Below are 288,358 nucleotides of genomic sequence, written 5' to 3'. Positions count from 1 at the left end.
GGTTTGGGTCCTGAATGTTGGACACCCACCGATCAGAGACTGATGACCTATCCAGAAGCCAAGTTATTAGTATAAAAGTCTTGCAAAATAATTTTTATATGTATGTAAAAATGTTTTACAACACAGAAAGATGAATCTGAAGGTGTAATATAAATAAGAGTTGTCAGAACAAATCTTATGTTTATCCAACTGTAGAATGAACATCATTAACCCCTTCACAAAAAGTGCAACACCAAGCGATCAAAAAGGCGTATGTCCCACAAAATGGTATTAATAAAACCAACACCTCATCCTGCAAAAAATGAGCTCTTACCTAAGACAATCGCCCAAAAAATAAGAAAACTATAGCTCTCGGAACATGGAGACACTAAAACATCATTTTTTTGTTTCAAAACTACTATTATTGTGCTAAAGTGAAATACATTAAAAAATATATACATATTAGGTATCGCCATGTCCGTAACAACCAGATCTATAAAAATATCACATGAACTAACCTCTCAGGTGAACACCGTAAAAAATAAAAGATAAAAGCTGTGTAAAAAAGCTATTTTTGTCACCTTACATCACAAAAATTGCAACCTCAAGTGATCAAAAAGGCGTAGTGCCCCCCAAAATAGTACTAATCAAACCAGCACCTCATCCAACAAAAAATGAGAGCTTAACTATGACAATCGGTAAAAAATGGAGATGCTAAAATATGATTATTTTTTCCTTCAAAACTGCTATTATTGTGCTAAAGTGAAATAAATAAAAAAATGTATACATATTATCGCAACGTCCTTAACAACCAGCTCTATAAAAATATTGCATGACCTAACCCCTCAGATGAACACTGTAAAAAAATTAAAAACTGTGTAAAAAAAAAGCAATTTTTTTCACCCCCAAAAATAGTACCTCATCCCACAAAAAATTAGTCCTTACCTAAGACAATTGGTCAAAAATTAAAAAAGCTATGGCTCTCAGACTATGGATACACTAAAATATCATTATTTCGGCTTCAAAAATGCTATTATTGTGTAAAACTTAAATAAATAAGAAAAAGTAGACATATTAGGTATTGCCACGACCGTAACGACCTGCTCTATAAAAAAGTCACATGACCTAATCCCTCAGGTAAACTCTGTAAAAATAAATAAATAAAAACTGCGCCAAAACAACAAATTTTTTGGTCACCTTGCCCCATAAAGTGTAATAATGAATGATGAAGATGATCGGCAGAAAAATAAAAAAAATAGGGCGTTCAGAAAATGGAGATACAAAAACCTAATTTTTGTTTTAAAAAATTCTTTATTATGTAAAACTGAAACATCATAGAAAGTAGACATATTTGATATCATTGCATCCGTAACAACCTGCTCTATAAAAATAGCGCATGAGCTAACCTGTCAGATCAATATTGTTAAAAATTAAAAATAAAAATGGTGCCAAAACATCCATTTTTTGGTTACCTTGCCTCAAAAAAAATGCAATATAGAGCAATTAAAAATCATATGTACCCCAAAATAGTACCAATAAAACTGGCACCATATCTCATAGTTTCCAAAATTTGGTTAATCTTTTGTGTTTATACTGTAAGGGTGCACCAGGGGGGCTTCAAATGGGACATGGCATCTAAAAACCAGTCCAGCAAAATCTGGCTTCCAAAAACCATATGGCTTTCCTTTCCTACTGTGCCCTGCTGTGTGGCTATACAGCAGTTTACGACCACATGTGGGGTGTTTCTGTAAACCGCAGAATCAATGTCATAAATATTGAGTTTTGTTTGGCTGTTAACCCTTGCTTTGCTACTGGAGAAAATGGATTAAAATGTAAAATCTGCCAAAAAAGTGAAAGTCTGAAATGTCATCTCCATTTTCCATTAATTCTTGTGGAACACCTAAAGGGTTAACAAACTTTGAAAAATCTGTTTTGAATACCTTGAGGGGTGTAGTTTCTAAAATGGGGGAATTTTTGGGTGGTGTCTATTATGTAAGCCTCACAAAGTGACTTTAGACCTGAACTGGTCTTTAAAAAGTGGGTTTTGGAAATTTTCAGAAAAATTTCAAGATTTGCTTTCAAACTTCTAAGCCTTCTAACGTCCCCAAAAAATTAAATGTAATTTTCAAAGTAATAACTATTATATGAGATATCACTATCTATTATAAAAATTTAGAATTTCTCCAAATTTTTGGTAAATTTGGGATTTTTTCACAAATAAAGGTGAAATATATTGACTAAAATGTATGACTATCATGAAGTACACTGTGTCCCGAGAAAACAGTCTCAGAATGGCTTGGATAAGTAAAAGTGTTCCAAAGCTATTACCACATAAAGTGACATGTCAGATTTGCAAAACATGGCCTGGGCAGAAGAGCGAAAACTGGCCCGGGATAAAAAGGGTTAATGTTGTTATTCATTTATCTCCAGAGTGCAGTACAGAGATTTTCATCACTCACATTAGTTCCTGTCCCCAATGTGCATATCATTCCAATTTGATTAGGTAAATTTATGATCCAAAAATTCCTGGATTTGTCAGCAAGTGTACGGCAGCATATTCTTTTCTATCGGACATGCATTCAAGACAATAATTTTACCTTCCAGAGACAAATTAGTCTACAGTAATTCTAAATAGGTTGTTCCTTCTATTTTAACATTTTGACCATGCAAAATTGTTGACAGCACTACTGTAGGCAGGGGCTGGGGAGAGCAGGACAAACATACCTTTTTGCAGTGCTTATTATCAGGAGTAGTGTGAATATGAACTTTTATTTTGCCATACTCTGCTCCTGCAAATGCCCAGGATGCTCTCTTCCTTGAGAGTGAATAATTTTTTTTAGCTTTCAGAAGCTAATTAGTCTAGACTAATTCAAAATAGGTTGTTCATCCTATTTTAAAGGGAGTCTGACAGCAGTAGGTAGGAGCTGGGAAGAGCAGGGCAAATATGCCTTTTGTGGAGCTTTTATTATCAGGAGCTGTGTGAATTTGAACTTTTATTTTACCATATTATGCTCCTGCAAGGGCCCAGGGAGGAGCTTCAATGTGAAGTGCTCTATGCACAGAGCAGTTTTACAGCCCCTCCCCTCTACTCTGAATGACAGCTGTAAAATAAAATTGTAATATATGCAAATGAGCCTAAAGGAGCAAGGGAGACATTGCCATTACATCTATAGGCTCAGCTCTTTCTGAGCCTTTAGGTATAACGGCAACACCCCTGTTGCTCCTAGAGGATCATTTGTATATATATATATATATATATATATATATATATACACATAATATTGGACACATATGAACATAGGACCAGCACAAATGCCTTCAGCTGCCAAGTGTATGTGCAACAGATCAGCCAGTACAAATCTGCTGACGGATGCCCTTTAAAGGGGTTGGCTCACTTCAGCAAATGGCATTTATCATATAGATAAAGTTAATACCAGGCACTTAGTAATGTATTGTGATTGTCCATATTGCTTCCTTTGCTGGCAGGATTCATTTTTCCATCACATGATACACTGCTCGTTTCCAAGGTTATGACCACCCTGCAATCCATCAGCAGTGGTTGTGCTTGCACACTATAGGTGTTCTGCCCAGCAGATATTAGAAAATGATTCTAGTTCATTTTGCCAGAGCCTTGGTAATTCTGAAGTGTTTAATGTGGTTATACCACCATCTAGCGGTGTTAAGTTGTATTGCACTTTGTTTTTCCTATTACAAAGACTACTGCATTGTGGTTGGTGCACTGCATTGTGGGAGTGCAAAGCATCCTGGGAGAGAAAAGCCTCCAGGAAACATCAACAGCGCTGACCTTTTGCATATCTCCTTCTCAAACTCCACAATCCTTGTAAAAGCATATCTAGTGAAAGATCTACTTTTGTTTCAGGGACACATATTATGCAGAGCTTTTCATCTAGTTATAATTGTTACTCAGGGAGTTTTTACTACTGTTAGCTAGACATGTAATCTTATGTACAGGCAGCCATTTTATCATGTGCTTCAGTGTTAATGCTAATGTTATAGTACATGCTATCTATACTTTATACTTATACTTGCTATTTGTATTCTTGTAGTTTTACCAAACAATCCTGTTTTACCAATAAACAAGTTAGAGTACAAAGAAGAGTCCTCTTATTTAGAAGAAAAGGAATGGTTTATGCTGAATATCAGATTGCACACTGTGTATACGTGTATGAAGACAGAACAGTAAAACAGATGCTAGTCACCAGCGATAGTGGATCTGACTATATGGAGCTGTCATCACACACGCGGTCCTGCATACAAGATTGCAGCGGTTGCCATACAGTCACAAAAAGCGCAGCCCCCAACAAGTGCAGCACGATCTATACCATGCTGAAGTCCATTCCTACCTAGACTGAGTCCGCACAGAAACATTAAGCAGCCAGAAAAAGGCACACAATGTCCGCTAGCCAGGCCTCATCATACAGGACCAGATCACGAGCAAGCTGCTCTTTCAAGTCCTCATTAAAAGAAAAGGCTGCTCGCGCCCGTGAAGAAGCTGAGGCTGCAAAAGTAAGTTCTTCCTTTGCTGCACAAGAGATACAACTAAAGAAAGAGAGAGTGTTAAGGGAAAAAGAGAGAGCATGCCTGCAAGCATCAAAGGAAAAAGAGAGAGCGTTTCTAGAAAAAGAGAGAGCAAGCCTGCAAGCGTCAAAGGAAAAAGAGAGAGCGTTACTGGAGGAGGAGAGAGCACACCTGCAAGCGTCACTGGAAGAAGAGACAGCAGAGTTCCTAGATGCCTTGGAGTTTACCGAATTCGAGAAACACAGCCAAGTACTTGGGCCAGACCTAGATGAACATGATCAAACATAGCGTGTCTCAGAATACGTCCATCAACATCTCAAGAAAGATGACTATGATCCAGAATATCAGATAGCTTATGCAGAGTGCCAAAGATCCTACCTTGAACCGCAGTACCTCGAGTAGGACGGTATGCAACAAAGCGATGCTGACCACAACTAACGCCCTACAGATCGAAAACTACAACCTTCGCTTCGACTTAAAGGGACAACCTTCGCGTCAGAACGGTATTATACAGACTTCACTAAGCCATGTGGTGTGATACACCACATACACAGCATAACAACAACAAACCGGGTAGTATTGGTGCTAACCAGGCCTCCATGGACTTCGCTAAGTTCTTTGCTAAATGGGAGCTGGTTACCAAAGGACTTATAAAGTTCACTGATCGCCCCGAGAACTACAGGGCATGACGAGCCTCCTTCCAGAACGCCATAAGGGACTTAGATCTTTCCTGCAGTGAGGAGTTAGATCTCTTGGTAAAGAGGCTCGGAAGCAAGTCTGCTGAACATGTCAAAAGAATCTGAGACATTAACATAAACTATCCGTGCAAAGGCCTAAAGATGGTGTAGGAAAGACTTGATGAGTGTTATGGGTCAATAGAAGCTATAGAAAATGCTTTATACAAAAGAGAATTGGTAATTTTCCCAGAATAGTGGGTAGGGGTTACCAGAGGCTCAGGGAACTCAGTGACTTGTTAATAGAGGTACAGGTTGCTCAGGCAGAAGGAGAACTGCCGGGGCTAGTATTCCTAGACACCGCCAGAGGTGTCAATCCGATTGTCCAAAAACTCCTTTATAATCTACAGGAGAAGTGGATCACGCATGGTTCCCATTATAAACAGGTTCATAATGTACAATTTATACCCTTTGTGGTGTTTGTACACCTTTGTTACTTAACAGGCAAGGATCAGAAAGGATCCCAGTTTTGACTTTACATTGTCATGTTCCACTACCCCTGGTGTCAAACCTCATAAAACACCTGTGGCAGTCCCCAAAACTAATGTTGCCTCCACAGGTTCTTCTTGCAGGCAGTTTAAGTCTTCTCAAAAAGAGAACATACCCAACAATCTTACCAAACAATGCCCCCACACAAGAAACCACATTCTCTACTAAAATGCAGAGCCTTCAGAAAGAAGTCTTTAGAGGACTGCAAATAATTCCTCAAAGAACACCCTGGACCACCCTCTCAGGTATCACCCCAAGCAAAGGAGCATGAGAGAAAGCAGATAGACACTGACATAGACACAGCAGTAGTTACTTCTCACTGTACAGAGATCTGTAAAGGACTTGCAGGAGGGAAGTCCTGCAAAAAAATCTGCCTTGTCAGAGTTTATCCGGGCGTTCACCGAGATAAGGCGATCAAAGTATATGCAATCTTAGATAATCAAAGCAACCGGTCTTTAGCTAAATCCTGCTTCTTCGACACCTTCAACATCGTAGGGCCCGTTTCTCCCTACTCTTTAAGGACATGCGCTGGTACCGTTGAGACGGCTGGGAGGAAGGCAACTGGGTACAAGGTAGAGTCCATAAATGGTCATACCTGCTTGTCCCTGCCAACCATACTGGAGTGCAATCACATACCTGACAACTGGTCTGAGATACCTACACCAGTGGTGGTAGCATACCACCCCCACCTGAGGAGTATAGCTCACCTGATACTGGAACTGGAACCAAAATCCTCTATAGTTGTACTCCTTGGAAGAAACATACTACAAGTTCACAAGGCTAGAGGACAGATTAACGGTCCACAGAACGCTCCATACGCCCAAAGACTTGCTTAGGATGGGTCATCATAGGAGATGTCTGTCTAGGAGGAGCCAACCTCAGTTAACAGTATGCTCACCAACACACTTGAGAATGGACGTCCTTCCCTATTTTAGCCATGTCACAGTAGTTTCCTGATAAAAGAACTGCTTCACATACTGCTCCTATGCCTTGTCCCTTAGCAGATACCTCCTCTGAAGACAACGCCTGCGATGGCGAGCAAGATCACGTAGGGTGCACAGTCTTCCACAGGACAAGAGAAGACAACAGGGTCTCAATGTCCATAGAAGACAGGCTGTTCTTGGATATCATGGATCTAGGAATAGTAAAAGACAAGTGAAAAATCTGGGGTGCACCTTTACCATTTAAACCCCGGAGACAACGCTTACCTAACAACAAAGAACTTGTCTACAGCCGATTTACCTCCCTCAAAACACAAACTTCAGAGGACACCATAGATGAAAGAACATTTCTTTACCTTCATGGAAAGAATATTTCAGAACAACCATGCAGAAATGGCACCCATGCTCCAAGACTCAGAAGAGTGTTGGTACTTACCCATAATCGGCGTGTATCATCCTAAAAAACCAGGGAGGATACAAGTAGTATTCGACTCGAGCGCCAGGTGCAAAGGCATCTTACTAAATGTCTTACTGTCTGGTCCAGACCTCAACAACAGACTTCTAGAGGTACTTCTCCGCTTCCGCAGTGATTCCATAGCATTTATGGCCAACATACAACAGATGTTCCACTGCTTCCTGGTCAAGGAAGAACACAGAAACTACTTGAGGTTCTTCTGGTACCGCAACAACAACCCCAATGAAGACATTGTAGAGTACTGAATAAGAGTGCACTTCTTTGGAAACAGTCCTTCCCCTGCAGTCGCTATCTACGGTCTCAGACATTTATCCTGAGAGGGTGAAGCAAAATATGGTCAGATGTCAGATCCTTTGTTGAAAAAGATCTCTACGTGGACGACTGTTTGAAATCCACCCCCACAAACGAGACCGCAATCAGTTTCCTAAAAAGGGCTCAAGAGATGCTTATTTTATCTAATTTGAGGTTGCACAAAATTGTCTCCCACAGTCGTGAGTTGATGGAGGCCTTCTCACCCCAAGGCCATTCAAGTGATCTAAAAGAGTTGGATCTTATCACTACAGATGGCCTTGTGGTTCACCCGGCGGTCGTTTCGTGGCGAACTTTGTGCATCCGCGATTTGACAAACATGCAAACATATTGCGATGTCCGCCGGCGCCATTGTGCCCAACTTTGACCCATGACACACACACATCAGGTGGAACAGAACAGCCAATTAAGACATTTCAGCACATGGACACCCCCCCACCCTATAACAGAACCCGATCTGTCAGCCATTTTGCATTCTGTGTTTTGCCAGTGTAGGGCGAGGTTGCTTTGTGGAGCAGGGACAGACTGTTAGGGACACCAAACGCTAGCTAATAGGGCCACAAAAGTCATTTTAACCACTGGTATAGGTGTGCTATCGATAGTTGTGATATACTTATAATATACTTAGAAAGTATATTATAGTGCATTTGTATTGTGCAGCAGTTCAGTGCAGTTCTGCTGCAATATCGCAGCTATATAGAGGGACAAACGCTATTGGAGTAACTAATTGCAACTGGTGTGATATACCTGTTGCCCCCACAAAAACTGATTGAGGGGTGTGATATACCTGCTTCCACAAAATACTGATTAAGGGGTTTGATATACCTGATTCCACAAAATACTGATTGAGGGGTGCGATATACCTGCTTCCGCCAAATATTGATTGAGGCCTGCGATACACCTGCTTCCACCAAATATTGATTAAGGGGTTCTATATACCTGCTTCCACAAAAAAAGATTGAGGGGTGCGATATACCTGCTTCCACAAAATACTGATTAAGGGTTTTTTATATACCTGCTTCCACAAAATACTGATTAAGGGGATTGATATACCTGCTTCCACCAAATATTGATTGAGGACTGCGATACACCTGCTTCCACAAAATACTGATTAAGGGGTTCTATATACCTGCTTCCACAAAATACTGATTAAGGGGTGCGATATACCTGCTTCCACAAAATACTGATTGAGGAGTGCGATACGCCTGCTTTCACAAAATACTGATTAGTGGGTTTTTATATACCTGCTTCCATAAAATACTGATTGATGGGTGCGATATACCTGCTTTCACAAAATATTGATTAAGGGGTTCTATATACCTGCTTTCACCAAATACAGATTGAGGGGTGCAATATACCTGCTTCCACCAAATAGTGATTATGTTTTTTTTATATACCTGCTTCCACAAAATACTGATTGGGGGGTGCGATATACCTGCTTCCACCAAATATTGATTAAGGGGTTTGATATACCTGCTTCCACAAGATACTGATTAAGGGGATTTATATATCTGTTTCCATCAAATATTGATTGAGGCCTGCAATACACCTGCTTCCACAAAATACTGATTAAGGGGATTGATATCTGTTTCCACCAAGTATTGATTGAGGCCTAAGATACACCTGCTTCCACAAAAGACTAATTGAGGGGTGCGAAATACCTGCCTTCACAAAATAATGATAAAGGGGTTTGATAGACCTGCTTCCACCAAATACTGATTGAGGCCTGCGATACACCTGCTTCCACAAAATATTGTTTAAGGGGTTTGATATACCTGCTTCCACAAAATACTGATTAAGGGGATTTTATATACCTGCTTCCACAAAATACTGATTGGGAGGTGCGATATACCTGCTTCCACCAAATATTGATTAAGTGGTTCTATATACCTGCTTCCACAAGATACTGATTAAGGGGATTGATATACCTGCTTCCACCAAATATTTATTGAGGCCTGCGATACACATGCTTCCACAAAATACTGATTAAGGGGTTTGATATACCTGCTTGCACATTATACTGATAAAGGGGTGCGAAATACCTGCCTCCACAAAATAATGATTAAGGGTATTGATATACCTGCTTCCACCAAATATTGATTAAGGGGTTTGATATATAGTGAGGAGCAGAAGTATTTGAACACCCTGCGATTTTGCAAGTTCTCCCACTTAGAAATCATGGAGGGGTCTGAAATTCACATTGTAGGTGCATTCCCACTCTGAGACAGAATAAAAAAAAAAAAAAAATCAGGAAATCACGTTGTATTATTTTTAAAGAATGTATTTGTCTTGCACTGCTGAGCATAAGTATTTGAACACCTAAGAAAATCAGTGTTAATATTTGGTACAGAAGCCTTTATTTGCAATTAAAGAGGTCAAATGTTTCCTGTAGTTCTTGACCACGTTTGCACACACAGCAACAGGGATTTTGGCCCACTCCTCCACACAGATCTCCTCTAAATCTGACAGGTTACGGGGCTGTCGCTGAGCAACACAGAGTTTCAGCTCCCTCCAAAGATGCTCTGTTGGATTTAGGTCTGGAGACTGGCTAGGCCACTCCAGAAACTTGATATGCTTCTTACTGAGCCACTCCTTGGTTATCCTGGCTGTGTGCTTTGGGTCGATGTCATGTTGGAAGACCCAGCCATGACACATCTTCAATGATTTGACTGAGGTAAGGAGGTTATTGCTAAAAATCTTACAATAAATGGCCCCATTCATCCTCTCCTTAATACAGTGCAGTCGTCCCCTTCGCAGAAAAGCACCTCCAAAGCATGATGTTACCACCTCCATGCTTCACAGTAGGGATGGTGTTCTTGGGATGCAACTCATCCTTTTTTCCCCAAACACGAAGAGTGAAGTGTAGATCAAAAAGTTCTACTTTGGTCTCATCTGACCACATAACTTTCTCCCATGCCTCCTCTGGATCATCCAGATGGTCATTGGCAAACTTCAGATGGGCTTGGACATGTGATGACTTGAGCAGGGGAACCTTCCGTGCAATGCATGCCGACGTAGTGTTCTACCGACAGTGACCTTTGAAATTGTGGTCCCAGCTCTTTTCATGTCATTGATGAGCTCCTCCCTTATAATTTTGGGTTGATTCCTCACCTTTCTTATCATCAGTGATACCCCACGAGGTGAGATCTTGCATGGCGCCCCAGTCCTAGGGAAACTGACAGTCGTCTTTAGCCTCTTCCATTTTCTAACAATTGCTCCAACAGTTGATCTATTTTTACCAAGCTTCTTGGCAATTGCCTCGTAGCCCTTTCCAGCCTTGTGGAGGTCCACAATTTTGTCTCTGTGTCTTTTGATAGCTCTTTGGTCTTGTCCATGGTGGTAGTTGGCGTCTGACTGATTGTGGGGTGGACAGGGGTCTATAAAGAGCTCAGGCAGGTACTATTAAGTTAGATTAATAAGTAGAGGTGGACTTTTTAAAGGCACAGTAACAGGCCTTTGAGAGCTAGAATTCTTGCTGTTTCTCAGGTGTTCAAATACTTCAGCAGTTCAAGACAAATACATTCTTTAAAAATCATACAATGTGATTACCTGATTTTTATTTTTATTCTGTCTCTCAGAGTGGGAATGCACACACAATGTGAATTTCAGACCCCCCCATGATTTCTACATGGGAGAACTTGCAAAATCGCAGGGTGTTCAGATACTTCTGTTCCTCACTGTACCAGCTTCTACCAAATACTGATTAAGGAGTGCGATATATCTGCTTCCACAAAATACTGATTAAGGGGTTCTATATTCCTGCTTCCACCAAATACTGATTGAGGCCTGCAAGATACCTGCTTTCACAAAATACTGATTAGGGATGTGATATATCTGCTTCCACAAAATACTGATTAAGGAGATTCACATATCTGCTTCCACCAAATACTGATTAAGGGGTTCTATATTCCTGCTTCCACCAAATACTGATTGAGGCCTGCAAGATACCTGCTTTCACAAAATACTGATTAGGGGTGTGATATATCTGCTTCCACAAAATACTTATTGAGGGTTGCGATATACCTGCTTCCACCAAATTTTGATTAAGGGCTTCTATATACCTGCTTCCACAAAATACTGATTGAGGGGTGCAATATACCTGTTTCCACAAATGCTGCTCTTCTCTAGGGACTTTGACACAGGGTTATTTTGAAAATGTCAGGCAGAGGAAGAGTCAGGCCGTTCTACAGGGGTGGTAGGGGTCGGGGCAGGTGCACCAGGCCGGATTCTAAGTAGGAAGTTCGAGAAGGTGCGTGCGATTATGTCAAAGGGTGCACCAGAGTTGATTGAGTGGCTCACTCAGCCTTCCGCTTCTGCACCCTCCTCATCCTCTGTATCTGCACCCTTCTCACTCTCTGCTGTGTGCACCCCCAAAAACACCACCGCCACTACCATAGCCCGTCCACTCGAGTCAGGGGATATATTTTCCCATCCATTCCTAGACCTTACTGATGCGCAGCCATTCTTGACATCAGATGAGGAAGAGGTGGTAGCAACGGCTGCCACCCAGCGGTCTAATGACAGTACCCAGATCAGCCCAAGGAGGGTGGTCCCCGCTGTTGCTGCATACTCCGAGATCTCTAATGTCAGTGGTGGAGAATGTGACGATGTTGACGAGTCGATGGATGTCATGTGGGTGCCCACAAGAGAGGAAGAGGAGGGGAGTTCAGAGGAAGAGACGGAGCAGCAGATAGGAAGGAGAAGGAGGAGAAGCAGGCAGAAATTGCAGTCCACAGGGGGCAAAAAGCAGACTGCAAATGTATCTGGAGTGAGCCATGCACGGTCACATCTTGCGCTCCCAGGACGCATTCAGCGGCAAGTAAATATATCTCTGGTACACAGTGTCGGTGCCAAGATACATCTGACCACAGACACGTGGTCTAGCAAACACGGGCAGCGAAGGTACATAACTTTTACTGCCCACTGGGTGAACCTTCTGATGGCCGTCAAGCATGTAACCCATGGCACCCGTGTGGATTTGGTGTTACCACCAAGGATTGCATGCAGGCCTGCCTCTTCTTCTCCTCCTACTCCATCCTCCGTCTCCTCCTTGGCTGACTCCTCCTTTTTCACTGCTACCGCCTCTTCCGCTGTACCCCCCCAAGCTCCCCAGAACCTATTCGACATGCCAGGTGAGACATTGCCGTGATGCGGCTGTTGTGCCTGGAAGCCAAAAGCCACACCGGTCCTGCGCTGCTTTCAGCTCTGCGGTCAAAGCCTGATCAGTGGCTAACCCCACTCAATTTGACAGTTGGTAAAGTGGTAAAGTGCGACAATGGTGCCAATCTGCTGAGCGCGCTGAAACAGAGCAAAATGACACACGTGCTGTGCATTGCACATGTCCTGAACTTAGTTGTGCAGCAATTCGTTGCCAAATACCCCGGGTTCCAGGACGTCTTGCGGTAGGCCAGGAACATTTCTAACCATTTTAAAAGATCTTACACGGCCATGTCAGAGGAGGATGGTGGCTGGGTGGGGGGAGGAGGAGGAGGAAGAGCAAGAAGAGCAGGCTTTGAGGGGGACTTTAAACTTTCCGGGATCCCTGGTGTTGTCAGTGGCTGGGGGGAGGAGACCGGGGATGACATTCTCCTGGGCGATGATCAGGAGCTAGGGCGCTCCACCGATTCCAATTTAGTGCAAATGGGGGCCTTCCTGCTCCAGTGTTTGAAGAGGAACCCCCGTATAAAAAGCATGAAGCGCAAGGACCAGTACTGGGTGGCAACATACTTAGACCCCCGGTACAAACACAAAATGGCGTACATACGTTGAGTTTTACACGGACAGCAAGGTAGTCCTAGGATATATTTGCAACAAAACCAGACGCTTTTACGTCTACGTCTGCAATCAGGTGCTAAGGATCAGGAGATCCACTTGTTCTAAACAGTGGCACTACGTGCCTACACAGTATATTCCTGTGGACCACGCGACTAGATCCGTCGCATCAAGCCACCTTAAGGATACAACATGATTTACGGCTCCTGCATTCCTGTACCGTTCAACGTGTTGCAACATCAGATCTGACACATTCGAATTGGTAGACCCAGATGCCAATGAAGAAGTCTGACCTGAAGTATCTGTTCTACGTACAATGTCTTCGGACCACCAACTCAAATCCCATTGTTTTTATAGGTTTTCCACCTGAATGTTGCTCATTTGTGCTATAGCCTGTTTAGTTCATATAGCTCAGTCTTACAAGTTGACATTACCTGTGAGTCAGAAGCCCTGCAAAGGTTGGCATTACTGCAAACACGCCTTTAACGCTCCCAATATGGAAAGGTCCAAGAGTATAATAATTTTCACTATACAACACAAATAGTATGCTAAATAAATCAACTACCTCAGCAAAGGTCAGTCTCCAAGGATAGCGCTTTGAAATAGCTTGATCCCCCCATTGACAAAAATGGGTTGCTAAGAAAGAAGGATTCAGTAGTGGCGTCTGTTGACGCCAGATGGGGAGTGTTCTGCCCTGCAGGGTTAGAAAATGATTCTAGTTCATTCTGCCAGAGCCTTGGTAATTCTGAAGTGTTTACTGTGGTTATATCACCATCTAGTGGTGTTAAGTTGTATTACACTTTGTTTTTCCTGTTACAAAGACTACTGCATTGTTGGTGGTGCACTGCATTGTAGGAGTGCAAAGCATCCTGGGAGAGAGAAGCCTCCAGTCTCCAGGACACATCAGCAGAGCTGTCCTTTTTCCATATCTCCTTCTCAAACTCCACCATCCTTGTAAAAGCATATCTGGTGAGAGATATACCTTTGTTTCAGGGACACATGTAATGTAGAGCTGTTCAGCTAATTGTTTTTTTTTTTTTTTTTATAATTTTTTATTTAAATTTCAAATACAAAGCAGATCCATAAAAATGGAGATAGCACATTACTCTAACTCTAAACATGGTAATTACAATTCTTTTTCCTTTTCTTTTCCCTTCCCCTCCCTCCTCCCCCCCCCCACCCTCCACGTGGGGACGCGAGAAAAAAAAAAAAAAAATTACACACCTCCAACACTAAAGCAGCCAATTTTTCCATACCTGGTCGAGATTTAATGACCTTTTTTTGTGATTCTTCATCACTCGTTCTTCTTTAATTAAATTATCTATCATTTTTCTCCATTGTCCCGCTGTCGGTAAGTCTGCTTTTATCCATTTCCTTAGTATAAGTAATCTGGCCTGGAATAATACTTTATTCAGAACCAGTCGTGTTTTTTTATTTAGCTTCAAATGTTCAGTTGCCCCTAGGATACAAATTATTGGATCCCTGGGCAGTCGAACCTTCAAAAGCAAAGATACGGTTTCCATTATTTCTGTCCAATATCTATGGAGCTTGGGACATCTCCAAAAGCAATGTATTAAGTCAGCTCTCTCCTCCCAACATTTTGGACACTTATCTGTTGCTTTCACCCCCATTCTTTTCAACATCCATGGAGATCGGTGTAATCTGTGTACTATAAAGAATTGTGAGATTTTATGTGAGCCCCTATCCGAGATTGTCGCATAATTTTTGAGAGCATCTTTCCAATTTTCTTCTGTAAGGGAGTCTAGATCCTTTTCCCATTTTCCTACAGCAAGCATTGTAATCGTTTTTCTCTTACCTTCCATCAAAAGTCTATACCTCCTTGCGGTTGTTCCTCCTCCTTCCCCTACTGCAGTAAACTTATCCAACCTGTCTGATTTTTCCCTCCTGTACCTATCCTCCTGTACCACTGTCCGGAATGCATTCCTGAGTTGAAGATATTTATAGGTGTCAGTATGGGGGATCCCAAATTCCAGCACCATTGTATTAAAGTCCTTCAGCTTATCTTCCTCGAAGATCTGGTCTAAATATATCATTCCTTTTTTCCCCCAGTCTATATAGTCCCTTATTGTTTCTAATTCTTTTAAATAAAATTTTTTCCATATTGGTGTATATTTCAGAAACCCTTTAATCTCCAATATCTTTTTAATTTCCCCCCATACGTGTTCTATTAGATTTAATATCCTATTGTCAGAATTTTTTTTTCCCAAAAAACCGGACTCCAACACCTCTAAGTGATTTCCTCCCTCTTTCCATCCCCATCTATTTAATTCTTGCCTACCCACTTGACTATCTAAACTATCCTTTATATTCCCATATTGAGTTATTAAATAGTACAGAAACAAATTGGGGACCGCTAATCCTCCCTCCTGCACTGGAAGCTGAAGGACTTCCTTCTTTATTCGAGGGATCGCACCCTTCCAAATAAAGTCCCCCATTAGTCTATCAAATAGTTTGAAGGTAGTCTGCGGTACTCTAACTGGGGCATTTTGAAGCACATACAGTATCTTTGGGAGAAAGACCATTTTTATTAAATTTACCCTACCTTGGATTGACATTGGCAGTCTTTTCCATATGTGTATTTTCGTTCTTAATTCTTTTACTAAGGGAAGGACATTTAGCTTTTCATATTCTTCTATGTTTCCGGAGATTTGTATGCCGAGATATTTAAAATTTTCGTGTTTTTTGAGAATATGCACCCGTGTATCTCCCTGTAATTGTCTATCTCCTAATAATAACATATGTGATTTCCCCCAATTTATCTTTAAACCAGAAAAAAACCCAAACTTGTCTATTATCTCTATCACTCTGTTAAACTGGTCCCCAGTGTTTTGCAAAAAAAGTAATATATCGTCCGCGTACATTAACAATTTTTCTTCTCCACCCGCGTATTGAAAACTTTTAATCTCCTTGTCATTTCTTATTATGGTTGCCAAGGGTTCAATTGCAATGGCAAATAGCAGTGGGGAGAGAGGGCATCCCTGCCTGGTGCCCCGAAATAGGGCAAAAGGCAGGGACAAGCTCCCGTCCACCACTACTCTAGCCCTGGGATTTAGATATATTAGCTGAATCCACCCTATAAATCCTTCCCCTATACCAATTCGCCTTAATACTGCCCATAAATACTCCCATTCAATACAGTCAAATGCCTTTTGAGCATCCAGTGAGAGTATCGCTTTATCCCCTGCATCCAGTCTGTTGGCTTCAATATTGAGGAATAGCCTTCTTATATTGGAGTATATTGTTCTACCCGGTATAAATCCTGTCTGATCTTTATTTATTATTCCTTTAATGACCCTTGAAAGCCTGTCAGCTAGGACTTTTGCAAGAATTTTAACATCCGTGTTCAACAGGGATATTGGCCTGTATGAGCCGGGGTCTGTTGGTTCTTTTCCTTTTTTTGGGATTAGTGTGATAATTGCTTCCTTCATGGAATTCGGTAGGTCACCCAGTTTTTGAGCTTCATCCAGTGTTATCTTTAATTCTTGTACCAAAACCTGGGAAAAGGTTTTATATATTTCAAAGGGGAGCCCGTCCCCACCCGGTGCTTTCTCGGATTTAACCTTCCCTAGAGCTAGATTTATTTCTGCCACCGTTATTTCTTTTTCCAAATATTCTTTTTGGGATTTAGATATCCTACTGAGGGCAATCTCATCCAAGTAAAAATCTAACTCTTGTTTTGAGTATTGTACCCTGGACTTATATAACTCTAAGAAGTGCTCCCAAAACACTTTTTTAATACCTTCAGGTGTGGTGATTAGTTTACCCGTTTTATCTTTGATTGCACCTATCCATGATTTCCCTTTTTGATTTCTCACTATATTTGCTAATATTTTGCCAACCTTTTCACCCTCCGAGGCTAGTTGGATGCCTTGAAAGAGCAATTCATTCCTACTTTTCTCTAATTGATAAATCTTCATCTTTTCCTGTTCTTCCTCCCAGACTCTCTTATTTAGTGCAGTAGGATTTCTCATACTTGCCATCCCTGCCTCTTGCAATTTTTTCTCCAATGCCTTCCCATTCTCTCTAGTTCTTTTTTTCCAGTAATTTACCCTTTTGAACAAAACTCCCCTCAAAAAAGCCTTGAAAGTGTCCCAAACCACAAGTCTACCAGCAGAACCGTTATTTTCCATAAAAATTTTTTTTAGTTCCTCAGTTATACTCTCTGTATCTGAAATCAATGGCAGCCAATGAGCGTTGAATTTAAACACTGACAGAGTATTATCTTTGTTCAAATCCAGCTCAACCACCATTGCATTATGGTCTGACAGAGCCATGGGTATATATTTTATCGTAATCCTATTTTGGGACATTAAATTTTTATTTCCAAAGGTCATATCTATTCTCGACCAAGTTTGGTGTGTTTTTGAATAGCAAGAATATCTAATTTCATCCGGGTGCTGAACCCTCCAAACATCTACCCAATTGAATTCATTGGCTACCTTACATAAGTCTACATTTTGTACTCCTCCACCCCTGTTAGATGTCCTATCCCTGAGTGGATCCATAACCGCATTGTAATCGCCCACCGCCATCAATATGCATTCCTGTTTGTTTAACATAAATCTATACAGTTGATACAGAACATCTGGTTTATATGGTGGTGGAATATATATATTTGCAATTACAGTTTTAATCCCTTCTAAATAACAATATAAAAAGAGATATCTGCCATAGTCGTCGGCCTCACGTGCCAAAAGTTCAAACTTAATCTTATTATGTACCAAAATAGAGACCCCTCTAGAATAAGTGGTATATACAGAATGATATGCCGCCACTACCCATCCCCTCTCTAACCATCTTACTGATTCCTTATCCAAATGTGTCTCCTGGAGGCAGATGATGGCTGGCAGAAACCTCTTCATCCACTCAAGGATAGCACATCTTTTAACCTTCTCGCGGAGCCCCCTCACATTCAGCGAAAGGATCCTAACCATCTAACAGAGGGGGAGGAGCAAAAAAAAAAAAAAAAAATTTCTCCACGTCCCCACCGCCCCATATATGCCCTCCCCTCAATATAGTCCCCCCTTCTGCTAGCCAGCAGTCTGGGCGACTCCATAACTTAACGTGACTCCTATCACCCCCCGCCCCCCACCACCAGCCTCAAAGACCCTCTCCATCCGCCCATTCACTAACTTCCTCCGGAGTCTGAAAAAATGAGGTCTTGCCTTTATATTCCACCCTTAATTTCGCCGGAAAAAGTAGGCTATACTTTATGCCTGCCTCCCTTAATCTTTTTTTGACCGACATGTACTCTCTTCTTTGCGCATTAGTGCTAAATGAGTAATCTGGAAAAAGTTTGATCTTTACCCCTTGTATATAATATTTTTCCGAGGTTCTTGCATCAGATAGTATTTCATCTCGATCTTTAGATAATAAGAATTTCACCAGTATGGATCTGGGATAATCCCCTGGCGCCCTATTTTTTGTGGGGACCCTATGTGCTCTTTCAACAGAAAACAGGGGAGAAAGGGTACCTTCTTTACTGTTTTCCCTGAACCACTTTTCCATAAATTCAGTACAATTTCCTCCTTCCGCTCGCTCTGGGATCCCCACGCATCTTATGTTAGCTCTTCTTGATCTATCCTCCTGGTCTACCAATTTTTGTTCCATCTTAGCGTGTGTTTGTTTTAAATGAACCACCTCCTTCTCTAATTTCTGTACAGATTCCTCTAGGGTGGGTATCCTTTTTTCCATTTCTTGTAGGCGCTGTCTTACTTTTTCCATCTCGGCTCTAATAACCATAACGTCCGTCTGCACTGCCCCAAGCTGGGTTACTAAATTACCCATTAAATTTTCCATCCTTGAAACAGTGCAGAGTATATCCTGCACCATTTTTACGTCCGTTTCTGTATATGTCACTGGTGTTCCCCTATCCCCCTCCCCCCCCTCCACTAGCGTCTCCTGTGTCAACTCCTGTACTCTGGCGTCCGCCATTTTTTCTTTTTGTGGTGATCTAAGCCCAGGTGAACTCGGGACCAGGTACTTATTGAGACCCGCTTGTTTGGGCCCACTTTCAACCCCTCCTGCTGATCGCCTAGTAGTACCCCCCATGGGGCCACGCTGCTCCTCCCTTCTTTTCGACGGCATTCTAAGATCCCTTCCCTCTTTTCTTAATCCTCTTTCACCCTTTCTTTTTCTTTTATTCTCCCCTTCTTCCCCTTTCCCTTCCTATTCTTTCTGGCTCCCTTCCCTTCCTCCTTCCTTTTATTTTATTTCTTTCCCTTTTTCCCCCCCCCTATTCCTTTCTTCCCCCCCCCCCTTTTTTTTTTTTTTTTTTTTTTCTCTCCCTACCCCCTCTCCCTCCCACCCCTTTTCCTTCCCTCTTCCAAATACAATCAATCAATAAATTGCTTCCATATTTAGATACGCAAACTAGTTCAGAGAGAAAGAAAAGAAGTCCATAATATCAACAGAATCCAGCCGAAAGAGGAGAGGCTTCGAATCTTAAGGGGTTTGAGGGTCGAGATCTAGACTCCAAACGTATAGGCGATATAATCCGATGGCAGATTAGTTCGGAGGACTATGATACAGTTAAATATCTTGAGGGGGGTATAGGGATTTCAATCCGGATTATTGGAATTGTTGAATGTAGCACGGCACATCCCGAACCCCCTCCCCCGCTCTCTCTTTTTTTTTTTTTTCCTTTTTAAATTCGATTCCGATCACACTGGCGCAGTCCACTCTCAATAGCCGTCTGCAGATCTCTCAGTGCAGGATTTACTTCTGTCACTCCACAGCAACTTCAATCTGCACCCCCATAGTTACAGCCACGTTCACAGTAACAAAATTAACACTCTGTCAGCTGCAGTCCCATGGGTACGCAACAGGGGCTCCCAGCATCACCACAAGAGCCTGTGGTCAGTCCTCCACTTTCAGACAACTAAAGTGGCCCCCCTTTCAAACACTACAAGCAGAGTTGACCTCACCGCTCCAAGGCCAGCAAATGTCAGTGAGAGTCAATAGGGGTTAGTATAATTCAGGGAATTCAGGATTCCTGATTCAGTATAAGTCAAAACAATAGGGCAGGATCTCAGGGACCAGGCACCCCCCATACATCATCTCCACCAGTGCCAGGACCCCACCACTTCACCAGCAGGCACGTGCCGACCAGGGCTCCCCTTTAGCACAAATGGTTAGTGCCCTATGTTCCGACCCCAGCAACCTTCGTCCCGCCAGTGCTTTTTTTTTTTTCTCTTCACACAACTAGAGCTGCAATAGCTCACTGCTCACCACCCGACGGCTCGGATCTTCAGGGACGGAAGTCGGACAGAAGTCGGACCCGGCATCAAACTCTGGGGTGATCAGGGAGGCGGTCAGGGCGGCCACAGCCTCGGTACATGGCTGTGATGGACGACAAGCTAGCGTGGGCTGCGGCGGTCAGGCATTCCGGGCGGTGGTACGAGCGGCCAGCGGCCGGCGTACAGGAGAGGCGGGGGGGCGGAGCCCTAGCGTCCCACGTCAGACGCTCTCACGCATCCTCCCTCTTACCTCAGCTAATTGTTACTCAGGGAGTTGTTTCTACTGTTAGATAGACATGTAATCTTATGTACAGGCAGCCATGTGCTTTACCATGTGCTTTAGTGTTAATGCAAACATGATAGTACATGCTATCTATACTTTATACTTATACTTGCTATTTGTATTCTTGTAGTTTTACCAAACAATCCTGTTTTACCAATAAACAAGTTAAAGTACAAAGAACAGTCCTCTTATTTTGAAGACGGGAATGGTTTATGCTGAATATCAGATTGCACACTGTGTCAACGTGTATGAAGACATAACTTTATGAAAAAGCACCAGCCTATGTGCACTCCCACGGTCCTGGTCACCAGAGAGGCTGGCACTTTTTCCTATACTGTGCAAGCATGACCACCGCTGATGGATTGCAGGGTGGTCGTAACGATGAAAACGAGCAGTGTATAATGTGATGGAAAAATGAATACTGCCATCAGATGAAGCAATATGGACAATCACAATATATTAGTAAGTGCCTTGTATTTACTGTCTCTGCATGATAAGTGCCACTTGCTGAAGTGAAACAACCCCTTTAAGTTCTCAGGTGATTCTTCTCCCTTTATTTATGTTTCTTGGTATATTCCTTATTTTCGTCATGTGTTCTCCAGTTCTTCTGTTGTATAGCTTTTTAATTAGACTCTACTCTGTAGAAAATCAGCTTTCCAGTTATATTCAATAGTTTTCTGTATCCTCATACATTTTATGGAAGCTTGTAAGCCAGATAGGGAAATGACTGCTTGTTACTGACATGAAACCATTACTGTTCCTTTGTTAAATTGTTAAACTGTTGTGACCTGTAGCTAAACAATCCTTTTTGTGTGTTTCTTAAAAAAATGCTAATAAAGATGTTTTGCTTACAGGACAATAAAAGCACCATCATCAGCATCATCATCATTATTATCAATGAATTGCTTCAGAGGACCATGTTAGTATGAAGCAGGCCCATCAGATTATTTGCTCCTCCTATTTTCCCTCACACAGATTTGCATAAATTGTGGTTACCCCATTGTGGTTACCCTATGCCTGTAGATACAAATATCCTTAATATGAAAATTGGTTGTTTAGTAAAAATAAAATAAACACATTCCCTTATGTAATCTGCTTGTTTCTTCCAAAATTTCCTGACGCTTCACAAGGCTTTTACTGTTTTTGGTAATAGTATAGAAGGCATTGCATCAAGAGTTCCAATTATATAGTTATGTTTACACTTGATTTTACCCCAGAGTTTAAGAATATGTTTGGTGTCTCTCAGGTACAACAGCAACTATTGTGAAAGATTTGCCAAAAGGAAGTTTATTTTGGCCTGCCAGGGGTATTTCTGGTCACCTTAGGTATTTTTAGAAACTGTTAGAATATATCTGTCCTAGGATTCAAATTATTGACATATGGAGCTTTGATATAAGACCAGCTATAATTCATCCAACTCTTTCCTGAAGACTTTAGTTCAATCTTGTTGCATTCTCTCTCATCTCCAAGAAATTGTAGTGTTTCAAGTAGTCATCTGGATCCATAATTTTGATCCAACCCCCTTTATCTTTGGGCAGTAAATTATATTATCTCACTCACTCAGAATCACTCAGAAGCACCATACAGGGCAATATAGAGAAGAACTGAACAGAATAGATGGGAATAAAGCAATTGGGATGAGATTACACCTATTATTAGCTGCTATATGTGCTGAATCATCCTTCAGAGGCTTTCTCATCTTTCTCATCTTTATACACTTCCTGCCTCCTCCTCCCTCCCCTCTCCATAGACTCCTATTGGATCATGTAATCTGATCCTTCAGTGAACAGGCAGACCATCTTAGTGGATCTCACAAGACAGAGTTCTCATACATTTCAGAGAAAAGGTTAGTTTAGAAAATAGGGGAGGAGAAGAAAAAGCTGATAACTCTAATAAGATACTCTATATGACAAACGTTTTTGGACACATCTTTTATTATTGAATTCAGGTGTTTTAATCATTCCCTTGGCTACAGGTGAATAAAATCAAGCACCTCACTATGTATTCTGCCTTTACAAACATCTGCAAAAGTCTGAGTTGTTCTAGAGCAGTTGTGGCAAACCTATAGCATGGGTGCCAGAGGTGGCACTCAGAGCCCTCTCTGTGGGCACCCGCACCCTGGAAAAAGTCTATGGTGTACCAATATGTCTTAGACTTTTCCTGCCATTCATCAGCGCTGGGCGCACTATGAACTGCACAAGCAGCACATTGTATGTAGGCAAGCTATTATAGCTAAATGATAAAGTACATGGAACATATACTATATTGGACTGTAGTATTCAGGTTAAATTGGCGTGTTGGCACTTTGCGATAAATAAGTGGGTTTTGGGTTGCAGTTTGGGCACTCAGTCTCTAAAAGGTTCACCATCACTGTTCTAGAGGCTCACTGAGTTCCAGCATGGTACTATAATAGGATGTCACCGCTGCAACAAGTCAATTCATGAAAGTTCTTCCCTCCTAGATATTCCAACTGTGAGTGATATTTTTGCAGAGTGGAAGTGTTTAGGAACCACAAAATAGCAGACCTCGTAAAGTTAAAAAGCATGGTCACCAAGTGCAGAGGCACTTGGTGTATAAAAGTGGCCAACTTTCTTCTAACTGCCGAATTAGAAAAACCCTTTAATATTAACAACAATGGCGATGAGCAAATTTTTCAAATATTTGATTCGGCTGGTTTGCCAAATTTTAATGAAACATTTATTTGCAGTGAATTCCGTTAAAAAACAGCTATTTCCTGGCTGCAGAGAGCCTTTATAATGGTGTATAACACTGTGCTTCGCAGTAACATGCATAGGGAGTCTGCTCTGGTAGTGAAATAATACTGTGAGTCAGTATGACATGCAGATGACAGGCATCGCTCTTAGACTAACTGCACACTTCACTTGTGCAAAACTGACCAAATAACTCAAGTATGAACTCAGCCTTACAGGTCAATGTTGGCGACAAGAAGAAGCGCACTCCTTTTACACAGTCGTCAGCTGATTCAACATAGATGTCTACAGAACCTGTTCTATTAAACACATAAACAAGTAGAGGCCCCCCCCCGACAGAGTCGAGAGGGTGTCAGCGTAAGTTTGTGTTGACGTCACTGATTATTTTGCCCTTCCTCTGATCCGTCAGAAAGATAACCTAAAAAAAACGGATCCTGTCTGTTGAGCATCCGCTTTCACTCGGTCAGCATTTGGTCAGTAATCCATCAGTATTGCTAATGCAAAAAAAAATAGGAGTGGATCCAAAACAGAGATGACATGTGAATGGAATATTTGCATGTCTTCTGTGTTTTGTACCCACTCCTGCTTTTGGCTACCAAATCACAAGCCAATTCTGATGACACCATACAGGCCTTACAGCTGCTACACAGACAGGATCCGTTGTGTGTCTCATTTTTCCTTGCTTTTGACAGATCAGAAGAAGGGTCAAATAAATTATGTCAGTCCAGTCATGATGTGGGGAGGGTGGGAACAGCATGAGAAGTCCACAGAGTGGTCCTATGACATAGCGGTGAGGTGGAAGCAGCATGAGGAGGCCACAGAGTGGCACAATGACAATGTGGAGGTAGTGGCAGCAGCGTCCGGAGGAGGACACAGAGTGGCTCAATGACATTGTGGAGGTGGCAGCAGCATCAGGAGGCCACAGATTGGCAAGGTGACATAGTGTGGAGGTGGCAACAGCATCAGGAGGCCACAGAGTGACCCAGTGACAGAGTGGGGAGGTGGGTGGCAATAACAGTACCCGCTGGCAATGGTGGGTGTAAGAAGGAGAACTTGGCATCAGATGTGTGGCATCAGAATAGTAAATGAGGCAGGTAGCCAGAAGAAACCTGTCTATTTTCTCAAAGTGTTGGTGTGGCACCATGGATGATATAGTCTGATGCATCAGGCATTGGTGGGTGGAAATCCTGGCTGATCCACGCCTGGTTCGTCTTGACAAAGGTCAGTCTCTTGACATTTTGGGTTGACAGGCAAGTTCTTCTTGGGGTAACTATGGCCCCCGCTGCAATAAACACCCTCTCTGATGCCACACTACTGGTCGGGCTGGACAGCTTTTCCAGGGCAAACTCTGCCAGTTGCGACAACAAATCCTGTTTGGCTGCCCAGTAGTCCAACGGATCTTCAATGTGGGGTGAAAGGGTGCTGTTCAAGTATGCCACCACCTGCTGGTTCAGGTCCTGCTCTAAGTCTAGCTGCTGGTGAGTAGTTTCCTCACTATGCGGGTGAAGGAAGCTGCTCATTAGCGACTCTAGACTCTGGCTGCTGCTGATGGAGCTGGTACTGCTCCTGCCACTCCACCCCTCCCCAGCAGCCATGGCAGTGGAACGTGACCTCCTCAAATTGCCTGAGCATACGGCAGGTGTCACACATGAGCTGCCACTGGCTGACATCGAAATTACACAGGGGAGTACTCCTGTCCACTTGGATCATCAAGAAATCATTTATGGCCTTTCTCTGTTTGTATAGTCAGTCCAACATATAGAGGGTGGAATTCCAATAGGTGGAAACGTTGCATATCAGCTTATGTTGGGGGATACCGTTCTGCCGCTGCAGCTCAAGCAGGGTGTGCTTTGCAGTGTACGACTGGCTGAAGTGCATGCAAAGTTTTATGTCGATTTTCAGGATGTCTTGCAGATGGGTGGAAGACTTCCGGAACTGCTTGACAACCAGATTGAACACGTTCGCCATGCAGGTCGCATGGCTCAACCCTCCTTGACGCAGCGCAACACCATATTATTCCAGTTGTCCGTCACCATGGTTCCGATTTTCAGTTGTCGCGGAGAAAGCCAGGATTCGATTTCAGTTCTTCCCCTGTGTGACTCAGTTTGCCTAGGCGACACCGCCGTACCCTGCACGTAAATACAAAACACTGAGTATAGATAGTGATAAAGATATTTCCAGTGTCCTTCTGAAAAAAGTACAAAAACATCAAACAAAATTATTTTGGGACCCTTAAGGCTTAACTTTTAATAGAGATAAGATAAAAAATGCCCTATATACCAATGCGGATTAAATTAAATAAACAAAGGCAAAGATATGGCCTAACCACCACTAAGTATGTGACATCTACTGGATAGTTCCAGTAATGGAATGTGTGAGTAGCTTAGATAAGAGCAATACCTAGGGCGATACCAGTGACAGAAATGAGAGGCCTGAGGCAATAATATTAGTGCAGGGGAGAAAAAGAGGAAAAACTCTCCCTGTACAAGCCCTAACTCTGCCTCTGCCCAGGGATAATCCCTGATGGTGGGATAGGGATAATCCCTGATGGTGGGATTTCCCTGTCCTCGTACCTGCCCTAACTGACCCTAGGAGGCCCTAAACAAAGAGAGTTCCCCTCAAAAGAGGGTAGATAGAAAAGATAGTGACAAACTATCCCTTTATAATAATTAGTTATCAAGGTTTCCCCCCTTAGTGGGTTCCTCAGGGGGTTGATCGTAGCTGAGTACATATAAAGATAATAGCTGAGTACATATAAATCATATCGGTAACATACTTCATCCAGGGATAATGGCTGATAACATTCCATAAAAGATAATACGAAAAAGGCAGACCTTATGATAGAAGCTGAGTACACCAAAAGGAGCCGATTACATCACAGATTCCACACTGTTATAGGGAAGAAATGCCACCTATAAACAGAAGACAAATAGATATATACGTCTACTATATAAATACCTATGCAAGGTGGAAACATATCTGGCAAAGTTATAAACTTACAAGTGATGTGCCCCCTGCCAAGTCATCGATGCGGCAGTGAGGCATGTTAGTGCTATGGAAGTTTAAATAGCGGCATCCGCGCGCATCACACAGCGGAGATGACGGCGCTTCTGGTCTATGGAGTGCACGCCGTGACTCCACTTCCGATCTCGTGGAACGCACGCGTCACTTCCGGTTCGATGTCCCGCATGGGCTCCAACTTCGCCAAGATACAGACAGGGAGCAGCGTTCTAGGAGGCTCAGTTTGCTTCCATACCCTAGATACACGCTTCGCATGCAGACCACTATCAGACTAAACCAAAGGGAATAAAAAGAGGAGGGGAGAGGCAACCGCAATTACTTAAATACCATGCACCATTATATTATGCTCATATGTACAGGGAAGCTATCTCCTATGTTGAAAGGAAGTATGCCTCCCTACATAAAAAAAAAAAAGGGCTCATAATAGTACCGCATCTAGAAAGCACGTACTACAGTTGTAGCTCACCTGGACATTAAATTAGATACAAATAATCAGGTTGAAAAGAAAACACACAAAGGGTGCCTCAGATTATTATCACCCTGAAATACGTTCATATGAATGCTAGATACAGAAGAAGAGGTTTTTCCTATCCCATAATTGGAGACCCAGTAAGAAGCAAACTTCAAAGTCCCCAGATCCAATAAAGTACTAAATGAAACAGGTGAAAGTCAGCCTCTCATTAAGGCCAGAGGTTGACTGTGATCTACATCTATATATCCATTCAGCCTCTCTCTGAAGAATTTTCTTGTCCTAATCTCCCTTCCTGGGGGAGAGAGGGAGAAGCTCCAGAGCTGAGAATTTTAGGACTTGGGGTTCCCTCCATGATATTCATTGACGTGAATGGCAACTGGCGTGAAATTTTTCTTCCTGACATCATTTACATGCTCGCATATCCTTTTTCTGAGTTTCCTGAATGTTTTCCCGATATAATCCTTGGGGCAGAGACACTGACAAATATAGATGACCCCTTTACTCCTACAATTAACAAAATCCCAGATGGTGAAAATTTTGTTAGTGGCTGAGCATGTAATTGTTTTACGGTAGACACAAATAAAGGCTTAGGCTTTGCAAGCCCCACATCTAAACATACCCACGGGTCGGCGGTCCAGCCACCTCACATGTGCCACAGGAGGGATATAGTGGCTATGTACCAGTCGTTCCCTGAGGCTCTTGCCCCTACAATATGTTATACTTGGGAAGGGAGAGATGTTTCTTGCCACATTGGTGTCCATCTGTAGTATTGGCCAATATTTCTTCAAAATCATTTTTACCTCTACATTAGACACATTGTACGTAGAGATGAGGCAGGTCGGCGTCTGTTCACCCTCTACAGTTTTTTTGGGGGAAAGTATGGTCTCCCTATTCGTGGCCAATGCGTGTTGAAACGCCTGTCTCAGAGTGGCCTTGGGGTACCCCCTGTCCAGTAATCTGTAATATAGTCTTTTTTATTCTATATGGAAATCATTCATATTAGAACAGTTGCTACACACCAGCAAGTACAGGCCTCTCGGGATACCTTTTTTCTGCAGAACGGGATGGTGGCTTTCCCAGTGCAAAATTGCGTTGGTTGCCGTAGGTTTCTTAAAAATGGTGGCCGCGAGTCTGTCCATCCAGAAAATTAATATGTTCAATTTGCATCTCGAACGTGAATTTCAAGCCTATTTCATTGTATTCAAGGTATCGACAAACCTGGTAAACTCTTCCTTGCTTCCATTCCAAACCAAAAAAACATCATCTACAGTACAGGTCCTTCTCAAAAAATTAGCATATTGTGATAAAGTTAATTATTTTCTGTAATGTACTGATAAACATTAGACTTTCATATATTTTAGATTCATTACACACCAACTGAAGTAGTTCAAGCCTTTTATTGTTTTAATATTGATGATTTTGGCATATAGCTCATGAAAACCCAAAATTCCTATCTCAAAAAATTAGCATATCATGAAAAGGTTCTCTAAACGAGCTATTAACCTAATCATCTGAATCAACGAATTAACTCTAAACACCTGCAAAAGATTCCTGAGGCTTTTAAAAACTCCCAGCCTGGTTCATTACTCAAAACCGCAATCATGGGTAAGACTGCCGACCTGACTGCTGTCCAGAAGGCCATCATTGACACCCTCAAGCAAGAGGGTAAGACACAGAAAGAAATTTCTGAACGAATAGGCTGTTCCCAGAGTGCTGTATCAAGGCACCTCAGTGGGAAGTCTGTGGGAAGGAAAAAGTGTGGCAGAAAACGCTGCACAACGAGAAGAGGTGACCGGACCCTGAGGAAGATTGTGGAGAAGGACCGATTCCAGACCTTGGGGGACCTGCGGAAGCAGTGGACTGAGTCTGGAGTAGAAACATCCACATGCATGTGCAGGAAATGGGCTACAGGTGCCGCATTCCCCAGGTCAAGCCACTTTTGAACCAGAAACAGCGGCAGAAGCGCCTGACCTGGGCTACAGAGAAGCAGCACTGGACTGTTGCTCAGTGGTCCAAAGTACTTTTTTCGGATGAAAGCTAATTTTGCATTTCATTCGGAAATCAAGGTGCCAGAGTCTGAAGGAAGACTGGGGAGAGGGAAATGCCAAAATGCCTGAAGTCCAGTGTCAAGTACCCACAGACAGTGATGGTCTGGGGTGCCATGTCAGCTGCTGGTGTTGGTCAACTGTGTTTTATCAAGGGCAGGGTCAATGCAGCTAGCTATCAGGAGATTTTGGAGCACTTCATGCTTCCATCTGCTGAAAAGCTTTATGGAGATGAAGATTTCATTTTTCAGCACAACCTGGCACCTGCTCACAGTGCCAAAACCACTGGTAAATGGTTTACTGACCATGGTATCACTGTGCTCTATTGGCCTGCCAACTCTCCTGACCTGAACCCCATAGAGAATCTGTGGGATATTGGGAAGAGAAAGTTGAGAGACGCAAGACCCAACACTCTGGATGAGCTTAAGGCCGCTATCGAAGCATCCTGGGCCTCCATAACACCTCAGCAGTGCCACAGGCTGATTGCCTCCATGCCACGCGGCATTGAAGCAGTCATTTCTGCAAAAGGATTCCCGACCAAGTATTGAGTGCATAACTGAACATAATTATTTGAAGGTTGACTTTTTTTGTATTAAAAACACTTTTCTTTTATTGGTCAGATGAAATATGCTAATTTTTTTAGATAGGAATTTTGGGTTTTCATGAGCTATATGCCAAAATCATCAATATTAAAACAATAAAAGGCTTGAACTACTTCAGTTGGTGTGTAATGAATCTAAAATATATGAAAGTCTAATGTTTATCAGTACATTACAGAAAATAATGAACTTTATCACAATATGCTAATTATTTGAGAAGGACCTGTATATACCTTGTCCAAAAGGTTATCTTCTCGTTCCACCATGTCCTGTGGCTGGGAAAAACTATATTGCCCTCCCACCAGCCCAGGAAGAGGTTGGCGTATGTGGGTGCACAAGGGCACCCCATCGCCGTCCCCCTGAGCTAGTGGTAGAACCGCCCATTGAACAAGCAGAAATTGTGCTTCAGAGTGAACTCGAGCAAGGTCATAACAGAATGGTTGTAGGCATTAAAAAATATGTCCCTCTTGTACTAAGATAGTGTGCTATTGCCAGGAGTCCCTTGTCATGCGGAATACTACTATACAAGGATTCAACATCAATACTGGTATCACGACCGGCGTGCCTATCACATACGTGACACAAAGGGAGGGAAAAAGGGAAGGCTCTGTCCAAGGGAGAGGGAAAAGTGGTGACCCCTATCTCACCTTGAGGCTGGCACCTGACTGCCCTGACGTCCCTAGACGGGTTCCTCACCCGTACGTCGATCGCGTGCCTAAAACCCTGGCTTTCCCTAAGATGAGCCCTAGATAGTGAGTAGGGCGGTGGGAACACTAGTCCGCACCACTAACTTCTAAAGTAAAACACCAAGGGGAGGACAGACAATACAGACAACATATAATCCCAGGTGGGCGACAACAGAAGACAACAAAAAGCCCAACAGGGATCCGGAGGGTAACACTCTGGAACAACAACCAGGATTCACAGCTCCAGTGGGTCAGTATAGAAGTCCAGGCAGGAAGCTCTATATCTGGCAACCAGAGAAGTGAGAGAGGAGAATATAAGGATATTGGGAGTGACAGACAAGAAACAGCTGAGGAGGAGAAGCTACGGATCCCTGAGTGAGACAAAAAGGATAGTAAGGCAAACACAGAAAGCTATAATTAAGAAATAGCGTGATCTTTAGACATAGAACGCGCAGCCACCCGCTGCGACTTCCTGACCCCGGGTACAATGGAGTCAGACGTGGCTCTTGACACCCCTCGTGACAGTACCCCCCTTTCTACGAGGGGCCTCCGGACACTCAGGACCAGGTCTCTCAGGATGAGAGGCATGGAAAGCCTGAACTAACCTGTTGGCGTTTACCTCTGACGCTGGAACCCACATTCTTTCCTCAGGGCCATAACCCCTCCAATGCACCAGATACTGAAGAGAGCGGCGGACCAGATGAGAATCAACAATTTTGGATATTTTAAACTCCAGATTACCATCCACAATAACAGGAGGGGGTGGCAGTGGTGATGGTTCTAGAGGTGGAACTTACTTTTTGAGTAACGACTTATGGAAGACGTTATGGATCTTAAAAGTCTGAGGTAGCTCCAGGCGAAAAGCCACGGGGTTAATGACGGCTACTATTTTGTAAGGACCAATGAACCTAGGACCCAGTTTCCAAGAGAGAACCTTCAACTTAATATTCCTAGTAGATAACCACACATAGTCATTCACTCCTAGGTCCGGACCTGGCGACCGTTTCTTATCAGCCATGCATTTATATTTACCTCCCATATTTTTCAAGTTAGCTTGCACCTTCTGCCATACAGATGAAAGAGATGAAGAAAACCGTTCCTCTTCGGGAACCCCAGAAGACCCCCCCTCTTTGAAAGTACAGAATTGGGGATGAAAACCATATGCACCAAGAAATGGTGACTTGCCAGTGGATTCCTGACGGCGATTATTTATGGCAAACTCGGCTAACGGTAAATATGATGACCACACCTCTTGATTTTCAGACACAAAACACCTTAGATATGTCTCAAGGTTTTGGTTGGTACGCTCAGTCTGTCCATTCGACTGAGGATGGAAAGCTGAGGAAAAAGATAAGTGTACCCCCAAACGGGAACAAAAAGCTTTCCAAAACATAGAAATATATTGGGTTCCCCGACCTGAAACCACATCGGAAGGGACCCCGTGAAGCTTCACGATTTCACTGATGAACACCTGAGCAAGAGTCTTAGCATTAGGAAGTGCGGGTAACGCAATGAAGTGTACCATTTTGCTAAATCTGTCTACTACAACCAAGATAACTGTTTTACCTGCAGACAAAGGTAAGTCAGCTACTATTTTGTAAGGACCAATGAACCTAGGACCCAGTTTCCAAGAGAGAACCTTCAACTTAATATTCCTAGTAGATAACCACACATAGTCATTCACTCCTAGGTCCGGACCTGGCGACCGTTTCTTATCAGCCATGCATTTATATTTACCTCCCATATTTTTCAAGTTAGCTTGCACCTTCTGCCATACAGATGAAAGAGATGAAGAAAACCGTTCCTCTTCGGGAACCCCAGAAGACCCCCCCTCTTTGAAAGTACAGAATTGGGGATGAAAACCATATGCACCAAGAAATGGTGACTTGCCAGTGGATTCCTGACGGCGATTATTTATGGCAAACTCGGCTAACGGTAAATATGATGACCACACCTCTTGATTTTCAGACACAAAACACCTTAGATATATCTCAAGGTTTTGGTTGGTACGCTCAGTCTGTCCATTCGACTGAGGATGGAAAGCTGAGGAAAAAGATAAGTGTACCCCCAAACGGGAACAAAAAGCTTTCCAAAACATAGAAATATATTGGGTTCCCCGACCTGAAACCACATCGGAAGGGACCCCGTGAAGCTTCACGATTTCACTGATGAACACCTGAGCAAGAGTCTTAGCATTAGGAAGTGCGGGTAACACAATGAAGTGTACCATTTTGCTAAATCTGTCTACTACAACCAAGATAACTGTTTTACCTGCAGACAAAGGTAAGTCAGTGATGAAATCCATTGACAGATGTGTCCATGGCCTATTGGGAATGACAAGTGGCAATAAAGACCCTGCAGGATGTGTATGATAGACTTTCGCGCGTGCACAAGTAGAACACAAAATCCATTACATCCTGACGCAACCTTGGCCCCCAAAAACGACGAGACAATAGCTCCAAGGTTGCTTTACTACCCGGGTGCCCAGCAAGTGCAGAATTATGATGTTCCTTTAATAATTCGAGATGCAGGTTTAACGGTACAAACAATTTCTCTGAGGGGCAAGAGACCGGGGCGTCCCCCTGGGCCTCTAACACCTTCCCCTCCAGAACAGAGTGTACAGCAGAGACAACACTCCTCTTTGTAAAATGGGTACCGGATCACTAACATTACCCCCTCCAGGGAAACTACGAGATAATGCGTCTGCCTTGGTATTTTTTGCCCCAGGACGATAGGTGATGACAAAGTTAAACCTGGTAAAAAATAGCGACCACCTAGCTTGTCTAGGGGTGAGACGCTTAGCTGATTCGAGGTACAGAAGGTTTTTGTGATCCGTAATCACCGTGATGGGGTGGATTGCTCCCTCTAAGAAGTGACTCCACTCTTCAAACGCCAGTTTAATCGCCAACAGTTCCCTATTTCCAATATCATAGTTTTTCTCAGCTGTAGATAATTTTTGGGAAAAGAAAGCGCAAGGACGCCATTTGCCAGGAGACGGACCCTGAGACAGTACAGCCCCAACTACCACCTCTGACGCATCTACTTCAACAATAAAAGGCTGGGAGACATCAGGTTGAAATAGAACAGGTGCCGAAGTAAATCTCTCTTTTAGAGAGGAAAATACAATTTTAGCGGCGTCAGACAATTTAGAAAAATCAGTAAGGGGTTTGACGATCACTGAATAATTTTTAATGAACTTTCTATAGAAATTTGCGAAACCCAAAAACCGTTGTAGAGCTTTAAGGTTCTCAGGAAGAGCCCAATCTAAAATTGCCTGGACCTTCCTAGGATCCATACGGAAACCTGAAGCAGATAATAGATATCCTAGGAACTGTATTTCCTGAACGGCGAAGACACACTTTTCCATTTTCGCATATAATTTATTCGTTCGTAGGACCTGCAGTACCTGTCTGACATGTACTTCATGTGTTTTCAGATCAGCCGAATAAATTAAGATATCATCTAGGTATATCACCACAAACCTGCCGATAAGATGACTAAAAATATCATTAATGAAATGTTGGAAGACAGCAGGAGCATTGGTCAGACCGAAAGGCATGACTAAATTTTCATAATGCCCCTCAGGGGTGTTAAAAGCTGTCTTCCACTCATCCCCTTCCTTGATAAGAATCAGATTGTAGGCCCCCCTAAGATCAAGTTTGGAGAACCACTTAGCACCCGCAATCTGATTAAAAAGGTCAGGAATGAGAGGAAGAGGGTATGGGTCTCGGATGGTTATCCGGTTTAGCTCGCGGAAATCTAGGCAAGGATGCAGGCCCCCATCTTTCTTTTTAACAAAGAAAAACCCTGCAGCCACAGGTGAAGAAGGGGGTCTGATGTGTCCCTTAGCCAGACTCTTGGAGATATAATCTTTCATGTCTTGTCTCTCGGGACCCGAAAGATTATATAACCTGGTCTTGGGTAATTTTGCACCGGGAATCAGGTTAACCGGGCAATCATAAGGACGGTGAGGTGGTAACTTCTGACAACCCTTTTCAGAAAAAACGTCCTCAAAGTCCGAAATAAATGTAGGTAGGGTAGCTATGTAGGCAACTAAGCAATTGCTATTTAAGAATTTTTCTCTGCAATGCTCACTCCACTCCAATATCTCCCTGGCCTGCCAATCCACCACAGGATTGTGCGCTACCAACCAGGGAAGACCCAATACCACAGGAGAGGGAAGGCCCTCCAGAACGTAACATGAAAGACACTCATTATGATGGTCCCCTACCCGAAGGTGTAAGTTATGGACAATGTGAGAGAGGTTTCTCTGAGACAGAGGAGCAGAATCAATAGCGAATATGGGAATAGGTCTCTTCAGCGTACAGAGAGACAAACCCAAAGTGCGGGCAAAATGGGCATCAATCAAATTTACCCCTGCTCTACTGTCTAAAAAGAAAGAAATAGTCTCCGTCTTAACATCAAAAACAATAACCGCTGGCAACACAAATTGAGATGTTCGTATGGAGGAAACGTATACCCCCCGGCTGACATCCTCCGCACAGCCTGGGGTTAGTGGTTCCGACAGTCTTTTGTTTTTGAGAAAGGAAGGACAGACATTAATGAAATGACCCCTTTCCCCACAGAAAAAACAAGCCCCACGCCTACGGCGAGCCTCAGGAGGATGGACCTGACGAGTAGTTTCTCCTAGCTGCATTGGCTCGTCTAGGTCAGTACAGACTAACTGCTGCTTGGGAGAGGTTACCAATTGCTCAGGAATTTTCAATCTCTCCCTAAGACGTCTATCTATTCTGATAGAGAGGGACATAACAGCATCGAGGGAAAGGGGAGTCTTATATAGCGCAAGCGCATCCTTAACTCTTTTGGATAACCCAGAGCAGAACTGACTCCTGAGAGCCGGGTCATTCCACTGAGTATCCGTAGCCCACCTACGGAACTCTGAGCAAAATTCCTCTGCTGGCCGATCTCCCTGTAGGAGTCTCCGTAACTTTGACTCCGCCAGGGCGACTCGGTCAGGGTCATCATATATGAGACCCAAGGCCCCAAAAAATTCATCCACTGACCGGAGAGCCTGGGAACCAGGGGGTAAAGAGAACGCCCAGGATTGCGGGTCCCCCTGAAGCAGGGAAATAACAATCCCCACCTGCTGTTCTTCATTACCAGAGGAGTAAGGGCGCAGCTTAAAATATAATTTACAGGCCTCACGGAACGTCACAAACTTGTCCCTTCCCCCAGAAAATCTGTCAGGAAGAACAACCTTGGGTTCTGCAACAACCTGGTTACCCATAGCAACCGCTGGGCTTGCGGTCTGCTGCATTTGCTGCTGTTGCTGGAGGACTGACGCCTTCAATCCTGCCACCTCCAAAGACAGGCCTTGAAGTTGTTTTGCCAAAGCAGCAATAGGATCCATACTGGATTCTAAATAGAGAGAGAAAAAAAAAAAAAGATTTTTTTTTCTTCCCCCAAAAAAAGGGCCAGATATAATATCACGATCGGCGTGCCTATCACATACGTGACACAAAGGGAGGGAAAAAGGGAAGGCTCTGTCCAAGGGAGAGGGAAAAGTGGTGACCCCTATCTCACCTTGAGGCTGGCACCTGACTGCCCTGACGTCCCTAGACGGGTTCCTCACCCGTACGCCGATCGCGTGCCTAAAACCCTGGCTTTCCCTAAGATGAGCCCTAGATAGTGAGTAGGGCGGTGGGAACACTAGTCCGCACCACGAACTTCTAAAGTAAAACACCAAGGGGAGGACAGACAATACAGACAACATATAATCCCAGGTGGGCGACAACAGAAGACAACAAAAAGCCCAAAAGGGATCCGGAGGGTAACACTCTGGAACAACAACCAGGATTCACAGCTCCAGTGGGTCAGTATAGAAGTCCAGGCAGGAAGCTCTATATCTGGCAACCAGAGAAGTGAGAGAAGAGAATATAAGGAGATTGGGAGTGACAGACAAGAAACAGCTGAGGAGGAGAAGCTACGGATCCCTGAGTGAGACAAAAAGGATAGTAAGGCAAACACAGAAAACTATCATTACGAAACAGCGTGATCTTTAGACATAGAGCGCGCAGCCACCCGCTGCGACTTCCTGACCCCGGGTACAACGGAGTCAGATGTGGCTCTTGACACCCTCGTGACAACTGGCAAGTAGACATGAGGAGTCAAGCACCAACATTTCTGTTTTATTCAAGAAGTCCATTGTGTCCCTCATATACGATGTGAGGGACAGGACAAATTCTCTCATAACTTGATCCAGATATAACCCACAGTTTTGTGTTAGCGAATTAACCCCTGATACAATTGGGCAAGCTTTTAAAGTACTCGTCCCTTTGTGGACTTTGGGGAGTCCATAAAAGGTGGTGATTTATGGTGTAGTAGGTAACATAAAATTGTATTTTGACTCGCTAATGACCCTTTTCTCTAGACCAGATTAAAGAATGGACCAGAGTTCCCCCTGAAATATATCTGTAGGGTGATTTTGTAATACCTGATAACCATTTCTGTCCTTAAGGAGATCCAAACACTCAACCTCTCAAGTTCTGAAGTTACCAATTGTTGAAAAATCTCTATATACTCCCTGGGCAGAGGCATAGTTAGGGCTTGTACAGGGAGAGTTTTTCCTCTTTTTCTCCCCTTCACTAATATTATTGCCCCAGGCCTCTCATATCTGTCACTGGTATCACCCTAGGTATTGCCCTTATCTAAGCTACTCACATATTCCATTACTGGAACTATCCAGTGGATGTTACATGCTCAGTGGTAGTTAGGCCATATCTTTGCCTTTGTTTATTTAATTTCACCCGCCTTGGTATATAGGGCGTTTTTTATCTTATCTCTATTAAAAGTTAAGACTTAAAGAGGACCTTTCACCGATCCTGACATTGTGAACTAAGTATACAGACATGGAGAGCGGCGCTCAGGGATCTCACTGCACTTACTATTATCCCTGGGCGCCGCTCCGTTCTCCCGCTATGCCCTCCGGTATCTTCGGTCACTAAGTTATAGTAGGCAGAGTCTGCCCTTGTTCTGCAGTAGCGCTGGCCAATCGCATCGCAGAGCTCACAGCCTGGGAGAAAATAACCTCCCAGGCTGTGAGCTCTGCGCTGCGATTGGCCAGCGCTACAGCAGAACAAGGGCAGACGCCGCCTACTATAACTTAGTGACTGAAATCTCTGCCTACTATAACTTAGTGACAGAAAATACCGGAGGGCATAGCAGGAGAACGGAGCGGTGTCCAGGGATAATAGTAAGTGCAGTGATATCCCCGGGCGCCGCTCTCCATGTCTGTATACTTAGTTCACAATGTCAGGATCGGTGAAAGGTTATCTTTAAGGGTCCTAAAATAATTTTGGTTGATGTTTTTGCACTGTGAATTGTCCCTGCAGTGGAGGCTGAGGACACAGGGGAGGATGAGGAGGCAGAAGCGGACATTGTCGCAGGACCAACGGCGTGAGAACGTGGAGGAGGAAGCGGCACCACCTGGCCAAGTTGCTGGTGTGGCTTGCAGGAACCACATTCACCAAGTGGGCCATAAAGGACATGTATTGTTCCTGACTGTAGTTAAAGCTCCACACGTTGGCACTGCCGTGCACTTTGGCAGACACTGACAGGCTCAAGAACTGGCACACCTTCTGTTCTATATGTGTGTGCAGGGCTGGTACTTCCTTTTAGGCAAAGAAATGGCGGCTTGGGACACTCCACCTCGGCTCGGCACAAGCCATCAATTCTCTGAAAGGTGCAGTGTCCACCACTTGGAAAGGGAGGGACTGCAGCACAAGCAACTTGGACAGGAGCAGGTTCAGCTTCTGCGCTGTTGGATGAGTGCACGCATACTGCTATCTCTTGGCAATCACTTCGGTGATCAATTGCTGACGGAATAACTGATGAGGAGTAGGGGGGCGAGGAGTAGGAGCATCAGAACCAGCAGATGATGAGAAGGACAGATAGCTGAGGTGGTGGAGCCTTGACTGCCTGAAATCAGCTGCGTGCCACTGGGTGATGCAGCGGTTGCTGCGGCAGGCTGGACCACCACATCGGAGCCACGGTTCTCCCAGGCCACTTTATGGTGATGCTGCATATGTTGACGCAGGGCAGTGGTGCCAACATTGACACCCTGGCCGCACGTTTGGCTCCTGACCTCCCACTGCTGCCACCCGGCCATGCTAGAGACTTGCTGGCTCTGTCGCTGCCTCACGGGAAAGCTGCCACCCTCTTCTCTTGATGATTAAGCCCCTTCGTCACCCGGTTCCCAAGTGCGATCAGCTACATCATCATCATCGAGTACTGTCTGCACATCACTGATGTCCTCCTCAACCTTCTCTGGGTCAGGAGCCTGACTGCTCGCAACACCAGCACCCACGCCACTCTACTCATCACTACTTGCCCGCCTAGTGGATGTCTCCTCCACATCTTGGCTTGTAAGTAGCTGCTAACTGTCTTCTAGTAGCTCTTGCTCAATGTATAGTGGAGCTGAGCCCACAGCATACAATACTTCTATGGCTGAGGGAACAGAAAAGGACAGAGGCAGGTTGAGGACAGGTGAGGGCACAAGGCCTGCTCCCGGGCCATGCCAACTAAGGGTTGTGTCTGACGAACCCACTGACTCTTGGCTGGGGGTGTCTGATGTCACTTGCGACGAAGTCAAAGATTGAGTCAACCATTCAAGAATAGCTGGGTTGCTGGTCAAGACATGACAGCTAGCTGACACTGGGAGCTCAGGCCTCTCGAAGTGACCCCTGCTGCCACATCCCCTTACTCTGCTGCGACCTCTGCCTGCGCCAGAAACATTTAGGTCTCTGCCACTCCCCTGTGCAGGGCCTGGCACTTCTCTGTCTGACATACTGTTAGATCAAATAAATAAAAAGGAAATTAAAACACCCCATAAAAGACTGTAATTTTCTCACTTCACTACACAATGGCTAATAAGCACTTTTTTCCCACTAATACACACAAAAAAGGGCTTTAGAACATATAACTGCACTGCTGAACAGCAAATATTATTTTTCTTTTTCCACTAATACACACCACAAAAGGCTTTAGAACATATAACTACACCGCTGAACTGCAAATATATTTTACTTTTGCCACTAATACATGCCACAAAAGGCTTTAGAATATATAACTGCACCGCAGGACGGCAAATATATTTATCTTTTGCCACTAATACACGACAAAAAGGGCTGTAATTTTCACACTTCACCACACAACAGCTAATAAGCCCTTTTTTGCCCTCTTAATACAAGCCAAAAAATTCTTTTGAACATATAACTGCACCGCACATGGGCAAATAAGACATATAAATATTTCCTTGAAATAAACCCTGTTAATGGCTGTATCAAACAGCACTTGCATCCCAATAACAAGAACAGTTTGCTGGAATTACAGAGCTGTATAATGGCAATTTGGGTGCCCAGTCAGTGCAGCAAGGTGTAATAGGATTGTTCCTATTACCCAGGCTGTAACCTCCCCTACTGAACCCTGTTTAACATAAATGCTGCGGAATGATTGGCTGCATGCATGGTATTATGGGTGATCCCGCCTTCCCAGAGTTCCTTTCTCCATGTCCTCACACATGCAGCAGCCATTTTAGGAAACAATGCGATTCGTTACCACAAAGCGTGGAAAGCGAGGAAATTCGGATTTGGTGAGAATCGAATAATTCCTGAAATTCGGATCGAATTCCACTTCATCAGCTTCGATTTGCTCATCTCTAAACAACACCACCAAAAACTGCAAGCTTTATATCAACAAGCACAACACCAAGAGTCAGATGGAGTGGTGTAAAGAACACGACCACTGGATTCTGGAGCAGGGAAAACGTGTTATGTGGAGTCACGAGTCATGCTTCTCTGTCTGGCAGTCCATATTAATGCCTATGTTTCTGCACCCCCAAAGGTGCACAAACCCTTTAAAGGGGTTGTGGAGGGGTTTTGTATTGATGACCTATCCTCTGTATCGGCCATCAATATCATATTGCCAGCCCCCACCAATCATTACACTGCCCGTCGTCTCAGAAATGCAGTATAATGACGAGTACTCGTTCCATTCACTTGAATGTAGCGAGTACTTGTAATTACACTATGCCACCCAGGAGACGACGTGTAGTGTAATGACTAGGAAACTCCTAGTCAAACAGCTGATTGGTGGGGGTGCCAGGTGTCAGACCCCCGCCGATCTGATATTGATGACCTATCCTGGGGATAGCTCATCAATATAAATCGCTGCACAACCCCTTTAAGTACCAAACTAGGCTTTGTTCTTAGGGGGTTAAAAGATCTACATAATCCTGGTACATATCTCTTGCAAAGAATTAATAAGTGCAATGTGACTAGAATGTAATATAAGGAAACATTTACATCTTTGTATCAGGAAATAGGGTAATGAACGATGACACGGGACAAATGACATTTGCATTCTGTACTGTGTAATGCTTTTATTAACACTGAATTATTGAAGTGCATTGATCACTCTGCCTAATGGGGTGCAGCCTTTATAATATGCCTATGAACGATTCACCAGTAAATGTGAAATATGATGTAATATTGCTGTACTTTTTTGTGTGTGACAGTGTTGCTGGTGAATATGATGGCTCATCTGCCTCAAGAGGACAATTTAAATAATATGTTTGTTCAATAACAGATCATGTCACTTTAATCTTTATTATCCTGGTAGAATAAACTGAGCCCTGCTGAGCTATTTCCTTGCCTTGAGCTTCTCTACAGCCAGCTGCTACTGAAATGGATACCACAATAATCCTATAAAGAGAAGGGAATGCAAACTGATTTCAAAGCATGTCTTTGGGCCAGATTTATCATGAGCTCAAGTCAGAATAATGGAGTGAAAAGTCGCAAATTTTTGGGCAATCGCCAAAACTGTGCAAAAATTTGATTTGCGACTTTTATTGGCTCTGCACTATGCTCGCCAGTTTTCTGAAAGTGGGCGTGTTTTCTTATGTAAATGAATCTCTAGGCAGATTTACTATTGCGACTATTTAAAAAGTCGCAAAAAAGTTGCAAAAAAATGTGCAATTTCACTCCAGTGAGGACCATGCTTAACTTATGCGACTTTTTAATAGAACATGCGACTTTTTCGTAAAGACGTGCGACTTTTGTAAAGCTGCTTATCATAAATCTGACTTGGCTAAAACTGACTTTAGCCATATGTGAAAGTGGAGTGAGCTGTCAGAGTCATGATAAATCTGGCCCAAATAACTTTTTGCTTGTTGGTGATTTATTTTTTGCTCATTTTAATAGTATAATCTAAAATGCATCCCTGCTCAAATAATACTATAAAATGATAATTTAAGGGCTTCTTAAATGCCACTCTTCTCTAATGGCTATGTGTGGTACTACAGCTCAGCCCCATTCACTTCAGTGAAGCTGATCTGTAGTACCAGAAACAACCTGTGGACAGGTGTGGCACTGTTTGCAGAAGGCAGCCATATTTTTGTAATCCTGTATAACTCTTTCAATCATCCTTTGCTCTTGGCCTTCATACTGTTTCACTTACTATAGGAATAAACTCAGCAAGGGTGTGCCCCCAGTCCCCTATCCCTTCGACAAGTGGCAGAAGGCACAGTAGACTGATTGCACTACATACAGCATCTCAACCAGCCTATGTACATATAAAACCCTGGGTACATTACTAAAGGGCTACCCAATTTATTATTATAGAGCTGTGATGGCTAACCTCCGGCACTCCAGCTGTGGTAAAACTACAACTCCCAAGATGTACACTTGCTTGGCTGTTCTCAGAACACCATAGAAATAAATGGAGTATGCTGGGGGTCGTAGTTTCACCACAGCTGCAGTGCCGGAGATTAGCCATCACTGTTATAGAGGCATTGGGTGGGGGAGAAGACTTCTAGGCACAGATGAAGACCAACCAGTATTCTCTTTCTCCAGGAGCCCACCTTCTCGAAGTTACTGCAGGGACCCCATAACCCATCATCTTCAGCATCTTGCTTCTGCCTGCTGCTGTGTGAGGAGGTAGTTTTTGCATGTAGCGGTGCACTGGGCTCGCAGAATGAATTTTACTGGTGACCCTAGGCACCCCAGTCCGACACTGAATAAACTGCTCTTCCCAGTCAGAAAAATAAAACAGTCGTCACCCATTATGAAAGTTACGAAGGGAGATCTGTCTCTGGTCACCTGGTCAGTCAGGCTGTATAGAAGTATACATTAACACTTTATTCCTCCCTCTCTTCTTTTCTGTTGATATTGTGTCTTCTATTCTTCTATGCAAATTTGTAGCACAAGTTTCAGCGACTCCTGTTATCCTGAATGGTGTTTGCAGACATGCATCTGCTTGCTACAGAAATGTATGTGCCTGAATTTAAGTTAAAATATTTTACCAGTTGTGATTATACTTTATTTTTAGGTTAGTTTCAAACTAGCACTAAAATAATCTGGCAGGCCGTTCCGGCAGAGGTACTGCTGGCGGAGTTCATTGTATCCACCAAAGCCGAGAGGGGCCGGAGGGGGGACCCGGTGGGGATCCGGTCTGTTTCCAGCATTAGTGCAGAGATTTGGCCAATCGAATATCGCTGAAAGTAGCGTTTTTTGTCTGGCCGAATCCCAGCAGTAATGCCCGAAACAGACCAGATCCCATTATAGTCAATAGGGCTCCAGCAGGGAAAGGTATAGTCAATGGGCTCTACCGGAACAGCCTGCCGGATCATTTTAGTGCCTTAGGCTGGTTTCAAACACAGTTTAAGTATATAAAATTTTGGTTTGTGGTGTTTTTATGGCATTTTTGGGGTCAGTTTTTTCAAAAAGCAGGATGTTTATCTATCTAATATATATATATATGCAAATAGAAATTATAAGTAGCAGAGAAATTTGTAATGCATAGATGAAATTTAGCATGTGTCTCTCTGCCCCAATGCACTCACTAGGTACTGCCATTACTACTGCCATAAAGTCCATATAGCATCCTTATCATATAACATTTCCTCATATTACAGGCCTTGAGTGGGGCAATCTAGTTTGATTAATGCCCTAAAACAGGGATGGCCAACCTGCAGCTCTCCAGCTTTTAAAAAACTACAACTCCCAGCATGCCCAGACCCCCTACAGCTATCAGCCTACAGTAGGGCATGGCTGGAATTGTAGTTTTACAACAGCTGGAGAGCCACAGGTTGGCCATCACTGTCTTAAAACAAAGGTGTACTATATCCTATACATTGCATATAGTTTGCAATAAAAGTGCACATATAGCAATATAGATATTAGTAGCAATGGACAACAGCATGATACACATGGCATCAACTTAAAATGTCAACTGTCAACTATTTAAAGTTTCAGGATACATCTGTGGGCACATAGGTGGAGTGATTGCATTGATACTCCTTGTGGCAGACGCAGCACTATGAAGTGCCTTTTGCGCTGTGGCAGTAGAAAAAGTTTGATATCTCTGACTTTTTTAGTCTAACCAGACTGTCTATTACCTTGTAATTCCTCTAGCGCCGTTCTATGGAAACACTAAATTTAAAGAGTACACCAAATGCTTGAAATAACTTCTTACTTAAACTCCAGATAGTCCATGTACATAACACGTGTTGAAAATATATCACAAAATGACGGTATGCATAAGATGGTGGTTCAACTGTTCAATCTTGTCATTCAACATAACATGGTGGATATATTTCTCTCTTGAGTATCTGTACTCTCACTTTAAGTTATTTAAGCACTTTATGATCTCTCTGAGAGGTATATCTGAGGTCTAATAGTTCACTTGCTGAATTTGGTCGCAATTTGCAGTATGCAGTTAGCAGTAACTATTTGCAGATTGGTTGAGTATGATCTGGTATGGTTGTATGCAATTTGGAATGCAATATGGAATTTGAATAGTTGCAATTATTTGTATGGTATTTGTAGTTTGCAATTGGTGAAACTGTAAGTAAACACAGATATAACTGGTTCAGTATACAGTTCCAATCACTATATTAACAGTAGGAACATAATATAACTGTTTTAAATACCTATTTTGGCCTCTCTGCTTCCATAAAACACAACTCTTATTGGAATGAATGTTTGTTCAGCTTCTCTCTCTGGTGAATAATATTTTCTAGCAGCTCCTGCTAGGGGAATTTCCCACGAAGGTTGTGTGTGAGGCTGGCTGTGATTTGCCAAGACTCCTGCTGTGTGTGAGGCTGGCTGTGATTGGTCAAGACTCCTGCCCAGCAACAACAGTTTAACTCTATGCTTTCTGTTGTTTCTGCTGTGTCATTGAGCTTACCTTACATTATAAAGGCATATGTATAGGTCACTGCTTGAGAAAGATCCGAAAGAGGTGGATCGAAACGCTGCTGTCTGGTGAATAAAAGTCGTCCTTATTTTACGCCTTGGATGTGCCGTGGATTTCTTTCTACTAGATGTCTTGAAGAGGGACCGCCTTCACAGCCGCTGTCACTCCATCTGCACTTTTTTACGCAGTGCGGCTCCTATTTCGCTTTTTTTCTATATATATATATATATATATATGTATATAAAAATATATATATATGTATATGACATCCAACATGAAGTCACTGTTAATAACTCTGCTTTTGTCTTTAACACACAAACATAGGAACTGTATTAAGGTTATTGGCAGGTCTAGCTATATAAACACACAAGCTATATTAGCAACCTAGGACAGGTTTTAGCTGGCCATCTACACTCCTACAGTTTGCAGAATGGTACATCTCTCTAACGTGTATGGGAGTGTCCTGTATTTGCTTTAACAGCAGATGTTGAATTTTAGCATGCCCGATCCTTTTGTTCTTAGGTGAGGTATGCTGCCCCTAGAGGTGCTGTCAGCTACTTACACCTGTCTCCCAGTTCAGAACATATGCACACTCGGGGGTTCAGGAGCAATAACGGTCATCCAGTAGCATACTGTACATAAAAATCATTGGGCCTCATAGCAAAAATCTGAATTGGGCCCAATGTCCGAATGTGCCAGATCAGGCACTACCGTGATTTTCGTTGTTGAGCTCCTATGACAGAGCAGAGCCGTGAACGTCACTAGGGGAGGTGTGAATAATGCCTAATAAACACATCAGCTGCTGCAGACCATCATAATAATGATAAGAGAACTACAAGTCTCATCATGACCAGTTTAGGCCTGTTTCGCACTGCAGGCAGTAGTTTCAACAATCTGTTCCGGCAGAGTATAGCCCATCCGAGCTCTCTGGGTACAATGGGACCAGCGGGCACTCCAATAATCTCTAGAAATGCTGGATCCAAAGAGCTCCAACAGATTGCTCTCTGTCAGACCAGCCTGCTGGAACTACTGCCGGCAGCCTTATTGCTCAAAATTAGTGGGTAATACATGGAGGGGTAAAAGAGGAGAGAACAACAACTCCCAGCATGTCCAGGCTGTTATTATGGAATGCAAGTAGACATTACAGGGAGAGGGTATAAAAGGAGAGAACTACAACCACCAGCATTACCAGACTGGTATTATACAACATCAGTGGATGTTATAAGAGGAGATAACTACAACTCCCAGCATACCCAGACTGTTATGGTCGGACATCAGTAAACATTACATGGAGGGGTCAACAGTAGGACAAAACTACAACTCCCACTATTAGGATGTTATGGGCAATCCCAGCACACCACTCACCTCTCCTGCAGGCACATACGAAAGCTCCTCCTCATGTAGTTCACTATATTTTCCTCTTCATGGCTGAGCTTCATCTCCCTGCCCGGGTCACATGATGATGACATCATCACAGATCCTTCAGCTGTAAAGCTACTGACTCTGTACTCTATATGGCTGCCCTGGTCACATGCTGATGACATAATCGCAGGTCCATCTTCACAGCTAGCTATGCAAGTGTTATTGGGGGTTGGGCTTTCCTGCATGGCCGGGCCCCCTTCTTCCATGGGCCCAATAGCACCTGCGTGGTCTGCCTCTATTAAAGGGATGCCAATGCTGTCAGAGAAACAGGTAATTAGCAGGTGGGAAAAAAAATTATAAAAAATAAATAAAATAAATATATATATATATTTCTTAATATATATGTATATATATGTTAAACAGTAGGCCACGTTCTCTACTGAAACCTAAAAAGAAAATTATATAATGGAAACATTTGCACCTCTTCAGTGTTTTAGAAACATTCCTGGTTTGGCCATGTGAAAGTAGCTTAAAAGAGTAAAATATACACATTATAACTCATACTATGCCAGAAGATCATTCATATACACTATATGGAAAAAGTATTGGGGCACCTACAGGAGCTTTTATGACATCCTATTCTATATCCATAGACATTATTTTTTATTTGGTCTCCCTTTTGCAGCTAAAATAGCTTCCACTCTTCTAGTACGACATTGTACAAGATTTTGGCATGTGTCTGTGGGAGTTTTTACCCATTTGGAAGAGCATTTGTGAGGTGACTGATGTCAGAAGAGAGGGCCGGCTTGCAATATCCATTCTATTTAGTCCCAAAGGTGTTTGTTGTGGTTGAGGTCAAGGCTCTGGGTGGGCCATCAGACCAGGGGCATTGCTAGGTTAAAACATTCGGGGCCTGGGCCCCTGATGTTTTGTCCCAGGCCCTAAATGTCCTGCTTGCCTACTAGATCCAACTGTATTGCCATCCTCAGGATGGCAATACAATTAAATCTAATGCCCTGCAAGATCTGAAGGACCTGTGATGACATCACAGTCCATGTGATCAGTTCTAAATGCAGTAGCTGAAAAGGACCTGCGATGATGTCACCGTCATGTGACCAGTGCAGGCGAGGATGGCGGTGAAGAGGAGAAGTCCTAGGGAAGAAGTTGTGGTGATGTCTGCTTGCTACATGAGGAGAGGTAAATGAAGGGAGAGGCAGAGCAATGCTGGGAGTTGTAGTTATTTAACTGGGACTGTATGTTAGGGCTGAAGGGAGGGAAGTTATTTACATGGGACTATGGGGTGGAGTGATGTCATTTACATGGGACTGAAAGTTGTGGGGGTGATGTTATTTACATGGGAATGCATTTGGCTGGGGCAGGGTGATGTTGTTTACATGGGACTATAAGTTGAAGGTGGCTGTGGGAGGGAGTGATATTATTTACATGGGACTGAATGCTGAGGGGTAATGTTATTTACATGGGACTGCATCTTGGAGGTAGCTGGGGAGAGGGTGATTTTAGTTACATGGGACTGTATGTTGAAGGTGTTTGGGGGAGGGAGTGATGTTATTTACATGGGACTGAATATTGAGCGGGTGATGTTATTTACATGAGACTGTATGTTGAAGGCGGCTGGGAAGGGGGTGATGTTATTTACGCGGGACTGTATATTGGAGGGGGCAGGAGAGATGGTGTGATGTTATCTATATGTATTTTAGAAGGGGCTGTAGATAGAGAGGGATGTTATTTACATGGGACTGTATATTGGAGGGGGCTGGAGAGATGGTGTGATGGTATTTACATAGGACTCTATGGCAGAGGAGGGAAATAATGTTATTTACATTGGACTGTATGGTGGAGGGGCTGAGGAATTATAATTTCTGAGGACAGTAAACTGAGAAATATAACTACAGGGGGCAATGCAGTGGGCATTATAAATACTAGGGGGCTTCAGGGCAAGCATTATAACAGTAGGGGGCGATATAAATACAGGGGACGCTTCAGGGTAAGCATTATAACAGTAGGGGGCCTTATAAATACAGGGGGCACTTCAGGACGAGCATTATAACAGTAGGGGGCGATATAAATACAGCGGGCACTTCAGGGCGAGCATTTTAACAGTAGGGGGCATTATAAATACAGGGGGCGCTTTAGGGCGAGCATTATTACAGTAGGGGGCGATATAAATACCGGGGGCACTTCAAGGTGAGCATTATAACAGTAGAGGGCATTATAAATACTAGGGGCATTGTGGGGACATTTTAAATCCAGGGGATATTAGGCGTTCTTATTACTACTGGGGGTCGAAAGGAGAAACTTATATATCTGCATTATTTTTTACTAAGAGCACTATTGGTCTACTTAGAGAATTGGGCCATATGCATTGGGGCTTGGTCCCCGGATCTTTTTAGACCCTAGCAACGCCCCTGCTTCAGACTGTCAGATAGAGAAGCATGATTTGTCACTTCCCAGAACATGTTTCTACTGCTCTAGAGTCCTATGATAATGTGCTTTACATCACTCAGTCCAGCGCTGGCATTGTGCTTGGTGATGAAAGGCTTGCATGCAGCTTCTCAACCATAAAAAACCCACGCCAAGAAGATCCCAACACACAGTTTTTGTGCTGATGTTAATGTCAGAGGAGGTTTGGAATTCTGCAGTTATTGAGTCAGCAAAGTGTTGGTGACTTTTTTTATACATTATGTACCTTAGTGACCATACTCTCTAACCTTACGTGGTCTGCTACTTTTTTGGCTCAATTGCTGTGGTTCCTAAATCCTTCCACTGCAATTGCAATAATAGCACGTACAATTGATTATGGAACATCTAGGAGGGATGAAATTTCATGAATGGGGTGTCATGGAACCATGAACCAGACGTACAACAAGAGATAAGTGGAAAATAAGAAGGTTTTATTGAAGAGCAAGCCGTAGCAAAGTCCGAACGGATGGCTAAACCGAAGCAGGGTCTTGCGGAGACAGAGGTCAGGAACCAGAAGGGTAGTCAGACGAAGCCAGGAACAGGAACCAACGGGGTAGTCAGACGAAGCCGGAATCAGGAACCAACGGGGTAGTCAGACGAAGCCGGAATCAGGAACCAACGGGGTAGTCAGACGAAGCCGGAATCAGGAACCAACGGGGTAGTCAGACGAGGCCAGGATCAGGAACCAGAAGCAGCAGCAGTCTTGGAAGCATGTGAACACAGGAGGACCAAGCAAGGAACTGAAGCCACAGACCTCCTATATATATGAGCTAGGCATCCAGCTCCTCCCAGTGGGAAGGAGGAGCCGCAGGGTGGGAGGCTACAAGAAAACCCAGAAACCAAGATGGCCGCCAGCACATGTCAAACGAAGGGAACAGCAAGGAGGTAAGACCATGACATGGGGGCATCGTATTACAGTACCACTCTGGGCCACTCTGTCACAAATGTCTGTAAATGGAGATTGCATGGCTCTGTGCTGGATTTTATACACCTGTGGCAATGGGACTGAATGAAACACCTGAATTCAGTTATTAACTCCTTCCTGATTGCCCCACATAAATTTACACTGGCGGCCAGGCATTTATTTTTTATTAATCTTTATTTATAAATTCATAATACAATCCCTTCAATAAATAAAAAAGAAAGGAATATATAATAAATCTAGTTTATCATAGCCCCTTAGTACCCCTATCCCACCCAAACTGCCCTGTCAACCCGTGTTTGCAATGCGTCTCTGGTAGGGGAAAAAATTAAATAAAAAAGGAGGGGCTGGGAAAGGAGGAAAAAGAGGAAAAAAAAAAAAAAGAAAGTGACTGGAAAAAGTACAGGCTCTCTCTAAAACCTCCAGGGTAGCCAAATCCTCTTCCACTTATCCTCATTTTTTCTTTAGTTATATAAAATGCTTTCATATCTTTTGACTTTATTCACTACATTAACCCACATCTTTACATTAGGGGAGTTCCTAGAGAACCACAATCTTCTAATCATTAAGCGAGCCAAAAAGATGACTCTTATAAGAAGTATTTTGATATCTTGAGTACAGTTAACCTCAGAAAAATCATTCAACAAACAGCATTGTGGGATCAATGGGATCAATACCCCCAAATTGTGCTCTATAAATTCAAAAAGTAATCTCCAATAATTACTTATCTTACAACAAAACCCAAAAATGTGTAAAAAGTCCACGTCAAGGGCGTCACATCTGGGACATTTAGACGTTTCCCTATAACCACTTTTATTTAGCCACATCGGAGTAATATATAGTCTGTGCATAATATTAAACTGAACTACAACATGATTAAAATTATGTGACACAAATCTTAGGTTTTTAATTACATCCTCCCAATCTAACGTGCCTATATTGAGACATTCCATCCCCCATGCTTTTTGCCCAGGGGAGACTGTCTTATTAAACCGTGACTTAACTAATGTCTTATATAATTGTGCAATCTTAACCTTACAGTTCGGATTCTCTATCATACCTTCAATCATTGTGCAAGGTTCAATTATCAGTCATGCTTTTCCCTAACCCTACCTAATACTGACCGAAACTAAAAATATCTAAACCAACTTAGAGTACTTAAATTACATCTTTTTACAAGGTGGAGTAGGGGAAGAATATTCCCCCCTTCCACCACCTGTGTAACATATAAGATATTATTATTTTTCCGGAAAAGATCACCTGATATTTCTGAGAGATTCTTTAAATAAACATTATGCCAAAGATAACTGGCGTGTCTTATAACAGTGGAAGAGGGAAGGAAACTGGGAATAGAGGTCTATCGAAAACCAACACACACAGACCAGTACCTGCTATTTGATTCCCACCATCCTCTAGACCACAAACTGGGAGTCATCCAGACTCTACACCACCGGGCAGAGAAAATCCCCACCAGCACAGAGGCCAAGGCGAAGGAATTCAAACACCTCAGAGGGGCACTTAAAACTTGTGGGTATCCAGTTTGGGCCTTTGTCAAAACAGAAGGAAGGAGAAGAAAGAGCACCAAGACTACCAGTGAGGGCGAGAAGCATGACAGACGCAAGAATATGGTTATCCCATATGTTGCTGGGGTGTCTGAGAAACTCAAAAGGATTTTTAATAAACATCACACCCCTTTCTGCTTTAAACCCAGCAACACACTGAGGCAACAACTGGTTCACCCCAAAGACCCAACGCCTAAACACAAGATGGACAACATTGTGTACGCAGTCCAGTGCAATGAGGAATGCTCAGAACTGTATATCGGCGAAACAAAACAACAACTACATCAATGTATGGCTCAGCATAGAAGAGCCAAAACCTCTGGTCAAGATTCAGCCGTGTACTTACATCTAAAAGAAACAGGTCACACCTTTGAAGACAGTCAAGTACGTGTTTTGGATATGGAGGCCGATTGGTACAAATGAGGTGTGAAGGAGGCCATCTACGTAAAAATGGAGAAGCCAAGCTTAAATAGAGGCGGGGGGGTTAGACATCTACTGTCTGCCACATACAATGCTGTCTTGACACCTTTTTCTGGGAAGTCTTTATCACCTACTGACTCCAATTAGGATAATGGAATCAACACCTTTGACCCCATGCTGGGTATAATGACCTCTGACCCCATGCTGGATATAATTACCAGATTATGATTCAGTTACATATTTATTCCCAGAGAATTCTTGTACAGTCACTCAGAATTGAGAAAGCTCGTTGGAAGAACGAGTGAAACGTTTTCAAGAAATCTACAGTACGTCCAGTTGCCTTGATTTATTCTTTACAGATATTATGCCAAAGAGGGGTACAGGAAACTGATCCCTTAATCCCCAACCAAGTTCTAACAGAGGTCCAGGATTTAGAAAAAAACATTCTAGTCATCCTATACCCCTGTTTCCCAATGGTTAGTTGACCAGATTCGAGCAGGGTAAATATGTTATCATATGGGGAACCCTCCACCAGTGACCTACAAAGAGAGCTTTTTTCCCACTCACTCCACAGACATAACTGCGCAGCAATGAAATAGCCCTTGAAGTATGGAAGATTTAAACCTCCACGCTCAAGTGGCTTATACATATAGTCCAGTTTTAACCTTACTCTCTTCCTTCCCCAAATTAGATTATTGACAAGTCTCTCCATTAATTTGAAGAACTTGTCAGCAATCCAAGTAGGTGAATTTCTAATTACATATAGCAATTGAGGCAAGATTACCATTTTAACCAACGAGATTCTGTCCGCTCTAGATAGAGGAAGCCTATTCCAGATTGTAATCTTGGATCTTATCTTGGAGATCACTGGAAAGATATTAAGCTGTGTATATCCTTCAACTCTAGGGGAGATTATAACACCCAGATACTCAAATAGTTGCGATACCTTGGGCATATTCTGAGATCCCTCACTGGACAATTCAAAATTATCCAATAAAATCAGATTGGTTTTGGACCAATTGGTATCAAAGCCAGAAGCTTCCCCAACTGAGCTAACTTCTTGGATTATTCTTGGCAAAGTCTCATTGGTATGATCTATAAAAAATAGGACATCATCTGGTATTAAGATATATATGTTCCCCCCCCCCCAATACCCCAAAACCTTTAATTAGGGGGTCCTGTCTCACCCTGACAGCTAAATGTTCAATTTATATGTCAAATAATAATGTAGAGAGTTGGCAACTCTGCCAAGTACCCCTCGATAGCCCAAAGGTGGAGGTCAAATTCCTATTAATATTTAATCTTGCCACGGGAGACTTATATAAAAGCCGAATCATACCTATAAAACGATCTCCAAAACTGATCCTTCCCATAGTCTTCCAGAGGAATTCCCACTCCACCCTGTCGAAGGCTTTAGACGCATCCAGCGACAAGATGGAGCGGGAACCCTCACCTACCACCTGCATGTTGGCAAACAATCTATGAAGATTGTAGTGGGTGCCCTTATTTGGAATAAACCCATTCTGATCAGGGTGGATAACCGTTGTTATAACTCCAGCAAGCCTTGTGGCAAGGACTTTTGACAATAATTTAATGTCAGTGTTCAATACCGATATGGGTCTATAGGACCCCATATCTAATGGGTCTTTACCTTTTTTGGGATTAATACAATTACTGCTTCTGTCATAGATTCAGGAAGTTTATCATCGCCAAAAGAATCCAGAAAAACTCCCAGTAAATATGGCAGAGTAACTTCCTGATACTTCCTATAGAACTCGTAAGGAAGGCCATCTAGGCCAGGTGAGGAATTCCCCACACAGTCCCGGAGAGCATCCTCTAACTCCTGAAGGGTTATATCTCTCTCTCAAGGGCCTTCCACTTTTCCTCTGAAATCTTCAGAAGAGTGATCGAGTCTAAATAGACCTCCATCTTCTCTTTAAGGATGTTCTTGTCTGATTGATACATTTCTGAAAAATATTCCAGAAAGTTCAATTTAATTTGATCCAGACTTTCAGTAATTAGTCATCGTGGTGTCTTGAATCTTTAATATATCTTTTTTGGGGTCTTGATTTGATATAATAGTTGTTAGCAATTTACCTGGGCGCCCTGATTCTGAGTAGTATTTTTGTCCCCTAAAAAAAAGAGGCTGCTGAGCCTTATCTAGTAAAAAATCTGAATAAGCCTGAGTTGCTTTTTGCATAGCCCTTCTATTTTCCTCAGATCCATTTCCAGCAAATTTATTGTTATAAAAAAAAACGGCTTCTTTTAGCGATTTCTCTGTAAAACTGTAATCCTTCCTTATACGATAACTGTTACTAAAGAATAGCCCCCTCATGAAGGCCTTAAAAGCATCCCAAATTAACTGACTCTTGGCCGAGTTATTGTTAACCTCACAAAAGGAGATGATTTCCTTTTTAAGTTGATCATAGTTGTCTAATAATATCAACCAGTATGGATTTAATCTAAAGGGGGGTAATATAGTATATTTTTCTGGCTTTATAGATATCTCTAGAGATAAGGGTACATGATCCAAAAGTGCCCTTGCTTCATATCTAATTCATTTCACAAAACCCCCCTATTTTCTATTTATTAGGACTAAATCAATCCTGGAAATACATCTCCCAGACTTACTTATGCAAAAAAAAACTTCTTCCCTTGTCCCAATAGTTCCCAGAGGTCCACAAAACCAAACTCATTACAAAATCTTGCCAGGCGGGTCCCTTGAGAGGCAGTAGTAGTTTGGAGATCACTTTCAGTACTAATCCTATCAACCTTAGTATTCATAACACAGTTGAAGTCCCCACACAACAGGGTTGGGCACTCTGGCCATTTTTCCACAAAGATCAGTAGGCTATTCAGTACATGAAGAGAGAAAGGGGGAGGGATATAAATAAAGGCAAAAATACATAACCTGCCATGTAGTTTCCCATAGAGGAAAACATATCTCCCCTGACTATCGATAGAGGACGCCTCGCAGACAAATTAAAAAAACGGACACTCCTCTGGAATAGCTATTAAATGTAGAGTGAAATGACTGCGAGATCCACCCCCTACCGATCTGTCGGGACGCCTCCTCAGTAAAATGTGTCTTCAACAAGCAAACCACTGCTGGTAGATGTCTCTGAATCAGATCAAATACAGCTTGTCTTTTGTTTGTCTCCCAGTTCCCGTACGTTTCAGGTTAATACTCTAATCGACATACCTGAAGTCACAAGCATTATTGATTACAATAGAATTCCCTTTTCCCCATTCCCGCCCCCCAAGTTTGCCCAGAGACACATCGGCAACCCACCCCCCAATTCCACTCCCCCTCCCATCCCCATCCCAGATGATCCGCATCTATTAAACAACAGACCTGTTTACTTAGACCCCTCCCCCCAACCCTTCACCTCCACAATTGTTAAATATTATTACAATTCAGCCATTCCATAGCAAGCTCTGGAGTCTCAAAAAAGTGTACTATGTCATTGACAACTATTCTGAGTTTGGCTGGATACAGAACTGAATAATTAATGTCTTTTTGCTGTAGACGTTTCTTGACCACCACAAAGTTCCGCCTCTTTTCTTGAATTTCTTGGACAATTTATTTCCATCATATACAATAGGGGGGGATTCCCTGGCCCTTCTCAGGATCATATCTCTGTCTCTTGAAACAAGAACTTTTGCCAGAAGGATCCTAAGTGATCTTCCAGGCCTTGGTTATGCTCCTGGAACTTGATGGGCCCTCTCTATCATAAACATTGGGGAAAAATGTTCCCTTCCAAAATTGTTAAGAATTAGCATCTGAACCATATCCGCTGCATTATGTTTCTCCACCCCCTCAATTGTGTCTGCTCATGGGCAGAGTGAGTGCCATAGCTGCCAGGTGCCTGCTGTTTTAAATAGCAGGCACCCAGTCCTAATGTATTATCGTTGATCGCATATATTTAACCTTTCAGAAGCCATGGTCAAATGTTACCATGGCATGTGGGAGGTTAGTGCCCCCGGAAATGTATTGGCTGACCCTGGCGAGGATTAGGGATGCTGAATGTAGTGTATAGCAGCCTATGTACTCAGGATGTATACAGGGCTGCCGCATATTAGGTCCTATGGAGCCCCTGTCTGTGGCATGGCTTCATAAGAACACAAGGGGAGATTTATCAACTGGTGTAAAGTAGAACTGGCTTAGTTGCCCATAGCAACCAATCAGATTCCACTTTTAATTTTCCCAAGGAGCTGTGAAAAATGAAAGGTGGAATCTGATTGGTTGCTATGGGCAACTAAGCCAGTTCTATTTTACACCAGTGTGATAAATATGTAACATAGTGTAAATTCAAAAGATTTGAGAATGAATAAGCTTATGCAGGCTAACTGAATAAATATATTTTCTAAGTGTAATTAAATATACGATAAAACAAACAAATGACATACTGAATAATAAAAAGTAAATACATCACTAGCCTGATTGGGGTGGAGACTCCATTGATCACGCTATAACACATGGCTGTCTAGCACGCTATAACACATAACCGACACCCCAGGGTGTACAAAAGATAGGGCAAATCAATACTTACAACTTACCTAGGATAAAGTTCCAGGTGGAATCCACGTTAATTAGTGCAGACCTCAATTATTCCTATCAGCCCCTCTTTCAGTGTTCATCACACATGTCTCTGAGATCACTCAGGAATGTGTTCTTATCAGGAGGATGGGGGATGGGTGCTATTTCTAACCTACTACATTACAAGGAAAACTTGTAATATAAAAGGGATAGAATTAAAAGGGACAGAACTAATCGGTACTTAAAAATACCCTTGCAATACACTCCCACATAGTGTAGTTGTCCAAAGTCCAAAGCTAATACATTGGAGTTTATAAATAAAGCAATCTAATGGTTTTGTTGATTTTGATGGCATTAGATAGACAATTTTCTAACTATTTTGCATACTTTTATGAGTAATTTAAACAGCATAGCAATACTTGTCAATTATTTCTTCTATGACCATATGAAATGGAAATTTACTGATGCTTTTATATATTCTTTGTTCAACAGAAAGCAAAGCATAATGAATAAAACACATTATAATTGCGCACCGGCTGAAAGTTTGTTTTCCACTGTGTTTCAAAGTGTTTCTAAGAATATGAATTACTTCCATCACTTTCCTTTTAAGTGACCTAGCTGTGCTCTTTCTACAATAAAGAACATTTGTTACAGGGCAGACCAACCCATGTTTTTCTCAAAAAGAACTCTAGTTTGACCATGGCAACTACAATAATAGTCAGTTAGTAGTCTTAAAGGGGTTGTGCACGAATGCACAATCCACCCCCTCTCCTCTATTCTGCTAGATCTGCAAAGGAAAGATAACTTACCTGCTTCCTGGTGCTGGCTCTCTGTATAATGAACTTATATTATACTAGCAGAAGGACCCGGCTTCGAACGGGTATATTTAATCTATTTCATTTAATGTTTGTGTGTGTCATTAAAATATATAGACAGTATCTAATATAACAATGACATCTACAGTACCCTGACCCTTTAACAGTGACCTCCAGAGCATCCTGCCCCCTTAACAGTGACCTCCACAGCAGTCCTCCCCTTTAACAGTGACCTCCACAGCGGCCACACCTTTATTAGTGACCTCAACAGTACCCCATCTCCTTAACAGTGATTTCCACAACACCCCGTGGGGTGGCCTGTACAATAATCTGCCCCTTAACACTGACCTCCATAGTGGACCGTCCCCTTAACTGTGACTTCCACAGCAGCCTGTCCCTGGGGTGGCCAGAGGTCTAGTTTTAGGCCGGACAGTCTGGCTTTAATACTCCCTGTCCTCTGTCCGGCACAGGGCCTGGACGAACACAGTGACCCTGTCCTCTGTCCGGCACATGGACGGACACAGGGATGTCCTTTTGAACAGCTCACTCTCAGTCACCCTCTCTCCCACCCACCCCTGCAGCTGACAGAAGTAGATTTTTACCACCATTTTTTCAATCCCCGTTGGCTGCGGAGTGGGAGGGGTGTGGCCTAACTGGCTTGGGGCGTGGTTTAGTGGGACCTTAGGGCGTCGTTTTTAGGTCCGTCTTTTGACCCCACCTGCCCCCTTAACTGTGACCTCCACAGCACTCCGCTTCCTTAACAGTGTCATCCACAGCGCCCTGCCCCTTTAAATCTGACCTACAGCAGTGAAGAAAAATGGCTGAGTTGTTATGGAAACCTGGTGTAAAACTGTGTGTATGTGGAGACTAAGGGCCTGTGAGCTTCTGTTATCTGATGGGTCATGTGACCAGGCTTCTATTGGCTAATGCATTTTTGGGGAATATCTGTGCCTGTGTGCCAAATTTCGAGACTGTAAATGCGACGGTGCGAATTAATTTAGCAGACATACACACATATACTCAGCTTTATATATTAGCACCTTAAGGACCCGGCTCATTTTCACCTTAAGGACCAGGCCATTTTTTGCAAATCTGACCAGTGTCACTTTAAGTGGTGATAACTTTAAAACGCTTTAACTTATCCAGGCCATTCTGAGATAGTTTTTTCGGCACATATCGTACTTCATAACACTGGTAAAATGAAGTAAAAAAAATACATTTTTATTTATAAAAAAATACAAAATTTACCCAAAATTTGTAAAAAATTTCTCTACTTCTATAATACATAGTAATACCTCCAAACATATTTATTACTTTACATTCCCCATATGTCTACTTCATGTTTGCATCATTTTGGGAATGATATTTTATATTTTGAGGATGTTACAAGGCTTAAAAGTTTGGAAGCAAATCTTGAAATTGTTCTGAACTTTTCAAAAACCCAATTTTTAGGGACCAGTTCAGGTCTGAAGTCACTTTGTGAGGCTTATATAATAGAAACCACCCAAAAATGACACCATTATAGAAACTACACCCCTCAAGGTATTCAAAACTGATTTTACAAACTTTGTTAACCCTTTAGGTGTTCCACAAGAATTAATGGAAAATACAGATACAATTTCAAAATTTCACTTTTTTGGCATATTTTCCATTTTTTTTTTCCAGTTACAAAGCAAGGGTTAACAGCCAAACAAGACTCAATATTTATGGCTCTGATTCTGTAGTTTACAGAAACACCCCATATGTGGTCATAAACCACTGTGCGGGCACACGGCAGGGCGCAGAAGGAAAGGAATGCCATACGGTTTTGGAAAGGCAGATTTTGCTAGACAGTTTTTTTTGGACACCATGTCCCATTTAAAGCCCCCCTGATGCACCCCTAGAATAGAAACTCCATAAAAGTGACTCCATCTAAGAAACTACACCCCTCAAGGTATTCAAAACTGATTTTACAAACGTTGTTAACCCTTTAGGTGTTCCACAAGAGTTATTGGCAAATAGAGATGACATTTCAGAATTTAAATTTTTGGGCAAATTTTCCATTTTACTTTTTTTTTTTCAGTTACAAAGCAAGGGTTAACAGCCAAACAAAACTCATTATTTATGGCCCTGATTCTGTAGTTTACAGAAACACCCCATATGTGGTCGTAAACCACTGTACGGGCACACGGTAGGACACAGAAGGAAAGGAATGCCATACAGTTTTGAAAAGGCAGATTTTGCTAGACAGTTTTTTTTGGGACACCATGTCCCATTTGAAGCCCCCCTGATGCACCCCTAGAAAAGAAACTCCATAAAAGTGACTCCATCTAAGAAACTACACCCTTCAAGGTATTCAAAACTGATTTTACAAACGTTGTTAACCCTTTAGGTGTTCCACAAGAGTTATTGGCAAATAGAGATGACATTTCAGAATTTAAATTTTTGGACAAATTTTCCATTTTACAATTTTTTTTCCAGTTACAAAGCAAGGGTTAACAGCCAAACAAAACTCATTATTTATGGCCCTGATTCTGTAGTTTACAGAAACACCCCATATGTGGTTGTAAACCACTGTACGGGCACACGGCAGGCCGCAGAAGGAAAGGAATGCCATACGGTTTTTGGAAGGCAGATTTTGCTAGACAGTTTTTTGGGACACAATGTCCCATTTAAAGCCCCCCTGATGCACCCCTAGAGTAAAATCTCCAAAAAAGTGACCCCATTTTGGAAACTACGGGATAGGGTGGAAGTTTTGTTGGTACTAGTTTAGGGTACATATGATTTTTGGTTGCTCTATATTACACTTTTTGTGAGGCAAGGTAACAAGAAATAGCTTTTTTGGCACCGTTTTTTGTTATTTACAACATTCACAGGTTAGATCATGTGGTATTTTTATAGAGCAGGTTGTCACGGACGCGGCGATACCTAATATGCAGATTTTTTATTTATTTATGTAAGTTTTACACAATGATTTCATTTTTGAAACAAAATTATGTTTTAGTGACTCCATAGTCTGAGAGCCATAGTTTTTTCAGTTTTTTTGCGATTATCTTGGGTAGGGTATGATTTTTGCGGGATGAGATGACGGTTTGATTGGTGCTATTTTGGGGTGCATATGACTTTTTGATTGCTTGCTATTACACTTTTTGGGATGTAAGGTGACAAAAAATTGTTTATTTAGCACAGTTTTTATTTTTTATTTTTTACGGTGTTCATCTGAGGGGTTAGCTCATGTGATATTATTATAGAGCTGGTCGATACGGATGCGGCGATACCTAATATGTATACTTTTTTTATTTATGTAAGTTTTACACAATAATATCATTTTTGAAACAAAAAAAAAATCATGTTATAGCGTCCCCATAGTTTTTTATTTTTTGGTCCATTGTCTCATGTAGGGGCTCATTTTTTGCGGTATGACGTGACGGTTTGATTGGTACTATTTTGGCGTACATGCGACTCTTTTGATCACTTTTATTACCTTTTTTGGGAAGTAAGGTGGGCAAAATTTGAATTTCCTGTTTTTATTTTTTTATTTTTATGGCGTTCACCGTGCGGGGAAAGTAACATGACCGTTTTATAGATCAGGTCGTTACGGACGCGGCGATACCTAATATGTGTAGTGTATTTTTTAAAATTTTATTCAGTGATAAATGTGTTTTTATTATCTTTCTTGAAGATCCAGTGGGTCTGATGTCTGTATAATACAGTACAGTACAATATATATTGTACTGTACTGTATTTTACTTACACTGAACAGAGCTATGCTTTTAGCATAGATCTGTTCAGCACCATGGACAGCAGGACGCCTGAGAAGGTGTCCTGTTGCCATGGGAACCTTCCCCGTCTGCCACAACTGAGCAGACGGGGAAGGGGAAGGAGGGGAGCTCCCTCCCTCTGTCCCCCCATCCATCTGGGGGCTGCAAAGGCACAGCAGCCCCCCGATGGCAGAGGGGGGGAGATCCCTGACTTAGCCCTTTCCATACCGTGGTCCGTACGGACCGCAGTATGGAAAGGGTGAAACGGCTAAACGTCTGACATCGCAGCGATGTCAGCCGTTTATACCAGAGTGTCAGCAATGTACTGACATTCTGGTATACCACTGGACACCAATGAAAATTAAGCGGGAGGCGGGCAGGGGACCACCCAACTGCCGAACCACCCACAAACCGCACCCCGCCGACATAAATGCATTCATGGGTGCAGGGGGGGGGGGTTAAATAAATTAGACTATGGCCATTTTTACGTTTCTGATCCCTGCGGTCAGGGACCGCAGGTATCAGAAACTACATAAAGCGCTGCAAACTGCAGGTCTGAATTGACCTGCGGTTTGCAGCGATCGCCGATATGGGGGGTGACAGTTTAATGCCAGGACGAGTATACTCGTCCTGGTGCGCTAAGTACCGTTGCTCCAGGACGAGTATACTCGTCCAAGGTCCTGAAGGGGTTAGATTCTGCAGTATAAACATGTTATAATCCAGTATTTGAGCAGCATAAATCATGCACAGGTAGGCTAGATGCACACGACCGTATGTGTTTTGCGGTCCGCAAATTGCAGATCCGCAAAAAAAAAGGGATGACATCCGTATGTCATCCGTTTTTTTTTTCACATCCATTGTAACAATGCTTAAAACGGACAAGATCAGGACTTATATATATATTTTTTTTTTGCAGGACTACGGAACGGACATTCGGATGTGGATAGCACACGGTGTGCTGTCCGCATTTTTTGCTGACCCATTGAAATGAATGGGTCTGCATCCTATCTGCAAAAAAAACAGAATGGACACGGAAACAAAATACGTTCGTGTGCATGAGGCCTTACAGCATAGAAAGTTATACAAATCCACAAGGGGAAATGCTTTTGCTTCTTGCTTGTTTGTTTTTTGTTATTCAGGAAAGTACCCAATTAGCCAGATCAGTGCGCATTTAAAAGCTTGCTGATTTGCCTAACTGCAGCCAGCAAAAGTGAAGTTAGATACTAAGCAGCAAACTGTTTAATGATTTTCTGTTTTGATACCAAGAGTGCGTTAATTAACCTTTGCAGAATTGATGTACCATTGAAAAAGTTAGTAATATGCTAAACTGAAGATGTTTGTTTTATTTCTTGTGAACGCAAACTGATAGAGTTAGTGATAGTTTACGAATGTGCTGATATTGTAATTAGTAGCAAATCTGGGGCAACTTTAACAAGTTACCTATAGAAGGTTACATAGTAACATAGTTTATACGACGGTATGTCTCTTTCTGTATTTTTACGTCCGTGCGCATTCCGTTATTTGCAGAACGAAACATTTGGCCCCTAAAAGAACAGTACTATACTTGTCCGTCATGCGGACAATAATAGGACATGTTCTATGTTTGAACGGAACTGAAATAACGAAACGGAAGGCATACGGCGTACCTTCTGTTTTTTTTGCTGATCCATTGAGCAAGAGGCCTTATCCTGCAAGTTGATCCTGAGGAAGGCAAAAAAATAAAAAATGCGAGGTAAAGGTCAATTTTCTTCATTTTAGGGGGAAAAAATTCCTTCCCGACTCCAATTAGGAAATCAGAATGACTCCCTGGATCAACATCCCATCTGTAGTAGCTATAGCCTGTAATACCATTACACTACAGAAATATATCTATGCCCCTCTTGAATTCCTTTATTGTACTCACCATCACCACCTCCTCAGGCAGAGAGTTCCAGAGTCTCACTGCTTTTACCGTAAAGAATCCTCTTCTATGTTTGTGTACAAACCTTCTTTCCTCCAGAAGCAGAGGATGTCCCCTCGTCACAGTCACAGTCCTGGGGATAAATAGATAATGGGATAGATCTCTGTACTGACCCCTGATATATTTATACATAGTAATTAGATCTCCCCTAAGGCTACTCTCACACTAGCGTTTTTACTGGATCCGGCAGGGTTCAGCAAAAACACTTCAGTTACTGATAATACAACCATCTGCATCCGTTATGAAAGGATTGTGTTGTATAATCTTTAACATAGCCAAGGCGGATCCGTCATGAACTCCATTGAAAGTAAATGGAGGACGAATCCGTTTTCTATTGTGTCAGATTGTGTCAGAGAAAACGGATCAGTCCCAGTTGACTTGCATTGGGGGTCTTGCTGGATCCGTCTTGCTCCACATCCCAGGATAGAAAGCAAACTTCATGTTGCGGTTTGCTCTCCGGTAGGGGAATGCATCTAAATGGAACGGAATGCATTTTGGAGCATGCCGTTCTGTTCAGTTCAGTTCATTGACAATGAATGGGGACAAAACTGAAGTGTTTTTTTTTTGTATTGATCCCCTATGATGGATCTCAATACCAGAAAACGAAAACGCTAGTGTGAAAGTAGCCTTAGGGTCCATTCACACGTCCGCAATTCTGTTCCGCATTTTTTTTTTCTAAAGTGAATAACCCTGATTTTGATCTTTCTGGGTACTGTAATCCACCCATTCCAGTTATTGCTTATAAAGAATGTAGTCTTAAATTTTCCTGTCTCTTGCTGAGCTGAGCCTTCATCACCTTAAAATTAGGCTGGGGCTACACCTATACTTTTTGTAGCACTTTTGATTTATTTTAACTATTGAGTGACAGCTGCAGTAATTGCATACAAGTCAATTTACTGCTAATTGATAGTTAAAAATCAATCAAAAGTGCTGCAAACTGTGGCTCCAGTCTTAATGCAGCCATATACGAACGACTGTCCGACAGCTACCTCTCCCAACTTTCTCACAACTCCCTTTGGCCGAACGTGTATATGTGTTCAATGGAAAGTGAGTAGATAAGCTACCGCCAGAAGTGAGAACATTTAGATCAGATGAAAATTTACATTTTGCCCGATCCTTCTCTCCCCAGACATCATACATCGGAGGAGAATCAGGAGCTCCCCATAAACATTAAATTGGCAGCCAAACCTGCCATTTTTGGCGGATTTGGCTGACAATTTACCAATGCGTATGGTGCCCTTCAAGGCTTTGCATAAGGCCTCTTGCCCACGACTGTATGCCCTCCGGGATATACGGTCCTTAAGAAGGCCATATGTCCCGGAGCGGCATTGATCGTGTGCATGGGAGTGCGCAGCATCATAGATTACAATGATGCTGTGCACGTTGGGCCGCCCTCATATGATCACACGTCTACAGCATCATTGTAATCTATGATGCCATGCACTCCCGTGCGCATGATCAATTCCGCTCGGGAACATATGGCCTGCTCACGGGGCATACGGTCGTGGGCAAGAGGCCTGAATAACATTTAAATGTCTGATCAGATCTGATCCTTTTAGATCAGAAAAGCTTTTCCCGTTAGTCATTGGGTTCTGTTGAGGTTTGGCGATAACTGTTTGAATACTGATTTGTACTGTAGTTTAAATATGACCCATAGCTGTCCTGGTTTAGTTACTAATGTGTACAAAACCCTAGGCATGCATTTTTTTTTTTTTTATTTTATTTTTTTTTGCAAGAATGGATCCTGGTGAATCCATTGAGATATACGCTATTCATTCATACTTGCTAATTCTTAGAAGTTCAAAGTGATGCCAACGATTTGTTGCAGAATACTCACAACTGAAAGTTGCAGAATACTTACTTGCGTATCAAAAAGATTGAAATACATTAAAATCAATTTTACAAAAATTCCAGTCCCCAAATTTGCACTTATTCAATATAAAATACATTCAGAAATAATTTACCCAACGCAACCCAACCCATGTAACCACCAGGAAAGAGGAGAGAGGAAAAAATAAAAATAAAAAATCCTATGTCCAGGGAGACCAGATTTTTTCCCCTGCTTGCATAGGTGCGGCTATTTATGCTATAATAAATCTGTTCATGTCTTTTAGGCCTCTTGCACATGAACATGTGCTGGTCGTGCCCGTGCTGCGGCCTGCAAATTGCAATCCGCAATACATGGGCACCGACCGCGGGCCAGCCACAAGCGGATCGCGACCCCATTCACTTGAATAGGGTCTGCGATCCATCCTTTCCACAAAAAGATAGGACAAGTTCTATCTTTTTGCGACACGGAAGCACGGAACGGATCCCCACGAAAGCAATCGGTAGTGCTTGCCTTCCGCACCGCATCTCCGGATTTGCGGACCCATTCAAGTGAATTGCTGACTCGCCATATGCAGGCCTCAATGCGGCCACGGGGGACACATGGCCATGTGAAAGAGGCCTTAACCAGCTAAATCAAGTTCCATACATGAAGAAGGTTGTTTTTTTTCCTGCAGCAATCATATGGATTTCTGAAAATGGAACAGTTACAAAATTCTGCAACAAAACTGCCAAGTGTGAGGATCCACTTACAGTCATTCTTAAGGAGGATCTTTCTCTGGTCCTGACATTACAATATTAGTACCTGGCTGTGTAGGGCATTATTAGTAGATATCACTATGCTTTTTTTTTTCAGATGTGCTACTCCATTCCCCCACTGTGCCCCTGTTCATTTTTGCCACCCCGTATGCTAATTAATAGCATCGGTACAGGGAGGAGGAGACAGGCGTATTTCTTAGGGGGCGTTTCCTTCTCCTTGTAAGCTAGCCTTCTCACAGCCGAGAAGACGCCCCTTGAGAAACATGGCCGTCTCCTCCTCCATGTACCGATGCTATTGATTAGCATACAAGGTGGGAAAAGTGAACAGCGGGGGAATGGAGAAGCGCATCAGAAAAAAAAAGCGCCGTGATATCTACTAATTATTCCCTACACTGCCAGGTACTAATATTGTAACGTCAGGACCAGGGAAAGGTCTTCTTTAAGGCCCCTTTCACACGGGCGAGTATTCCGCGTGGGTGCAATGCGTGAGTTGAACGCATTGCACCCGCACTGAATCCTGACCTATTCATTTCTATGAGGCTGTGCACATGAGCAGTGATTTTCACGCATCACTTGTGTGTTGCGTGAAAATCGCAGCATGCTCTATATTCTGCGTTTTTTCACGCAACCCAGGCCCCATAGAAGTGAATGGGGCTGCGTGAAATTCGCAAGCATCCGCAAGCAAGTGCGGATGCGGTGCGATTTTCACGCATGGTTGCTAGGTGACGATCGGGCTGGGGACCCTTGGTTATATGGTAACATGGTTATAAGGGAAAATAATAGCATTCTGAATACAGAATGCAAAGTAAAATAGTGATGGAGGGGTTAAAAAAAAATAAAAAAATTAACTCACCGAGTCCACTTGATCGCGTAGTTGCGGATCTCTGTCTTCTTCTGTAATGTTGAGCTGCCGGCGAAGGACCTGTGGTGACGTCACATCACATGATCCAATCACATGGTTTCTCACCATGGTGATGAACCATGTGATTGGACCATGTGATGAGCACAGTGACGTCATCAAAGGTCCTATTCCTGTGTACAGCAAAGAAGAAGACAGAAGAGAAGCCTGGCTGCGCGATCAAGTGGATTAAGGTGAGTTAAATTTTTTTAAATATTTTCTTAACCCCTCCAGTACCAAACATGCCGATTTTTCTCACGCGCGTGCAAAACGCATTGCAATGTTTTGCACTCGCAAAAATCTCGCATGTTCCCGCAATGCACCCGCACCTTTTCCCGCAACGCCCGTGTGAAACCAGCCTAAGTCTGACCAACACTTGGTTTTGCTTCATTTAATTTCTTAGGTTACATGCTTGCAGATTTACTGTAGTTTTCCACAACTAATCTGCAACAAAACTGACATGCTGTGGAGTTCAGAATCCACTCCACATTTCTAAATCAGCATGAAAACTTTCTGCAGTGTGTGGAAAATCGTCATTTTGATGTATTAGGCCTCTTTCGCACGAGAGTGACGGATTAGGTCCGGATGCATTCAGGGTGCGTTCAGTGAAACTCGCACCATTTTGCAAGCAAGTTCAGTCAGTTTTGTCTGCGATTGAGTTCAGTTATTCAGTTTTTTCAGCGCGAGTGCAATGCGCTTTGATGCGTTTTTCACGCTCGTGATAAAAAACCTGAAGGTTTACAAACAACATCTCCTAGCAGCCATCAGTGAAAATCACATTGCATCCGCACTTGCCTCTGGATGCAATGCGTTTTTTCACTAAAGCCCCATTCACATCTATAGGGCCAGGGCTGCGTGAAAAACGCAGAATATAGAACATGCTGCGTTTTTCACACAACGCAGGACTGAATGTACACAGACCCATTGAAATGAATGGGTCAGGATTCGGTGCGGGTGCTATGCGTTCCCGTCACACATTACACCCGCGCGTGTGAAAGGGGCCTTATACTGCAGATTTTACATGCAGGCAGTCTACAGTCTAAAACCTGCAACAAACTGGCACGTCCAAACGTTGCCTTAAAAAGAACGTGCAACCAATCTATCGGCATCACGTTATATAGCAGGCAGAATATCATCATCATGAAAGTAACCTATTTTCTAATGTCCACAAACTTCATTGATTTGTGCTCATGAATAGTTCATAGTAAGGTTATACTTCTCATGTACAACCAATCAATACTAATAAACAGAACCATACAGAAATAAAAAAACAATTATGTAAAACAGAAAGTGGACCCCTTTGTGATTTCTAGGATTTTATTGCATCATTTATTTTGATCATAACATGCACAAAATACATTAAAATAATTTATTAATCCATTACTTATACTTATTACTCTGTTATCAACTGAGTGTGGATTTGATATCCTAATAGTGACACTGTTCATGGAGAAATATCTCACTGACTTAATAAATCCGCTGATGCTCTGGAAGAAGCTGGAAAGGCACATGATAATTGTATCCCACTAGTAAAATATATTATAAATAAGCAAATTGCTGTATCACAAATCAGTAAGAGTTATTCCTTCATGTTTAATCAGATCAAAAATTCTACCTGCCTCCAGACACACACACATCATATACTGTGATTTATACATTATATGATTAAAAGAGCTGCTGAATAGAAGTAGATCCTGGACATTAAATCAAGATGTCTGCAAGGCTGTAACTCAGTTTTAGAACATATCTCATCAATATTCATGGCAATACTATCTTACACTATATTTGGATAAATCTGACATATTAAAAGCTCTCACAACATTGTGTAATTAATAATTTCTTAATGTAAGAACTTACTGTGTAGGTTTTGCCTAACTGTAATTTAGGCTAGTTTCACACTAGTGTTAGAGAGCAGCCTGCCGGAGCTCTCTGGATTGGGGCTCATGCACTCGACCATATGTATGTTTTGGTCCACAAAACACAGATCCGCAAAAAAACAAAAAAACGGGTGACATACGTATTGCATCCGTTTTTTTGCAGATCCATTGTAGCAATGCCTGTGCTTGTCTGCAAAATGGACAAGAATAGGACATGTTCTATTTTTTTTCCGGAACAGACATGCAGACATACGGAAACGGAATGCACACAGAGTCATTTTTTATTTTTTTGCAGTCTTATTAAAGTAAATGGTTCCGCATACGGACCTGTAAAAAAACGGAACGGAAAGAAAATACGGTCGTGTGCCCTTAGAGATGAGTGAACTTTACAGGTTCTGGTTCGGTGTGCGGGTGGTGACGGAATGCAAAATGGAAGCCTTTAAGAGGGATTCCGTTTTGATCTGCCATAGAAGTCTATGGTCAAGCATAACAGATCCGTCTGGTTTCTGTTATGCAAAGCAAAGTCCTTCATATTAGAAACCAGACGGATCCCTTATGCTTGGCCATAGACTTCTATTATGACAGATCAAAACGGAATGTCTCTTAGGGTAAATGCACACATTCAGGATTTATGTGTGGACAATCTGCACTGAAATCCAAAGGTGTTCGCAGGGAAGTCCGTGTGGTCAATCCCCATCAATTGGTGCGGATTTACATGCATTGAATGGAGAAAATACGGTCAGGAAAAATAAAATAAATTGACAAGCTGTGGATTTTAAAATCCGCACCGTAGGTCAAAATCCGCACACAAAAAATCTGCATCGTGTGAATGAGAATTTCAAATTCTCATAGAATACACTATACATGACCTATAGTGCGGATTTTCCGCACGCAAGTCCACGCAGAAAATCTGCACGCAATCCTGATTGTGTACATTTAACCTTAAAGGCTTCCGTTTTGCATTCCGTCTACTGATCCCGTTATAACGGAATCCATAAGGGAATTCCTACACCACCTGAACACCGAACCCTAACCTGTAAAGTTCGGATTTTCTCCTCCCTACTTTGGATCCATCATTGCCTGAAGCTGCCTGAAGGCCTGCTGGCTTCATTAACTATAATGGGGACTAGCAGAGATCCAGCCGCAAACCAGCAAATATGCTGAGAATCGGCTGGACAAATATCGCTGAGTAGAGCTCTCAAACGCTAGTGTGAAATTAGCCTTACTATACTAATTAATACTACCAATATTTTTTATATTCAGTGACTCGCTGACTTTAATTTTCTGATAGAATGCTGTTTTCTTGACTGATACAATTTAAGATTCATGAATTGAAATATTTGCTAAACTCTAAATCACATGGCTGTGAGAGGCTACATATGGGTTATTTACAGCATTTGAATTGTGAAAGCATGCATTATGGACTGTTTATCAGAATGCTCATACTCAGCCTGCCCTAATCTCATCCTGTCCCTGACTACGGTTTTGTCTAATCCCTCTCTGACCCCATTGGTCAACTGTGAACCACACAAAGACTACTCCAGGGACTTTAGGTTCCGGCGCTGGTATGGAGTGACACCACTAGCGGAGCTCCGCTACCCTTCTCAGTTGTATCACCCTCCACAAACCGCCTACGGGCTGATCTTTCCCATCCAGTGTGTGGGATACCCTGCAATACTTCCACAAGTGTATGGAGAGGTATTTATTGAGAAGTGGGAAGAAACAGGGTGACGGTGTTGAACAGAGGCCTTGTCAGACCAACAGCTTGCCCAAAATGGCGTCTAAGCACTCTACCATCCTGCCTGATAGCGTGCCCCTGGACTTGCAGACTACTCCCTCTCAAGATGATATCTTTGAGCCCAGCTTCTTCCTGACCACCGACCTTGAGTGCCTGGCTGTTGAGGTAGTGAATCACTTGGTTCCGGAGCTCAAGGCTTCATTATCAGCCACGGTACAATCTGCTCTTACAAAGCTGCAAGACGCATTTACACAGCAAGGCTATCGCACTGACGGACTTGAGCAACGCACCTCGTGTATAGAAGAAGATCTAGGAGGCACCAATACAAAAGTGGAGATGCTGCAGCGTGCGGTCGTGGAGCTTCAGGATAAGCTCCACATGGAGGTATCAGGGTCCGAGCTACGACCCATATGTGAGTTTGACCTTCGTAAAGCACTTGCCTTTTCGATACCACGAAAAGTGGAAAGAGCACATAGATTGGGGCCTAACTTAAATGACGCAGAGGGTCCCAGAGATAACAGGGAGAGGTCCCCGAGGTCTAGACAAGTCATCATGAAGTTCCTAGACTTCACAGACAAAGAGGACATTATACGAGCTTATCCGGCTCGTAAAGAACCGCTGACTTTCCAGGGTAAAAAAAATCATGCTGTTTAATGACAACTCTGCAGTAGTGACAAAAAAGAGACATGCCTTCAGCGGGGTTTGTACTTCTTTATTTCAACGCAATATTTGTTTTCAACTATTGCATCCTGCAGTACTGCGCGTTAGGTGTGCAGATGGATCGTTCAAGACTTTTGAGTCTGCCTCAGAGGCTGAAGCCTTTTTCGCTCAAGGTCCTTTTCCGTCAGATCGATAAGGCACTAATGAAATAGGCATAAGTGGGCCAAGAACCACACAGCGCAACTCACCTGGATGATCACTGGGACAAACAAAACGTGGGATGGAACGCATAGCACCAGCAGCCAGGGAGCAAAGGCAACATTGGCGCTGAGGAACTTTATTGCTAGGATCCACAGCTACACCCTGCTGTGGCGTCGAGATATGAAGGTACTGTCAAATTATATACTTTTTTTAGCCAACATGTCTGGATCTGAAGGTAACACAATGTCTTGAGGGACAATGTTACTAATTTTCTTTTTCTGTTGGAGTTATTATTGTTTTGATCCTGCAGATTACTTTCATGTCTACGTGTGTCCGCACAGCGAGGGTTAGATGATGTCTTTTATTACATAATGGTTATAATAGTCACTTGGAATGTCAAAGTTTTGCCTTCCCTGTAGAAGTGCATGATGGTGCTGCATTATCTCAAGCGCCTAGGAGCGGACATCATCCTTCTGTAGGAAACGCACCTCATAGAATCTGACTTCCAGAGAATGGCTAGGCCCTGGGTGGGGGAGGTTTATGGCTCTCCAGCAGTCCAGGGTAAAGCAGGGGTCATCACACTCCTGCATAAAAACCTACCCCATAAAGTGCAGGCTCAGGCCACAGATGATAAAGGAGAGTTCTAGTTTTAAAGATAAACAACCCGAGTGGAGAAATCAGAAATCAGTCTCTAATGTATACGCCCTGAATGTGGCCCAGAAGCCCTTTTTTGAATCCTTGAGAGACAGGCTTCTGCAAGACCCCATACAGGATAAGATAGGGGGGGGGATTTAACACAGTATTAATTTCAAGGGAAGACCGCAAACAAGCAGACGGCTCTAGAGCTAATACAAAAGCCGGTGGTGGGGTTCTGGCCGCCTTCCTAGTGGATACGTCCTTGCTGGACGTGTGGAGGATCTCACACCATGATGACAGGGAATATACCCACTACTCCCACGCATAGGACTCATGGTCTAGAATAGACTACTGGTTCACAGACCCCCAGCTGATGCCTAGCGTGCAAGAAGTACTCATTGGAGATCTAGTGAACTCAGATCATTCACCAGTTATTCAGATTCTGGCAGACATGGTCCCGAGGGGAGCAGAGTTTACATGGCGTTTCCCATCTTTCCTAGTGAAAGATGAAGCCTTTGCCGTCTTGATGCAGGGTTGTTGGCTAGAGTATAGTACTTTAAACCAAGAACATGTATCCAATCCCGCATTATTCTGGGAGGCGGGGAAGGCAGTGATAAAGGGCTGCTTGATCACACATGTAGCAGGGCTCAAAAAGGCAACCAAGACCCAATATATTATAGCTAGCAGGGTGGTGAAAAAGGCATATAGAGAGTTTGCACCAAGATAAAAAAAGCCTGGATTGAGGCAAGGTGGTATTTTGACAACTGAGCAGACAGGAGGGAAGGTTTTTATAAATCCCAATGGGAATTAGAACTCCAAAAATATAGGAACAAGGCAGGGAGATTGATGGCCAACTTAGCAAAGGGACGTCGCCCACCACGCCCCTTATATCAGCTGCGTAGACCTGATAGTACCCTTGAGTCAAACCCCTCGGAAATCCTAAAGATGTTTAGGGACTACTACTCAGATCTGTATCGGAAGCCTGAGGGTAGCGGGGGTGGAGAAACTAGCTTTTTGGGGGGATTGGATCTTCCCAGTTTGACATCTGAACTGAGCTTTCTCAATGCGCCCATCATGGCGGAAGAGATACAAATTACAATCACCCAGCTAACAGGCGATAAGGCCCTGGGACCTAATGGATACTCTGAAGATTTTTACAAAGTACTGAAAATGCAGGTATCGCCTACCCTGTCGTGCGTGGGCAATGCGATAATGCAGGTACAGGTGTTGTCACCGCAGATGAATATGGCTCACATTAGATTGCTTCCAAAGGAGGGCAAATCTTCCGAAGATCCAGCCTCTTACCGTCCAATCTCCCTTATCAACCAAGACCTGAAGATTTTCTCTAAACTCATGGCCAATAGGCTAGCTCAGATTCTTCCTGGCCTGATCAGCCCAGTGCAGGCAGGCTTTGTGAAGGGGAAATTGGTGGTCAGGAACATTCGTAGAGTTCTGGCGGTGCTGGATGCAGTAGGTCGGAGAGGAGCAGGGGTCTCTGCACCCGCCCTGGTTACACTAGATGCTGAAAAAGCATTTGATAACATACATTTGGAGTGGCTAGGGTGGGTGCTGGAATGACTAGGGATGGTGGACTCCTTTAGGATGTATTTGAAACAGCTCTATTCCAACCCACAAACATATATGCTACTTATGGTGGACAGAACTATGTGTGAAGGACTTTTCTTCCTTGCTGATTTGTGAATGTGTCTGCCTTTAAATCCCAGAGCAAACCGAGGCTCCGCTGCATCGGAAGGGAGTCGGTGCTAAGATCCAAGTCCTTTAGATCACTTGAAAGGTCTTGGGGTAAGAAAGCCTCCATTAACTCACGTCTGTTGGAGGCAATTTTGTGCAATCTCAAATTAGATAGAGCAAGCATCTCTTGAGCCCTTTTCAGAAGACTGATTGCGGTCTTGTTCGTGGGTGTGGATTTCAAGCAGTCGTCCACGTACAAATCTTTTTCCACAAAGGATCTGACATCTAACCCATACTTTGCTTCACCCTCTTGGGCTGAATGTCTGAGACCATAGATAGCGACTGCAGGGGAAGGACTGTTTCCGAATATGTGTACTCTAATTCGGTACTCTACAATGTCTTCATTGGGGTCGTTGTTGCTGAACCAGAAGAACCTTAAGTAGTTTCTGTGTTCTTCCCTGACGAGGAAGCAGTGGAACATCTGTTGTATGTCGGCCATAGATGCTACGGAATCTCTGTAGAAGCGTAGAAGTACCAACAGAAGTCTGTTGCTGAGGTCTGATCCAGACAGTAAGAGATCGTTTAGCGAGATGCCTTCACACCTGGTGCTCGAGTCGAATACTACTCGTATCTGACCTGGTTTTTAGGATGATACACGCCGAATATGGTAAGTACCAACACTCCTTGGAGTCTTGGAGCGCGGGTGCCATGCATGGCTATTCTGGAATATTCTTTCCATGAAGGTAAAGAAATGTTCTCTCGTCTCTGGTGTCCTCTAAAGTTTGTGTTTGAGGGAGATAAATCGACTGTAAACAAGTTCATTGTTGTTAGGTAAGCGTTGTCTCGGGGGTTTAAATGGTAAAGGTGCAACCCAGCTTTTTGACTTGTCTTTTACAATTTCTTGATCCATGATATCCAAGAACATCCTGTCTTTTATGGACATTGAGACTCTGTTGTTTTCTCTTGTCCTGTGGAAGACTGTGCACCCTAAGTGATCTTGGTCACTATCGCAAGCATGGTCTTCACAGGAGGTATCCTCGAAAGGACAAGGCACGGGAGCGTTGAGTGGCAATTCTTCAGGAATTATCAGGTGAGCTATACTTCTCAGGTGTGGGTGTAATGCTGCTACCTCTGGTGTTGGTATCTCAGACCGGTTGTCAGGAATGTGATTGCACTCCAGTATGGTTGGCAGGGACAAGCAGTTCTGACCATCTATGGACTCTACCTTGTACCCAGTTGCTTTTCTCCCCCCCGTCTCAACAGTATCTTCACATGACCTTAAAGAGTAGGGAGAACTGGGCCCTACGATGTTGAAGGTGTCAAAGAACGTGGATTTAGCTAAAGATCTGTTGCTTTGATCATCTAAGATTGCATATACCTTGATTGCTTTATCTAGGTGGCTGACCGGATAAACTCTGACAAGGCAGATTTTTGAGCAGGACTTCCCTCCTGCAAGTCCTTTACAGATCTCTGTACAGTGAAAAGTGACTACTTGGATATCTATGTCGGTGTCTATCTGCTTTCCGTCATGCTCCTCGGCTTGGGGTGATACCTGAGAGGGTGTTCCAGGGTGTAAAGCCATGTTGTTTTCTGTGCTACCGCATTCTGTGCGTGTCACACTGACCTTACAGTTCCTAGTGAAGTGCGATGTTGTAGCGCAGCACCTGAAGCAGATGTTGTTTTCTTTGAGGAATTCTTTGCGGTCCTCTAAAGACTTCTCCCTGAAGGCTTTGAATTTTAGTAAAGGATGTGTTTTTTTGTGCAGGGGGCATTCTTTGGCAAGATCTTTGGGTATGTTCTTTTCTTGAGAAGGCTTAAACGGCCTATTAAGAGAACCTGTGGAGGCAACGTTAGTTTTGTGGACTGCCACTGGTGTTGTATGAGGTTTAACACCAGGGGTAGTGGAACATGACAATCTAAAGTCAAAATTGGGATTGTTTATGATCCTTGCCTGTTGAGTAACTAAATCTACAAACACCACAAAGGGGGGAAATGGTACATTATGAACCTGTTTGAAATGAGAACCATGCGTGATCCACTTCTCCTGTAGGTTATAAGGGAGATTTTGGACAATCGGGTTGACACCTCTGGCAGTGTCCAGGAATGCTAGCCCTGGCAGATCTCCTTCTGCCTGAGCCCACTGTACCCCTATCAACAATTCACTGAGTTCCCTGAGCTTCTGGTAACCCCTACCCACTATTCTGGGAAAATTATCAATTCTCTTATATAAAGCATTTTCTATAGCTTCTATTGACCCATAACACTCATCAAGTCTTTCCCACACTATCTTTAGGCCTTTGCCCGGATAGTTTATGTTAATGTCTCTGATTCTTTTGGCGTGTTCAGTAGACTCACTTCCAAGCCACTTCACCAAGAGATCTAACTCCTCGCTACAGGAAAGATCTAGGTCCCTTATGGCGTTCTGGAAGGAGGCTTGCCATGCCCTGTAGTTCTCGGCGATCAGGGAACTTTATAATTGCTTTGGTAACCAGCTCTCATTTAGCAAAGAACTTAGCGAAGTCTGAGGTGCCTGGTTAGCGCCAATACTATCCGGTGTGTTGTTGTTATGCTGTATGTGTGGTGTATCACACCTTTTAGGAGTTTCTGGCTTAGGGAAGTCTGTATAATACTGGTCTAAAGTGAAGGGTGTCCCTTTAAGTCGAAGCGAAGGTTGGATCTTTCATTCTGTATGGCAGTAGTTGTGGCTGGCATCGATTTGTTGCATACCGTCCTGCTTGAGGAACTTCGATTCAAGGTAGGATCTTTGATACTCTGCATAAGCTGGCTGATATACTGGCTTGTAGTTGTCATTTGTCTTGGAATGCTGATAGACATATTCTAAGATGTGCTGTGCTGGATCTTGATCATCTAGGTCTGGCCCAAGTACTTGGCTGTGTTTCTCAGATTCGGGAAACTCCAAGGCTTCTAGGAACTCTGTTTTGGCCACTGCGGCTGACGCTTCTTTCTCTACAGCAAGTTTTTTCCAGCGACGCCTGCGGGCAAGCTGTCTCTTCTCACAGTAACGCTTTCTCTTTTTCCAGTAGCGCTTTCTCTTTTTTCATTTAACACTTTCTCTTTTTCCTTTGACGCTCTCTCTTTCTTTAGTTGCATCTCTTGTGCAGCAAAGGAAGACCTTACTTTTGCAGCCTCAGCTTCTGCATGGGTGAGAGCAGCCTTCTTTTCTTATTGAGGACTTGCTAGAGCAGCTTGCTCATGACCTGGTCCTGTATGATGATGCTTGGCTAGCGGACATTGTGTGCCTTTTGCTGGCTGCTTAATGTCTGTGCGGACTCAGTCTATGTAGAAACAGACTTCAACATGGTCTGGATCGTGCTGCATTTGCTGGGATCTGCACTCTCACTTCTTGTGACTGTATGGCAACTGCTGCAATCTTGTACGCAGGACCGCGTGTGTGATGGTGACTCCATATAGTCAGATCAACTATTGCTGGTGATTAGCATCTGTTTTACTGTTCTGTCTTCATACACGTTCACACAGTGTGCAGTTTGACATTCAGCATAAACCGTTCCTGTCTTCCAAATAAGAGGACAGTTCTTTGTAGTCTAACTTGTTTATTGGTGAAACAGGAGTATTTGATTGATTGGTAAAACTACAAGAATACAAATAGCATGTGTAAGTATAATGCATAGCATATACTGTAACATTTGCATAACACTGAAGCACATGGTAAAATGGCTGCCTAACATAGGACTTCATGTCTAACACCTAACAGTTATAACAACTTCCCTGAGTAACAATGATAACTAGCTGAACAGCTCTGTATAACACAATGTCCCTGAAACAAAGATAGCTCTCTCACCAGATATGATCTCACAAGGATGGTGGATATTAAGAAGGAGATAGCTAGAAGGACAGCTCTGCTGATGTGCCCTTGTGACTGCAGGCTTCTCTTTCCCAGGATGCTTTTCAGTCCCACGATGCTTTGCACCTCCCACAATGTAGCAGTCCTTGTAACAGGAAAAATAAAGTGTAATATAGCTTAGCGCCGCTAGATGGTGCTATAACCACACTAATCCCTACAGAAATACCAAACCCTGGCAGACGTGATCTGTAATCATTTTCCCTAACTCTGCTGGGCAGAACAACCGCTATGGGGTCACCTGGAATTTAAGCAAGGTAGAAGCAGTGGTCTCTTTGAAGAATGAAGAGCAAAGGGGATCTTCACAGCCCAACATTTGATGCATGATTTAGATCGTAGGTGGTTGTCGTATCATGAGGTCAGAGACAAGTATAAGCTAAGCCTTTTTCAAGGCATTAAGTTCTCCCAGGTCAAAAATTTCTCACTGACTTCAGAACAGCTTTGACAAGATCTTACTGAGGGGGACAGTCCCCCAATCCATATCTCTGTTTTACTCCCAGGTCAGAGAAGCTTTAGGTGATGGACTGCCCTCACAATCATTTAGGCTATGGGCCCAGGTTCTGGAGGACCAAGAGGTGGGGGACAAGATTCTGAAAGGTTGGTGGGCGCTGGGAAAATCAGTACTAAATGAAACCTGGAGAGACTTACACTTTAGGATAATGCATAATGCTATCTATGCTTTCAATTTACTGCCAGCCCCGAGCAGACCAAATAGACCAACCAATTGCCCAAAATGTCTCACCCCACACACAGATTTGTATCACAGTCTTTGGGCCTGCCCGCAGACCTAGTCTCTATGGGATCAAGTGGCAAAAATCGTAAAAGAAATATGGAACCTTACTATTCCCCTAAGACCTATGATCTATCTCTTCCATTATTGGGAGGAGATGGGCAGTGAGGGCCCAAACGAACAAAGACTACCGTCTCTCTTTCATGCCATTTGCTTGGTGACTAAGAGGTGCATTTTGCTAAACTGGTTGCAGCCCACAATTCCGTAAAGAGGGTCAATCCTACAAAACCTAAAGGGTTTATTGTCATTGGAAGGTAGAGAAACAGAAAGGCGTAAAGAGGGAAGTGTAGGCAAGTTTTTTTTTCTTTTATAAAATCTTCATTATATTTTTTAACATACAAAAATAATTTTTACAATCTTTTAGTTTAATAACATTTAATAATTTATGACATACCCCACCCTCCACCCTTATTCTTTGGCCGCTTCTCTCTAGAAGAGAGAGGGAAAAAAAATAATAATAATAATTAAAATAAAATTACACAAGGCACTCACTCCTCTCACCTCCCTCCTCTAATCATCCTCTATCCCTCACCTCTGCCCCCCGGCCCAAACTCATAATAGTTCCCATCTTCTCTGAGAAAGTCACTATACCAACCATTTCTGCCATATTCTAGAAAATCTATATTTTTTATTATTGTTTCCCAGATGAGCTTCCTCGCAAACAAGTGAAATTTTAATAAGTTTCTCCCATTCCTTGATCGTGGGTACAGCACTACCTCCCCAGGGTCGAATGATGCACTTCCTGGCATGAAAAAGTAATTTGGAAGCTATTTCTCTGTGTTGAGGGATGTCCATTTTATCCATCACCCCCAATATACATATCTCAAATTGGTTGGGGACTTTTATCCGATGGTATTGCTCTATTCTATCCCTAACCATTCTCCAGAATTCTTGGGTCTTTCGACATGTCCAAAGTATATGAACATCGTCCACCCCTATCTCCCCACACTTTAAACATCTAAAGACTTTAGGTTTATAGCACTTCATTAAAAACTTGGGGGAATAATAAAGGCGTATAGTATATTAAATTGGATAATTCTATGGGAAAAGTTCTTTAAGATCCTATTTTTTCCCTGTATAGCCAAATCCCCGCACCCTTCTCATTGGGGGTTTATAGCATCTTGCCATTTATGTATTAAGCTGTTAACTGCTATTTTCTTAGTCTTTTGTTGTAACATACAGTACAGACCAAAAGTTTGGACACACCTTCTCATTCAAAGAGTTTTCTTTATTTTCATGACCATGAAAATTGTAGATTCACACTGAAGGCATCAAAACTATGAATTAACACATGTGGAATTATATACATAACAAAAAAGTGTGAAACAACTAAAAATATGTCATATTCTAGGTTCTTCAAAGTAGCCACCTTTTGCTTTGATTACTGCTGTGCACACTCTTGGCATTCTCTTGATGAGCTTCAAGAGGTAGTCACCTAAAATGGTCTTCCAAAAGTCTTGAAGGAGTTCCCAGAGATGCTTAGCACTTGTTGGCCCTTTTGCCTTCACTCTGCGGTCCAGCTCACCCCAAACCATCTCGATTGGGTTCAGGTCCGGTGACTGTGGAGGCCAGGTCATCTGGCGCAGCACCCCATCACTCTCCTTCATGGTCAAATAACCCTTACACAGCCTGGAGGTGTGTTTGGGGTCATTGTCCTGTTGAAAAATAAATGATGGTCCAACTAAACGCAAAACGGATGGAATAGCATGCCGCTGCAAGATGCTGTGGTAGCCATGCTGGTTCAGTATGCCATTTAATTTTTAATAAATCCCCAACAGTGTCACCAGCAAAGCACCCCCACACCATGACACCTCCTCCTCCATGCTTCACGGTGGGAACCAGGCATGTAGAGTCCACTGGTCTAATGTCCATTTCTTGTGTTCTTTAGCCCAAACAAGTCTCTTCTGCTTGTTGCCTGTCCTTAGTAGTGGTTTCCTAGCAGATATTCTACCATAAAGGCCTGATTCACACGGTCTCCTCTTAACAGTTGTTCTAGAGATGTGTCTCCTGCTAGAACTCTGTGTGGCATTGACCTGGTCTCTAATCTGAGCTGCTGTTAACCTGCAATTTCTGAGGCTGGTGACTCGGATGAACTTATCCTCCGCAGCAGAGGTGACTATTAGTCTTCCTTTCCTGGGGCGGTCCGCATGTGAGCCAGTTTCTTTGTAGCGCTTGATGGTTTTTGTGACTGCACTTGGGGACACTTTCAAAGTTTTCCCAATTTTTCGGACTGACTGACCTTAATTTCTTAAAGTAATGATGGCCACTTGTTTTTCTTGACATAGCTGCTTTTTTCTTGCCATAATACAAATTATAACAGTCTATTCAGTAGGACTATCAGCTGTGTATCCACCTGACTTCTCCACAACGCAACTGATGGTCCCAACCCCATTTATAAGGCAAGAAATCCCACTTATTAAACCTGACAGGGCACACCTGTGAAGTGAAAACCATTTCAGGTGACTACCTCCTCTTGAAGCTCATCAAGAGAATGCCAAGAGTGTGCAACGCAGTAATAAAAGCAAAAGGTGGCTACTTTGAAGAACCTAGAATAGGACATATTTTCAGTTGTTTCACACTTTTTTGTTATGTATATAATTCCACATGTGTTAATTCATAGTTTTGATGCCTTCAGTGTGAATCTACAATTTTCATAGTCATGAAAATAAAGAAAACTCTTTGAATGGGAAGGTGTGTCCAAACTTTTGGTCTGTAATGTACATTGATATATTTTAGAAACAAATTTACCCCCTGTTGTTAATCCAGAAATATTAACTAGCGGCTGTGGAAGGGCAACAATTTGTGTACCCCTCCCCAGCAGCTTTCTGTATTACTCAGACCATACTCCCTTTTAAGATCTTCGTATTAGTATTTTATCCCCATGTCTCCATACCTGGCCCAGTTTATAGACTCCACGCTTCCACCAAATCTCTTGTTCAATTGCCTTTATTTCTATTAGGTGGGTATTATCCCACAGTATGGTGTCAGCATGGAGTCCAGCCTGGGTCCACAAAGCCCTTGCTTCCTTCCAAACCTTTTCCATCAGCTCAAATAGCGGTATCTTTCTGCCTCTCTGTTGTGCCAAAAGACCTGCTTCTATAAGCTGGAAGATAGTACAGTTCTCTAGCCTTTCATTAATCCCTGTTATCATGTACTTATATCTTTGCGTGTTACTCCACGTTATCATGTTTTTTATATGGCTGGAGATAAAATAAAGTTCCAAGTCTGGGACTGATAGTCCACCCTCCCTCTCATGGATACGCAATATTTGTGCTTTTATCCTTGTTTTTTTCCCCTCACCATATCAAGTCCATTAAAAGACTAGCTATTATTTTAAATATTTTTTTAGGGATTATTGCCGGTGCATTCCACAGAATATAGTTCAGGAAAGGCAGTAGACACATTTTCACTAAGGAAATCCGACCTGCCATCGAAACATATAATCTTTTCCAAACGTCTATTTTCTTCCTAATTTCTTGTATTTTTGGAATCACATTCAGCTGGACATATTCCTTAGGATTTGGGGTTATTTGAATGCCCAGATATTTAACAGGTTCATTACTCTTCTTGATTTCCAGTGCTCCTGGTATAAAATTGTTCAGGGGATCAATTGGGACACAGGCCGATTTAGCCCAATTTATATCAAATACCTAAAAAAACTTCGTAAGTGATCTATGTTCGTGGGTTCAAGCTAGGTGTTCACAAAGTAACGCATCCCTCTTCTTTTTTTATATCTTGTTTTTATATTTATGATAATTGGGTTATGATCTGAAATCCAACGCGGTCCATATTTAACCTGTTCGATATCAGACGAACCTTTATTATTAGAAAAAACTAAATCAATCCGTGATAAGCTCCTATGAGTCTTTGAAAAACATGAATATTTTTTTAATTTGGGATGCATTACCCTCTAAATATCTATCCAACCCAATTCCTCTGTAATATTTTTTAATTTAGATCCCATGCTAAGGATTTGAGCATTCCCAACTCTACATCTATCTATTTTACTATCCATAACATTATTAAAGTCACCCATAACTAAAAGTGGTTTATCCCCTACCTTAAGTACAAAATTGTGAAATTTTTATAGGACCTCCAACTTAAAAGCTGGCGGTATATAGACATTTGCAATTACCCATGGTCTTCCTTACAGAAAACAGTCGATCAGAACGTATCGACCTTCCCCATCTATAGCTGTTTCCCCTATTTTAATATCCACATCCTGGTGTATTAATACACTCACCCCTCTGGCATATTATGAGTAAACTGAGTGAAAGGAGTGCTGTATCCACGGTCTAAACAATCCATTTATCGTTTCACCTGTCAGATGTGTCTCTTGTAAGCAAACTATCGCAGGTAAAAATCTATGTATTGCATCGAAAACTGCGACTCTCTTTACACCCCTGCTCAAGCCCCTAATATTCCAAGAGATGATTCTCATTGAAGCCTATTTATATATCTGCCCATTTCCAGAATATATTTGGAAAACGGCCGGGGGGGAAGGGGAGAGAGAGGGGAAAGAGGAGAAGAGGAGCAAAAAAACAAACAAACCCCCCCCACAAAACCAAGCAGCGCATCGAAATTCCCTCCCCTACCCACCCCCCCTGCCTTCTGAATGAGCCAGGATACTCCAATCCTGGTTCTCTATCTTAGCAATCCCCTCTCCCAGCCGACCCCCAGCCTTGTACCCCTCAGCTCCTTATCATTTCTCTAGCCCATGCTCCGGCCTCTTCCGCTGTATCAAAAAAACTATTTTCGTTTTCCCATTCAACCCTCAATTTGGCTGGAAACATCATTGAGTATTTTACATTATTTAAACATAAGGTTTTTTTCACATCTATAAACCGACTTCTTGCCTTTACCGTTTCTTTTGCATAATCAGGAAATAGCATTACAGTTGTGCCTAAATATTCCAATTTCCCTCTCCTCCTTGACCTGTGCATTATCTCATCCTTATCCCTAACCGATAACAAATTAAGGATTATAGGTCTTGGTCTCGTTCCGGGTGTTTTTTTTTTTTTTTTTGACGGGAGTCTATAGGCTCGTTCCACAAAGTTCTTATAATCCAAGAACTTTGTGGAAAATCAGCATATAAATCCAAAACAACAATACATTAGTCCGCATTCATATAAGTAGTCAGCTGGTTCCATTATTTCATGCGTCCATATATCCACTGAACACCCATCTCTGCCTTAATATGTTATAGTCGGTTAGTTGATTAGAGAGCTGCGTGGTTAATGCTAATTCAGGTACAGTTAATAGCTTAAGGTTAACAGCAGTTCCTTAATTGGTTAATTGAATTAATTAGTTAGTTCATAACTCAGTTCTTCCAACCAATTCCCGTTTAGTAATATATAAAGCCAAGATACAGTGCTTTTTATGCAGTTGTTGAAGGGGTCGCGGAACTTCCTTTAAAGTAGCCAGTCCACTTCCAGTTTTCCAAAACCAGCCTTCTCAGACATTGGTGTTAGGCAATGCGATAAGCCACATGCCACCAACCCCATTTCAAAGTGAGCCAGTTTTTGCTCACCCCCCCCCAACCCCAGAGTTCTTGAGTCAAGCTGATACGGCCCTCCAACTTAGACCACTGCGCTGTCCTCTTCCAGGGTTAGTAGCCTTTATCCTTCTCTATCCTCCTATGAACTTTGCGCAGGCTTCCATGGGGGGGAGGGGTTCCACCTGTGTCATACATATATGTTAATACGACCAGTTCTCATGGCCCCCGATCCAATCCCCCCCAGCCTGCGCCCTTTCACCACCAATGTCTCAACTTGTTACATTCAGGTTTCCAGAGGAGAAGAAAAAGGCACGATACATCTCACCTCATCCTAGCAGCAGGTGAGGGGGAGGAGAAAGGTTCCCCAAACCGCCGAATCAGCTCGGCGCCCAGAGGGAGGAGCGTGCGTCACCTGCGTACGCCCGCCCACATGCTGCCAAAGTGTAGGCAAGTTAAAAATGGTGCTGTGTCATAGTGCAACTCCTTTCCAGCTCGGAAATTGAAATGATAATGAGACTCTTTACTTTGACCCAATGGTATCTGACCAAACAATTGAAAGGCACGTTAGGTAAGCTGCAGCAATGAAACTAGCATAACACCATTATGAGTTTGAAAGGTACATAGCCCATGGAAAATTCTCGCTGGATTAGTATGTGAGTGTAACATTCAGATAAATGTTTCTGTCATGGAAGGATTCTTTTGTTCTCTTTTGCGCAGGACATGTTTGTATATGTTTTGATGATGTTTGTACGATTTTGTGTACGATGTGTCGTGTCTTAAATAAAGATATAAAAAATAAATAAAAGACTACTCCAGGAGGTAGCAGTCTGGTGAATCCCCTGCAGTAAAATCTGGATCACTTTATAGGAGTTAAATGGTGAATACTGGGGGACTACCAGGATGACACCTTTAAGAATAACCCTAATTCAAATCTGTTGGTTGATACAGTGGTTCCACATATACTACCATAACAAAAACATGGGAGGAGATTATTATTGTTATTATTTATTATTAAAGGGAAATTCATTCCATGGCACTGTACTATTGCAATAAGCATGAACAAGACGAGTTACAAACTGGTACAGAAGGAGAGAGGGCCCTCCCCACAAGGGCTTACAATCTACAAGTGAAAGTACATATAAAGAACATACAAACTATGTGCAAATATTGCCCTTGTCAAATTCAAAACCAGAACCCAAATGGTGCATGGGAGCTTAAACATTGTGTAGTGTTTTCTGCAGTTTACATACACATCCCATATGTGATAATAAACTGATGTATGGGCACACGACAGGGCTAAGAAGGGAAGGAGCACCATATCATTTTTGAAGGGCAGATTTTGCTGGAATGGTTATTGGGTGCCATGTCGCATTTGAAGAGACCCTGAGGTACCCCTACAGTAAAAACATCCCAAAAGTAACCTAATTTTGGAATCTATACCCCAAAGGAATGAGGTATGTAATGAGCACCAAACAGAGACATTTGGCTGTGAAAATACACTTTTTTTTCTTACAATAAAATGTTGTTTTAGCTCCAAATTTGTCATTTTCACAAGAGGCAACAGGAGAAAAAGCACCACAATTTGAGCATTTTTTCATCAATATGGAAACACCATACACGTAAACTGCTCTACGGACACATGGCAGGGCTCAGAAGAGAAGGAGTATCATTTGACTTTTGGATGGCTGATTTTGCTGGAATTGTTTTCAGGTGCCATATCGCATTTAAAGATACAGTCAGGTCCATGAATATTGGGACATTGACACAATTCTAACATTTTTGGCTCTATACACCACCACAATGGATTTGAAATAAAAAGAACAAGATGTGCTTTAACTGCAGACTATCAGCTTTAATTTGTGGGTATTTACATCCAAATCAGATGAACAGTGTAGGAATTACAACAGTTTACATATGTGCCTCCCACTTGTTAAGGAACCAAAAGTAATAGGACAGAATAATAATCATAAATCAAACTTTCACTTTTTAATACTTGGTTGCAAATCCTTTGCAGTCAATTACAGTCTGAAGTATGGAACGCATAGACATCACCAGATGCTGGTGAAGCTCTGCCAGGCCTCTACTGCAACTGTCTTCAGTTCCTGCTTGTTCCTGGGGCATTTTCCCTTCAGTTTTGTTTGTCTTCAGCAAGTGAAATGCATGCTCAATCGTATTCAGGTCAGGTGATTGACTTGGCCATTGCAACATTCCACTTATTTCCCTTAAAAAAACTATTTGGTTGCTTATGCAGTATGCTTTGGGTCATTGTCCATCTGGACTCTGAAGCGCTGTCTAATGAGTTTTGAAGCATTTGGCTGAATATGAGCAGATAATATTGCCCGAAACACTTCAGAATTTATCCTGTTGCTTTTGTCAGCAGTCACATCATCAATAAAAACAAGAAAACCAGTTCCATTGGCAGCCATACATGCCCACGCCATGACACTACCACCACCATGCTTCACTGATGAGGTGGTATGCTTAGGATCATGAGCAGTTCCTTTCCTTCTCCATACTCTTCTCTTCCCATCACTCTGGTACAAGTTGATCTTGGTCTCATCTGTCCATAGGATGTTGTTCCAGAACTGTGAAGGCTTTTTTAGATATCGTTTGGCAAACTTTAATCTGGCCTTCCTGTTTTTGAGGCTCACCAATGGTTTACATCTTGCTGTACCCTCTGTATTCACTCTGGTGAAGTCTTCTCTTGATTGTTGACTTTGATACACATACACCTACCTCCTTGATCTTGCCAACTGTTGTGAAGGGTGTTTTCTTCACCAGGGAAAGAATTCTTTGGTCATCCACCATAGTTGTTTTCGGTGGTCTTCCGGGTCTTTTGGTGTTGCTGAGCTCATCAGTGCATTCCTTCTATTTAAGAATGTTCCAAACAGTTGTTTTGGCCACGCCTAATGTTTTTGCTATCTCTCTGATGGGTTTATTTAGTTTTTTAAGCCTAATGATGGCTTGCTTCACTGATAGTGACAGCTCCTTGGATCTCATCTTGAGAGTTGACAGCAACAGATTCCAAATGCAAATAACACACTTGAAATGAACTCTGAACCTTTAATCTGCTCGTTGTAATTGGGATAATGAGGGAATAATGGTGTGATCCGAAGATTAGAAAGAACAGTGGCACTCACCAATTGCAGTAGTGGTAAACTTCTTTATTCGCACAATCGAGGTAGGTTACATGGGTTGGGGCGGACATCCAGCATTGAGCTACTGAGTGATCAGCTGGCGACGGCTGATCACTCAGTAGCTCAATGCTGTATGTCCGCCCCAGCCCGTGTAACCTACCTCGATTGTGCGAATAAAGAATTTTACCACTACTGCAATTGGTGAGTGCCGCTGTTGTTTCTTATCTTCAGATCACACCATAATTTGCTTGGACTTTATACTATTTCAGCAGCAGAGCACCACATTACATTGCTTTAATCAGGACTGGCTTTCACAGTTTACCACCCCTTACCTGATGAGGTTTGCGGCAGTGCCGCCTCACATCTCTTTGTTTCAGTATATAATGAGGGAATAACACACACCTGGCCATGGGACAGCTGAGAAGCCGATTGTCCCATTAATTTTGGTTCCTTAACAAGTGGGAGGCACATATGCAAACTGTTGTAATTTCTACATCGTTCACCTGATTTGGATGTAAATACCCTCAAATTAAAGCTGACAGTCTGCAGTTAAAGCACATCTTGTTCATTTCATTTCAAATCCATTGTGGTGGTGTATAGAGCCAAAAATAATTACAATTGTGTCGATGTCCCAATATTTATGGACCTGACTGTACCCCCAAAGGCATTTCACAGAATTTAGAATAACTTGGCTGTGAAAATTAGAAATTACATTTTTCCCAATAAAATGTTGGTTAAGCTCCACATTTTTCATTTTCACAAGGAATGAAAGGAGAAAAAGCACTCCATAATTTTTTCAGCCTTTTCTCCTGAATACGGCAACACCTAATATGTGGGTGTAAACTGCTGTATAGGCACACCACAACACGCAGAAGCGAAGGAGTGCCATTTGACTTTTGGATCGCTGATTTTGCTGGAATGGTTCTCTGGTGCCATGTCACATTTGCAGAATCCCAGTATAAACCCCCCAAAAGTTACCATATTTTGGAAACAAAGCCCTTCAAGGTATTACCCTAGAGGTACAGTGATTGGCTTGATCCCACATTTGCTTCATGTGGTTTTAGCTTCAAATTTTTATTTTTCACAAGTGGCAATAGTAGAAAAAGCATGGCAAATTATTACACAATTGTTCTCGAGTACAACAATACCCAGTCGTAAAATACTGTATGGACACACTGCAAGCTTCAGAAAAGAAAGAGCACCATGTGAATTTGAGGCCTACTGTGAGGATTTATATGGCACTGTCTGAAAAATGCAGTGTCTGAGTTTAAATAAAACAAAGCAAACCTCCAAGAAATGACCCAATTTTGAAAACAAATAGCCTCTGACAGAATATACCATGGGGTGTTGTGAGCATTTTGATCCCACAAGTGTTTTGCAAAAATGAATGCATAGCAGAGAGTATAAAGTGAACATTTGTTGACAGATATGCCATTTCAGTGCCCAATGTGTTGTGCCCAGCGTGAAAAGTCAGCCTTATTATTATTATTATGCTATGTTTCCTAATTTTAGAAATACATATATAATATATGGCCGTATTCTTTTGAGAATGGGTGGGGTGAAATAATAAATGGAACCCCTGTGAAGTGTTTTTAGGGCTGGAGTGAGCATTTTGATGCCTCAGGTATTTTGCTGAAATTAATGGGCAGCAGGCCATGCAAAATTAAAATTGCAATTTTTTCCACAGATAAGGAATATCAGTTCCCAATATGTTGTGTCCAGCTGGTGCTATCTGAGACTCACACAACCCTACTTGAATTTATAGCACCATTTGACTTTTGGAGTGCAGATCTTGCTGAAATGATTTTTTGGGTGCCACATCACATTTGCAGAGATCCTTAGGTGCCTGTACAATGAAAACCCCCAATAAGTGACCCCATTTTGGAAACTACAGCCCTCAAGTTATATATGAAGGGATGAAGTGAGCATTTTTACACCACAAGTAATTTCCTGAAGTTAATTAACAGGGGATTGTGCAAAATGAAAATTGCAAGTTTTCCACAGTTATGGCATTTTTTACCCCAATATGCTGTTCTTTTGGCTTTTGCAGTGCAGATTTTGATGGATTGGTTTACGGGAGCCACGTTCCTTTCAAACAGCATCTGGGCTACCAGTGCTGCTGTTTTTTGAGAACCATATGTTTTTTTTATTTTTTTCTCAATTAAGCTGTGTAAGGGCTTATATTTGACAGGATGAGTTGCCATTATCATTGGTACTATTTTGGGGAGCATGCAACTTTTTGATCACTTTTTATTTTGGATTTTGGGAAGCAGGATAAAGAAAAGGCGGCAATTCTGTTCAGTATGATTACAGAGATACCAAAAATGGCTGTTCTGGCATAGTTTTATTTCTTTATGGAGTTCTAATGGGGTAGATCATGTGATATTTTTATAGAACTGATCATTATGGACGCGGTGATACCTAATATGTTTTTCTAATCGTAAGTGGCTTGATGAAAGGAAAGAGGCTTTTTTTATACACTTGAAACTTTTATTTTTTTCATTTTTATAAAACACTTTAAAAAAAAATATGCTGTACTTTTTATTTTGGTTCCACTGTGGGACTTCATCTTTTGAGGGTCTAATTGCTGTTTCAGTGCAGTACAATAAAATACAGTACAATGTTGTGTCAGTTTTAAACGAACAGTTGCCTTTCAGACCCAGACTGGCGGCTGTGCCTCATAGGCTTCCGTACATGGCAGGCCCAGAGCAACCATCAGTACCCTGCAATTTCATTGCGGTGAGCCGATCAAGTTAGAGAGAGAGAGCTCCCTGCCTCTGTATACCCCTTAGATACCACAGTCAGCATTGAAAACCCTGATGCCGGATCATAAAGCAGGGGCCTGGCTGGCTTGTACTGATCGAGCGAGCACAGCTCCTGTGCCCACTGAATCAATGTGCTGTACCTGTATGGTAGAACACAGGAAGTCCCATTTCGCTGTGCTGTACATTTGCAGTTCATGTCGGCAAGGGTTAAACTGAATAAAAAAGATAGAAAACAGTGCCGAACAATTGCAGCATTTTATATTTGTTTATCAGACAGCATGTTCCTAGAGGTAACCATACATATATCCATACATGTTCCTAAAGCTAGCCATACACTTATATCCATACTTGTTCATAAAGGTAGCCATACGTTTCTTCAGCCAAAAAATATTCCCTCTGACTCCCCCATGCACATGCACACTCAGTTAGGCAGACCAAGCATGTGTACTCAATAGGGAGAGAGGAATAAGTCACTGCCAGACGTCTCTGGTGGTGGCTTCTCTCCCTTTAGAAAAAGGATTGGGCATACTGAAATCCATTGCCTGATCGTTCTTTCCCTCGACATCTGTATTTGGGGGAAAGTTGGTTTGCCACTATTCACATTGTCCCAGATTTACTAATGTGTCACCACCAAACATATGTCTAAAATGTGGTACATATTGGCACATCTAGGGTTTCTTAACTTTTTTATGGAATTCTCAACAAGGAAGCAGAGTTTAGCAGAAGGTGGATGGAACTTTGTGGGAAAGGGGACAAGATCTAAGATGCATCATTTTGCACCAACATTTTTGCACAATTCTGGTGTAAAAATCTGTCTCAAATTAAGCCAACCAATGGTTGGTATAGTCAGAGAAAAGTATCCATCTCTGCCCCAGATTTATTACCCAGCCTGAGCCACTGTGATAAACCTGGTGCAAGTCTAGACAGATGGTCTAGGTTTGCACCATCGTTAGGATTAGTAAATCTGGGCCATTGTATGGTAGGTTTGTCCCTCCGAAAATTGGCAGGTTTGGCTGATGTTCTTCTAATGTGAATGGTCATGGTTACAATTGTAGCCTATTAAATGGGAAGGTCCTAACAAGCAGGTCATATTAGCACTGGGATAATAGCAGGAAAGTATCAAAAAGTTTTCTATGTGACTGTATATGCTTAAATGGATCTAATAATAAAGGCATACAAAATTGATGATTTTTAAATAGCTGAGAAAAAGAATACTCCTTTTACCCACTCCATTCTACGTCCTCCTAGAAAGCTCTCTCCATCCAAAGCCAGCCTCACTGCTCATATCCTGCAAGTCCCAAACAGAAGTGAGACATTTAAGGGGACAATGCTGCTGCCAGTGGGGGAGGGATTGTCAGAGGACAATGAAGCTGAATACTTAATGGTGGTATTTATTTGGCGTTGTTGGGGAGATATTTATGCTGTACTTATATGGTGAAGTTGGAATGGTAATTTAGCAAATCATGCTGGAATCAGATGCTGCTCAGATGTATTTTGAGCTTCATCATAGTATGTGTTGCTGTTGGGGAGGATAACCTATGTCCCTGACCATGTGATTGCGCTTTTTCGTGTTCCACTTTTATTTCCTTTCTTGTATTGATGGTTTACATAGGGGCATGACAGAGTAAAGTGAAATTCACCTCTGCAGTGTGCATTGTGTACAATTATTTTTATGCAATATCATAAGTGGGATGGTGGGTTATGTGGGCCGAAGCTGTGGCAGGTGCAGCACTATGAAGTGCCTTTTGCGCTGTGGCATTAGAATAATTTTTATATCTCTGACTTTTAGTCTAACCAGACTGTCTATTACTCTGTAATTCCTCTAGCGCCGTGCTATGGAAACAGTAGGTTTAAAGAGTACACCAAATGCTTGAAATAACTTCTTTATTAACTTCAACTTTTCTTCATATATAACAATGCCGCCTCCGCAGCAGATAGTCCATGTACATAACACATGTTAAAAAAAGATATCACAAAATGGCAGTATGCATAAGATGGTGGTTAAACTGTTCAATCTTGTCATTCAACATAAAATGGTGGATATATTTCTCTCTTGAGTATCTGTACTTTCACTTTAAGTTATTTAAGCACTTTATGATCTCTTTGAGAGGTATATCGGAGGTCTAACTAATAGTTCACTTGCTGAATTTGGTCGCAATTTGCAGTATGCAGTTAGCAGTAACTATTTGCAGATTGGTTGAGTATGATCTGGTATGATTGTATGCAATTTGGATTGCAATATGGAATTTGAAATTGGATTGTGAACTTTGTAGTTTGCAATTGTATGGTATTTGCAATTGGTGGAACTGTAAGTAAACACACATATAACTGTTTAAGTCTAGTTTAACTCTATACTTTCTGTTGTTTCTGTTGTACAGTACAGACCAAAAGTTTGGATACACCTTCTCATTCAAAGAGTTTTCTTTTTTTTCATGACTATGAAAATTGTAGATTCACACTGAAGGCATCGAAACTATGAATTAACACATGTGGAATTATATACATAACAAAAAAGTGTGAAACAACTGAAAATATGTCATATTCTAGGTTCTTCAAAGTAGCCACCTTTTGCTTTGATTACTGCTTTGCACACTCTTGGCATTCTCTTGATGAGCTTCAAGAGGTAGTCACCTAAAATGGTCTTCCAACAGTCTTGAAGGAGTTCCCAGAGATGCTTAACACTTGTTGGCCCTTTTGCCTTCACTCTGCGGTCCAGCTCACCCCAAACCATCTCGATTGGGCTCAGGTCCGGTGACTGTGGAGGCCAGGTCATCTGGCGCAGCACCCCATCACTCCCCTTCATGGTCAAATAACCCTTACACAGCCTGGAGGTGTGTTTGGGGTCATTGTCCTGTTGAAGAATAAATGATGGTCCAACTAAACGCAAACCAGATGGAATAGCATACCGCTGCAAGATGCTGTGGTAGCCATACTGGTTCAGTATGCCTTCAATAAATCCCCAACAGTGTCACCAGCAAAGCATCCCCACACCATCACACCTCCTCCTCCATGCTTCTTGGTGGGAACCAGGCATGTAGAGTCCATCCGTTCACCTTTTCTGCATCGCACAAAGACACGGTGGTTGGAACCAAAGATCTCAAATTTGGACTCATCAGACCAAAGCACAGATTTCCACTGGTCTAATGTCCATTCCTTGTGTTCTTTAGCCCAAACAAGTCTCTTCTGCTTTTTGCCTGTCCTTAGCAGTGGTTTCCTAGCAGATATTCTACCATGAAGGCCTGATTCACACAGTCTCCTCTTAACAGTTGTTCTAGAGATGTGTCTGCTGCTAGAACTCTGTGTGGCATTGACCTGGTCTCTAATCTGAGCTGCTGTTAACCTGCGATTTCTGAGGCTGGTGACTTGGATGAACTTATCCTCCGCAGCAGAGGTGACTCTTGGTCTTCCTTTCCTGGGGCGGTCTGCATGTGAGCCAGTTTCTTTGTAGCGCTTGATGGTTTTTGTGACTGCACTTGGGGACACTTTCAAAGTTTTCCCAATTTTTCAGACTGACTCACCTTATTTTCTTAAAGTAATGATTGCCACTAGTTTTTCTTTACTTAGCTGCTTTTTTCTTGCCATAATACAAATTCTAACAGTCTATTCAGTAGAACTATCAGCTGTGTATCCACCTGACTTCTCCACAACGCAACTGATGGTCCCAACCCCATTTATAAGGCAAGAAATTCCACTTATTAAACCTGACAGGGCACACCTGTGAAGTGAAAAGCATTTCAGGTGACTACCTCTTGAAGTTCATCAAGAGAATGCCAAGAGTGTGCAAAGCAGTAATCAAAGCAAAAGGTGGCTACTTTGAAGAACCTAGAATATGACATAGTTTCAGTTGTTTCACACTTTTTTGTTTTGTTATGTGTTAATTCATAGTTTTGATGCTTTCAGTGTGAATCTACAATTTTCATAATCATGAAAATAAAGAAAACTCTTTGAATGAGAAGGTGTGTCCAAACTTTTGGTCTGTACTGTATATGATATCCACACATGAGGTTCCTGTAAATAACTCTGCTTTTGTATTTAAAACACAAACATAGAAACTGTCTTACGGTTATTGGCAGGTCTAGCTGTATAAACATATAAGCTATGTTAGCAACCTAGGACAGGTCTTAGTTGGACAGCTACAGGGGCTGTTTTGTAATACCAGTCCAGCCCTGATAGCATGCTATATACCATGCAGCAACAAACACAGTTCATGGAGCAAGGGGAAAGACCAGGAATAGTTAGTAAAAGAGGCTATGGATGGGGCCTGGGAGCCCAATTTAGATTCTTGTTATAGGGCCCAATGATTTCTATGTACACCCCAGTACAAGGCACTTATTAATGTATTGTAATTATCCATATTGCCTCCTTTACTGGTTTCATTCTTTTTGCATCACATTATACACTGCTAGCTCCCAGGGGTTACGACCATCCTGCAATCCAGCAGTGGTGGTCGTGCTTGCATACTATAGAAAAAGGTGGCAGTCTGGTGGCTGGGACTGTAGGAGCGCACATAAACATCAATGTGTAGCAGCTTGCATGCCGGCCACCTCATATCTGCACTGCAGGGGTGGCCATAAAGCCTGGCTATGAGTAATGTATAATGTGATGGAAAAATAATTCAAGACAGCAAAATAGGGAATATGTGCAATCACTATACATTAGTAAGTGCATTGTATTAACTTTCTCTACATAATAAATGCCATTTGCTGAAATGAGACAACCCCTTTAAAGGGAAAATGTCACCTACAAAACTCATGTTTAACCGCCAGCATTACTTCACACAATGAAGAAATGTAATTGGGCGAGCACTCTACCATAAAGCACACATTTATTCAAGATAAAATATAAAACAAGTTAAAAAACACAAATAAAATACGTCAATATATAACCACAATGAGGTAGATGAATATTAATCAATGCCCATGAAGGGCTATTCAACCCTCTTGCGTGAGTGGTACCTAGAGTTCTTTGTAGGGCCTTCTAATGTGTCCTTAGTTTCCAACAGAGGTCCGCTATAACCACAATAGTTGTTAGATTTTAGGTTTTATAAATGCCTATAAAGCGCTGGAGAGGATTCTTGCAGTCGACTTGTACTTTTGTTATGTCAAAGTTCAATCCCAAAGTTTTTTTGTCAGGAGAGAAAGGAAGAAGAATAACGGTATTCTCGGCTATTCAGCCGCTTACCTCCTCTTTGTAGGAATAGTCCACGTGTGTCCGCGGTGTTTGTTGGGAAGCGGGTGATGTGGGAGACTCCGGTGTCTCACGTTGCTCTCCTCAATAGCCGCATTCGGCAGTTCTCGCGGGATTACACTTACGTGGCTTCCTGTTTGGTCCGTTAATGACGTCTCTCCTATGTTCGATTCGAAGATTTAGAATTAGATTTTCTGATTTTCCGAATATTATAATCCTGTCTGCATAGCCATGCGACTAGAGAAATTTCGACAGGTGTATGGCGTTTACCAGACGTGTTTCGGGAAATATGACTATCCCTTCCTCAGTGGTTACGCTACACCTGTCTGTGTCCACCTTATATACTCCACAGAGCTGTCGTCAAAACCTGGACCAAACTTCGGGATTCGGTAGTTCCGATTTTGTAAAATTCGATACCTCCGATTTTTAGGACTTCCGATTTTTGAAGTTTATATTTATCGAAGACTTCCGATCTTTTCAACTTCCGATTTTTTGGTATCGATTATTTGAAAGAGGCTTTCGATTCTTTCTAGATATATATTCTTTGTTGTACTTTTCTCACAAGTTCTTTTATAGATAGTAAGATATTGAAGGAGGAGAATACATTCATCAATTACTTCATTTGTAGACACATCTTTTTTCAGCATATTCAATATAATTTACACTAAGTACAAACTTTTTGGTAAAATGTTAAAAATATATTTGAATATTAAAAATATATTTGAATATTAAAAATGTGGATTGTTTCTTACAGTATCAGTGTGGGGTAATGATAATTCATAATTAACGATATTCCACATGTTGGACTTACACATATTTTTGATTTTCAGAGGATAACAGTGATAATGATAATGACAACAATGGTAATGATAGTGACAACAGTGACGAAGTCAGCGGAGGCCCCAGATCGAGGGAGGGTCGCAGTGCCGATACACGGCCAGACTTGCGACCCTCCATCGAACCGGGGACACTTCCCTATAAAAAGCCGAAAAGTTCCAGCTCCGAATTTAGCCCTGATGGTAACAGGCTCCCAAACTCATAAATTCGCCGGGATTCCTTCCTGGACATCTGTTTGATAAAGTTACCTCCTCTCCAGTGTTGGTCTACCTTTTCCAGTGCCGTAAAGACGAGACATAGCAAAAGTACAAGTCGACTGCAAGAATCCTCTCCAGCGCTTTATAGGCATTTATAAAACCTAAAATCTAACAACTATTGTGGTTATAGCGGACCTCTGTTGGAAACTAAGGACACATTAGAAGGCCCTACAAAGAACTCTAGGTACCACTCACGCTAGAGGGTTGAATAGCCCTTCATGGGCATTGATTAATATTCATCTACCTCATTGTGGTTATATATTGACATATTTTATTTGTGTTTTTTAACTTGTTTTATATTTTATCTTGAATAAATGTGTGCTTTATGGTAGAGTGCTCGCCCAATTACATTTCTTCATTTTCCAATCCATCCCTGAGAGGTAGGGTGTCCTCTCCCTTGGGTTTGCAGCATCATACCATAGGTTATATAGGAGAGTAGCCACCACCACAACTATCTATTTTTTGCATCCGTTTCACCCTAGTGAGTGAGCTCCTCCATATAACACTATGGACATTTGGCATCACATCCAAAACAAAAAAAACAAAGCTGACACATTTAATTTAATGATGTGGATTGTGAAATAACAGTAAATGATAAGAATATGGTGGATTTATTTAAAGACCTTGGAGGCTTGTTGCAAAAACAGCTTAGGCAACATTGGGAAATAAGGTCACTCCAATTTTATATAGAACATCAAAAAGTTCCCAAAGGGTTATTGTTACACAAAACCCCAGTTCAAGATTTGATGAGTGAGACCTTTGAAGAAGAGTGGAATACATTATTACATAACCACTCTATCTCACTTATCAAACTTATTGTCAAAAGGAGAACTGAAATTACCCAGATTGTCACGGCCACGGTTATGGTCATGACTCCTTGGGAGCCGCATACAGTTGCCCGCGGTTGTGGTTGTTGTTTCAACCGCAGCTGAGGCATATTGTAGTTGGCCTCAGTGCGGTTGCCGCGGACAACAGCTATGTGTGCGGTTCCCGGGGAGTTGTGTGCGTGTGTGGATGCACTTTGTTTGTATGTCTGGTGTGCACGTGTTGTTGTTTGGTGCGCACGGACATCGTCCTTTCACTGTGGCTGCCCGTGGCAACGTTTGGTATTATGTACATGTGGTGGCAGTGTCTCGGCCTTCGGGCTGTCTCCCAGGACGGCTGCCACCCATGTTGTTGCCAGCGGCAACAGCCACAGGGTGATCAGGTTGGTCACTTCCCCTGTATGTGTGTTTTCCCTTCTGTGTGCTGGAAGGGTTAACTTCCTTCCCAGTGTGTGTGTTGTGTCACTGGGTGTGGTTGACCGGTGGGTGTGGCCACTTTGCCCTATAAAGCCTGTGTCTGGAGCACAGCTCAGTAGGTTGCTTTCAGTCATGCTTGGCTGAAGCAGCCTCCTGTGGATTCCATCCTTCTTGTAAGGGCCACCCTTCCGGTCATAAGTTTAAAACCTTTGTTAGTAAAGACTATGTTTCACGGTGTTATCTAGGTGTGTATGGGATTGTGTTATTGCAGCCTATGGTCCAGGGTTCCTGTGTGATGTCTGGTGTGTGCTGTGTCCGTTGTTGTCTTGTACTTACAGCACCTGCACATGGGTTCCTGGTTGTGTTGTCTGTGGCAGGTGAGTGATGAGTTGGTTCCATTTGACTGCCACTGCCATAGCTGTTTTTGTATCCCCTGTGTTGCTTGGCCGTTGAGACTCCTGCTCCTCCGTGTCTAGGTGGAGCAGGTCGTCTTACTCTGTCCCCTAGTTCAGGGCCGACTTGAGGGCTTGCAGGGACTTTTAGGTTCCGGCGTATGAGCCCTCCTACCACCAAGGTCGGCTCATACTGACAGGAGACAGGGTCAGCGTTAGGGACGCAATAGGAGGTGACCTGCTCCCTAACTCTGTGGTCCCGGCCAAGGGGTAACCCGACCATCTCCTGGCACTGCACGGCTGGGGGTTTCCCCCACCGCCAGCCGTGACAGTGCCAGGAGATGGTCGGGTTACCCCTTGGCCGGGACCACAGAGTTAGGGAGCAGGTCACCTCCTATTGCGTCCCTAACGCTGACCCTGTCTCCTGTCAGTATGAGCCGACCTTGGTGGTAGGAGGGCTCATACGCCGGAACCTAAAAGTCCCTGCAAGCCCTCAAGTCGGCCCTGAACTAGGGGACAGAGTAAGACGACCTGCTCCACCTAGACACGGAGGAGCAGGAGTCTCAACGGCCAAGCAACACAGGGGATACAAAAACAGCTATGGCAGTGGCAGTCAAATGGAACCAACTCATCACTCACCTGCCACAGACAACACAACCAGGAACCCATGTGCAGGTGCTGTAAGTACAAGACAACAACGGACACAGCACACACCAGACATCACACAGGAACCCTGGACCATAGGCTGCAATAACACAATCCCATACACACCTAGATAACACCGTGAAACATAGTCTTTACTAACAAAGGTTTTAAACTTATGACCGGAAGGGTGGCCCTTACAAGAAGGATGGAATCCACAGGAGGCTGCTTCAGCCAAGCATGACTGAAAGCAACCTACTGAGCTGTGCTCCAGACACAGGCTTTATAGGGCAAAGTGGCCACACCCACCGGTCAACCACACCCAGTGACACAACACACACACTGGGAAGGAAGTTAACCCTTCCAGCACACAGAAGGGAAAACACACATACAGGGGAAGTGACCAACCTGATCACCCTGTGGCTGTTGCCGCTGGCAACAACATGGGTGGCAGCCGTCCTGGGAGACAGCCCGAAGGCCGAGACACTGCCACCACATGTACATAATACCAAACGTTGCCACGGGCAGCCACAGTGAAAGGACGATGTCCGTGCGCACCAAACAACAACACGTGCACACCAGACATACAAACAAAGTGCATCCACACACGCACACAACTCCCCGGGAACCGCACACATAGCTGTTGTCCGCGGCAACCGCACTGAGGCCAACTACAATATGCCTCAGCTGCGGTTGAAACAACAACCACAACCGCGGGCAACTGTATGCGGCTCCCAAGGAGTCACGACCATAACCGTGGCCGTGACACTGATAGACAAATTACCCAGAAATGGCGATTTTGAAATCTGGCAAGAAAGAATATGCAGGGGATTAGATAAAATAGAGAATGAAATTATCAATAAAAAAACAAAGAAACATCTGAATACGTATAGGAATTATCAAACAGAGGGGTAGAGGGATCGCCTTGACTCACCCCAGAGAGAAACCTCACAAAGGCAAATAGACCTACAAGACATTGTACACAATAACTATGCTGTGTCAGTAAATAATAGATATGAACAACTTTCTGACCAGCCTGTTTAGATCACACTCCTGCCCACCACAGGACACGAATGAGACACAGAGAACAAACACCTCCTCTTCACAATTAGGAATCACACAAACACCAATACAATCTGAGACAGAGATATCACCATGCACAACAGAATACAAATCAGTACTACAACACACAAAGAAAAATTCACTATCCACACTCCACAATAAATCACAGGGAAAATTTGAGACACCAATATCACAGACACATAGACGAACAAGAAAGACGAGAAGGAGTAAGAGGAAAAGAACCACCACACAAGAGACACTGGTAGGGAACACGACATCAGTAATTAATTTAAGTTCGGTTACACTTACCACTACACCGACCAAATTATTAGAAAAGGGTCTTAAATTTGCCCCTACTGAAAAAATTGATAAATTCTCAACATATATAGGAGTAAAAAAGTTTATCAGAAGTGTTTGTTTAAAGAAACATTTCTTGAAGAACCCTATAATAAGAAATGAGGTGAGACAGGACAATTGCCAAACAAACTTCACACAAAAAAAACTGCAACACAAAGCTCTGGTCTTAAAAATAGATCCACCATGTTCCCAAGGAATGAAATAAGCCGAGAAATGGCAGCTTTCCAGAAAAACCTGGAGGAAGATATCAGAAAAATGAAAGCCAGACCCCCCTACCGAGATGATTTAACAAAACAAGAAGTTTTAGCATTAAAATTACTACAAAAAGAAGAATCGATTACCATACGCCCTGCTGATAAGGGATGGGCAGTGGTCATATTGAACACCATAAAATATAACAGTGAATGTTTGAGACAACTTACGGATGATAAAACTTATAACAGGCTGAAAAATGACCCCCTAAAGGGATTTGACCAGGAGTTGAAAGAATATTGCAAACGCGGTCTGGAACAGAAAATAATATCTCAGCAGGAATTTAAATTTATCTTGGGCACACAGAGAAGACTTCCCGTCTTCTACTGTCTGCCCAAGATTCATAAGGACCTAAAAAATCCCCCTGGCCGACCAATTGTATCGGGTATTGAATCAATCACATCGAATTTGTCTAGATACATAGACACACAACTACAACCGATAGTGAAAAAACAAGATCATATATAAAAGATACAACCCATATCATTCAGGCCCTAGAGAGTATAGATGCCCAACCAGAATGGATTATGAGGACCCTGGACATACAATCCCTCTACACATCAATTGACCACCAACAGGGAATGGCGGCAGTGAGACAGCAAATAAAAAGAGAAGGAACAATGGAGGATGCCCACGCTGAATTTATTGTAGATGGCATAGAGTACATCCTCAACCACAATTACTTTTACTTTGAGGGTGTTTACTACTTGCAGAAATGTGGGACTGCCATGGGGACCAGATTCGCCCCCAGTTATGCCAATTAATTTTTGGCAGAATGGGAACATCAACACATTGGCCCGAAGCTGGGGGCGGATCTCGCCCTATGGCGTCGCTACATCGACGATGTGGTCTTTATTTGGAAGGGTGAAAGGGAAAATTTGGATCTCTTTCTAAAGGAGATCAATGAAAATCAATTGAATTTGGTCTTCAGTTCTATTATTAAAGAAGAGACGGAATTCCTTGACTTGGTGATTAAGAAACAGAATGATACATTTGTCTGTAATACCTTTTACAAACCAACAAACAGAAACAGCTTTATCCAATATTCCAGCTGCCACCTCCCAAGATGGCTGCGTAACATCCCGACCGGCCAGTTCCGTAGGATTAGGAGGAATTGTACGGAAGACCACTGTTTTGAGGAGGAGGCATCTGGAATGTGGCAGCTATTCTGGGAGAAAGAGTATCCGGACGAAATAGTAGAGAAAGCCTTAGAAAAGGTTAGAAAATTAGACAGACAGACCTTCTTTGGTAATCATGTGGAAAAGAAGAAAGAATCCCAGACAACTGAAGAGATTAATAGTAGGATTGTCCTTCCCTTCAATGATGATTATAGAAAAATACAACAAATAGTAAAGACACATTGGCACCATATACTGAATGATAGGGTGATAGGCCATCTCCTACCCACATCCCCAAAGGTCACTTTCACTAAGGCACCAAATTTGGGAATCAAAATAGCCCCCTCTGTTAAACTAAGAGATAAAAAGAGATCCCTTATGGGGACTTGGATGGATTTAAAGGGGTTTTTCAAATGCGGCAAGTGTATTGCATGCAAAATTAACAAGAGACCCCGTAAGACTACCACAGTCCCCTCTACACAGAATACATTTGTCTGGGAGATCAAAGATTGCCTTACGTGCAATTCTACCGGTGTGGTCTACCTGATCCAGTGCCCATGCAATAGACAGTACATTGGTAGAACCAAACGATTATTAAAGACGAGACTGGCTGAACATATAGCTAACATCAAGAAAGGTTATGAAAAACACTCCCTGTCTAAACATTACAAGGAGGTCCATAACAGTGACCCGACCAGTCTCGTCTTTACGGCACTGGAAAAGGTAGACCAACACTGGAGAGGAGGTAACTTTATCAAACAGATGTCCAGGGAGGAATCCCGGCGAATTTATGAGTTTGGGAGCCTGTTACCATCAGGGCTAAATTCAGAGCTGGAACTTTTCGGCTTTTTATAGGGGGGTGTCCCCGGTTCGATGGAGGGTCGCAAGTCTGGCCGTGTATCGGCACTGCGACCCTCCCTCGATCTGGGGCTTCCGCTGACTTCGTCACTGTTGTCACTATCATTACCATTGTTGCCATTATCATTGTTATCCTCTGAAAATCAAATATATGTGTAAGTCCAACATGTGGAATATAGTTAATTATGAATTATCATTACCCCACGCTGATACTGTAAGAAACAATCCACATTTTTAATATTCAAATATATTTTTAATATTCAAATATATTTTTTACATTTTACCAAAAAGTTTTTACTTAGTGTAAATTATATTGAATATGCTGAAAAAAGACGTGTCTACAAATGAAGTAATTGATGAATGTATTCTCCTCCTTCAATATCTTACTATCTATATAAGAACTTGTGAGAAAAGTACAACAAAGAAAATATATCTAGAAAGAATCGAAAGCCTCTTTCAAATAATCAATGCCCAAAAATCGGAAGTTGAAAAAATCGGAAGTCTTCGATAAATATAAACTTCAAAAATCGGAAGTCCTAAAAATCGGAGGTATCGAATTTTACAAAATCGGAAATACCGAATCCCGAAGTTTGGTCCAGGTTTTGACGACAGCTCTGTGGAGTATATAAGGTGGACACAGACAGGTATAGCGTAACCACTGAGGAAGGGATAGTCATATTTCCCGAAAAGCGTCTGGTAAACGCCATACACCTGTCGAAATTTCTCTAGTCGCATGGCCATGCAGACAGGATTATAATATTCGGAAAATCGAATTCTAAATCTTCGAATCGAACATAGGAGAGACGTCATTACCGGACCAAACAGGAAGCCACGTAAGTGTAATCCCGCGAGAACTACCGAATGCGGCTATTGAGGAGAGCAACGTGAGACGCCGGAGTCTCCCACATCACCTGCTCCCCGACAAACACAGTGGATACACGTGGACTATTCCTACAAAGAGGAGGTAAGCGGCTGAATAGCCGAGAATACCGTTATTCTTCTTCCTTTCTCTCCTGACAAAAAAACTTCGGGATTGAACTTTGACATAACAAAAGTACAAATCGACTGCAAGAATCCTCTCCAGCGCTTTATAGGCATTTATAAAACCTAAAATCTAACAACTATTGTGGTTATAGCGGACCTCTGTTGGAAACTAAGGACACATTAGAAGGCCCTACAAAGAACTCTAGGTACCACTCACGCAAGAGGGTTGAATAGCCCTTCATGGGCATTGATTAATATTCATCTACCTCATTGTGGTTATATATTGACGTATTTTATTTGTGTTTTTTAACTTGTTTTATATTTTATCTTGAATAAATGTGTGCTTTATGGTAGAGTGCTCGCCCAATTACATTTCTTCATTTTCCAATCCATCCCTGAGAGGTAGAGTGTCCTCTCCCTTTGGTTTGCAGCACCATACTATAGGTTATATAGGAGAGTAGCCACCACCACAACTATCTATTTATTACTTCACACAAGTCTTTAGCATTATTCTAAAGTTAATATTGTTCTTTATGTCTGATGTGCCGAATCCATGGAAAAAGACTTTTAATCCCCTACTGATAGATTGTAAATTAGGGTCTTAAAGTCAAGGGGGCAGTGGGTTTTTCAGTTGAAGTCAAGCTCGCCGTGCCCGCCAGTACCCCATGCCCAGAACACACTGCATTCGCAAGATTTTGGGCTGGAATCCGACTTGACAAGAATACAGAGGTCATCAATGAAATTCTAAGGGGCGGGAAAGATGGAGCAGCAAGCTTGACTTCAACCAAGAAAGCCACTTCCCCTTTGACTTCAAGACGCTAATTTACATACTGCTGGCAGGGGATTAAATGTCTTTTTTCATGGATTAGGCGCATCAGACAGCAAAAACAAAACTAACTTTAGATTCACGCTAAAGACTTCTGTAAGGTAATGCTGGCGGTTTATTACATGTTTTGTATATGACAGGTTTCCTTTTAAGTAAAATGTGTCATCATTTCTGCTACAGATGATGCATGCTCCTGTGCCCACGCTATACCCATGCTGGTGCCAAAAGTATCTTCTCCTCATGCTGTAAAACTATGGCGTGTGCAAGAACGGATTAGTATCCAAGTATCTGGTGTCCAACATTTTTGAGTTTAACTTTATGATGCTCAGACACTTTAGTTTATGTTTTGAATAGACATATCCTACCACTATGTTTACACAGCTCCATTGCAGTCGTATGTGTTTCCATGGTTACAGACTACAAACAAACCCTGAGTACAATCTGATCTTGCAGTCATGTGTAGCTCTGTTTTATCTGCCCCTCTTCCACTGTTTGTAGGTATATTGGAGGCAAAGGGAATTGAGTGATTTCTGTTTCTGGCTGGAAGGTCACTTAATAAGTTTAATTATTAAAGCACATAAAAAAATACATAAACATACAAAAAACACCTTTATGGGGTGTATCCATTATAGTGACACTGCTACAGTAAATATGTTCTGTGTAAATACACAGGCTGGGGCTTTATGGCCACAATTGCAATCAAATAAAGAAACATTAATAAAACTTTACAAACACAACATGCACAACATGAATAACTGATTTCTTCATTTAGTTGTGTGGTAATTAGAGAAGCATGGCAGAAAAGTACAGACTGCTGACGCAATGACTAATTATCAAATCACCATAGCAACAAGGAATTGCAGAAAATGCGTGCTGGATGTAGTGCTTCATTAAGTAATCATTCTTTATGCGTGAGATGTTCCAGAGATATGAAATAAAAAGTGCATTCATAGAGAGAAGCGTTGAAAACAAATGTAAGATCCAACGATTAATTATTAAAAATTCAATTATGGAGCATATCTGATTTTGTGTGCATTGCCTTACAGCAATTATTGAATTTCCCATTGTCTACATCATTGTAAGAAATACTGTATATATTGCAGTTTGCTCCAGACATTGTGACATTGTGCTTACACCTTCTCACTGACACACGTGTAATGGGAATAAGCCTTACTACCCTATGTTTGGCTTTTCCCCTTGTTCGTCTGTTCCCCCTTCTTGTTCTGAGTCCTGCCGTCACTGCGAGTGAGGTTGCTGCCAAACAATGGTATTCCAGCTTCTGGCATCTACACAACCTATTTTTATATTTATGCAAATGAGCACCAAGATGCTGGCTATAGCACTAGGAGCACCGCTAGCGCAATGCCCCTGTGCTCTGTGTACCCCCGTCCCCTTTTCATTGACAATGCTAGACAACTTGTCTAGCACTATGTTCTCGTGCCAGCACCAAGTCGGCTTAGTGATTTCGCACCTGCACAGTGGATTTGATGAGCTTGGAAAGCAAATGTCATCAGGTCCACTGTGCAGGCTCCAAGTTACTGAGTCGACTCCCAAGCTTAGGAAGCAGCATCTGGTCCACTGTGCAAGTGCCAAATGCTTGTGAGGCCACTAGAGTCACAGCAGGACATACTGCAATCTCTATTTATGCTATTGGGGGCACTATAGGTGACTAGTTATGCTATTAGGGGCACTATAGGGGACTATTTACGCTACGGGGACACTATAGGGGACTATTTATGCTATAGGGGCATCATAGGGGACTATTTACTCTACTGGGGAAACTATAGGGGAAATTTATTTATATTATGGGGCATTATTACTACTCACGGGGTTACTATTGGGGGGGTGTTATCATGATTTAGTACATATGGAGTGCAATACTGCTAACAGGGCTACTTTTGTAGAGAATTATTATTAATGGGGCACTATTACTAATGAAGGCCTTCTGGGAGAGAATTATTAGTGTTAGTGGGACTTTGGGGAGCTCTGTTACTAGAGGGGGACTATCTGTATGGCACTATTATTTCTACCGGATGGTATTTGGGGGCATTGAGGAACACAATCTGCACAGTATTGGGGTTAGCAGCAGGATCATTCTGTTGGAGAACCAGGATGAGGATGATAGAAAACTGAGGAACTTAATGTGTAAAGTCTGCAGAGGGAAGATGTGGCTGAAACTATCCAAATAGAATACAGCTTTGGTCTTTGGTCCCAGCAGGTTTTGGCAAAGGTTGTCAGGAATAAATGATCTGCACTATAAATCTGGAGCTTGCAGGATAAGACCGCTGCTTAGTAGCTCTGTAACTGTGGCAGGAATTTATCTTTTGCGCTTCTCTATATCTTCTGTTTTGTGGGGAATGACTAACTGAGGAGCATATGGTTTCTCCTAGGTCACTGTACTTGTCTCACAGATATATTCTCAGGGAATGCTTTTGTCCTGGAACTCTGGAGGTTGTCTGCTGTTTCTGTCATCCAGCTGAGGCTGCAGGGCTCAGTCTGGGTATTTGATCAATGTCTCAGCTGACACAAGATTCTGGCTTTCTTCCCTATGCAGGGGGGCTCCTGAACTCTATCACACAGCCTTCCCCAACACGGGTGGCTGGCACACTGACCTAACTTCCTTCTCCTCCCATGCTGAAGGATGTGGGAACAGTCCACACCTTTACAGGGGGGAGCTAAGCTGGAATAAACCATTCCTGTCTAGATATACTAAACTAGAACTTGTACCTTACTAATGCATTGCTGCCGCCTGCTTGTGTACCTGGAAAATTACAAAAACTATTGTATTTAACATGGTTCTACAGGCACATTTGTGAAGACATAATATAAATTATATCAGATGACAATATAAAGGCTCTTAGGAGATAGTAGCGGGGTAGAGGCATGTAGTAGTTACAATAAAAAAAAAAAAAATTAAAGTAAAATAAAAAAATTCTCAAAATAAAACAGGTAAAATTGTAAAAAATAAATAAATAAATAAAATAAAAACAGACATATTGCCGCGTCCATAACGACTGGCTCTATAAAAATATCACATGATCCCCCCTCACCTGGATGCCGTAGAAAAAATAAAATAAAAACTGTGCTAAAACAATAATTTTTTTGTCACCTTACATCACAAAAAGTGGAACACCAAATGATCAAAAAGTCGTATTCGCTCCAAAATAGTACCAATCAAACCGTCACCTTATCCCACAAAAATTTAGCCCCTACATAAAACAATAGGGCAAAAAAATTAAAAACTATGGCTCTCAGAATATGGAGACACAAAAACATGATTTTTTTATTTCAAAAATGCTTTTATTGTGCAAAACTTAAATAAATAAAAAAAAGTTGACATATTAGGTATTACCATATCCATAACAATCTGCTGTATAAAAATATCACATGATATAACTGCTCAGGTGAACACCATAAAAAATAGAAAAAATAAAAACGGTTTCAAAAAAGCAATTTTTTGTCATCTTACATCACAAAAAGTGTAATACCAAGCAATTAAAAAGTCATACACACCCCAAAATAGTACCAATCAAACCATCATCTCCTCCCTCAAAAAATGAGATCCTAGATAAGACAGTTGCCCCAAAAAATTACAAAACTATGGCTCTCAGAATATGGAGACGCAAAAACTTTTTTTTTTTTAAATGCTTTATTATGTAAAACTGAAACAAACAAACAAAATTGTCATATTTGGTATTGTTGCATCTGTAACAACGTGCTCTATAAAAATAGCACATGATCTAACCTGTCAGATGAACATTGTAAATAACAAAAAATAAAAATGCTGCCAAAACAGCTATTTTTTGTTACCTTGTTACCAAAAGTGTAATATAGAGCAACTAAAAATCAAATGTGCCCTAAAATAGTACCAACAAAACTGCCACTTTATCTTGTAGTTTTCAAAATGGGGTCACTTTTTGGAAGTTTCTACTCTAATGGTACATCAGGGGGTCTTCAAATGTGATATGGCAACTTAAAATTATCCCAGTAAAAATCTGCCATTCAAAAATCATATAGCGTTCCTTTCCTTCTGCGCCCTGTCGTGTGCCCATACAGCAGTTTACAACCACATATGGGGTGTTTCTGTAAACTAAAGAATTGGGGTAATAAATATTGAGTTTTGTTTGGCTGTGAACCCTTGCGTTGTTACTGGAAAAAATTTATTAAAATGGAAAAGCTGCCAAAAAAGTGAAATTCTGACATTTTACCTACATTTTACATTAATTCTTGTGGAACACCTAAAGGGTTAAAAAAGTTTGTAAAATCAGTTTTTAATACCTTAAACGGTGTAGTTTCTAAAATGGGGCCATTTATGGGTGGTTTCTATTATGTAAGCGCCACAAAGTGACTTCATAACTGAACTGGTCCTTAACCACTTCAGCCCCGCTAGCTGAAACCCCCTTAATGACCAGGCCACTTTTTACACTTCGGCACTACACTCCTTTCACCGTTTATCGCTCGGTCATGCAACTTACCACCCAAATGAATTTTACCTCCTTTTCTTCTCACTAATAGAGCTTTCATTTGGTGGTATCTTATTGCTGCTGACATTTTTACTTTTTTTGTTATTAATCGAAATGTAACGATTTTTTTGCAAAAAAATGACATTTTTCACTTTCAGCTGTAAAATTTTGCAAAAAAAAACGACATCCATATATAAATTTTTCGCTAAATTTATAGTTCTACATGTCTTTGATAAAAAAAAATGTTTGGGCAAAAAAAAAAATGGTTTGGGTAAAAGTTATAGCGTTTACAAACTATGGTACAAAAATGTGAATTTCCGCTTTTTGAAGCAGCTCTGACTTTCTGAGCACCTGTCATGTTTCCTGAGGTTCTACAATGCCCAGACAGTAGAAAAACCCCACAAATGACCCCATTTCGGAAAGTAGACACCCTAAGGTATTCGCTGATGGGCATAGTGAGTTCATAGAACTTTTTATTTTTTGTCACAAGTTAGCGGAAAATGATGATGATTTTTTATTTTTATTTTTTTCTTACAAAGTCTCATATTCCACTAACTTGCGACAAAAAAATAAAAAATTCTAGGAACTCGCCATGCCCCTCACGGAATACCTTGGGGTGTCTTCTTTCCAAAATGGGGTCACTTGTGGGGTAGTTATACTGCCCTGGCAATTTAGGGGCCCAAATGTGTGAGAAGAACTTTGCAATCGAAATGTGTAAAAAATGACCGGTGAAATCCGAAAGGTGCACTTTGGAATATGTGCCCCTTTGCCCACCTTGGCTGCAAAAAAGTGTCACACATCTGGTATCGCCGTACTCAGGAGAAGTTGGGGAATGTGTTTTGGGGTGTCATTTTACATATACCCATGCTGGGTGAGAAAAATATCTTGGTCAAATGCCAACTTTGTATTAAAAAAATGGAAAAAGTTGTCTTTTGCCAAGATATTTCTCTCACCCAGCATGGGTATATGTAAAATGACACCTCAAAACACATTCCCCAACTTCTCCTGAGTACGGCGATGCCAGATGTGTGACACTTTTTTGCAGCCAAAGTGGGCAAAGGGGCACATATTCCAAAGTGCACCTTTCAGATTTCACAGGCCATTTTTTACACATTTTGATTGCAAAGTACTTCTCACACATTTGGGCCCCTAAATTGCCAGGGCAGTATAACTACGCCACAAGTGACCCCATTTTGGAAAGAAGACACCCCAAGGTATTCCGTGAGGGGCACGGCGAGTTCCTAGAATTTTTTATTTTTTGTTGCAAGTTAGTGGAATATGAGACTTTGTAAGGAAAAAAGAAAAATCATCATTTTCCGCTAACTTGTGACAAAAAATAAAAAATTCTAGGAACTCGCCGTGCCCCTCACGGAATACCTTGGGGTGTCTTCTTTCCAAAATGGGGTCACTTGTGGCGTAGTTATACTGCCCTGGCAATTTAGGGGCCCAAATGTGTAAGAAGTACCTTGCAATCAAAATGTGTAAAAAATGGCCTGCGAAATCCGAAAGGTGCACTTTGGAATATGTGCCCCTTTGCCCACCTTGGCTGCAAAAAAGTGTCACACATGTGGTATCGCCGTACTCAGGAGAAGTTGGGCAATGTGTTTTGGGGGGGCATTTTACATATACCCATGCTGGGTGAGAGAAATATCTTGGCAAAAGACAACTTTTCCCATTTTTTTATACAAAGTTGGCATTTGACCAAGATATTTTTCTCACCCAGCATGGGTATATGTAAAATGACACCCCAAAACACATTCCCCAACTTCTCCTGAGTACGGCGATACCACATGTGTGACACTTTTTTGCAGCCTAGATGCGCAAAGGGGCCCAAATTCCTTTTAGGAGGGCATTTTTAGACATTTGGATCCCAGACTTCTTCTCACACTTTCGGGCCCCTAAAAAGCCAGGGCAGTATAAATACCCCACATGTGACCCCACTTTGGAAAGAAGACACCCCAAGGTATTCAATGAGGGGCATGGCGAGTTCCTAGAATTTTTTTTTGTTTGTTCATAAGTTAGCGGATATTGATTTTTTTTTTGTTTTTTTCTCACAAAGCCTCACTTTCCGCTAACTTAGGACAAAAATTTCAATCTTTCATGGACTCAATATGCCCCTCACGGAATACCTTGGGGTGTCTTCTTTCTGAAATGGGGTCACATGTGGGGTATTTATACTGCCCTGGCTTTTTAGGGGCCCTAAAGCGTGAGAAGAAGTCTGGAATATAAATGTCTAAAAATGTTTACGCATTTGGATTCCGTGAGGGGTACGGTGAGTTCATGGGAGATTTTATTTTTTGACACAAGTTAGTAGAATGAGACTTTGTAAGAAAAAACAAAAACAAACAAAAAATTTCCGCTAACTTGTGCCCAAAAAAATGTCTGAATGGAGCCTTACAGGGGGGTGATCAATGACAGGGGGGTGATCAATGACAGGGGGGTGATCACCCATATAGACTCCCTGATCACCCCCCTGTCATTGATCACCCCCCTGTAAGGCTCCATTCAGACGTCCGTATAATTTTTACGGATCCATGGATCGGATCCGCAAAACACATGCGGACGTCTGAATGGAGCCTTACAGGGGGGTTATCAATGACAGGGGGTGATCAGGGTGATCACCCCCCTGTCACTGATCACCCCCCCTGTAAGGCTCCATTCAGACGTCCGCATGATTTTTACGGATCCATGGATACATGGATCGGATCCACAAAACACATGCGGACGTCTGAATGGAGCCTTACAGGGGGGTTATCAATGACAGGGGGTGATCAGGGTGATCACCCCCCTGTCACTGATCACCCCCCCTGTAAGGCTCCATTCAGACGTCCGCATGATTTTTACGGATCCATGGATACATGGATCGGATCCACAAAACACATGCAGACGTCTGAATGGAGCCTTACAGGGGGGTTATCAATGACAGGGGATGATCAGGGTGATCACCCCCCTGTCACTGATCACCCCCCCGTAAGGCTCCATTCAGACGTCCGCATGATTTTTACGGATACATGGATACATGGATCGGATCCACAAAACACATGCAGACGTCTGAATGGAGCCTTACAGGGGGGTTATCAATGACAGGGGGTGATCAGGGTGATCACCCCCCTGTCACTGATCACCCCCCCTGTAAGGCTCCATTCAGACGTCCGCATGATTTTTACGGATCCATGGATACATGGATCGGATCCACAAAACACATGCGGACGTCTGAATGGAGCCTTACAGGGGGGTGATCAATGACAGGGGGGTGATCAGGGAGTGTATATGGGTGATCACCCGCCTGTCATTGATCACCCCCTGTAAGGCTCCATTCAGACGTCCGCATGTGTTTTGCGGATCCGATCCATGTATCCATGGATCCGTAAAAATCATGCGGAAGTCTGAATGGAGCCTTACAGGGGGGTGATCAATGACAGGGGGGTGATCAATGACAGGGGGTGATCAGGGAGTGTATATGGGTGATCATCCGCCTGTCATTGATCACCCCCCCTGTGAGGCTCCATTCAGACGTCCATATGCTTTTTGCGGATCCGATCCATGTATCCGTGGATCCGTAAAAATCATACGGACGTCTGAACGGAGCCTGACAGGGGGGTGATCAATGACAGGGCGGTGATCAATGACAGGGGGGTGATCAGGGAGTTTATATGGGGTGATCATGGGTGATCAGGGGTTTATAAGGGGTTAATAAGTGACAGGGGGGTGTAGTGTAGTGTGGTGTTTGGTGCGACTGTACTGAGCTACCTGAGTCCTCTGGTGGTCGATCCTAACAAAAGGGACCACCAGAGGACCAGGTAGGAGGTATATTAGACGCTGTTATGAAAACAGCGTCTAATATACCTGTTAGGGGTTAAAAAATTCGGATCTCCAGCCTGCCAGCGAGCGATCGCCGCTGGCAGGCTGGAGATCCACTCGCTTACCTTCCGTTCCTGTGAGCGCGCGCGCCTGTGTGCGCGCGTTCACAGGAAATCCCGGCCCTCGCGAGATGACGCGTATATGCGTCGTCGTGCGCAGGGCTGCCGCCTCCGGACCGCACATCTGCGTTAGGCGGTCCGGAGGTGGTTAAAAAGGACCTTTCACTTGAAAAAAAAAACTAAACTAACTATACAGACATGGAGAGCGGTGCCCAGGGATCTCCCTGCACTTACTGTTATACCTGGGCGCCGCTCCGTTCTCCCGGTATAGCCTCCGGTATCTTCATATGTTAGGCTCCACCCAGTGGAACCTGCCGGTGTCTCCTTCTCCCATGCTGTAGCTCTGGCCAATCACAGCGCTCAGCTCATAGCCTGAGAGGCTTTTTTTTCTCTCAGGCTATGAGCTGAGCGCTGCGATTGGCCAGCGCTACAGCATGGGAGAATGAGACGCCGGCAGGATCAACTGGGTGGGCCTAACATATGAAGATACCGGAGGGTATACCGGGAGAACGGAGCGGCGCCCAGGTATAACAGTAAGTGCAGGGAGATCCCTGGGTGCCGCTCTCCATGTCTGTATAGTTAGTTTAGATTTTTTATTCTAGTGAAAGGTCCTCTTTAAAAAGTGGGTTTTGGAATTTTCCGAAAAATTTCAAGATTTGCTTCTCAACTTCTAAGTCTTCTAACGTCCCCATAAAATAAAATGGTATTCACAAAATGGTCCAGACATAAAATAGACATATGGGAAATATAAAGTAATAACTGTTACATGAGGTATCACTATCTGTTTTAAAAGCAGATACATATAAATTTGGAAAGTTGCAAATTTTACAATTTTGTTTGTAAATTTAGTAATTTTATTTTTAATTAAAATGAAAAATATTGACTGAAATTTGCCCCTATCATAAAGTACAATGTGTCACGAGAAAACATTCTCAGAATGGCTTGAATAAGTAAAAGCATTCCAAAGTCATTACACATAAAGTGACACGTCAAATTTCCTGGTCCTTAAAGAGGACCTTTCACCAGAATAAAAAAATCTAAACTAACTATACAGACATGGAGAGCGGCGCCCAGGGATCTCCCTGCACTTACTGTTATACCTGGGCGCCGCTCCGTTCTCCCGGTATAGCCTCCGGTATCTTCATATGTTAGGCTCCACCCAGTGGAAACTGCCGGCGTCTCTTTCTCCCATGCTGTAGCGCTGGCCAATCGCAGCACTCAGCCCCTAGCCCTGACCTTTGGATTGTATTACAAACTTGCACAAATTCTGACCTCAGCCTATTATTGACTATGAGTTTGCCTGTTCCCTTAGTGCCACACACCCAGTGGGTCAGCAGCCAACCATCTGGGACTATTCCAAGAGGTAGCGTTCTATTCACTTCCCTGTAGCAAAGGTAAGATATCTGTACAAGGGTGAAAGGGTAAAAACCAGGGGACTGCCAGGAAATCGCGCCCAGGACTAGCCCAAAGTCAAACTGGTTGGTTGGCACAGTGGGTCCACATACACTGCCCCTAACATCAGGTTCATGCATAGTCATCTTCTGTTTAAATAGGCTGTATGTTACCAACCTCTACCACCCGTTTACCCAATGACATATGTTGAGGAAGGGTTGAGACGTATGCATATATATCCATGCATGCCTGCAAACACATGCGGGCATGTATGGTATATATGCATACATTACCACTGCATCATGGGATGATGTGCGCAGCTGTGCCCAGCATCTGCGCATGTCTGCCCATGGTGATCCCCAGGGGCTCCTGGTGGCCCTCACTGGAGTGAAATTGCGCAATTATTTGCGACTTTTTAAATAGTCTCAATAGTAAATCTGTCTAGAGGTTAATTTACATAAGAAAACACGCCCACTTTCAGAAAACTGGCGAGCATAGTGCAGAGCAGAAAAAAGTCGCAAATTTTTGCGCAGTTTAAGCGATTGCGCAAAAATTTGCAACTTTTTCACTCCATTATTCTGACTTGAGCTAATGATAAATCTGGACCTTAGAGTCTATTTGTAGACTTATCTATGTATAGGAAAATGCTTTTGTGTTAACAAGGACAACAGTATTATAGCAGTGATACCTTTATTGTCTAAGGGTACTTTCACACTAGCGTTTTTGTTTTCTGTCCTAGGGGCTCAATACCGGAAAAAAACGGATCTTAATGCATTCTGAATGGAGAGCATTCCATTCAGGATGCATCAGTTCAGTCCCTCTTACGTTTTTTGGCCGGAGAAAATACCGCAGCACGCTGTATTTTTCTCTCTGGCCCAAAATCCTGAACACTTGCCGGAATGCCGGATCTGGCATTAATTTCCATTGAAAATGCCCCAAGAGGAAGCGTGAGCGAAACGATCGTCGGGTGGCTACTCCAGACCAGGGTCAGTAAGAAATACATTTTGCTGGATTTCTGCATGTTTAATTGTTTTCTCTCCCCCTGCAGTTTAGATGGTGTGGGGTGACACTCAGGTTCACATAGCTCTACTGGCTATTGTGTCTTGCTGATTACTGCGCTGGGTGTATTGCGGTCACAACCCTATCCCATAGAAACTGTTATAACTGCGGGTGTTTTTCTGGGGGGGTACTAGTCCCTTATTTGGTCTGGAGTCTTTTCTCTGTTTTTATATAAATGTTTGTCAACACTATCGTCTTTCTATGACTACTGCTTTCGTACACATGTTTTTACGATATACTGCTGATGGATATCTAATAAAGAAATTATTGTTTATGATAACTTCTTGTGTGGTAGCTTTTTTAAGCATTTATAGGTGACATACGAATATCTCCATGTGAGATATTTATGATAGTAAAGTTTTTTGGTGTTTTTTGAAATGTATTAGTGCCATGTCCGGCATTAAAATTGCCGCATTGCCGGATCCGTTCTTCTGGTCCACATATGCGCAGATCTTTATCCTCTTCAGGACACATGACGTACTGGAACGGCATGTTGTCCTGGTACTTAAGGACACATGACGTACCGGTATGTCATGTGTATTTCCGATCACCGCCGCCCAGCGGGCGGTGATCAGAACAAGGTGCCTGCTCAAATCATTGCGGCGGCAGCGGGCGGTGCCATCGGGTCCCCATGCGGCTGTAGGGGGGACCCGATGGCATGGAAGGCAGCGCAATGCCTACGGAAAGCATCGCGCTGCCTTCTGGTGACGAGCCTGTGAGATCCAGCCCCCTGGATCTCACAGGCCGGAAGCTGTATGAGTAATACTCACTGTATTGCTCATACAGCCAAAGCATTCCAATACATTCCAATCTTCAGAACATCAATCCCAAGCCCGAACTTCTGTGAAGAAGTTCGGGTTTGGGTACCAAACATGAGCGATTTTTCTCACGCGAGTGAAAAACGCATGACAATGTTTTGCACTCGCGCGGAAAAATCGCGCATTTTCCCGCAACGCACCCGCCTCTTATCCGGGCAAAAAACATGACGCCCATGTGAAAGAGGCCTAAAACATCATTTTTTTTGTTTTAGGTCCCTTTCACACGAGTGAGTTTTCCGCGCGGGTGCAATGCGTGACGTGAACGCATAGCACCCGCACTGAATCCTGACCCATTCATTTCAATGGCTCTGTGTACATGAGCGTTGTTTTTCACGCATGAGTTCTGCGTTGCGTGAAAATCGCACCATGTTCTATATTCTGAGTTTTTCACGCAGCCCTGGCCCCATAGAAGTGAATGGGGCTGCGTGAAAAACGCATTGCATCCGCAAGCAAGTGCGGGTGCGATGCGTTTTTCACTAATGGTTTCTAAGAGATATTGTTTGTAAACCTTCAGTTTTTATCACGCGCGTGAAAAACGCATCAAAACGCATTGCACCCGCGCGGAAAAAACTGAACAACTAAACGCAATCGCAGCCAAAACTGACTGAACTTGCTTGCAAAATAGTGCGAGTTTCACTGATCGCACCCTGAACGCATCCGGCCTCAATCCGCAACGCCTGTGTGAAACCAGCCTTAAAAAAACTGTTATTGTGTAAAACTTACATAAATAAAAAAAAGTATACATATTATGTATCGCCGCGTCCGTAATAACTTGCTCTATAAAAATATCACATGAACTAACCCCTCAGGGGAATACCGTAAAAAATAATAATTATAAAACGGTGTAAAAAAAGCAATTTTTTGTCACCTTACATCACAAAAAGTGTAATAGCAAGCGATCAAAAAGTCACACGCACCCCAAAATAGTGCCAATAAAACCGTCATCTCATCCCGCAAAAATCATACCCTACCCAAGGTAATCGCCCAAAAACTGAAAAAATTATGGATCTCAGACTATGGAAACACTAAAACAAAATTTTTTTGTTTCAAAAAAGAAATCATTGTGTAAAATTTACATAAATAAAAAAAAGTACAAATATTAGGTATTGCCGCATCCGTGACAACCTGGTCTATAAAAATGCCACATGATCTAACCTGTCAGATGAATGTTGTAAATAACAAGAAATAAAAACGGTGCCAAAACAGCTATTTCTTGTTACCTTGCCTCACAAAAAGTGTAATATAGAGCAACCAAAAATCATATGTACCCTAAACTAGTACCAACAATACTGCCACCCTATCCCGTAGTTTCTAAAATGTGGTAACTTTTTTGGAGTTTCTACTCTAGGGGTGCATCAGTAGTGCTTCAAATGGGACATGTTGTAAAAAAAAAAAACAGTCCAGCAAAATCTGCCTTCCAAAAACTGTGTGGCACTCCTTTCCTTCTGCGCCCTACCGTGTGCCCGTACAGCAGTTTACGACCACATATGAGGTGTTTCTGTAAACTACAGAATCCGGGAAATTAATATTGAGTTTTGTTTGGCTGTTAACCCTTGCTTTGTTACTGGGAAAAATGGATTAAAATGGAAAATTTGCCAAAAAAGTGAAATTTTTTAATTGTATCTCTATTTTCCATTAATTCTTGTGGAACACCTAAAGGGTTAACAAAGTTTGTAAAATCCGTTTTGAATACTTTGAAGGGTGTAGTTTCCTAGATGGGGTCACTTTTATGGAGTTTCTACTCTAGGGGTGCATCAGGGGGGCTTCAAATGGGACATGGTGTGCTTCTAAACTTCTAAGCCTTGTAACATCCCCAAAATATAAAATATCATTCCCAAATGATCCAAACATGAAGTAGACATATGGGGAATGTAAAGTAATAACTATTTTTGGAGGTATTACTATGTATTATAGAAGTAGAGAAATTGAAACTTGGAAATTTGCAATGTTTTACACATTTTTGGTAAATTTGGTATTTTGTTATAAATAAAAATAAATATTTTTGGACTTCATTTTACCAGTGTCATGAAGTACAATATGTGACAAAAAAAACTATCTCAGAATGGCCTGGATAAGTCAAAGCGTTTTAAAGTTATCACAACTTAAAGGATAACTGTCGTATTATTTTTTGGAGTTATGGATTGTGGTGATTAAATATCTCCTTGGTGGCCCTATTTCAACTTTTCACTGTGTATTCAATTACCCCTTAATTCCACAGTTTTGTTCCCTGTACTGCCTACTTTTACCTGTGCTTAAAATAAGGTTGCTAGGCAGGGTCCGTCTATCTGTTGAAGGAAGCAGCGTGCAAGGTCAGATTACTGACAGCCAGGGACTGTAAGGCTGGTTTCACACGGGCGTTGCGGATTTGGTCCGGATGCGTTCAGGGTGCGTTCAGTGAAACTCGCACCATTTTGCAAGCAAGTTCAGTCAGTTTTGTCTGCGATTGCGTTTAGTTGTTCAGTTTTTTCCGCGCGGGTGCAATGCGTTTTGATGCGTTTTTCACGCGAGTGATAAAAAACGGAATGTTTACAAACAACATCTCTTAGCAACCATCAGTGAAAAACGCATCGCACCCGCACTTGCTTGCGGATGCAATGCATTATTCACGCAGCCCCATTCACTTCTATGGAGCCAGGGCTGCGTGAAAAACGCAGAATATAGAACACGCTGCAATTTTCACGCAACGCAGAACTGATGCGCGAAAAACAATGCTCATGTACACAGACCCATTGAAATGAATGGGTCCGGATTCAGTGCGGGTGCAATGCGTTCACGTCAGGCATTCCACCCGCGCGGAAATCATGCTCGTGTGAAAGGGACCTAAGTAAATGATAAAAGCCAGGTCCTCCCCAGCAGCTGATAACAGTGCCTGGGCTGTGTGCACTTCTCCCTGTCCCTGCGCTTGGCAGACGCTCCCTCACTCAGCAGAGCTTGAGAAGTACAGTTGAAGCAGCGCACAACAGGGAAGGGAGATCTGCCATCTGCTCAGTGTATAAGGCCTCATACACACGACCGTTGTGTGCATCCGTGTCCGTTGTTCTGTTTTCCGTGATTTTCTGCGGACCCATTGACTTTCAATGGGTCCGTTGAAAACTCTGAAAATGCACCGTTTGTCATCCGTGTCCGTGATCCGTGTTTCCTGTCCGTCAAAAAAATAGGACCTGCATGAGGGCTAAATGTGCATGAGGTCTAAATGAAAGTGACATGTGGTAAGAGGACCCCTTTGTGCTGCAGGAGATTAACCCTTTAGGGGGGAGGGCTCTGGTTACTGACACTTTTGGGGGGCTATTGTTACTGGCTAGTGAGGGCAGCCTCAGAGTGGTTGCAGTTTTATGCAGACTGGTTGCTAAGGGCTGAATCTGATTAAATATGGGGTAAGTCAGTCTAATAGTAACTGATTCTGGAATATCATGTTATTAGTAACTACATATATGAAAACTGAAATAAGGGTCTAAATGTGACAGTTATCCTTTAAAGTGACACTGGTCAGATTTGAAAAAAATGGCCTGGTCCTTAAGGTGAAATAAGGCTGTGTCCCAAAGAGGTTAAATCTGTGAAAAAAAATAAATACTGGATCCGTTTTTCCGGATGACACCGGAGAGACGGATCCAGTATTTCAATGCATTTCTCAGACGGATCCACATCCGGATCAGTCTTACAAATGCCATCCGTTTGCGTCCGGATTGCCGGATCCAGCAGGCAGTTCCAGCGACAGAACTGCCTGCCGGAGTCCTCTGCCGCAAGTGTGAAAGTACCCTTACAAGAACAATTATATTTGCATGCCTTCAGAGCGCAGAGGCTCCTTCATCAGGCAGATTTCAAATGAACGGCTAAAGCAAGCAGCACAACATTTAAAGATTTCAGACATTTGTACATGGGGTGATACATCATTAGGATAAGTTACAGCAATAAAACTGAGGTTTTGTTACAGATGGACAGGCAATTGGGCTTAAGACTTAAGGCCCCATACACATTACATACACCCGCTGAGAACAGTCTAATGTGTGTGGGGAACATTGGAATCGCCCCAGACTGACGAGCTAGGAGAGAAGGGTCAGGTTTTGCCCAATCCTTTTGTTCTCCCTGGAGATAAGCTGCAGCCAGGACAATTTCTCACCTCTCCCCATTGAATACACATACATGTTCAGCCAATATAGATATCGTCTTTGGGGTACCTTGTGCGCTGTATCACGTACACCTCTTTGGAGGGTGCATGTGAGAAAGCATCAGTGGGTTTGTAATGCTGCTGTGTGTTGGGTATGTGGACTGTGTCTATTGATAAGATGTGGATAAGGTTTTTCATTTCTTACTTTCTTTCAAGGGAACGTGTCCGTTTCTGATAGAGATTATCTCCGTCAGAGACTGGCACTTTTCCTTGACCAAAAAAAAAATTGTATGGCACTTCTGACCAGGACATCCCTTAACCCTTAGGATACCAGAGATTTTTTTTTTTCTTTCTTCCTTATCTTCCTTGAGCCATAACTTTTTTTTACTTTTCCGTTAAAAGTGTCCTGTCTGACCCAGGAAGAAGTACATCAGCGACTTAAAAAGATTAAAATAGACAAATCGCCAGGACCGGATGACATACACCCCCGTATCCTAAAGGAATTAAGTAATGTCATAGCCAGACCCTTATTTCTGATATTTGCAGACTCTATACTGACAGGAAATGTCCCACAGGATTGGCGCATGGCATATGTGGTGCCAATATTCAAAAAGGGGCCAAAAAGAGACCCTGGAAACTATAGGCCGGTAAGTTTAACATCTGTTGTGGGTAAACTGTTTGAAGGTTTTCTGAGAGATGCTATATTAGAGCATCTCAACAGAAATAAGCAAATAACGCCATATCAGCATGGCTTCGTGAGGGATCGGTCATGTCAGACTAATTTAATCAGTTTCTATGAGGAGGTAAGTTCTAGACTTGACAGCGGCGAATCAATGGATGTCGTATATCTGGACTTCTCCAAAGCATTTGACACTGTACCACATAAAAGGTTAGTATATAAAATGAGAATGCTCGGACTGGGAGAAAACGTCTGTAAGTGGGTAAGTAACTGGCTCAGTGATAGAAAACAGAGGGTGGTTATTAACGGTACACACTCAGATTGGGTCACTGTCACTAGTGGGGTACCTCAGGGGTCAGTATTGGGCCCTATTCTCTTCAATATATTTATTAATGATCTTGTAGAAGGCTTGCATAGTAAAGTATCAATTTTCGCAGATGACACTAAACTGTGTAAAGTAATTTACACTGATGAGGACAGTATACTACTACAGAGGGATCTGGATAGACTGGAGGCTTGGGCAGATAAGTGGCAGATGGGGTTTAACACTGATAAATGTAAAGTTATGCACATGGGAAGGAACAATGCAAGTCAACCGTACATACTAAATGGTAAAACACTCGGTAACACTGACATGGAAAAGGATCTAGGAATTTTAATAAACAGCAAACTAAGCTGCAAAAACCAGTGTCAGGCAGCTGCTGCCAAGGCCAATAAGATAATGGGTTGCATCAGAAGGGGCATAGATTCCCGTGATAAGAACATAGTCCTACCACTTTACAAATCGCTAGTCAGACCACACATGGAGTACTGTGTACAGTTCTGGGCTCCTGTAAACAAGGCAGACATAGCAGAGCTGGAGAAGGTCCAGAGGAGGGCAACTAAAGTAATAACTGGAATGGGGCAACTACAGTACCCTGAAAGATTATCAAAATTAGAGTTATTCACTTTAGAAAAAAGATGACTGAGGGGAGATCTAATTAATATGTATAAATATATCAAGGGTCAGTACAGAGATCTATCCCATCAGCTATTTATCCCCAGGACTGTGACTGTAACGAGGGGACATCCTCTGCGCCTGGAGGAAAGAGGGTTTGTACACAAACATAGAAAAGGATTCTTTACGGTAAGAGCAGTGAGAATATGGAACTCTCTGCCTGAGGAGGTGGTGATGGTGAGTACAATAAAGGAATTCAAGAGGGCCATGGATGTATTTCTGGAGCTTAATAATATTACAGGCTATAGCTACTAGAGAGGGGTCTTCCTCTGGATCAACTTGCGGGATAACAGGCCGAACTGGATGGACAAATGTCTTTTTTCGGCCTTATGTACTATGTTACTATGTTACTATGTTCACATAGCTGTATGAGGGCTTATTTTTTTGCGGGACAAGTTGTACTTTCTAATGCCACCATTTAATATTATGGCATACAATGTAGTGGGAAGCGGGAAAAAAAATCCAAATGGGGTGCAATTGGGGGGAAAAAACACGCAATTCCCTTTGCGGCAAAACTGACCTGTGCCCTTCATTCACTGAGTCAGTACGATTACAATGATACCACATGTGTATAGGATTTTTATGTCTAAATAGTGTAAAATACATTTAAACTTATTTTTTTTACCTCACCATATTCTGACCCCCATAACTTTTTAATAGTTATATCTACTGAGCTGTGTGGGGGCTCTATCACGTCTGATATGGCAGGTGGAACAGAGGGGGGGGGGGGGGGGTAGAGGCACTGGTACCTGGCTGCTCTGACGTCCCTAGACAGGCTGCTAACCCGTACGCTGATCACGTGCCTCGTCCCTGACTTACCCTGGAAGAAGCCCTAGGTAGTGAGTAGGGCGGTGGGAGCACTAGTCCTCACCACTGACACCTAGGGTAACAACAGGGAAAGGACAAACAACACAAACACCACATATAACCCGAAGGGAGACAACAAACAGGAGAGAACCGGAGATCCAACAGCTCCAGTTCAAACAGCTCCCCAGCAACTTCAACTTTACCAGAGGCCAGAATAGAAGATCTGGAAAGAAGGTCTACATCTGGCAACAAGGGAAGCAGAAGGGGAGAATATATAGTAGCTGGGAGTGTCTGACAAAGAACAGCTGAACGGAAAAGATACAGATTCCTAAATGGGACAAAAAGGATAGCAAACCTAAGCAGGAAAACCTGGACCGGAATCCATTTCCACCACTAGATCTCTTGAAACCGAGCGAGTAGCCACCTGCTGCGACCTTCTAACCCCAGGCACAACAGGGTCAGCGATAGGTCAGGACACCCTTGTGGCTCATTTTTTTGCGGGACAATCTGTAGTTTTTATTGATACGATTTTGAAGTGTGTCTGATTTTTTTCATCACACTTTATTACATTTTTGGGGGTAAGAGAAGCGATAAAAAAATGGGAAATTGGCCATCTTGACCCTTTTTTACGTTACGCCATTCACCATATTGGACATATATTTTCATAATTTAATAGTACGGGCATTTTTGGACGCGGTGATCCCCATGATGTTTATATTTTTTGTTATTTATGTATTTATGGTACTCAATGGTGCCGACATTGTGGCAACATCCGGCTTAGCCTAATCCAGAGAGCTCCGGCCTGGCAGAGAGCATTAATGCAGATATGAAATATATCTTACAGACCCACTTTATGTCAGAGCGCTAAAGGTTTGGTTTACTAGGAACATATCATTACATTTCCTGATACAGCAGGAGATACATTACCAGTTCTAGAGACACGGCAGGAGCAGTCTACAAAATCCTATAGAACTAACCTTACAGAGGTTTAGGGGATAAATGTCTGATCAGTAAGTGTCTGACCTGTTGATTATAAGAACCGCGGTTCTGTGTTCCTCCATTTCATTGGAGTGGTGGCTTCATGTCTGTTGCTACTCCATTCAACTCTATGGGTCCGCTGGAGATAGCCATGATGTTCTATTCAATATGTTGATATTAGCAGGGGCCCCAATGGTTGGATCCCTCACTCTGATCAGACACTTAGGCTGGTTTCACACGGGCGTTGTGGGAAAAGGTGCGGGTGCGTTGCGGGAACATGCACGATTTTTCTGTGCAAAACATTGTAATGCGTTTTACACGCGCATGAGAAAAATCGGCATGTTTGGTACCCAAACCCGAACTTCTTCACAGAAATTCAGGTTTGGGATTGGGGTTCTGTAGATTGTATTATTTTCCCTTATAACATGGTTATAAGGGAAAATAATAGCATTCTGAATACAGAATGCATAGTAAAATAGCGCTGGAGGGGTTAAAAAAAATAATAATAATTTAACTCACCTTAATCCACTTGCTCGCGTATCCGGCATCTCTCCTGTCTCTTTCTTTGCTGATTGCCGTGATCTTTTACCATGGTGATGGATCATGTGATGACCGGAGTGACGTCACCACAGGTCCTTTGACTGCAATCAGCAAAGAAAGAGACAGGAGAGATGCTGGCTACGCGAGCAAGTGGATTAAGGTGAGTTAAATTATTTTTTATTTTTTTTAACCCCTCCAGCCCTATTGTACTATGCATTCTGTATTCAGAATGCTATTATTTTCCCTTATAACCATGTTATAAGGGAAAATAATAAAATGATCAGGTCTCCATCCCGATCGTCTCCTAGCAACCGTGCGTGAAAATCGCACCGCATCCGCACTTGCTTGCGGATGCTTGCGATTTTCACACAGCCCCATTTACTTCTATGGGGCCTGCGTTCCGTGGATTATCACACCGCAACGCACAATATAGAACATGCTGCGATTTTCACGCAACGCATAAGTGATGTGTGAAAATCACCGCTCGTGTGCACAGCCCCATAGAAATGAATGGGTCTAGATTCAGTGCGGGTGCAATGCGTTCACATACTCGGAATACTCGACAGTGTGAAAGGGACCTTATTCACTATGCTGTGGATAGTAGATGTTGTTTTGGGGAGGGAATACTCCTTTACACCCTTAAAGACCAGTCTTGTTTGGGTCATAAAGGTTAGGACACCTTTGAGTCAACTTTTATGATTGCATTTTACTTGTTTTGGGCTAAAAATATATTTTTTCAATTGGTCTTTATAAAACAAATGTTGCCAATTTTGAGCCATAGGGGTTAAAAATCTGTTTGTTTGCAGACAGCTGAGGGCTCATGTGAAGCTTATATCGGATCTCCAGACCGCATGAACACTCATCATAGCTAAACTCTCATCAAACTGATAAGAATATGGCTTAAATGAGTGATTATTTTATAGTTCACAACGTTATTGAAACAGTGATACCAATTATGTGTATTTGTTTCTTTTTCCTATTTCATATAATAAAGAATTTTATGAGGATAAATCTTTTTTATACTTTTTATTTTTTATAGTCTCACTTGGGGACTTGAACTTCTATGAACTTGATTTCTCATGTAATACACTGCAGTGTACTGCTGTATATTATTTCAGTCAGTCTTTTACAGTACCTAATAGGCATGTGTAAGACCCCCGGCTGCCAAAACAACTATCTGCACTCAGTGATACGCAATTAAGTTCAGCCTCTAAGGGGTTAAACGTCTGGAATCAGACTTATTTCTGATCCCAGCTGTAGCAGTAGGAGCTGTGTATTGCAGCTGTGATCCTGCTGAATGTATGGGCACTGTCACTGTGTGCTTAGAGTGCCTCTGATGTCCCCTGTGATAGTATGGTGCTGGTTGCTAAAGTCAGGGTCAGACTGGCATTAAAAAAGTAGCCCTGGCACACAAACTTTACCATCCCACAAGCCCACATACATCACTCACCCCCCACATACCTGTAAGAGAAAATTAGTGGACACAATGCACATGTTTTCAAAATTTCAGCTGTGGATGGCACACTGTTGTGGGGGAGCTATAGATGACACACTGTTATGGGGGATCAGTGGGTGACACTGTTGTGGGGACATTCTTGGATGATGCACTGTAATGGGGAAAATCTGTGGATGATGCACTGTTATGGGGGACAGCTGTGGATGACACATTTTTATGGGGGACATCTGTGTATGATGCAGTACTATGGGGGATCTGTGGATGATATACTTTTATAGGGGATCTCTGTATGAAGCACTTTTATGGGAGTTCTGTGGATGGCACACTATTATGAGGACATCTGTGGATGATGCACTGTTATGGGGGATCTGTGGATGATGCACTGTTATGGGGGATCTGTGGATGATGTACTGTTATGGGGACATCTTTAAATGATGCACTGTTATGGGGACATCTGTGGATGATGCACTGTTATGGGGGATGGGAAGGGCATCCGCAGGGCTACTCTCTTCTGCAACCGCTGGTCTTCCGTGGGGAGTCTCTCATCCCGCAGATGCTCCACAATACCCAGTGCCTGGTACCAGATGCCTTTGCGGGCTGCATCTCGGTCATCCATGACACCCTCATCGTTCTCCACTGCTGTTTCCATTCTGGTGCTGTCAGGGTCGCTGTACTAGGACATGCGTTTCCCTCAAATTGTAAAATCCATGGAATGGTGTCTCCTGTAGCTGTCCTTCTGGCTGTGGGAACGATCCCGCCGCTTGCCTCCAATGTAAAGGATCTCCTGACATCCCGACCGGGTACCTCCGTTGATGGATGCTCCCAGTGCCTCCCGAGGACTCCAAGCATTCCACTCGACACCGATACCACCACCACAGGAACAGCTCTTACAAGAGCTAGAAGTAATAGCCAGGGGAGTATACACGTATAGCAATCCCCACACACATGAGACGAGGCTCTATGTTGAGTGTAAAACAGGAACACTTTATTATGGGGGATCTGTGGATGATGCACTGCTATGGGGGATCTGTGAATGATGCACTGTTATGGGGATGTCTGTGGATGATACACTGTTATGGGGATCTGTGGATGATGCACTGTTATGGGGGACCTGTGGATGATGCACTGTTATGGGGGATCTGTGGATGATGCACTGTTATGGGGACGTCTGTGGATTATGCAATGTTATGAGGGATCTGTGGATGATGTACTATTATGGGGACATCTGTGGATCATGCACTGTTATGGGGGATCTGTGGATGATGTACTGTTATGGGGACATCTGTGGATGACGCACTGTTATGGGGGATCTGTGGATGACACACTGTTATGGGGACATCTGTGGATGATGCACTGTTATGGGGGAATCTGTGGATGATGCACTGTTATGGGGACATCTGTGGATGATGCACTGTTATCGGGGACATCTGTGGATAATGCACTGTTATGGGGACATCTGTGGATAATGCACTGTTATGGGGACATGTGTGGATGATGCACTGTTATGGGGACATGTCTGGATGATGCACTGTTATGAGGACATGTGTGGATGATGCACTGTTATAGGGACATCTGTGGATGATGCACTATTATGGGGACATCTGTGGATGATGCACTGTTATGGGGACATCTGTGGATAATGCACTGTTATGGGGGACATCTGGGATAATGCACTGTTATGGGGACATGTGTGGATGATGCACTGTTATGAGGACATGTGTGGATGATGCACTGTTATGAGGACATGTGTGGATGATGCACTGTTATGAGGACATCTGTCTATGACTCTCTGTTATCAAGTCTCTAAGGCTATGTTTACACATCATGGCTATGGTGTACCTCTGATGCTGCCAAAAATGTTGTCATAGAGATAAACACACTTTTAAAAGTCTTCAGATAAAAACACATGGACCAAACACATGACTTGCTGTCTTCACGCACATCACCTCTGCCGGTCAGTCAGTGACCTCTGTAGTGGCAGCAGTTGGAGACAGGTGAGTCTTTTTTTGTTTTCTTTCGGTTGCGTAAGGCCATTGCTATGTGCGCTGCTGCCTCCAGTGACTGGCTTCAGTGGCGATAGGAGCTAGCACTCAGCAGACAAGTATGACTCTTTCAATAGGCTAGGGAATGTAAGACAATAGCGCTTTATTACTGGAAACCCCTCTTAGGCATATTCAGCAAGCCTCTAATAACCCCCTCGGGCGGCTGCAGCAGTCAGACTTTTATCTTTTGACACTGGATCTATGAAGGGATTGGAAATCCTGTATCAGCAAAATAGCTTTGATTTTTGATTTTGTTTTTTACTAGCATAACGTTTTTGTACTATTTAGCTTCCACAAGATGGCGCCTTCCGACACTCCAGCAGAGCCAGGGGCAGCACATGCATCCCCAGCATCCCCCTTACTGCATGCATCCCCAGCATCCCCCTTACTGCATGCACCCCCAGCATCCCCCTTACTGCATGCACCCCCAGCATCCCCCTTACTGCATGCATCCCCAGCATCTCCCTTACTGCATGCATCCCCCTTACTGCATGCACCCAGCATCTCCCTTACTGCATACATCCCCCCTTACTGCATGCAACCCAGCATCCCCCTTACTGCATGCATCCCCTTACTGCATGCATCCCCCTTACTGCATGCATCCCCCTTACTGCATGCATCCCCAGCATCCCCTTACTGCATGCATCCCCAGCATCTCCCTTACTGCATGCATCCCCCTTACTGCATGCACCCCCAGCATCTCCCTTACTGCATGCATCCCCCTTACTGCATGCATCCCCAGCATCCCCCTTACTGCACGCATCCCCAGCATCCCCTTTATTGCACGCATCCCCAGCATCCCCCTTACTGCACGCATCCCCAGCATCCCCCTTACTGCATGCATCCCCCTTACTGCACGCATCCCCAGAATCCCCCTTACTGCACGCATCCCCCTTACTGCACGCATCCCCAGCATCCCCCTTACTGCACGCATCCCCAGCATCCCCCTTACGGCATGCACCCCCAGCATCCCCCTTACTGCATGCATCTCCCTTACTGCATGCATCCCCCTTACTGCATGCAACCCCAGCATCCCCCTTACTGCATGCATCCCCTTACTGCATGCATCCCCCTTACTGCACGCATCCCCAGCATCCCCCTTACTACACGCACCCCCCTTACTGCACGCATCCCCAGCATCCCCCATTACTGCATGCCTCCCCAGCATCCCCCTTACTGCATGCATCCCCCAGCATCCCCCTTACTGCATGCATCCCCAACATCCCCCTTACTGCATGTATCCCCAGCATCCCCCTTACTGCATGCATCCCCAACATCCCCCTTACTGCATGTATCCCCAGCATCCCCCTTACTGCATGCATCCCCAGCCTGCACGCATCCCCCTTACTGCATGCATCCCCAGAATCCCCCTTACTGCATGCATCCCCAGCATCCCCCTTACTGCATGCATCCCCAGCATCCCCCTTACTGCATGCATCCCCCTTACTGCATGCATCCCCAGCATCCCCCTTACTGCATGCATCCCCAGCATCCCCCTTACTGCATGCATCCCCAGCATCCCCCTTACTGCATGCATCCCCAGCATCCCCCTTACTGCATGCATCCCCCTTACTGCATGCATCCCCAGCATCCCCCTTACTGCATGCATCCCCAGCATCCCCCTTACTGCATGTATCCCCAGCATCCCCCTTACTGCAACCAATCTAGTAGGCAAACATGGAGATATAACTATCTTGCTTTGACACTGTAATGCTGGCATTTCCTTCGTTGCCTGTTTCTACCACTCTATGGGGGCATATGCTTTGGTGGCCGTCTGTCTGCCAGGCTGGCATGCTGTGTTACATGATGAGCAGTCTGACTATCAGGCACATGACACCACTGCAGGCTGGACAAGGCTGCAGCCCCCAACCAGGCTCTGATTTGCAGGCTCAGATGCATGGGAATTGGCTGAGGCTTCTGATCAAACCTCCACATTAGCGTCGCCTTCTCCCAGGGAGCTGCAGCTGCTGCTCCTCCTCCCGCATCCACTGCCTGGACTACCACAGACCTCCGCAGCCCGTCAGCCCCGGCCGGGCGGATTACCGGCTCCAGCGCCAGGTAAGACCGGAGCCGTCCATGGAGCCGGCGGAGATTTCAGCACCTGTCGCTGTCCACTGCCGCCTGTTCACATGATGCACCCGCTGAAACCGGCTCTGTACAGCCGGGCATCTCAGTCAGATAGCCAGACACATGCTGGATGCATGCAGTGTACAAGAGGATAGATAGATAGATAGAGATAGAGAGATAGATAGATAGACAGACAGACAGATAGATATTAGACATACGGACCTGTAACTCCTGTTACTACTGTACTTCTATCATTATGCCTTGTATTGTAAGTACAGCAGGTCCAGTGGCATCTATCTATCTACTTATCTACTATCTATTTATCTAGTATCTATCCAATATCTATCTATCTGTCTATCTATCTAATCATCTATCTATCTAATATATATATCTATTATCAATCAATCTATCTATCTCTATATACTATCTATCTACTTATCTACTATCTATTTATCTAGTATCTATCCAATATCTATCTATCTATCTATCTATTATCTATCAATCATCTATTTATCTATCTAATATATATATCTATTATCATCTATCTATCTATATATACTATCTATCTATATCGATCTATCTGTGTGTCTATCTATATATCTATCTCTATCCATCTATCCGTCTGTCTATCTACAGTATCTATCTATCTATCTATCTATCTATCTATCTATCTATCTATCTATCTATCCTGTATACATAGGCTATAGTACTGGTCCAGAGGGGGTGACTTGGTAGGGTATGCACCCTGCAGTGTGATGCCACCAGATTGTTGTCTTCTCTTTCTGGATGACATGACCATAGGAGGTTCCACGCTATTTCTAATAACAGGTATTTGGATGCTTGGCTCAGACAGTACATGTTCCTACAGGGGGGCATCATTCTGAACCCTCTGTGTGGTCAGACCCAGGATACCATGCTGCAGGGGGGCATTGCTCTGCATGTTTTTGCCCTGGGGCAGTAATTGAATAATGTCAGAATCCCAGGACATGACCCAAAAGGATTGCATTGCTGTAGGGCAGAAAGAAATGTGTGATTGTCAGGTTAAGCACACAATAACACGCCTGCTCCCAGGGGTATCTCAGCGACTGTTGTATCCAGGTTGGGATAGATCTGATGATCACATATGTTCTGCTGCAGTCAGTGGAAGGCAAGTAATAAAGTTGCTGCTCTCATAGATGTCTCAATCATTGGGACCATGGGATCGACCTGTTCTGTTCTAGTTGGGGTATGGTCTACATACTGTACATATGTTCCTATTGGCTATATTATATTATATATATATATATATATATATATATATATATATACACACACACTCACATAACATATGCAGAATTATCTATCTGGTTTAGGATCCACAACCACTTAATGAATTTCCCCCACTGTTTCTGCCATCTAGTGCTGTGAATACATACGCCACACTTTATTATGCTGTTCCATGTAGAGTATTTCCCAGACATGTAAGGGCTGACTACAACAGCAAAGCTGGAAAAAGCTTCATGTAGTTGACTTTGAGCTGATACCAACTGTAAACTGAGTGTGGCGCTGCAGAGCCCTGGGTGATCTATACAAGTGGCAAGAGGGGCTTCCTGGAGCATCCAACAGTGGTCTGGAGCCAGCCATGCAGCCATTAGAGATCTAATTACTGGTGGGGGTCTTTTTTTTTAACATGGCATGACACCGAACACTGGACAGCTCTCAATTACCACTGACACTGATAGAAATCAGGTACAAACTCAGCAAGACGGTTCTGCCAACATCAGCATCTCTAGTAATACAATGCTGTGTGCCCATCGTCTCCGGAGTGGCATCTGATGAGGAATTTATTTTATACACATTAGGATTTTAATTAGATTTTGGTCTAGCTATTATAGACTATCTATCTATCTATCTATCTATCTATCTATCTATCTATCTATCTATCTATCTATTTTCTATCTATATGTTATCTATTATTTATCTTCTATCCATCTACCTGTCTATATATTATCTATCTATTATTTATCTATCTATTATCTATCTATTTTCTATCCATATATTATCTATTATCTATCAATCTATCTATTTTCTATCCATCTATTATCTATCATCCATTTATCTATTATCTATCTATCTATTATCTATCTATTTTCTATCTATCTTCTATCTATCTATTATCTATGTATCTTCTATCCATCTACCTGTCTATCTAATAATTGTATTTGTTTATCTATATACTATTGATCTACCCATCTATTTATCTATATATCTATCATTTTATCTATCACTCTATCTACCTATCTATCTTTCTATCTATTATCTATCTATCTATCTACACTATCATCTATCTATGTATCTATCTATGTATCTATCTATCTATCTATCTATCTATCTATCTATCTATCTCTCCATATACCACCTCTTGTTAATAGCATGCACTCACTTGAAATGTTATTCTCATGTTCTGGTGCAATTGAAAATGGATCCGTCCCCGTTCACTTTCAATGTAAGTCAAGACGGATCCGTTTTGACTTAGATTTTTTTTGAATGAATAATGCAAATGGATCCGTTAGGAACGGATACAAGCGTCTGCATTATCGGTGTGGATCCGTCTGTGCAGATACAAGACGGATCCGCAGCGAACGCAGGTGTGAAAGTAGCCTTAGGGAGCTCTCAGGATCTGAAGTTAGGACACTGACCCAAGGGCAGACACTGCAGGTCTTAGGGAAATTGTATCTTTAGCTGAATGACACAGACATTGGGATTTTTTAATTTTTTATTTTATTTCAAGATCATTTTAGATCATCGTTGAAATAATGTTCCAGGCTGTTAGAAAGTAGATATAAAGTTTTGTCTAATTAGACATACACAATTTAATAACTCACATATTTAAAGGTTCTGAGAAAAAATGTGCAGCTTATATAGAGTTACAGCTCATTCTGTATCCGATTATTGTATAGAAGAAAACCTGAAATGTGGGAAACATCACATCCTAGTTTTTCTCTTAGGTGCCTTACTTGTTTCTGGTACAGATAGATGTATGCTGTGCAGTGACATGTTCTGAAGCCCTGTTCAGACTCATCTGTCCCCGGTGGGGCTTACAATCTAAGGGTCTTATCTTGTGCTCGCACACAATCTGGGGGCCAGTTCTATAGGAAACCAGATACATCAGTTTCCGCTACTGTTAAAAAACGATATATCAATAGGAAACTGCCCCAAATAGAGGCCAAAACATGAATGATTGGCTAGATTCAATGGTTTCAATATGCATTGGAGGAATACAGGAGTAATGGCAGGGATTTGAGATTCATTCATTAGGAATTTGCACAAATGGCGCACATTGTCGTGTAATGTTAGGCACACTAGTTGCTGGATGGATCTTAGCTATCTAAAATCTAGTCTAAAATGCTAAGATAACTTAGTACAGACCAGTATTCTCCGGATTGACTTAGTAAATCTCCCTCACGAACATCACGTGTCGCACTAATTCCATAGACGTAGCTACGCACGGACGTTTACTGTGCTTACAACGGCTTTTATCATTATACCTGTTTGTACTGTATGTGTGATGGAGTGAGTAATGAAAAGGTGAAATAACAAATCATCCATCATACGGCATTCTGTGCGCACGGGCTCATGGGGGGATCCGGGAGAGTTTTGTGTTCAGAATTGCCTTAGTGCAGTCATGTAGAATATGCACGGACATGCCTGTCCATCACATCTGTAATGTTAATGTGTCTGTAAGGAATTGCTTGCTAAAGACTATGTACATTTCTGTACCAATATAATACTCAAAACAATGACTTAAGGATTCGAAGATGTTTTGTCACTTAGTGGCGGTGCTCACGGAAGAACTTCGTCTCTTAGGATCCGTTTGTATTATCTTTAACATGGCAAGCAGCGTTTTGGTGTCCGCCTCCAAAGCGGAATGGAGACGGAACGGAGGCAAACTGATGCATTCTGAGCGGATCCTTTTCCATTCAGAATGCATTAGGGCAAAACTTATCCATTTTGGACCGCTTGTGAGAGCCCTCAAACGGATCTCACAAACGGAAACTAAAACGCCAGTGAGAAAGTAGCCTAATGTATTAGCTCCACGAGAGCTATGACTTAGGCCTCATGCACACGCCTATTGCCTGGCCGTGCCCATATTGTGGTCCGCAATATACGGGCGCTGGCTGTGTGCACGGATGCGGATCCATTCACTTAAACGTGGATCCGCAATCCAGAAGGAGGCACGGAACCCCACGGAAGCACTACGGCAGGGTTTCTCTCTGTACCTCTGCATGATCTATTTTTTTGCGGTGCGGATGGATCAAGGACCCATTCAAATTGAATGGATCTGGATCCGTCACCGCAGCCGCACGGATAGTGCCCATGCATTGGGGACCACAAATTGTGGTCCCCAATGCATGGAACGGCCGGCAAACTCTTGTGTGCATGAACCCTTACAGCTTTTATTTTGTAGGAATGAAATACTATACCAGGGATCAGTAACCTTCGGAACTCCAGCTGCTGTGAAACTACGACTCCCAGCATGCTCAGCTGTTCTTCTAACTCCCACAAAAGTGAATGAAGTTGTAGTTTCTGAACAGCTGGAGGTTGCTGATCCCTGTACTATACCGATAACGTACAGAATCCTTGCTTCCTGGTCTGTTTATCTACTGTATGTAATTTCAAATGCAATCTCCAGATTTACGGGTGGAGGATATTTTATGATGGCGTCAACCTGAAGAAGAGGAAAACTAAAATAATACTAGGAAACAGACACTATTACATCTATCTCAGGCTTTGCATATCCCTGTCTTGCTAGGTTTTCAGTGCCCAAGGCCCCACATGTAAGATCAAATATGTCTTAATAAATTGTGGGCCAATCTATCCAATATTAGCAGTGATGCCAACTGGTACAGAAAGTGCCCCTGATAGACTTTAGGATTGTTCAGTATAATGTCACTGTGTGTTTCAGGACTTTTCTAACTTCATAACCTTGGGATTTACCGGTCTGTGTTTAATGAATGTGCTGCCAATGAAAATCAGAGCAATGCAATACAATGGATTGTATATTTATATATAGTTTTATTTTTATATAGCAAATCAGCAGTGAATGTGAATATAAGAACCCTTCGTAGTATAAAAGTGTCAACATGGCATCATGGACGCTGCTGTCTGATCCTGAATATGGCCCCGGTTGTATTGTTTTTCACACAGTGAGAAGCAGAAAGTTTTTTTTCTCATGGATTCAGTGAGTGAAACAGAATTGTGGCATGTGCTGATGCTTGCCGTACTACAGAGGGTATTCTTTCCTAGACACATTGGGGGAGATTTATCAAAACCGGTGTAAAGAAAAACTGGCTTAGTTGCCCATAGCAACCGATCAGATTCTAACTTTCATTTTCCAAAGGAGCTCGGAAAACTGAAAGGTGTAATCTGATTGGCTGCTATGGACAACTAAGCCAGTTTTCCTTTATACCAGTTTGATAAACATCCTCCATTGGGTCAGATTTACTAATAGACGTGCACTTTGCAGTGTCTAAGAATAAAAAATCCAGGTCTACTCAAAAACTGTGCCAAACTTTTGAAACATTTCATTTTTGGTACACAGAGGCTCATTTAGGTCATTGCCCCCTTTCCAGCAAAGCCGTGCCCCCTTGTCAGCATAAAATGCTTAGAAACGTGTGTAAAACATTTGAAAAATGTGATGCAAAGCATGGGTGCCATTTTTTGGGCGCAAAATGCACCAAAAACTGTCACATTTTCAATAGTAAATCTGCCCCAATGTATTACGGGTAGAAAATTGGGGTATGTGCTAATGCTTGCTGTGTTACAGAGTGCATTCTCTCCTAGACACATTGTATCAATGGTAGAAAGTTGTGGCATGGCATCCATGTATAGCAGGGGTAGGCAACCTCCGGCACTCCAGTTGTTGTGAAACTACAACTCCCAGCATGCATTATTGCTCTGCTCTTGTCAGGACTCAGAATAAAATGAAGCATGCTGGGTATTGTGCCGAAGGTTGCTGACCCCTGATGCGTAGAATGCACTTTTGCGCACTATGACATTGTTAGGTAGATAGTGGAAGGGGGAAGAGACGGAAGCATCTGCAGAGTTAAGGGAGAGCAGCATGGGGGGGGGGGGGGGCATCGTGCTGATTTTCAGAACAGTAATTTTAATTTTTGGAGTGAGAATACAGAATAGAAGGAAAAAGACCCCAAAACATGTTAGACATTCTGGATGCACATCATTCAGGTACAGATAACTAATGAATTATATAAATTAGACATTCTCAAGGGACAGTAAAACAGTATGCGGTTGAATGGATTCCCAACTGAGCCCGCTCTTGTTATATGCATAGGCTTTCTCAAATTGGTCCTTCAGTGACAAATTAAGATCTGGTTCACTCATTTCTTTTCACATTGAATCATCAATAAATTATCCACAGCTCAGCGTGCCAGTCAGTGGAGGAGAAGGGGACAGTTGTGTTTCCTGTGGCTCTATGAAGTTCTGGCCATGTTCTGAGATATTGTATTAATTTGGGTCTACTGAAAACATTAAACATAGGGGTATCTGTGCCAACATGTAGTTTTATAGTATTTAATAAGTTTCATTATTTTCTATTTTTACAAGTATTTCATTGCTCTGTTTTGGAATATATACACTTCCAGGATGAGATGTTTTGCATTTTTCTTCACCACTTAGTTTGTTGCGTGTTTTTTTTTAACTTTAAATTTTGCTTATGATTTTCTAACATTACATATTAAAATCTATTTTACAACTAAGGAGGCTGTCCATAGCATGTGGCCTGGGGTTTTCTAGATTTTAGATCAAGTAAACAGCTTGGTCAAAGCAAAAGAATATCATAATTTACCCTACACTTAGAAGATCTAAAATTACAGCTTATGAAATTCTAGTGTGTCCACGTTGTATTATTGGAACATAGTAGCATAGTTTGCAAGAGTGCAAAGAAGCCATATTTACATCTAGTACCTGTTGCTACATTGATCCAGGCTGGATAGGATGCGGGTGCGTTGCGGGAAAATGCACAATTTTTCTGCGCGAGTGCAAATCATTTTAATGAGTTTTGCACGTGCGTGAGAAAAATCTGCATGTTTGGTACCCAGACCCGAACCTGTACTTCTTCAGAGAAGTTCGGGTTTGGGATCGGTGTTGTGTAGATTTTATTATTTTCCCTTATAACATGGTTATAAGGGAAAATAATGGCATTCTTAATATAGAATGCTTAGTAAAATAGGGATGGAGGGGTTAAAAAAAATTTAAGAGCTTCTGTCACCCCCCAAAAGTCTTTTTTTTTTTAGGCTAATTAAAATCCTTATACTGCGATTTTTCAATATATAGTGATCTTTTAGTGCGGTTTTTAAAGAAACTAGCCAACAGAACTATATATTGAAAAATCGCAGTATAAGGATTTTATTTAGCCCAAAAAAAAAAAAAGACTTTTGGGGGGTGACAGAAGCCCTTTAAACTCACATCATCCACTTGTTCGCGCAGCCCGGCTTCTCTTCTTTCTTCTTCTTTGATGACCTGGAAGGAAAAGGACCTGTGGTGACGTCACAGCGCTCATCACATGGTCCGTCACATGGTCTATCACCATGGTGATTGATCATGTGATGGACCATGTGATGAGCGCAGTGACGTCACCAAAGGCCCTTTTCCTCCCAGGTCATCAAAGAAGAAAAAAAAAGAGAAGCCGGGCTGCGCGAACAAGTGGATTAAGGTGAGTTTAATTTTTATTTAATTTTTTAACCCCTCCACCCCTATTTTACTAAGCATTCTGTATTCAGAATGCTATTATTTTCCCTTATAACCATATTATAAGGGAAAATAATAAAGATCGGGTCTCTATCCCGATCGTCACCTAGCAACTATGCATGAAAATCGCACCGCATCCGCACTTGTTTGCGGATGCTTGCGATTTTCACGCAGCACCATTCACTTCTATGGGGCCTGCGTTGCGTGAAAAACACACAATATAGAGCATGCTGCGATTTTCACGCAACGCACAAGTGATGCGGTAAAATCACTGCTCATGCGCACAGCCCCATAGAAATGAATGGGTTCAGATTCAGTGTGGGCGCAATGCGTTCACCTCACCCGTATGAAAAAGGCCTTAAAGGGGTTGTCCAGGTTCAGAGCTGAACCTGGACATCCCTCCATTTTCACCCCGGCAGCCCCCCTGACATGAGCATCGGAGCAGTTCATGCTCCGATGCTCTCCTTTGCCCTGCGCTAAATCGCGCAGGGCAAAGGCATTTTTCTGAGTTCCGGTGACATACCGGGCTCTCTATGGGGCTGACAGGCAGCCCGGTGACGTCACCGGCACTGATGGGCGGGATTTGGCTCTGCCCTAGCCAGTAAAACGGCTAGGGCAGAGCTAAAGCCCGCCCCTCAGAGCCGGTGACGTCACCGAACACACTGCTGGGCGGAAGTTACCGCCCGGCAGTGTGTTATTGAAAACACAAGAGCCTGTGCCCTGCGCGATCTAGCGCAGGGCACGGGAGCGCATCGGAGCATGAGATGCTCCGATGCCAGGCTCAGGAGGGCTGCCGGGGTGAAAATAAGGGTATGTCCGGGTTCAGCTCTGAACCCGGACAACCCCTTTAAGGTAGGAGCCAAGCTGTTAAGAAAGAACAAATCCTTTACAACTCCAACCCTGGCAATCAGAATAACTCTCTGATCAATGACCCTAGTAACTATAACTTGCTATATTATTACACTCCAGAAATACATCCAGGCCCCTCTTCATCTCTTTTAGTGAGTTCATCATCGCCACCTCCTCAGGCAGAGAGTTCCAGAGTCTCACTGTTAATAGAGGACAAATGTATTTTAGGCAATGCGGTTATTTGTAGTTTTCTTGCTCAGTCCTTAAACATCTATTGTGCTTGATAAAAGCAAAGAAGTCCCAAAGAGATTTATAGAATCAAAGTGTTTAGCCAAGCACCTTATACTTAATCTACTCCCAATAAACTAGAGGGAAGCAATTATAGAGATCGCTTTTCCTATTGGTATTGTAATACCAGGAATACATTACTTTCCAGTTTATTCCCTAAAGGTGTAAGGCAAGTACATGTGTGTAGGTGGATTTCTACTGATTTATCACATCTATTAGAAAAATATAATTGTGTGATACATATGTGCAGTAACAGCACATGCATCGGCTGCTACTGCCGGTACCTGGGAAGCTTTGTTTAAAATAATAAAAAAAATTGTTTAAGACAATAACATATTTCAGGGTGGCTTGATTTTTTCTTTTCTAGTTTTGCATGTACTCAGTTGAGAAGGAGGAGAACCACTGCACATAGACTGTTGTGAAGTGTCCGCGTCACGAATCTCACACAGTTCTGTGTAGCACACCCATCTAAGGCTACTTTCACATTAGCGGTTTTTGCGGATCTTTCATGGATCTGCAAAAAGGCTTCCGTTACAATCATATTGTATGATCCGGTTGTATTATGTATTCTATAGCCATGACGGATCTGTCTTGAACACCATTAAAAGTCAATGGGGGACGGATCTATTTTCTGTTGTGTCAGAGAAAACTGATCCGTCCCCATTGACTTAAATTTTGTACCACATTGAGGACAGAAAAACACTGCAGGCAGCGGTTTGGTGTCCGCCTTGCAGAGCAGAATGGAGACTGATCGGAGCCAAACTGATGCCTTCTGAGCGGATCCTTTTCCATTCAGAATGCATTAGGGCAAAACTGATCCGTTTTAGAACGCTTTTGATAGCCCTGAATGGATCTCAGAAATGGAAAGCCAAACCGCGAGTGTGAAAGTAGCCTAATTGAGACCCACACATTAGTGTTTTAGTAGAGTAAAATATATTTTAAAGTGCCCATATACCTTCAATAGCTGTTGGAGGAACACCCAGTCTGCTGACAGCTATCTCTGCCTAGTCTCCAAACACATACACACTTGGTTGTATGCACTTTCAGTGGGTAGAGAAGTGAAAGCCACTGCCGAGGTCAGTGCACCCGATGCATCTCTCCCCCACTTTTATCTGTTGGGGAAGAATCAGAAGCTACTCATTGGGCTGTTGGCTTCTCCTGCACTCTATTGTCTATTGAGCAATATTTATGTGTCTCCCACTGTTAGGAAGTACTAGGCATACCATCTAGTGAACCCCCAAACTGCAACCAGTCTTCCAAAACCACTCCAGGTGGTAGGAAGCTATGGCTACCCCTGGGTTCTTCACAGAGGCTTCTGTGACACCAGATTGGCTTTGCTGCTAGGGACCCAGGTTATGTCAACTGAGCTGGTAACTGAAAACTGGTTTGGCTCACTAGTGGCAGACCTTTCAGATTGACTGGAGAGGTACAAAGAGACATCAGAAAGCAGAGTAAAAACTAGATGAGACAATGCAGTATATGAGGGGTAAATCCAGAGATAGGTTAAGGTCGGTTACCAGGAGAGTCAATGTAAGCAGGAAAAATTTGCCACAGGGTTAATCCAGAAACAGCCAGTAGTCAGTTCACCGAGAGAGTCAATATAAGCAGGAACAGCAGCCACAAAGTTAATCCAGAAACAAGCCGCAAGTCACCAGGATATTGGTAGGATATTTAAAGCCCTGATACAAATGAAATCACAGCCAACAAATATGAATCAGCCGTCCTAAAGGGAACCTGTCATTTGATTATAATCTAATTATTATATACAATCATTAACTACTAAAAAGTGCCTTAGATGTATTCACTTACTGGTGTGACAGATGGTTACCTCATAATATACACACAAAGATGCCACATGCCGCATGCAAATGAGCTGATTTAAGTCCAGCGTGATGTCAGTGAGTCCAGCGTTTATTTAATTCAGAGCGATAGCCACTCCCCTGCCCCCTGCTGCTGATTCATATGGAAAAAAACTGTCAATCAGCAGCAGTTAGGCGGGGAGAGTCAGGAGCTCATGAATATTCAGGACTCATCATTATAAGCTGGAGCTTTTCAATACAAGATGTTGGCAGATTGACTGGGTTAATTAAAGAAAGTGACCCAGCATTTTGCTAAGAGAATCAGTCACTAATTTATGTTGCCCTTAGTTAGGACACCATAAAACTGGTGACAGGTTTCCTTTAAATCTCCTGCCTAGTTCTGGGATTGTACACAGAGTAAGAAAGCCTAGTTGGCTCTGCTTTCAATGACACTGAGAAGTCGACCAGCCTGGACTTGCATAGTGGTTTGTCTGGATGAATTCCTGACAACCACACTTATTAGAAAGGAAGTTCCGATCTAGGCAGTGACCTAGCACAGTATAGTGGCTTCCACTGTAAAATAGTGATATTTATTCATCTCATTGATAGTGATATGAAGGGAAACAGAGTAGTCACCATGGAACTCCTCTTCCTGATGTTGAATGCTTGTTTGGCCAACAGCAACGTCTCTGAGCTATTTCTCTAAGTGTCCAAGCCTGCCTGTTTATTTCAATAAGGAGATATTTATTGAGCCTCTGAAACTCAACATAACCAAACCTTCATGCTGCCTTCAAAGGTGTTTTATACAAGATTCTCCTTTCTGAGCAGCCTTTGAAGGACCACCATCAGCAGACGCAGAGGTTGGTTGACAGCTTTCATTCTGAAGTTCATTGAATACTGCTGACATGGCAGCCTGCAGTCTGCACATGGATTTATTCATGACTTCAACAGTCTGAGAACATAGGAGATGTAAAATACTTAGGATAGGTCAGGATGGGTCATTAATATCAGATCGGCAGTGTCTGACTCCTAGCACCCCTGCACACTGTCTAGCTTGTAGCATGGTGCAGTTTTATATAGCTTCCTCTTTCATTCATTTTAATGGGATGAACAGCTGTAATTACACTGCACCTCCGCTAAAAGCTAGACAGCCTGCAGGTGGACATTGAAGAGGACGCATCGATTGCACAAGTGCCATGACCCCTTCAAATGCTGAACACCGGGGGGTGCCGGGAGTTGAAACCCTGCCGATCTGATATTGATCACCCCCTAACTACCTTATAGCGTCAAAGTATTTTTATGTTCATTGCATTTAATGCAAAGACATTTGGAGAAAAAAATGTAAAAAATCTCTTCTCCACTGGATTTTTAAAATGCAAATGAGATTTCTTTAGAGTCTGGAATTTGGCGAATAGTTTTCATCATCCCTCTCAGTCATCAGTAAGATAACCTATACGTCTAGGTCTCCAGAGACTGTCTATATTTGCATAGTCGGCATCGTCGGTATTGCTTCTGACACATTATATCTACACGTCTGTACACATGTGCAGCTCATTGTTAGCCCCATTATCATTAGCCTCATTCCCAGAGACGGCGTGCTTGCCTTTTTCTGGTAAGGGGTAAAGGATCCTGGGTGACTTTGCAGTTTGTTCGGAGGGATATGCCAGAAGTGACAGCCTGACTGGAAAGGCATTTTATATAAATAGTGCTGTTATTTTTTCTCCCTGAGACTGCTCGTTGCCATAGCTACCAAAAGGACGGTATATTAATTCCAGACATTTTCTTCTAAACAAATTGTTGAGTATTTGGGGCTGCAATTTATTAAGAAAAGGTTGATTTTTAATAAGTAGTGCCTGCTTTTATTGTCTTTTTCCTCACAATAGAAAGTGATGCAAAATCTTTAAGATATGCCAAAACTTCCTCATCAGCGGTGGTCTGACTGCTTTAGAAAAAAGAAGCGTTGCAGATGACCTGTCACCTCTCCTGACATCGAAGAAGATGGGTCGGCACTGCGGTTTGTACGCGGTGCACGAGTCCAGGGAAGGCGTCCCACTAGTGTATAGCGAAGAAGGACCGGCACTCACTTTCTAGTCTCTTCATATCATAAAAAAAAGTGAGTGCCGGTCCTTCTTCGCTATACCTCTCCTGACATGTCTGTTTAGTAGCTACTTATATTCCTCATGTAATGACAACTCTGGAGCATCCATTCTTATGACTCTATGTTATACCATTCTTCTATTAATTATTCCTAAAAATGAATAGCCAGCCATCTGCAATCGGTGTTACCATTGGGGGGGGGGGGGGTCCGTGTACAGTCTGAGAATATCAAATCAGCGCTGCCAGTAGCAAATTGTATAGGGACACCCCCCCAACTGGTAGTATTGTGGCCAGACAACTGAAGGCGATGACATACACACAGGATGGGCTGCTCATCAAAAATGAGGCCCCTCTGATGTGCTGCCTGACACCACTACACTTGTACCATTATCAATCAGCAGCATTTCGGATGTGTGGCCCCTTAGATGGGAGGACATCTGCCTTTAAAAGAAAGCCTCTCCACATAAGACATGGCCACTGCTATACCCCACTTGCTGCTCCCTGATGATCCTAAATGATGGTGAAGAGCATCAGAGGGGGTTTCAAACTAGGGATTAAGGAGAGGGTATTTTTAAGTCAGGCCCGAGGTTCCTGCATTGACTTGCGGTCACCTTTATTACTTCGGGGGCTCCAACAGCTGCCAAAACATGTTAGGGAGTTCACCACCAAACCAGTCAAGGTTTGGGGAGAGTAAACCAGGACATTAGCCAGAGGAGTGAACTACTATGTCAGCCCTAATCTAAGACCCCTGTGGATAACCATACAGAAACCTCAATATCAGTTCTGATCTTTTCCACATTTTAAGGGTAACTGAAAATATAGCATTTTCCGTATAGAAAATAAACATTCCAGACGCTGCTGATTGATTATTTTGGAACAGTTTGGCATATAATATAAGGCATACATCATATTCCTTAGCTGGGATAAACTTGTAACCACCTGCAATAAGAACTTCTGGTGTACACATGCCTTTTTCATGACTTGAGCATGGTTTCCACCTTTATGTTTAGAGGTATAGAGGAGTGAATTTCTTGAAATTTGTTTCGGGTCCAATTCTAACAAATTTATCATCAGATCTGATTTAGGTATGAATAAATTCAACTCAAATTGAGAGTGCTAAGATTGCCCTGAAAAGTTGTATATGACACTCTGAGGGCCTTTAGGGCTGTATCCAACCCGAATTAAGTTCTTTAACGCCAAGACAGCATTAGTAATGTGAACGTGACAGCAACATATATGACTATGGGGCTAGGGCGGACTAGGAACATAAAGTGGCCCTGGAAAAAACACTAAAAGTGGCCCCATTTTGTAGTTGGGCCGCAACTGATGGAAGGCAGGGCCATCAATACCATGTTGTGGCACATTATACCAATCCAACAGTGCCAAATACCACAGTCCATCACAAAATACTGCCAGCAGCACAATATACGTCCCCAAAAACTTCCACTGGACGGCCATCGCAAAACATTCTGATTCAGTTACAATCCAAATTTTTGGAAACCTGGAGAGGGATTTGATTCATTTACAATCGATCCTCTTATCTCCATTTGTAGTGTATCAGCGATGATCTTGTGGAGGCCACATCCATGTCCAGGTTCTCACCACCCATTAAACTGGACATGAGATGAAAAATGGAAAGTGCCACAGCATGGTCTGTCTGTATGGTGATATGCCCTTAATTATCTAACATATATTCTGCTGCAATACACTATATTTGACATTTACATCAAATATTTTAATGTATTATTATATTAAATATTTTATATCTAAATACCTATATGAGATATCATCATAACAGGGAGATGATTTGTGTCAAACGTCAGTGGTTAACTATTCTACTGTTTAGAGATTGTATTGATCTTTATTAGCACAATTGTCATGTAATTGCAGTGTACATATTTTATGTTCTGCGCACTGTATATATCGTTTAGATGTTAGTAATGCTCCACTGGTTTCCTATATGGTGCCTACGGCGATCATTACCCACTTATGGGGCAACAAAATGCTAAAATGAATAACTGCAGCAAGTAATTGAGAATAATTCTAATTTATGTACATGTATTCAGGGTTACGATTTATTGTTGGTCCAATGACACTTTATATCTGTTTTTATGGGCATTGATCTCAGTATTATTAAAGCAATGTTTTATTGTATGGGTGGTCACTTTTTCTGCTTTCAGTATTTTCTATTACTATCTCATGAAGCGCAAGGAATGCACTCAGATTATTGTATTATTTCTTTTTTGTAATAGTGGAAGTAATAACACATTGACAGTTGATTGCATTACCTCTGTATTGACTTTACAGGCTTTAAAGGGGTTTTCTGGGAGTTAAATACTGATGACCTATCCTCAGGATACAGTCGATCTTCAATCTATCATTTGGGGTCTGTTTGAAGAAGCTGTGGTGCTTTGGTAAACACCACAACCTCTTTCTAGGCCATTGACGTCACGTCCATTGGTCACATGAACTATTTACTGCTCAGTAGTGTTGAGTGCGAATATTCGAATAGCGAATATTAATCCCGAATATCGCAACTTCGATAATTCGCAAATATTACGAATATACTGGTATATATTCGTTATATCGAATATTCGTCATTTTTTACATCTGAACAAATGATTCCTCCCTGCTTAAAATGCTTTTGGTCAATGAGTCAGGCATACTCCTCCCCACAAGCGTCCCGTCACCATGGGAACGCCTGGTGGTTAGAATATACCATCGGATCTGAGTTAGATTGTGAAAACTCAAATCCGATGGCATATTCTAAAACATAGGCATTGCTATGGTGATGGGGACGCTTGAAGTTAGAGTATATCAACAAGCGCATACATACTGGCCCCCTGCTGCCTGGCAGCATCCGACCTCTGACAGGGCACTGTGATCCACACAATTAACGGCACCTGAGGGGTTATTTGTGCGGCTCACAGCACCCTGTCAGAGGTCGGGTGCCGCCAGGCAGCAGTGCGGCCCCCCACTATTAAAATCATTCATGGGCAGTGCGCCCTAACCCCCCCTCTCTCCCCAGTATTAATCATTGGTGGCAGTGCACCCTAACCCCCCTCCCTTCCCAGTATTAACCATTGGTGGCAGTGCGCCCTCAATCCCCCCTCCTTCCCCAGTATTAATCATTGCTGGCAGTGCGCCCTTAATCCCCCCTCCCTCCCCAGTATTAATCATTGGTGGCAGTGCACCCTAACCCCCCTCCCTTCCCAGTATTAACCATTGGTGGCAGTGCGCCCTCAATCCCCCCTCCTTCCCCAGTATTAATCATTGCTGGCAGTGCGCTGACAATCCGTCCCCCCAGTATTAATCATTGCTGGCAGTGGGCCCCCCCATCATTGGTGGTAGCGGCAGTTCCGATCAGAGTCCCAGCAGTGTAATGCTGGGGCTCCGATCGGTTACCATGGCAACCAGGGCGCTACTGAAGTCCTGGCTGCCATGGTCAGTTAGTCAGCATTGTACTTACCTGCGTTGGGGCCGCCGGGCGCTCCTTCTTCTCAAACTCACAGGTCTGTGCGGCGTATGCTTACACTGCTGGGACTCCGATCGGAACTTCCGCTGCCACCAATGATGGGGGGGTGGGCGAACTGCCAGCAATGATTAATACTGGGGAGGGAGGGGGGATTGAGGGCGCACTGCCAGCAATGATTAATACTGGGGAGGGAGGGGAGATTGAGGGCACACTGCCAGGAATGATTAATACGGGGAGGGACGGATTGTCAGCGCACTGCCAGCAATGATGTTTAATACGGAGGGGGGGGGGATCCGCACTGGCCACCAATGATTGTAATACTGCCCTGTCATAGGTCAGGTGCCGCCAGGCAGCAGGGGGCCAGTATGTATGCGCCTGTTAGTATACTCTAACTTCAAGCGTCCCCATCACAATAGGAACGCCTCTGTGTTAGAATATACCATCGGATTTGAGTTTTCACGATCTAACTCCAATCCGATGGTATATTCTAACAACCGGGTGTCCCCATGGTGACGGGGACGCTTGTGGGGAGGACTATGCCAAAGGGGTTTAACTGTACTGTTTGGAGAAAAAAAATGACGAATATTCTAAAAAATGTCAAAACGAATATATTCGCTATAGTGCTATATATTCGTTTTTTTAGAATATTCGTCTTTTTTCAACATCTAAAGTCATCATGATTCCTCCCTGCTTCTTGCTTGTGGGCCAATGACTCATTGACCCACAAGCATTTTAAGCAGGGAGAAATCATTTGTTCAGATGGAAAAAATGACGAATATTCTAAAAACGAATATATAGCACCTTTTTTTCGCATTAAAATTCGCATTATGCGATTTTTTTTTTATTACTGATTTTTTGCGATAAAATGAATATCTCGAATATTAATATTCACGAATATATGATGAATATTCTACCATATATTCGCAAAATATCGCAAATTCGAATATTGCCCCTGCCGCTTATCACTACTGCTCAGTCCCATTTAAGTGAATGGGGCTCAGCAGCAATAACAAGCACAGCCACTTTACATTGTACAGCTCTGTGCTTGGTGAGCTATAAGGAGGCCACAATGCTGACCGGATATACACTCACCTAAAGAATTATTAGGAACACCTGTTCTATTTCTCATTAATGCGATTATCTAGTCAACCAATCACATGGCAGTTGCTTCAATGCATGTAGGGTTGTGGTCCTGGTCAAGACAATCTCCTGAACTCCAAACTCAATGTCAGAATGGGAAAGAAAGGTGATTTAAGCAGTTTTGAGCGTGGCATGGTTGTTGGTGCCAGAGGGGCCGGTCTGAGTATTTCACAATCTGCTCAGTTACTGGGATTTTCACGTACAACCATTTCTAGGGTTTACAAAGAATGGTGCGAAAAGGGAAAAACATCCAGTATACGGCAGTCCTGTGGGCGAAAATGCCTTGTTGATGCTAGAGATCAGAGGAGAATGGGCCGACTGATTCAAGCTGATAGAAGAGCAACGTTGACTGAAATAACCACTCGTTACAACCGAGGTATGCAGCAAAGCATTTGTGAAGCCACAACACGCACAACCTTGAGGCGGATGGGCTACAACAGCAGAAGACCCCACCGGGTACCACTCATCTCCACTACAAATAGGAAAAAGAGGCTACAATTTGCACGAGCTCACCAAAATTGGACTGTTGAAGACTGGAAAAATGGTTTCTTGAACATGACAATGAGTTCACTGTACTAAAATGGCCCCCACAGTCACCAGATCTCAACCCAATAGAGCATCTTTGGGATGCGGTGGAACGGGAGCTTCGTGCCCTGGATGTGCATCCCTCAAATCTCCATCAACTGCAAGATGCTATCCTATCAATATGGGCCAACATTTCTAAAGAATGCTATCAGCACCTTGTTGAATCAATGCCACATAGAATTAAGGCAGTTCTGAAGGCAAAAGGGGGTCCAACACCGTATTAGTATGGTGTTCCTAATAATTCTTTAGGTGAGTGTATATATATATATATATATAATAGTTACACTATATATATATATATATATATATATATATATAAAAAGAAACGTATGGCAGCACCAATTCACACCATTTAGACCGGGTGCTATGTCCAGGGAATTCACTGCTTACCCTTGCATATAATCGGAAACGGACAGCAACTCCAATGATACCAAAAATATTTATTGGGCCACAGTGGCACAGTGAGGCACGTTTCGGCTCCAAATCCCGAGCCTTGCTTGAGAAAGGCTCGGGATTTGGAGCCGAAACGTGCCTCACTGTGCCACTGTGGCCCAATAAATATTTTTGGTATCATTGGAGTTGCTGTCCGTTTCCGATTATATATATATATATATATATATAGTTACTTTATTAGTATATACATCCTCCATTTATTGAGTCCATCTGTAAGGTCATGGAAATATTCATTATTGCGGTATATTATACATCTTGAAAGGACTGTGCTGTAGTATTTAAAGTGGAAAGCTCTCGATTCAACCCATGAACATGCACAAGTAACAAATAAAGAAACCACCCCATGAAAATATGTGTCAGCTCACTTCTGTGTCAAATGCTGAGTAGTAAACCACTGAAAGCGGTATTGTAGTACAGCTATTAAATTATGATTATTGTTTTTCACAATGGTTGTTGACACTTCTCGTCGGCATTACCAATCTCCCTGACAATGGAGATCTTCTTTGCAAGATGCCACAATCATGTGGAAGAATTAACATTTGAATGACGGTTTAAATAGACTCTGGTTAATATCATTAGTATACAGACCAGTGTTTTTTTTTAATGAAATATTTTAAATACTCTGCCCCTTAATTTCTTGCAACGTGTGAAATGGAAAATGAGGACTGGTTTATTCACCTAGGTGCATTGTCAATTTCATGTTCAATATGGAATGTACTTAAATAGCTATAACATTTTTTGCGGCTCGGGTGCGGACCAATTCACTTCAATGGGGCCGCAAAAGATGCGGATAGCCCTCCGTGTGCTGTTCGCATACGTTGCTCCGTTCCGTGGCCCCACAAAAATTATAGATCATGTCCTATTCTTGTCCATTTTACATTTCTATAATAGGCCGTCCATTTCGTTCCGCAAATTGCGGAAGGCACATTGGCGGCATCCGTGTTTTGCGGATCCGCAATTTGCGGATCGCAAAACATGGCACGGTCGTGTGAATGAGCCCTTACTAAGAGGTTCCTAGCCCCTTGGCATCGTAACCGCTTTCATTTTTTCACATTTTCTCTCCAAGAGCCGTAACATTTTATTTTTCCATTCACATGACCGTATGGTGGCTTACTTTTTCTGCAATACGAGCTGTACTTCCTGACAGTGCCATAAAAAAATGTATTAATGGGGGAGGGGGGATTCGAAAAGAAATGCAGTTGTGCCATAATGGGTTTTGCTTTTCCTTTGTTCACTGTGCAATAAAAATTACAGATTACCGGTACATTCATTCTGTGGGTCATTGTGATTACAGCGATACCAATTTTATATAGTGTTTGTTATGCTTCAAAGGTGCTTTTTCTTCAGTATTGCTTTTTTTGCGGCGCTTTTTGCAGCGCTTTTTTGTGGTAAAAACGGCAGCTCCTTATGTTAGCTCAACGTCTGTGATAAATATGAAATGAGTCCCACACAAGCGTTATTTTTCTACTGGAGTTTTTGTTCATTAGACGGCATTTAATTTTTTTTGCGTCTGTTCAAAAACACAGCATGCTGGAGCTCTGCTTTTTTTTCTGGTGTTTTTACATCACCTTCTGTATAGGGGGAAAAGTACCATGAAAAAAAAATGGCAGCAGTAAGACACTTACGCTGGGTTCAGAACTGAGCGCACTTGAACGTACGCTCTGTATGCGCGATTGTATGGGCGTTTGCAATCGCGCATACAGAGACAAGCGAACACCCATTGTCGCGCGTTCCCGCTGAAGTCTATGTACGGGAACGCGCGACAAGACGCCCCAAAGAAGCTCATGTACTTCTTGGGGCGTCGGGCGTTTTACAGCGCGATCGTACGCGCTGTAAAACGCTCAGGTGAGAACCATTCCCATAGGGAAGCATTGGTTCTTGCCTGTTGAGCGTTTTACAGCGCGTAGGAACGCGCTGTAAAACGCTCAAGTGTGAACCCAGCCTTAACACTGACATTTATCAAATACCGGTGTTCATGCCAGTTTTTGATTTCCCCTGCGCTGCCGCAGGAGGCTCTTTACTTATGACGAGGTGCAGGCCTCTGGCAGCACATCCGCCTAGACTGAAATCTATTCCAACCCTTAGGTAGGCAGTCTCCGCCGCAAGTGTGAAAGTACCAGTGCAAAGCTGAACGGCGAATATATTTTTATTTCACCAATAATACATGGCAAACAGGGGTATATCACTGCATCGCTGAATGGCAATTAGGCCCTAATTTTTTTCTACTTTTATACAACACAAAAGGCTTAAGTGCAACACAATCTAAAAGCACCATGTTATAGAGCAGGAAGAGCTGAGCAGATTCATATAGATTATTATGGGAAAATATTCACTAAAACCTGTAATTTATACATTTATATGTTGACTTTTTTTGCAGCATACAAGGAGGGAAGTGTTATCAGTGACTGACAGCTATCTCTTGCGCACACTTAAGCTGTATTTACATGAGCCAATAACCGTCCAGATCATCGGGAACGACTGTTCCTGCAAACGGTTGTTCCCAACAATCTGCCCGTATAAATGTGATGCCGGGTGATCCAGTCGTTCATGCAGGCACCACCGATCATAGTTTCTGGGCAGCAGATCATGTGGTCCAAACAGCGATCCACTGCTCAGAAACCATGAATCTGTTGCGATCCCTTGTCCTTATACAGTGAAGGGGATCGCTGCGTATAAATGCACGGTCTCCTTCACTGAACAAGCAGCCGGCTGTCAGGTAGAAACAATCGGCTGCCGAATCGGCCTGACGAAATCCACCTTTATACACACAATGCTATCAATCACTGATAACCCCTCCCTCCTGTTCTGATAGTATTTCACAGGGCTGCAAAAAAGCTAAGATATAAAGGTATAAATTGCAGTTTTTACTGAATCACAACCACCACGGATGGTCTGTAACCATGGAAACGAGCAGTGTATAGTGTGATAGAAAAGTGAATCCAGCCAGCAAAGGAAGCAATATGGACAATCACAATACATTAGTAAGTGCCTTGTATTAACTTTCTCTACATTATAAATACCACTTACTGAAGTGACTCAACCCCTTTATAAGGGTATGTCCACACTGGATGTGATTTGCTATAAAAAAAATAAAAAAAAATAAAAAATAATAAAAACATGGGGATTTGACATGGATTTTGCATTATGGCTACAGCACAAAACGCTAGGGCGTGGCTCTGTCTATCTATCTATCTATCTATCTACTTCTCTGTGTATCCATGTATTCATTCTCTGTGGCATATTTATCTGCTTATGTCTATGTTTTAATTATGTTTTTATCTATCTATTCATCCATCCATTTTATCTATCTCATATCTATCTTCTATCTATCTACAGTATCTATCTAAATATCTATCTATCTATCTATCTATCTATCTATCTATCTATCTATCTACAGTATCTATCTATCTATCTATCTATCTATCTATCTATCTATCTATCTATCTATCTACAGTATCTATCTATCTATCTATCTATCTATCTATCTACAGTATCTATCTATCTATCTATCTATCTATCTATCTATCTACAGTATCTATCTATCCATCCATCCACACCACAGCTTTATAAATCCACAGCTTTGGCAGGTAACATTTCGGGCTGCCTCATCTTCTCTGGTGGGAACAGAGTACAGTACCTCTACCTTTAGCCATGAGTTGAATACACAGCTATCAGGATACGAGGACCTATTCGGCTGTACGCCATCCTGCACTCTGCGTCTATACTTCCATGCACATCTTTAGAGTGAAATACAAGCTCCATATGCTGTGATGAAGCAAAGCTCTTCTGACCAGGTGGTCAGCTCACCATATGTTCCAGGGCTATTGTTCCATGGCATGATGTGAACAAACTGATGTGTCTGCCAAACGTGTGCCGTCACAGCGGCTTTACAACCGAGTGCCTGACCTGGTGAGCTGCGAGTGAGGAGCAGGGTAACAATCACAGCGCCATAGTCAGCATTCACAAGAATTGAGTTGATTCATAAATTTTCCCTCACTCACATCTGCGATGAAAGCAGGAGGACGCAGCCAAAGCCACTGCTGACACACGCCGGTACTTTCATGGCTAGCTTTTGATATTCTGTCTATTGGGCTTGAGAGCTTGATGTTAGCAGGCATGAAGGGCATCTCTTTGGTTTATAGATTCCTATGAGAGGAAAATAGCCACGGTACTCCCAGGTCCCTTCAGATCTGAGTAAATCAAAGAAATAGAATAACACTCTCTAATACTAGCTCAAAAAAGAAATAAAGTAGAAGCACTTACGAATCTATAGCAAAAAGTCTCTCTGGTGGTCGGATACCAGTCTGTAGCATCCCCAAATCATCCAGAATAAATCAAAAGTAAAACTGCAGCGCTCGCCGGTCTCCAATTTATGCTGGTTTATTCACCTAAAATTGCAACGTTTCGACCTCTCGGTCATTCTCAAGCAAACTTAAGAAAGACCGAGAGGTCGAAACGTCGCAATTTTGGGTGAATAAACAAGCATGAATTGAAGACCGGCAAGTGCTGCAGTTCTACTTTTGATTTATTCCCTAATATTAGCATCATAAGCAACTGTTAAAGGGGTTGTCCCACAAAAAAATTGTACAATATTTTTAAACCAGCACCCGGATCTGAATACTTTTGTAATTGCATGTAATTATAAATGTTGCATAGCCACTGAGTTATTCAATAAACTTGATCTGTATAGCGCCACCTCTTGTTTGCTCTTTTTCAAAAATTTCTGTCCAACTCACTGGGGTCGACAGTTCCATCCTTCAGCTGCCACCAGCTGCAGCAGAAAGGACATGCCCCCTGAGCTCCCAGCTTTAAATACATCTAGTAGAGCCATTGCAGCAATGGAAGTGGAGATCTCTGGATCCATGTGAGGTACAGGACTGGTTCTAGCTTTGTTAGAAAGAGGTTGTCATGTATCATATTATGTCTGATTTAATTTTTACATTATCATGGGGTAACCCCTCTATACCTGTTGAATCATGGCTGGAATCTTCCCTGACTACTCTCTCTGACCCAGACTACCATGGAGATTCTTTTTAATACAACTCTACTTTCCAGGATTTTACACCTCCCGCTCTTGCATAACTTTTTTTCGTTGATGGACATCTCATCACAGCAATACATTTTTTCTTGCCTATTGCAGTATACTCAATGGCCCCTGCAAGGCCTCAGTTTTCATCCCATGTGAAGGAAAACCCTTTACGTTGGGGCTTTCAAATCAGCTACATGATGTGGTGTGGCATGGTATGGCACTCCAGCGCAGTGCCCATATTACTCTCCAGACTGGATGGGAGCCGGGCAGTTGTTCACCAAAGGCAACAAATGACAGTCAACAGAAATCATGTGCTGCCATATTAAAGCTTTTTAGTGGGTCTCCTATTCCTATTCTGCCTTATGTCAGATGTGTTCTTTTGGATGATCTGTTGACGGTATGTGGCTACTTTCACATATGCGTTTTTTCCGAATCCGCAGTGGATCAGCAAAAACACTTCCGTTATGATAATACTACAGGCTGCATCCGTTCTGAACAGATCCGGTTGTATTATCTCGAAAATGACCAAGACAGATCCAGCACTAAAGCCATTGTAATTCAATGGGCTCCTGATCCGTTTTCTTTCGTGTCCGAGAAAACGGATCCCCCACCATTGACTTACATTGTTTCATGCCGGATCCGTCTTGATCAGTATCCCATGACGCACACAAAATCGCTGCTTGCAGCAATTTTCTGTCCGTCATGAGAACCCAACCAAACGGAAAAGAATGCATTCTGGTTCAGTTCAGGTTTGTCCCCATTGATAATTAATGGGGACAAAACTGAAGCCTTTTGCTCCGGTATTGAGATCCTATGATGGATGTGAAATGTGAAAGTAGCCTAAGCCATTTGACTACGTTGAACTCCTTTTCATGTTCGTGAAAAGACCCACAGTTAATGGCTGCTTTATAGCATGGCCTGATATCTGGCTGGAAGGCCAAATGGTCAGGAACAATACTATGGCAGACTCTGGAAATAGAGATGAGCGAATCGATTCGTTCATCAGAGTTCTTGAGCAGTGAGGGGGTGTCCCTGCTGCTGAAGAAGCTCCCCCTTGCCTCTTGATTGACAGATCTTCCCATCTTGGCCAGTCCTGACAATCATGCACCGAGTAGTGGCCGAGGCTCTCCGGCTGCTGCACTTTTGGGTAGGTGCACATGCAGAGTTGCTGCTTCAGTAACATCAGCAGACCCTCTGTGCTTGCACGGTTATTCGGAGCGGCGACACAGGCGTGGCCTTTTTTTAGGTCCGGCGTGAGAGGTCAGTCATGTAGCAGACAGTCACTGCTCAAGAACTCCATTTAATCAATGAATCTATACATATGAGTCGTTTGGCTCATCTGGAATGTATTTCCCATTTTGTCGGGTGCACATTATTAGCTTGGATAGTAATGAATTAAGATAGGGTGCGCCCATAATATTTTCATGATGCATTGTAACAAACACTCACCTGCAAGCCTTACTTTAGCTTGAGTTGGGTTAAAAACTGCAGTTTCTCATTTAACAGATTCAATAACATTGGAACAAGCTAGTAAAAGGCTTGTCAGGCTACAGTTCACATCACACTGTCTGGGTGGCCACACTGAGACACTTTAAGGATAGCTATCTTGTGACAAAATATCAGGAAAGCATGCTTTTTTTAACCTCTTTATCTCAGACCACACATCTTAGAATATGTTGAGCCAAGAGGTAAAGTAAGGAAGGACATATCAGTGGAAAAATGAGAGATTCCATCCTACAATAACTTGCCACTATCTGACTTTCATCCTTTTTCTAATCCGCAAAATATAGATACGGTCCTTTTGCATCCTGCATTTTTATTGGGTCCCATTGAAAAAATGCCTATAGGCCTATAATGTCTATAATTTGCAGCTCGGCTGCATAGATTTTGTGGCTCCATGGAAATTAATGGGTCCACGTGCAATCAGCAAATAATCAGATGCAGACTGAAAATCCAGTCTTGTGAAAGTTGAGGATATTTTACTCTAAAATGTGTATTTGAGAAGGCAACATATCTTTATCAACAGTGATTCGATTTCTTGGTCTGCCATTTAGTTGGGCGCCTCAATATAGGCCTAAATGTTGAATAAACTAGATATATGCTAATATCAAAGACACGCTCTCTAGATATTTTAAGCCCTCGCACATGTGCCCGCCTGTCCGCCCATTTACTGGAATATCTGTGTACTACAGAGCTCCTATACAAACATCTGTTTAGCTGAGGAAAGCTCGCCAAGATTTCTTAAAAGGTTGTAGCAATAGTTGTAGGAGGATTGTACAGGAGTTATTTAGTGAATTGGGCAATATTATTTTTACGGTTCACGCAGAAATATGACGTCGTCAAGTAATACCTAAGCATTAGAATCAGTGTAGGCAGCCCCATCACTAGGCTAGTGCTTTGGAATGTATATTATAGCAATGATATATCTCCTGTGGTGCAAGTCTAAGAACTAGTCTAGCCAGTATAGCAGGTTGAACAGCCCTTCTTCCAAAGTTTTAAAGTAAGCCTCCAGTTCAAAAACATTAACTCACATTTGCTGTAAAATGAAGAGGACATTCACCTGGTTCTCTCCTTTTCATCTTTCAACTGCAGATTTGTCAATTCTTCTGTCATCTAAGTTGACCGCACTGCTCCTCAGACTTCCTGGTGCATACTGTGCATTTGGTAGTCCAAGACACTTCCTGTTGCCCTCAGATTGGCCAGAATTTCTCACGTGAGCAGTACTGGCCAGTCCAAGAGCAGGAGGAGATCAGGAATCAGAGGAAAAGGAAGTCACCCAGTGAGTATATATATATGGTATGTGTATGGGGACCTCCAGACTCCCACAACATCATCTGTAGGAGGGCTAGAACGTGTTGAATTTTGGTCTGGCAGTGGCTTACTCCTACAATACATGCTCGCTCAGCCTAACCGAGCTTGCATATATATGAGGCAGTCTAGAAGAATAGCTCTTGGCCAAACAAGCATCTGTCAGACGGCCATTGAAGATGGGCATCTTTACTGTGGGTCAATAGTTTCTCTCTTTCTCTTTGCTCAGAATGGTTTTATTATCTGTAATGCAGTTTGGTGCCCTTTTACTAGTGTATCTGAGTGGCTGCTATCAGTGAATCAGGGAAGACTTCCAGTTATGCATCTTAAAACCATCAATAACTCAGTAAAACATCTGAGCACTTGAACTAATTCCCTGCAAGACTCTGCCTGACTAATGACCTTTAATCATAACCCTCTGTGCACTTGTCAATATTACAGTAGATAAACATCTGTTATATCTGAAATCCTATCTTTTTAAACTGTGAAATGAATGTACAGGGACTGCTTTAGTTAATCACGAGCAGATGCTCACGGGAAGTAATTCATTAAAGTTTCTCTCAAATGTACAGCCGTGGCCAAAAGTTTTGAGAATTACATAAATATTGGAAATTGGAAAAGTTGCTGCTTAAGTTTTTCTAATAGCAATTTGCATATACTCCAGAATGTTATGAAGAGTGATCAGATGAATTGCATAGTCCTTTTTTGCCATGAAAATTAACTTAATCCTAAAAAAACCTTTCCACTGCATTTCATTGCTGTCATTAAAGGACCTGCTGAGATCATTTCAGTAATCGTCTTGTTAACTCAGGTGAGAATGTTGACGAGCACAAGGCTGGAGATCATTATGTCAGGCTGATTGGGTTAAAATGGCAGACTTGACCTGTTAAAAGGAGGGTGATGCTTGAAATCATTGTTCTTCCATTATTAACCATGGTGACCTGCAAAGAAACACGTGCAGCCATCATTGCGTTGCATAAACATGGCTTCACAGGCAAGGATATTGTGGCTACTAAGATTGCACCTCAATCAACAATTTATAGGATCATCAAGAACTTCAAGGAAAGAGGCTCAATTCTTGTTAAGAAGGCTTCAGGGCATCCAAGAAAGTCCAGCATGCGCCAGGATCGTCTCCTAAAGAGGATTCAGCTGCGGGATCGGAGTGCCACCAGTGCAGAGTCTGCTCAGGAATGGCAGCAGGCAGGTGTGAGCGCATCTGCACGCACAGTGAGGCGAAGACTTTTGGAAGATGGCCTGGTGTCAAGAAGGGCAGCAAAGAAGCCACTTCTCTCCAAAAAAAACATCAGGGACAGATTGATCTTCTGCAGAAAATATGGTGAATGGACTGCTGAGGACTGGGGCAAAGTCATATTCCCCGATGAAGCCTCTTTCCGATTGTTTGGGGCATCAGGAAAAAGGCTTGTCCGGAGAAGAAAAGGTGAGCGCTACCATCAGTCCTGTGTCATGTCAACAGTAAAGCATCCTGAGACCATTCATGTGTGGGGTTGCTTCTCATCCAAGGGAGTGGGCTCACTCACAATTTTGCCCAAAAACACAGCCATGAATAAAGAATGGTACCAAAACACCCTCAAACAGCAACTTCTTCCAACAATCCAACAACAGTTTGGTGAAAAACAATGCATTTTCCAGCACGATGGAGCACCGTGCCATAAGGCAAAGGTGATAACTAAGTGGCTCGGGGACCAAAACGTTGACATTTTGGGTCCATGGCCTGGAAACTCCCCAGATCTAAATCCCATTGAGAACTTGTGGTCAATCCTCAAGAGGCGGGTGGACAAACAAAAACCCACAAATTCTGACAAACTCCAAGAAGTTATTATGAAAGAATGGGTTGCTATCAGTCAGGAATTGGCCCAGAAGTTGATTGAGAGCATGCCCAGTCGAATTGCAGAGGTCCTGAAAAAGAAGGGCCAACACTGCAAATACTGACTCTTTGCATAAATGTCATGTAATTGTCGATAAAAGCCTTTGAAACGTATGAAGTGCATGTAATTATATTTCACTACATCACAGAAACAACTGAAACTAAAATCTAAAAGCAGTTTAGCAGCAAACTTTATGAAAACTAATATTTGTGTCATTCTCAAACTTTTGGACACAACTGTATATACAGGGGTGTAGCTATAGGGGCGGGGGGCAGAGGTAGAAGAGACACTCTGGTACCTAGGGGGACCCTCTACCACATAGGAAGACACCAGAATATATATATATATATATATATATATATATATATAACTTATGGTAGGTAGGGACTTTGTTACAGATTTTGCATTGGGACCTAGGAACTTCATGTTATGTATATGTGTATGTACATTAATAGGGTAATTTATCAAACTGGCATAATGGAAATCTGGTTTAGTTGCCCATAGCAACTAATCAGATTCCACCTTTCATTTTCCAAAGGAGCTGACCAAAATGAAAGGTGGAATCTAATTGTTTGCAATGGGCAACTAAGCCAGATTTTCCAGTTCTGATAAATGACCCCATATATGCATATACATGGGGACCATACTGTGCAAGTTACAGGATCAGCTAAAAGACACCCACACCCAACCAAGAGCATTGTTATCTTCAAATTCACACACACACACAACGCATCAGTAGCTCCTGTGAAAATAATGTTTACCTGTGCTTATGGCTGGGTGCAGTAGTCTCTCGACACAGGGCGGTTCCATGATGTGAAATGTAGTTTGAGTAACGATCTGTCAACATCATTTAGACAGCATAATGTAGACCAGTCAGTCCAAAGACGCTCCATATCTCTCCCAGTAGCTCATGTTCTATGATAAGGCTAGTTTCACACTAGTGTTAGACATCTCCGTCAGGCTTTTCTGTCACGGAGGAGCCTGCCGGAGATGTCTGCATCCGGCACTGCCAGACGTTACCTGACACCTGTCAGTCCCTTTCACTATAATGGGGACCGACGAAGATCTGGCCGCAACGCGGCAAACATGCTGAGAATCGTCCAGCTGAAAACCACTGGCTTTGCCGGGTTGGGGCCTGATCTCCACAGGTTCCCATTAATCTGAATGGGGTCACACGGCGATGCAGTAGCAGAGAAATCCGGCATATTGTACCCTAATGCTAGTGTCGAACTAGCCTTAGTTTGGTTCCATGTTAGACACTATTGTTTAACTTTACATGACCTATTTTTTTCAATACTTTGCATAAAAAATTTGGTGCACATGGTCTTTTAAAGGGGTTCTCCGGGAATTATTTAAAATAGCTGCCAACAACCTGTTCTAGAATGTCCACCACCACTTGCAGAGCTGCCTAGGGGTGAGGTGGTAGGGCCTTACCACACACTACACTCTAGCATTTGCATATACTACATATTAGTGAGTATTTCTGTCAGGTTGCTCATCCATGATGGCATTTTATAGGCAGGATCGCATCATTGTAGTGCAGTGTAGTGTGTAGAGAAGGCCTGTCTCCTCACCCCTCTAGGCAGCTCTTCAAGTGGAGGCAACCAGTCCTTCTCACAATATTGGACAAGTTACTGGGGGCCAATAAAAATAATTCCCAAGAACCCCTTCAAGGCTAGTTTCACACTAGTGGCAGGGGAGTCCGGCAGGCTGTTCGGGCGGGTGAACAACCTGTCGGATCCGTCCTGCCGCTAGTTCACGTGTGCCCCCGGACTGCCGCTCCATCCCCATTGACTATAATGGGGCGGGGGCGGAGTACCGGTGGCAGCACGGCAGCGCATGTCGTAGTTTTAGTCTAGCTGCCTCTCGTCGTGCACTGCCAGTTTTGCTATAAACAACCATTCTTCATTGGTAATAAAGTTCAAATGCAGTAGTCACAGTCTTTATCATGCATGGACCAGCAGATCTTACACAAGTTGTGATTTCCATCATTCTTAAATTCTATAGGCTGCAAAAATAGTGAAGAGGCCTAGATGTTTCTGCTCTGAGTCAGTCTTCCAAAACTGTTCTTTCCTTCTCTGATTAAACCACAGCTTTAAGATAGCATTTCTGGTTTGTTAAAGGGGTTCTGCAGTGTCATAATATTGATCCCTAGGAGCTTTAAGGCCTCCTCAAACAGCTGATCGGCAGCAGTGCCAGGAATCAGACCCCCACTCTTCTGATATTGATAACCAGTCCCGAGTATAGGTCATTAATATCCTGAAACTGGACAACCCATTTAAGTCCTACGTACCATAACATTACAAAATGCTGTAATCTGGCTGCCATTTAGCTTGTTTCAGCCTATGTTGACATCTCATTTTATGCTTCCATTGGAAGTATCTGTTTGGGGCATCCCCCAATGTATAACTGACAAAACCCTCTGGTGTATGTTGCTGTATAGACAGTGGTATATGTCAGTCATTGACTGCTGTATACTTCTCTGTGTCCCTCTGTATAGGAACGCACAGTAGGCCCTGCTTTCCTATAGAATGAAAAAAGGCATGCCAACACATACTGGCCATAAAGGACATTCTTTGACATATCTTGAGTGCACAGGTACAGTATGCTTGATACAATCACAGGTGTTTAAACTGTCTCTATAAAAATTTTGAACGTAGAGAATTAGAAACCATAGGACAAGCTTGTAAAGTGACATCATTACCATGTTGAGGATGTTCCAGTGAGCTGATAATACTATTATTATACAATTATCGGATCCAGCTTGCCCTGAGGACACCTGCATTGTACTCTGAAAGGTGTAGCACCTAACCCAATGTCTGCTACAGGGAAACAAATTATCATTGCTGTTTGCATGTCATTCTCTAGGTGAGGTGAATTAAAACCAAAAGATCGGAAATATTTCGACACATGCAAATCTATAAACTACAAATCGGATTCCAAAAAAGTTGGGACACTAAACAAATTGTGAATAAAAACTGAATGCAATGATGTGGAGATGGCAAATGTCAATATTTTATTTGTAATAGAACGTAGATGACAGATCAAACATTTAATCCGAGCAAATGTATAATTTTAAAGGAAAAATACGTTGATTCAAATTTTCACGGTCTCAACAAATCCCCAAAAAGTTGGGACAAGTAGCAATAAGAGGCTGGAAAAAGTAAATTTGAGCATAACAAAGAGCTGGAAGACCAATTAACACTAATTAGGTCAATTGGCAACATGATTGGGTATAAAAAGAGCTTCTCAGAGTGGCAGTGTCTCTCAGAAGCCAAGATGGGTAGAGGATCACCGATTCCCACAATGTTGCACAGAAAGATAGTGGAGCAATATCAGAAAGGTGTTACCCAGCGAAGAATTGCATCTATCATCATCAACTGTGCATAACATCATCCGAAGATTCAGAGAATCTGGAACAATCTCTGTGCGTAAGGGTCAAGGCCGTAAAACCATACTGGATGCCCGTGATCTCCGGGCCCTTAACGACACTGCACCACAAACAGGAATGCTACTGTAAAGGAAATCACAGAATGGGCTCAGGAATACTTCCAGAAACCATTGTCAGTCAACACAATCCACCATGCCATCCGCCGTTGCCAGCTGAAACTCTACAGTGCAAAGAAGAAGCCATTTTTAAGCAAGATCCACAAGCTCAGGCGTTTTCACTGGGCCAGGGATCATTTAAAATGGAGTGTGGCAAAATGGAAGACTGTTCTGTGGTCAGACGAGTCATGAGTCAAAGTTCTTTTTGGAAATCTGGGACACCATGTCATCCGGACCAAAGAGGACAAGGACAACCCAAGTTGTTATCAACACTCAGTTCAGAAGCCTGCATCTCTGATGGTATGGGGTTGCATGAGTGCGTGTGGCATGGGCAGCTTGCATGTCTGGAAAGGCACCATCAATGCAGAAAAATATATTCAGATTCTAGAACAACATATGCTCCCATCCAGACGTCATCTCTTTCAGGGAAGACCCTGCATTTTTCAACAAGATAATGCCAGACCACATTCTGCATCAATCACAACATCATGGCTGCGTAGGAGAAGGATTCGGGTACTGAAATGGCCAGTCTGCAGTCCAGATCTTTCACCTATAGAGAACATTTGGCGCATCATAAAGAGGAAGGTGCAACAAAGAAGGCCCAAGACGATTGAACAGTTAGAGGCCTGTATTAGACAAGAATGGGAGAGCATTCCTATTTCTAAACTTGAGAAACTGGTCTCCTCGGTCCCCAGACGTCTGTTGAGTGTTGTAAGAAGAAGGGGAGATGCCACACAGTGGTGAAAATGGCCTTGTCCCAACTTTTTGGGGATTTGTTGACACTATGAAATTCTGATCCAACATATTTTTCCCTTAAAATGGTACATTTTCTCAGTTTAAACTTTTGTTCCGTGATGTATGTTCTATTCTGAATAAAATATTAGAAGTTGGCACCTCCACATCATTGCATTCAGTTTTTATTCACGATTTGTATAGTGTCCCAACTTTTTGGGAATCCGGTTTGTATATAATTGGTTGCAGGCTCGGACTGGCCCACAGGGGTACAGGTGAAGGGCCCCTAAGCAAAGTGGGCCCCTAGTCTCCCACCCCCTGCACAAGTGGCACATAACACCGTAGACCTATTGCACTACATACATACATATATTCAATAGATTATTAAAGAAACTCCCCAGTTTATTATTACAGACAGATAGCTAAGTTGACTTCCAGGTATGGAGGAAAGCTACCAGTATCCTCCTTCCCCAGGACCTGCCTTCTTAAACTTGCTACAGGGACCCCATCAATCATCTGGTAGCATCTTGCTGCTCTGTGAGCAGGTAATATCTGAATGTATCCGTACGGCAGGCCTCCAAAATAAATTTTACTGGTGGGCTCTAGGCACTTCAGTCCGACACTGATTGGTTGTATATGTTTGAAGCAATATCGATATCCTTCAGATCTAGGTGACCTAGCTAAACCTATTTTTTCTGCTTGTGTGTAATTTGGCATTTAAGTGGGATACGTTGGTATCTGCAGGCAGAAAAGAGTGCTCAGATGTGATCCTGAGGCATCAATCTAACATAAGAGGACAACCCCCATAAAGGGGTTGTCCCATGAAAAACATTTTACAGTTTTCATACCAGCACATGGATCTGGATACTTAGCATAGCCAATGAATTATTTGTTAAAATGTATCTGTATAGCACCACCTGCTGTTTGCTCTTTTTCTTATTTCTTTGTCCTGCTCCCTGAGATGTCCGCACATGCTCAGTTTCATCCTTAAGTTGCCTCCTTAGCTGTGATAGGGAGAGCATGGACACGCCCCCTGAGCTGCAGCAGAAAAGACACTCCCCTGAGCTGTTAGCTTGATATAAATCTTGCAGCGCAATGAATATGGAGATCTCTGGATCCATGTGAGGTGCAGGGCTGGCCCTAGCTTTGTTTGGAAGCAGTTGTCATGTACTAGATTATGTCTGATTTTCATATTTTACATTAGTCATGGGATAATCCCTTTAAAGGGGTTTTCCCATCCTGCTAATTCATCCTCACGTGCAGCCAGCTCTGCTGTTCACTTTCTGGTTTCCTGCTTCTAAGGCTGGGCGGGCTTAGGCCATTTGATGAAAGCCGGCCACACCTCTTTATGACATCACACTGAGAACTCAGTCCTTGCGTGCTCGTTCGTGCCTCTCTCTCTGCACGTCCCTTTCTGATGTCCGCGCTGCCACATGCCACCGTGCATGCGCATGCTCCGTATGCAGCTCGGCTCTGTACTATAATCGGCCAAAAAGAAGTCACCATTGCACATGCGCGGTGGCGTGCGCATTCAAAACAGCTATTTGCGGCCCGGCTGGGGGAAGACAATGTGTTCTGCGCAGGCGCAGCCCACTGATGCGGCACACAAGAAAAATGATCACAGGCATTTCAATAACAAATTAAAATATGATCAATGAGATGGGAATACCCCTTTAAGTTTAAATTGAGTTTGATTAGTTATAGACTCTTGAAACTGTTAAAAATAAAAGCTTAAAGTGAATATCTAATTTCTCTGAAATACATTTTCTATTTTGCATTTTTCTAAAACAATAGTTGATTAACTCATTAATGTGTGTTTTTTGATAAATGACAATACAATCACTGTGCAGAGTTTGTGGGCCTGCTAAGAGTGCTCCAGGAAAAATGGGATTTTTGTTATTTAAAGAAAGATATCCTTGAAGCATATAAGATTGCCTACTTATCACAGTTTGAGGAAGCTTTTGAAATTAACCTCCTGTAGGAGGCTTTTGACTTCCTAGAATTGTAATCATTAACGTAGAAAATGTGCGCTCAACATCTGATGTACAGTAGTGCTAGATTTGAATGATCTAATGCTAACTGAAAGTCCAATTCTTTCATAGGGACACATTATAATACGCTAAATAGTCATTTTGAAGCATGTTGTTGCATTTTAGTCCATGCATGTCCTCTTGTTTTTTTGGGTGCATTGTTTCATAAATTGATCTGAAACTTGATTAGACATAATGCACCAAAATTGCATAATTTGGGAGCATTTTCACTCCAGATTATAGGCACAGTCATGTTAGTAAATGGGGGATAATATATGTGTCACATTAAAACAAAGTAAAGCCCTTACACCCCACCCTTACCTCCCACCCTTACCTCCATCCCATCAGCCAAATTTCCATAATTTTTCTATTTTCTTCTTCCCTTTCCACAGCCCCTTGTTTATAGAACCAGGGGTCCCTGTTCAATTTAAAATACTAGATGATTTCTTGTAGGCTATCATTTCAGAAATGTTAACCTTAAATGCACTGCCATACACATAAGTGACAACCCATGTCACACACCCTTTCTTTTAAACTGGTGTATGCGGCATAGAAGGGGAAGAAGTTGCAGATTTTGCTGCAAATCACCTGACAAAATCTACATCAAATATACGCTAAAAAGTGGCATATATTTGGTCATAAATGACCCCCATTGTATCTAGAAATATCAAAATTTTGGATATTCTAAGGCTATGTAATAGTGATAGAAGGATGCTTGCCCTAACAACTTCTACAACAAAATTTTTATGATTTTGAAGCCTAATTATAGATAATAGATGTGTTAATATACAGTCATGTGAAAAAATTAGGACACCCTTTGAAAGCATGTGGTTTTTTGTAACATTTTTAATAAAAGGTTATTTCATCTCCGTTTCAACAATACAGAGAGATTAAAGTAATCCAACTAAACAAAGAAAACTGAAGAAAAGTCTTTTCAAGATCTTCTGTAAATGTCATTCTACAAAAATGCCTATTCTAACTGAGGAAAAAGATAGGACACCCTCACATGTATTCCCTCTTAAATTGGCTCAGATCTCACACAGGTATATCACACCAGGTGCACATAATTAGTAGATCGTTACTCTGCATGTTGAATGAGGCTTGCCCTATTTAAACCTCAGACATTTAGTTTGGTGTGCTCCTGACTGTTGAAGTGAGAGTGAGCACCATGGTGAGAGCAAAAGAGCTGTCAGAGGACTTCAGAAAAAAGATTGTAGCAGCCTATGAGTCTGGGAAGGGATTTAAAAAGATCTCAAAAGATTTTGAAATCAGCCATTCCACTGTCCGGAAGATAGTCTACAAGTGGAGGGCTTTCAAAACAACTGCCAACATGCCCAGGACTGGTCGCCCCAGCAAGTTCACCCCAAGAGCAGACCGCAAGATGCTAAAAGAGGTCTCCAAAAACCCTAAAGTGTCATCTCGAGAACTACAGCAGGCTCTGGCTACTGTTGATGTAGAAGTACATGCCTCTACAATCAGAAAGAGACTGTACAAGTTTAACTTGCATGGGAGGTGTGCAAGGAGGAAACCTTTGCTTTCCAAGAGAAACATCGAGGCCAGACTGACATTTGCCAGAGATAAAGTTGACAAAGACCAGGACTTCTGGAATAATGTTCTTTGGACAGATGAGTCCAAAATTGAATTATTTGGACACAACAGCAGAGGACATGTTTGGCGTAAACCAAACACAGCATTCCAAGAAAAGAACCTCATACCAACTGTGAAGCATGGAGGTGGAAGTGTCATGGTTTGGGGCTGCTTTGCTGCAGCAGGACCTGGTCAGCTCACCATCATAGAATCCACGATGAATTCTACTGTGTATCAGAAGGTGCTTGAAGAACATGTGAGACCATCAGTTAGAAAATTAAAGCTGAAGCGGAACTGGACCATGCAACATGACAATGACCCAAAACATACTAGTAAATCAACCAAAGATTGGCTGAAAAAGAAGAAATGGAGAGTCCTGGAATGGCCAAGTCAAAGTCCAGATTTGAATCCCATTGAGATGCTGTGGGGTGACTTGAAAAGGGCTGTATGTGCAAGAAACCCCTCAAACATCTCACAGCTGAAAAAGTTCTGCATTGAGGAGTGGGGTAAAATTTCCTCAGACCGATGTCGAAGACTGGTAGATGGCTACAAGAACCGTCTCACTGCAGTTATTTCAGCCAAAGGAGGTAACACTCGCTATTAGGGGCAAGGGTGTCCTATCTTTTTCCTCAGTTAGAATAGGCATTTTTGTAGAATGACATTTACAGAAGATCTTGAAAAGACTTTTCTTCAGTTTTCTTTGTTTAGTTGGATTACTTTAATCTCTCTGTATTGTTGAAACGGAGATGAAATAACCTTTTATTAAAAATGTTACAAAAAACCACATGCTTTCAAAGGGTGTCCTAATTTTTTCACATGACTGTATTTCTATTAACACATCTATTATCTATAATTAGGCTTCAAAATCATAATAATTCTGTTTTAGAAGTTGTTAGGGCAAGCATCCTTCTATCACTATTACATACCCTTAGAATATCCAAAATCTGGATATTTCTAGATACAATGGGGGTCATTTATGACCAAATATATGCCACTTTTTGGCGTATATTTGATGTAGATTATTTCATGACTATTTCATGTCTATTGCTGATGCCATTATATATCAGTAATCGGTGTGTATCAGTATATCAGTGAAGAATGAAATGTTTGATTTGAGAGTTTAAAGGAAATGTGTCAACAAAAATGTTATCTGTTAGTTAAAACCAAATAGAGACATATATAGTTTTTTTAATCTAATCTGTTTTTTATTTTCTGATTGCAGATTTTTTAATTCTATTTCCTGAATATAATTATGCGGGTGGCCATCTTGCCTGAGCTGTTCTTAAGGATAACTGTCATATTTTTTTTATTTGCTAGTTTATTAGCGCTAGGCATGTATACCTGAGTTAGTCAGTCAATGATTGCCAAAGATCTGTAATTACCTTATAATAACAGCTTTTATTAATGTCCTCTGTCCCTTTCCACTGCTCCCTTAAAAGACCGTTGCTATGGCTCATCTGTCTCCGACTAGGAAGATAGAGGGGCGGTCCTTCACACTGCATGCCTGCATTAGGCTTCAGAGTGAGGAGGCGTGTCTCTTAGTAATCCAATCTGATTGGCTGGCAGGAAGCTGCTGGCTACAGCAAGTGTGTATGGGAAGTGAGGGAAAGTAGTTTTGGCCTCAGAGAACTGGCAGAGGAGCCATCTTGAGAAGATCCTCATAATGTGGGATTCAAAACAGCCGTAACTAAGGAGAAAACTCAAGGAAAACAGTGGTATGTGAAGAAAAGAAAGATTGCTTTATGCATAATGCTGCTGTAGCAGTAACATATGCTAAACATTTTTGATGAAAACATGACAGTTATCCTTTAACAGCATTTACAAAGCATTACAAATTTGCTTTAGGGCAGCCCCATGGTTCATAGACACAATGGTCAGGAGGGGACCTCATTGACTTCCATGGAAGAGTTTTCTAGACACGGTCTGTGCCCTGTGCAGATGTCATTGTACAAGGAAATAATACAGTCGATAAGCTCAATCCCCTATTGAGAATGATGGATCCTGCCTTATCTATACACAGAGGTGATATCTCCTTATCATTACAGAATGATGTAGAACTGGAGTACAGACCAAGAAGTGGCACCTATTATTAGGCAAAAGCGGCAGGATTTTAAGGTTTTTATTTAAATATAGATGTTGACATGGAAAATGTAAAATAACATCATTAATTTTTTTTAAAATATGTTAAACATAAAAATGTGATTTAAATACTTTTTTTTTTCCGATGACACATTCCCTTTAAAAGAACTCGGAATTGGGCAGTTCAATTAAGTTCTAAATATTTGATACTAGAGAAAATCACCACCCTTCCATCAACCCTCCAGTTACAACTTATTAAATCATAATCTCATGGACATGGTAACTTGTGGATCATGTTAAGACTGCATATCAGAGAAAGTTTTAAAAAGATATGGGCATTTGGAGAACTGTCTGCTGGGCAGCTCCCCTCTGGCTTCTCCCTGCCCAGCTTGGCTTAATTGACATTTCCATTATGGAAATAAGGATAGACCAGTCAATCAAGCAAACCCATGTAGGAAGATGAATGGGAGAAGCATGGCAGACATTTCTCCTCATACTTACCTTTGTCTAAAACCATGTATTCTCACCGCAGACACCACAGAGTTTTAGAGGAAAACTAACTTTTTTGTTATTTGAGAGTCTATCAGTATTTCATACAGCCTCAGATTAGAGCAGCATGAATTTACTGACAGATTCCCTTTAACCCTATCTACGCCAGAGTTTTTTTAAATTAGCATTTTTGTTTTTCCCTCCCCGCCTTTCCAGAGCTTATTTTTTTGAGCAACAAGTTGTACTTTCCAACACTGCAGTAACCAGGAACGGGTACGCTGATGCCACTTTAATGCAGTGGCCGGGTCAGGTGGATAATATTCTATACTTGTCGTGACACCAATTGTAGCATGCGCAGGCTACTATCCAAGGGCTCTTTCAAGGTGTTATAACACATGTCCCAGATTAGGAATGCCACAGTGGTGTAATGGCCTATAATGTCTCTGTAGGGTGGGCATAATTATGTCACGGTGTCTCCTACCTGGGTACGGCCGGACTCCTGGCTCCTGGCTCACTTTCAATAAATTTGAATGTAGTCATAGTAGAAGTAATAGAGGAACTCTGCAGAATAAATTATGTCCAGACCTTTAGATGAAGTTCAAACGTTGCTTTACTGGAAATAACTTCCATCCAAGCAGTATACAGCATTGGTCTCTTGGTCCCAGCAGGTTTTGGCAAGAATTAGCAGGAATGGGTACTTCTGCTTTAAATGTAACTTCTGCTATGTGGGGACAGACTAGCTGAGAAGGGAATAGCTTCTCCTAGGTCTCTGATCTTATCTCTCAGATGGATTCTCAGGTGATGCTTTTTTCCTGGAATTCTGGAGGTTGTCTGTAGTTTTCTGCTTTTCTCATCCAGCAGAGCTGAAGGTGCTCAGACTGGGTATATGGCCAATTCTCAGCCGAGACTAGGTCCTTGCTGTCTTCCCTATACATGGGTTCTCCTGAACACTATCACACAGCCTTCCTCTAGCAGAGGAGAGGCTACACTGACTCTAACTTCCTTCTCCATCCATGCTGCAGGATGTGGGAACAGCCCACTCTCTCCACAGAGGGGGAACTAACCTGGAATAATAAATTCCAGCCTAGATATACTAAACACTAAGTAGTACTTGCCAATTAGTTGCTGTTACTTACTGGTAACTAGGCAAATTACATAATCAATTTTTTTTAACATGGATTTATATGCATATTTGTGGAAGACATGAGTAAAATTACATCAGATGATATTATAAAGGCTCTTAGGAGATAGTAGTAGCAGGATAGAGGCATGTAGTAACACAACGCTGGGGTGTTACAACACCACCATTAAATATTGCATAGAATGTAGTGGGAACTAGTTGGAAAAAAAATTCCACAGGTGGTGGAATTGGAAAAAAAAAAAAATTGTCACAGTTTTATGTTTTTCTTTTTACGGCGTTCATTATGCGGTAAAACTGACTTGTGATCTTCATTCTTCAGGTCAGATATGCATACTTTTCCTTGCGTTTTGATGCTGTTTTTAAAGAAAAAGGAAAAAGTCTGGTACCGTGTTAGCCAATAGAAAAATAGTTTAGTGCTCTCATTAAGAGAAACAAAATAAGAGTATTGCAGGTTTGATACCTTTTAATGGCTAACAAAAATAGAAGTAATGATGTTACATAGCGAGCTTGCAAGACAGTATAGAGAACAGAGGCATGGGGGGAATGAATGGACATTTGAAAAAAAAACAAAAAAAAAAAGAGCAACATATTAAAGATCTTGAGAATGAGTCCTTAATTATCTTACAGATAAGGGGTGTGAAAGTTTTATGGTCTCTAAATTGATGTTATCTCAGAGACCTGGTGCCCCTACTATGTCTTCAGAAGACTCTTTAGATCTTGTAGTGTGTCATAAATCCCGGGGACAAATTCAGTCCAGTATTCAGAGTGTCAAGCAGTGTTATAAATTTGTATTCCCAAATTCTTCTAGCTTTTTGGGATTTGAAGTTACCTTTTAATATGAGAACTTTCATATGTTCTACATTGTGTCCTGGGCTACAGAAATGCTTAGCCACAGGAAAGTGTAGCTTCTTCTCTTTAATTGTGTGGCGGTGGGACCTCATCCTTGCATTGAGTCTCTGTCCTGTTTCTCCAACGTAGAGGCCTCTAACAGGACATTTAGTGCAGAGAATCAGATAAACAACATTAGATGTAGAACATGTGAATGTCCCAGGGATCCTATATTCCTGCTGTGTGTTGGGGATCCGGATCTTATCTGTTGTCATTACATGGGAACAGATTTTGCATCTGCTTATATTACAGGGATGGGTTCCTTTTTCTGTGGTACCTGGCCTTGAACTTGATCTGATCAAAATGTTCCTTAGATTTGGAGGTTGTCGGTAAGGCTACTTTCACACTTGCGGCAGTGTGATCCGGCGGCCAGTTCCGTCGTCGGAACTGGCCGCCGGATCCGTCGATCTGCCGCTGACTGAAAGCATTTGTGAGACGGATCCGGATGCGGATCCGTCTCACAAATGCATTGCAAGGACGGATCCGTCTCTCCGCTTGTAATGCGGACAGACGGATCCGTCTTGTACATTTTTCACATTTTTGCCGATCTGCGCATGAGCATGCCGGAACGACGCATCCGGTATTCCGGTAATCTGAATGCCGGATCCGGCGCTAATACATTCCTATGGGAAAAAATGCCGGATCCGGCGTTCAGGCATGTATTCAGTTTTTTTGGCCGGAGAGAAAACCGTAGCATGCTGCGGTTTTCTCTTTTGCCTGATCAGTCAAAACGACTGAACTGAAGACATCCTGATGCAAACTGAACGGATTACTCTCCATTCAGAATGCATGGGGATAAAACTGATCAGTTTTTTTATGGTATAGAGCTCCTGTGACGGAACTCTATGCCGGAAAAGAAAAACGCAAGTGTGAAAGTACCCTAAGCTAGTAAGGGGGGTCTGGGAAGATTGTTTTTAGTCGTTCATCCTTACGTAGGACATGATGTAATTTTTGGGCAGTTTTCCTCAGTACCTCTAGTTGTGGGTTGTAGGTCACAACCAGAGGTATGCGCTGGTTCTGTTTCTTTTCATTGTATTGGAGAAGTTGACTTCTGGGGATCTTGGTGGCTCTTGTGATCTGATCTTTAATTAAAGCAGGATGGTAGTCCTGGTGTAAAAATGTCCTTTTCAGATATTGTAAATGCTCATCCCTGTCTAATGGGCTGGAGCAGATTCGGTTATATCTGACGGCTTGACTATAGATGATGGACTTTTTAATATGTTTGGGGTGTAAGCTGTCCCATTTGAGGTATGCAGGCCGATCAATAGGTTTCCGATACAGGGATGTCTGTATTGAGCCGTCTTGAAGTTTTATGGTGGTGTCCAGAAAGCTGACTTCTGTGTGGGAATAGTTGAGGGTCAGGTTTATGGTGGGATGGAATTTGTTGAATTGTTCATGAAATTTTATCAGTTCATGTTCAGAGTCGGTCCAGATTATTAGGATGTCATCAATGAAACGGAAGTAGGCCAAGGGTTTTTTGAGACAGGATACCAAAAAGTCATTTTCCAGTTTTGCCATGAACAGATTTGCATATTGCGGTGCCATTCTACTGCCCATGGCGGTCCCAGTACACTGTAAATATATCTCCTTGTCAAAAGAGAAATAGTTATGGGTGAGGATGAATTTGGTCAGTTGTAGTACAGACTCTTTCGCCTCCAAGTATACTCGGCAAGCAGTTAATCCATCATTGTGCGGGATATTCGAATACAAGGATTCCACATCCATGGTTGCCAAGATTGTGCCTTTAGGGAGGGGACCTATGGCTGACAGTTTGTTCAATAAGTCAGTGGTGTCCTGTAGATAACTTTTTGTGTTCCTCACTAATGGTTTCAGGATGCCCTCTATCCAACCTGAGATTTTTTCAGTGAGGGTTCCCACACCTGAAATGATCGGCCTCCCTGGATTCCCTGCTTTGTGTATTTTGGGAAGCATAATACACAAAGCATGAAGCATGTGCGTACATGAAGCATGTACGCACACGGCGATATCCATGATGTGTATTCTTTTTATTTTTTTACATTTTTTATTCCCATTTTGGGGAAAGGGTGGTGATTTTAACTTTTACATATTTTTTTTTATTTTTACACTTTTTTATAGTTCTCATAGGGAACTATAACAATCAGTCATTTGATTGCTATTATCATAGACTCCACATTCTCTTTGTCGCTTCCAGCGATGGATTGTACATTAAAAATGTCCTTCATGCTCTGTGCCCCCATACTGTGCCACATACTCTGTGCCCCCATACTGTGCCACGTGCTCTGTTCCCCCTCATATATTGCTCTGTGTTCCCTCCAGTGATGCAGTCCTTGGCTCTTCAGGTCAGGCCGGCATCTGTAGAATGTCAAATAACACTGCACTGCGTGCATCACCACAGAGCACCAAGCGGTAGGGCAGGGAACCAATACTTCAGCTAGCGCTGAGTAGGATGGATGCAAAATGATATCTGCATCCCATGAAAGCAAGGTCCATCTCCTACCCATCTTAACTCTGGCAGCCCACAGATCACTGCTAGTCACTTTATTATCTTACCATCTACTGGTGACACACACAACAAGCTTGGCAACACCGCTGTTGTGCTTTCTATTCAAGACTTTATCATTCCTTCACAGGAAACCCTTCTCAGCTCTGAATTTTCTTGTTATCTTTGAGCAGGGACCATGCTAATCTTCTCTGTATCGTTCCACTTTTAGTACATGTGCTGTCAGAGCTCTGAATGTGCCTCTTGTCATGACTCCTGACCACCAGTCCAATACTCCCCAGTCTCCAGTTTTCTATCGGACAAGGCTGCTCTCACTATCAGGTCCCAACCCTTACACAGACTTTCATCACAGTGGGTTAGCATCTCAAATGATCCACCAACATTCCTTCCAAAAGTTCCAAACCTCATGCTTTTACGAGCTGTCCTATGTCCCTTCCTATCAATGTGTTGGTGCAGCTTATATTTCAAGTCACCACACTCTGTCTCCAACACCATTCTCCTCCTGGACACATGCAGTCTACCATACCTCACCTGGTACTGTAACAGAACAATAGTCAGCTCACCATATCTTCATATTCAGTCCCATCTGGAGAAGTATCTAATGGAATTGTGAGAACCATCACTCACGGTATGCAAGGAAACTTTTGAAGAAATCCAGAATTTCTTCAACGGGTATAAAGTAGAGTCTTTATTAAGAAACTTTTAAAGTGTACCTGAGTTTATAATAGCCGTGCTTCTTTGCACAATTATAACTGTGAAGGAACAGATGTTTTTGGGCTTCCCAAATTATTTTTTCAGCTTCATTATTCTCTGTTTCAGCTACACAGGTAGATACATTTCACTCAGCAGCAGGGGGTGTATCCCTTCAGCGAAATCTGACAGCACTGTACTACTGTGACAACCTTTCCCTTAAGCTTACATTAGAAAGGCATATTTTCTGCCAAATGATCGTTAACAAGCGTTCGTAGTAACGCTTGTTAGCGATCATTTGGCAGTGTAATACTGCCACTGATTACCTAATGAACGAGCAAGCACTCATTCATTGGGCAATCCAAATATTTTGACAGGTTCGTTTGAAAGTTATTGTTTGCAGGTGGCAGATCATAGTGTCTAATCACGATCTGCTGCCGTCAAACAATGATTCAGTATAGGGAAGAGTGATGGTGTAACGAGGAGGAGATCGCTGCATGTAATAGCAGCAGTGTCCTCCACTAGCGAGCAGATGGAACTTTCCTGCAAATAGGCAGTGGACTGCAAATAGGTGGAAGAGAGATCCCTAGTGTTCATGACTTTACACCTTTTTTCAGGTAGAGGCAGGCAGATTTTTTAAATGAAGTGATCTAGAAATTTGCTAGTTACACTATTCTCTATTAAACAAAGTAAAATTGTGTGAAAGTACAGTGACTCTTTAAAAACCACATGCAGATAGAAGAAGCATACTTCTGGTGTGTTTGGCCTATAAAAAATATTGTAGGGCTCATACACATGGTCGTTGCCATTCTTGGTCTCTGCAAATTGCGGATCCACAAAACACGGATACCGGCCGTGTATATTCCCCATTTTGTGGAACGGAATATCCTGCCCTCTAGAGAACTGTTCTATCCTTACATACGGGTGTACTGTACACATCTTTTGCAGCCCCATTGACCTGAATGGGTCCAACCCGCAAAATATGCGTATCAGATGCAGACAAAAAATACACTCATGTGCATGAGACCTAACACCCAGTCAAAGTATCCAAGTGTCCATTGAACAAAACACACCCATGTATTTACTAATTGTAGGATACTAACACAAGGGAGGACAGTGAGTATGTATTAGACATATGTAACTAGTTTGTTGCAATAAACATATACAGGAAGAATACTCTACAAAGTATAATTAATTTCAACATTCATTTTGGAGAAATATTGCATATTCCCATATCCAACAACATTCGAAATGTTAATTAAAAAAAAAAAACATCTTGTTTCTGGGTAAGACCGTATCAAGATCAGAAATTATTTGAAATATTATAACGTGGAGCCCAATATGTTTCATGTAGGACTCCAAACTTTAGTAACTACCACCATTGTGGATAGTAGGAAAGTGTTTGGACACTGCTGAGGGACTTGTTGCATTTGGATTTCTAGAATCAGAGATGTGCCTTGTTACAAGACCCAGTACTGTAGTCTGTAAGCTGCATTCCGGATTTAATAAATTGTACAATCGATTACATATATCAAATAATTATAATAAAAGAAGTTATCACATGATTAATGTAAAAAATGAAAATTGTTTGTCTTCATACATGTTCACACAGTGTGCAGTCTGATATTCAGCATAAACTATTCCTGTCTTCCAAATAAGAGGACTGTTCTTTGTAGTCTAACTTGTTTATTGGTAAGACCGCATTGTTTGATTGGTAAAACTATAAGAATACAAATAGCAAGTATAAGTATAGATAGCATGTACTATAACATTTGCATTAACACTAAAAGCAGATGGTAAAATGGCTGCCTATACATAGGATTACATGTCTAGCTAACAGTAGTAACAATTTCCCTGAGTAACAATTACAACTAGCTGAACAGCTCTGCATAACATCATGTCCCTGAAAAAAAAAAAAAAAAAGGTAGATCTCTCACCAGATACGTTTATACAAGGATGGTGGAGTTTAAGAAGGAGATATGCAAAAGCACAGCTCTGCTGATGTGTCCTGGAGACTTCTCTTTCCCAGGATGCTTTTCACTCTCACAATGTAGTGCACCACCCACAATGCAGTAGTCTTTGTAACAGAAAAACAAAGTGTTATACAACTTAACACCGCTAGATGGTGCTATAACCACACTAACCACTTGAGAAATACCATGACACTGGCAGAATGAACTGAAATCATTTTCTAACCCTGCTGGGCAGAACAAAATGATACATAGTCTAGTACATGACAAGCTCCTTCTAAGTTGAATGATGGAACTGGGCATGTCCTTCAATCTCAGTGAGCAGGACAGAGAAATTAGAAAGAGGACAAACAGCAGGTGTCGATATATAAAGATAGATTTTATTGAAAAACTCTGTGGTTACAATATTTTTTTAATTACAGGCAATTACAAAAGTATTCAAATCCAGGTGCTAGTTTGAAAACTGTAGAATATTATTCATGGGACAACCCTTTTAAAATACATTTTCCTGTCACTGCAGATTTAAAACTTTTGGTGAGCGCTATATGTTTATAGACCTTACATATTTTATGCCCACCCTTTATATTATAGAAGGGGTCCTGCTGCAGATTCTGCATTGGGGCCCAGCAAGATCATGTTACGCCTCCGGCCATAGTGGAGTTTGCAGCAAGCCAGCAGACCTGTACAGCAGTAAGATAGGGACTTGGAACAACAATGTGGAGTTTGCAGTGAGCCAGCAGACTTGTGCAGTAGCTATGCAGGGACTTGGAACAATAGAGTCTCTGCAGGGACTGGAGCAGAAACACTGTGCAACCAAGTAAACACAATGGACTAGAGAAGAGCCTGGACATGAAGTGAAAATGCAGCAGTTACACCGACTACCTGTATACTCAATTTACTGCTACATGAGCAGCAATTTAAGGCTACTTTTACACTTGCGGCAGAGTGATCCGGCAAGCAGTTCTATCACCGGAACTGCCTGCCGGATCCGGCAAAAGGTATGTCAACTGATGGCATATGTAAGATTGATCAGGATCCTCATCAGTCTGAAAAAATGCCTTATCAGTCAAAAAAAATGCATTGCAATACCGGATCTGTCCTTCCGGTGTCATCCGGAAAAACTGATCCAGCATTTATTTTTTTCCCCTTGCGCATGCGCAGACCGGACGGACGGATTCGGCATTCCGGTATTTTGAATGCCGGATCCGGCACTAATGCATTCCTATGAATTCAGGCAAGTGTTCAGTTTTTTTGGCCGGAGATAAAACCATAGCAAGTTGCGGTTTTAGGGTACTTTCACACTAGCGTTCTGCCGCTATTTCGCCATGCCGCCGGACCGCCGCTTCATCCCCCATTGACTATAATGGGGACAGGGCGGAGCTCCGGCGCAGCACGACAGTGCACGGCGAAAGGCCGCCAGACTAAAACTACGACACTTCTTAGACCGACGGCCTCTCGTCGTGCACTTCCGCGCTGCGCCGGAGCTCCGCCCCCCTCCCCATTATAGTCAATGGGGACGGAGCGGCGGTCCGGTGGCATGGCGAAATAGCGGCATGACGGATCCGACGGGGTGAACAGTCTGTCGGATCTGTCCTGCCGCTAGTGTGAAAGTAGCCTTATTTCTGTCCTGATCAGTCAAAAAGACTGAACTGAAGACATCCTGATGCATCCTGAACGGATTGCTCTCCATTCAGAATGCTGCGGTATTATGTCCGTCCAAAATGCCTGATCAGTCGCTATCTGTGTATGGAAAGCCGTTCAAGGGAGTCTCAGGAAATTCACTATTAAATCAAACACATAACACTAGTGATGATCGAGCACTTCATCGAGTGCTATACAGCACCCAATGACGCATATTTGGCTCATTCGTAGTCATTCGTGAATTTTTTTTTTTTGCACAAAAATGTTTCAGAGACCCAAATGTCCTTGTAAGGACTATTGTGTGTGATAGCAGCAATATATGTTTGTAGTTCAACCTGCGCTAAATTGCTCAGTGTTAGGGAGAGCTGTGCATAGGAAGGGACAGACATTGTAGGGAGTGTAATAGGAAGATTTTTATACAAAAAACTTTTCAGAGACCCAAAAGTCCTTTTAAATACTATTGTGTGTAACAGCAGCAATATATATTTTTAGCGCTTCCTGCTCTAAATACCGTGTAACAGTTAAATTATCCGCGCCACATCTCCTGTGTAAAATGTGCACATCCCTAAAATATCAGTGACATCCAGTGTACCTTTTTCTGTAGACAATGCGAACAGTGACATTACCTGTGGTACCTGTCCTGTATAACGTTTCCTAATCACAAATACCTTTCTAAATTTTTGCGCATACACTTCCAAATCCTACGCTACTGTACATGTGACATACTTTCAACCATATATCACATATAAAATGAAGAAGGCGAGCAGTAAGGGACGGCGAACTGGCCGTGATGCTGATGGTGCACGCACTGAGAAACTGTGCCTGCTGCCAGAGCACAAGAAAAACAATAATCCACCATATCTAACTTCATGTCCCAGTCTGCAGGACACCACTCTTGAAGTCAGACCAGTGCGACCAGGTGGTCGGTTGGATTGCAGTAGACAATGCTTCCAGTAGGTTAAGCACCACCCTGTCTTCCACCAAGTCCAGTCTTAGTAGCCATGAGTCTGGTCAACACAATCCTCACACTGAACCTCCTTGCTCCCACCATGTACAGTCTGGCCAAACAAGTGATCCCACACTCGGATATTCCGAGGACCTCTTTTCATCGGCAATACTTGATTTGGCCCTCTCGCCAAGCACGCTTGAAGAGGGACATGAGATCTTGTGCCCTGATTCCCAACCTCTTCAGCATCCACAGTCACAAGAACATGACGGTGGGGAACGGCAATTAGTGTTTAATGAGATGGATGATGATTACAGCTGGCAATGAGTCAACCTCAATTACTGTCTCAAGAGGTCGATGAAGAGGATGAGACACAGTTATCAATCACTGAGGTTGTGGTTAGGTCAACAAATCATGAGGATGATCAGAGTGAGGAAGTTGAAGAGGAGGTGGGGGACGAAGAGGTCAGTGAACCAACCTGGGAAGGTGGAACGCTGAGCGAGGACAGCAGTACAGAGGGGAGGGATCTGCAGTACGGCAACAGGCTGGAAGAGGCAGCGGGCCACACCAAACAGGCCCGCAACTGTTCCACGAAGCACCCCTTTGTGGAAATCTAGCAACCTCACCACCACCAGTATGATCCACCACATGGTTTCTAAGCACCGTAATAAGTGGGCCGAACGCCTGGGTCCACAATCTGTGTCTGCGGGTCACACCACTGCCTCCTCTTCCCCTATGTTACGTGCTGGACAATCCCCTGTTAAAGGCGCAGGCCCGGATGCCTCCCGGCCTGCACCTGGACCTTCGCAAGCACCATCAGCGACCACATCCACTTCCATGTTCCAGTGCAGCATCCAAATGTCCTTACCCCAGGCCTTTGAATGCAAGCAAAAATACCCAGCCACCCACCCACAGGCCATAGCACTAAATGTAAAGCTTTCCAAATTATTGGCCCTGGAAATGTTGCCATTTAGGCTTGTGGACACTGAGGCCTTCCGTAGCCTGATGTTATCAGCAATCTCACTTCACGCAGTCCCCAGCCACCACTATTTGTCAAGGTGTGGAGTGCCCGCCTTACACCAACATGTGTCCCCTAACATGACACGTGCCCTGACCAATGCAATTACTGGAAAGGTCCACTTAACCACGGACACATGAACAATTGCATTGGGCCAGGGACGCTACATTTCCCTAACGGCACACTGGGTGAATGTTGTGGAGGCCGGGAGCGAGTCGTACCCTGGGATGGCACAGGTGCTACCGATGCCAATGATCAGGGTTTCCATCATCCCCTATGTTAGTGGCTCCAAACCCCACTTCTCCTCCTCCGCCTCCTCCTCCACTTCCACCTCCAATTTATCTGCGTGCAGCACTAGTTAGTTATCAGTCGGTAGCTGGAAGCAGTGTAGCACTGCAGTGGGTAAGTGGCAACAGGCCGTGCTGAAGCTGATATGCTTAGGGGACAAACATCACACCGCCGCAGAGCTGTGGCAGGGAATAAGAGACCAGACTGAGCTGTGCCTCTCGCCACTCATCCTTTAACCAGGCATGGGTTTGTCTGATAATAGCTGTAACTTGGTGGCAGCTTTGGAGCTTGGCAAGCTCAGACATATCCCATGCCTAGCCCACGTGTTTAACGTGAGCTACTGGTGAAGGTGCACTGCGTGTGTGCACATTTTCACAAGTCATTGACAGCTTCAGCCGGTCTGTCAACTCTGCAGCAGCGCTTGAAATTGCCAGCTCACCGGCTGCTGTGTGACGTGAGAACGTGCTGGAACTCCACATTCCACATGTTGGATAGGCTTTGTGAGCAGCAGAAGGCAAGAGTGGAATAGCAGCTGCAACATGGTTGTGACCTTTCCAGACAGCTTCCGCTATTCACAAGCAAAGAGTGGGCATGGATGTCTGACCTCTGTGAGGTTTTAAGAAACTTTGAGGAATCAACACAGTTGGTGAGCAGCAATAACGCTATTATCAGGGTAACCATCCCACTTCTGTGTATACTCAAACACTCGCTGCTCACAATTAAGGGCAACGCTTTGCATGTGGAAGAGGTGGAAATGGGGGAAGACGTTACACAGGGTGAAAGTCAGACCACCCTCAGTTCGTCTTCTCAGCGCAAATTGGATGATGAAGAGGAGGAGGCGGAGGAGCCAGAGACGGTTGCCTCCGCTACAGAGGGCAGTACCCATGAAAGTTTAATTCCGTCTGTTCAGAGTGGGTGAGCAGAAGAGGAGGAAGAGGATGAGGAGATTTAGAGTGATCCTCCAGATGACGACAGCGAAGTCTTGCCTGTTGGTACTCTGGCACACATGGCTGACTTCATGTTAGGTTTCCTTTCCCACGACACGTGCGTAATGCGCTTTTTAGACAACACTGTTTGTTCACCCTTCTCGACCCCCGCTACAAAGAAAACTTCTCATCTCTCATTCCTCTGGAGGAGAGGATGAACAAAATGGTGCAATACCAGAAGATCCTTGTTGAAAAATTGCTCCAAAACTATCCATCTGACAATGCTGGCGGCAGAGTGCGTAGTTCCTTGAGCAACCAAGGAGGGGAGACAAGGGGAACACACAGCAGTTCCAACAGAGGCAGGGAAACACTCTTCAAAGCCTGGGACAGTTTCATGACACCCCGCCAGCACCCTCACCCTATGTGCAGCCTAGTGTCACAAGGAGGGAAAAGTTTTGGAGGATAGTGGAGTACGTAGCAGATCATGTCAGTGTCCTCAGTGATCCCTCTGTGCCTTACAAATATTGGGTGTCCAAGCTGGACATATGACACGAAATCTTAGTCCTGTTAGGAAGGGACATTCTTAGAGTACATAAAGTAGGTGATCAGTGCGATGGGCCTGACAACGCCCCTTATGCACAAAGGCTTGACCTAGGCTGGGTAATAGTGGGCGATGTATGCTTGAACAGGATGTGTAAGCCATCTGAGATCCACTCCTTCAAAACTTACGTGTTGGGAAACGGACGTGCATCTCACTTCAAACAGTGCTCTCACCATTATGAAGTAAAGGAAAAGCTTCTTGGCATCATCCAAGTACCTGATGTTACTCCTGTCCTTTGGGATGACAACCTAGGTACCACAGCGTTTTGTACTACAAGTGAGGACAACAAAATAGCCTTGTCAGTTGAAGACAGAGAATTCATCAAAATAATGGATAAGGAATTCTTTCTTTCAGTCAGCTGAGTTGCACCATTACCTCTTCGTGCTACAAGGGCCAAACTCCCAACCAATTGTGAACAGGCTTTATCCAGATTCAACTCACTTCAACGAACACTAAGGAACAGGCCTGAAATGAAGGACCATTTCATCGCCTTTATGAAAAGGATCTTTGACAACAATCACGCTGAACCAGCTCCACCACTTCAAAAAAAACGATGAGTGCTAAGATCTGCCTTTCTTTGGAGTGTATCATCCGCGTAAGCCAAAACAAATCAGGATAGTATTTGACTCCAGTGCCAAGCATCAAGGTGTATCCCTAAACGATGTTCTTCTCACTGGCCCAAATCTAACCAACAACCTTGTGGGCATACTTATGAGATTTAGAAGAGAACTAGTTGCCGTAACTGCTGATATTGAACAGATGTTACATTGCTTCATTGTACGTGAAGACCAAGACATCAACATGGACAATGAGCACCAAGACATCAACATGGACAATGAGCACCAAGACATCAACATGGACAATGAGATTATTGAATACCGCATGAAAGTACATGTTTTCGGAAATAGTCCCTCATCCGCTGTTGCAACATAGGGTTTACGAAGGACTGTCCTTGATGGAGAAAAGGAGTATGGCGCGGATGCTCGACACTTCGTTGAGAGAGACTTTTATGTCGACGATGGACTTAAGTCTATACCTACAGACTAGTGTTGATCACGAATATTCGAATTGCGAATTTTAATCGCGAATATCGGCACTTCGAGAATTCACGAATATTTCAAATATCGCAAAATATATTCGTAATTGCGAATATTCGATTTTTGTGAAAATACCAGTTCATGCAAATTTTTATGCGAAAATTTGTATGCAAATTTTTATGCGAATTTTCGCAATCAATAAAATAATGCCTGGAGAGCATGAATTCGCGAATTCGCGAATATATGGCCAATATTCGTCCAAAATATTCGTGAAATATCGCAAATTCGAATATTGACCCTGCCGCTCATCACTACTACAGAGGAAGAAGCCATAGACCTGCTCCAAAGGACACAATGTATGCTTTCTGAGGCTAACCTCAGACTACACAAAATTGCCTCAAATAGTGTTGATGTTATGAAAGCCTTTCAACCTGGCAATCATACCACAGGGTTTAAGGACTTAAATCTGGGAATGGACATGCCACTTATACAGAGAAGCCTGGGCCTACGGTGGGACTTATTAAAGGACACTTTCAGCTTTCAGGTCAGCTCTACAGACAAGCCATTTACCAAGCGTGGTGTTCTGTCAGTGATAAACAGCCTATACGATCCAATAGGCTTTGTGGCTCTCATCACCATACAAGGTAAAACCTTACTTAGACGGCTCTCAGAGTTTTTTAAAGACTGGGATGCTCCACTGCCATCTGACAAGCTTTCAAAGTGGGAGTAATCTCTACACGCCTTAGATGGAATCCATATACCACGCTGCTACACCTCAACTTCCCTTGCTACGAGCCAGAGAAAAGAGCTTCACATCTCAGACGCATCTACTGAGGCCATAGTGGCTGTTCCCTACCTCAAGGTGAGAGACTCTTCTAATCAAACCCACATAGGGTTTCTGTTTGGGAAAGCTAAGTTAGCACCTAAGCCTAAGCACACAAATCCTAGGCTTGAACTTTGTGGGACTGTGCTAGCTGTAGAAATCGCAGATTTCATATTACGCGAGCTAGACATTCAGATAGATGACACCAAATTCTACACAGACAGTAAGGTTGTTTTGGGCTACATATACAGCCATACTAAACGTTTCTATGTCTATGTCAGCAACTGTGTAGAGAGAATCAGGAAATCATCTAAACCTGAACAATGGTATTATGTTCCATCTGAAATTAATCTTGCAGATCATGCTACTAGGCCAGTGTCTGCAAGTGTATCTGAAAATTCTTCCTGGTTAACAGGTCCTGAATTCCTGCTGGATCACACAGAAGATACCAATGCTGACGTCTTCGGTCTTCTAGAACCTGACAAGGATCCAGAGATTTGTCCTGAAGGTACAACCCTCGTCACCAGAACTGAACAAAGACTTGTCTTGGGCTGTAAACGCTTTGAACGTTTTTCCAAGTGGATAAGGCTTGTGAGCACCATCGTAAGGTTAGTCCATATTGCACCCTGCTTTCACAAAAAGCCCACAGATGTTCAATGTCAAGGTTGGCATGCGTGTCAAAAGCCTCTTTCTGCAAAGGACATTGCTAAAGGTGAAATGATCGTAATATGCAGTGTACAACAGGATGTCTTTGGCTCTGAAATTAAATGTATCCGTAACAAGAGGGACATTCCAAAAACAGTCCATTTGCTAACCTGAACCATTCATTGACAATGATGACATGTTAAGAGTTGGTGGAAGTTTAAACAAGGCTGAATTGGGAGAACAAGAACAGAATCCTCTCATAATACCTGCTCGCCACCATATCACCACTCTGCTCATATGGCACTACCATGAAAGGGTTAAGCACCAAGGTAGACACTTCACTGAAGGTGCCAGAAGGGCTGCCGGCCTTTGGATCATAGGAGCAAGAAGACAAATTACAGCTATGCTGCACAGCTGTGTTCAGTGCTATAAATTAAGAGGTAAACATCAGCAACAGCTAATGTCAGATTTGCCAGCTGACAGATTAAGTACTGACCCACCTTTCTCTCATGTTGGATTAGATGTCTTTGGGCCATGGATGGTAACAGCCCTCAGAACTCGAGGTAGCCAAGCAAACAGTAAACGATGGGCATTGCTGTTCACTTGCATGAGTGTGCGTGCAGTACACATTGAAGTGATAGAATCTATGGATGCCTCAAGCTTCATCAATGCTCTAAGACGATTTCTTGCCATCCGAGACACTGAAGTTTGACTGTGTAACTAATTTAGTTGGAGCCTGTGGAGAGTTACAACTCAACTCTAGGCCAATCCAAAAACTTTTTGCTGAAAAGGGGTGTACATGGATTTTCAATCCTCCTCATTCTTCCCACATGGGTGGCTCATGGGAGAGAATGATAGGCATCACATCACAAAATACTGAACTCTATTTTTATGAACTCCACGAGACTTCTTGGCAGAAGCATCTGCCATAATCAACTCAAGACTAGTGTTGATCACGAATATTCAAATTGAGAATTTTTATCAAGAATATAGGTACTTCAAAAATTTGCGAATATTTAGAATATAGTGATATATATTTGCAATGTGGAAAATTCGAGTATTTTTTTATTCTGAATTTTCGTAAAGCAAATTTTTATCGCAAATTTTAAAATTTACAAGTAAAAACATGATTCCTCCCTGCTACTTGCTTGTGGGCTAATGACTCATTGGCCCACAAGCAAGAAGCAGGGAGGAATCATGACTTTAAATGGGAAAAATGATGAATATTCTAAAAAACTAATATATATTCTCGAATATTTGCTATATTGCTATATATTCTTGTTTAGAATATTATGAATATTCGAAAAAACTAATATATTAGTTTTTTTCGAATATTCATAATATTCTAAAACAAGAATATATAGCAATATAGCGAATATTCGAAAAAAAACTAATATAGAGCAATTTAGCTAATATAGTGCTATAATCTTCTTTGTCTAATAGTTGTAATTTTTTTCTCATCTGAAGTTCAGATTGGAAAACAATTTAAACTATTGAAAAAAAAGATTATAGCACTATATTAGCTAAATTGCTATATATTTTTTTTTCTTCGAATATTCGCTATATTGCTATATATTCTTGTTTTAGAATATTATGAATATTCGAAAAAAACTAATATATTTGTTTTTTCGAATATTCATAATATTCTAAACAAGAATATATAGCAATATAGCAAATATTCGAGAAAAAACGAATATAGAGCAATTTAGCTAATATAGTGCTATAATCTTCTTTGTCTAATAGTTGTAATTAGTTTCTCATCTGAAGTTCAGATTGGAAAAAAATTACAACTATAAAAAAATATTATATCACTATATTAGCTAAATTGCTCTACATTCATTTTTTTTATATTCGCTGTATTGCTATATATTCTTGTTTTAGAATATTACAAATATTTGAAAAAACGAATATATTCTATATAGTGCTATGACTCATTGGCCCACAAACAAGAAGCAGGGGGGAATCATGTTTTTGCTCGGCAATTGAAAAATTTGCGATAAAATTTGCATTATGAAAATTCGCATATTACGCGATTATTACCTTGTTGATTTTTCGAGTAAAAAAAAATCTTAGAATGTAACAAATATTCGAATTCGCGAATATTAGCCGAATATTCTACAAAATATTTGCAAAATATCGCAAATTCGAATATGACCCCTGCCGCTCATCACTACTCAAGACCACTTGATCCAGAGAACCCAACTATCCTTACCCCAGCTACCTTGCTTACCCAGAAGCTTGGGTCTGTTCCTGTTCCACCTGGAAACTTTAAGGGCGGAAATCTGTGCTTTGATCAATGGAAGAGAGTACAAAACCTTGTCATCCGCTTCTGGAATCGGAAGATAGATCTTTCCACTCTGCAAGGACGCAGGAAATGGCAACGACAGTGCCCTAACATACAAGTTGGAGATCTCGTTCTGCTCAAGGACCAGCAAGCCGAAAGAATCGAGTGGCCTATGGGACTTATTGTGAAGAGCGTTCCTAGTGATTACGGTAAGGTACACAAGGTGGAGGTGAAAGTTGCAAGACAAGGAACCATAAAGACTTTCATTAGGCCTATCACTGAACTTATTCTGCTCTTGCCCTTTAGAGAATGAACTTATTTGCCTAGGCTGCTTAATCCTGCCTGAAACTTCAAGCAAGAAGTGTTTGGACTTTACTTGATACACTTGAAGCCTTACATTTTAGTTGTTGCATTATTTGCCTGTTCTCTTTATGTTTTTCAGGCCCTCGGACATGAAGCAAATTACTGTTGTTTATTTGCAATTATATAACTACCGTTATGGCTTAAATAGTGACATTTTTAATGCCAGACGGGGAGTGTGCTGCTACGCAGTTAAATTTATATAGTTTAATTCAAATATATTCTATATTTGGTTCTATGCTCCTATCTAGTGGCCATTTTTGGTAATGCGCTTGTTTTTCTGTTTGTGATATCTGTCATTCATTTCATTGCTCCACCCCATTCTTCTGTGTACCTCACTTCCTGTTTCACCATACTGCTCCAGGCATTGAACAGGTACATATGTATTCTCATGTAAGCTTACTAAAGCATTATCTTTTGACCGCACAATACCAGAATCCATCTGTTCTGCTGTACTCTGTTATCTGGCCTACAGAATAAAGCAATTTACACAGATAAACTTAATGTTGTTAAGTTCAAGCTGTCTGATAAGGATTGTCCGCAGTGATTATATCTGCTCATACAGGCCACGCATAGAGGTCTCACTAGGGATAAATCACTATTATAACAATCTGAGTCAGAATACTGAGGGTGGGCCCAAACCACTCTGTGCACCTTTGCTCCTCCTGCTTCTTCTGCCAGCTCCTCCCTCTCCTTTTTGATTGACAGGACAAGGTTCCTGCAACGTCATCTCGCCTGGCTCTGTCAGTCAAAAAGGTGCGGTTTGCAGAGGAAGCAGAATGAGCAAGTGTGCACAGAGTAGCTTGGGCCCGCCCTCGGTGCAATTAACTGTGCATTTGCATATTAATTAAATGTATTTTTTTCGATTTTAGAACTGCACCAATAAGTGAAATATATGTTTACATTCAGCCGAGCTAGCCCTACAATTTCTTGGTGACAGACTCCCTTTACGTTTAAAGTCAGTGAGCAAGACACTAATGGGTAATTCTATGCATGGGTAGATTTCTGTGCCAACCATACACTAAGGGTTGGTTTTGTATTCAGAATGGATGGTACAGGATAAGCTAAGCAAGCATGTGCTCTGCGTAATGAGGAGTCTGTTTGACAGGCGGTCTTTATTGCCCTCTGTGCAGTACGGTAATCATGCATGATTTATGCGCTGGACTATAAAGGGAATATGGGCCAGCTTGTAGGCCTACTTTCCCACCCATATGCTATTCTGTAGAATTATAGTGTTATAGAGAGTGATACTTATTTTGCTAAAGTGCATGTTTGCATTCACCGTGTATAATAATGGCAATAGCATTACATTTTTATTCTGTTCTTGTTGTTTTATGGTCTATGTCTGTTTAACTAGTTTTATGAGGACAGCTATGTTGAATGTATATTTTAAAAAAAAACTAATGCTTCATTTGATCTAGAACTTAGACTTTGCCGGTTTATTGAATATTTCAGAGAACAAACAAGATGATAGCTTTCCCATGTAGAATGATTTCTAGAACCCTTCGAAAATTACATACTCTTCTTTCCCTTTTTACAAATATGCCAAGATTAATTTTATGCTCTGTAGAGCACAGCTAGTGAGACAGCGAAGCAGAGTGACATTTCACACAGCCTGAGTCAACTCGCTGCTTTGCCTGCTGGGAAGCGAAGCACAAGCTAAAACTGTAGCACAGAAGTCAGCGACTGGTGATCAGATTAGGTTATGTAAGCATTTCTCAGGCTCTTCTTCTGCATTACAAACAATAAGAAGGGGTCTACTCTTCACCATTACTCAGCCAAAGTATTTTCTTCCCACCCCACAAAAAACAGTGAAATAGAAAACTCTCTATATTGCACACTGAAAAATATTAGTGATAACTAGTGATGAGCGTGTTTCTTTACATTCGATTTGAATTTGATTTGGCTAAATCGGTCAGGTGATCGATTTGGGTCCGAATAAATTCAATACAAATTGAAAGTGCTCCAATTGCCAAAAAGTTGTGGATGCCATTCTAGGGTCTTCTAGGACCTTTCAAGCTCTTTATTTAACACCAAGCCATTTTCTTTATTTCTTGTCCACCTCACTGATGGTTCCATGCGCTCAGTTTAATCTTCAACTGCCACCAACTGTATCTTCTGTCAAGCCTCATGCACATGTCCGATGAACACGGACAGTGAGATACCAGCCTGGATTCCTGCTGAGTGCAGGAGCGCACAGCGTCATTGGTTGCTATGACGCCGTGCGCTTCGTACCGCCGCTGCTGTACAGTAATACACTCATATAGATAATACGAGTGTATTACTGTACAGCAGCGGGCGCACTGCGTCATAGCAACCAATGACGCGGGCGCTCCTGCACTCAGCAGGAATCCATGCCGGTATCTCAAGGTCCGTGTTCCACGGAGGTGTGCATGAAGCTTTAGAACATATGGCAGTTACAGGGAAACAGCTATAGTAGAAAGTATACACCCTCCTGAGCTGTCAGCCTGAAATAAATCTAGCAGAACAATTGGAGCAATGAATAGGGAGATCTCTGGATCCATGTGAGGTACAGGGTTGGTTATAGCTTTGTTAGAAACAGATTGGCATGTACTTTATGATGTCAGCATCAATCATGGAATAACCTCTTTAGGGATCCAGTAATTTTATTTTCGTGTTCATTTTTTACTCTCTGCTTTCCTGGAGCCATAACTTTTTTTATTTTTCCATTCAAGTAGCTGTATGAGGGCTTGTCTAATGGAAGTTCTAATGGAACATTTCTAATGGAACCATTTTATATTGCTTATAATGCAGTGAGAAGTTTGAAAAAATTGGAAAAAATGCAATTCTTCCTTCGTTTTATAGGTTTCATTTTTATGTTGTTCTGTAGACTTGGTAACTTCATTCTAAGGGTCGGTATGATTAAAGCAATATACATTTTTATAGTTTATCTTGTGTTTTAATATGGTAAAAAAATATAAACTTTATAGTTCAGTCTACAGAGCTATGTGAGTGATCATTATTTGCGGGGTGATCTGTAGTTTTTATAGATACCATATTGGACTGTGTATGACGTTCTGATCATTATTTATAAAATTTTCTATGGAAAGTGAAGTGACCAAAAAAATGCTAATCATATATTTTTTTATGCAGCTCACAGTACGGGACAAGTATGTTTATATTAATAGTACCGGCGTTTTGGGACACGGTGGTGCTAATGATCTTTTATTTTTTTATTCATTGAGTTAGTCCTTATTCATACATCCGAGACCTTTTGAAGTCATTGAAAAAGAGATCACTGTTTAGATGTCTGTGAAGGGTCCATTGTTGGCCCATGTGTTGGATGTCTGGTTACATCATAGAAGCTCCTTTAGATGGATTGTGTTGGGGCTTGCAGAAAACACCTGCTAGTTTCAGTAGTGCAGGTCCAGAGTTCTCTGCTGCATTGCTATCAACACGTTTCAAGTGATTCTGTCTCAGTCACACAATAGCAGCGCCACAGTGCTCAGTAAACTCTGCTGAAACTAGTACACGCTTGCTTTGAGCCCAGAAACACCCCATATAAAGGGGTGAGGGCTCTGCATTGCGCCGCTGAAACCTGGCTAACAGCGGCAGCAGGAGATGGGATAGCATTACTACAGAGCGCACAGTGCATGCGCAAGACTTGGGGAATCGCGGCCGCACTGCAGGCTGTCAGTCTCAGGCAGGAGGGGATGGTTAGGGGGGCGTGGTTACCTTGACTTAAAGCAAGGAGGCCACTGCCCCCTTGCCTTTAAGCTGGCCCGCACTATAACGCTGAGGGAGAATAAAACAAAGTTTTTTGAACTGATGCAGCATCGGACAACAGGATGAAACATATGATTATTAACAGGCTGCGGGCTACTATGAGGTACTGCTAGCCAGTGATGGCCAGTTCGCCGTGTTTGCCCGCGAACTCATGCGAGCTGTGATCTTAACTCACAAGTCCGGCGATGCACAGGTAAGTCCTTACCTGTGCCTGTGCGCAAGTCGGTCTGAAATGAAATGCGGTCACCGGGAGCAGGCAGTTCCGAGAACAGCCTCCTGGGGCCTTCATCAGGCTGTTCTCGGAACTGCCTGCACCCGGAGACCGCATTTCATTTCAGACCGGCTCACGCACAGGCACAGGTAAGGACTTACCTGTGCATCGCCGGACTTGTGAGTTAAGATGGCAGCTCGCATGTGTTCGCGGGAGAACACGGTGAACTAGCCATCACTGCTGCTGGCGGGATGCATTTTTGATGTGACAGGTTCCCTTTAAAAAATACACTTGAATAAAGTTTATATTTTTTTTTTATTAATACTCTTTTTGCCATCTTACATATACAAGATGATTCAAAAAGAATGGTGCAAAATGCAATGTGAGCTCCACTGAAGACATGGGAGATGTCTAGGCGGTAGTCCGTTTCTGACCAGACCAGGGCCAGCATATCTTCAGACATGGGCTCCACTTTCTCAATGTTACAATGCGTTGTCTCAGGTCGTTCCAATCCTGTGGCTGGGGAAGTTGGGGCATACCCTGAATTCTTGATGTAGCCCCACAGAAAGAAGTTGCAGGGTGTTAGATCTGGTGATAGTAGAGGCAAGTACAACATGGTGAAATGTTTATTCTGGTAGAGTATTTGGTATTGGCAAACATCCAACTGGAAATGGACCCATCCTGCTGATAGACTACATTTGGCAAATCTTCCTCTGTGACATAAGCAGTTAGTTCCCTCGTGAACCTAATAAGGGCTAGTGGGTTTTCCGAGCCCCAAATTCTAACCTTGTGGTGTTTGACCTTCCCACTGAGGTGAAAGGTAGCCTCATCACTGAACCAGCCTGTCTGCGAATTCATCCTCTTCCAATCAATCCTGCAAGTTAATTCAAAAGTCCCATATTTTAAATTTGTTGTTTAGTTTCAGCTTCTGTAATCTGTATGGCTTACAACGCAGGCATTTGGTTTGTTGCACTTGTAGTTCCATACTAGTCAGCCTGGTCGTACATGGCTTGAATCCTGTTCACTGTCTCTTCCAAAGTCTTTGGGTGCCCAGAGTTTTCTCATGACAGAAACATTCAGTGGTTTCAAATTGCTACACCCAACATGAAATGCAATTTCTATGCAGAACACATTAACCAGATTTGTAGAAAACAAAGTAGTGGGTCCAGCACTCAGGTCTTGAATAAAACCATGATTTTTTTCAGTACTCAGTCCTTATTCATGACATGAATCTTGTCATCAATAAGTACTGAGTACAGTCCGAAACATGTTGACTGGTGTAGGGAGATGTCCTGCTGTGTGCCATTTTTGGACTTCAAAAAATATATATTTTAAATAAAAAAAATTATGGTTTTATTCAACCCAAGTGCTGGACCCACTACTTTGTTTTCTACTGTGGATTTGCTTCTCCTAATGATCCATGCACTGAGGACTGGCAAAGGCGGTGAGCTGATAGCATTTATTTCTTTGTACATTTACCAAATTTATTCAGAAGGTTTCACTGTACTGCCACAACAGACCCAACATACAAAAATGTTTTTCTTGCTGCAGTGTCACCATCTTAAACCTGTCCCTTTGTGTATAGGTTTAAACTAACCTAATGGGGAGATTCATGAAACTGTCTAAAAGAAATCTGACTGTTGCCCAACCACAGCAGAGCATAACCAATCCCAGCACAACTTTCATTTTTCAAGAGCAGAATTTGTTTACCTATAGGCCCCATACTTTTATACCATCAGGTTTGAACCACCTTTTATATAAAAACACAAATATTTGGTATTACCGCATTGGTAACAACTCATTCTATTAAATTATTCCATAATGTACCCACAATAAAAATTGCAGATCACCCCACAAAATGCAAGCCCACACAGCTCCATCTGTAGAAAAATAAAAAAGTTATGGGTGTGAAACAAAGCAATTGTTTTTTAAAAGAGATTTATTTTTATTTTTTAAGTAGCAAAACATAACAAAAACCATAAATATAGTCATACTGACTTGTACTGACTGCTAATGTTTATTCTGAAAAATAAAAGTACAGAAATATAGTGGCAAATCTGGGGGAGCTGCTCAACCCCTAACACTGTAGCGTGTTTTTCATTGGGGGAGCAGCCCCACCGCATGTGGACCGCAGCGAACGACTATCCCCAGCAAAAAATATTTTGCATACGGTGGAGGATGTCGGCGCGGTCCACATGCACCACAAAGGCATCCTACACAAAACGGAGCATTGTGCGGATGAAAATATAATCATAAATCACAGAAAAAATGCACCACACGGATATACCACTGACTATACTGGCTAGTCATAAATGCAGATATTAAAAGCTGAGACTTTTGCCAATATATTCCTGTCAGGAAGATATCGGAGCCCCAAGCACCACGTCACGGTTCTCAGGTGAAGGCACATACACTACATATAAAACAAATGTTTTATATGTAGTGTATGTGCCTTCACCTGGCATTCAAACACTCTTTGCACCTGGTAGCCTCCATTACATAGTCTGATATGGGTGTGGCTTACAGTCTGGCTTTGTTCACATTGCACTAGTTGTCCTGCTAGGCGGTTGTGTGGAAGCCTGGCTGTGAGCTGGATTACATCACCCTCAGACCTTGTTCACACCATAGGTAGCGTAGTGGTAGGACCCCTTGCCATGCTGAGAACCGTGACGTGGTGCTTGGGGCTCCGATATCTTCCTGACAGGAATATATTGGCAAAAGTCTCAGCTTTTAATATCTGCATTTATGACTAGCCAGTATAGTCAGTGGTATATCCGTGTGGTGCATTTTTTCTGTGATTTATGAAAAATAAAAGTACTTGATATAAAGTTAATCATTATTTAGAACAATTGTATTTTATTTTAAATTGCATGACCACTGTATTTCATTAGTGACACTGTATCACTAAAAGATTGTATAATCCTGTCTTTATTTTAGGAACATCTCCAGTTGCATTGCAGAATGCTGCTCATCCAGGCTTTACCCACCAGTCATTAGGATCCCTTTGGATGTGAGTTGCTTCTTTTCTTGCTATTAATTTCTGAAATATTTTACATTACTTTATTTTAAAGAGAGCATGTCATCTCTCCTGACATTTCTAGATGACAATTTTGAAGATTTTTTCTTATACAGTATCTCTAGGTTGTGCAGTCCCTATGTGATTCCTTCTAGAACTAACGGTGGTGGTTGGTGATGTGTCCCTACACAATCTGGCACTGTCCAATCAGCGTTGCCATTTGCAGACTATGCAGGGACACACCCCTAATTGGTAACCGCCATGTTGTTAAATTATATATACCGGTAAATGACTAGGAGAAATAACTGGAAAAAAAGGACAATGAACCGTTTTAAGAAAATATACTGCAGAATTGTTATTTTATTGGGGGTACCAGTATTTAATTATAAAGATTTGTTAGCAGAGCTGTCATGTCCTATTTATTTCATTGTAGATCTCAATTATTATATTGCAATTTATTTGTAAACTTGATGGTCTGAAAGTATGTCACATCACCGTTATTTTTTTATTTTTCTGATCCATCAGAAGAACAGAAAAATAAGGAAAAACTAAATCCTGGAAAAAAAAACGGACCTTGTGCATTCATTATGCACATTTGGTATCCATCTGAGATCAATTATTATTTTTAGATGGAAAAAGTACTACATGCAGTACATGTATACTGTAGCTTTAGTTTGCAGTTCTCTCTTATCTGGTATGTAGAGACTATCTCCCATCCACTGCACACAGAAAGTAAAGGATAATCTTCTTCCAAACTTTCTCCTACGCACTCAGAAGTCGCTCCAAGATCATGGAGGACATTACAAAGAAGTACTGACCTGTAAGGATGTGAATAAAGCACTTGGGCTGAAACTTTCCGTGCAGTTCCTTTTGCCATGCCTGTCTCTGACTTCTCACTCAGTTCTTCCCCTCCCCTCTCTAAAGACGTGTATTGACAGGAGTAATGTGATCCTTCAGTGAGCTGCTCCATCCTGGAAACCTTCAAGAGAAACTTCAGAGAGCAATTACATTTAGCAATGTGAGGGAGGTAAGGGAGGCAAACATCTGAAAATAGGAGAATTAGACATTATTCTCTGATATGATATAGTACAGTTTCTTATGGTCAGTGTTGTGCTTGGTATCCTGTGAGGAGACTGCAGCACTCACCGGAGTTCCACAGCCTATTCAAACAGCTGATCAGTGGTGGGGGTGGTTGATGTTGGGCCCCTACTGATCATATCTTGATGATCTATCTTGAGGATAGGTCTTAAATATTGAACTCCTATTTAAAGGAGTCGATGAAGTTAAAAAACATATTTTCACATATCCCATTAAGCAATGCTAGGATCCACTGTTTATCATCATTGTCCTTTGACCAAAGTGAATATAGAATCTTTTGCTTCAGAGGACTTGCTCGGGAAGACATATACTTTCCTACATTGCACAGACAACCTATTAATTTGAATGGGCATTGTGCAATGCCTAATGCCTCAACTTACTTACTGCCAGACCTCTTTATTGATTATAGCTGATAGGTGATGGAGCCAACGGGGATCATCTTATTTTCATAGGAGCCTGCTGACAAGTAGGGATTGTGAATCATCTTTGAATCATGTCATACTTATTTTACTTCTAAGAGAAATAATATCAATGGATGAATATCTGCTGTATTTCTGTACAATGTTTACCTTTTTACCTTACCTTAAGGCCATAGATATCTTTGGAGTATATTTTAATTGATTTGCAGGTATTATTGTCTAAAAAGATTTTGTAATTAGTTTTATTAAAAATCTTTGCATCACTTGGCTTCTGCAGTCTGCGTGTATTACAATGCATAGCAGGCTATTAAATTATAATCAATGTCAGTTCCTTCAGCTGGCTCTCTCCTCACTTTCTAACTCCTCCTTCTTTTGAATGTGAATCTATTCTGAATTATCTAAGTGTATCAACTTTGTTTTGATCATAATTCAAATAAGATTCATGTTCAGAAGAAGACAGGAGGGGTTGTCTGACGGACTTGACACTGAATGGCATCAAGCAACTTGCTGTGTATAGCAATACATACAGGCTGTAATTGTTTAATAAAAAACTATTTTATTTCATAATACTTATAATCCAAAAACATAGGATCCAAAGCTATTAAGAACTTGTTGTGTCTATTCTAAACTTTGATATTAGAAGCCTCAGTATTTGAAAGGGTAAACAATAAGTGTAGAAAGAATCTCATTGAAGGAAATTAGTATGTAGAAAAGAGTTGAAATGCAATTAAAAATTTAACAGGGCAGAAAACCTGCGATGAGTATGAGCACAGAAAGAAACAGACAGTGACATTGTACAATGCACTACTGAAGGAAGCAATTTCCTTGTAGATACGACACTTATTACAGCCTTTTACATCTTAAGTCACTATCTCTTGTTAAGTGAATATGACAGAACATACATAGACACAGAGGACAAAAATATGATGAAATATTAAAGACATTGTTTTATGAACTAACTAAAATTAGTTAGACATTTTACACTTTGGTTTACCAGGAACCTATGTTTAGCGTAAAGATCAATGATTAAAGATAGATAAGACTGTATTGTCATTGCAATTCACATCATAATCACAACAAAATTAGTTTTGTGATTAGGAGGGTTCTGTTAAAGGGATTTTCAATAAAAAGACTTTCATGACATTTGACTTAGACTTAAAGTATATTTATTCAGTTCAGGAGAAAATTAACCCAAATGCTTGTAGAGAGGTGTCTCCGATTGAGACTGAGCTATAGGGCTGGCATTTTAGTTGGGCATCTTGTGTGGCAGCACTGGGTGTAGCACCCACCCCAGTTGAATTGAACACCTCTTGGCAGATCCTGCCATGATTTAAATCAGCTTCCCTTCAGTTTCCCTTCTGGTCCTTATAAACTGGTTTCCTTTTTTTTAATTTTCAGATCCTAATTTGTATGTCCGTTCCGTAGCCCCGCAAAAAAAATAGAACATGTCCTATTCTTGTCCATTTTGCAGGTAAGGATAGGCATTGTTACAATGGATCTGCAAAAAAAACGGATGCCATACAGAGCATCATCCTTTTTTTTGCGGATCCATGATTTGCGGACCGCAAAACACATACGGTCGTGTGAATGTAGCCTTAGTGTTACATTTTCTTTTGCATTATTTTTATCTAAGTTTCAATAGATTACTTTTTTTTAAGTATTTTCTTGTACGGGTAGCAACTGGTAGTGCTATTACATAATTGGAAATAATTTGTAGCTCCTTTAGGCCTTGTGCACACAACTTTATCTATTTTGTGGTGTTCAAATCGCAGATCCACAAAATACAGATTGCATTTTATTTGCAATGGGTTGGTGGTCTTCCTTTTTTCAGGCATAGGGGGTCTTTTATCAAACTGGTGTAAAGTAGAACTGGCTTAGTTGCCCATAGCAATCAGATTCCACCTTTCATTTTGGACAGCTCCTTTGGAAAATGAAAGGAGGAATCTGATTGGTTGCTATTGGCAACTAAGCCAGTTCTACTTTATACCAGTTTGATAAATGACTCCCATAGTCTATCTTTTGGTGTAACAGACATACGGATGCAGAAAGCACATGGATGATCCTTGTGTTTTCTGCATCCATATGTCCGTTCAGCAAAAAAATTGCATAAAATAACTTTATCTGGGCCCAACAACTCAGGCCACAATAGTGAGAATGTCTATTTATTAGCAGTTATCCTCTCAAATATTGAAGCATCCCGAGCAGGGTTTCCCACTCGTTGATGTCTTCATGATGTCTATATGAGACAACACTGTAAACGTATCCTTCTCCACACTTACTAAGCTCTACCCCTTTTACCAATTGGAAGCCCAATTCTTTAATTTTCTTAAATCCTCCCAAATGTTCTTCTAGGCTGTTATCCACTATGGAAATGGTTAATTTTAAAGTGTCATAAAATAAAATTCTTGCAACGTTAATAAAACCTATTTGCCCTTCTAATTCCTATGCAAATCAAATGTTTCACCTCAAACCGAGAACTGTTTGTCTATGCGCTTTTCATGAATCCATAAATATTTTAGTGAATCTACTTTAATTTAATTCTGCTTTTAGGATCTGTGTTTGTGCACATTTATGCTTTGTTAGTAAAACCCCAGGATGTGATTTACTTAGGCACTCATAATGGCATTTAAACTTTCTTTCAAGATTTCTCGGAATCTGATGGGTCAGCATCACAAAGGTTTCTAAATACTAGGCCGTAGTTATGTGCTCATTCATAAATCCTTCTATTTTCCCAGCGTGCTTTGCCATGCAGCTGTGATAATAACTGTAATAAGCTTTGGGAAGATATTGTCTCAGATGCCTCATTTAGATTAGCAGTGTAGCACATCACCAGATGGAGCCTTTATAGAGCGAAAGGAAAGCACACAATCATTTTTGGACGATGCTATCTGGGATTCCGGGAGGGCACTTTGTAATGGATGCCTTGTGTCTGACTAATGAACTCATTTACGTAGGTTTTGTGGATATAAATATGAGCATTTGTGGGAGCAGAGATATTACTTGAAGAGAATATCATTGCTTTCTTCGTAACTTAAACCCTAATAAATAGTATGCAGTTGCTTTCTTTAGTTCCTATGTGGATTGGAAATGTGATCCCAAAAAGTAATGCTATTGTTTAGTGAGATAATACTAGAGAAAATCCAACTTGTTAGTTATTTTATCGTCTGTTATAGTATAATTTTATCTCACAGTTCACATTATCAAACTGTAACACAATTAACGTTCAATGTGAATACAGTCCACAGCTCACCTCCCTTCTGATGAGCATGCCATATAGTAATTGATACAGAGGATATTTCTAGGCCGACCTCCAGGAGAAAACAGGAATGATAATTAGAGATGAGCGAAATTATGAAAAATTTGATTCGGCTGCTCTGCTGAATTTCGCAAAGAAATTTGCTTTGTGCAATTCAATGTATTTAGCAGGCACAATGATGGGGAATGGCGATCACACCGCCCCCTGTCATTGAACCCCTGAGATGCCGCGTTCATCACTGATCGCGGCATCTGAGATTAACATTGAGAGCTTTCAGAGGTTAATCCGGTAAAAAAAAAAAAAACTCACCTCATCCATTTGATCGCTTAGAGGCCGCAGCGGCCATCTTCATTGAAGACACCGTGTGAAATCTCGCACGGTGACGTCATCATGCGTGCTAGATTTTGTGTGATATCTTCAATCAAGATGGCAGCGGCGGCCTCATTGCGTGCAAATGGATGAGGTGAGTATGTATTTTTTCCCCCCACCATTTAAGGGAAAATTGATTTGTTACCACCAAGCGGGAGAAATTTTGGCTTTGTGGTGGATCAAATTTTTCCTGAAATTCGGATTGAATTCCACTTCAGATACTTCAATTCGCTCAACACTAATGATAATGTCCAATAAAAGGTTATCCAGTATCGCTTGTAAGAATAAAATCTTGTAAGCATTATTCATATTAATGTGGTGTGCACATCATAAGGCTGGCGCATTTTGGACCTGAACGGGTGTATAGGGTAATAATCTACAGTGTTGGAGAGTCCATCACTTGTAGTTTAGACCCCAAAAGAGAGAGAGCGCCAGGCCTTGTTTCAAGTATCGTTTGAAAGGGAGTACCACTGGACCGTGATAGTTATTACAATGGGCAGGAAAGGAAGCAATGGTGTGTAACCTAGATAGTGGGTGCTCCACGTGGAAGACCCTAAGTAAACCCTGCTCCACAGGAAAGACCGTCTGACAGCCCAATAGTCAAATGACGATGTGGTTGACAAAGATGGAAACTGATAAAAATGAAAGAGAATTAATATAAAAAGATAAATTATGAAATATAAATATAATTATAAGGTAAAATATAAGGTAAATAATAGAAGTGAGAGATGCCCAACACAGGACAAAATCACACTCTTAAATAACACTCACTTCACTGGGGGGGTAGTCACCAGGATAAGCATAAAACACCTGTGACTTAAACCCCCCCCGGCCAGGATCGCATGTAGAGTCGTAGTGATGAAGGCAGCAGGTAGTCCGGTGCTTCTGATCAATCACCTTTATTGTAAAAAAATGGCTCGACGCGTTTCGGGGACAATAGATCCCCTTCTTCAGGAGCATTACATAGTCAAGTAGTAGTAAGACAAACAATTTATACATTACTGGCCCTCAAAAAGGCGCGTTTTTCAAAACCGGAAGTGGTAAAGACGTACTTCCGGTATTTGGAACGCATATGCGTTCCACAATCAAATGGATGAATGAATCTAAAAAATGTAAAAAAAGTGTATGTAAGTTTACATGTAAATACAAATATAAGTATATCGTCTTGGTCATAGTGCCAACTATATGCATGTAGATATATGTACAGTAGAGGGGCCGGATCGAGCCTGTCGGACCGGATGAAGTAACACTTCCGCCCTGTGGAACGCATAGCGATGCGTCTTACCACCGGGCGGAAGTAGAGGTGGACTGCTAGATAGAACAAATGTCTGGCTGGGCTCCTTGGGGTGCCGCTGGTAGCTCCACCATCCTGCGGCGTCCCGGACCGGAAGAAAGGCCGACTTCCGCTCGGTGGAACGCACCTACTGCGTTCCAACAGAGACGGGGAGTCGGGGTTTCCGGCCCATGGCAACAAGGCTCTGGTGGAACGCACAGTGAGAGCCAATAGGAGCCCGTGGTGATCTGCACATGCAAGTGGAAGAACCAGTGTTATGGGCACAAAACTGGTCAAAACTGCAGATCACCACGGGCACCACGATATACTTATATTTGTATTTACATGTAAACTTACATACACTTTTTTACATTTTTTAGATTCATTCATCCATTTGATTGTGGAACGCATATGCGTTCCAAATACCGGAAGTACGTCTTTACCACTTCCGGTTTTGAAAAACGCGCCTTTTTGAGGGCCAGTAATGTATAAATTGTTTGTCTTACTACTACTTGACTATGTAATGCTCCTGAAGAAGGGGATCTATTGTCCCCGAAACGCGTCGAGCCATTTTTTTACAATAAAGGTGATTGATCAGAAGCACCGGACTACCTGCTGCCTTCATCACTACGACTCTACATGCCATCCTGGCCGGGGGGGTTTAAGTCACAGGTGTTTTATGCTTATCCTGGTGACTATCCCCCCAGTGAAGTGAGTGTTATTTAAGAGTGTGATTTTGTCCTGTGTTGGGCATCTCTCACTTCTATTATTTACCTTATATTTTACCTTATAATTATATTTATATTTCATAATTTATCTTTTTATATTAATTCTCTTTCATTTTTATCAGTTTCCATCTTTGTCAACCACATCGTCATTTGACTATTGGGCTGTCAGACGGTCTTTCCTGTGGAGCAGGGTTTACTTAGGGTCTTCCACGTGGAGCACCCACTATCTAGGTTACACACCATTGCTTCCTTTCCTGCCCATTGTAATAACTATCACGGTCCAGTGGTACTCCCTTTCAAACGATACTTGAAACAAGGCCTGGCGCTCTCTCTCTTTTGGGGTCTAAACTACAAGTGATGGACTCTCCAACACTGTAGATTATTACCCTATACACCCGTTCATTATCCTTTAAGTGTCTGTAGTCACAAACACTCTTTGAGCTGCCTCACCTCCCCTTTTTTCTTTTGCTATCACTATTCCAACACCACCCCTGTCGGCGCCCAATTTTTCATTCCTTTGGGATACATTGTGATCCCTACAGGTCTGAATTAACTTCCAAATTTTATTTTCTGTTCTATATCGCATTTTGGACCTTACACAGGCACAAAAACAGTAGAAGCCGAACAGATTGATATATATATATATATATATATATATAGTTTTGTGGCAAAAGATTCAATATAACCTTTATTTTATTTGTTAAAATTGCTGCCCATTCTGGGCTTTGAAGTCATGGAGGTGGTTCTGTCAGTGATTAACAGCTTTCCCTCTATGACTGTGTATACAGAGAAAGCTGTCAATCACTGATAGGACCGCCTACTTCACTTTAATCCCATAATGAGCAGGAATTTACATGTATAAAATCCGTGTTTTATTGAAGCTTTATAAAGCTATATATCAATCTGCTCAGCTCCTCCTGCTCTATAACATAGTGCCTATAGCTTACTTTGCATTTTTATGGTGAGAGGTTTCCTTTAAATCAGCTCAACAAAAAAACGGATTTTCAACTCACTTTTCTAAACTGGAGTGAGTAGTATAAAATTTCAATTGTTGCTAAAGTTTTGAGTAAATAAACCTAAAAATTAGCAAAGCCCTACTTTGTGACTTTTTGAAACCAGAATTCTGAAGTGCAGGGCTTGATAAATTCACCCCAATTGTGCAGCTGAAAAACACTAGTAACCTTGTAGCTGAAACATAAAATGAATTTATGCTTTATATCTGTAATGTTATTGTTTTCAGCTAATTCTATTACTAAATCAAATTGTATTTCCTGTACGGAGCAGAATATGCAATAAAAATGTCTGTGAAGTATCTATTGATATCATGTGGCTTTGATGGTGTTCGTCTGTATCTCTCAATAATTTAAATGTTTGCAGTAAAATTCCATAAAAATAATGTTATTATTATTTTAAATGTTCATTTTTCGTAAAGTAATCATTATAACTATGGAAAGTATATTTGATTTTACAATACGACTGCTGGACAGCATAATAAATTATTGGGAAAATTCATTTTATGACTGTTACTATAAAAAAAACATGCAAAATTGAAAAAATTTGTAAGAAAAGGGTCTGTATAATTTGAAGCTGAGTGAAAATGGCTAATTAAATTTCAAAGCATTTGTACATATAATTGAAAAGTGCTTGGAATCTATCACAAACTGAGCAGAGATAATGGTTCCCAATGCTGTGATAGAAAAGGGAATCACTTGCTGTGGATTCCTCTTTTGTTATATATATAGAAAGTCGATGGTACTAAATAGCTTCCGTTGCTGGAAAAGTCAATGAAAGCACAGAAGTAAATGAGGGCTGTAAGTACATTCAAAGAAAACTTTTATTTGTGCAGTTCTGGGTGGAAAAAGGACACTTTCTATATAGAAATAGAAAAAGCTAATTGTTCCATGGTGGCAAATCAGGCATTATTTGTTTATTGTGTGCCATAAAACAAAAAGAATGAGGCGCTATAAGACTAATTTAAATCATAGAGGGTGAGATGGTTCACCTGGGATTCCGCTATCTAAGAGCCCTAAGTAAGGGTAGGTTTACATCTACGTTTTGTATTCCGTTATGGCTTTCCATTATAACATGGTTATAACGGAAAATAACGGAATCCATGAGACGGAAGTCAAAACAGAAGCCTTTAGATGCATTCCGTTTTGATACGTCTTAATAATAGTCTATGGGGAAGTATAACGGATCTGTCTGGGTCCCATTATGCAAGATGGAAAACAAAGTCCTGTCGACAGGACTTTTTTCTCCATTCTGCATAACAGAAACCAGACGGATCTATTATGCTTCCCCATAGACTTCTATTAAGACGGAAAGCAAAACGGAATGCCTTTTGAAAGTCTTCCGTTTTGCATTCCGTCGTAATATAAGTCTATGGGCAGCTTAACGGATCCGTCCTTCCGTCTCATGGAATATAACCATGTTATAACGGAAAGCCATAACGGAATCCAGAACGCAGATGTGAACCCACCCTAACATTGGCTCCCACTCTGGAGGACCTGACCTAACCATCTGTTTTCTAGTTGACCATTCGTTTGAATTGATTTATCTATGGAAGGGAATCAAGGAGCCAGACCAGCGGCAATCAACAGGTTGCTAGAAAGGCTATTTAGAGAAGAGTTTGTCTTCATAATATATATTATTCATATTGCCAAAAGCAGCAGCGAAATTAATTGTTCAGAATTATATTCAACGATGAATAAAAAAAAACTGTTGTGGAACTATACAGCTCTGTCCATTGTGTAGCGGATGGAGCTGGTAACTGCAGCACTGCTCCTATTCACTTCAGGAGAGGCCAAATAACCATCATCCACTACACAATAGACAGAGCTGTGTAGTTTCGGTGGCGGACCTACTCGATAACAACTGATTGGCGAGGTGCAGTGTTTTTGAACCCCACCTATTGTATATTGATGGCCTATCCAGAGGACAACCACTTCAAGGCCCTGCACTACTTTTTCCAACATTTGTGACACTTTTAAACTACGTTTCACAGTTACATACCAAGCGTCATGTTATTTTCCGGCAGTATTTAGAAATAAAGGCAGTCCAATGCAAGACAAATCAATGAAATACACCTTTTTAACCCTTCATCCTCCTTCCTGAAAAGTCAGCACTTATTTTTGTGCCTATGTTAGTTTGCCACAACTGCACAGTTCCTGTGATGTGATGGAGCTGGAAGGGGTTAAGGGCTCATGTGCACAAGTATATTACAACTCTGTGCAACCTTTAAGTTGAATTTTGGCATGACCCATCAAATGCAGTAATATGGATTCATTCTCCCAGATGTTGACTCTTTGTGCCATTTGAGGCCTAAAAGCTTGGGTATGAGCATTTTTCCAGATTTTACCAAGGATACATGAAAGAGTTTATTATTTTTCTCATTTTTTATTCTTATTATTTTTTTAATTTAATTTTTTTGAGGGGGGGGGGGGTGTCTTATCCCAATTATCATTCAAGGAGTCTTGTGACCATGGAATGCATTTTGCAATGAATGAATGTCTTATGTTATCTACGGTATTGTAGCCCAGCTCGCTGCTCTGTGCGCTAATAATGTCGGAGGGTATGTTCTGTTGTGTCAGAATACCAGGGAACATCTTGAATCTGAGAGACAAGCTCTGGATTCCAATAAATGTTTCCATGGTTATATGGATTTTAATGACTGTTAGTTATTAACAGCAAGTGTACCAAATGGCGTGAGCAGCCATGTCATCAACCTCCATGTCCTTTTTCAAGTCAGCAGTCATTCAAGTAAGTTACAGTGCGCAGGATAATGATACTCTTCAGCGCAGGAGGGATGTGGTTTGAAATCAAATTCTATTTGACAAGAAGGTCAAATATCTTGTTTTTTCCTCTCTTTTAGCTCTGTGGGTTATTAAGATTTCATTACTTATTCAGTCAGTGTACATTGTCCTTTTAAGAACAATCCAATAATAGCTAAAAATAAAAAGTCTAGTTTAAGGACGAGGAACATTATTACAAATACAGTATAAACCTAAGAAAGACAGATCCTACCAATTGCATTACATAGTATATGTGTCCAGAGGTGAACGTTATCCTCTACCTTAGATAAAGGACTGGTACTATGTCTCTAAGAAATCAGTTTACTGACAATGGCCTCTAATTGTTATATATCTATAATAATAATGTTCATGTGCTGTAATTTACAGATGTATCAATCCTCAACTTGATTCTTAAAGAGTTAAAGGGGTTGGCCTATCTCATATATTGATGGCATATAGCTAGGATATGCCACCAGTGTCTGATAAGTGCAGGTCCAACCTCTGGGACTGGCATCTATCTCTAGGAAGAAGCCTGCAAAGTGAAGGAGAATGGACTGCACATTTGCGACCACCCTCCAATCATTTCCATTGGAGTGCCGAAATGCTCAGCTATTTTCGTCAGCCCTATAGGAGTGAATGGAGCGGTGCCCACGCTTGTGTGCCGCTCGGCTATTTTCGTCACTCCCATAGAAGTTATTAGTGGATGGCCATGCATGCGCAGTCAGCTCTCCTTCACTTTGTGTGCTCTGTTCTAGAGACAGGTGCTGGTCCCAGAGGTAGGACCTTCACCTATCAACCTATCAGACATTGGTGGCATATCTTAGCGATATACCGCCAATGTATGAGATGGGCCAACCCCTTTGAGTAAACAACAGCAAGACATTTTTTATTGACTTTGTCAATGTTTTTTGCAACGTGATATCACGGTAAGATGTGAACTCACACTCAAGTTTAGAACTGCTACATGTATACTGTGGATTACTGTGTTATGAGGTGCCCCTGCGCTGTCTGAGCACCTTGTGGCCATAGTTCTAGTGGGCTTTCAGGCCACAGAATGGGGTAGCGCCACCATGCCTTGAAGGAGTAGTTTGGCAGCAAGAATGATGGTTTGCTTGTTGCCAGCATGCAGGAGAAGACATCAGTGGAAATGTAGGCCCAATAAGAAATTGGGGGTGAGGTGTGGAGTGCAGAGCTGCAAAGCTGGATGAGGCAGAATAAAGGTTATTTAAGGAAGTATGGTTAACCTGTATGCATACCCATACTCAACAACTATGCAATAAATTACTATATTTATTAAGAGGATTCTGTGGAAATGGTTTAAAATGGACGGCAGTAACCTTTTCTAGAATGTGAGGAGGACACCACTTGCAGAGCTGCCTAGGAGGGTGAGAGGGGCTCACTACACATTACACTGCTCTACAATAGATGGTAATAATGTGATCATGGCTCAACCCTCTAGACAGCTCTGCAAATAGTGGCAATCGTCCTGCTCACATTCTAGGACAGGTTGCTGGTGGCCATTTTGAATCATTCCAAGTGAACAGTGTAAAAAAAAACAAAAATGTCATATTTCCTTTTTATGCATTCCACCAAACATCATATACATATAGAGCTAACTTTTATGAACCTGAAAATGGAGCTCAAAAATCTACAACTCATCCTGCAAAAAACAAGGCCCTTAAAGGAATTTTTGGATAGAAAATGCATAAAAAAAGCTCGGCACATTATCCCTTCATAGTCTGCTTTCCCTTAGTCCTATTTTGTTTCATATTAAATAAGGGTTTTCCAGGAAGAGAATGTTGATTCCTATTTTGTTTCATATTAAATAAGGTTTTTTCCAGGAAGAGATGTTGATATGCTGTCCTCAGGATAGGTCATCAATAACTGGTCAGTTTGGCTTCAAATCTGGCACCCCCAGTACTCAGCTGTTTAAGTAGGCTGCAGCATCCTCATAGCATAGCAAGCACAGCGCCGTACATTGTATATACTGGTTTATGTATTGTATTGTGCTTGGTATTGTAGCTCAGGCCCATTGACTTGAAAATCGGATCCTTAGGATAGGTCATCAATATAAATCGTTGGACAACCATAATCAAATGAAAACATGAAAAAGATTTACCATCATGTATCATATTTGCGTCATGTCCTCCTGACACCATGTTACATACTGGAGTGTCTTAAAAGGGTTGTCTGGTAATTAACTTCTATTTCTAGGCAGGGCTGTGGTAAAAAAAAAAAATTAAAACAAAGCTTGTTCAACTTTTTAAGTGCCCTCTTTTACAGCACCACGGCTCTTAGTGGTCCTGAATGTACCAAAAGTGACAGAGACTGGTTCTTGATCACAAAACCACTTCATTCACTGTGGTTGGTAGTTACATGTGCAAGAATGGTACTGCTACATGAAACTAAAATGACCATACAGATCTTGTGTGATGCTATTTGTATAGGGGCAATACACCGTTGTATAGACCCATATACTATGCTGTTATGTGCCACTGAGTTTCATAAGGAAAGAGCTGTACCGCTAATCTTAGTCATGGGAGCTATGAGAGTAGGCAGTAATTCACCTTTATTTCTGGTAATTATTAATGACATTTTTATCTGAAAGAAAGACATTTCTCCTGGGACCGTAGCCTGTAAAGCTCACTTGCTTTTGTTAGAAAGGTTACACTTTCATTTTTCTTGTTTTACTACAACTAACATGAATTTCATATTATTGCATGATACTATTCTACTATACTGTGAAGTCTATAATACTATAAAATATGCTGTATTATACAGTTCTTTGTGTTAGGCCAGCTGGAAAAGTGCAGGGTTTATTGGGGAAAGGATACCTATTATTTAGCTTTTCTTGCTATATACAGATGCATATTATTACAATTTGATACAGTAAAAATAGATAAATCATTAATTAAAAGTTTGATTATTTAATAAAATTGAAAAAGAACATGACATCATAAAAAGGAAGCATTCCTGGGATGGCTCAATCAAATTTACTAAGCAGAAAAGCCAGGGTTTGGTTTGCGGATTGCTCAAAAAATGGGTGTTCATATCATTCACAAATCCACCTAACCTGATAGTTAAAAAAAGTATCTAGGAAAAATACCTAAAAATATTGGTGTATATGTACTCCAGCCATGGCATTTGTTAGAGAAAAATATGTAAAAGTTCTACCGATTTTGGTGCCATTTCAGTAAATTTTAATGTATAAATTCATCATCATCCTTCAACACAATGTTTCCCACTAATCTTTTAGGTCTTAAATACACTTATGAATATAGCTATAAGGATAAAAAACATGTAAGCATCCTTTGGACATTTTATATACTGGATCTATTTGCCTTTTATTCAGGGATTTTAGAATATTGTGGCAGATTATCTTCTTTTTGTATGAGGATATGTAGTGTTACTTATTTTTGTATTTTTTTTTATATATACATCGAAATCTGGGATGTCATATTCAAAATCTGTGTCAAATACTATTTGCCATAAATTTTACAACAAAGGAAGATACTGTCTATGGGAACATTAGTGACAAAGTTTAGAAAAGAGTAACAGAAAAAGGGAACAGGAATAAAGAAATAAAGTTAAAGAGAGGTAATGGGAAAAACATTGTTTCTCCAAAAACACTCTGTAAGGATACACATGTGTTTTATTTACATGGACAACAATACATTTAGAATAGTACAATTAGTAAAACGTACATCCAACTGAAATGGTAAAGTTCTCCGGGTTTCTGAAGACGGCTAATAACTGTATATAGTTTTGCCCCTGTAAGCTCATCTGTTTATTCTTTAGCTCTCTCCAGCCTTCAGTTTCTGAGATAGCAAGTAACTGTCTTTCACCCACCCCACGATCCTCCAGGGTTTTTTCCTTTGTATAGGACACAGACATAAATGATTAATTTAATTCTATAATGTGTGAAACATGATCTGGCATCTGCGACCAAATGTTTATTTGGCCATCAGGGACTTAATTCAGTAATGCCAATCATGACAAAGGAAATAGCTAACTTCTTTTTCTATATCACTTGCGACATAACTATAAAAAAAGACAATGAAGGTTTTGGATATTTAAAAAACAACACTATTACAAGCCCATACATTGTATTCATAAGAAATAAATGCAGAGTTAGGTTTTGGGTATTTGGATATAAAGCAAAGAAGTCATATTGGCATGTAATTATTTACAAGTTATAACTTAATATAACACAAAAAGAATCCCTAGTTTGGATATCACAGGTGTCTTGCATCCTTCAGCATCCTGTTTCACTAGCTGTTTAGAGCAATTTCCTCCCACAATGTTTTCCTGGACCTTGGCAATCCTGTTTAATTATAATTGGTTAATATTGGTATTTTGGCAGATAATGCGATATTATACAGTATATAATCAGCCTATCCTAATTAATGAATGGAATTTTCATATGGTTCAGCATCTTGAATTCTTCTGTCTATATGTCAGGGGCACTGGATACACTGGGTGTGCTAAACAGTTGAATGTTTAAGTAGCAATGGGAACCAGCTTGTAACTAGACTAGAACAATTATTCTTCCAATTACTACATACATTCACAATACTATAGTCTTAAAGTATTTCAATCCATTCTTGGATTGAAAGTCTTGTATGACTTTCTATCTTTGGTGAGTCATTCACCAGCCTCTCAGGCTCTGGACAAAGGCATAGGACAGTGTAGGATCATATCTGTTTTAGGTTGTTCACACCATCAGTCGTCCACTTTATTTGTTCTAACTATTTGGAGGGGGAATTTATCAGGCCCTGTACTCCAGAATTCTGGCCTCAAAAAAACACGAATAGGGCTTTGAACTGTTTAAGCTTATTTGTGCTAACATTTTCAGATGTTTTGCATTTTTAGATCACTCCAATTCTAAAAACTGGGTGGGATAATGCAACTTTTTAAAAAGTTGCAAAAATTGGTGCAATATTTCTCCAGTAAATATGTGGTATACAAAGTGGAGTAACATCTCAAGACAGAAGTGCTAAACTTAAAGATGCACCAAATGTATCAAGCATGTAGTTTGGCGCAAAGCACAGAAATGCAAAACTGACTTTCCCTGGTGTTAAAGGGAATCTGTCACCTGGTTTGACCATATTAAGCTGTCTCCATTGCCATGTTTAACAAAAGACCTTATTTCCTGCAGTGGTTTCTGCTACGTCAACTAATTCATTCAAGCCACGCACCTGGAATCTTCAATTCGTCCATCTGAAATCTTGCGCAGGAGCAGTACCGCCTACTGCCTGCACTTGTGCGATCCAACCGCTCCTGAAAGCAACAGCAAAAAGAAGACGTCACTGGGCTCGGCGCATGCCAAGTGACACTTTTGAGGCTGTTGCCCTCAGGAGCAGTTGGATCGCACAGGTGCAGGCAGTAGGCGGTACAGCGCCTGCGCGAGATTTCAGATGGAGAAATTGAAGATTTCAGGTGCGTGGCTTGAATGAATTAGTTGCTGTAGCAGAGCGGGTGGCACCGTTAAACTAGGCTGTGGGACGATACTGCATAACGACGAGGCGTGCTTGGGCTCTAAATTACGGTGGTCTAGGCAGTGCAGGGGGGCGTTACTGGGCTCAGAGGGTGATGAAAAAGCCCCTCTAGGCACCTTCAGGGTTCATTTGCATAATACAAAAATCGCTTTTTTAGAAAAATTAAAGCATGAAAAGAAGAAAGAAAACCACTGCAGGAAATAAGTTTTTTTTATTAAACATGGCAATGGTGACAGCTTAATATGGTCAAACCAGGTGACAAATTCCCTTTAAATCTTCCCCTTTCAGTGTATATTCTTACCGAGAGTGTATGGCTGCATTGCTAGTACTGACAATTCAGTATATCAGTTTGCCTTTAACTTGAATTAAAAATTATTGTAGAAATGCTTTGCAATTAATTATTTTATGTAATTATTTTTATGATTTATTGTTTGATTTCTTATTTATTGCTGCACTCTCTTCCTACTATTTATTCTTGCTTGGTGGTATGGTCTCTGCAATAAAATTTTGTGGGTTCCCATGAGCTAAAAATATGCAGCTGAAAGCGTGACCTTCTAGTGACAGTTGGCCAGTTTTCCTATTCTTTTACCCTTATATTGTCTGATTACCTGCTACTTTGCCCTCTGAGTTTTGACCTTACTAAACTGCACCAGAAATGTCTGTGTTATAACCAGAACTTTGTATGCCCTGAATTCTGCTTTGACCAACCACAACTCTTTTTACTTGACGTCAAACTTTTGATTTTAGCCTGTATTGTTTCTGAATATTGAAGCAGTTTGTTGATCATATTAGAACATTGGAGCTCACCCACTCTTCCAGTTTACACCTCACTTCAATTATTTTGGACTTCAAAATGTATGCTGTTTGATGAAAAAGGGTCATTGAAATCTTATATTTCCAACAAAAATGGTCTGTCTCAACAAACACAGAATCACATTAAAATTTACAGAGTCACCAGGCAAACAGAAAAAAAGAAATTTGGAATCAATAGATTATAATATATCGATTTAATATGACTTGGACACAGACAAATTAGGACTATGTATGTAAAATGACCTAGAATCAAAACTCTGATATGTACGTGAATAATAGCCAACAATATAAATAGAAATTCATTAGCACTAAAAATATTAATTTAAATGGTGAAAAATTGAATTTCGTACCAAAAAGTGGATATTGAAAAAGGGGCAGAGAGAGCCCCAAGGCGTGTCTACCAGCTAATTATACACAGCTTAAATAGCGACATCTGTAATGGAGGATGAGGAGATATATATGAAGCATCTATGAAATTTGAAATAATCAAGCTTTCAAACATTGGAGCATCCCTGGCTTTAATAGTGAGATATTATTCCCGCAGTCAAGACACTGCCAACTGAAGTGAAAGTACTACCATGTAACTGATACAGCAAGCATAGTTTTTAAATAACAAGGCACCCAAGTGACTCCAGATACACTTGCACAGACCTAGGGTGATGATTCCAAAGTACTACTGATCACTGAGTAGCACTATTACCTAGAGATGAGAAACAAACCACAAGAAATTCGCATTTGTTAGATTCCGAATTTTGGGGGAAATTCAGGACAAATTCTGAATTGGTAGCATTGATTTGCTCATCTCTACTACAAACATTGGACACTACTAGAGGTTTATCATGGCATTGGAATCCCTAGCAGGGTTTGTGTAGACCGCTACTTCCCTATAGACCTTGGAAAAGATCTTGAAGTGATGAGAAGCTCAGCATACCACTATATACAGTCCTGATCAAAAGTTTAAGACCGCTTGAAAAATGGCAAAAAATCTTATTTTACATTGTTGGATCTTAACAAGGTTCCAAGTAGAGCTTCAACATGCAACAAGAAGAAATGAGAGTGTGACAAAACATTTTTTGCGCATTCAATTAATTGAAAATAACCATTAAACTGAAACAGGCTGTTTTTCAGCTGATCCAAATTTTAGGACCACATGCCTTTAAAAGGCCTAATCTGTGCAAAGATGTGGATTCATTGTCATTTTCTGTCAGGTAGTCACACGTTGTGGTTGCAAAGGAAAAAAAACTCTCCCTTTTTGAACGTGGTCGGGTTGTTGAACTGCATAAGCAGGGTCTCTCACAGCGCGCCATCGCTGCTGAGGTGGGACGCAGTAACACAGTCATTTGGAATTTCTTAAATGATCCTGAGGGTTATGGAACAAAAAAGCCAAGTGGAAGACCTCAAAAAATTTCATCAGCACTGAGCCGGAGAATCCAATTGGATGTCCGTCAAGACACTGGACAACCCTCGACCCAAATTAAGGCCCTTACTGGTGCTGACTGCAGCCCCATAACCATCAGACGGCATCTGAGACTGAAGGGCTTCAAAAACAAAAAACGTATTCAAAGACTTCGTCTCCTTGAACGCCACAGAACTGCTCGTTTGGACTTTGCAAGAGAGCACCAAACATGGGACATTCAAAAGGTGGAAGAAAGTTTTATTCTCTGATGATAAAAAAATTAACCTTGGTGGTCCTGATGCTTTCCAACGTTACTGGCATGACAAGCAGATCCCACCTATGATGTTTTCTATGCGCCACAGTGCAGGGGGCGCCATAATGTTCTGGGGTGCTTTTTCCTTCAGTGGAACAATGGAGCTTCAGGAAGTGCAGGGGTGTCAAATGTCCAGATGTTGCAGAGAGCATTCCTCATGACTGAGGGCCCTCGTCTGTGTGGTAACGACTGGGTTTTTCAACAGGACAACGCTACAGTACACAATGCCCGCAGGACAAGCGACTTCTTCCAGGAGAATAACATCACTCTTTTGACCCATCCTGCGTGTTCCCCCTGATCTAAATCCAATTGAGAACCTTTGGGGATGGATGGCAAGGGAAGTTTACAAAAATGGACAACAGTTCCAGACAGTAGATGGCCTTCGTGCGGCGGTCTTCACCACTTGGAGAAATGTTCCCACTCACCTCATGGAAACGCTTGCATCAAGCATGCCGAAACTAATTTTTGAAGTGATAAACAATAACGGCGGAGATACTCATCACTGAGTTCATCTTTGGAAGTTGGATTTCTGTTTTGGGGGGGTTTCGTGTTTTTTTTTGGAGGTGTGGTCCTAAACGTTTGATCAACTTAAAAACAGCCTGTTTCAGTTTATTCGTTGTTTTCATTAAATTAAATGCTCAAAAAATGTTTTGTCTCACTCCCATTTCTTCTTGTTGCATGTTGAAGCTCTACTTGGAACCTTGTTAAGATCCAGCCATGCTAAATGTGAATTTTAGCCATTTTTCAAGTGGTCTTAAACTTTTTATCAGGACTGTATTATTTCATTGGCATATATTAAAGGAGTTGTCTCACTTTAGCAAAAAGCAATTATTATGTATAGGAACTTAATGCGAGTCACTTGTATTGTTATTATCCATATTGCTTCCTTTGCTGGCTGGATTCATTTTTCCATGACATTATACACTGCTTTATACACTGCTCATTTCCATGGTTACAACTACCCTGAAATCCAGCAGCAGTGGTCGTGCTTGCACACTATAGGAAAAAGCCTATGTGCAGTCCCACTGTCCCAGCCACCAGTGAGGCTGACATTTTTTATAGAGTGCAAGCATGACCACCACTGAAGGATTGCAGGGTGATCGTAACCATGGAAACGGGCAGTGCATATTGCGAAGGAAAAATGAATCCAGCCAGCAAAGGAAGCAATATGGATAACAAAACTGGTGTTGAGTGAAGCAAGCTTTGGATCATGGATTCGAAGTCTCTTTGGTCAATGCGTCATTTGAATGCTGTACAGAGATCTATCTCCATACATCATTCAAATGTATGGGCTCCGGCAAGGTGAAATTAGTCTCACCAGACGTCGGTGAATAAGACTTTGATTTTTAAACTTGAAAAGCATTTTAAAACTTGAATCCTAAGTCGGCTTCAGTACCAAGCTACAGCATTCAAACAGAGTTTTGACTGAGGCGACTTCGGATCTATGATCCAAAGTGTGCTTCACTCAACACTAAACATTACATTAGTAAGTGCCTTGTATTAACTTCCCCTACATAATAAATGCTATTCCCTGAAGTGAGACAATCCCTTTAAATGCATATACAATGCTGTATATTCTCAGGCCAACAGCCATTTTTTTATAGTACATCTCTATATCAACAAAAAGCATTACCGTAATTGTGAGAAATAGGCTATTAGCAGAAATATTGTTTCTGCCTTCCATACAACAGTAATATAAAACGTGGACTGCTCTGTACTATTACTATGATTGTCCACATTCGCAAGGGCCCCATGAAGAGATCGATGATCACATGACATATCATTGTTTACATTTGTTTTTCTATTCATTTAAATTGTTTTTATTTACCGGTACATTAAATATTTTTTGTTCATATGATTTGAAGTTTTATTTATATGAACTGATATTTTTATTCATACAAAGTGATATTTTATTTATATTCAATAATTTTTTTTGTCATAGGAATTTATATTTATCAGAATTTATATTTTTTAGATAAATTGCTATTTGTTTACATGAACTTTTGGTTATATTACATGTATCTATTTTGTTTCCAAGTCATTTTAAATACATAAGGGGAGATCTATCACAGGAAACTGGCTTAATTGCGCATAACAACTAATTAGATTCCACCTTTTATTTATTAGAGCTCCTTAGGAAAATAAAAGGATCAATCTGATTGGTTGGTATGGGCAGCTAGGCCAGTTTTCCTAAGCACCAGTTTTGATAAATGTCCGCACAGTCCTAATTTGTCTGTTTGTCCAACTCATTTAGTCAACAAAATTTTCTGTGCTCCTGGTGAGTCCATATATTTTGCTCTGGTTTATTATTTTCTTTTTCTGGGTACAGATCAATACGTGTGCTCCCAGTGTATTAGCCATTGAGATATCCAAAGACTGAGTGATCCATTGTCTTGTATTTTTAGACAACATCACATCAGCCTAATGCAATTAGATGAGACAAGTGGCCTGCTTGTAAAGTGGGTCGAGAATCCTAAAGATAATCGCTAATGAGTGTTCATAGGATCATTCGTTAGCGATTTTCTGGTGGTGTAAATGCACTGCCAATTACCTGATGAACAAGTGGAACGCTAATTCGAGTAATCCAGTTATTTGTGCACACATAAAAATCGATGTTTGCCGGCAGCAGATTGTGCTGTGTAAACACAATCTTCTGCTGGCAAAAAACAAGTCATATGGGGAGGAATGATGGCATTAGCGATTGCTCCTCCCTATACCCCGGAAGAGATCGCTGCATGTAAATGGTGAGGTTTCCTCCATTAGCAAGCAGCAGATTGTCAGGAAGGAACACACCCTTCCCGACAATCTGCTGCTCTGTCGTCCCATATAAAGGGACCTTTCGTAATTGTTTACAGATTGCAGAATACTTTTGTCAGATTCAAGATCCGCAACTAATCAGATTATGATATGCATATTAGAGATTATTTAGATGGCCATAAACATTAGATGAATGTCAAATCCAACATTTTTGGCAGGATCAGGCAACCATCTAATGTGCATGGGTGTGACCTTATCCTCCCCCAAAGGAATATACAGTATCAGGGAAAAAGACATATCAGGCATGTTGAATGTCAAAACTTGTGATTCTTTTGTTCTTTCTACAGACAAGCCACCATCAGAGGTGTCTGACAGTGGTTTAATGATCGTTTATAGTGCGATGAGCAGACAATTATCAGTCAAGAAGAATTCCTTCTCAACAATTGCCTGCTTGTAAATAGAGCTGCATTTATATGCAGTGATCAACTCTACTGTATGAGGATCAGCAATGGCTACTGCTGTCACTTGTCCTCAAACAAATTCATTGTTTTCGGGCACCATATCTCTGTTTCCACAGTAAGATGTGCTGCCCAGAAGTGATTATTGAAGTGTCTGCACCAAAGATCATTTCACCTGATAAATGAACTGCTCTATACAAGTCGATTATAAGAAGCATTTGTACAAACAAATTGGACCAAAAATCGGACCAAGTACGGATGTAGTAGAGTTAACACTCCTGATTTATAAGACGTGTTATCTAAACTAAATGAGTTAAGCAAACACCTTCAATTGCTTTTCAATGGCTTTTGTTTCACGATAACGTGATGAGTTAAGAAATTTGAGTTAAGAGCTTGACTGCTAACCCTGCTACATCTGTAAATCAGCCATTACTCCCATATCTCCATAGAAGTGTATGGCTAGCTTAAAGGCTATGTACAACTTTGGGGGAAATTTTTTTATTAGTGCATTGTACTCATTATGAGCTAAAAATATTTTTTTCAACTGGTCTTTAATAAAAATTTGGATTCCTTTTCTCTGTACTGAGCTGAGACTTTCTACTAGCAGGAACTGAATTTTCTATCTGCTCCATCAGACTGTCACAGTCTCTCCCGTGACAGGGGTCAAAATATCTAAGAGACTGGCTGTACATGATGCAATCTGACAACCTCTTTGGTTTCACTTGTTTCTGTGTTGTTGCTGGGTATGACCACACCTCTTGTCTTAGCTGTAGCTTGAGTGGTCATTCCAACTCCTCTATTTAATCTGGTCTCACCCATCATGCTAAGTGGTTGATAGCTCCTTTTTGATTGTGGAAGTGCTGGTGTTGGTTCTCTTTTGAGTTCCTGCTTGTCTGCATACTTCAGAGTTAAGTGTCTTTTCTTTATTTCTTGTTTGTGATATAACCCTATCTTTTGGTATCACTGCACTGGCTAGACAATTGCAGGGTCTGTCTATAGAGGTAGCTGACCTCCACGCGCAAGTCCAGGGATCATGGGCTGTTGGTGCCAGTAGTAGTTCCCAGGTCTGTCCTGAACCTAAGGTTGCACTTCTGGACAGAAGATTTGTGCAAATTGTACTTTAAGTTATGTCCACTCTCATCTGGGGATGAGAGTCCAAAAATGGGTATTATCATATCATTGCTTAAAGAGGACGCTCAGTCTTGGGCTTTTTCTTTACCGATCGGAGGGACTGTGAATTTTTCAGAGCGCTAGGTCTTATCTACAATTACCCGGATCGGATCTCCCTGGCCGAGACCAAGTTACGTGGTTTACGGCAGGGAGAGCATTCTGTGGAGATATATTGCTCTGAATTTAGGAGATGGGCTACAGATGCAGACTGGAATGATCCAGCTCTCCATAGCCAATTCTTTCAGGGATTATCCGAAAGGCTAAAGGACGCGTTGTCCTTTCACGAAAATCCTGAGTCATTGGAAGCAGCCATGTCCCTTGCTGTACGTATAAATAGACGCCTGAGAGAGAGATCTAAGGTCCCTCACTCTCAGGAAGAACTATTATATAACGTGGCGGCTTTTTCTAACACCTTTGGTGGCGAGACTCCTGAGTTTATGCCTAGTGATGAACCTATGCAGTTAGGGGGAGCTACCCCTGGGCCTGCTTGCAAGAGTTTTAGTCATAAGAAGGGAGTATGTTTTTTCTGTGGAAAAAGGTGACATTTGTTTATGTTTGTCCTTACAATTCACCGTCAAGAGGAAAAAAAAAAAAAACGTTTAATTCCCATCTTACTCTTGGTGGGGAGTCAGAGAACTTACTTTTGCCATTTACTGGTAGTATCCAATTTTTCCTGTCTGCCAAGGTGGCACTAGAGACCAAAACTGTGGGAATTGAGGTGTTTATTGACGGTGGGGCAGGGGTTAACCTAGTTGATAGTCAGTTCGTCTGTTTGCATGAGTTGAAAACAAGTGCATTAGAGACAAATATTTTGGTGTTTGCAATAGACTCCGCACCACTTACGCAGAAATGTTTGTCACAGATGGTGCAGGACATCCATTTAAGAGTGGGTGATTTTCATCAGGAATCCATTTAATTTTTTGTGCTGGAGGGTCTGCCTGCTCCGTTGGTTCTGGTTTTACCATGGTTGGGCAAACATAATCCTACCATTGACTGGCAAGCGAGACAGATTCTTGATTGGAGTGATTATTGCATGTCTTAATACATTTCTTTCTGTCTTGACCACTAAAGCTGTTCCTTCTTTCATTTCTTTTTTTTCTGATGTATTTTCTGAGTGGTTGCCAGGGTTTATCCCCACATCGGAAATATGATTGTCCTATCAATCTTATTCCCGGAGCAAAGTTGCCCAAGTCTCGGTTATATAACCTCTCTGAACCCGAAAGAGTGGCCATGTAAGAGTATATTGCCGAAAGTTTGACTAAGGGACATATTAGACCTTGCAAGTTCCCAGTAGCAGCAGGATTTTTCTTTGTGAAGAAGAAATACGGAACTCTTAGGCCATGTCTAGACTTTCGTGAGCTCAATTGGATTACGGTCCGTGATCTGTACCCCCTTCCTTTGATTCCTGACTTGTTTAACCAGTTATTGGTGCAAGGTGTTCTCCAAGTTGGACCTACGGGGCGTATATAATATAGTCAGGATCAAGGAAGGGGATGAATGGAAGACGGTGTTTAATACCTCAGAGGGTCATTTTGAGAGTCTGGTCATGCCGTTTGGGTTAACTAATGCTCCTGCGGTTTTCCAGCATTTTGTTCATGATATCTTTCATCATCATCAGACTTTCATACACCTCTGTACTATTATGGCTACCCTCGACGGGCTGGATCCCAAAAGCATTTGACCTCCCTACATGGCTAGTACAGGCCGTCAGATCATTAATACCCCTCCATTTGCTTAGCCCAGACCCTCCTACCTTAGATCAATGGCAGAAGAAGGTAGTGGAGGTTTGTTGTTGTGTATCTGGATGACATACTAATTTATTCTCCAGATATGGAGACTCATTAGGATCACGTGAGACAGGTGTTACAGATCCTAAGAGAGAATAAATTGTATGCTAAGATGGAGAAGTGTGTATTTGCAGTTCAGGAAGTGCAAGCAGCGTTCGGGTGTCCGCCTGGCCGTGCGGAGGCGAGCGGATCCGTTCCGACTTACAATGTAAGTCAATGGGGACGGATCCGCTTGAAGATGACACCATATGGCTCAATCTTCAAGCGGATCCGTCCCCCATTGACTTTCAATGTAAAGTCTGAACGGATCCGCTCAGGCTACTTAAAGACTTAGAAAATTTTTCTAAGTAATAATGCAGACGGATCCGTTCTGAACGGAGCCACCGTCTGCATTAATATGAGCGGATCCGTTCAGAACGGATCCGATCGAACGCAGGTGTGAAAGTAGCCTAAGGATGGGGAACAGTTTTAAAACACTGTCTCCCATGAAATATTTTACTTTATTGGTGTGCAGTGGGTCAGATTTCAGATAGGATGTATTAACAGTCTAACTCCAGAAAATATATGTTATGGAGTAAGGAAAAAAAACAAAAACAAAAACATTGATCCCTATAAGCAAACATTTGTCGATAGTCAAGAACAAATTACCAAGAATCAATGCTAAACAGACCTCAGTTGCAGGTCGTCGGACCAAGGTCATAGGACACGGTCGCTCCCGGGATTGTTCAATGGGTATATAAGGCCAACCATGCCATACTCTTTCAGTTGCATCTGAGAGCGGGGGTCAAAGCGTCCCCCCTCTTGAATCATATCATATCGACGTTATACCGTATCATTTCACATCATTTCACATCATGGCAACCTGAATAGTCAAGGTAAATATCTGACAATGAGTTCAGTAGAGGTGAGCTAGAGTTCAGGCATGTCATTTGTTATTATCTCTGTATTCCTTTCATGGGGTCCAGAGGCTTAAGAAATTAGAGTGGGACCTATTAGCCCAGCTTTCTAATTCTTCCAGAAGATAAATTTGGTCTACTTTCGTCTGCCATTGATCTAAGGTAGGAGTGTCTGGGCTAAGCCAATGGAGGGGTATTAATGATCTGACGGCCTGTACTAGTCATGTAGGGAGGTCGAATGCTTTTGGGATCCAGTCCGTCGAGGGTATCCATAATAGTACATCGGTAGATGAAAGTCTGGTGGAGGAACCATAAATGTGGTTTATCTTATTTTCTATCTGGTCCAAAAATCTTTTAATAATAGGACACGACCAGAATAAGTGGCTCAGTGAGCCTTCTTTTTGTGAGCATCACCAGCAAGCACCCGCCTGCCTCAATCCCATTCTGTATAATTTGCTCGGGTCATTATACCACCTGGTCATTGTCTTATAAGAGTGTTCTTGAATTCTAACGCATCTGGAGAATCTGTGTGATCTTAAGTGTATCTGATGAATTTCAGCTGCGGTAAATGATAGCCCCAAGTCCTTTCCCATTGTGTGATGTAGGCCGGAGTACCCCCATTGTCCATGGACTGCAAGTTCCTGTACAGTAAAAACACCAACAAGAGGGAGGGTCTGTCATGTCTGGGTAGAGTAGAAATGAAAGTAGAGAAGAAGGCATATATTTGGGTGGGTCAGAGAATGGACCTGCGTCTGTTTTCAGAAGTTTAATGGTGGCATGAATACCCTTGGGCAGGCCATTTGGCGCAGGGTAATTCCCATCAATGCCCCACATTCCCGCTAATTGTCTGTTAGAGAGGCCTGAAAGTTCTATATCCGAGCCCAGAATCCTGAATTTAGGAATGCATAACTGAAGCCATCTTTTTAGTTGTATTGCTCAGTAATAAGCTCTTGGGTCTGGGAGTCCGAAGCCCCCATTAGAGCACTCGTTGATTAGTCTGTCATATGCTATTCTCAGCTTGCTACCTTTCCATAGTAAAGTCGTGAATATAGAACGTATTGATGTAAAGAAGGATTGAGGTAGGTACTGTATATGGGTACCATTTGTAGCAGGTAGAGGAATTTTGGAATGATATAGGTCTGTAACAAGTTTTTTCTACCTAGCCATGAGATGTATGGTAGTGATAGAGATTTTAATTGATCTAATGTTTTAAGAGGGTTGAATAGTTTGCAGAGTTAGTTTGGAGGGCTCGGTAGTTAGAAAAAACCCTAAATATTTGATCTTTTCTTGTTGCCATTTGAAAGGGAAAGATTCACGTAATTTTTGGATTTGTGGTTGCGTCAGGGTGATGTTTAGTACTTCTGACTTGGTGTAATTAATTTTAAAGTTGGATAGAGATCCAAACTCCTCAAATATTTTCATAAGCAATGGGAATGCCTGAGTGGGGTTCATGAGTATTAGTAGAAGGTAACTCGCAAAAGCTGCACATTTATGTTCTGTCTCATTAATCCTCAATCCTCTAATAGATGGGTTGTCTCTAATTGCCTGTAATAAGGTCTCCATGGTAATGATGAAAATAATTGGTCATAGTTACCAATATCAAAGGGTGTTGATAGCGTGCCATTAACCCTTACTCTGGCACTAGGGCAATGTCAATATAGCTTTAATGAAGGGGTCTGGTATTCCAAATCTGTGCAGGGCACGTTGTATAAATGCCCAGTTGATTCAATCGAACGCTTTTTTGGCGTCTGTGCTGAGCAGAATGAGGGGAAGTTTGTTATCAGTTGCTAATTTGATTGCATTTAGTACTCTGCAAGAGTGGAAGTTTCCCTCTCTACTTGTCGCAAACCCTGCTTGGTCTGGGTGTATTATTTTAAGGATTATTTAATTCAGTTTATTTGCCCAAAGTTTTGCCCATATCTTTACATCCAGGTTAAGAAGAGAAATAGGCCTATAGTTGCTACAGACATCTTTGCCCTCTTTAGCTAAGACGGTAATAGTCGCCTCTAGGGCCTGTTTTGGAAGGGTTGTTCCCATCAGTAGTGATTGGCACCATGCGGTAATATGAGGGAGTAGAATGGGCAAAAGTTTCTTATAGTACCCGGCAGGTAGTTCGTCAGGACCTGGTGCTTTCCCATGGGGCAGAGATGTGATAATGTTGGATATTTCTTCTGCTGTGACGGGGGATAACAATAGAGAACCCTCCTCTTTATTAAGCGAGGGTAGGTTAAGGTTGGAAAGGAATTGATCTATTTTTGAGTGGGCTATATCTTCTATTAATTGGGACGGAATGTTGTATAGTTGTTGATAAAAATGTCTAAACTCTGCCTCAATATTTTTAATTTCGGTTATGGGCCCCAAGCTAGTCTTTATACTTTTTATATATTTTTTCCGCTTCTTAATTAATTGAATCATCAATTTGTTACCTTTGTCCCCATGTGCATAGTATTTAAAACTTGTATATTGATACGCTTTGGCGCATTTGATATTAAGTAATTATTTTCATTTCTGGCGCAGAGCAGACAGATCTGTTTGCATATTTCTCGCTTTAGATTGTTTCTGAATGGTTTCCAGTGGTGCCAGGGGTGCCATATGCCTGCTTTCACCAAATATTAATTAAGGGGTTCTATATACCTGCTTCCACAAAATACAGATTGAGGGGTGCGATATACCTGTTTCCACAAAATTTTGATTAAGGGAATTGATATACCTGCTTCCACCAAATATTGATTGAGGCCTGCGATACACCTACTTCCACAAAATACTGATTAAGGGGTTTGATAAACCTGCTTCCACAAAATACTGATTAAGGGGTGCAATATACCTGCTTCCGCAAAATACTGATTAAGGGGTTTGATATGCCTGCTTCCACAAAATACTGATTAAGGGGTTTGACATACCTGCTTCCAACAAATATTAATTAAGAGGTTCTATATACCTGCTTCCACAAAATACTGATTGAGGGGTGCGATATACCTGCTTCCACAGAATACTGATTAAGGGGATTGATATACCTGCTTCCACAAAATATTGATTGAGGCCTGCGATACACCTGCTTCCTCCAAATATTGATTAAGGGGTTCTATATACCTGCTTATACAAAATACAGATAGAAAGGTGCAATATACCTGCTTTCACAAAATACTGATTAAGGGGTTTAATATACCCTATTCAACAAAATACAGATTGAGGGGTGCGATATACCTGCTTCCACCAAATATTAATTAAGAGGTTCTATATACCTGCTTCCACAAAATACTGATTGAGGGGTGCGATATACCTGCTTCCACAGAATACTGATTAAGGGGATTGATATACCTGCTTCCACAAAATACTGATTAAGGGGTTTGATATACCTGCTAACAACAAATATTGATTTGCCATGCTGTGCTGCTGCTGTTGTGCCTGGAAGCCAAGAGCTACACCATTCCTTAACTGCTTTCAGCTCTGCTGTCACAGGCCGATCAGTGGCTAACCCCGCTCAATTTGACAGTTGGTAAACTGGTGTACAACAACGGTACCATTCTGCTGAGCGTGCTGAAACAGGGAAAAATGACACACGTGACGTGCATGGCACACATCCTGAACTTAGTCATGCAGCGGTTTGTTGCCAAATACCCCGGGTCCAGGACGTCTTGCGGCAGGCCAGGAAAATCTCTTGCCATTTTAGAAGATCTTACACGGCCATGGCCTGCCTTGCTGACATTCAGCGGCAACACCACCTGCCTGTCAGACGTATGATTTGTAGTAGCCCACCGTGCTGGAACTCCACCTTGTATATGCTTTATAGGCTGATCCAGCAGCAACATGCCGTTAATGACTACCTGTACGAACTCTGCAGCAGGACAGGTTCTGGGGAGCTTGGCTGCTCATTCGCGATGCATGCAGACTTCTGAAGCCATTTGATGAGATCACCAAAATGGTCAGTCGCAGCCAGGGTGCCATCAGTGACATTGTACCTTAAGCCTTCTTTCTGGAGTGTGCATTGCGTTGTGTCATTGATTAAGCCATCGAGGAGCAGGAGCTGGAAGATGAGGAAGTCGCAATGCTGAATGAATTCCCAGGGGGGGCTACTACATCTGAGACAAGTCAGCAGGAGTGTGAAGAGGAGGAGGAGGATGCTGGCTGGGGGAGGAGGAGGAGGAGGAGCAAGAAGAGCAGGCTTTGAGGGGGACTTTAAACTTTTCAGATATCCCTTGTGTCCGTACCTGGGGGGAGGAGACCGAGGATGAAATTCTCCTGGGCGATCAGCAGGAGCCAGGGCGCTCCACCGCTTCCAATTTAGTGCAAATAGGGGCCTTCATGCTCCAGAGTTTGAAGAGAGACCCCGTATAAAAAGCATACAGGGCAAGGACCAGTACTGGATGGCAACGTACTTAGACCCCCGGTACAAACACAAAATGGCGGACATGCTACCAGCATTACAGAGGGCTGGCAGAATGCAGCATTTCCAGGCCTTGCTGCGAGAGATGCTGCATTCTGCTGTTGCGGGCGTTGGCAGAGGAATTTCCACCCACAGTGAAACAGGTGTGGGTACTAATCCTACCGCACCTGCAAGAAGAGGGCAGTTTGAAGATGTGTTGGTCACTTTGGATATGAGATCATTCGTGCAGCCAACCCATCGACTGCCACCCTCCAGATCCCGACTCAGGGAACGACTAGACCGACAGGTGTCCAACTACATCGGGTTAACGGCTGACGCGGACGCTCTGAGAAGCGAGGAACCCTGGACTACTGGGTGTGCAGGCTTGACCTGTGGCCAGAGCTGGCACAATTTGCCATGGATTTCTTGGCTTGCACCTCGTCGAGTGTCCTGTCCGAAAGGACGTTCAGCACAGCAGGGGGAATCGTGACCGATAAGTGCACTCGCCTAGCTCACAACAGTGTGGACTACCTAACATTTCTAAAAATGAATGAAGCATGGATCTCGGAGAAATTTAACACCTGTGATGACCACGTGTAATTGAATTTCCTCATGACAGCCCACACATATCCACCACCCAGAACAAAGAATGGTCTTTGTCTAATGTGAATGCCTAATTTTTGGGGCCTGTACTTGCCTACAGTAAATTTTTTAGATGGTGACCGCCTGTTGTATCTCCAGCCACATCATCACAAGTTCTTTTCTGTCAGGTGAATTCCTAATTTTGGGGGCCTGTACTGGCCTACAGTGAAATTGTTATCCACTATCCGTATAATATAACCTCCAGCAACATAATTACTTGTTCTTTTCTGTCAGGTGAATGCCTAATTTTTGGGGCCTGTACTCCACTGGCCTACAGTAAAATTGTTATCCACTGACCGTCTAATATACCTCCAGCCACATAATCAATTGTTCTTTTCTGTCAGGTGAATGCCTAATTTTTGGGGCCTGTACTGGCCTACAGTAAAATTGTTATCCACTGACCTTCTAATATACCTGTAGCCACATAATCAATTGTTCTTTTCTGTCAGGTGAATGCCTAATTTTGGGGGCCTGTACTTCACTGGCCTACATTAAAATTGTTATTCAGTGACCACCTAATGTACCTCCAGCCACATAATCACTTGTTCTTTTCTGTCAGGTGAATGCCTAATTTGTAGGGCCTGTACTCCTGTGGCCTAAAATAAACATTTTCTAGGCTCCAGCAAGGTACATTTTTGAGAGTTCCCCTTTAAGACGAATAAATATGTCCCCTGCTTAAAATACATATTTTTTGTGGGAATTTTTGCCATTGATCTACCCCTGGTATGTCACTGTCCATGTTGTGGGACTATTTGTGCACTTCTAGTAAGTATTTGGTGGCTGCAAATATGACCTGAAGGTTCGCCTGCCATTAAAGTGAACGGGGCCCGCCGCAAACGCGCGGTTCACGAGCATCTGATCTTGAACGTGCATTTGCATTCGTGAAACGTCCCAGCCGATGTTCGTCCATCACTACTTGTGAGTCCTCCCTGTCCTCCTCCTCCCCTGAGTCAGGTAGAGAATTATGCGGCACCATCTTGTTTGTGCAAGCTGGTGAGAGTGCCAGCTTTTTCCTCACATATCAATCCATCTCTGTCTGCCCCTTCTTGTGTTTAGGGGTTGTAGGGTGTTCCTTCAGTCTGTCTCTCCCGATCTTCACAATTTTTGCTTAGTTTGGGGTGCCTTTTTGTAGGTAGGCACGGGTCTATGGAGCAGGAGCTCTGTCTCAGACCTCCATCTCGTTCAGCGGTCAGGCTCCACCCTCATCATCTTCAGGTTTTCTTATGGATCCAGAGAAAGTCCGTGCTGTGTTGGACTGGGATCGACCCGAAAATCTGAAAGCGCTTATGCGTTTTTTTGGGGTTCGCCAACTACTACCGTAAATTCATTTTGAAATACTCTACTGTGGTTAAACCTTTAACAGACATGACTAGGAAAGGTTCGGATGTCTCAGTCTGGTCTGATGTGGCATTAGCTTTTTCTGCGGTGAAGGAATGCCTTGCTTCTGCACCTATACTGGTGCAACCGGATGTGTCACAGCCATTCATTGTTGAAGTTGATGCATCCGAGGTAGGTGTAGGAGCAGTCTTGTCGCAGGGTCCTTCACCTAGTAAATGCAACCCATGTGCATTCTTCTCTAAAAAACTCTCGGCTGCAGAGAGGAATGACGTGGGTAATAGAGAGTTGCTGGCCATTAAGTTGACTTTTGAGGAGTGGCGTCATTGGTTGGAAGGAGCAATTCATCCCATTACTGTGGTTACTGATCACAAAAATCTGGCTTAACTGGAGTCGGCTAAACGACTAAACCCGAGGCAGGCCAGATGGTCGTTGTTTTTAATCAGAGTTATCTTCATCGTCACCTATCGCCCTGGGGTTAAGAACGTCAAGGCTGATGCATTATTGCGTAGCTTTCCCGGGATTGTGATTCGAAAGATCCTGGTCCAATATTGTCTGAAGGGGTAGTCATATCTACCCTATATCCTGACCTTGAGGCAGAGGTGTTGGAGGCCCAGGGAGATGCACCGGATTATTGTTCTCCAGGGAAGTTGTTTGTTCCTTCTGATTTACGTCTCAAGGTGTTTGAGGAACATGACTGTGCGGTCCTCACAGGACACCCTGTGAGCAGATCCATGGTCAAACTCATTTGTCATAGATTCTGGTGGCCGGGGTCGTGTAAGTGTGTTGAGGACTATGTGTCTGCTTGTAGTACTTGTGTACATGCTAAGGTGACACATACTCGGCCTTCCGGATCTTTACTTCCATTGCCCATCCCGTCCCAACTTTGGACTCATTTATCTATGGATTTTATCATAGATTTACCTAATTCTTCAGGAAAAACTGTGATTTTGGTTGTTGATCGCTATAGTAAGATGGCGCACTTTATAGCATTGCCAGGTCTACCTAATGCTAAAACTCTTGCACAAGTGTTTGTCGATACATAGCATTCCTTGTGATGTGGTGGCTGATAGGGGGACTCAGTTTGTTTCCAAATTCTGGAAGGCGTTCTGTACTCGTCTGGGCGAAGAATTGTCCTTCTCTTCGGCCTTTCATACTCGAATGGACAGACTGAACGCACTAATCAGAATCTGGAGACTTATTTGAGATGTTTTGTCTCGGAGAACCAGGAGGCATGGTCTTCATTTTTGTCTTTAGCCGAGTTTGCCATAAATAACTGTAGACAGCAGGCCACTGATAAGTCGCCGTTTTTTGGGGCTTATGGGTTCCACCTGCAATTTGGCACATTTTCTAGTACGGAGACTTCTGGTATACCTGAAGAGGAACGATTTTCCTCTTCCTATCCAAAATAATCTGAAAAAAAATGGGCAACAAGTATAAACGGATGGCTGACAAGAGACCTATGAATGGTCTGGGCCTGAGAGTGGGTCATTCTGTGTGGCTGTCCACAAGAAACATTAAGTTGAAAGTACTTTCTTGGAAGTTGGGTCCAAGGTTTATTGGTCCATATAAGATCACTGCCATTATTAACCAGGTAGCCTTTCGTCTTGAACTTCCTCAGGCTTTGAAGATTCATAATGTGTTCCATAAGTCGTTGTTGAAGAGATATGTCGAACCTGTTGAACCGTCCTCCTTACCTCCCGCTTCTGGATTAGTAGAACTACAGGTAACAGCACACTGCTAGTCAATTGCACAAAGATATAAGCAAACACTGAAAAAATAATAGCTGCTTGGTGGCCATACTTACTGCAAGTGCAGTTAGAAGCTCTTTGCGCATATAATTGATCAAACATATGTCGAGCCCATCTACCAGACGTCAAGGTGGCTTCTAATCATATGGGTCCTACTCTAACATGCCTCTCCTGGGCTTACAGCCTAGAATCTGGGCAAAGTAGTACCAAGCTGTATCCTACACATGCCTCTCCCAGGCTGTGAGCCTGCAGTATGGGCAAAGTAGAATACAGCTGTACAAGCTATCTAATTAAAAGCACATGGTAAATGGGCGGTGGTGCACGGTTTAATCTCACCACCAGGGGGTGCCACCCCCCCTGTGGCAGTGACTATAGGGAATAAAAACAAACGAACCAGCACCTCCATAATAAGTTAATTTGAGAGCGCAGGTGCACGCTACCTTGGCTGAAAAACAATTGGATTAGTAGAACTACAGGTAACAGCACACTGCTAGTCAATTGCACAAAGATATAAGCAAATACTGAAAAAATAATAGCTGCTTGGTGGCGATACTTACTGCAAGTGCAGTTAGAAGCTCTTTGCGCATATAATTGATCAAACATATGTCGAGCCCATCTACCAGACGTCAAGGTGGCTTCTAATCAGATGGGTCCTACTCTAACATGCCTCTCCTGGGCTCACAGCCTACAATCTGGGCAAAGTAGTACCAAGCTGTATCCTACACATGCCTCTCCCAGGCTATGAGCCTGCAGTATGGGCAAAGTAGAATACAGCTGTACAAGCTATCTAATTAAAAGCACATAGTAAATGGGCGGTGGTGCACAGTTCAATCTCACCACCATGGGGCACCACCCCCCCAGTGGTAGTGACTATAGGGAAGAAAAACAAACAAACCAGCACCTCCATAATAAGTAAATTTGAGAGCGCAGGTGCACGCTACCTTGGCTGAAACACAATTGGATTAGTCGAACTACAGGTAACAGCACACTGCTAATCAATTGCACCTAGATATAAGCAAACACTGTCCTCCCGCTCCTGTCATGGTGGACGGTAATCTGGAATTTTTAGATCCCAAAGATAGTTGACTCCCGAATTCTCCGTAGATCCCTCCAGTATCTCCTTCACTGGAGGGGTTACGGACCAGAGGAGAGGATGTGGGTTCCAGCAGTCGACGTTAATGCTAGTTGTCTGGTGAAAGCCTTTCACAGAGCTCATCCGGATAAAGTCGGTCCTGGGTGTCCGGAGGGCACCCGTAGAAGGGGGGGGGGGGTACTGTCACTCTCGTGACAGGGGTCAGGAGATCTAAGAGACTGGCTGCACGTGATGTGATCTGACAGCCTCTTTGGTTTCACTTGTTTCTGTGTTGTTGCTGGGTATGACCACACCTTATGCCTCAGGTGTAGCTTAAGTGGTCATTACAACTCCTCTATTTAATCTGGTGTCACCCATCATGCTATGTGGTTGATAGCTCCTTTTTGTTTGTGGAAGTGTTGGTGTTAACTTCGGAGTTAAGTGTCTTTTCCTTATTTCTTGTTTGTGGTATTCCCCAATCTTTTGGTATTAGGCCTGAGGTAGTCTTCTGTTGTTTCAGCTGGGAAGGAACAGGACTTCTTTGTCCTGACACTATTTCCAGGGCCCTTTAGGGTCAGATAGGGCTCTAGGTTCCTGCTTATGAGCATTCCTACCATCAAGGTCTGTTCATACTGATAGTAGTCAGAGCTCGGTTTAAGGATTCACTAGGTGGTGAACTTTCTCCTTTCCCTAGTTTCCAGGCCTAGTACCTTTTCCCTTCCCTCTTGTGTTCGTTGTGAAGTTTACTACCCACACCACGCCATGACACAGACAGGGAGCTGATGGGCTCCTTATCTCTGCTGTCTGACCTTATAAAACCTCAAAGCTCAATCCTTATCTTACTGATAAGAATGTGGCTTGTGGGCCCTTTACACAGGACGACAATTGAAATGATCATCGCTAACCAGTGCTACTAGTATCGATACTTGTAACGATAATCTTGCGGTGTAAATGCACCGCCGATTACCTGATGAATGAGCAAAGCGCTCTTCATTGGGTAATTGTATCTTCTGTGCAGCACAAAAGATCATCTTTTCCCAGTGGCAGATCGTTCTGTGCAAACACAATCTGCTGCTGGGAAACAATGAGACAGTATGGGGAAAAGCAATGGCATTAGCGATCACTCCTCCCTGTACTCTGGAGGAGATAAGTGCATGTAAATGTAGAGGTCTCCTCCCCTAGCGATCAGCAGATTGTCGGGAAGGAACGCTTTCCCGACAAATTGCTAGATCGTCATCCCGTGTAAAGGAAACATTAAATAAGTGTTTATGACCTCTTAGTAATTTAGAGATAGGTTATTAGATGGTCGGCACAAAGTGAAAGTGAAAGTAGGATGCACACAGCTAGAAAAACAGTTAATCCTTAACGGCTAAATATTTTTAGCAAAGACCAATTGAAAAAAAAAAAATTGTCCCAAATGCGTAAAATGCAAGGTGTACATAGCGAGAAGATGTACATAGCCTTTTAAACTTGAAATTTTAAAAGATTTGCTCTTCTATAGAAAATTTTCAATTAGTCAGCTAGGTCAATGGTGTTCATATTTTTTTTTAAATATTCACGTACAATGCTTTGTCCAAACTAGCAAAATGGGGATATGGATATCCACTGGATGACCTGATGTCACAGGTCATCCAAATGAAGTCCCTGGTGATCATCTGTTACAATCAGAAAAACCTGCAAGTGCCTGCACATCTCAACTTTAGTGACCACTACTGTGAACATGTGGCATTACATGGGGCCCATTGAAGTGAAAGGGAGACCATATGATTCAGGGTCCTCCTGACTCCTTTGAGTTGGGTTTGCAGCAGCTTTCTGCTCTGGCTAACATACGGTAGAGGACCTCTCTGTATTATATAGGGTTCATTTTGATGAGACAGGCTATTTGAGGATTACATTGTGTGATATAGAAATAGATTAGCCCAACTCTTTTGTCATCTTTTTGCCTATTTCATTTTGATTAAGAGATCATTTACATGCATTTTATCAGCTGCGCACAATATTTTCACTCTTTCTTCTTTCATTACCATGCCTGTCTGACTGCTATTTTAGAATGTGATTACACAGCAACATCTAAACCTTTCAGATATTCGACATAAAACAAAGAATAATTATATATCCAGAACTGATGTTTCTCACAATTTGATGAATTCCTTAACAAGCTTTTTCTAAATCACGGAGCTCTGTTAGGAATGACAAGATCTTAAAAAGATAGAGATTTATTGACACATTTACTGTTTCGATGATAAATATAGACATTCAGGCTCAGATGTTTAAAGATAGCTTTATCATTCCAAAATCTTAATTACACTGCATAACTTTGGAGGGGAAAAAAATATTAACAGTAGGTGGTAATAATTAATCATTTGCCTGACTATTTGCATAGTACTTTAACTGACTCGTTTATTCAAATTTTATTGGAAATTTTCAAGCATTAATATTATATATAATGAAAATACACTTCCCTCTAGAAGCAGTGTTCTGATGGGACATGACACTAGTGCATTTTGTCCTCTAGTATCCCATATGAAAAATTCTCTTTTCCTCAATGTGAAATTGAAGACATACAGATGGACCCACAGCCTCCTGTCTGCGCTATACACTGTATAGTAGAATGATATACTGAGCCATAATACAATCTTGTCCATGAGTCCTGAGTTGTGATGATCAGAATTCTTAGTGACAGCCTATATAAACAAACATTACTGTTCCATCTGGGGCTGTCACCCAACTTCCCGAGAGTCCTGACCTCCAAGTATAACTGCAGAGATACATAGTGATACAACAAGGCAGAATGTGCAGTGCATGCCATGCAGTAATCCCACAGTGGTTGGCTCCTTGTCTCGGATAATCTTCTTACATTCCTATGTAATATTGGGCAGTAATGCTGGATAGTCCATTATGTTTTTTGAAAGTGACCCAATACTAGGATAGATAGAGTCTTATAAATTATTAGTTCAGCACATCGGGTATCGGTAGCCTCTCATCGCTTCACATATAATAATGAAGCATGATAAAAAGGATTTGTTGCATACATTGTATATGACATGTAAACTCATTGTACAACACTGGTTGTATAAACAATCACATTATCACAACATCAATAGGGCGGTCGTTCTTGAAAAAGGCGTACACATGAAAAGTGGGCAGCGTGGTGGCTCAGTGGTTAGCACTGGTGCCTTGTAGAGCTGGTCAAAAACAACTTCGGCATGAAGTTTGTATGTTCTCCTGTGTTTGCTGGGTTTCCTCCGGGTGTTCCAGTTTCCTCCCAGACTCCAAAAACATACTGATAAGGAACTTAGATGGTGAGCTCCACTGGGAACAGTGAGTGAGGATAATATCTGTAAAGCACTGTGGAATATGTCGGCGCTATATAAGTAAGTTAAATAAGTAAAGTGGTGCAAACACTGAATTTGAAACTTCAGTATGTAGGCCTCTTAGATAAAGCACTTGTGCTATGTCTCATTGACTCCTTTCAGACATAGAATACTGGGAGCAGTACGAAGATGATTTTCTTAATTTTCCCCCGTAACATATAACTTTTTTCCCTGTAAATGTCATATTTCCAGTATATGTCTATGTATTTGTGTATAGTTTTTTCTAATTAGAATCCTTATGAATATGTTATCCTTCTGATATACAGTCATGTATGTATGTACAGTTTCTTATGATTGCTATCCCTATGATCATGTTATCCTTCTGGTATGTGTCCATGTACTGTATGTATGCATAGTTTTTTATGATTCTAATTTGAGATGAGCGAACCTTTGGAAAATTCGATTTGGCTGCTTCACCGAATTTTACCCAAAAAATTGCTTTGTGACATACATGTATGTATCCGTAGTTTGGGTACTTCAGTGTAGATGATGAATGTATCTCAGGGTTATTGGGTAGGGAAGGAATTAGTTTATCACTTTGTTTGAATTTTAACCACTTCATTGTCAGAGTATTTACTGACAGGTCAAATTTTCAATTTTAAAAATGGGCCCATCTAATTGCAAATAATTAAATTTCTGAGCCATTTTATATTTGATATTATTTTTCACGGGCCGCAGTAGACCTTTTTTTTTCACTAGATATAATATAAAAAATTGGATTTGGGATTTTTGGTAGCCTATTTTTTTCTTGCTGGTTCTATGGCACCATACTAACAGAACAAATGTTGTATACTGCCAAAACATTAGAAACACCTTCAAAGTGACTATTTTTTATGTTGACCCCCCCTTAGGGAAATTTGGACGTTTGAAGCTTTTGGCTTTTTTTTATATTTTTTTTATAAAAAATAAATAAAAATTTGCTCACTTGCATATTTTACATCGCCCCCAAACAAATCCAAAACACTGTGCTTAACATAGCTCAAATGGATATCTATAGTCTTTTAAAGACTTTCTATGAAAGAAAAATAACACTTTGTGTACATTTGTATAGTTCACACACATAAAGTCCACTATATGTACTATATAACTAATAACTATACTGTAAATATAACGTTTTAATTTTTTAATTTAGCTTTTAATGTATTTTTTAAAAAAATTTTTTGACTTTTCATTTATTGATTCTTTTTTTCTTTATGAAAAAAGTGCATTAACTCCTTAGGACAGGGAGCGGTTAATTCACAGACTCAGAATCACAGTTCACTTTACAGCAAGCAGGGGTAGCTCTCACATGTCTCACACAGACTCCTTATGACAGTTTTTCACAAGGGAACACAGGAGACCACTTTGGCTGGTCTCTGGGATCTTTACAGTGACCGCAGCTGTCTACACTGGGCATTGTAAGATCATAATGTAACCAAATCTTTTATATATTGAGTTACAGTTAACAGCCTACTGCCACAATATATAAAGTTGTGCGCTGGTAGGCAACTAGTTAAAAAGTGTACCAAAAACATCAATAAAAATGTACATGATGTAAAAAGCTTGGTATTAGACTTTAGTGTGTCCAAATAAGTAGATAATGTCCCATCCATCACTACAAATGTGGATATTCTCTTTATCTTACTGTACGTATAAGATAGGACTGATGAGGAAAGAGTTATTCAGGAGATAGTCTATAAATATAGCAATGATATGAGTGATGTTAATCACATTGTAGACACATTTTCTTTTGTTGAGGTTTGTAGAGCACCTTCTTTGTGGTCAGGGCTGCTGAAAATGTTTTTTGTAATTCAATTTCCATACATATTCTTGAAGTACAGTACAATTGCTGTGCTGGGTATTGATTTATAACCAACACACTTCTTTTCTTCTATTGTTAACGCTACATAGGGACACAATGATTGCTTGGCAGCAGCATCCGACCTCTCTTGAGCCAAAAACAAAAGAACATAGCATTTACATTTCTCGTTTAATTGCTTGGTTTTCTGCAAAATTACTTATGGACTTTGTAGAATGGACTAACATCTTTTAGTGGCCTATTTCAAGAAGTACTGTATTTAGCACACAGCATATGCTTTGTTTTAACATTGCAGTCTACTTTGAAAAGTTCACAGTAAGTGACCCATTCAGTAAAGGTTAGTTTCCTAAATGCCACACATTTATTTTCCGTCTGTTTAGAAGCAACAAAGTGCACCACACATAAAATATAAATTAGCGTTATGCCAAAATAAAAGGTTATGCAAATAATTTTGTACCATCGACACAGAAATTGATGACATCTACAGTTTCTTGTTAATGCGCACTCAAATTAGGCATGCTTGGGGAGTGTTTCAAAGTTTAGATATTTTAATATGCCTTTCCACATTCATGGGATAATAATGGGATAGTGTGTCATAAAACAGAAACAAAGTCACAACACAGTAAACAATTAGTAAAATGGCAAATGTACAAACACCTATTCAGTAACATTGCACATCTATTATCACGTTGTAAATCTACACATTACTACACATAAGCTGATACGTTTTTACTGACGCTTATCATCAGTTAGTAAAGAGATCTCTTTGCATGCTTGATAGAAAATTAGGAGCAATTAATCTCTCAGATTTTCCTCCATCTACAGGCTAGTTATGAGACCAATTTAATAAAAATTTAGCCAAGTATGGCTACTTCAAAGGGGCTGTGTATCTTAGAAAAACATTTTTCAAGTATCCCCGTAGGGAATTCTGGGTGAAAAGAGGGAGGTCCCTTTATTCAGACTTTCATCTACTAGCTAGAGCTAAAGGAGTCTACAAACAGTGAGGAAGAATTACTAAACCTGTGTAATTTTTAGGCTACTTTCACACTTGCGGAAGAGTGATCCAGCAAGCAGTTCCGTCGCCGGAACTGACTGCCGGATCCGGAAAAACGTATGCCTGATCAGTCAGAAAATGCATTGAAATGACGGATCCGTCTTTCCGGTGTCATCCGGCAAAACGGATCCGGCATTTATTTTTTTCACCTTTTTTTCGGTCTGCGCATGCGCAGACTGGAAGGACGGATCCGGTATTTTAAATGCCGTTTCTGGCACTAATACATTCCTATGGGGAAAAAAAAGCTGTATTCAGGCAAGTCTTCATTTTTTTTGGCCGGAGAAAAAACCGTAGCATGCTGCGGTTTTATCTTTTGCCTGATCAGTCAAAAAGACTGAACTGAAGATATCCTGGTGCATCCTGAACGGAATGCTCTCCATTCAGAATGCATAGGGATATACCTGATCATTTATTTTCCAGTATTGAGCCCTTTTGGAACTCAATGCCGGAAAAGAAAAACGCTAGTGTGAAAGTAGCCTTAGGCTAGACCGTGTAAAACTGAATCAGATTGATCACAGTGGCTGACACATGATAAATCTGGACGATAAATCTGGTGGACCTTTATACTGCCTATTAAAACTTTATACCACCTATTTTTGGTATTTTGGTAATTTTGGTGCATTTTTAAGTGCACTTTATTATCTATTTAGTCATTTCAGTTGTCCACAACAATTTCTCAACCTCCCCTCTCCCCTCATCAGTCAAAAATAATATCTAAAACACTTAATAAATGTGACAGGAAGCTTATATTCCAGTTTTTTGTCTCAAATATTTTTGAATAGTAATCTTCCTATTATCGCATGTTAAAGGTTTTTTTTTTCATCTCAGACAATGGGGGCATATCGCTAGGATATGCCCCCATTGTCTTATAGGTGGGGGTCCCACCGCTGGGACCCGCACCTATATCGAGAACGGAGCCCCAAAAGTGAAGGAGAGCTCACTGCGCATGCGCAGCCACCCTCTATTAATTTCTATGGGGCCGCCGAAAATAGTAGAGCGCTGGCTCAGCTATTGCCATCTGCCCCATAGAAATTAATGGGAGGATGGGCCGCACATGCGCGGTACGCTCCCATTCACTTCTATGGGAGAGGCGGGGATTAGCGCTTGGTGGTGGACGGACCCCGGGAAATCTGGGGTCCTCCAGCCACAGCGCTTCCCGCTCCGTTCTTGATATAGGTGCAGGTCCCAGTGGTGGGACCCGCACCTATCAGACAATGGGGGCATATACTAGTGATATGCCCCTATTGTCCAAGATGGGAATACCCCTTTAAGCCAAAGCCTTTTTCAGTAAGATACAACTTATTTCCTTCTAAGCTATGCCAAAAGTGTCTAAAACACCCATTAGATGTGATGAAAAGCATGTACGCCAATTTTTTTGTGTAAATTGTGGCATAATTCTAGTGCGTTTTGATTAGCAAATGTCCCCCATTTTCTTTAACTGTGAAGGGCCTGAACCTCATGGGCACGGTGTATTGATTTATGGCACCACAGGGAAATCAAACACTTTGGGATGACTCCCCCACAGATTACAGCTGATCACTGCGGTGTAACCTCTTTGTTTTTTGCCTTTATTACCGTGGTAGAAAATGCTAGGAAAATGGCACTATAGCACGTGCATATATACTGTCATCTTTGGAAAATAGCTCTCATCTCACATCAAAATAGGTTAGAATGCGTTGTGGTAATAAAACTGCACATTCTGGGGATGTTTTTAGGGTTCTCAGAACTATACGTGAGACCAAAGTGAGATAAAATACATATAAAGTAATTATCCATCCAGGAAGATAAGTGTAAAAGAGCCAACAAAATGAATCTAGAGTCTGAGATTGCAGCAGTTTACTGAACAGACTTAACAGTCAACCTTCAATATGTTCGCATCCAAAAACCAACCCACCACAGTGCTCCGGAGTTGAGCAAAGTGGGTAACACAGCCTGCCTGAAAAGGCTCACATATGCTTGCAGTGAGCGTCAACTCCAAGAAATGGTGAATCATTCACTTTATCCAAAGACTGACAGAAAATAAAGTGAATACAACTTATTTTAAAAATAAAAAAGGTTTCATGGCAAAATCATTTTTGCATAACTACTGTTATATGGAGACCTACGCTTATCAATGTAGTTGGGTTCTCTGGGATTGGCACAAAGGTGTCACCACCTTTGGTAATCCTGTAAGATGTCTCTAACTTAGACTTTCTTAATACATGGATTAATAAAAGAGCTGTTGTGCAGATCAGGAGTCTATGAGAAGTTATAAGACTTTAACCCCTTCCCGACCTCCCACAGTAAATTCACGGTGGAAGTCAGGGCTTTAAAGATAGCACCTGCTTGCAAGCTGTAGGGTTTCTTCTGTTTTAAACAGCAGAGACCCGGGGCTAATGTCTGTGATCGGCAATAATGCAGATAGCAGACATTTAACCCCTCAGATGCCATGGTCAAATGGGACCATGTCATCTGAGAGGTAAAAATATGGGAGCAAACTCTCCTAGGGCCAGCGCACCTTCGCTAAGATTGGGAAAGGCATTTCTTAGTAGTAATAGAACTAAGCCTGTGCAAAGCTTCCAGACCTATTACTGGTATATTCCAATGCAGGCCTACAGGTAGTAGCATTTTCTATTCAATGATGGAATAATGGAATGGAAATAGCAATCTGATGATTTCATGTTCTTAGGCCCTTGTAAAAAAATTAACAAACAAAAAAATAAACAGTTTTTAAAAAAATAACAAAAAAATAAATAAAAAATTCAACCCCCCCCTTTCCCCAGAATAAAAATAAGCAACCAAAATATAAACATCATAGGCATCGCCGCATCTGAAAATGCCCATACTGTTTAAATATAAAAATATTTATCACCTATGGCGAAGGGTGAAATGCCCATTTTTTTGTCACTTCACTTACTCCCCAAAAAATATATAAACATTGATTAAAAAGTCATACACATCCTTACAAAAAATACGCATACACAGCTCTGTAGATGTAAATATAAAAAAGTTATGGGGGTCAGAATATGCCAATAAAAAGAAAAAAAAAAATTTTTCCAAAGTTTTACTGACCCAGAGAATTAAAGTAACGGGTTAGTTTTATTCTAATTACACCTAATTTGGATTTTTTTTCCCTTTTTTCCACTAGATTGTATGCAACAATAAATAGCGCCATTAGAAAGTACAACTTGTCTTGCAAAAAATAAGCCTTCATATGGCTATGTGAATGAAAAAAAATAAAAAAAATATGGCTCTGGGAAGGAAAGCAGTGAAAAACAAAAACACGAAAATGAAAAATTCTCTAAAGCTGAAAGGGTCAATAGGGTTGTCAAGTTTTTTTTTTTAATGCTGCCCCCAGCCGGTAGGACTAGTGGAGAAATCCATACTGGTATACAAACCACATCTCGTTTCTGGTTCCCTGGCTCCCGTGCGGTCTTCAAAGGACTTTTCCCTGCCTGTGAGCTTCCTGAATGGGCAGGGTCACATGTGCCACTGCAGCCAATGACTGGCCTCAGCAGTGACATGTCCCCAAACAGCACATCACTGCTGGGTTAACCCCTCTAAAAGCCATTATATTGGTGAGAACTCCAGCTCCTACATCCCACTTTAAATATTATGGTCAGGAAAAAAAGAAAAAAAATGGTGGCTTGAAGTATCAAATGATGTATAGCAGAGTCTATGGAACTGCAGGCCACGTGCCACGATATGTAGCCTTTGTAAGGCACCATGTTATGGGTACATACTCCCCTAGATAGAATGCTAGATTAAATACTTCCATGCTGTAGCATTTGATGGAGCATATCACTTTTTCTATTGGATACATATCTTCTCAGTATGAACCATTAGACTCATGGAGGTACAGTGGGCACTATGGACTTTTATGAGCGGCATATTATGGCTCCATCCAAACTATTATGATTGTATAAGATCCTGTACTGCGTTACAATGCTGTTGCCTAGACAGTGGTTAATACTGAAGATGTAGTCAGCTCACCGAATTCACCGAATTAGTTTCCTGTCGGATGCACAGTAGTGTGTAGACGCTGTATACTTCCAGATTATGATAATAAACCACTCCACGCGAATTGGTAAAATGCAGCATCTTTATTTCATCATAAGGAAGTTAAAACATCTTCACATGATATGCTGCTTATGTGTTTTGAATTACAGGTTCTTAGTCACAGCATAGCAACTTCTTTTTGATAAAATAACGCTGTTGATCGAATCAAAGCTGCTGAAGTGAAATCAGGACGTTTAGGAAAAATTTGATTCACCAAAAATTCGAATTTCCTCGCACTTCATAGAAAAAAAAATTCTTAAAATGGTGGCTGAAAATAAAAAAAATTATACTTACCTCATCCACTTGATCGTGGAGAGGCTGTCCACTCCCGTCTTGATTGAAGAAAACCCGCCAAAGGACCTGCGGCGAGCGTGATGTCACCACGTGATCACGCTGGCTGTGCGCTGAAAGTGAGTCTCAGATGCCGCAATCAGCATTGAAGGGGTTACAATGAAAAGCGATTCCAGACAAAGTAATTTGTAACGAATCACATTTCTTGATAAAGTTCGGCAAAGGCAACAAATCTAATTTTTAAAAACTTTGCTCATCTGTAGCTGCCATCTTTTACCGGTTCAAGCTGCCTGCTGGACTGGTCTATTATAATCTGGAAATATATAGTGGTGAGCTATATAGTGATCAGCTATGAGCCAGGAGCTGGCAGAGGAAGCAGCAAGGGTGCACAGTGTGGTTTGGGTCCACCCTTGGTGCACTTAACTGCTCATTTGCATATGGATTGCTAGTACTTTTTCTCCAAAATGAATCAGCGGATCATTAAGTGAAAGGTGTCATTACATTCAACTGAGCTATCCCTAAAAGACATTGAGGGAGATTTATCAAAGCCCAATGCTTTATGCCGGTCTTTGAAATCTTCGGCACTGCCAGAGGATGCGCTAGAATGAAATATACGGCAGAAAACTGATGCAAATGAAGATAAATGTGTCGGGCCCAATACTCCAAAAGTAGCAAGGGTGATGTAAAAACCCCACTTAAGACAAAACTTGTCACAATTGACATTTAAAAAGTCACAAATTTGCGGTTTGCAACTTTTTTACGTCACAAAAGTGGCGCAGGGAGATGTTAAATCTCCCCCGTTGTGCCTGGTTTAACAGTACATTTCCTGGTGACAGATTAACCTTTAAGACTATAGGCACATGACAATTGTTTCTGTTATTATTATTATTTTTGCCGTATCAGGCATTATTCTCTTTTTAACTGTAGGTAACGTAAGCCAAAAGTATTTTCATGCCTTCTCATTTTCTTCAAGAAAAATCTCTCCAGTTTAGGTCCTTGAGGAGGAATTTTCATTTTGGCAGTTCCCTGCAAAGTTTAGTCAGTAACATTTTAATAAGGCTGGCAGACATAGATGAATACTTCCTGCTTTCTTCATAGAGCATGCAAAGTGTTGTGCTTGGGTTCCTTCATCCATGAAAGATGGCTTTGTGAAATGCTTGATAAATTATGCATGATTGATGGTATGACTTAGACAATCAAGTGTCTTGATTCTGCAGAGCACAGAGTGAGCTCTCATTTTCAGAACATTGCCAGGATTGGTTCGGCTCTTACTGTTGTCATGGATACGGCAAATCCTTCATCTACCTTATTATTTTAGCAATAGGTGCTTAGTATATTATACAAAGCGATTGCAATAAAGCTTTTCATTTAAGCAGAAACATAATTATTCATTTTTATTTTAAACACATGCAGTAATCTGAACCATAATAGCAGGCCTGATGGTGTTCTTGCACATCAGACATCCCTTGAGGTTTTTGTTTTACTTAAGCCATGCTGTTAATGAGGTCATATTCATTTAAGAATGCTCAACATTTTTCTTGTCTTTGGTCCTCATCAAGTTATAGTAATTATGATATGGCATAGCATACAGCAGAAATGTTGTCATAATTGGCAGTGCAAATTATTTTATTTCATCCATTAGGGCATATTACAAGGGTGGGTCCTCTGGTTGAGACCCTGATTATAAGGTAGTTAATAACTGCTGCTCTGATGAAGTCAGAGTTGGTAGAAATGTACCGACTCCAGCTTAAAAAAAATCTGTTCTCACCTCTCCTGTGTTCTCTCCTGTCTCTTATACTATAGACAGTGATAAGCAGCATGTTCTAATGGTGATAGAAAATTAGTTCTCACCTCTCCTGTGTTCTCTCTTGTCCCTTATACTACAATAAGTGATAAGCAGTGTGTTCTAATGGTGATAGAAAATCAGTTCTCACTTCTTCTGTGTTCTCTCTTGTCCCTTATACTACAATCAGTGATAAGCAGCGTGTTCTAATGGTGATAGAAAATCAGTTCTCACCTCTCCTGTGTTCTCTCCTGTCTCTTATACTATAGACAGTGATAAGCAGCATGTTCTAATGGTGATAGAAAATTAGTTCTCACCTCTCCTGTGTTCTCTCTTGTCCCTTATACTACAATCAGTCATAAGCAGTGTGTTCTAATAGTGATAGAAAATCAGTTTTCACTTCTCCTGTGTTCTCTCTTGTACCTTTTACTACAATCAGTGATAAACAGCGTGTTCTAATGGTGATAGAAAATCAGTTCTCACCTCTCCTGTGTTCTCTCCTGTCTCTTATACTATAGACAGTGATAAGCAGCATGTTCTAATGGTGATAGAAAATTAGTTCCCACCTCTCCTGTGTTCTCTCTTGTCCCTTATACTACAATCAGTTATAAGCAGTGTGTTCTAATGGTGATAGAAAATCAGTTCTCACTTCTCCTGTGTTCTCTCTTGTACCTTATACTACAATCAGTGATAAGCAGTGTGTTCTAATGGTGATAGAAAATCAGTTCTCACCTCTCCTGTGTTCTCTCCTGTCTCTTATACTATAGACAGTGATAAGCAGCATGTTCTAATGGTGATAGAAAATTAGTTCTCACCTCTCCTGTGTTCTCTCTTGTCCCTTATACTATAATTAGTGATAAGCAGGATGTTGTAGTGGTGATAGAAGATCAGTTCTCACCTCTCCTATGTTTGTGTCCATTATACTAGGTATCTTCATGGTTCTCCAAGATCTTTAGTTAAAATGGTGGTTTAAGACCCTTTGGTCAGGACCCTGACTACGAGACAGTTAATAACTGCTACTCTGATGAACTGGTGGATTTGAAGTTGGTAGAAATGTACCAAGTCCGACTCCAGCTTAAAAAATATCTGCTATTAATATTTTGTAATTACTAACTTTTTTATACAGTGGATATAAAAAGTCTACACACCCCTGTTAAAATGTCAGGTTTCTGTGCTGTAATAAAATTCGACAAAGATAAATTATTTCAGAACTTTTTCCACCTTTAATGTGACCTATAAACTGCACCACTCAATTGAAAAACAAACTGAAATCTTTTAGGTGGATGGAAGAAAACAAAAAAAAACTAAAATAATGTGGTTGCTTATAACTAGGGATGCAGTTGTGTTCAGAATAAAGCAATAACATTCAAAATCATGTTAAATAGGAGTCAGCATACACCTGCCATAATTTAAAGTGCCTCTGATTAACTCCAAATAAAGTCCAGCTGCTCTAGTTGGTAGAAAACTGGTCTGGGAGGCTACCAAGATGCCTACAGCAACATTAAAGGAGCTGCAGGAATATCTGGCAAGTACTGGCTGTGTGGTACATGTGACAACAATCTCCCGTATTCTTCATATGTCTGGGCTATGGGGTATAGTGGCAAGACAAAATCCTTTTCTTACGAAGAAAAACATACAAGCTAGGCTACATTTTGCAAAAATACATCTGAAGTCTCCCAAAAGCTTGTGGGAAAAGGTGTTATGGTCTGATGAAACCAAGGTTGAACTTTTTGGCCATAATTCCAAACGATATGTTTGGCCCAAAAACAACACTGCACATCACCAAAAGCATACAAACCATAAAAAACCATACCCACAGTGAATCATGGTGGTGGCAGCATCATGCTTTGGGGCTGTTTTTATTCAGCTGGAACTGGGGCCTTAGTTAAGCTAGAGGGAATTATGAACAGTTCCAAATACCAGTCAATATTGGCACAAAACCTTCATGCTTCTGCTAGAAAGCTGAACATGAAGAGGAACTTCATCTTTCAGCATGACACCAACCCAAAGCATACATCCAAATTAACAAAGGAATGGCTTCACCAGAAGAAGATTAAAGTTTTGGAATGGCCCAGCCAGAGCCCAGACCTGAATCCGATTGAAAATCTGTGTGGTGATCTGAAGAGGGCTGTGCACAGGAGATGCCCTCGCAATGTGACAGATTTGGAGTGTTTTTGCAAAGAAGAGTGGGCAAATCTTGCCAAGTAAAAATGTGCCATGCTGATAGACTCATACCCAAAAAGACTGAGTGCTGTAATAAAATCAAAAGGTGCTTCAACAAAGTATTAGTTTAAGGGTGTGCACACTTATGCAACGATATTATTTTATTTTTATATTTTTTCTTCTCTCTACCTAAAAGATTTCAATTGTTTTTTCAATTGAGTTGCACAGTTTACAGGTCACATTAAAGGTGGAAATATTTCAGAAATTATTTATCTTTGTCTCATTTTTTTACATCACAGAAACCTGACATTTTAACAGGGGTGTGTAGACTTTTTATATCCACTGTAAATGTAGAAAAGTTTAGACATGGTAATCTTAAATATACTTATGTTCTATCAAGCTAAGGACCTTATTTATCTGGCACAGTGATAAGCAGGGTTTTCTAGTGGTGATAGAAAATCAATTCCCACCTCTCCTGTGTTGTCTCCTGTCTCTTATACTATAATCAGTGATAAGCAGGATGTTTTAGTGGTGATAGGAAACCACTTCTCACATCTAAAGTGTTATGTTTCTTATACTATATATAGTGATAATCAAGGTGTGCTAATGGTGATAGATAATCAGTGATCACCTGTCCTGTGTTCTCTCCTGTTCATTAAACTATAAACAGTGACAAGCAGGGTGTTCTAGTGGTGATAGATAATCAGTTCTCACCTCTCCTGTGTTCTCTCCTGTCCCTTATACTATAATCAGTGATGAGCAGGATGTTTTAGTGGTGATAGAACATCACTTCTCACTTCTCCTGTGTTCTCTCCTGTCCTTTATTATAAACAGTGGTAAGCAGGGTGTTCTAGTTGTAATAGATAATCAGTTCTCACCTGTCCTGTGTTCTCTACTGTCCCTTATACTATAATAAGTGATAAGCAGGATGTTCTAATGGTAAGGGAAAACCTCTCCTGTCCCTTATACTATAATAAGTGATAAGCAGGGTGTTCGAGTGGTGATAGAAAATCAGTTCTTACCTCCCCTGTGTTCTCCCCTCTACTTTACTATAAACAGTCATAAGCAGGGTGTTTTAGTGGTGATACATAATCAGTCCTTACCTGTCCTGTGTTCCCTCCTGTCCCTTATACTATAAACAGTAATAAGCAGGGTTTTCTAGTGGTGATAGATAATCAGTTCTCACCTGTCCTGTGTTCTCTTCTGTGCCTTATACTATAAATAGTTATAAGCACGATGTTCTAGTGGTGATAAAAAATCAGTTCTCACCTCTCCTGTGTTCCTGTGCCTTATACTAGATATCTTCATGGTGCTCCAAGACCCTTAGTTACAATGCATGATCCTGTGCTGCACATACTCAGTAGTAAGTTCCTCTTGTAAAGACCAGAGGAGGAAGTTCACTACTTGGCATAACTGTAGTCTTCTCAGAACTGCTAGACAGAACAGAAATAAATAACTTTTCACAGGCGTTGTCGGGGAATAAATAACTTTTCGCAGGTGCCTGCAGTCTGCTTCCTCTATGGAAAGAATCATTCTTACCTACTTTCTGCTGCTGTAGTTCTATGTGCCGGGTCCTGTGTGTCTATCTTCTGGTCTGCGGCTTGATTTGTCCCTGGCACGGGCATGATCTTATGCTCCACTGCAGGCAATAACTGGCTTCAGCGGTAATGTGTCTCTTATAGACTCATTGCCACTGAATCCAATCATTGGCTGCAGCTGAGCAGATGATCATGTCCATGCCGGAGAGGAAGTAAACAAACCACAGACTGGAAGATATACACATGGGAGCCAATGTGCAGTATTGGAGCTGTGGATAGAAGGTAAATTTGAATCTTTCCATAGTAGACGTAGGCTGCGGGCATCTGTGAAAAATAATTTATTTCCAAACTTTCTTTTTTGACTAGCATTGAATATAAAGGCTACACTTTTGTCACGTTTCTTTTATTCCTATTTAGACTTGCTCATGACCCTGTATTTCCAGGACATACATGTAAAGCTTTTCTAACTTTTTCTGAGGACAAATCAGTATATTTCTTACAATTATTAAGTGTATAACAGTCTTTTTAGTTATTAAATGCATAGTGAATTGCATATTTACTTACAGGAATTTTTAAAATTGCAGAAATTGTATTTCAATATCTTCTGATTGTTAAAAATGAGGAGCTTGACCCATGGTGATCAGTTAATTGCTGGGGCAGCTTCCCACTAACAAGGAGGTGGCCAGTTGAGACTAATAAATTAAGATACTACTGTTTTCAAATATATGCTCTTGAAGTACATGTACACTTGAAGGACATTGTTAAAAAGAATTTGTATGTCTTAGGCTACTTACACACTAGCGTTAATATTTTCCGGTATTGAGATCCGTCATAGGGTCTCAATACTGGAAAAAAACACTTCCGTTTTGTCCCCATTTAATGTCAATGGGGACAAAACGTAACTGAACAGAACGGAATGCTCCAAAATGCATTCCGTTCCGTTCTCATACCGGAGAGAAAACTGCAGAATGCTGCGGTTTGCTTTCCGTCCTGGGATGTGGAGCAACACGTCATGACCCACAATGCAAGTCAATGGGGACGGATCTGGTTCCTCTGACACAATCTGACACAACAGAAAACAGGTCCCTTCCTTATTGATTTTCAATAGAGTTCATGACGGATCTGTCTTGGTTATGTTTAAAATAATACAACCGGATCCGTTCATAACAGATGCATATGCTGTGAAGATACGAGATGTGCAGCACCTGAAACTACGGACACTGGAAGCCTGTGCTAGCATTTCTCCTGCGGTGTTGCTATCAGTGTGTGAGGAGTGGGAGAAGAGGGTTGCATTGACAATCCAATACAATGGGCAGCACATTGAACACATTTTATAAGTGGTCAAAAACTTGTGAATAACTCATGAAAGAATAAAGTTACGCTAAAAGCAAGCGCACCATTGTTTTTCTTGTGAAATTCCCAGTTTGATGTGTCACATGACCCTCTTCCTATTGAAAAAACAAAAGTTGGATTCAAAATGGCCAACAACAAAATGGCTGCCATGGTCACCACCCATCTTGAAAAGCTTCCCCCCTCACATATACTAATGTGCCACAAATAGGAAGTTAATATCACCAACCATTCCCATTTTATTAAGGTGTATCCATATGGCCCACCCTGTATATAGTTATCAGTGGTAACCAGCCATATTCTATGTCTCATTTTTCAGATCAACTTTGGAAAATGAAAGTCGCCACCTGATATGTTGCCATGGACAACTACTCCACCATTGATGCATCTTAAAGGGGTATTCCAGTTATTTGACGTTATCCCATATTCACAGGATAGGAGATAAATATTAGATCAGGGGTAATCCTAGTAGTAGTAGTAGGGTATTCATAGTGGCTGATGCTGGATGATAAATCTTTCACATCTTTAGATTGTCTGTTTATGCCCCCTATAAGCAGGGCAGTCTTTAACGCGGGGCAAAAAGGGCAGCTGTTGCTCCTAGGGGGCCCAAGGCAGCTGCCTCTTGAGCCCCGCTGTAGTGGCGTACCGCCAATATAGGCCGACCACGGCATTGCTATGGCTCCCGCGGCACAGGGGGGCCCAGAGCACATGGAAGGCCCCACCCCTATGTCTACTCTGCACAAGACACAGACTGTAGACAGTTTTTATTCATGGTTAATGCATTGAGCCGGCCCGACCACTTCTCCCTACGGCTCCGAGTAAAAAGTCAACCCGACTGCCTCCCCCCCAGCCTGCCCACTTCATCCTACAGCTCTGAGTAACAAGTCAACCCGACTGCCTAAACACCCACCCAGCCCCCCGCCCACCCCGCTACTTGGTTCATGCGCCCACTCCCTGTCTGACCTCCAGCTGCGGGCGTGCACCTGGCGTTGTACTTGTCCTCCGCTCTGCTGCGGTTGCGTGCTGCCCGCCATCTGACCATCAGCCAGTGAGTGCACCCCCCCCCCCCCCCGATACTGTCTTCTGAGAAAGGTATCTAAGCCTATCATTTGTGATACTTCTGAGAGGTGGATCCAGTACTATCATTTATGAAAAAGTTTTCTAAGTCATCTAAGTTTTTTATGTGTGTTACTATCTGTGAAGCATCTGTATCTAAGCCTATCATCTGATACTGATTTCATATGTGATACTGTCTCTGGGCCGACTTTTCTAAGCCTACCATGTGTTATATATTTTCTGCCCAGCTGCTGTATGTCATATGTGACACTGTCTTTTGAGAGGTTTATCTAAGTCTACAATGTATGATACTATCATCTGAAAGTGAAATCCAAGTCTATCACTGTCTTCTGAGAGGTGCATCTAAGAAGCTATCATATGTGCTACTGTCTCCTGGGCCACTGTATCTAAGCCTATCATGTGTTACGCTTTCTGCTCAGCTGCTGTATCTAAGTTTTTCATATGTCTAGTGAGATGTGTATCTAATGTTATCATGTATGATACTGTCACCTGAAAGGTGTATTCATGTCTATCACTGTCTTCTGAGAGGTATATCTAAGTCTATAATGTGTGACACTTTCTTCTAAATGGTGTATCTAAGTCTATCATGTGTGATTATTTCTTCTGTGAGGTGTATCTAAGCCTCTCATGTGCCCAGAATACTGTATACCATTACATATGGCTATAATTTTATTTGATACTTTTGTGCTGATTCTTTTTTTTTCTCTATATTAAGGGACACTATAGTCACCAGAACCACAACAGCTAAACGTAGTAGTTCTGGTGTCTATAGCATGTCTCTGCAAGCTTTTAAATGTAAACACTGCCTTTTCAAAAAAAAAAGGCAGTATTTACATTACTGCCAAGGAACACCTCTAGTGGCCACGCATCAGACGGCCACTCATCAGACGGCCACTAGAGGTGCTTCCTAGTCCAGTGTTGCACAACGTGCAACACTGGCGTTCACACTAAACACTCCTCATAGAAATGCATTGATTCAAAGCATCTCTATGAAGCTACGCATGCGCAGTAGCCTCCCAATGCTTCCCCATGGGAAAGCAGTGGGTTTGCTATGATATACTCACACGCTGCACATTCCTGTGCATTGTATACAAGGTGTGTGGATTTTTGTGTGTGTGTGTGTGTTGTGGTGGAGGGCGTGATTGCATGCTAGGGTGTGGGAAGGTGGGATCCAGGGGGCCCAAGTAAATTCTTGCCCAGGGTCCAATCAATATTAAAGACAGCCCTGCCTATAAGTGGTATATGGCAGCACGTTTAGGCAACGCCCCCTTTTTTTCACAAAGCCGCGCCCATCCCTTTTGATGAGGTGTAAAAAGTTAGAAAAGTATCTAAAACAAATGCTTAATGCAGTGCAAATCATGTAAGCCAGATCTTTGGTGAATTTCCAGAAGTAAATCTGCCCCATTGTGACTAAATATTACATGTAACTGAATCGCACTGCTTTCCAACTGCAGGATGTTTGACCTTGTGGGGAAAAACAAGCCAGGAAAATCACATTTGAAGAGGTAATTATAGGAATAATTGGAGTTGATAATATGTTTTTTATGCTGTGATTTTTTTGTGTTTATTGAAATAGTGTTGTTGCTGTACTACTGCTGCCAAGTGTCACAGAGTCTTTGGAGTTGTATAGAACTATGTGTATATGGAGCCATGGTGTACCTCTGTCCGTATCCGATTTCCCATGGAATCTGACAGCAAAAAGATTGTCATATGCCGTCAGAATGACAGAAGAGCAATAGTACAGAAGCAGGGTCAGACTGGGGTTCCTGTGGCCCACCAGAGGAAATTATTCTCAAAGGCCTGACCTCTATATCATCAATAAAGTTTAATAAGTTTTGAATTCAAGAAATAGACCCTAGTGGCAAAATGTTTGCCTCCAAATACAGCCAAATGTTTCTTTTTCTCTTAGATCTTAGATCTATGATATCAGAGCCTGGGCCTCTGGTACTCTGCTGGGCCAGTCCAACCCTGTACAGAAGCATCGTGGGCCTAAAGCATGGTGCTGTAATATGGTGAAGCATAGGCACAAAAAGCTGCTGCAAATAGTGTGCATAGGGCCATAGGGGGAGGTGATTTTAGAATACATTAACAAGAAGGAATGTGTGTTAGGATTGTCTATGGTATATTTTTTATTTTATTTTCAATCCACAGGTAAATATTACAAAAAATTTACAAATATGCTGATATCGCCGTTTGCTCCTTGTCTCGTTCTCACAAACGACCGCCAGAAGTACAATCGGGAAATCCTTGGTGTAGAGTGCTTCGATGTGCGCGCAATTCCTCCAAAATAACGTCACTGAGACGTTCTCAAGTAGGATCCAATAATGTGCCTGCTTCCAACAGCTAGGCGAGGTTTATTTATACCAGAAGGTGAAAGGCGGTCTTACAATCATGACCAATAGGGAGACAGGTGATTGGCTGGAAGGCGGTCTTACAATCATGACCAATGGGGAGACAGGTTATGGTATGAAGTGATTGGCTGGCGAAGATGTGAATGATCGCATGAATTTATGTTCGCACATTTGCAGTCTTATTTGCGCCCTTTTCGTTTCCACGCTTATCCTCGCGGATGAAGAAACCTTTGTTCGACGGTCCCCATCCCTCCCGCCTCAGCCGGAGCCATAACACTGATATCCTTGTGTGCAATGAGAGCAATGGTGATTCCTTCATGCCTAAATTTATGATTAAAACAAAGTATCATAAATCAGAAACCTTGGATTAATAAAAGAAAAACTGTATTTTAATCAGGTGAGCCACAGCTATTTGTCTGTGAACACAATTTGACAGAGATGTCACTAGTGACAGATTCCCATTAGGGAGTCTCTGTTAGGACTCTTATGCTCCCCCTATATGATAAACAGCATGGGATTTGGGAGGGGAGCTAACTTCTTCATAAACATGCAGCATGAGTATCTTTACCAACTTGTAAGGGGGTTTGAAGTGTTACAACCCAAGCTGTATTGAGCAATCAAGCATTCGTTATCAAAATCATGAATTTGTGAGGAGCTATGTTGAATCAGAAACCAGCATAAATAGGTATGACGGCATAGCTTTGTTTGTCCTATTGGAAATGGTGCAAACAGATGAGGGGAGACTATCATTGAGGATCACAGACTGTAGAGAATTATGTGTAATACAATTGTGGTCTTCCATCATAAAAGTGATAATACTACATTTACAGGGTCACTAGGCTGTCACAATAATTTTGATATCAAAGGTTTCGATCTGTGGGGGTCCGAGTGCTGATACCACCAGTTGCTTGAATCTGGAGAGACATGTGCTTACATAGAGCAGTTTCTCCTCACTTCAGGAGACAGAAGCAAGAAGGCCCCTTAGACTTTCTATTGAGGGCATCTCCCACAGGAAGAAACGAGAGCATGCTGTGTGAGGGCTTCTCTCTCCTCGTTCTAGCCAGTGATGAGCGGCAGGGTCAATATTCAAATTCGTGATATTTTGCAAATATTTGGGTGAATATTCATCATATGTTCGCGAATTCGAGAATTCGTGATCTCCAGTCATTATTTTCTTGATTCCAAAAATCGGCAATCGGAAAATATGCGATACGAAAATTCGCGATCAACACTACTTCTAAAGTCAAAGATATTGCAGCCTTCTCATTAGCTCACAAGCAAGAAGCAGGAATCATGGGTACTGATTAAAAAAATCTTGAATATTCTCGATTACGATGATATAGCACTATATTCTAGATATTCGCGAATTCTCTGCTGTGCTGTTACCTGGCATGCACAGCGTGAGGTCACAGAGCGCCCTCATGCTGTGCGCAGCCTGCGCAGCCAATAGCGGAGCCGAGGATCAGGAAGCAGTGAGTACAGAGACTTCACTGCTTCCCGGTCCTCCAGTACTAATGAGCGCTTCCAAAATGGAAGCACTTCATTAGTATTCGCCTTATAAGACGCAGGGGCATTCCCCCCCCCCCCACTTTTGAGGGGTAAAAAGGCGTCTTATGACGCGTAAAATACGGTAATTAGTGCAGAAGAAAGATCACTACGGGTGGAGTCCATTATCAGCTTCATATTGCATGAATTTTCAGATACTAGCCCTCCTCCACGACGTTTTTCACAGGCTATGCGAAAATGCCCTATAAAGCTCAAAAAGCTAATTTCCTATGTTCCAGGCATAGCCGAGCAATCTGCTAGGCACTTCTCCAGGCTGCCACATCCAATAACTCTGTATAAAGGTCAATGATATATTCCAACAACTATATGAAGATATCCAATAAAAATCTGCACAAAGGTTAATGGCACCTAACGATAAAGGTAATAAAACTAAGTTTAAGAAATTCTTTGAAGTAGCAGAAGGTAATCTGTAGCAGAAGAAATAAAATATGAAATCTAATAAAATGGTATGATATATCAGTCAAGTCATAGCATAGCTTCTATGATTTTACTAGAATAGATGAATGGGTTTCTCCAAAACTACTTGTAATCCAAGATGACACTGTATGATCATATTATAGCATATTGTATCATATCGTTTTATATGATATGATAAATTGGCCAGGCTGCTGTACCAAAAGGTAATATGGTAACTCTTTCACAGACATACCAAAATTTCACCATTTGCAATGCAGATTTTTTTTCTTAGTCTACCTTTTTGTTTCTTTTTTTTGTTTTTGCGGGACACATGGGGTTTTCTTATTTTTTAAAATTGAAGTGAATATCAGTTAATTTTTGTAGGTATTATTCAGGGAAAATGGTTAGAAACAGGAAAAAATAAGGATAAGCCTTAGGATTATTCCAGGATAGGTTGAGAATATTTGATCGTTGGGGGTCTGACACCCTCCACCCACACTAATAAGCTGTTCCTGAGTAGCTACTGTGATGGAAGTTGCCGCTAGAAATACACAGCTGCGTCCATTTGTAGTGGAGCTGGTTTGAAGGCTGCTTCCATTTACTTCAGTGGAAGCAGTGCTGCAGTAACCAGTTGTGTGTAGTTCCATCACCAGTTCCTGATGCTGGATCTACTCGGGAACAGCTCATCAGGTAGGGTGCGGGGTGTTGAACCCGTCCTGAGCATAGGCCATCAATAGTAAAATTCTGGAACTCCCCAATGTAGTTTGTTCAATGGTTAATATTTACTCAAAAATTGATTCTCCTTTGCATAATGATGCAAAATATTTGTACATTGTGTAACGTATGATGTCATTATAGTTCAAAAAACAAAAGCACTATTTTAGCTTTACATGATTCGTCTTCCCTTAGATACAGCCTTTGTACATGGATTATAATCATCAAAATCCAGAGTTTTAGTAATGCCGCAAAAGTAGAAAGGCCAAGGTAGAAGAGACAAAATTGGTGGACAGGGTTAATTCTTATAATAATATTAATAAAATGTATTTATATAGCGCCACCATATTCCACAGCTCTTTACAAGTTCATAGGGTGGAGTCAGGGCCCTGCTGGCAAGAGCTTACAATCTATGAGGAATTGGGGGTGACACATAAGGTAGTTGATTGTGATAAGTAGTGTTGATCACGAATATTCGAATTTCGAATTTTTATCGCGAATATAGGTACTTCGAAAATTCGCTAATATTTCGAATATAGTTATATATATTCGTAATTTCGAATTTTTTCCGAATTATTATTTTTCCGAATTATTTTTTTTTTTTTAAATCAGTACACATGATCCCTTCCTGCTTCTAGCTTGTGGGCCAATAAGAAGGCTGCAATATACTTGACTTTAGGAGTAGTGATGAGCGGCAGGGGTCATATTCGAAAATGCACGATTAATTTTTCTTGAAAAAATCGGCAAGGTAATGATTGTGTAATATGCAAATTTTCGTAATTCGAATTTTCGGATTCGAATTTTTATTGCGAATTTTTCAACTTTCTGACAAAGAAGATTATAGCACTATATTAGCTAAATTGCTCTATATTCGTTTTTTTCGAATATTCGCTATATTGCTATATATTACGAATATTCGAAAAAACTGTTATAAATCTTCTTTATCTAATAGTTGTAAGTTTAAAAATTCGCAATAAAAAATTCAAATCCGAAAATTCTAATTACGAAAATTCGCATATTACACAATCATTACCTTGCCGATTTTTTTCAAGAAAAAAAATCGCGAATTTTCGAATTTTCGAATATTCGACGAATATTCTAAAAAATATTCGCGAAATATCGCGAATTCGAATATGACCCCTGCCGCTCATCACTAGTGATAAGTAGGATTTGAGCCATTATTGAACAGTCAGGAGTGGTGTCGGACGATCTGCTTCGGGTTTTGGACCACTAGAGGATAGAGTTTAGGCCAGAGAAGTTGGTGGGGGAGAGGTTTAGTCTGGGAAAAGTCATTTTAGGTAGCCGTCTAACACTCTAGGGTTCGGTGTTACTCAGTGCAAAATCTTTGTGTAGCACGCCGTCTCCCAAACTAGGGTCTCGACTTAGGCAGCTCGACTCCTGATAAAGTGCATGAGTTATATGCACGGAAACGCGTCGAGCCGTAGCTAAGCTTGATAAGCCTGCCTGAAATGATGTTCTTTTAAGGCACGTTTGAAGGTGGAGAAGTTGTGGATTGACCTAGTATTCCGGGGCAGAGTATTCCAGAGAGAAGGTGCAGCTAGAGAAAAGTCTTGAAGATGTGAGAGGTACGAATTATGGAGGTTATTAATCTTAGGTCGCTAACAGAAGGGAGAGCACGAGTAGGGTGGTAGATGGAGATGAGGGAGGAGATGTATGGAGGTGCGGCGTTGTGCAGAGCTTTGTGGGTAAGGGTGAGAAGTTTGAACTGTATTCTGTGGTGGATGGGCAACCAGTGAAGTGACTGGCACAGACTAGTGGCATCAGTGTAGCGGTTGGATGGATAGATGCGCCTGGCTGCAGCATTTAGAACAGACTGAAAGGGGGAGAGTTTAGTGAGAGGGAGACCGATTAGAAATGCGTTGTAGTAGTCAAGATGAGAATGGATCAGGGCAACAACAAGAGTTACGCTTCCACCGTAAGAAAAGGGCAGATTCTGGCGATATTCCTGAGGTGCAATTCTTATTAGTTTTATGTTACATTCTGCCAGACAAGAATGCATTAAAGCCTGAGCACCTGACACCAATACAAATCCCATACATGTCATGCAGAAGGTCTGCACTTTGCTTTGTGGGGGGGGGGAGGGTGACATTTTATAAACTTTTTATTTTTCTCACATTTTATTCATTTATACATTTTTTTTTACAAGTTACTGTATTCATTAATTGATTAATGGGAAAAAAAATATTGCCCATACTACCAGTGATCTGTGTATACAGCCTTGCATAGTAGACACAGATGGCATCTTATCTGCATGTTTCTACGCCCCTTCTGCACAGGGAGTCCCTGTGATGTCATTAGTGATGTCACAGGTTCCACAACAACTGCTGAATGCGGCAGTAATGCCTCTACATTGCATAACACAGCACTTAGTATGAGCCCTGAAGTCATAGGTTTTCTGTGACATTGAACTGATCATTTCAGCTCACCGTCGTGTGGAGGTGGCAGCAGCATCTGGAGGAGGCCACAGGGTGGCACAATGACAGTGTGGAGGTGGCAGCAGCATCTGGAGGAGGCCACAGGGTGGCACAATGGCAGTGTGGAGGTGGCAGCAGCATCAGGAGGCCACAGAGTGGCACAATGACAGTGTGGAGGTGGAGGCAGTAGCAGCATCAGGAGGAGGCCACAGGGTGGCACAATGACAGTGTGGAGGTGGCAGAAGCAGCATCAGGAGGAAGCCACAGGGTGGCACTATGACAGTGTGGAGGTGGCAGCAGCATCAGGAGAACTGAGTGGTGAGATGGCAGCATCAGGAGACCACAGAGTGACCCATTGACAGAGTGTGGAGGTGGGTGGCAATACCAGTACCAGCTGAAGATGGTGGGTGAAAGAAGGCATCAGATGTGTGGCATCAGGCGGGTGGCAGCATCAGAATAGTAGCTAAGTGTTGGTGTGGCACCATGGATGATCTACTCTGATGCTTAAGGCATTGGTGGGAGGAAATCCTGGCTGATCCACTCCTGATTTAGCTTGACAAAGGTCAGTCTCTTCACATTTTGGGTGGACAGGCGAGTTCTCTTTGGGGTAACTTTTGCCCCCGCCGCCCTAAACACCCACTCTGATGCCACACTACTGGCCAGCCAGGACAGCTTTGCCAGGAACTCCAGTTTGGCTGCCCAGTAGTCCAGCGGATCTTCAATGTGGGATGGCAGGGTGCTGTCTAAGTATGCCACCACCTGCTGGTTCGGGTCCTGCTCCAGGTCTAGCTGTTGGTGAGTAGTTTCTTCACTAGGTGGGTGAAAAAAGCTGCTCATCGGTGACTCTAGACTCAAGTTGCTGCTGATGGAACTGGTCCTACCCCTCCTCCACCCTGCCACATCAACCATGGCAAAGGAACGTGAGTGCAGAGGGCCCCCCAGTCAGACCTGCGAGAGGATGGACGATGGCGCCTATAGTATAGGCAGCGGCCAACTAACTACATAGTATGTCTTTATAGTAGTTCAGTTTGTCCTTGCTCTCAGCGGATGAAAAAATGCCCCCATTGTGGACTCGTTGCGAGGGTCCAACAAGGTGGAGAACCAGAAGTCATCCCTCTGCTGAATGCTGACATTTCGACTGTCACTACACAAGCTAGTGAGCATGAATCTGGCCATTTGTGCAAGTGACTCGGAGGGACTCGCTGCCTCCATCTCCACTGCATACTGCTACGGTGTGTCTGTGTCCTCTGCCTTGTTTCCTTATCGCCCTGTAGCACCTCTGGCTGCTCCTCCTCACCTGTCAACTGTGTATAAAAACCACCTATTTCGCTACACATTGCTTGTGCTCCAATGTCCTCCTCCAGTTCATCCCGTAGTCCTGGCAACTGACAAATACCATGGCCTCCTCAAAGGGCCTGAGCAAACGGCAGGTGTCATGCATTAGCTGCCACTGGCTGACATCAAAGTTACACAGGGGAGTACTCCTGTCCGCTTGGATCATCAAGAAATCGTTTATGGCCTTTCTCTGTTCATATAGTCAGTCCAACATATGGAGGGTGGAATTCCAACGGTTGGAAACGTCGCATATCAGCCTATGTTGGGGGATGTCATTCTGCCGCTGCAGCTCAAGGAGGGTGTGCTTTGCGGTGTACGAGTGGCTGAAGTGCATGCAAAGTTAACTGCCCATTTGTGGGATATCTTGCAGATGGGTGGAAGACTTCAGGAACCGCTTGACAACCAGATTGAACACGTGTGCCAGGCAGGGTGCATGGCTCAGCCCTCCTTGACTCAGCACCATGTTCTTCCTGTTGGCGATCACCATGGTTCTGATTTTGATTTCTTGATGAAGGACATAGAACAATTCCTCCCTTGTGTGATTCTGGTCGCCCAGGCAAACGAGGTGCAGAACAGCGTGACACCGCCATGCCCTGCACATGTGGTATGCTGGAGGGGCACTGTGAATTGTCTCTGCAGTGGATGCTGAGGACATGGTGGGGGATGAGGAGGCAGAGGAGGACATTATCACAGGACCAGTGGCGTGAGAACATGGAGGCAGAAGCGGCGTCACCTGGCCAAAATGCTGGTGTGGCTATGCAGGAACCACATTCACCCCGTAGGCCATAAAGGACTTCTATTGTCCTTGACCGTAGTTACAGCTCTACACATTGGCGCTGCCGTGGACTTTGGCAGACACCAACAAGCTCAAGGACTGGCCCACCTTCTCTACTACATATTTGTGCAGGGCTGGAACTGCCTTTTTGGCAAAGAAATGACGGCTTGGGACTCTCCACCTCGGCTCGGCACAAGCCATCAGTTCTCTAAAAGGTGCAGTGTCCACTACTTGGAAAGGGAGGGACTGCAGCACCAGCAACTTGTCCAGGAGCACGTTCAGCTTCTGCGCTGTTGGATGAGTGCACACATACTGTTGTCTCTTGGCAATCGCTTCGGTGATCAATTGCTGACGGAATGACTGATGAGGAGTAGGAGGGCGAAGAGCAGGATCATCAGGACCAGTAGATGATGAGAAGGACAGATAGCTCCCTTCGGCTGAGGTGGTGGAGCCTTGACTGCCTGAAATCGGGTGCGTGTCACTGGGGGATGCAGCAGTTGCTGCGGCAGGTTGGACCACCACATCGAGCCACGGTACTCCCAAGCCACTTTATGGTGACTCTGCAAATATTGACTCAGGGCCATGGTGACAACACTCCGTACTGACTGACTGCTACCGCCGCTGCTTCTGTGAAACCCTGCACCACTACTTTCCAGGCAGGTAGGCTCCTGCGAAGCGGTGGTCTACCCCGGGCACATTTGGCTCCTGACCTCCCACTGCTGCTACCCTGCTGATTCCCGGCAACACTAGCGACTTGCTGGCTCTGCCTCTGCCTCATTGGCAAGCTGCCACCCTCTTCTCCCGATGATGATAAAGCCCCTAATTCACCTGGCTCCCAAGTGCGATCAGCTACATCATCATCATCGAATACTGTCTGCACGTCACCGCTCGCAACACCAGATCCCACGCCACTCTCCTCATCACTACTTGCCTGCCTACCGAAGGAAGCGGCAGATGTCTCCTCCACATCTTGGCTGGCCAGTAGCTGCTGACTGTCCTCTAGTAGCTCGTCCTCGCTGTATAGTGGAGCTGAACCCATGGCATATAATACTTCTCTGGCTGAGGAAACAGAAAAGGACAGAGGCAGGTTGAGGACAGGTGAGGGCACAGGGCCTTCTCCTGGGCCAAAGCAACTAAGGGTTGTGCCTGACGAACCTACCGACTCTTGACTGGGGGTGTCTGATGTCACTTGGGACGAAGTGGATGACCAAGTCAACCATTCAAAAACTGCTGAGTTGCTGGTCAAGACACGACCACTAGATGACACCGGGATTTCAGGCCTATCGCTGTGACTCATGATGCCACGCCCCCCTACTCTGCTGCGACCTGTTCCTGCACCACATTTAGGCCTCTGCCACTCCCCTGTGCCGGGCCTGGCACTTCTCTGTCTGACATACTGTTAGATCATATAAATAAATAAAAAGGTAATTAAAACACTCCCAAAAAGTCTGTAATTTTCTCACTTCACCCTTTTATTCCCACTAATACACGCCAAAGAAGGCTTTAGAACATATAACTGCACCACTGAACGGCAAATAGGCCTTTACTTTTTTCCACTTATACACGACACAAAAGGCTTCAGAACATATAACAGCACCGCTGAACAGCAAATAATATATTTTTTTTTTGCCACTAATATACGTCAAAAAGGGCTTTAGAACATATAACTAACATAGAAACATAGTTTATAAGGCCAAAAAAAGACATCTGTCCATCAAGTTCGGCCTGTTATCCTGCAAGGTGATCCAGAGAAAGGCAAAAAAAAAATGTGAGGTAGAAGCCAATTTTCCCCACTTAGGCCTCTTTCACACGGGCGTCATTTTTTTTGCCCGGATAAGAGCCGGGTGCGTTGCGGGAAAATGCGCAATTTTTTCTGCGCAAGTGCAAAACATTGTCATGCGTTGCACTCGCGTGAGAAAAATCGCGCATGTTTGGTACCCAAACCCGAACTTCTTCATAGAAGTTCGGGCTTGGGATTGATGTTCTGAAGATTGTATTATTTTCCCTTATAACATGGTTATAAGCGAAAATAATAGCATTCTGAATACAGAATGCATAGTAAACCAGCGCTAGAGGGGTTAAAAAAAAATAAAAAATAATTTAACTCACCTTAGTCCACTTGCTCGCGAAGCCCGGCATCTCCTTCTGTCTCCGCTGCTGATGAACAGGACCTGGGGTGAGCTGCTCCATTAAATACAGGTTAAGGACCTTCGATGACGTCACTCCGGTCATCACATGGTACGTCACATGATCTTTTACCATGGTGATTCACCATGGTAAAAGATCATGTCATGACCGGAGTGACGTCATCGAAGGTCCTTAAGCTCTATTTAATGGAGTAGCTCACCCCAGGTCCTGTTCATCAGCAGCGGAGACACAAGGAGATGCCGGCTTCGCGAGCAAGTGGACTAAGGTGAGTTAAATTTTTTTTTTTTTTAACCCCTCTAGCGCTGGTTTACTATGCATTCTGTATTCAGAATGCTATTATTTTCCCTTATAACCATGTTATAAGGGGAAATAATAATGATCGGGTCTCCATCCCGATGGTCTCCTAGCAACCATGCGTGCAAATCGCACGGCATCCGTACTTGCTTGCGGATGCCATCCGATTTTCACACACCCCATTCACTTCTATGGGGCCTGCGTCACGTCAAAATCGGAAAATATAGAGCATGCTGCGATTTCAACTGAACGCACAAGTGATGCGTTAAAAACATCGCTCATGTGCACAGCCCCATAGAAATCAATGGGTCAGGATTTAGTGCGGGTGCCATACGTTCGCCGCACGGATCGCACCCGCACGGAAAACTCGCCCGTGTGAAAGGGGCCTTAAGGGGAAAAAATTCCTTCCCGAATCCAATCAGGCAATCAGAATAACTCCCTCGATCAACGACCCATCTCTAGTAGCTATAGCTTGTAATATTTTTACACTCCCGGCCCCTCTTGAACTCTTTTAGTGAACTCACCATCACCACCTCCTCAGGCAGAGCGTTCCATAGTGTCACTGCTCTTACCGTAAAGAATCCTCTTCTATGTTTGTGTACAACCCTTGTGACAGAGGATGTCCCCTTGTCACAATCACAGTCCTGTTGATAAATAGATGATGGGAGAGATCTTTGTATGAACCCTTGATATATTTATACATAGTTATTAGACCTCCCCTTAGTCGTCTTGTTTCTAAAGTGAATAACCATAATTTTGATAATCTTTCAGGCTACTTTTGCCCCCCCCTTTCCAGTTATTACTTTAATTGCCCTCCTCTGAACCCTCTCCAGCTCTGCTATGTCTGCGTTGTTCACAGGAACCCAGAACTGTGCACAGTACTTCATGTGTGGTCTGACTCGTGATTTGTAAAGTGGTAGGACTATGTTCAAATCACAGGAATCTATGACCCTTTTGATGCAACCCATTATCTTATTGGCCTTGGCAGCAGCTGCCTGCCACTGGTTTCTACAGCTTAGTTTGCTGTTTACTAAAATTCCTAGCTCCTTTTCCATGTCAGTGTTACCCAGTGTTTTACCATTTAATATGTACGGGTGACTTATTCCTTGCCATGTGCATAAGCTTACATTTGTCAGTGTTAAACCTCATCTGCCACTTATCTGCCCAAGCCTCCAATCTATCCAGATCCATCTGTAGCAGTATGCGGTCCTCTTCCGTGTTTATTACTTTAAGCAGTTTAATATCATCTGCAAAAATTGATATTTTACTGTGCAAACCTTCTACAAGATCATTAATAAATATATTGAAGAGAATAGGGCCCAGTACTGACCCCTGAGGTACTCCACTAGTGGCAGTGACCCAATCTGAGTGTGTACCATTAATAACCTTCTATTACTGAGCCAGTTACTTACCCACATACAGACATTTTCTCCCAGTCCAAGCATTCTCATTTTATATACGAACCTTTCATGCGGTACAGTGTCAAATGCTTTGGAGAAGTCCAGATATACGACATCCATTGATTCACCGCTGTCAAGTCTATAACTTACCTCCTCCCTAAGGAAGCCATGCTGATATGGCGTTATTTGCTTATTTTCATTGAGGTACTCCAAGATAGCATCTCTTAGGAAACCTTCAAACAGTTTACCCACGACAGATGTTAAACTTACCAGCCTAGTGTTTTCGGGTTCTGCTTTTGGACCCTTTTTGAATATTGGCACCACATTTGCTATGTGCCAATCTTGTAAAATATTCCCTGTCAGTATAAAGTACTTAAATATCAGAAATAAGGGTCTATGACATTACTTAATTCTCTTAGAAAACGGGGCTGTATGCCATCTGGTCCTGGCAATTTGTCTATTTTAATCTTTTTAAGACGCCGCTGTACTTCTTCCTGGTCAGACAGGGCACTTTTAATTGGGAATTTACTTTTACATTCTGCATTTCATCTGACAGTTTATTTTCCTCAGTGAATACAGTGGAGAAAAAAATATTTAATAGCTTTTCTTTCTCCTCATTGCTCTTTGCAACTCCCCCCTCATTACTCTGTAGAGGGCCAACACCATCAGATTTATACTTTTTGCCATTTATTTAATTGAAAAACATTTTAGGGTTAGTTTTGCTGTCTTTGACAATTAATCTCTCTGTCTTTAGTTTGGCTGCTTTTATTAGTTTTTTACATGTTCTATTTTTTTCCTTATAGTTTTTCAGTGCTTCCTCGCTACCCTCCTGTTTTAAATGCTTTCTTTTTGTCATTTATTGCTTTCTTTACAGTTCTATTTATCCACATTGGTCTCTTCTTGTTCCTTAACCCTTTATTCCTATAATGTATGTACCTCTCACAATTAGATTTTAGGATGTCCCATTTTGTGGCGGTATTTTTATTTTTGAGGACTTTGTTCAAGTTCGTTACGCATCTCTTAGTTGGCAAAATTTTGCACATCTGTTGTTCTGTCAGGTCTATTGGTTAATACTAAGTCCAGTATGGCTGTCCCTCTAGTCGGGTACTGAACCAGTTGGGAAAGGTTATTGCCAAGGACCAGTTTCCTTTATGAGAAATACAGGTTTCAGTTTCCCAGTCTATATCTGGGTAGTTGAAGTCCCCCATAATAACCACCTCATTATGATCTGCTGCCTCGTCTATCTCATTTAGTAGCAGATTTTCTGTGGACTTTGGTATATTAGGTGGTTTATAATAAACTTTTATTAGTATTTTATTATTCTTTTTGCCTCCATGTATTTCTATCCACAGTGACTCCACATGTTCATGTCCTTCACTTATATCTTCTCAGACTGTGGGCTACACCGCTGAACGGCAAATATATATTTTTTTGCCACTAATTCATGCCAAAAAGGGCTGAAATTTTCTCATTTCACCACACAACGGCAAATACTTTTTTTTGTGCCACTAATACACACCAAAAAGTGCTTTAGAACATATAACTGCACAGCTAAACGGCAAATATATATTTGTTTGCCACTAATACACGCCAAAAAGGGCTGTAATTTTCTCACTTCACCACACAATGGCAAATACTTTTTTTTGTGCCACTAATACACACAAAAAAGTGTTTTAGAACATATAACTGCACTATTGAACGGCAAATAATATATATTTTTTTGCCACTAATACACACCAAAAAGGGCTTTAGAACATATAACTGCACTGCTGAACTGCAAATAATATAATTTTTTTTTGCCACTAATACATGCCAAAAATGGCTGTAATTTTCTCACTTCACCACACAACGACTAATAAGCCCTTTTTTCCCACTAATACAAGCCAAAAAATGCTTTAGAACAGGGATGCCCAACCTGCAGCCCTCCAGCTGTTGCAAAGCTACAACTCCCAGCATGCTCTGACAGCCTACAGTTATCAGCCTACAACAGGGAATGGTGGGAATTGTAGTTTTGCAACAGCTTGGGCATCACTGCTTTAGAACATATAACTGCACCGCACAAGGGCAAATAAGACGTTGAAATATTTCCTTGTAATAAACCCTGTTAAACAGCATTTGCACCCCAATAACAAGAACGGTTTGCTAGAATTACAGAACTGTATAATGGCAAATTGGATCCCCAGTCAGTGCAGCAAGGTGTAATAGGATTGTTCCTATTACCCAGGCTGTAAACTCCCCTACTGAACCCTGTTCTGCTTCAATATTGTTGAATGATTCCTCCCTATCCTTTCTCCCTGCACTAACTACACTGGAAAATGGCTGAATCCAAGATGGCTGAGGCTATTTATAGGGCTGTGACATCACAGGGCTGGCTGCATGCATGGCATTGTGTGTGATCCCTCGTTCCCAGAGTTTCTTGCTCCATGTTCTAATACGTGCAGCAGCCATTTTAGGAAAAAATGTGATTTGTTACCATGAAGCGTGAGATAATTTGCATTCGGTGCGAATCAAATTTTTCCTGAAATTTAGATCGAATTCCACTTCGTCAACTTCGATTTGCTTATCTCTAATTGCGGTGCAACTAGCTTTTGTGGTGCAATCTGCGCCTGAAATACACCTAATATAGGCATATTTTCACTTAATAAATGACTCCCTTAATTTTTTTTCTGTTGGATTTATCAGATTGCTTCTAGGAGAGAATACCGATGTAATATGGTGCCAGAGAGAGATACCGTATGGCACAGTTGAATACATAGCTGTAGGTTATTTGCCGTCATACAGGGTCTGTGTTGATAGACCTGCTGTGTCTGTAAGGCCTAAGGCCCTTTCACACGGGCAAGAATTTCGCACGGGTGCAATGCGTGACGTGAATGAAGATCCTTTTATCTTCATTCAGCAGGACCTGCGCTGATGTCACCTCACTCACCACATTGCGAGCGCGATTACGTCATCAAAGATCCTTTGGCAGGTCCTGAAAGAAGAAGAAAGAAGAAGATGTCGGCTGCTAGAAAAAGTTGATGAGGTGAGTTAATTTTTTTTAACCCTTCATGACACATTTTAGTAGTCATTCTGTATTAAGAATGCTATTATTTTCCCTTATAACCATGTTATAAGGGAAAATAATAAAATCTACAGAACACCTAACCTAAACCCGAACTTCAGCGAAGAAGTCCGGGTTCGCGTCTGGGTCCCACAATCAGTTTTTTCACACGCGCGTGCAAAACTCATTGCACTTGCACGGAAAAAACTGAGCAATGCAACGCAATCACAGTCAAAACTAACTGAAATTGCTTACGCACTCCCACGATTTTCCCTGATTGCAGACGCAATGCATCCAGACCTAATCTGGACAGGCTCGTCTGCAAGGGGCTTAAAGGTAGGCATTTGATTTAGTAAAAATTTATAACAAACTATACATGCCATCGCTCCCTCAGGGTTTGGCAACCAGGCTTTCCAGTTTCATAATTGCCGCCATTGATATATTTTATGGCAATATGGTCAAGGCAGCTGTTTAGATTCACCACCCCCTACTGGGAGGGCCATTGATACTGCTTAGCCCCTGAGTCAAATCATTATATAGTAAAAGCTTGGTCTGGTACCAGCTATCGGGTAAATCCTTTACAGCTTGTTTATGAGCCCCTGAGTCAAATCATTCTATAGTAAAAGCTTGGTCTGATACCAGCTATCAGGTAAACCCTTTGCAGCTTGTTTCTGACATATATCAATAAAATACTGTAAAGAAATGATACAAAAATTATATAAACCTTCACACATATATACAGTATCTCACAAATGCGAGTATATCCCTCACATTTTTGTAAATATTTTATTCTAGCTTTTCATGGGACAACACTGAAGATATGACCCTTTGATACAATGTAAAGTAGTCAGTGTACAGCTTTTATAACAGTGTAAATTTGGTGTGCCCTCAAAATAACTCAACACACCGCCATTAATGTCTAAACCTCTGGCAACAAAAGTGAGTACACCCCTAAGTGAAAATGGCCAAATTGTGCCCAAAGTGTCAATATTTTGTGTCGCCACCATTAGTTTCCAGCACTGCCTTAACTCTCTTGAACATGGAGTTCACTAGAGCTTCACGGGTTGCCACTGGAATCCTCTTCCACTTCTCCATGACAAAATCCAAGAGCTGGTGGATGTTAGAGACCTTGAGCTTCTCCACCTTCCATTTGAGATTGTTCCAAAGATGCTCAATAGGGTTTAGGTCTGGTGATACGCTTAGCAAGTCTAACACCTTTATCCTGTTTCTTTAGCAAGGTAGTGGTCATCTTGGAGGTGTGTTTGTGGTCATGTTTTAATACTCCTCTGTGGCCCAGTTTCCGAAGGGAAGGGATCATGCTCTGCTACAGTACATCACAGTACATGTTGGCATTCATGGTTCCCTCAATGAACTTTATCTCCCCACAGCCCTCAATAAACTTTATCTCCCCACAGCTGGCAGCACTCATGCAGCCCCAAACCTTGACACTCCCACCACCACGCTTGACTGTAGACAAGACACACTTGTCTTTGTATTTCTCACCTGGTTGCCACCACACATCTGAAACAAATAAGTTTATCTTGGTCTCATCAGATGACAGGACATGGTTCCAATAATCCATGTCCTTAGTCTGCTTGTCTTCAACAAACTGTTTGCGGGCTGCACTTATATGGCTATTTTGGAAAGACAACCTCTGGATATAATGCTGAGCACGTGCACTCAACTTCTTTGATCTTGGTCACTGTGCTGCAGTTCAGTTTGAAGGTGTTGGCCATCTTCATATAGCCTATGCCATCTTTATGTAAAGCAACAAATAATTTTTCACAAATCCTCAGAGAGTTATTTGCCATGAGGTGCCATGTTGAACTTCCAGTGACCAATATGAGAGAGTGTGAGAGAGAGAACACCAAACTTAATGGACCTGCTCCCCATTCACACCTGAGACCTTGTAATTGGGCACAATTTGGCAATTACTTAGGGGTGTACTCACTTTTGTTGCCAGTGGTTTAAACATTAATGGATGTGTGTTGAGGGCACACCAAACTTACACTGTTATACAAGTTGTACACTGACTACTTTACATCGTATCAAAGTGTCATATCTTCACTGTTGTCCCATGAAAAGATTAATAAAATATTTACAAAAATGTGCAGGGTGTACTCAGTTTTGTGAGATACTGTATGGACTCAAAAAACCTTGTGTAGTTTCTATGGCAACATTCAATGCTATAAAAGAAATGATTTCTTCTTTCTGAGCCGAAGAATTATCAACTGTGAACTCTACACAGTAATGAACTGTGTACGGACAATTCCTTAACAAATTTGTAGAATTAGGGTGTACAAGGATCCTTTAGTAGGAAGCTAAAAGAGGCACCTGCATAATGGCCTACAGTTAAGCAGATGTACATGAAATAATATCACTGTAAGGAAGAATAGAAGAAAATAAGAAAAGACATAGTGAGAAAACAGTCATTAGAGCTGTACGTAGGCGGTGTATGTCATGCTGTATGACCTACCAGGCTTTCTAAAATAGTCTGTGATGGTGAAATAGACTGTGTAGACTAAGATCAGCAAGGTGACAGTAAGAAAACAGAACATGGTGATTCCGAGAGACCATTCGAAAATCCCTGGGTATGGCAACTCTTTGCCAGTGTCAATAAAGTTTACTTATATGTTTGCATTTTCTACTCAGTCTTTACCACAGCACCCCCTATGGGCGGTTTGACACTATGGTCCAGATTTACTAATGTGCCTGCTCCTAAAATCTGTCTAAAAAGTGGCACAAATTGACTTAGCAGTTTGGAGCAACAAGGGTTTTTACAGTTTTTTTTTCCGACAGGGACAGTTTTTTCTGAGGGGACAGGGCTTAGCAAGAAAGAGTAGAGCTTTGCGGGAAAGGGGCAGGGCAGGTGCACCATTTTGTTTTAAGATTTCATCACAATTCTGGCTTAAAATTCAGTCTCAAAGTAAGACAACCCATAGTGACTATTTAATTAAATAAAATTGTCTATCCCTGCACCACATTTATCCTCTAGCTTGAGCCACTGTGATATATCTGTAGGTGTAGACAGCTGGTCTATACCTGGCGCGGTCATAAGCCATTCGGGACTGCTGGCTGTGATCAAGAACCGTACGGCCAATTAGGCCGTAGATTCCTCATATTTAACTAATGAAGACCACACTGTGAACCTGGATTTCATTGTAATTGGCCATACGGCATTGAAGGTGCCGCACAACCATTAACAATTGTGGTAATGTGAACAGTGCGGGAAGGCATGTTTATCCCACCCAGATGCCTCAGCTGGGTGAGATAATTAAAATCCGGAAAGCTGCAGTGGTCTCAGCAAAGTATAGTTTGCTGAGACAGTTTTGTATACATTTTCTTCTGGGCTGGATTTGGCGGATAGGTTTGGTAGTGGGGTCTGCCAGTTCACACCCTTCCGGCACAGGTATTCCCTTTTACCTGAGGTGATCGCAGGTGAGGCCTGCTCTAATCAAGGAGGCATAAAACCAACCCTCTGTGTGTTAGTCAGGGGGAAGAAAAGGCTGAGGAGGCCTGAGAGTGAGAGGCTGAGGAAGCCTGAGTTTGGGGGACCTAGTGACACCTGCGGAGAGAGGGTCGCACGGCCAGAGTCAGGCGGACTTCTGGGCCACAATCCCTCAAAGGTACTGAGTCTGATGTTGTTGTGGTCACAACCTAAAGGCTGCTGGACGGTTTGGGCTGAGAAAGCCGCATCTGATCACGTGTGTGAACTGTGTTCTTTAGAGGTGAGTCAGGGAATTAATTATGTATTAGGTAGTGCCTAGACAGGCAGGAGTTATTTTGGTTGCTGTATTGTGCTGTATTGATGCTGTGTGGTCGTAGCCTAAAAGGGGTTGTCTCACTTCAGCAAATGGCACTTATTATGTAGAGAATGTTACTACAAGGCACTTACTAATGTATTGTGAGTCTCCATATTGCCTCCTTTGCTGGCTGGATTCATTTTTCCTTGAATGCATTGTTTATTTTTAAGGGTTACGACCACCCAGCAATCCAGTAGCAGTGGCCATGCTTGCACAGTATAGGAAAAAGTGCCACCCTCTTGTGGTGGCCGGGACCATTGGAGCACACATAGGCATATATTACGCAGCAGCTCCCATCCCACCCTCCTTGTAGTGGTGGTAGTAACCTCTAGAAATGAGCAGTGTATAATGTGATGGAAAAACAAATGAAGCCAGCAAAATGACTATGCTTTTTTATGGAGATCACCTCAGATGTGTACATCCCAGCAGGGTTTGTTGGCGATATACTTATCTGAATTTACAGTGTAGCAAAAAAACAAATCATAGATCAGACACAGGGGGCGTAACTACCATAGTGGCAGACCATGCGACTGCTATGGGGCCCAGGGCAAGAGGGGGCCCAGTTGGGATCATCTCCTCTTTTACTGGAGGTAAAAACTTGGTCAGGACTCTACCCTATAAAGAAACAACTTTTAGAAAATGAAGCAGTGGAGAAAATGGCCCAAGAGTCATTGAAAAGGGTTTAGGCAGGAACCCTTCTGTCCTGTGTGGGGGGCCTGGTTTGATCCTTTCTATGGGGCCATTACTTCTCTATGTACACCACTGATCAGACATTTAATAAACTGCTACTCTAAATACATGAAAAGAATTGCAGTCAACTAAAGCCAATGCTCACGCTGTCATTGTGGCGCTGCATGTTTTTTTTGTCTTTTCATCTTCTATTCGCAGTGGATTCCCTGCTCAGAAGTGATTTCCATTGCCATAGCTGTGACCTATTTATCTATAAATATTTCTATTTATCAGCAGAGAAGTGAATATGTGATAAAAAGGGTCATTTACAGCAGAGTAGCAGATCATTGTTATATACTGCGACTGACATTTTGTTATGTTTTCAAGTGTTATATAATATCCTCAGCTGAAATGCCGTTTAACTAAATGTTCAGGGAAAAATGGCATGTAATGTATTTCATATCTTCACTGAAATGGACATAAGATATATTATAATTAGAGATGAACGAAGTTTTGAAAAATTCAAATCGCAAGCGTCGCTGAACTTTGTCAAGAAATTCGATTAGTTACGAATTACTTTGTCACAAATCGATTTTCATTGTCTGGAGCGGGCACAATGATGGGGAATGGCGATTGTGGCGCCCCAGTCATTTAACCCCTCAGATGTCACGTTCAACGCTGATCGCGGCATCTGAGACTTAGATTCAGGTGCTCAGGGGGTTAATCCAGGGTTAAAAAAAAAACTGTATGCAGGTGTATGCACACCTGTGTCAAATTTATGAAAATGGAGCATGATAATAATACATTTGCTGCAAATGAAATGTGGTTGTGTCTTTTTCAGTGAACATTCGCCTGGGGATGCCTGCAGGGTTGCCAACCTTCCCTTCAAAATTTTCTGGGCAACTGAACTAAAATTCACCGACAGACCCAAATTTTTACGGGCATACACCCCTCCGAATGCAGTGTGAATACTGAAGTTGAGTCACAGACTTTTTTGCCGGACGCTATGGACAGCAAAAAAAACCACCCTGTTTTTACGGACTGTCTGTGAATCTACGAACATTTGGCAACCCTGGATGTCTGGCGTCAAGTTTTTGACATGTTCTGTTAACCTTAGGGCTCGTTCACACAACCGTTGCCCCTCTGTTGCTGTATTGCGGCCCACTTAAATAGGTCCGCAAATCCGGAGTTGCGGTGCGGAACGGAACGGAAGCATGGAACGGAACCCCACGGAAGCACTACAGAGTATTGAAAATTCAGAAAACCCTTTTAAAGTAGACAAAACAGGTACCTGGGATATTTTGGCTCCCTACAGCAACACAAAATAGCCTTCTACATACTCTTTGCTCTCCCCTACTCCAAATCCTGACTAAACTATGGAGTAGATTTGCACCCAAAATCAAGTTAATTTCAGCGCCGGGCCCTTTGACGCACATTGGGGCTCACCCTGGCCTCCCCTCACAGATCAGGAACCTTCCATCCTTCCGTACGGTCCCCCCTCCCCGGATCCTAATTAGGGACATCTTTAACAGCTCGGGGCTCGTACCTCTCGAAGAGCTATCACACATATTCCTAAATTCCCCGGGTCGCTGGCTCCACTATTTTCAACTTCGTAGCTTCTTGGGCTCTCTGGCTCCCGGATCGCAGTTGTCTGCCCCTCTGACAAATTTTGAAAAGCTTTGTGTTGCCAATTCAGGCCCAGATCACGGTATCTCTTTGATATATGGCCTGTTGGGTGCCGGAGGGGATGGGGACTTATCACTCGTTGAACAGATGAGAAGTGTTGGGTTTGCCTCTGGTTGGGAGAGTGAATTGACGTTCTCCCTGTCCTCTGAGCAATGGAATCGCTCTCTCATAAATCATCCATGTCTTGTCGCTTGCAGGAGTTGAATTATAAGATCCTCACTCGTTGGTATAGGACTCCGGTTAAGTTGCACCATTTCTATCCATCGGTTCCCAACACCTGTTGGCGTTGCCACTCAGAGGTTGGTTCCATGCTGCACATCTGGTGGGACTGCCCTGGGGTCGCCCCTTTGTGGCAAGACGTTTTTGCTCTGTATAATGCACTTTACCGGTCTACTATATCTCCTTCCCTTTTGATTGCCTTGCTTTCTGTTTTTCCGGGCAGGATCAAACATGTCAAAAAGGGAGTACTTAAAACATTTGTCCTTTCTATGAGGCAGATCATACCACGTCAGTGGAGATCTTCAGACAGTTTGCAGAGAATTACGTGGATACGTGCCCTAGATGCCTTATTCAGGATGGAAGAAATGGAAGCTGAGGCCTTTAATCAAGTCCACACGTTTACACTAACCTGGGAACCCTGGAAACAATTTAGGAGCTCTTCTCGTTTTCAATCCTGGTTGGTCACAGGTGACTGTACCTGGTCTACTTGATATGCTGTCATGTCCTTCCCCCTATTCCCCCCCCCCCCACGCTCCACCCCCCCTCCCTTCCTTGTCTTTTGTGTCGTCGTGTTTTGTTCTTGTCTGTCCCCCTGTCTCTACTAGGTTAATGATTTAGTCTGTTCCGATTAAGGGTTACATGTTAGTAGCCCTTTGTTTAACCTGCCATTATTGAATAACTCAGGATTTGTCCTTAGTTCATATTGCCTTACCTTCTAGCAGTCTATGTTCTTCATGTCACACTTTATGTACCTAGTATTGTTGGAATCTCTCCTTTGGCATTTATTTGATGGCAATTGTCTTCTCGGGTCCTCATCGCTGCGACCCAGAGAACTATGGTGGTCTCTGAATCCGTCTATGCACCTTATTTTATTTTTATTTTATTGTTTTTAGTTTTGCATGGTCTTGGAATGGAATTGGAGATATATTTTTCATACAATGTCTTGGTTGCTATGTACGATTGTTGTGTTCTTTTTCTATTTAATAAAAATAGATTCAACATAAAGTAGACAAAACAGTATTGAAATTTCAGAAAACCCTTTTAAAGTAGACAAAACTGTTTCTACATCAAGAAGCCACAGGACTAAAATATAGAGACATCCTTGTAAATATAGAGGGGACCAAGAGTCCTAAACTAAAAGGAAATATAGAGACCATGATAGAAATTCAAGTGAAAAAAAGAGAAAGCAAAAGAAAGAAAGAAAGAAAAAAAAAAAAAAGGGTGGAGGAGAGAAGTGGGGATAGGCAGAGGGAAAGACTGGGATCTGAGGCCACTTTCTTACCATCAGTATGTGGTTAGTAGTTTGAATTACTAAGTTGACAAAACCAGGAGTGGATACAAAATAAGAAGTACAAGTATTCAATTTATAGATTTTCTCTGTAGGTTCCACTCCTGTCCTTTGGCCTACAAATACTAATGCAAAATACTGACTAAATACTGACCTTGTGAAAGTAGGGTGTAAAAAGATCAGGGGCCAGAAAGATAGAAGTTTCAAGCAGACTCACAATCTAAGAAGACAGAGCAAGGAGGAAATACCCATCTGAGAAGTCCATGCATGAGGACATCACTGAGAAAGCCAGAACTCACATTTTCATTTAGAATTATTCTACATGACTGTGTGTCAAAAATGCCAAGTGAACATTATAACCCACTATGAGACTCTCCATCTATATCAGGTAATTAAACTCAGCCACCTGTTCATTAATGGAAGGAGCCTTAGTGGAATTCCAACATCTATATATCACTTACGAGATGACAAAGCATATCTTTCTTAATTTACGTAATGAAAGAGCAAATTGTGGTGTGGGTTAGAGGTGTCTACTGGTGGTATGTGTACATCTCAAACATCTCTATCTAATACGACTGAAAAAATGAACCAAGGGAGAGATGGAAGGACCTTATAGAATTCCAACCTCTATGTATAACTGTACGAGCTGTGCTGATGAAGCATTCTATACTTTCCTTAATTTGTCTAATAAAAGAGCAAGTTGTGGTGTGACTAGAATAGTGGTGACTTGAGAAATTCAGTAAGTTGCCTTCAAACAGTGATAAATCCCACCCCTAGAGTTTAATTCTTTTAAAACTATCTTCTGTTGTGTCCTAAAACATTGGCCGTGCTATATTTCTTTTGCGTTTCAGACTGATAAAAGACTAGCATATAGTATATAAGAAACAATTTCCTATCTATTTCCTATTCCTGTGGCAAGACCATTGTCTAATCAGACCATACCTGTAATAATTGACATATCTGCCTGAGACATAACTGACATGTTGAGGTTTATAGCAATCCAACACATCTATCTGGTTGCGTTTTTTTTTTTTCTTCTCAAAGAGTGTATGTCACCTTCTGATCACGGCAGACAGAAATATGTATTGGACATTGATGGGAAATGGATAGAAATACATTTTTCTTTTTGACACAATCTGCTCCTCTGAACCATATATTTTCTGTTATCTCACTTTTGTACTCCCAATTAGTCATTACTTGTTTTCATTGATTGTGAGTCTATTTAACAGAAAAATCATATTAAACAATAAATCTATATTTAGGAGCAGTACGGATAATTATGCAGTTGTTCATTCATTCTTTCATTCATTGAAGTGCCTGTTAAATGAATACCAAACTGCTGCGGAGTATCAGCGTTTCCCATTTTAATTATCATGTAAGAACCTGCAATTGAGGGGTAAAGTGGATTAAACACCAATGTGTGAGAAATAACAGATGCCAAAAATAGAAGCGTTCATCTTGTTACCCTATAGTGGTGGCTCCCTGTGTGAATGAGCACAAGCCTGCAAATTGCAAAAGACAAGTAAAAGGGTTGCCAGGATATGATCTGAAAAAATGTGAATAATAGTAATTAGTGTTGATCGAGCACCAAAGTGCTCTGATGTTCGGGTGCTCTGACCGAACACATTGGGATGCTCGGGTGCTCTACCGAGCACCTGAGTATAATAGAAGTCAATGGGAGAACCCGAGCATTAAACCAGGCACCCCCTGCTCTGAAGAGGGGAGGGTGCCTGGTTCACATGAAAAGGTCAGAAATTGATGGAAACACCACCGAAATGGTTTGGGAACAGCATGGGGAGCATCTTGGACACTCAGGTCGCTGCTGGGAACGATGTTGTCCGAGTAGTACGCCACTTTTACAGACTGACAATAATACACACAAAACCGAAAATAAAATCGATTTTAGAGGAAAATTTTTTAGGAAACATTCTTTCCTGTATATTTACTATATATATACACTATATATTGCACTCCGATACAACCTGTATATTACAAAAAAGGAGGGCCTTATTCACATTGTGGTACAATTGTTCATGTAGTGGGACTCCTACACTCATAAAACCTATGAACTAAGTAAAAGGGCTGCCAAAAATTTCAAGGAACCGGCACTCCAATACACCCTTTGTTACACATAATGGAGGGCATCATACACAGCCTTGAAAAATTATGATTGATGGCCTTCTGGTGACCCTCAAAAACATTTGGAGCAAGGGCCTGCTGATCTGACGATCTAAAACATTATGGGTGAGGGCCTGCTGCCGCTATGGTGACTATAGATAACCTGGGCCCGATGGCTCATCCCCGTGATGGCGGCGATCCACTAGGATGTCTGGCCTATCAACTTTCAATGTTATTTTCAGCACAAACCATGATTACTACGGGTAATGGGGAATCAGGGTTCGATTCTGGAGAGGGAGCCTGAGAAACGGCTACGGCTACCACATCCAAGCAAGGCGTTATGCGCGCAAATTACCTATTAGGTATAATTAGGTGCAGGCCTGCAGGTGAGCTGACCCTATAAAAGATTTTAGGTGCGGGCCTGCTGGTGAGCTGACCCTCTAAAAATTTATATGTGGGGGCCTGCTGGTGAGCTTACCCTCTAAAAAATTATATGCAACGGCCTTCAGGTGAGCTGACCCTGTAAAATATTGTAGGTGAAGGCCTACTGGTGAGCTGACCCTGTAAAAAATTATATGTGAGGACCTGCTGGTGAGCTGACCCTGTAATAAATGATATACGAGGGCATGCTGGGGAGCAGACCTTGTAAAACATTGTAGGTGAGGGCCTGCTAGTGAGCTGACCCTCTAAAAAATTATATATGAGGGCCTGCTGGTGATCTGACCCTGTAAAACATTATATGCAAGGGCCTGCTGGTGAGCTGACCCTCTAAAAAATTATACGCGAGGGCCATCAGGTAAGCTGACCTTTTGAAAAAGATTCTAGGTGAAGGCCTGCTGGTGAGCTGACCCTGTAAAACATGATATGAACCCTGATGGAATTAGGGCCCGCAATCCTTGGCGTCGGTAGCACCTGTGCCATCCCAGGGTACGACTCGCTCCCGGCCTCCACAACATTCACCCAGTGTGACGTCAGGGAAATGTAGCGTCCCTGGCCAAATGCACTTGTCCATGTGTCCATGGTTAAGTGGACCTTCCCAGTAACTGCGTTGGTCAGGGCACGTGTGCTGTTACAGGACACATGTTGGGTAAGGCGGGCATGGCAACACCTTGAAAAATAGTGGCGGCTGGGGACTGTGTAACACGGGACGGCCGCCGACATCAGGCTGTGAAAGGCCTCAGTGTCCACAAGCCTAAATGGCTTCATTTCCAGGGCCAGTAACTTGGAAAGCTGCACATTTAGTGCTATGGCCTGTTGGTGGGTGGCTGGGTATTTGCGCTTGCGTTCAAATGCCTGGGGTAAGGACATTTGTATGCTGCGCTGGGACACGTAAGTGGATGTGGTAGCTGATGGTGCTTGCTAGGACCAGGTGCAGGGCTGGAGGCATCTGAGCCTGCGTCTTGGACAGGGGATTGGCCAGCACGTAACACGGGGAAGAGGAGGCAGTGGTGTGACCCGCAGACACAGATTATGGACCCAGGCGTTCGGCCCACCTATTACGGTGCTTTGATGCCATGTGGCGGATCATGCTGGTGGTGGTGAGCTTGCTAGTGTTCACGCCCCTGCTCATTTTTGTATGGCACAGGTTGCAAATTCCAATTCTTTTCTCGTCTGCACTTTCCTCAAAAAAGCGCCAGACTGCAGAACACCTTGCACTTGGCAAGGGAGATTTCTGCCAGGGGGTGCTCCGGAAAACAGTTGTGGGCCTGTTTGGTGTGGCCCGCCTTCTCCCTTTTGCCACCCCACTGCCTCTTCCAGCCTGTTGCAGTGCTACAGATCCCTCCCGCTCTGTACTGCTGTCCTTGCTCAGCTTTCTACCTTCCCAGGTTGGGTCAGTGACTTCATCGTTCACCACCTCTTCTTCCACTTCCTCACTCTGCTCATCCTCCTGACTTGTTGACCTAACCACTACCTCAGTGATTGACAACTGTGTCTCATCCTCTTCATCAACCTCTTGAGACAGTAATTGCCGTTGAGTACTGGTGTTCGGCCGAGCATGCTCAATCACTAATAATAATAATAATTCTAGTATTACATATGAATTTAGTTAAGTTGTGCGCATTTACCTTTACTCCAAATATACTTGTATTTTTTAAATCTATTTTTTGCAAATGGGGATTGTTCGATTATAATTTGACAAACTGACAATATTGCAATTTCTTTCTGATCCATCAAAATAAATCATTCATCTATTCATTTCCTTGACTTTTTTGTATTACATTTGTATGAAAATAGAAGCTAAAAATCAGAGATAAACATAAAAACCTGTATCTGACCATGTATTGGGGCAATCACATTCTTTTTTTCTCTATGTCTCTAGTAGAGAATACTTTGACCGTCTATTTTGTGATACTTGCACAAAAAATGCTTGGGGCCCACACACTTGCATGGACGCCATATTATGGCCCCATAAAACTCATCATACGGTGTCCAGTGGAGCTTCTTTTTATTTTTGTTAGATTCTGTTTGAAGAAACCCTCTGTATACCTAGTATGAAATTGGTGCCATTTTATTCATGTAATCAAGTAATGACTAAAGTGTGGTGACAAAAGTGACATTGCAGTAGAAATCAGCATTGTTAGTTATTTGGCAGCCGTGCCATCTGTCACAAGAAATGGCACTTGTTCTATCTAGATCTTGAGAGACAATTCACGTTGGCACATTAAAAGGTAAATTAATATTTCTTGTCTTTAAAATCAACTTGCAGTAACCAGGGATTATGTGTGTTTGTTATAATTAATCCAATTCTGACAGGAAAAGGAGTTATCTCTTCATTTCATGAAATAAATTACATGTCAGGTCATGGTTAGTTAGCAATTAAACTGAGCCTAAGACCTTCATGTAAAGATGTTCATGTTCCCCTGCCCAAACAGAAGAAGTAATATCCCCCAACCTGTAGAAATGTAACTGTAAAATAGACTGGACTAGCAAAACATACTGAACATATTCTTTAATATTTAAATTTTTCATGGTCATACGTTTAATGTTTTCTTCTAATGAATTTTATGCTGGCAAAATATCAAACTAGACCAAAACAAGCAATCTCATCATTGATTAATTTGAATTCTGAAAGGTTGCAATAGGCAAAACTCTTTTCTGCCCTGGTTTTTATTCATGGTGCCCTATATAGTAATAAAAAATCTCTTGGGCTCTCCAAATGTAAATACATTTTGATTCAATGCTTTATAGTGGACATACAACCATCAACATTTTTCCCCCATAAAAACAGCTTGCAAATTTTGATCTAATGAGATCTTAAAAGGGTTGTGCAGCGATTTATATTAATGACCTATCCTCAGGATAGGTCATTGATATCTGATCGGCGAGGGTCCAACACCCAGAAGCCTTGCCGATCAACTATATGAAGAGGAGGCAGTGCTCCATGTGAGCACCCCTTCCTGGTCTTTACAGTATGTGTCAAAACCCCTTTAATCATAGATCAAAACGCATAAGCGGGAGGAAGGCTGTAAGTCCAAAATAAAGCATTGAATTTCTATTTATTCACATTTGGAATGCAAGAGATTTCTAATTACCATTGCTGTAGAGTTATTAAGCTTTTTCCTAGGCATCACACAGGACAAATACTTGTCGGCAACATAAGTTGACCAGAGGCGGTTTGGAAACTTAAAGTGGCCCTGGAGAAAACCTAAAAGTGGTCCCATGTGGTAGGCGAGCCCAAATTGACAGAAGGAGAGAAAACACAGTAGACAGAGCCAACATAAGCCACAAGTAGGCAGGGATGACATAAGACGGGGCAAGCAATACTGTTGTGCACAACAAAATACCGCCCCAGCAAAACCAAATACCACAGTGAAGCATAAAATACTGCCCTATGACCATGTCTCCGGCTGCTGGCCAGGTGCATAAGTACCTGATGCTCCCAGAATTAAATAAGGTTGATAGCATGAGATTATGTACCTGGCCGACAGCCATGAGGAGGCTACCGACACCCCCTGAGCATCGGCCCACCAGGAAATTTCCCTGTAAGGTCAATGGCCAGTCTTCCCCTGGAGCTGACAGTTTGTTTTATTGTGTCCTATATGTCTAGTTTTCAGGCAAATGTTAACTAGTAGAAATTAGTAAATCTTACAAAATTCTCTTCTGATTATCCAAAATGTTAATCTTGCTGTGACTCATAATTCTAGCCGCATTACTCTAGGGATTTCCTCTATTGGTTCAATAGTAGACAGGACGCTTGAGTTGTCAATGTACTTGTTAAAATTGAAACGTATCTCAGAACCTTTATGACATCAATTTTCAGGTGCTAATGAGAAAAGTTTAATTTGTTGAAAGTTAAAATGACAACATTTTCAAATAGGATGGGGGATGTGATGACGTGACGTTATGCCCTCCTCCTCTGCCCGCCCCGCCCATCGTGATTGTGGTGCTGCTCAGATAATGCTCCTCTGTTTGAACGCCATGCGCTTGGACTCCATGACTCTAGTTTCTGGGCCACCGATGTGAGGGGGACCTGTTACCATCTATCTCCGCTTGCCTCCTCTGCCTCTACTCCGCTCCATACCGCTGGTGTTTTGCGGCTCACGCTGGATGCTGTCTTGTTGCCCTCTCCCCTGGGTCGTCCCTGTGTGCCAGAGTCAAGTCTTATCGGGGGTCCTGGGGGCCTCCTGAAATGCCTGCTATGTCCTCCCTGCTGCCTCTGGTAGTGCTGCAGTTCTGACTTGGTGCTGCTGACTGCTTGTGTGCTTTTTTTGGCGTCCTCTCCACCCCTGCTCCTGCAGTCTAGGAAACAAAGTTTGTGGAAACTCCTGAGCTCTCCGGGTCCTTCTTAAGATTTCTATCCGCTCTGGGTGTTTTTTTTTTTTTTTTTTTTTATTCCTTCCCCCTGCTCCTGGTTTTCCCCTTCTCTCGTGTTTTTTGTTATATATGATATGGGACATTGTTGCAGTAACAGGGAAGGAGGGAGAAGGGAAAGTGAATTTCTTAAAGCAAAAAAGAAAGAAAAAAAAGGAAAATAAAAAGGACAAAGGAAAAAGAGAACCCTGGTTCTCCCCTTTCCTTCTGTTTTTTTTTTTTTTGTATATATTGATATGGGACATTGATGTAGGAACAGGGAAAGAGGGAGAAGGGAAAGTGAATTTCTTAAAGCAAAAAAGGGAAAAAAATAAAAAAAGGAAAAAATAAAAAAGGACAAAGAAAAGGAAAGAGAGAAGGAAGGAGGAGGAAGAAGGGGAAAAGGAAGAAGGAAAAAGGAAGAAAAAGAAAGAAAAGAGAAGGGGAAAATAAAGGAGAGGGTGAAGAAAATGGCCCCTAAACAGCACAGGCGGTGAACAGATTTGTCAGGAAGAAGACTGGGAGAGGACGGATGAAGTGGATATTCCTATAGTAGAGCCCTCCCCTTTAGAGGAGATCTTAGCTGTGGTTAAAAACAATGATAAGGTGATACAATATATTGCTTGTCAGTTGGGGGCAATCCAGTCGGATATGTCACTAATAAGAGACCGATATCGCTCCTGAATACAGATGTAAAGCTCATATCAAGGATGCTGGCTACGAGGCTCTCTAGAGTAATCTCCTCGATTATTCACCCTGATCAGAATGGGTTTATCCCTAACAAAGGTACTGTAGGGAATTAGCTCTCTTTCGGGGGTCATTCTCACAGATATCTTCAGGAAACCTAGTTTAAGGTCCAAACACTGTGCTTTATTGCGGCACATCCGCATAAACATATACAATAATACAAAATAATAAACACTCGCCCGGCTGGGCTCTAACTAAACAAACAGATCCCTGACTCACCTAAGTCCCTGTTCACACCCTGTGAACACATGCGGCTTTCTCGGCCAATGTCCCACAGCCTCCTGGCTGTACAGAGCACAGTACGCCCATTGTCTCCAGTCCAGTGTCTCTTGGGGAATAGTGGTCTCTCAGCCCTCCTGGCTTGGACCACACAGAGCCTCCAGGCCTCTGTCCACAGGCAACACACTCCCCCTTGCTGACACCCTGAGGGGTGCTTTATGCCAGGCTGAGTACTTCCAGCTGGTCTCACCTGTGGTGGAATAGGGGTGTGGACCGCACAATCCACCCCTGCCTTGCCTCTAACCTGTGTGAGACCTGTCACTGTCTCACAGTACTCACCATAACCTTCATTGATTATTTGCGAACATACAGTCTCCCAGGGGGGATTCCCGCTCCATCCTGTCTTTGGATGCCTCAAAGGCGTTCAACAGGGTGGAGTGGAAATTTATATGGAAGGTGTTGGAAAGGATGGGATTTGGTACAAGGTTTATAAGTATGGTTAGGCTTTTGTATAAATCCCCTATCGCTAGACTGAATCTAAATGGCATTTTGACCTTAAGATTTATGTTGACTAGAGGTACTCGACAAGGCTGTCCACTTTCTCCTCTATTGTTTTACATTTATATTGAACCCTTGGCACTTAGGGTTAGGCAAGACACAAGGATTGAACGGTTTGGAGTACTGGGAGTAGATAATACGATCTCTTTATATGCAGACAATGTGCTATTCTTTGTAAATCTTACCAATAAAACTCTTCCAATTATTTTTTTGTATAGTTAACTCCTTTGGGGAAGTTTCTGGTTTAGATATTAATTGGGCAAAGACTATTCTTATGTTATTGGATAATTTTCAGTATCTGACAAAGGGGTCCTTGACAATATATAAAAATTTCAATTAATTAGAATATCTGGGCATGATGATTTCGCCTAGGATTGAGGACTTTATCCATCTTAACTTGATTCATTTGATAACCAAATTGAGATAAAAAATTTATACTTTGCTTCGATTACCTTTATCCAGAGCTGACAGAATATCTTTAGTCAAGATGGTGATTTTAACCCAACTTTTTTATATTCTTTGTAACTCCCCAACATGGTTCGAGGATTAGAGATGGCCTTGCGGTTCGCCCAGCGGTCGTTTCGCGATGAACATTGCGCATTCGCGATACACCGAACGTGTGAACATATGGCGATGTCCGCCGGCGCCATATTCTTTTCTATAAAAGAACCCAATCTGCCAGCCATTTTACATTCTGTGTTCTGCCTGTGTAAGGAGAGGTTGCTTTGAGGAACAGGGACAGACTGTTAGGGACACCAAACACTAGCTAATAGGGCCAGTTTAAATCAGTTTAAGAACTGGTATAGGTGTGCTATTGATAGGTGTGATATACTGAGGGGTGTGATATACTGATAATATACTTTCTAACATAGAAAGTATATTATAGTGCATTTGTATTCTGCATCAGTTGTGTGCGTTTCTGCTGCAATACCACAGCTATATAGAGGGACAAATGCTATTGGAATAACTAATTGCAACTGGTGTGATATACAGTCCTGATCAAAAGTTTAAGACCACTTGAAAAATGGCAAAAAAATCATATTTTACATTGTTGGATCTTAACAAGGTTCCAAGTAGAGCTTCAACATGCAACAAGAAGAAATGAGAGTGAGACAAAAAAAAATTTGAGCATTCAATTAATTGAAAATAATGATTAAACTGAAATCAGCTGATCCACATTTTAGGACCACATGCCTTTAAAAGGCAAATATGTGCAAAGATGTGGATTCATTGTCATTTTCTGTCAGATAGTCACACGTTGTGATGGCAAAGGCAAAAAAATTCTCCCTTTTTTAATGTGGTCGGGTTGTTGAACTACATAAGCAGGGTCTCTCACAGCGCGCCATCGCTGCTGAGGTGGGACGCAGTAAGACAGTCATTTGGAATTTCTTAAATGATCCTGAGGGTTATGGAACAAAAATGTCAAGTGGAAGACCCAAAAAAATTTCATCAGCACTGAGCCGAAGGATCCAATTGGCTGTGCGTCAAGACACTGGACGATCCTCAACCCAAATTAAGGCCCTTACTGATGCTGACTGCAGCCCCATAACCATCAGACGGCATCTGAGACTGAAGGGCTTCAAAAACAAAAAACGTCTTCAAAGACCTCGTCTCCTTGAACGCCACAGAACTGCTCGTTTGGACTTTGCAAGAGAGCACCAAACATGGGACATTCAAAGGTGGAAGAAAGTTTTATTCTCTGATGAGAATTTTTTTTACCTTGATGGTCCTGATGGTTTCCAACGTTACTGGCATGACAAGCAGATCCCACCTGAGATGTTTTCTAAGCGCCACATTGGAGGGGGCGCCATAATGGTCTGGGGTGCTTTTTTCTTCAGTGGAACAATGGAGCTTCAGGAAGTGCAGGGGTGTGAAACGGCCGCTGGCTATGTCCAGATGTTGCAGAGAGCATTCCTCATGACTGAGGGCCCTCGTCTGTGTGGTAACGACTGGGTTTTTCAACAGGTCAACGCTACAGTACACAATGCCCGCAGGACAAGGGACTTCTTTCAGGAGAATAACATCACTCTTTTGGCCCATCCTGCGTGTTCCCCTAATCTAAATCCAATTGAGAACCTTTGGGGATGGATGGCAAGGGAAGTTTGCAAAAATGGACAACAGTTCCAGACAGTAGATGGCCTTTGTGCGGCCATCTTCACCACTTGGAGAAATGTTCCCACTCACCTCATGGAAACGCTTGCAGCAAGCATGCCGAAACGAATTTTGAAAGTGATAAACAATAGCGGCGGAGCTACTCATTACTGAGTTCATGTTTGGAAGTTGGATTTCTGTTTTGGGGGGGGTTTAGTTTTTTTTTGGAGGTGTGGTTCTAAACTTTTGATCAGCTTAAAAACAGCCTGTTTCAGTTTATTCGTTGTTTTCATTAAATTGAATGCTCAAAAAATGTTTTGTCTCACTCCCATTTCTTCTTGTTGCACTTTGAAGCTCTACTTGGAACCTTGTTAAGATCCAGCCATGCTAAATATGATTTTTTGCCATTTTTCATGTGGTCTTAAACTTTTGATCAGGACTGTACCTGTTGCCCCCCAAAAAACTGATTAAGGGGTGCAATATACCTGCTTCCACAAAATACTAATTAAGGGGTTTGATATACCTGCTTCCACCAAATATTGATTAAGGGGTGCGATATACCGGCTTCCACCAAATATTGATCGAGGCCTGCGATATACCTTCTTCCACAAAATACAGATTGAGGTGTGCGATATACCTGCTTCCACCAAATATTGTTTAGGGGGTTCTATATACCTGCTTCCACAAAATATTGATTGTGGGGTGCGATATACCTGCTTCCACAAAATATTGATTAAGGGGTTCTTTATACCTTTTTTTTTACCAAATACTGATTAAGGGTTGTGATATACCCGCTTTCACAAAATACTGATTAAGGGGTTTGATATACCTGCTTCCACAAAATACAGGCAGAGGGGCGCGATATACCTGCTTCAACCAGATATTGATTAAGGGGTTCTATATACCTGCTTCCACAAAGTACTGATTAAGGGGTTTGATATAACGGCTTCCACCAAATATTTATTGAGGCCTGTGATACACCTGCTTCCACAAAATACTGATTAAAGGGAACCTATCACCTCCAACAAACATCCCAAGCCGGCAGCAGTACCTTAGAGTAGCCAGCAGCATGTTTGTAACAATCATTTTCTTCCTGCAGGCAGATGAAGCAAAAGCTGTAAAAACGTTCTTTAATCCCCTGCCGGCGCACTTCTCTAGTCAGGCTTGAAGTCACGGAGGCAGTGACCTCCTTGCTTCAAGTCACGGTAACCACGCCCCCTTCCCTGCCCCTTTGCTGCGATTTACAGCGCTTATGCACGACAGTTCGGCTGGCTTTGCCGAACTGCCGTCTGTCAGTCACAGCAAAGGGGCAGGCAAGGGGGTGTGTTTACAGTGACTTGAAGAAAGGAGGCCGCTGCCTCCTTGAATTAAAGCCTGACTAGAGAAGCATGCCGGCAGGGGATTAAAGAACGTTTTTACAGCTTTTGCTTAATCTGCCTGCAGGAACAAAATTATCGTTACAAACATGCTGCTGGCTTCTCTAAGGTACTGCTGCCAGCTTGGGATGTTTGTTGGAGGTGACAGGTTCAAGGGGTTTGAAATACCTGCTGCAACAAAATACTTATTGCAGCCTGTGATACCCCTGCTTCCACATTATTCTGATTGAAAGGTGCGATATACCTGCTTCCACCAAATATTGATTGAGGCCTGTGATACACCTGCTTCCACAAAATACTGATTAAAGGGATTGGTATACCTGCTTCCACCAAATATTTGAGGCGTGCGATACACTTGCTTCCACAAAATACTGATTAAGGAGTTTGATATACCTGCTTCCACCAAATATTGAAAATGACAGGCAGAGGAAGAGGCAGGCCGTTCCGCAGGGTGGTAGGGGTCTAGCAGGTGCACCAGGCCGAAGCCTAAGTGGGAAGTTGGAGAAGGTGCGTGCGATTACTTCAAAGGACACACCAGAGTTGATTGAGTGGCTCACTCAGCCTTCCTCTTCTGCACCCTCCTCATCCTCTGTATCTGCACCCTCCTCACTCTCTGCTGTGTGTACCCCCAAAGACACCACAACCACTATAGCCCCTCCACTCGAGTCAGAGGAATTATTTTCCCATCCATTCCCAGACATTACAGATGAGCAGCCATTCTTGGCATCAGATGAGAAAGAGGAGGTAGCACCCGGGGGTCTGACGACAGTACCCAGATCAGCCTAAGGAGGGTGGTCCCCGCTGTTGCTGCCTACTCTGAGATCTCTAATGTCAGTGGTGGTGATCAATGATCAATGGTGATCAATGGTGGTGATTGGTGCCAATCACAGAGGAAGAGGAGGGGAGTTCAGAGGGAGAGACGGAGCAGCAGATAGGGAGAAGAAGCAGGCAGAACTCGCAGGGCACAGGAGGCAAAAAGCAGACTGCAAATGTATCTGGAGCGAGCCATCCACCATTCACAGTCACATTTTGCGCTCCCAGGACGCCGGCACATTGCTCCGCAGTGTGGGCTTTTTTTTAGCGTGTCAGCTGCTGATAATAGTGTTGCCATCTGCAGCCTTCGCTGTCAATGCATAAGTCGCTGTAAGCCCAACACTCACCTAGGGACGACCGCCTTAAGAAGGCACCTGGCCTCCCATCACGAGCCCAGTGGGAGCAATGCAGTCAGAACCCACAAAGCCACACTCCCAGCATTCCACATCCTGCCTCCATTTGTCCTCCACTCCACCTTCCACCGTGCAGTCGTCACGTTCATCAGGCAGAAGGCAGGCTTCTGTGGCCCAAATTTTTGGGGCCTGAACTGGCCTACAGTAAAATTGTTATCCAGTGACTGCCTAATGTACCTCCAGCCACATAATAATTAGTTTTTTTCTGTCAGGTGAATGCCTAATATTTGGGGCTGTACTCCACTGGCCTACAGTAAAATAATTAATATTGAACAAGAATATAGAGTGACTGGAAAATCATTTTCTAGATCTTAGACCACTATTAGAAGATAGTTGGGGATAAAGGAAGGGATCTCTTTCATGCACCCCTCTTTGGCATAATTTTTATTTAAAGGATTTGGATAAATTAGCTGGGGATAAGGTTTGGCAAAAAAGTTATATCTCTTACAGTATGTTTCACAGGTGGTGAGGAATGGGGAGGTTCTCCCTTTTTCCTCTTCAACACAAATCGGTAATTTTAGATGGTTTAGGTATTTTTAGATACGCTCAGCACTTTCTAGTGTAAAAGAAACTTCACTTTTGAAAATAGACACTTGTTCACCTCTAGGCCAGAAGGGTAAGTTTTCCCAACTATATAAATTATTACTTAAGGCACTATTGAAATGAGGTTGTCTCCCCGGGTCAAAGGGCTTGGGGAACTGACTGCCCAATGGTCACGGGGGAAGATTGGGGTAATATATTTAGTTATTTAAGATTTGTATCGCACAATTTGAATCACACACTGGTTCAGTTTTATATTTTACACAGAGTTTATATCACACTGATTTTTTTCTATTGATTCGTTATTTTATATAAAAATTTTTTTTTTAAATGGATGGATTAGAGACGCATTGCATGGGGAGGGAGGGTATGGTTGGGTTGAGTGGGGAGGAAATGAATAAGAAAGGGGAACAAGAGCTAATCATGGTATTGATTAATCATGTATTTGTTTTAATTTTCCTGTTTCTTAAATAAAAAATTTATAATTGAAAAAAATTACAACATTTTCTTCTTGCAATTTGCAAATTTTGCAAGTATTTACTACTTCAAAAGTTATACTAAAGCAGGTCACACAAAACTAAAAGGTACAGCCACATGTACAGATGTAGCAGGGGTAACACACACTCTTAACTCAAATTTCAAAGTTATTGAAAAGCAATTGCTTAAACGCATTTAGTTGCATTTAGTTTAGATAACATGTCTCATAAAGCATGTGTGTTAACCCTGCTACATCCGTAGCAGAAATGCTGCAGATGAGTTATGTGTTGAAAATCTGGAGTATTTACATAAGCAACAAAGTGGATGAGTTCTTAAAAATCTTATCCACAGGCTGCGGAGAGTGACCACTCTGGAATCTGCATCTGCAAATAACTTAACATGCAATGCATTTTGACTCACAGAGGCAGGCTGGCCCCATTTATCGAAATAGCATTTACAAGACACACAAAAGTGAATATTATTAACAAAGACATAATATATCCAATCAATTACATTTCCTCATTTACCCTATCAAGCCCCCTGATCATAGTTGGTTTTGCAGTCAAAAGCATTGGTAGTTAGCATATGGGATACCTATAACATTTTTCCATTTTTTTTTTTTTATTGATTTAAATGAGTGCAGTAGAGATATAAAAATAACCAATGTAATCTAAAAGGAAATTCACAGGGAAAAGAGAGGCTATGGATTTTTCATGCATATTTGAGGAGGAATGCAGAAATTCTGATAAATCTGATCCACTGTGGACTTTTTGTATAATTCTTTGTTGCAGATTAACTTTAATTGGGAAGTTAAAATCCACAAGCAATACTACTGTTGTGGATTTTGCTGTGGATTACCCTTGGATACACATCAAAACACAAGGGTGTCTATAGTTGTATAAAATAAAACATGCCTCATCAACTGTGGGCATATGTTAGTGTCCATAATACAGCGACAAATCCTTGCCTTACCGTGGTTAAAAGAGCCAAACTTAAAGCATCATAAATCCTTATGATGCTGTATATTGGCCCTGCTGTCAGTCTGGGATTTGTTGCTGTAATAAGGTTACTAAAATGCACCCAAATTACAGATATCTGATCAGCAAAACACGGATACCAGCCACTTTTCACAATTGTGGAGAAGAATAGGACATGGTCTTTCTTTTTTGCGGGGCCACGGAACAGAAGTAGGGATGTGGACAACACATGGTGTGCTGTCCATATCTTTTGCTGCCCCATTGTAATTAATAGATCTGCATCCATTCCGCAAAATTGCCAAACACAAAATTGCCGACCCAAATATACTGTCATGCGAATGGGCCCTAAGTCTTTTTTTTTTTTTCATTTTATATGATGAACTGTTTGACTCCACAAAGAAAAATCCACAAAAAAATCTCAGTTTGGTGTATAATTATTTTGTGGATTTATCAGCAGATTTGGGGTTAAGTTGTACCACAGGTGTACCAAGTTTGCACACACAGGCTTACCCTAAAAAGAGCTGTCTGATTTGGGTACATCTTCAATTTATAGGACCACCACAAACCTACTTATCATATTGGGACTGAATATCAATAGTGGAAGTCCATATCGGGCAGCTGGAAGTCTATGTGATCAGCTGTTATTTTATTGGGAAATTGCAGTGTCCATGTTGGTTTTCCCCTCATGTCCTCTATAAAAAAAAAAGGGATAAATACCCATGAAAACAATGCTTGTCAATAGGGATGACCAAATCAATTCTGAATGAATCAAATTTGTCTCAAAATCCCCCAAAATTCAGATTCCAGCTAGATCTGAATCTCTTGCAATTCGGTTTGAATAAATCTCTCAAAATGGTGGCCACTATTTTAAAAGTCAGAAGACAGAGAAGAAGGCATCTGCCACCAAAAACAGATAATTTTATGGACAATGTTGTAATATAAAAACATAATTTGACAGTACAGTGTGTTACTAAACAGGCTGTTTGTTATCATTGGTTATCTTCCCTTTCCCGCTTGAAAGTGGTTGGGCACAGTCCTTGGAGACATCATACACCATTTTTCGGGGGCAAAATTGATTCTGCTGACCAATTCCTTAGTATTGGATTTGAATGAATTTCTGAAATTTACTCACCTCTAGGGATGAGCGAACCCGAACTGTATAGTTCGGGTTCGTACCGAATTTTGGGGTGTCCGTGACACGGACCCGAACCCGGACATTTTCGTAAAAGTCCGGGTTCGGGTTCGGTGTTCGTCGCTTTCTTCGCGCTTTTGTGACGCTTTCTTGGCGCTTTTTGAAAGGCTGCAAAGCAGCCAATCAACAAGCGTCATACTACTTGCCCCAAGAGGCCATCACAGCCATGCCTACTATTGGCATGGCTGTGATTGGCCAGAGCACCATGTGACCCAGCCTCTATTTAAGCTGGAGTCACATAGCGCCGCCCGTCACTCTGCTCTGATTAGCGTAGGGAGAGGTTGCGGCTGCGACAGTAGGGCGAGATTAGGCAGATTAACTCCTCCAAAGGACTTGATTAACTGATCGATCTGCAGCTGTGGATCATTGAGCTGCTGATCCTCAATTGCTCACTGTTTTTAGGCTGCACAGACCGTTTGTCAGTCTCATTTTTCTGGGGTGATCGGCGGCCATTTTGTGTCTTGTGGTGCGCCAGCACAAGCTGCGACCAAGTGCATTTAACCCTCAATGGTGTGGTTGTTTTTTGGCTAAAGCCTACATCAGGGTGAAGCTGTGACACCAAGTGCATTTAACCAGCAATAGTCTGTTCATTTTTTGGCCATATCCCAGTCTAATTCTGTCACTAAATCCATACCGGTCACCCAGCGCCTAAATACTAGGCCTCAAATTTATATCCAGCTAAATCTGTCCCTAGTGCTGTAGCTGGGCGAGTTATTTAGTGTCCGTTCAAGCACATTTCTTGTTCTGGGTTGAAATACAATTCCCAATTTAGCAATTTCATAATTTAGTGGTTCCTGCTATATCAGAGCTCTTTGAAATCTATCCCAAAAAGGGTATATAATATTGAAGGTGCACATAGGGTCATTCAGAGTAACTTCACACACACCCGCTACTGTGTATTTCCAAGTCTAATTCTGTCACTAAATCCATACCGGTGACCCAGCGCCTAAATACTAGGCCTCAAATTTAATTCCCTCTAAATCTCTCGTTACCCACCGCTGTACTGTTGTTGCTGGGCAAGATATTTAGTGTCCGTCAAAGCACATTTTTTGTTCTGGGTTGAAGTACAATTCCCAATTTAGCAATTTCATAATTTAGTGGTTTCTGCTATATCAGAGCTATTTGAAATCTATCCCAAAAAGGGTATATAATATTGAAGGTGCACATAGGGTCATTCAGAATAACTTCACACACACCCGCTACTGTGTATTTCCAAGTCTAATTCTGTCACTAAACCCATACCTGTCACCCAGCGCCTAAATACTAGGCCTCAAATTTAAATCCCTCTAAATCTCTCGTTACCGTTGTCCTGTTGTAGCTGGGAAAGTTATTTAGTGCCCGTCAAAGCACATTTTTTGTTCTGGGTTGAAGTACAATTCCCAATTTAGCAATTTCATAATTTAGTGGTTCCTGCTATATCAGAGCTATTTGAAATCTATCCCCAAAAGGGTATATAATATTGAAGGTGCACATAGGGTCATTCAGAATAACTTCACACACACCCGCTACTGTGTATTTCCAAGTCTAATTCTGTCACTAAATCCATACCGGTGACCCAGCGCCTAAATACTAGGCCTCAAATTTAATTCCCTCTAAATCTCTCGTTACCCACCGCTGTACTGTTGTTGCTGGGCAAGATATTTAGTGTCCGTCAAAGCACATTTTTTGTTCTGGGTTGAAGTACAATTCCCAATTTAGCAATTTCATAATTTAGTGGTTTCTGCTATATCAGAGCTATTTGAAATCTATCCCTAAAAGGGTATATAATATTGAAGGTGCACATAGGGTCATTCAGAATAACTTCACACACACCCGCTACTGTGTATTTCCAAGTCTAATTCTGTCACTAAACCCATACCTGTCACCCAGCGCCTAAATACTAGGCCTCAAATTTATATCCAGCTAAATCTGTCCCTAGTGCTGTAGCTGGGCGAGTTATTTAGTGTCCGTTCAAGCACATTTCTTGTTCTGGGTTGAAATACAATTCCCAATTTAGCAATTTCATAATTTAGTGGTTCCTGCTATATCAGAGCTCTTTGAAATCTATCCCAAAAAGGGTATATAATATTGAAGGTGCACATAGGGTCATTCAGAGTAACTTCACACACACCCGCTACTGTGTATTTCCAAGTCTAATTCTGTCACTAAATCCATACCGGTGACCCAGCGCCTAAATACTAGGCCTCAAATTTAATTCCCTCTAAATCTCTCGTTACCCACCGCTGTACTGTTGTTGCTGGGCAAGATATTTAGTGTCCGTCAAAGCACATTTTTTGTTCTGGGTTGAAGTACAATTCCCAATTTAGCAATTTCATAATTTAGTGGTTCCTGCTATATCAGAGCTATTTGAAATCTATCCCAAAAAGGGTATATAATATTGAAGGTGCACATAGGGTCATTCAGAATAACTTCACACACACCCGCTACTGTGTATTTCCAAGTCTAATTCTGTCACTAAACCCATACCTGTCACCCAGCGCCTAAATACTAGGCCTCAAATTTAAATCCCTCTAAATCTCTCGTTACCGTTGTCCTGTTGTAGCTGGGAAAGTTATTTAGTGCCCGTCAAAGCACATTTTTTGTTCTGGGTTGAAGTACAATTCCCAATTTAGCAATTTCATAATTTAGTGGTTCCTGCTATATCAGAGCTATTTGAAATCTATCCCAAAAAGGGTATATAATATTGAAGGTGCACATAGGGTCATTCAGAATAACTTCACACACACCCGCTACTGTGTATTTCCAAGTCTAATTCTGTCACTAAATCCATACCGGTGACCCAGCGCCTAAATACTAGGCCTCAAATTTAATTCCCTCTAAATCTCTCGTTACCCACCGCTGTACTGTTGTTGCTGGGCAAGATATTTAGTGTCCGTCAAAGCACATTTTTTGTTCTGGGTTGAAGTACAATTCCCAATTTA

General features: G+C 42.1%; 1 non-coding gene across 1 annotated transcript; it reads right to left on the bottom strand.

The window, feature by feature from the left end:
- Positions 1-171,281: 171,281 nt before the first annotated feature.
- LOC122939744 lies at positions 171,282-171,383 on the bottom strand. The gene has a single exon (XR_006390165.1). It is a non-coding gene; the product is annotated as a U6 spliceosomal RNA (small nuclear RNA).
- Positions 171,384-288,358: the final 116,975 nt, after the last annotated feature.

Source organism: Bufo gargarizans, chromosome 5 (genome assembly GCF_014858855.1).
Source record: "Bufo gargarizans isolate SCDJY-AF-19 chromosome 5, ASM1485885v1, whole genome shotgun sequence".
Lineage (NCBI taxonomy): Eukaryota > Metazoa > Chordata > Amphibia > Anura > Bufonidae > Bufo > Bufo gargarizans.
The sequence above is the reverse complement of the archived record's forward strand: the minus strand, read 5'-3'. Positions and strand labels throughout refer to the sequence as shown.